The sequence below is a fragment of the Heterocephalus glaber genome, unplaced genomic scaffold, assembly GCF_053883595.1.
Source record: "Heterocephalus glaber isolate CG9 unplaced genomic scaffold, H.glaber_assembly_v1.0 deba00001579, whole genome shotgun sequence".
NCBI lineage: Eukaryota > Metazoa > Chordata > Mammalia > Rodentia > Bathyergidae > Heterocephalus > Heterocephalus glaber.
The window spans coordinates 9,442,120-9,700,619 of record NW_028258360.1 but is presented as its reverse complement, the minus strand read 5'-3'; the positions used below and the strand labels follow the sequence as shown (position 1 = coordinate 9,700,619).

At 56.6% G+C, this 258,500-nt stretch overlaps 3 protein-coding genes across 5 annotated transcripts; 2 read left to right on the top strand and 1 right to left on the bottom strand.

Annotated features, from left to right (window-relative positions):
* Positions 1–15,353: 15,353 nt before the first annotated feature.
* Rab20 (RAB20, member RAS oncogene family) lies at positions 15,354–33,935 on the top strand. Its single transcript, XM_004858555.4, has 2 exons — positions 15,354–15,595; positions 32,994–33,935. Exons 1-2 carry the CDS (start codon positions 15,424–15,426, stop codon positions 33,512–33,514), a joined length of 693 nt encoding a protein of 230 aa, XP_004858612.1. The 5' UTR covers positions 15,354–15,423; the 3' UTR covers positions 33,515–33,935.
* A 2,431-nt stretch (positions 33,936–36,366) lies between these two features.
* Col4a2 (collagen type IV alpha 2 chain) lies at positions 36,367–153,965 on the bottom strand. Its single transcript, XM_087193120.1, has 48 exons — positions 153,683–153,965; positions 153,405–153,469; positions 153,256–153,310; positions 120,108–120,188; positions 78,364–78,498; positions 78,242–78,286; positions 75,376–75,492; positions 73,967–74,038; positions 73,579–73,614; positions 73,408–73,470; positions 72,072–72,107; positions 70,248–70,289; positions 69,333–69,431; positions 67,740–67,775; positions 67,235–67,285; positions 66,210–66,254; positions 63,590–63,643; positions 63,195–63,261; positions 62,110–62,229; positions 61,632–61,781; positions 58,682–58,774; positions 58,180–58,343; positions 55,665–55,737; positions 55,476–55,582; positions 54,754–54,955; positions 54,431–54,490; positions 52,532–52,588; positions 52,188–52,295; positions 51,864–52,085; positions 50,109–50,270; positions 49,283–49,453; positions 47,933–48,076; positions 46,982–47,104; positions 46,642–46,823; positions 46,239–46,302; positions 45,839–45,913; positions 45,402–45,509; positions 44,624–44,731; positions 44,038–44,109; positions 42,919–43,044; positions 42,438–42,554; positions 41,336–41,497; positions 41,157–41,255; positions 40,921–41,067; positions 40,687–40,803; positions 39,834–40,025; positions 38,664–38,950; positions 36,367–37,053 (listed from the first exon to the last, which is right to left on the bottom strand). Exons 2-48 carry the CDS (start codon positions 153,422–153,424, stop codon positions 36,796–36,798), a joined length of 5,124 nt encoding a protein of 1,707 aa, XP_087049246.1. The 5' UTR covers positions 153,425–153,469; positions 153,683–153,965; the 3' UTR covers positions 36,367–36,795.
* A 44-nt stretch (positions 153,966–154,009) lies between these two features.
* Positions 154,010–255,765, top strand: Col4a1 (collagen type IV alpha 1 chain). Of its 3 annotated transcripts, none has more exons than XM_004858556.4 (52): positions 154,010–154,177; positions 196,174–196,236; positions 211,390–211,479; positions 211,564–211,608; positions 212,220–212,264; positions 212,357–212,419; positions 212,870–212,923; positions 213,054–213,080; positions 213,346–213,429; positions 213,510–213,572; positions 214,814–214,849; positions 215,179–215,220; positions 215,682–215,768; positions 216,164–216,190; positions 216,354–216,404; positions 216,835–216,879; positions 216,960–217,013; positions 217,257–217,298; positions 218,761–218,845; positions 219,113–219,148; positions 220,061–220,225; positions 222,965–223,060; positions 224,721–224,804; positions 225,275–225,345; positions 228,188–228,379; positions 228,900–229,068; positions 231,155–231,247; positions 231,328–231,432; positions 232,850–232,947; positions 234,324–234,474; positions 234,625–234,738; positions 235,317–235,484; positions 235,617–235,706; positions 236,343–236,495; positions 236,603–236,701; positions 236,807–236,896; positions 237,625–237,764; positions 238,152–238,278; positions 238,362–238,442; positions 238,804–238,902; positions 239,643–239,693; positions 240,587–240,772; positions 241,254–241,387; positions 242,968–243,040; positions 243,739–243,810; positions 244,885–245,013; positions 245,792–245,890; positions 246,940–247,152; positions 248,039–248,216; positions 252,021–252,135; positions 252,857–253,029; positions 254,304–255,765. In XM_004858556.4, the coding sequence occupies exons 1-52, from the start codon at positions 154,094–154,096 to the stop codon at positions 254,383–254,385; spliced, it is 5,013 nt and encodes a 1,670-aa protein (XP_004858613.1). In that variant the 5' UTR covers positions 154,010–154,093; the 3' UTR covers positions 254,386–255,765. The 3 variants fall into 3 exon arrangements, with proteins under 3 accessions (XP_004858613.1, XP_021095020.1, XP_021095021.1); XM_021239361.2 differs by lacking the exon at positions 154,010–154,177 and adding an exon at positions 159,247–159,279; XM_021239362.2 differs by lacking the exon at positions 154,010–154,177 and adding an exon at positions 167,588–167,746.
* Positions 255,766–258,500: the final 2,735 nt, after the last annotated feature.

Here is a 258,500-nt window from a genome sequence, read left to right as displayed (position 1 = left end):
TTCATGTACCAGCTCCCCACTAGGGATGTGATCGTTATGTACTGCAAAAATCAATAGTTAAAAAATAGCTCAAGCTGGTGGCTCACGCCTGTTATCCCGACCCTCGGGAGGCTGAGGCAGAGGGATCGCTGCAAATTCAAGATCAGCCTGGGCTACATAGTAAGTTCGAGACCAGCCTGAACTACTTGGAAAAACCCTGTCTCAAATAAATAAAATTGCCTGCATTTCTATATATTAATAATGAACAATCTGAAAAAGAAATTAAGGAAATAATTCCATTTATTATAGAGCAGCAGTAAATAAACACATGTAAAATCTATGGCTATAAATTGAAGCGAAGTGCAAAAGATTCATTCTGAGGTCATGGTGTGGAGGGTACAAAGCGGAGCACTGCCACACAGGTGTGGGAGTTTGGCAAGATGCTGGTCATCGTCTTCCAAATTGGCAGAAAGCTGGGGGAAGGGCTTGAAATGTCCCCACCACACCCTCAGGGCCCTGGGCTGCCACTTGCTGCCCTGCCAGGGCCTCAGGACCCTCTTCTGTGGACGCTGGCCCTTGTCCTTGGTGGTTGGGCTATATCCGGCATCAGGGAGGAGGAAGGAGGGAAGTGGAGTGCAGGTGGGCGCTGTCAGCAACCCCCAGTGAGGTCCACAGCCCTCCTCGCTGCAAGGGAGCTGGGCACCAGTGTTCCTGCCAGTGCAGCAGTTGTCACTCCACTCGGAGTTGGAGTCTGTTACTGGGGGGACAGGGGGAGCAGATTCGGGACACAGTGATGTTCCTCTCTGTGACTCAGCACCATGGAGACAAGGGATTTCTGAGAACCGGAAGGCCCCAAATGCTGTGACCCTGCCCTCCATACCCCCAGCACTCGCCCCTGGCTCCAGCTTTGGGGAACTGCATGTGGCCATGGGAAGAACCTGTCCTTCCTTTGAGTCCACACACACATGGCTGGAAGGGGGTCGTTCACCTCCTTTCCATCTGGGTCACTGTCCTGGTCCCCACAGGTTAGCACATGCTCCCCACCCCAGCCCCAGCCCTTGGCTGACCTTTGCCAGATCCTCCTCCCACTGCCAGCCCCGGCTCTGGATCAAGGTTATTGGAAGCTTTGCCATGTTGTGCAGACAGACACAACAGTACACAGTCTGGCAGTAGAGGACTCCTGTCCTGCCCTGCCCCAAGGTTATATTTCCTCTAAAGTGGCCCTGCATCAGGCCAGAGGAGGAAAGATACCAGGAAACAACATCTTTCCAAGGTTCAAACAAAAAGCCAGGCATGGTGGGACACACCTGTCATGGCAGCACTGGAGAGGCTGAGTCAGGAGGATAACTGTGAGTTCAAGGCCAGCATGAATTACATAGTGAGATCTTTCCCCCCAAAACCAAACAAGAATAAGAAACAATACCTTTCCAAAGGTGAAATGAACCATCAGATGATATTGCATATCTGTATGTAGGCTTTTTAGTATTTACTCACAAAACTTGAAAAAATATTTAAAGCTGAAACAATCCTTAATTTTACAGAGTTAAGAGGAGTAACTGAAGAGAAAGAATCAAACATTGAGCAAGCATAAAGAGACCATAATTAACAGAGCACTGTTGAAGAATTTGCTTCTTGCCAGATGTGGTGCTGCAGCCTGTCATCCCAGCGCTCTGGGAGGCTGAGGCAGGAGGATGGCAAGCTGGAGCCAGCCTGGGCAGCCCAGTGACTTAGCGAGGCTCTGTGCCGCAGTTAAAATGTAAAAAGGACTGGGGTTGTAGGTCTGTACAAAGCCCCTGGGTTGAATCCTGAGTACAGAAGAAAGGGGGGGAGGGGGGAGAGAGAGAGAGAGAGAGAGAGAGAGAGAGGGAAAACTAGAAAGGTGATCTCAGCTCGGAGCAGAACACTCACAGCTCACAGCATTGCTCAGTCATACTTGTCCTGCTCTGGTCACCCGGAGCATCCTGGGATTTCTGTTTGGTTAGTGTTTGGCGCCCTCTACTGTCCCTGGGTGACTATGTTTGAGGCGTCGCCCTGCTGGAGACCAGGAGACAGTGGGACCCATACATAATGCCCACAGATTGGCCCAGAGCTAGTACAGTGGACTCTCGAGTTACGACCAGCCTGAGGTATGTTCATATGTACCTCAGGCTATGGCTGGCATTTTAGTTTTAACCTACGACCAAAGTCTTTAGTTGCGACCTGAATGCCGGCCACTCGTGCTTCCAGATGGTCTCAGATACAGATCTAACCCTTAGAGAGCTCTGGAAGGAACATTACAGCATCCTCTCCTGTGTGGGGCTAACTGAGGAATCCTGGGCCAGTGTCTCTCCAAGGACACTGAGATTTGCCTGTGTGCAGGAGAGAGACTTTGCAGGCTGTGTAGAGGAGCCTGAGCCTTCACTGACCAACTTGAGTTGAAACTGGCCCTCGGGAATGAATTGAGTTCGTAAGTCAAGGGTCCACTGTAACTCAAACCCCTGCTGTTGGCTGTCACCACTGCAGTGCAGTCAGGCGGTTTGTTCATAGGTCTCAGTTTTCCCACTTCCGGTTGAGATGTTGCTAAGTTAGCGTCACCCCTGAAGGAGGGTGGGGCCACCCCCAGCAGTGGGCATGGCCTTTGAGGACAACTGGGCCTCCCACCCCTCGGGGGATGAAGGAAACCTGGAGGATTCCTCTGAGACCCCAGCCAGAGACCCCGCCAGTCCCAAGCTGTAAAGCCGTGTGGGGAGCTGAGGCCTGGGCAGAAGGTCCAGGGCCACCCCTGGGGGCTGGAAGGAGCAGTTAGGCCACTGGTTGGTGCCTGCCTAGCAGTGGCTTTGGAACTGCAAAACTCTTCCTGTCCTTTTTGTGTGGGTGCTGTTTCATCCGGGGCCTTAACTGAGAAGAAAAGTAGGAAGATTTCCTTCCCTTAAATCAGGTCTCAGCCGAGGTGGGAGGGCTTTAAAGAGCATGTCCTCTCCATAGGTCACTGGGCCGAGGGCCTGCCTCAAAAGAACAGAGGCCCTGAGATGTGACCACATGTGTGTTGCACGTTGAGGCTGTCATTCTTTTTTGTTCTTGTTTTGTTTTTTTGGAGACAGGTTCTCATTCTGTAGCCCAGGCTGGCCTTGAACTTGTGGAAATCCTCCTGCCTCAGCCTCCTGAGTGCCAGGATTACAGGTGTGCACCACCACGCCCTGCTGAAATTTATCTTTTTTCTTTTTTTTTTTCCCCCGGTACCAGGATCGAACTCAGGACCTTGTTCTTGCAAGGCAGGCACAGTGCCACTGAGCTAAATCCCCAGCCCTGAAACTTAACTTTTTAAAAAACACTCAGTGTAATCACCTGGAGATTCCCCCAGGCTGCTACTCCCATCAGCAGCTGGTTCTCCGTTGTGGAGTGATGCTCCATGGCTCTCGTGGGCCAGAATTCACTCAACCCTTTGCTCCTGGGGGGTTTCTGGGGTGTTCTCCTGCAGGCATCATGTGAGGTCTGCAGCTCTCGGGGATCCACGAGGCAACTGCGGGTCATCAGGGTCTCCACACGTCTCCTCCAAGGCTGAGGTTGTGCCTTGTCCCAAGAAGCTCATGCTGTGAGCTTTCTGTTCCTCTTCTCCTCGGGCCCGTTCGTTCTTTCCTTCATTCATCCATTCATCCGCCCCCAGCTGCCTCCTCTTTGCCAGGGACAGATGGATGAAAAAGCTTTCCATGTAACTCGTCCTTGGGTGCCTGTCTGTCATCCCAGCACTCTGGGAGGCTGAGGCAGGAGGATGGCAAGTTGGAGTCTAGTCTGGGCAACTTAGCAACTCAGTGTGCCTGTGTCAAAATAAAAACTAATTTAAAAGGGAACACTGCAGATATAGCTCAGTGCAAGGGCCCTGGGCTCAGTCCTCAGATCCACAAAAATAAATGAATAAGAGCAAAGGAGAGAGGGGACCAATTTCAGCACTGCCTGGCTTGTGCCTTCCGTGTGGAGCCCACACCAACCCCACTGCTTCCCTGCAAACTCCTATTGAACCTTAGAGGCCCTTTCAGAAAGTGCTCTCCTGTCTGGCTTCCTGCCCACTCTCTGCTCTCTGACTTCTTCCCCCCTTACCAAACCTGTTTAGTCATACCCTAAGGTCTATGCTGTTGGGACAGAACCAGTGTCACCCTGCACCCCAGCATGGAGCCCAGCGCCTGGCCCAGGAAGGTAACCTAATACATGATATCACCAGGCCTGGTGGCGCACACTTGTTATCCCAGCACTTGGGAGGCTGAGGCAGGAGGAGCACCTTGAGTTCAAGGCCAGCCTGAACTGCACAGTGAGACTTTGTCTCAAAAAAATTATTATTTTATTTATTTTTAATTTTGTTGGTCACTTTTGATCACATTCATCATAGGGGATTTGTACCTATACATAATATGTGGTGTTTTTTTTTTGGTACTGGGGATTGAACTCAGGACCTTGTGCTTGCGAGGCAGGCAGCATAACCACTGAGCTAAATTCCTGGCCCTCAAACTTGCTTTTAAAGTTTTGTTTAGTTCAAGAGACAGTCTCTGTAGTCCAGGCTGGCCTTGAACTTGGTGTGATCCCCTGCTGCAGCTGCTGCAGCTTACGCTGCTGCGCCAGGCCCGTGGGTTTTGTTTTGTTTTTCTGTGTGTATGTGGTACTGAGGATTAAACATGGGGCCTTTGAACCAAGCTACATCCCAGCCCTTCTCTAGTTTTTCCTCTGAGACAGGGTCTTGCTGTGTCCTTAAATTGCTGAGGCTGGCTCTCGTGTGCCATCCTCCTGCCTCTTCCTCCCGCAGTGCTGGGATTGCAGGTGCCCCACGCTGGCTTCATACATGCCTCTAAATAATCTGTATGGTGAAGTGGAAACCATACATAAAGCACTTCGCTGTGTACAGAAATAAGAGCATCTTCTCAAGGAAAAGCACACACCGCTGAACAAGTCACTTTTCCCATAGGACACTAGAAGGATTAACAAATGATGGCCATGCGGAGTTAGGTATTAGCCAGAGTGAGTTCATGTGTTCAATGGCAAAAAATTAAAAAAACAAAAATGCTACCAACAGGGTGGCAGGATGGGTGAGTGTACAGATCCAGGGCTCTGCCCGAGCCAGGAGACAGGGACAGAGGGATGGGGCGTGGAAGGTGCCAGGCAGGTTAGACGTCAGCAGGCTGGAGGCGAGCAGCTGGGGGTGCCTGGAAAGCAAAGACGGCTGGTTTTTCTTTCTTCCTTTGCTTTCTTAATCATTAGCTGGAGATAAAACCCGCAGGAGCTTGTGGCTGCAGACTTCAGCACAGGGGACGGGAACCTCCTCTGCCCATGAGGCCCAGGCCAGGTGAAGTCCACACCGTGGGGGAGGCAGACACCCCCAGGTCTTAGAGCAACACCGGGAGAGAACAGGGACCTGGGAGGCCAGCATGGCCCTTTCCCCTCTCTCTTTCTTTCTCTCCCCAAGCCTATCAATCTGCCCTGAACTCTTACCACACTCTATATGACAGCCTATTATCTTGTCTGAAATCTTTTATCAAAGACACAGAGAGTTGAGGTGTGTGCCAGCTCCTTACAGTGTTAGGACCTGGCTTCCCAATGACTGATGGATGGACAAATAGGTCAGTGGTGAACGGACGGACTGAGGGACGGATGGATGGGTGGACAGATGGGCAATGGAGAGGTGGATGGATGGAGAGATGAATGGATGGATGGAAGGATGGATGGATGGAAAGATGGGTGGATGGAAGAACAGATGGATGGACGGATGGGTGGATGGATGGATGGAAGGACAGATGGATGGATGGATGGATGGAGAGGTGGATGGAGAGATGGGTGGATGGATGATAGATGGACAGATGGATGGATGGACAGATAGATGGTTGGGGAGATGGATGAAGGACTGGGATTTGGAGTGCTGTGACACCTCCGCACAGGGCCAGGACTCTGGCAATGGCTGCTGGATGCCTTAGGGTCCCTGGATCTGGAGATCCAGGAGATGCCTGTTCCAGGCAGTCAGGCACAGAGCTTTGAAGAAGCCAGCAGGCCCTGTCAGCAAGGGCAGATGTTCCAGGCAAAGGCTTGGGAATTTAGAAAATAACAATCTCAACTTGTTTGAGAAGAACTGATATAAGCAAAGAAACTCAACGTAAAAAGCTGGGTGAGGTGGTGCATGTCTGAAGTCCCAGTACTTGGGAGGTGGAGGTAAGAGGATTGCCATGAGTTTGAGGTCAGCTTGGACTACAGAGTGAGACCCTGTGTCAAAAAAAGAAAAAAATACCTCAGGGCAAGATAAGCAGCCCATATAGAATCTCAACTTGTAGGGCTGTGGGTTATTTTCTGTGTTTGGGAAGCCATTGGTCACTGGGCTCATCAGAAACAGCTCAAGGGGCTGGGGAGTTAGCTCAGTGGTTTCGCGGCCTGCTGTGCAAGCTCAAGGACCCGGGTTCGATCCCCAATACCAAAAAAAAAAAAAAAGAAGAAAGAAAGAAGAAGAAGAAAAAAGAAACAGCTCGCATGCTGGGTGTGGTGGTGCATGCCTGTAATCTCAGCACTTGGGAGGCTGAGGCAGGAGGATTGCCACAAGTTCAAGGCCAGCCCAAACTGCACAGACCCTGTCTCAAAAGAACAAAACAATAACAAAAGAAGAAGGAGGAGGAGGAGGAGGAGCAGGAGGAGAGGAAGAAGGAGAGGAAGAAGAGAAAAAGATTGCCGAGTCCTGTGGTGGCAGATTTGGGAATCTGCTTGTCAAATTCTGTAAGCTCTCTGTTACGATTTTGATCGGAATTGCATTCACTTTACAGATTCACTAGGAAGTAGACACCTCCACCATTTTAACTTGCATTCTGTACATAAACCACAGCTCCACTCTCCATTTATTTGGGCCTTGGAAGGTTTTTTTCCCCAATGATTGGACTTTTCTCCATGAAAGCCTCATCCATCGAGTGCTATATTTGTCTTGGTAACTTTCAGTTGATTACTAACGACACCTTTTTTGTTACATGCTATCGTCACTGGTGACTGTAGGGTGCTACTACTTTGGGTAGTGTTGGTATTGCTTCCAAGAAGACGCACTGTAATTTGTCTCAGACTTCACACACGTGCAGTGACACCCCGCGCCCTCCCTGCAGCCGCGCACCTCCCTTCCAGCTCTGACACGTCTTATCTTCTTGCTGACTGTCCAGGACGCCCTGTTCTCGATGAAGTCCAAGGATTCTAAGCAGCAACTGTAAGGAAAAGTCCAAAAGACATTTTTAAAAAATGTTTTTCTGGGCTGAGGATTTAGCTCAGTGGTTTTGCTGCCTGCTGCACAAGTGCAAGGACCCAAGTTCAATCCCCAGTACCAAAAAAACCACAAAAAACCAAAAATATTGAAAATGTTTTTCTGAAACAGGGTTTTGGTATGTAGTTCACACTGCCTTGAACTCTCTGTGTAGCCCAGGCTGGCCTTGAACTCAGGGTAATCCTCCTGCCTCAGTCTCCTGAGTCCTGGGCTCACAGGCGTGGACCACCATGCCTGGTTATTTGAAGGACATCTTCCTGTGAGTGCTGACCCTTCCCACCTTGTTTCAGCCTTGTACAAATATCAGTACCCTAATTAACCGGCCTGACCTCGGTCCTGTTTGTAGAACAGCCCATTCCAGGCTAAGAGGCCCACAGTTTCAGAAGAATAATGAATCTTGCACAAACATGAAACGGACCAGTGACCTTGGACTAAGACCGATGACCCAGTTTCTGAGAAGTTCATGTCCAGCTTCCTCATTCTCTGCCACCCCCAGGAACCTCTGCTCTGTGAGCAGCTGCTGATCTGGCTCTTCGAAGCCAGAGGCCGCTCTCAGGTCTTTACCTTAAATAAGCCCATCCCTGCTGCAAGATTTTCTCTCTCCTCTTTATTTCTTTGAGTGGCTCTGTCCAGTTTCCAGTGTTAATGAAAATGCTTTGAAAGTTAAGACAGGAAGTATGGTGGTCACTTCTGATATAACCTTTTTACCAGGATAAGGAAATCCTTTTTATTCATTTTTAAAATGACTTTGGAAAAATAAGGTGAAGCTGAGCATGGTGGCACACACCTGTAATCCCAGCACTTGGGAGGCTGAAACAGGAGGATCGCTGTGAGTTCCAGGCCAGCTTGGGCTACACAGTGAGACCCTGTCTCAAAAAAAAAAAACAACAACAAAAAAACCAGGGCTGGGGTATAGCTCAGTAGTAGTGCACACATTTGCTTAGCATGCACAAGGCTCTGGGTTTGAGCCCTAGTGCTGCAAAAATAATAATAATATCAACATTATTATTGACTTTTACCAATCCCTTTCTGTCTCTGTGGGAAGGATGACACTTTCCCTTTAACCAGTCAATGCCGAGCGTGGGCTGCATCACAGACCTCCCGCCTCAGCCTTCCACAGTAACTCTCCATCTGAGTCTCCTCTGTCTTAGTCCTTGATATTTTCATGCTCTGACAAACTGTGCAGTTCAGGGTGGTGAGGCAATCCTGCCTCAGCCTCCCAAGTGCTGGAGTGCTCCATTACTCCCAGCTGTAACTTTGCCGCTATTTTATTTGCTAGTTTTACGTCCATATTCAAAAGTGTGAGCCACCAGAAACCTCTATTTCTGGCACTGTGGGAGTCTGATTTTTGGTCACAGCTGCCCCATCTCACACTGATTTGAGAGTGAGCCTGGGTCTGGCCTGGGTGGTCCCTGCTTCCTACTCCTGGGATGGCTTGTGGGCTGCAGGGTCTGGGGTCCTTTGGATGCCAAGCCTGGTATCTTTTGATGGGGGAGATTTTTTTTCGGTACTGGGACTCGAACTCAGGACCTTGCACTTGCTGGCATGTGTGGCACTGCTGAGCTACATCCCCAGCCCCGAGGGAGATTTTTCTTACTACCAATTCCATTTTAAAATTATTATACTTTATTTATAATTTCCATTTGTCTTGAGTTTTAGTAATTATTATTTTTATGGAAAATCATACATTCCACCTGAGTTTTCAAAATACTAACATAAAACATTTATAGCATTCTTACAGTTTAAAACTGTAGTTTTACCACCCTGTAGTTATCCCACCCTTTGCATTGGTTCATTTTTCTTCTTCCTTCCTTTCTTCTTTTGTAAGAGTGACTGAGGTCTTGCTCTCTCTCAGCACTGGGGGTGGGACCTAGGGTCTCTTCCCACTGAGCCACACTCCCATCATTTTGATTCTTATTTGAGACAGGGTCTTGCTAAGTCTCCAAATTTCCCAGGCTGGGCTTGAACTTCTGACCCTCCTGCCTCTGCCCCCTCGAGTGCTGAGATCACAAATGAGCATTACCATACTCAGCTCCTCTACTACCAAGTTTTTTTTTGGTACCAGGGATCGAACTCGGGTCCTTGCACTTTTGAGGCAAGTGATGGAACCACTGAGCTAAATCCCTGGCCCTCTACTACCAATTTTAAAGTAAAAAAGTCTGTACCTGGTCCATGTCCTAATTACTTGGGAGGCTGAGGCAGGAGGATCACATGTGTGAGGTCAGCTGGGTACCTTAGCACAACCCCGTCTCAAAATTTAAAAAATTAAAAAGGGGCCTGTGGATATAGCTCAATGGTAAGAGGTCCTGGTTTCAATCCACAGTACCAAAAAAGAAAAAAGAAGAAGAAGAAAGAAGGAGGGAGAGAAGGGAGGAGGGAAAATATTTCCAAGCGGCCCCAAGATGCTGTTGTTGGATATTCCTGGGTTGGGCTGTCTAAAGTCACCGTTTTAGTTTTGCTTTGTCTTGTTTTGACAATGGTTGCAGATTCCACCCCAAGCCCTGAGGCAGCATAAACAGAGACCACACTGCCTGGCCTGGTCTCTCAGTGGAGGACGCTGGGTTTCCCTGAGCCTCGGCTGGGGTGAGGGCAGTGTCCCAGCGAGTCCTCAGGCTGCCCTGCTAGATCCCGAACTGGGCCGGAGACAGCCGCACTCACTCTCATCGGAGCGGAGGCCTGGCCTGGACAGGGCTGTGTCCCTGGCTTCCCGGCCCCTGGCTCCTGGCCTGTGACCTTCTGGGCCTTGACCCTGGCCTGCTCCCCTCTGTGCCGGCCCTGCCTGGAGTCCCCATGTTGTCCCGGCCCTCTGGCCTCCCCTTGGCGAGTCACCTCTCCACCCAGCCTCTGGGTAAATAAGTGACCCTCAGGATACTTCAGCAAGGCTTTGGGGGATACAGGGGCTGGGGCGAGGTGGCCCTGAGTCCCCACCCTCCCGCCACGCCGTCCGGCTTGCTGGCAGGTCCTGGGCAGGTCTCCAGCAGCTCAGCGAGGTGGCCCTGAGGGCACACCCTCCAGACGTCCTGCTGGGGACGGGGTGGGGGCCTCGCCCCACAGTGCCCAAGGGAGTCACCCCCCGTGCACTGCAGGCCTCCGCACCCGGATGGGGTCCCCTGAACGGCAGCAGGGCATGGCCGCCAAGGCGAGGGGCTCATTGCCTGTGCTCACCCACTTCCCTCATGGGGTTTGGGCCGAGAGCCCTCAGAAGAACCCCAGGACCGGGACCAGGACCCAGCCTTCCTGTGGGTCCGGGAAGTCCTACTCCACCACCCGCAGGGGGCGCACTGGGCCGGCACAGCGTGCCCATCTCGTCTCACTGCGCCCTGGGCCGAAGGCCTGGCGGCCCTCAGCTGTGCCTGCACCTTCAGACCCTCTCGGGGAGCTCAAACTCCCGTCCCTGCCTGCTCTTGGCTGCCAGGAGCAATTGTGAAGGCCGTGACACTCATGGGAGCACCGACGTTTTCTCGGAGACAGGTGAGCTATCGGAGCTCGGCAGGGGACTCGGCAGGACACAGAGCCGCTTGCTCGCCCAGGCCCAGGCCGGCTGCGCGGGGAGGACACATGAGAGCCTCCTGTCAGTGCGGTGGCGAGTGAGTCACCCTCAGTACGCGGGTCCCCGGGAGCCCCTCTGAGCATGCGGCGTGACAACAAATGGTGAGCATCTCGATCTTAAAAGTCGATTACGGTAAAAGACACATTGCCATGGCTCCCCCAAAATCCTTCCCCTCGCTTCAAACTCTCTCATCCCTTTGGCCTTCAGCAGCTGCTCTGGAGTCTTCTTTCCTGAATGTCTTTACCTGTGTTGTCCTGGCTGCCTCGATGTCCTGAATGGATTCAAAACGCTTCCCTTTCATGGTCATTTTGACTTCGGGGAAGAGCCAGGAGTCACACGGTGACAGATTCTGTGAATAAGGTGGACGAGGACACAGCGTCATGATTTTACAGTCTGCCTTTTTGCTGGGTGACGCTTGGCAGCAGCAGTCACTGCGTTTTTGTGTGTGTGTTTTTTGTTTTTTTTTTTTGGTACCGGGGATCGAACTCGGGTCCTTGTGCTTGCGAGGCAGGCAGCGGAACCACTGAGCTAAATCCCCGGCCCAAGTCACTGCGTTTTTGATCACACCTGGTGAAGACACTGAGGAAAGAGGACCCCAGAGCTGCTGCAGGAAGTGGCCAGGACCAAGTCTGAGGAGCCCGTCTCTGAGTCCCACATGCCGACGTGCCCGAGCCACTGGGAAGTGTTGCTGGTGGCAAAGAAGGACACCCGAGGGGGTTTTAGTCACATGCCACCTTTCCTCAGAGCCTGGGGCCCTGGTGACAGCCACAGGCTGGCGTGGGCTCCCTCCTGGGGCCATGACGTGGTGGCTGGGATCTGTCCAGGCCACAGGAGCCCTGGGCGGAGGGAGCGCTTCTGTCCTCCTTCGCAGTCCGAGGAGAGGAGGTGCCTGTGGGCCTGGGCAGTGAGGCCAAGCCCACCCGAAGTGTGGGCTCCAGGAATGCCACCCTGACCCCCCAGAGGGCACAGGAGCTCGGCCAAAGAGGCCTTCAACCCTGCCCTGTGATCTCACTCCATTACCAGCTGGGCCACTGGGCCAGGCCTTACATCCTCCCACTGGTTGCCCTTGTCCTGGTGATTCAGGGGGAGACTGGTAACTGGCAAACCTGGTGGATGTCAGACGTGCCGAGTTCTTGCTCCCCGAATGGAAGAGTGAATCCCAAGGAACAACGGAAGCTGAGAGAAGGAAAATTTATTGGAGACTAGGAATGGGGAATCGGAATAGCTCCTGAGAGACAGGAGGGATCCTGAAGGGGTTAGCAATGAGCCCACTTCTTTTTTTTTTTTTTGGTATGGAGGATCAAACTCAGGACCTTGTGCTTTCAAGGCAGGCAGTGGAACCACTGAGCTAAATCCCCGGTGAGCCCAATTCTCAAAGGAAGTTTTATAGAGCAAAGTCACGAGGCGGGGTACGAGGTGGGTAAGAACTATGATCAACCAATAGATTACGGGTGTCGTGGCGCAGGCACTGCTGACCCAACAGTAACAGGGGTGTGTGGGTGACGCCATTCGCCTTGCTGATGACCTGTGACCTTAGTCTTAGTCTTCTCGGTCTCAGTGGTGGAGAGGCCGCCCCCCAGCGAGACACCGGTCTCTCTGTACGGGAAGCCCGAAGGGTGGCACCAGTGACCCCCAGCTTCCGCTCATCCCCAGGGAAGTGTGCGCACCTGGCCATGTGCCTTTCATCTTCAGTGCACCTCCAGCCACGGCTCCCCTGTGTCCTCGGCCCTGCGTTGACTTCCAGGCCCAGCCTGCCTGACGCCCGCAGTGTTTCTGCCTAACTCCCGGTCTATATCACTGGTTTCCTAGACGTAATCCAGGCCGACGGAGGCAGCGCCCTGCTCACCAAGGATACTGCTCGCTCACCGAAGTCACCCCCCTCCCCGCCCAGGCACACAAACGCCTGCCACCCAGAGTCCAGCGGACTCCTGATACTCATCACACAGCAGGAGCGAAAATAAGGAAATAAAGACTTGAAAAGGTTTTAGGGGACAGCACTGGGGACGGAACCCAGGACACTTGGACTGAGCTCCATGCCCAGCGCACTTTTGTTTTTCATTTTGAGACAGGGTCTCACTAGTGGCTAAATTGCTCAGGCTGGGCTCAAACTTGCAATCCTCCTGCCTCAGCCTCTCAGGTGTGCGCCACCACGCCCAGCTGGGAAAGGACTTAGTGAGAGAAGCCAGGCTAAAGAGGCTACGGACTTTATGAAGTCAGCACGTTGACCAGGAAAAGGCAGAGCCACGAGGACAGCGCAAAGACCCAATGCTGCAGGCAGGAGGGAGAGGCAACCCTCGTGGTTCCTTCTCAGGGCCCATGTCCTCCACATTTGTCAGGACTCCACAGGGACAGCAGGAAGGACTTTAATACTGGCCAGGGACACTAGGTTTGTCGCCTGTACAAGTTAGTAGCACAGATGTAAGCTGTTAATAGGGTGAGGCGGGTGTGGCAGCCCGCACTTGTGATCCCAGTCCTCTGGAGGCTGAGGCAGGAGGATGGTTGTGAGTTCTAGGCCAGGCCCTGTCTCAAAAAACAAATGAACAAAAAAGTACAATTTGGGAGGGTGTAGCAGGAGGGTGTAGAACTCTACATGTTCAGCTCAGTTTCTCTTGTAAATTTAAAACTTCTGAAAAGGCTTCTTACACTAAGAAATTCCTTTCCAGCCTTGCTCCTCCCTGCAGTGCTCCCCTATCTTCCATCCATTTATCGACCGGCCCTCTGGCTCTACCTGTGCCGTGCGTAAGCACATGTCTAGAGATAAGTGACTTTCGTCTCTGCTCCAATAAAAGCCATACTTGCACAGTGAAGAAATTAAGAAACAGGAGCTGGCCATGGTGGCACATGCCTGCGATCCCAGCGCTCAGGAGGCTGAGGCAGGAGGATTGTCGGGCGTTCCAAGGCCAGCCTGGGCTGCAGAGGAAGACCCCATCTGAAAAAGCAAAACCAACAGGAGCGGTTCCGTCTCAGTGTTCACCTTTCTCCGACACACTTTTTAGTTTTGTTTTTACATTTTTATTTTTTTGTCGTTTTATACTGTAAAGTACATCTTTAAAGTAGTTTATATTTTAAGGATATTTCCTTTGGGAAGAACTCATTTTAGTTAATATATTATGAAATATAGACTATATTTCTCCACCGACACTCAGCTTTGCGTTAATTTCTATGGAAAAGTCATATTTTTTTCCAGCACATGTATTTTTGCTTGCTTTCTTGTTTTTTTTGATTTTTTGAGACAGGGTCTCACTACGTATCCCGGGCTGGCCTTGAACTCAAGGCGATCCTTCTGCTTCAGCCTCGGGAGTGCCCGGACCCCAGGCCTGGGCCCCACCCTGGCTGTTTGAGGCGGGATCTCCCTGCATGCCCCAGGCGGGCCCTGCCTGGCCCTCAGGTCTTGAGCCTCCATCCGGGAGAGGAGAGGTGGGTGTGTGGGTGCCCTAGGCCCGGGAGACCTGGAGGAGCCACTGGTCCTCACAAGAGAAACTCTAACCTTTAAGGTTCCATTTTGCCACGACAGTCACAGCACAAGCTGTGCCACCCGGGCCCTGGATGCCGGAAGAGGGCGAGGGTGTTCAGAACTGAGGGAGGAGGCATGAAGGGGTTTATTTTGTTTTGAGACAGGGTCTCCCTATGGAGCCCAGGGTGACTTCCAGCCTGTGGTGGTCCTCCTGCCTCAGCCTCCCAAGTGCTGGGATGACAGGTGTGTGCCACCACCCCCTCCCGAGTTTTATACCCCGCAAGCCTTGGGACTGTTCCAGCAGCCCCAAGAGACCAAATGGAAAGTCATCCTTAAAGGGGACCGAGGGCGCACCCCTCAGGGCTTCCTTCGGGGAAAGGGGAAGTTGTGCCGCAGGTCTGGGTCGCTGCCGGTCGGAGCCTTCCGGGTGGGGACAGCCAAGCCTGGTCCTGGGCTCCGGCCGCGTGGGGACGGCAGGCGAGGTGGGACCTAAGCCGGGGGTTTGTGACAGGGGCCTGACCCCGGGTCGCAGAGCTGCTCCTCGCTCGCTCGGACCTGGCGCAGGCGCGCCCGGGTCCTTCTCCACCCGCCCTGGGGACAGGACCCGAGCTGGGTCTGAGCCGCAGCCTCCCCGCATTCGGTGCCTGCCAGGCGACCTAAGCCGGGGCGCAGCGGGGTCCCCGACGCCCCCCGCAACCCCGGCATCTCCGCAGCAACACGGGGTCCCGGCTGTGGTCCCCAGAGAGCGTCCTGCGGCGCGGCCTCCGTCACCGGGCTGGCCTCCCGGGTTTCCGACTCCGCGACCTCCAGCAGGCGGGGGAGCGGGAAGCGGGGCGGAGACAGCCTCAGCCGCGGTGCGGCCACGCCTGGAATCCCAGCCCTCGGGGAGGCTGAGGCAGGAGGGTCGAAAGTTGAGGCCGCCCAACCCAGGCAGTTTAGCCACGGAGCAGATCTTGTCTCAAAATAGAAAATTATAAAAGGGCGAGGGGTGTTGCTCAGGGCGAAAGCGCTGGTTCGGTACCCAGTACCCGGGAAGGCCGAGCGGGAAGTAGGAGAGGAAGGCCGGGCTCCAGCGTCGGACCCGGGGGCGGGGACGGAGGGGACGGGACGGGGCGGGGCCCACGTGGCGCAGCTGCGGACTCCGAGGCGGCGGCGGCAGAGGCGCGCGCTTCCTGCAGTGCCCGCGCCCCGACCGACATGCGGCGTCCGGACGCCAAGGTAGTGCTGCTGGGCGGCGCGAGCGTGGGCAAGACCTCGCTGCTGCGGCGCTACACGGAGCGGCGCTTCCCTGACTCGGTCAGCACCGTGGGCGGCGCCTTCTACCTGAAGCCCTGGCGCGCGCTGCACCTGTCCATCTGGGACACCGCAGGTGAGGGGTGCACCTGGGATCTGGGCCGGCCGCCTGCTGCCCGCTCCCTCCTCCCTGAGGGCCGGGCTCTGCGTCCGCAGGGGTTTCTCGTTTAACTTATTTCTTCATGTGTGGGCACTGCTTGCTGAACCTGGGCCTGCACTGAGCGCCATCCCGGTCCTGTTTTCCACTGTGTACTTGGAGGCAGGGTTGCCCTAAGTCTCTAAGTTGTCCCGGCTGGGATGGAACTTTCTATCCTCCTGCCTCAGCCTCTCAGAGTGCTGGGATTACAGGCGTGGGCCACGGCGCCCGAGTGCCTGTCCAGCTTCCAAGGAGCCCGGGAACTCCAGCTCCTCTGATGTTCTCACTGTCCCTGCGGGTGGGCAGCGCTAGAACTGGAGCCTGTTTCCGAAAGAGGAAACGGAGGCAGGAGCTGAACTTTGTGACAGCGCTGGAGGCTCCCGACCTCGGCTGCGCTTATTTTGTTTGTTCTGTGCTCGGTCTTGGCCAGCACCCACGTGTCATGTGGCCCGGAAGGCTTCCGGGGAGGGAGAGGATTTTCCAGGTAGGTAGTGAATTATTCTTACAGGCGGCGCCTGGCGCTGTGTCCTTGGGCAGGTTTAACTGAGGGCTGCAGCTCACACTGGTGCTGGCGGGGCTTCGAGGAACGGGCGAGAGACTCTCACGGCCCTGCGGTTCCTGCTGTGTCGCACCTGGGCCTCCTGGTGTCTGCTCAGCGAGTGTGATCCCAACCCGGTCTCTTGCGCCGGGTGCTCACTGCCCCTCCTCCCTCCTGCTGTTTCTGTCATCTTGGGGGTAGGTGTGGGGACCAACATATTTCCAGTCGTTTGGGGTTTTTTTGAGACAGGGTCTCCTCTGTAGCCCAGGCTAGCTTTGAGCTCATGACGATCCCCCTGCCTCAGCCTCCCGTAGTGCTGGAGTCACAGGCCTTCCATAACCCTTTAGTGCCCCTTGCTGCCTGGCCGCCCTCCCTGCTGCCCTTGGTTCCAGAGGGTAGGGTGGGACGGGCACTGGGGACCTGCACAGAGACAGTGTAGGGCCACCCGGGCCGGAGCTGACACTGGTGCTGGACCCAGGTTGGACCCCCACCCCTTGGTGCTGGGACGTCACAGCCCCGTTTTGTAACATTGTCTACTGTCTACGTGACGACTGGGGCATGGTGGTGACTCATTTCCCGGCCGGTTTGGTTGCAGCCTTCGAATTCCCGGAACCACAGTGTGGGCTTGGATGGGTCTGGGACAGAGGGGTGGTCTGGCTCCTCCCACTCTCTGGCTGTCCTTGAGGGCACCTCTGTGCCTGCCTCCCTGGGACTGTGGGATGACCGGGCACCTGGAGACAGTCTTGTCTTGCTCTATAGCCCAGGCTAGCCTTGAACTCAAGGCGATCTTCCTGCCTCAGCCTCCTGAGTGCTGGGATCAGGCGTTCACCTTCATGGGCTGCTAGAGTGAGACCTTTTTCCTCCTTTTGTCTGGTTCTTGAATGCTCTTTCCACCCCCCACATCGCTAAGGTGTCTTCTGTGGTCTCCGAAGCCTGGGGGGGGGGGCAGGTGGAGTAAGGATGGCCCCAGCCACTTTTGTGTTCCTGCAACCAGGAGGCCAGGTCGGCCAGGAAGAGCAGCAGCAGGGGCTAAGTTTGTGTTTCTGGAGCCCAACCCCGGGGAGGTGGGCGTGGCTGCCAAGGACTTGCTGGCCTGGCCTTATCTAACTCGGTGGCCAGGATCCCAGGCCTTCCAGGCCCCAGGCCAGGGTTGGACAGGGGGAAGAGCTGGGGAGAGGGCTCGGGGAGGGAGTCCAGCACCTGCTGCCCCTCTGCCGCCCCTGCTTGGCCCAGTCTTGTAGGGAGCAGACCGGGCTGTGCTCGGGAGGCCCAGCGGCAGTGATAGCTCAGACTCAGCAGCTCGCTTCCCAGCTCGCTTCCCGCTCCGCCTTGGTCTGGCTCTAGCTGCAGACAGGTCTGCACGGTTATCTCCAGAGAGCCCCCGGGGGCGGTAGCTGCCTGACCTTTAGTCTCTGGGCTCCTGGAAGAGGCCATCCTCTGGGAGCCGCCCTCCTGCTGGGGTCCCTCCCTGCAGCCTGGGCAGCCGAGACTCCCGCCTGCAGCTCCTCTGAATCTTCTCTCCACATCTCACTGTACACAGCAGGTAGGAGCCTGGCGCGGTGGCGGCCCACACCTGTGATCCCAGCACTCGGGAGGGTGAGGCAGCAGGATCTCCATGGATTTGAGGCCAGCCTGAGCCATTTACTGAGTTCAAGCTCAGCTTAGAATACATAGGGGGACCTTGACTCAAACAAACAAACAAACAAACTAACAGCCAGGGAAGCTGGGCCGTGGCTGGCACTTGGCCTTGGAATCTCATCTGCATGAAACTCATCACCGGCCTTTGCTGCCCATGAGGCTGCAGGCCGAGTCAGCTGGGCTTTGACCCGAGTCCCCTCTGCTCCAGCCCCAGGACCACGCTCCTTCTTGCTGCCCAAGGCTGTCCCCAGCAGCGGCTCCAGCCTCATGTTCCTGCTCCTCCATCCGTGCCAACACGGAGCTCGCTAAGGCGAGTGTCCCTGCTCTGTGGGCTAGCCCATTGCCCTCTCCCACACCCAGCCTCTGCCTGGTGCCCAGGTGGGCCACACGGCACAGCAGCGCTCCCACTGCCTCCCCTGCACTACATCTGTACCAGCTTGGTATGGGGCTGGCCTCAAACTCATGGCACTCCTCCTGCCTCAGCCTCCTGAGTGCTGGGATCACAGGCGAGCACCACCATGGCCACCATGGTCAAGGTTAAAGGGGGAACACAAGAGGGGAGCGTGTGTGGGAAGCATGTGTGGGAAGCGGGGGCCACCTGCCAGGCCCCAGCTGTGCCACGCTGGTCGTCCTGGGAGGTGGTGGCACCACTGCCCCGAGGCCCAGAACCTGTCTTACTGACGGCACGCAGCTGTCCCGAAGCTACTCGGTGACGTGAACCAGGAGCCCAGATCCCTGCTCTTTGATCCTTGAGCCCCGATTCTCCTGCTGTGCTGTGGGTCCAGCCGGGGGCTTCCTCAGTGCTTTGGCCTGGGGCTCGAGGGTCTGTGTTTGGAGTGGGGTGGAGGCTTTGAGACTCTGGGGCTGTGGGGGTCCCTCTAGGCCAGGGGAGCCAGTCCGGGCTGCATTGTACCAGACCCGGAGATTCGGAACCGCCGGCTCAGTCCTTTCTCTCCACTGAGCAGCCTTAGTTCCAAGGAGATAACAGTGGTTTCCCGGTTGTGAAACCGGTGGCGAAATCGTTGTGTCTGGAACGGAACAGAAGTGCTGGGTTAGCTGAGTGCCCGAACCCCAGCTCGGGGGACAGGCTCAGCAGCACAGCCCGGGACATCCATGGACGTGAGGGGGCCACAGGGACAGGGCCGTGAGGACAGACGTGTGTCCAGGAGGAGAGCCACGTCCTGGCCCTGACCTGGGAATGCTTGGGGCTGTAGGTGCAGGCTGTAGATGGGGCGGCAGTGTGGCTGAGTGCCGAGCGCAGGGACACGGAGTGGCCAACAGTGGGTTCTTTGGACCCACCTGTCCTCAGGTCAGGAAAGCCCTGGGGTGGGTGTGGAGCGGGCAGATGGCCCAGGACAGTGTGGGCCAGCAGGTGGACAGGTTACCAGGCCGGTCTCTTCCATCGATGGGGCTTGCTTGGGTGCTTTTAGTAAATGTCAACTTTTTGTTTTTAACTTGCAAAGGAATTACAGTTTTATTTTGTTTGTTTTGAGAAGGTCTAGCTATGTAGTTAAGGATCGTCTTGAACTTACTATGTAGCTCAGGCTGGCCTCAACCTCAAAGGATACTCCTGCCGCAGCCTCCTGAATGCTGGGATTACAGGAGGGTGCATGGTGATGCTTGGCCCGGCAGTGGTATTGTGGGACAGGACACTGCCTGGGAGATGCCGTCTAGCTCTGTCACCTGCCACAGGTGCACTCTTGCCTCCAGTTGTCAAGAAAGCTTTATTGGCACTGTGCATGGCCGGCTGCAGCTCAGAAACCCACACATCTGTACCCTGGAGCAGAGATTTGCTGGCCTCTGGTCAGGCCATGTCTGCAAGTCATAGGTATAGGAACTTCCAAATTCTAGCATCCAGTGGCGCTGAGGCCCGGGTACCAGTGCCGTCTGGTCTCCACTGCTGGGGGCGGGCCCTGCAGGAGGGGGCAGAGCCCGGGGCAGGGGCTGTGCATGCACCCTGTGGCCAGGGCGCCCTGGGATCCTGGCTGGGAGTGGTCGCCAGGCTTGGGAGTGCGGGTTTATGCATTACTTTGGGTCACAGAAGTGACATCATTCTAAAGTGAGAGTGAAACCGGGAAAGATTGCTCAATCTTTTTTTTTCATTGTTTTGTTTTTTATGAGTTCAGGGTGGCCTTAAACTCTCAGTGATCTTCCTGTCTTAGCCTCCCGAGTACTAGGATTAGGGGCACCAGCCACCACACCCAGGTAAGACTGCTCCATCTTTTTGTTATTGTTGTTGTTTTGAGATAAGGTCTAGCTATGTAGTTTAAGCCGGCCTTGAACTCTGTGTAGCCCAGGCTGGCCTCGCTGGTGATCCTCCTGCTTCAGCCTCCTGCGTGCTGGAATTACAGGTGTGTGCCACCACTCCTGGCTAAGACTGCTCCATCTTTATGTTCATGTAAGTGACATGATAAACAACACCGAGGCTTGTTCTGTTCAGTGCAAGGTGTGCTGGTGGACTGAAAGTACTGCCTGGCCCAGAAGTGGAAAGTTAGGCATAGCTCCAGCCTCCTTTGGGCTCCAAAGCTCACAAGGCTGCTGCGTGAAATCTGCTTTCCCCTGGCACTTCCTGTGGCCTGGACCACACCCACTTTCCCACCTGAGACTGCCTCAGCTTACTGTGGGCTGGTCCTGCAGGCCCAGGCCCGCACCCTCTCTTCCCAGACCCGGGGCTGAGCTCGGAGGTACCTGCTGTTCGAGCTGTGGGCATCAGGGGCAAAGCGCTCCACCGAGATGGGGATGACGAGGTGTGCCCGCGGGTGGCTCTGGCTGCCACTGCTTAGAACACTGTCCCCGCAAGGCTTCTCCCAGCTGGTGCATCCCCAAGACACGCACGGCCTCTGAGGGCCTCAGTCCTGCATTGGAGTCACTGGATTCTTTTTTTTTTTTTTTTTTAATTTTTTTTTAATTTTTGAAATATTAAAATTAGTGTCAGCTGTTTCTTTTTACTTTTTAAGGGGCCGGGGATTTAGCTTAGTGGTTTCACCGCCTGCCACGCAAGCGCAAGGACCCGAGTTTGATCCCTGGTACCCAAAAAAAACAAAACAAAACTTTTACCATGGCTACTAGAAAATTCATAATTGTCTATGTCTATTGCACTGTTCTACTTTAGACCAGGGCCACTGCAAACAGCTTAGCAGGCTGCTACTCACACAAAAGCATCTACCAAGGGTTGAGAAGGACGGAAATCAAAGCCAACCTCTGCTGATTAGCCCACGCACCCTACAGAGCTGTCTGCTGAGGGGAAAAGTGGCTGTTGTTTCACTCAGAAGCGTCGCCCCTGACCAAACCATGAACCCCGGGAGCCCTGTGTTCAGGAGCTGTGCCTTTCTGTGCTCTGCACAAGGCTACCCTGTAATCCAGTCATAGCCCTGAGCTGGAGGGTCACGCCTTGCTCCTGTCCTGTCTCCACACACTAGCTGATACCTTGGTGAGCATCCAGCTCGACCTCTGGACATGCCTCATCGCGTGACAACATTTACTGCTCTACCCACAGGTTATAGCTCTCACAGTTGCCTGTAAATCAACATGAAGATTAGAATTTTTATGTCTTCTAGCACCAAAAACAAGTCACTGCCTACTTTTCTTTTACAGCTTTTTATTTCTAAAGTATTGAACCATTCCCAACATTCTATGTAAATACTTATCATTTACTTTGTTAAAAGATCAGTATAAAAAGAATGATTCTAACCCCACAGTACCTGACCAACCTGACTGCTTTTCTCTGGCTTAGAACAATTGGTCTTGGGAGATTTCACAGTTTTAGAGGTGCTTGGGTCTGTCTTTAGTTTTCTTTTGGGAAAAGAGTCTCTACCTATGTCCAACAGTGCCTTTTTTCTCTTTTGTACTTTTTTGTGTAAGTTCTTTGCTGTCCTTCTTTGGACTTATTTCTGAATCTTTCTTCTTAGATTTACATGAACTTTTCATTTCCCGAATTCTTTCAGAATTATCTAAATCATTTTTATTTCCAGGATACATTTGATTAATTTTCTTTTTTTCTCAATTATATTTTTGAATCTATTTCTTTTTTTATCTGGTGGTTTTTCTTCTTTATTTTCTGTTGATTCAGTGGTTTTCTATCTTCATTAGAGAAATCAGAGTCAGAATCTGAAAACTCACAGAAACGTCCCAAGTCCTCGGTAGTGCTGTGGTTGATAGGGCCTCCTCTTTTATCAACTGCGTAGTTCGATTTGAACTTTTTTATGAAACGTGGCTTGAAATCTCATGTCAATTTTGACTTTTTGATCCTTTTCTGGCATTTCCCAGAATCAGGGGTCCTTTGAAACCCGCCTAAACCACTGGTCATTTATTATTTCTTGTTTGGATGATATTTTTAAGAAATGTTCAAAGAAATCTAATAGGTCTCAGATCTCTCTCAGCCTCACATCTGGAGTCATTGGATTCTTAAGACAGTCGAGGCGAGCTGTGTAACAGGAGCAACCACCGGGCAGGACGTGTCAATTGTGCGGCTGAGTGTGTAACAGGTGTGCAGGGGCCCAGCGCAGGGGCTCAGGGCGTCAGTCAACGGGCGCTTCTTGTTCCTGCCCCTGGCAGCTTCCTTGGCAAGGGTAGCGTCACCAAGGCTTCGCTGCCTTGAGAGCCGGGCTTCCTGCGAGATGCGGGGATCGTGGTTAGAGTTGCCAGTTGCCGTTGGCCTGATGTATAATTCTCCAGTCTGGGGACACTCGGCTGGTGTCCGGGGTTGGCCCGTGGAGCACCTGTGAGTCAGTCATCAAACAGCAGCTGGGGGAGGCACAGTGACCCCTGCAGGGTCAGGCGTGGCTATCGCTGACGGCTGCAGTTGGGGACGGGACAGAAGAGGCCTGTCTCACTGACGGCAGCGGTGCCCCTCTGTCCGTTGCTGTCACTGGGGGAGCCAGACTTCATCTTCCCTGCGCTTGCCTCCCTCCTATCTCTGCCAAGCGGTGCCCTGTGTGCGTCGCCCTGGGTCTGCAGGATGACGTGGCCTTTGCGTGCCTTACTTCTCTCTCTGTGAGGGGTGTGGGTTTGCCTTTGGTGAGAATTATCTTCCAGCGCCCGTCAAGGTGGGATTGCTTTAAAGAATGCGTGGACCAGTCCCACTCCTGCTCCGATGAGCTCAGAGACCCTCCTTGCCACTGAAGCCCTGCCTGGGCTCAGTGACATCAGCAGGTGACAGGTGGGAGCTGCGGCCCTCACAGGAATGTCAGCGGGAGCCAGCACCTCACGTGACAGCCGAGGTGCGCAGAAGCAGAAGAGACAGCTCTGTGTCACCCGTGTCGCCCCCACCCCCAGGTCCCCCCGGCCCCTCAGAGGCCTGTGAGCACCTGGCCTTGCCGTGCAGCCCAGCTCTGGTGGCCCTGTGCACCCTCCAAGTGCCAGGCTGGCCTCAGGGACCCGAGCCCCCGCATGCCCTGACGGAAAGGGCCTGGCCGCCACAGCTGTGAGGCGGGAATAGGCGCTGCTCTTCACTTGTGCAAAGACAAGAAAGAAATATCCCTCGGCAAGTGAAAACGGAACCAGCACCCTGACACTTAGGGCATGTAGCCACAGCAGACTGAAGAGGGAAGTTTCTAGCTATAAAATTAAAAGTGAAGATCTCTATCTGGGTGTAGTGGAACAGGTCTGTAATCCCAGCACTGGGGAGGCTGAGGCTGGAGGATCGCCATGAGTTCAAGGCCAGCCTGGACTAAGATGGTAGCAAGAGCCTGTCTCAAAAAACCCCCAAAGTAATATTAAAACCCCCCCCCAAAAACCAGACAAGACTACAAGCACAAAAAATTTGCAGAACAATATCACTGATGAACGTCGATGCAAAAACCCTAAACAAAATACTCACAAACTAAATAAATGGCACAAGAGTCCTTGTCATGATCTCGTGGGATTCGTTCCTGAGAGCCAGCGTGGGCCCCAGTACAAATCAGCACTGTGATAGCCTTACAGCCCAGTGTGGAGGCTCTGGAACGCAACTCTCATAAAGCCTGGAGAATCTGATGGTCAGTTGAAGAGATGGAGAAAAAAACCTTTATTACACCAGCAAGCCCTGGCAGGCTCAGAGGACTGAGTGCTCTACCAGAAATGAGAGCCTCCTTATATAGGGATCTACAGGGTAGGCGAGCATGCTCACTGGAGCGGGGAGGCGGAGTTATAGAACATTCCTGAAACACATGCTGTATGAGCATGCTCACTGCAGCAGGGGGCGGAGTTATAGAACATTCCTGAAGTGGAGGGGTGGAGTTACAGAACATTCCGGAAAGGTGGCACAGTTCAGTCACAAACCATTTTGATACGTTGGGCAGGAGCCCAGCAGCACAAACTTACATTTCCCAAAGGAAACATTCTGTGGAAAAGCAGTGGAGGCAAGGCAAGGGCCTGTCTTATTGGATAGCACCTCTCTTGAAGACTAGAAAATCATCTGGGAGGGTTTCATACCCTCTGTGGTGAGAATCCTGACAAGCTGCACACTGAGGGTGGTGTGTGCCGAAGTCCCAGCTACCTGAGAGGCCGAGCCTGGAAGACTGCTTGAACCCAGGGGTCCTGGGTTGGGCCAGCCTGGGCCATGGGTCAAACCCTGTCCCACACCAAACCCAATGCAACCAACCACGGCCTGTAGAAGGTACGTGTGCGAAAGACCAGAGGAACGGCCGCTGACTCCACAGGGATGGCTGGTAATGTCACACGCTCCAGTGCCGGTGCTGCAGCTGCCCTGGCGGGGTCGCACGGTCACTGAATCTGGACCATCGGAGGACGCTGTGCCCGCATGATCAGATCAGAGCTCATCGCCTGCTGTTTCCTTCGCCGGCACATGGGCTCCTGCAGTTGTGAAAGTGCATTCCCAGCCTAGTAACTTCAATCTGATGCGCTCTGGCTGGTGCCAGCAGATAGGGTGCTGCTCCTAACCCCGCAGGTGGGGTTCACTCCCCCAGGACAGATCAGGTGGAGGTGCAGACTGGTTATCTGTTGGGATTTTATGTTTTGTTTTTTTGAGACAGGTTTCCCTATGTAGCCCAGGCTGTCCTTGAACTCCCTGCGATCCTCCTGCCTCAGCCTCCTGAGTCCTGAGATTATGGATGTGCGCCATCAGGCCCGGGTAACTGTTGGGCTTCAGCTCTGCCCCCACCTGCTCACGGCTCTGGGTCTGTTCCGGGGCAGTTGGTGGGCAGCAGCAGAGTCCAGACCCTCGGCTCCCACCCTGGAGCCCAGGCAGGAGGGCAGGGCCTGCAGTGTTGGGTGCTGGTGCTTTCCATGGGTGCTAGTTTGCCGACACGCATTGGAGGTCATTGTGATCCGTGCACATAGCAGCATTCGCTGTTTTCACCCCATGTAAGTGCACAGCCCTGTGCTGTCAGCACCTTCACCTCCCCCCGCTGCCCCACCACCTCGAGCTCTCCCGTCTCCCATCTGGAAGCCCTGCACCCACAAAACAGCAACGCCCATCCCTCCTCCCCAGCTCCTGGCTGCTGGAACAATGTCAGGTAGTTCTTTAAAACTTTTTGGGCCCAATGTAGTGGTGCACTCCTGACATCCCAGCAGTCAGGAGAGTGAGGCAAGATCACTGTGAGTTAGAGGTCAGCCTGGGCTACATATTTCAAGGCTAGCCCAGAATAAATAGTGAGACTTTGTCTCAAAAAACAAAAAAATTAAATAAAAATGTTACCTTTGTGTATAGAATAGGTCGTCTATGTTTAATGATCAACCAAGCTCCTACAAAGTCCTGTTGTGGGTGATGTGAGTTTTTCCACTGTGAGATGGGTCAGGTGATCTCTGAACCCCAGGGGCTGTCATAGACGCCACGCTTTCAGGGGAACTTAGTCAGGACACGCCCTGCCCCTCGTCGGAAACATCCGTGAAATCCAGTTTCCAGACCAAAGGTGACTGTGCTTCCTTGAGGGCAGAGTGAACAGCAAATAGGCAGTGTATCTTGGGACTTCTGATTGGGAGAAGGAGGCAAAGCTGTGCCAGGCTGGACAGCACAGGTGTCGGCGTCACTGGGATAGAGGACAGAGCCGCTCCCAAGTGCCAGTACCCTGAGTCCGAGTCCCAGTGCCAAAAATCTGAAGGCCAGTATTTTAAGTAGATCCTCATTAACTTTAAAGAGTCTCCTTACTGCGGTATTTGTACTTGAGCCCTGACTTTGAGACAAGTTAAAACTTGCTGTAAAATTGAAAGGATTTCAGTTTCCTCCTTTAATAAATAGAGATTTTAGCAAATCACCAAATTTTTATTTGCTAATCTCATGCTAAAATTAATTATCCCGGGACAACACCCTGTCCACGAAAGTAAAGGTGACTGGCAAAAATACTGGCTGTGAGGGCTTGTGTTCGTAAAGCTAAGTCTGTTATGTAAGCGGATTTTTTTTTGGATTTGCCTTTCTCCTCCCTTAATATTAGACTGGTAAAGAACATCTCTTTCTTTGAGTTATTTGGTTTCGTGATTGAGTTACTTTAAATAAATCCATGCCTGAAAAGATTTCGGGGATTTGAGAATTAAGCTCCTGTTTATTTTGTGACCTTGGAGCCTTTCCAGAAGCTCAGTCCCCGGTCCCAGGTGTGGGGTCTGAGTCTGTGTCGCAGCTGGGGGGTTCGCGTGGCAGGTGACCTGTGCTTCTGTTTTGTTTGTCCTTCAAATGATCGAACAAAAGCAACATGCGTGGTGATTGGGTGAAAATGCCTTGGTGTAAGGATTTGAGTGGGAATGACTGTTGTCCTACCTCACACGGTGCCATCCCGTAAGTGGGAAATAATTTGGGGTTCAGATTCCTTTATTTAGAAAGAGAAGAAGCCCCTGCGACAGAGGCTTGGGTGACTGGTCAGGTCCCTGCGGTGCCGCGGTGCAGTGTTGGAGGGCGATCCTGATCTCACTTTGTGACCAGCTCCGGGCTCTTGTCCCAGAGCTCAGGGTGTGGGCACCCTCAGTAGCTGCAGGCTGTTCAAAACCAATGGGAAGGAGACACCTGGGCGTGAGGCTGGATGTGTGCCACCAGCTTCCTTCATAGGCACTGCCCCAGTCACTCCCTTTCCTGGAGTAATAGACTCCCTAGCCTTGGGGCTCTGGTTCTTCCTCTGGCAGGAAAGGCACCTGCATCTCAGGGTGGAGGTTTCCACCCTGGTCCGGGATGCTCAGTGTGAAGACCTGGCTGCTGGCTGCCTTGTCCTTCCAGGTACCGCTGGGCCTAGGCTCTTCGAGAAGCTGTTCTCACTTGGTGACCAGGGCCTGGTCCTAGGCTCTTTGCCCCAGAGGCGGGCAGGTCCTGCCTGGTAGATAAGCCCCTGCGTGCGTGGGAGGGTGCAGGACCTGCGGCCACACAATTGGAGCTCGGCCAGGAACGCAACAATTTCCACACTGTCTCTGTTGCTGCTGCCTGTGGGAGGGAGCGGCATCCTGGGGAGGCTTCGAGGGTTCTTGGCCTTGCTGTCGCTGTATTTCTTTTAGATTGTTCCATCCTGGTATAGCGGCAGAGCCAGACTCCGGACTCCGGCCTTGGACCTGCCAGCCTCTGCTCTCCGCCCAAACCCTGCAGGACCTTGGCCCGGGTGGGTCTCCCGCTCGCTGTGCTAAACTTTGCTGAGCCGAGGCTCTGGCGCTGCTCTTGGGGACATTTCAGAGGTGACCGACCGCCTCTTCTGTGTTGCATTTTTCCAGAAGGACCCAGAGCCGGCGCTGGGTGATTCCTTTCTGGCTGTGTAAGCCAGAGAGAGACTGAAGGTCATTGTCCTCGTGCCACCGCTGCTGGGGCAGTTGACTTTGACCCTGGAGCAGTGTGTTGTTCCCGTTCCCACTGTGGGAACCCTGGTGGGAAGCGGCTTTGCTGAGTCGGCTCAGGGGCGCATGTGGCTGCTTACACAAGATCAGCGCCACCTTCCCCCTTTGCCAGGCTGCTGAGTTCATGACTGCCTGGCCCCCGTCCTGCTTCTGGTGGGCGGCTGGGGAGGAAGGGGAACCCCGCTTGCCCAAGTGACCTGGGCGTGGGCGTGGGCGTGGATGAAGAGAGCGTTGCCTTTCTGGGTCTGGGGCACACGCTTGGCCCCGCCCAAGGAGGTGAGGCCATCCGACCTGCAGCCCAGTCATGAGTTGTCTGCTGCTGTGTGACAAAGTTCGGCACACGTGGTAGCAACAGACATTTCCCCATGGCCTGGGCCGGAAGTCTGTGTACCTTGCCTCCTGTCCTGTTCTGACTCGTGTGACTCCCAGGGACGCAGTGTCCCCGTCTGGCCGAGGTTGGGAACCACAGGCTTCAGGAGTCCCCGAGGTGGTGGCTGTGGCTGAGGAGGCTGTGGAGACTGGGCCCCCGGGCTGTGTGACAATTGATAGTCGACTCGGGGGTGCCTGGTTCTGCCTTGAGCCCGTGGCGCTTGGAGGCTGGCTCCCTGGGGGCTGCTTCCTCGTCCCCCTCAGCCTGCAGGGCCGAGTGTCCTTGCTGTGCTACTCTGAGGTCACTTGTTACTGGACTTCGGGGTGGCTCAGAAACTCCTCCTGTCCCCAGGTCCCCTCTGCATCGCAGAGACCCCTTTTCCACAGAGGGTCCTGCTGATCTGTTTGGGGACAAGGGCGTGGGCTATCTTTGGGGTCACCGTGCAGCCTGTGCAGAAGGATAGGAGGCCGTGGGAATTCCAGCTTTTATGGCACAACGTTAAGAATAAAAGATAAAGGAGGAGGAGGCCCCTTGAAACAGGAAACCTCAGAACTCCAGTTCCTCGCTGCTGCATTCTCCAGATGCACCCCCGCGTGACACTGTTTGGCCCTGCGACCGTGGCTGGGGATCCACCACATTTGGGGAGACCCCACTGTAAAGGAATCCACAGTAGAGAAGTTGCCAGGCAGGGTGAAAACAAAACTGAAAATAAACTTGCAGTTTTCTGCAGAGCCCTCTCCTCTGGCCACTCCTGCACCGATGCTTGACCCAAGGGTGCGCTGCCTGTGCACGCCCGGGCCCTGGGACAGATGGGTCCCCGCCAGCCACCCTCACGCGGCTTCGGCCCAAGGCTGCGTCTCTATGGAGGGAACGGCCAAGCGGGCTGGCCACGGTGGCGCGGGGCTGGGGGACCCGACGGGTCCGGCCCTCTGGAGCCTCGGTTTTCAGTAGTCTCAGCTGGGCGGGACAGCGGCTGCTTACAATCCTAGACCTCCCGGGGCTGATGCAGGAGGATCTTGGTGAGTTCAAGGCCAGCCTGGGCTACATCGCAAGACCCTGTCTCAAAAAACTAAAAAATACACACACGCACACACACGGGAGCCTCATCCTGAGAGGATGTCCCCAGGAAGCTGCCAGGGATGGGCCTCTCCGCACCGGCCAGCGGGCCTCACGGCTTGGGACTTCTGCTCTTGGCCAGGCACAGGCCCTGCGGGACTGGCTTCTCTCTCGCAGGGCTGCGGAATGGTCGAGGCCATCACGTGACAAGTCACTGGTCACGTGAGTCCGCCCCGTGCTGCTGCTGGACCAGACTCCAGCCTGGGGGAGCAGACTCAGCTGTGGCGGGCACCCCGCAGCCGTCCGGGAGGCAGGCTGGTTCTAGGCATGCATGTCGGGTGCAGCTGCCCTGGCCAGGCCCGGCAGCCAATGGTTTCCTGCTACAGAGGACGCGTGGCCGCACTTCCTGTCCCTCGGGAAGGGCTGATTGGCCCTCTGTGCACGGTCCTGGCTGCTTCCGGGCCCTCTGCGCATGCTCCCGAGCAGACGCTGGTGCAGACCGGGTCTTTCGGGCCGCACCTGCCAGGGCTTCGAGGCCGGGAACGTCAGTCACCGACAGGTGCACTCTGTTCTTTAAAGCTCTCTGCGTCAGTCCGTGTTTGTAGCACATAAGGATGGCACTCATCGTGGGGAGCTGGTGCATGTGCACAACACCTCTTAGTCCTTTTTTTTCCGGTACTGGGGATGGAACTCAGGACCTTGGGCTTGCAAGGCAGGTGGAGCACCACTGAGCTAAATCCCTGGCCCTTTTTACTTCCCCTTCTTCCCTTCATCTCTTGGTCCCATGTGCAACAGATCTGTCTCTGTTTCCTATTATTGGTTTCTTTTTTTGAGACAGTGTCTCACTTTGTAGTTCAGACTGGCCTTGAACTCACTGTGTAACCCAGGCTGGTCTCCAACTCATGATGATCCTCCTGCCTCAGCCTCCTGAGTGCTGGAATCACACATTTGTGCCACCAGGCCCATCTCCTATCTTTTATTTGGGGGAGCTCATTCTAAGTCCCTTTTCCCTGCGATTGACAAAATCTTCATTTCCTGGGAGTCTTACTCTTTGGCAGAACCAAACAACATGCATCTGATTCTCACATTTCAGGTACTGTCTTTTAAACATTTCTTTACTTCTTGCGGTGCTGGGGATGGAAGCCAGGCCTCACCTGTGCCAGGGAAGCCTTGGTCCACTGAGCCCCGCCCTGTAACTACCGTCTTCTTCCAACTTCTACCTGGCTGCTGGGGACCTGGAGGGGGCGCGCTGTGGTTTGAGCAGGGGAGCGTCCCACTTCTGGCCCTGGGGTCGGTGTTTTAAGAGCCCCTACCGTGTATCCACCACACGCGGGCAGGGCTATGTGTGACTTCAGCCGGCTGAACCACCAGCCCTGGCTTTCTACCATTCCTCCAGGAGCCTGGAGCTCTTGGCCCTAGAGTCGGTGTTGGGCGGGGCCTGGGGTGCCCTCAGGCTCCTGTTTTCCTTTCCTCCCTCCTGTCTGCCTCTGGGCCATTTTCCATGCATCCGGTGTTGGAGCCTTGGGATAAGCACTCTGGATCGGTCACCGCTGGAGCAAGGAAAACACAGGGCATTGCCAGCTGGCTTGGAGCCTGGTGGGGCCCAAGTGGTCACAGATGACCTAGGATGGGGCCTGTGGGGTAGCCTTGAGATTCATTTAGCAAACACTTAACTGGGGCCAACATCCCTGGCTTTCCCTGTGAGTGGACTCACTGCTCCTGGCCACCTAGGCAGGGGCCCCCGCTTTGGCTACAGGAGACCCATGTGGCCACGTGGCCGAGCTGCCATGGGAGAGGGAAGGCAGACTGTCTTCACAGTCGGGCTCCTTTGGGGGTTGCCCCACGGGTGCCAGCAGGTGGCATCTGCAGGGGTCACTTCGGAGGTGCCAGGAAGGGGCCACTGGCCACTGTCACCTGTGTCCCTGGGATGCGTGTACCTGGACGGCTTCCTTCCTGCCAGGACTTGCCAGCTGGGGCCCTGTCTGGGCTCTGCCCCTCCTGTGTTTGCAGAGATTGTGTGCTGGGCCTGTGGGTCTGAACAGCAGGGTGGGGCAGAAGCCCAGTGGCCCTGCTGTCCGTCCCTCTCCCCTTGCTGCAGATCCCTGGCTGGTCCAGGGTGTGCTTGGCTGTGTGTGCAGCCTTGCTCTGGACGCGTTTTCCTTGACCACTGGGCACAATTGGTGCTTGCGCCTGAGTGTTTGGCGACTTAAGGTTCAACAGCTCACACTCGGATGTGCTCCCTGGACAAGTCAGTTCCTGACCCCGGTTCCCCTGGGCAGTCACAGGTTGAGGCCCCCAGCAGGGCACAGGTGGACAGTGGCCTCACTGCCCTGACCAGGCCTCCTCGGTCACTGGCCCTGCTGCCTTAGCTGAGCTGGAACCAACCCAAGGCTATTCCCTTTGGCCTGGCTCTTGTCCCCAGAGTGGGACATGGTGCTGTTCAGTTCCCTGGGCATGCCCGTGTGATGGAGGCTGCCGGATTGCTACAGATCTGGCTCTGGGATGAGGATGCAGGGGCTGGGTCTAGGAGAGAGGGCAAGAGACCTCTAGATGCCCGGCCCGTTGCCATGGGGAGGGCCCAAGAGTCACCCAGGCCAAGCTCAGCTTTGAGGACACAGAGTGAAGGTGGGAGAGCTGCGGCTGTGCTCGGCTTCTGGCTTAGCACACATTAAACTACTGGAGACATGGGAGTGGGTTCTTGGTTCTTGCTTTAATAAAAATGAAAACTAAAGCACAAATTTACAGAAATAAAAGTTTGAGTTGGAAAGTTAGAGGGAAGGTAGGTATCTCAGTCACTTTTCACATTGCCAGGACAAAATACTTGACACTTACAAGTTGAAGGAAGAAAAGTTTATTGTAATTCAGTGCAGAGGTCTCAGTCCATAGTTGGCTGGCTCCAAGGCAGGGTGGCCTGGCAGAGGGGCATCACAGAGCAGAAACAGTCCATGGCAGGGCAGGCAGGAGGCAGCGGCGGCAGCAGCAGCAGCAGCAGTGAGCGTCCTTCTCCCTTTAATCCCATCCAGGCTCCAACCCTTTTGGGTGGAGCCACCAACACCCAGGCTGGGCCTTCCCATTATCCACACCCAGAACCATACTAATTCTCATCAGTGGACTTAATCCCAATGCCACACACCCTAGATCCAGCCAGCTCTGAAAAGCCCCACCTATGAGTGCAGGAGGCTTTGGGGACAGCTAGACAGCCCTGACACAGTTTGGAGCAGAAATGGGCTGTAAGTCCCTGGCTGGCTCGAGTGGCCCATGTTGTTAGGGAACCGACCATGTTGCAGCATCCGGAAGGTGCCAGTCCAGATGCTGGAGACTACACCTGAAGCAGCAGGCCCTCTGCCTGTGAGTGTCCACTGTCTGGGGCCTGCTGAGGTGGCCCATGCTCCTCACTGACCAGCGACCTGCCCACCCCAGTCCAGAGGGCTATGCTGCAGACAGTGGCACAGGGGGTGACATCAGGAATCGAGAGCCATGGGCATCCTAGATTTAAACATCTTTTGGAAAGGTCATTGTGGGCTGGGTGAAGTGGCAGATGCTGTCATCCCAGCATTTGGGAGGCTGAGGTAGGAAGATTGCTGCGAGTTTGAGGTTGGCTTGGGCTACATAGTGAGTTCAAGGCCAGTGTGAACTACAAACAACCTGTGTCCAAACAAACAACCCCCTGAAAGCTAGAGTGGAAAGAAGCAGCACGCTCTGACAGGAGGACACATGGGCACCGTGCATCCTGGTCTTGAATGTTAACGAGGGTGTGTGTGGTTGGTGGTGTTCTCGCTGCTTCCTGTGGCCATGAGCCTGGGTCCCCAGAGTGGAACTGGCCCTGCTGTGCTTGGGTCTGGAGGCCGGGTGCTTGGGTTGCTTCCTCACTTGGTCATCCTTTCTCTGGCCGCTGGTGCCCTGGTCCTTCCGTGCCCAGCCACACCAGGCCCCATCCCTTCAGGGTGGGGTGCAGACTCGGACCTCAGTGCTGACCTCTCTCTCTCTCCCCCCAGGGCGGGAGCAGTTCCACGGCCTGGGCTCCATGTACTGCCGGGGGGCGGCTGCTGTCATCCTCACATACGATGTGACGCACCTGCAGAGCCTGGTGGAGCTGGAGGACAGGTTCCTAGGCCTGACTGACTCTGCCAACAAGGACTGCCTGTTCGTCATCGTGGGCAACAAGGTGGACCTCACGGAGGAGGCTGGGGAGGGCGATGCGCACGGCCTGGGGCAGGCAGGTGGCGCCCGTGCCTGTCCCCGGGTGCCCAAGCAGGTGTTGCGGGAGGACGCGGTGGCCCTGTACAAGAAGATCCTCAGGTACAAGATGCTGGACGAGAAGGATGCACCAGCCGCCGAGCACATGTGCTTTGAGACCAGTGCCAAGACCGGGCACAATGTGGATCTGCTGTTCGAGGCCGTGTTTGACATGGTGGTGCCCATGGTCTTGCAGCAGAAGGCGGAGGAGCCGGTGGAGACCGTGGACCTCACGGGCCACAAGCCCCCCAAACAGGCCAGACCTCGGTGCTGCTCCTGAGCCGCCGAGGGCTCCCCGAGAGGGGTACGGGGAATTGGGGGTCAGCCAAACAACGCACTGAGGAGGATGGTGGAGAGGGGTGACCGCAGGTCAGCAATGGCCACTGTGCGTGGACGACACCCACGCTCCCCATCCCGGGCCCTGTGCACCCCGGCCCCACTGTGACTCTTGTCCTTGCACCGTGAAGCCTGTGGTCGGGCGCTGTGTGGCACCTGCCTGCACCGCGTGGTCACCGAGCCGCTTACCTCTGTTGGCTGCTGCTGTCCTCACACGTTTCTCCACAGCGACGCTTCCCAGGCCTCCCCGCACTTGGCGTCTAGAGTAATGGATCTCCACGTCTGTTTGTACAGTTGGGAATGATTCTTATATTGGTGGAAGCAGTGTGGGCCATATGTAGTATTAAAATTGATTGTGGGCAAAGCGTTGGCGGTAGGTCTGCTGGTTTGCACCCAAAGAGACATTGGTGTCTTTCTTTACAGCTACAGAAGGAGAAAAGGTGTCAGAGGACGTTATTCTTGCAGTTCATGTTTGTTTTGTTTTGTTTCTGGTACCGGGGCTGAACTCAGGACCTTTCACTTGCGAGGCAGGCGGCGGGACCACTGAGCTAAATCCCCGGCCTCACGTTTGAAGGCAGGGAAGGACTGGAAGAATTCCTCTGCTTCCCTTCCTCTCTCCCTCCTTTCCTTGTTCCCGCCTTCCTTCCTCTCTTTCATTTTTGTATGGGAATTGAACCCAGGGCCTTTGCACTGAGCTGCATCCTCAGCCTCTTTAATTGTTTTTTTTTGTACTGGGGATTGAACTTGGGACCTTGCGCTTGGGGGCACCACTGAGCTAAATCTCCAGCCCTAAACTTTTTTATTTTGAGATAGGGTCTCGCTAAGTTGCTAAATTTCCCAGCCTGGGCTCGAACTTGCAGTCCTTCAGAGTGCTGGGACTACAGGTATGTGCATTTCAGTATTTCTTCTCAGATATATTCTGATTGATTTACCATCTGCCTGAGCATGCCCAGTTTGTGTTCTTGGCCGGCTGCACGCCTGGCAGCTGGAGTGCACGAATGACGTCAGTTCCACTTCCACATTCCACCTGTATTTGTTGTTTGGGAAATGCCGTCACTGCGGGGCCCTGTGAGCCAGTTCCCTGGGCAGCTGGCACGGCAGTTCCTGGTCCCCCTGCCTCAGCCTGGTCCTGTGTGCCCTGGGGTGAGTGCTGATCATTGGTAGATGCTGCAGCCCACCTGTGCCACTCCCAGGGCCGGCGTCCTGCCCCGAGAGGAGTCCAGGTGGACTCGACCCAGCTGGGCTCCTCGCTGGCCTCCCAGGAAGCTGTGGCCCTTGGCAGTGTGCCTTCTGCCAGGTCATCCTGCCCCCAAGATTGCACTGACTCTGCCTCTCCTGCGAGTGCATCCTTGCACACGGGTGCACACACGTACCCCAGGCTCCAAGGGGTCCTTGGACAGAAAGCACTTGCAAGCTTTCCCACACCCTCGCAGCACTCGCTTCAGGGTTTTGGGGATGCCGCAGCCCGGCCTGGTAAGCGGGACAGGACAACACTGTGCTTGTGACTGGTCTTTCTGGTTCAACTGAGTGGGGCTGGGCTCCTCTGCAGTGCACGTCCTGGGTCCCTGCATCCCTGACTGGGCAGAGCCAGGAGGCAGAGGGCAGGGGCAGTGAGCATGTCCCTCCGTGCTCCTGGGGGACCGTGGACGTCAAGCCCAGGGACCTGGACCCTGGCCAGCATGGCTGGCTTGCTGGGATTGCTTCCATGGTGCGGGGAGAGCCCAGGGCCTTGCCACGCCAGGGAAGCCTCTGCCTCGGAGCAGGTTCCGGCCCTCTCCAAGTTTCGAGACAGGGTCACACCAAGTCCCCAGGTTGCCCAGGCTGCCCTGAAACCTGCTACTCTCTTGCCTCAGCCTCCGGAGTACCTGGGTTACAGGCGTGCGTCGCCCTGCTCGGTTGTCCCGCATGGTGTTCAGTGCAGACGGCCCTGCTCGCTGGGTCCTCTCCCTCCTGCCTGCCCCGGACTCCCTGGTCCTCCATAGGCCTTCGAGCAGGCGGCCCTGCCCATGGCGCCCTGCAGATCTGTCCCTTGCCTTCCCTTTGGATTTGCCAAGCCCACTGCCTGGCCCTTGGCAGGATGAGGAACCGAGGCCACAGAGCCTCTGAGGACCGGTTTGTCAGGCTGGGGTGAGACCACGCAGGCTTCCTTGGATTCCCCCCGCCCTTCAGGCCCTGCCCTCCCTGTCTTGCCCCGGACTGAGCCGTGCCTGCCTCCTCGGGCACCACCACCTCAGCGACGCCTGCTTCCCCTTCCCCTGGGCCTCTCCCGTGCTGGGCTCTGGCCCACCCAGCGTCCCACAGGAGCCCTGTCCCTGTGCTCCTGGGACCAGGCCCGCCCCATGCTCGCCCACCCCAAGGAGCAGAAGGGGCAGCACTTATTTCTCTATGTGGGTTGTTTTTCTCGGCATCACTTTAAGAGGAGATTGATTGGGCCGGGGATTTAACTCAGTGGTTCCACCTCCTGCCTCGCAAGCACCAGGTTCTGCGTTGGATCCCTGGTACCAAGAAGAAAAGATGACATTGGTTTTCAAAGGGTTGAATAAACCCTGTGAGGGGGCCCTAAGGGTCCGGGAGGGAGGCCCCCGCGGCCTCGGTCCCCTTCTGTGACACCCATCCGAGGGGTGTTTCCTGCACTCCGGAGTGAACGTCCTGGGAAGTGAGCCACAGCGCCCTTGTGGGGTCAGGTTGGAAACACAGCTCGGTGCCTGCGAGCCTTGTGCATCCGCAGGGCGGGCAGCGGAGTTTGCAAGATCTCAAAGAGCACCTGAGAAAATGATGGCAGCCAACACCTGGGGCTTAGACGTGTTTAAAACCAACTTTTATTTTAAGGCTGTTACACAGGATGGGCAGAGGGGGGTGGCTGGCTGCAGGGAACGGGGTGGGGGACCAGATCCATGCAGGCCACGTTTCCCCTGGCAGGTGTGTCAGGCGTGGGCCTGTGAAGTGTGGACTCTGGTGCACCTGCGAGAGCACAGGGCTGCCCTTGCCGCCCAGGACACAGCTCAGCCACCACCGCAGGGCCCTGGGGGACCCGGGACAGCAAGTCTGCAGTCAGCCAGCCAGAGGTGGAGGTCACAGGAGCCGCAGCGCGGGGGCCTGCGCCGGCGTGGTTGTCCATGCGGGCCAGGCGTCCCGCTCCGAGGCTGGGGTTACTCATTTGGGATGGGAGGGCAGGGCCAGGCCGGCGTCCGAGGTAGGGGCAGCACCACGCCGGCGGCCCGCAGCTCACAAGTTCTTCATGCACACCTGGCAGCGGCTGATGTGCGTGCGGATGAGGCCGGCCTTGAGCGTGTCGGCCGACGGTGTGCCCTGGAAGCTGGTGTCGGGGATGGTGGTCAGCCAGAAGCTGTACTTGTTGGCGAAGTAGTGGCAGGTCCCGCGGCCCCCGTTGCACTCGATGAACGGCGTGGCACGGAAGTCCTCCAGACAGCTGCCCGGTGACATCAGGGACTGGCCGCCGCCTTCGTCCCCTGCTGCGGTGTGCTGTGGGCGGGTGCGCGGGTTAGGGGAGGCCCAGGCCGGCCAGCTGCAGGCTGCCACGCCTGTGCTCACAGTCTGCGCTGAGCCCTGAGGGTGTGGAGCGCAGCCAGGGTGCCGGCCGGAGGATGCTGAGGAGCAGGGCAGGCACGCAAACCCAGCCAGGGCATCACTTAGCAGACACCTGGGGAGCCGCGGACACAGGCCTCACGCCGGTATGGGTGACCACGTTTCCATAAAACCAGGACCTAAACAAACCTACCCGACCAGTCACTGGGAGAAAAATGCCTGGCTGAAGAGATGAAAATAAAAAATTAAAAAAACAAAGAAGCTAGCCCTGGTGGCACACTCTTGTAATTCCAGCACTCTGCGAGGCTGACGCAGGAGGGCTGCAAGTTCCAGCCCAGCCTGGCAGGTTAGGCTGTCTTGAAAATAGAAAGAATTTAAAAAGGGCTGGGGAGATAGCCCAGTCCCAGGCCGAGGGTTCAGTCTCCAGTACCATAAGACAAAAACAAAATGAACGTGTGGACCTGTGGCTAGCAAACGGAAAGGAAGCACCAAATGCTTGCTCCTTGGCCTTCCTCTGGAAGCGCTGCACAGGGAGGGGGAGGAGCCCTCCTAATGTTTTTTTCCTTGGAGGAAACAAAACAAAACAGAATAGAACAGTACATGATGATTTTTCTGTGACCGACAGGTGTTCCTCGTGTACTGAAAGTGCTTTTCCATTAGCGGTTAGCTGGGCAATCACTAGACCCCGAGGCTTCTGGATTTGCAAGACAGCCAATTTTGGGGCCACTGAAAAGTGGGGTGTGAGGCCTGGCCTCACCCTGGCGTTTATAGAAGGGCTGTCTGGGCTGGGGCGGCTGCGGGAACCCCAACCAGGACCAGGGCACCTGGCTCAGCTGCAGGTGGAGGCCGCTCTGAGGCTCACGGGGCTGGGGCCAGGTGACCTGGGCTGTGACTGGGGCAGTGCACCAGGAGCCTCGGGCAGCGGCCCCAGCCTGCCCCGCCCAGCTGCTGCCTGGCCGAGGAGGACCCTGAGGGGACGCCTTGCCAGGACTGGGCCAGGGCCTCATGGCGAGGAGCCCTGGGGGCTGTGACGTGGCGCACACACATGCACACACGTGCTCACGCACACACACACAGGTTACCCAGGAGCGATGTGAGACTGTCCTGTGTGAGTGGGTTAGGCCACGGGGCAAGCACTGGCCTGTGGTCTGAGGGTGTGCAGGTCCTAGAAGGGCTCTCGCCCGATCCCAGGACCTCAGCACTCCGCCTTCCTACCCTCGGCCTCTGGTGAAGCCCTTTGGCTGTGTATGCCAGGTAAGAGGAAAACTTCATCCGGATCACACTGCGTGCACAGGTCTGGTGGCAAATGAGCAGCGTTCTTCCGGACAAGACAGCTCCATCCCTGGACTCACGGCTCAGTGAACACTGGAAGCTGCATTCCAGCCTCCCTGTTCTGTGGGTCAGGTGCCTTTGTGCAGTGCACACCTGAAGGACTGTCCTGATTTTTCTTACAAGGGTTTATATGCTCCTTGTGACCCCAACCAACCAGAGAAAGTAGGTTTTTACCTGGGTCCACGCAGAGAGGGCAGAGAGAGAGAAGCACGTACCATGAGGAAGGAATACCCGATCCACAGGCTCCGCCAGCCGGCCGGGCAGTGGGGTATGGACACGTCCTGGCTGTGCACCGCGATGGCGGTGGCAGGCGCCTCGCACACGGAGCAGCGGCTGATGTAGGGCTTGATGTCGTCCTCGGCCACGGGCATCATGGGCAGCGGGGCGGTGGTGGACAGCCAGTAGGACTTGTCGTTGCGGCTGGCATAGTAGCAGACGTCGCCGGGGTTGCAGTAGAGGAAGGGCATGGTGCTGAAGCGTGCAAGGCAGGAGCCCGCCAGCCCTGCGGGAGGGAGCGGGAGGCGGTTAGGCCACTGAGGGCTCCTGGCTCCTCTTGTTGCAGTGGCAGGAACGGGACCCGGCTCTACCCTAGCTGCTCCCTGGCTTGGCTTCATTTGTATTGTGCAGGCCAGGTGGCTTCCTGCAGTCCTTGGGCCAGGCGGGGTCACCAGGCAGCCTTGGTGATGGAGGGGCACAGCTCTCTTGGGGGTTTCCTGTTTGGTTTTCAGAGACAGGTTCTCGCTGTGTAGTCCAGGCTGGGCTTGAACTAGCGGCGCTCCTCCTGCCTCAGCCTCCCAAGTGCTGGGATCACAGGTGTGCACCACCACACCTGGTTTTTCTTGGGGGTTCTTAGCAGCCCCAGCCCCGAGAAGCCCATGGTGGATCCCAATCGAGAGCCTTGCTAACCTTTTTTCAAACTCAGGTCCTTGTGCTTGAGCAGCAGGCGGTGAAACCACTGAGCTAAATCCCCGGCCCGGCCTTGCTAACCTTGTGATGCCCTGGAGCCCACCTGGGCCAGGGCCCCCGTTGACTTGGGGCAGAGATGGGCTTTAAGGGCCGGAGAAACTGGCGGTTTCCCTTTCCACACAGCCAGGAGCTGGGTGTGGTGGTAACACCTGTCATCCCAGAATTTGGGAGGCTGTCCAAGGCCAGCCTGGGCTATACAGTGAGAACTTGTCTCTAAAAAGCTGAAAAAGGAGGGGAAGGAGCTGGTGGCCCCCAGTGGCTGCAGCCTCACAGGAGCCCGTGGGCATTGGCACCAGGTCGGAGCAGGGCCCTATGGGGCTGCCAGACTTCAGGGTGCAGCCCTTCCGCCTCCAGGGCCCTCAGCCATTGGCCCCTGGGTGTGGTGGCCCTGGGGGCCAGGCGGAGACAGGGGTGCCTACCGAGGTCCTGATTGTGGGCCTTCTCCTGGCCCTCGAAGTACAGCAGGCTGTAGCCGCTCCACAGCTTGTTCATGCCCACTGGGCACATGGGCTCCTGGTCCGCCTGGCTGTGCTTCACCAGCAGGTAGCCGATGCTCACGCTGCGGCCGGGCATGCCGGGCAGCCCTGGGCTCCCTGGGCGGCCGGGCTCCCCTAGGGCCGGGACAAAGCACTGCTCAGCTGCCATGGCTTCGGGCAGCTTGAGGGCCCCCGGGCTGGTGGCTCTTCGCTCGCCCTGGGGCAGGGTCCACCATCAGGGGAGAAGGCACCGCCCATGACTGCCAGCAGGGCCCAAGCTGCCCCGGAGCGCCGCAGGATGCCCAGGGTGCCTGGCACAACTGCCCCCCAAGCTGGAAATCGGTGTCCGAGGGGCAACCCCGACGTCCCCAGGGCCCTGCACCTGCCCGTCTGGGTGTGGCTGGACCGCTCTGGTCTGTGCCCTGCCTGCGTCCCCTACACTGTCCACAACCACCGGCCGAGGCCTGGCCCAGTCCGCACGGTCTGGGTGCCAATGAAGAGGCCAGGGTTTGACTTTCTATGCAGCTGCTCCTGCCACTGACTCAGACTGGCCTGGGCTGACCAGATCTTAGGAACTGTCTGGCATGAATTCCTGCTGTTTCTGCCCTGTCCTGTGCTGTACACGGAAACACTGCACCACATCATCTCCTGCTAACTCAGGGGGTCTTGGGCTCCTGTCTGCCCCTCAGGGGCCCAGTGCTCACTCAGGTAAGAGGGGAGGCCGCGTGTCCCTGCAGGGCCCCAGCTTTCACCCTCCACGTGACCCCCTCTGCCCCCACCAGTGCCCGTCACCCACCTTCTTGGCCAATCGGGCCCTGGTGCCCCACGGCTCCTGGGTCTCCCCGGAACCCGGGCAGAGCAGACACACCACCTCGTCCCTGGGGCCCGGGCTTCCCTGGCACCCCGCGGAAACCTGTGAGACACGGGCTAAGTGAGGGCCGGGAGAGGTGGCCATGCTCAGGGTGGCGGGGCCGGCCCACGGGGGTGGAGGCGGACGTCCAGCCCTCCCCGGCCCCCACGGGCCTCCTACCTGGGTCTCCGGGGGGGCCCTGTGGCCCCATCTCTCCCTGCGCCCCGGGACGACCCCTCCTGCCCTCGGGACCCATGGCCCCCGGCGGGGCGGTGATCCGCTGGGGGATGCCGGCAATCCCTGGAGACCCCACTAAGCCGGGGGCTCCTGCAGGAAGAAGGGGCTGTGAGTGCCGGAAGAAGTGGCTGCTTGCACGCCAGGGAGGACACCGGCCCCGCCCAGGCTTGGCCACTCACCGGGGAATCCCTGGTCTCCTTTGGGCCCCTTGGGGCCCCTGTCGCCCACAGCTCCGGTGGATCCTGTGCTGCCCATGAGTCCGGGCTCACCCCTGGGCCCTGCAGGCAGAGGGACAAAGCTCAGGCAGGCGAATCCGGAGGGGCCTGCGGCTCCGCCCTGGTGCCAGCGCCACCCTTACCTTTCTCTCCTGGGACTCCGAACACACCCGGCCGGCCCTGGGGCCCTTGGTCCCCGATCCAGCCTTTGGTGCCCACGACTCCTGGGGCTCCCCCGCTCCCAGCGTCTCCTTTGCTTCCCTGCAGGGCGGCCGGCCCCGGGGGCCCCTGGGGGCCTTGGTAACCTGCGGGCGACAGTCACAGAGAGCAGAGTTCAGACAGGGCCCTGGGGCCCCACTGCCGCCCAGCTGGGACGTCACCGCTTAGGAGCCTTGGGTCCCTCAGTGACTTTATCTTTTTGTCAAAAGTTGTGGTGCCCTAAAGTTTTCCATGTCAGCCATCTTTAAGTCCGCAGTTCAGTGGCATTTAGCACATTCCACTGTTGGCAATCATCACACTGTCTCCAGACTTTATTCTGGTTTTTTTTTGAAACGTGGTCTTGCTATGCAGTCCAGGCTGGCCTTGAACTCACGGTGATCTTCCTGCCTCAGCCTCCTGAGTGCTGGGGTAGCAGGTGTGCACCACCACACCTGGCTGGATCTGCAGAACTTTTATTCATCCTAGAGACCGGGACCTAGACCAACACTCGGTCCACATTAAATACTAACCCTGGCATGCCCCCAGCCCGTCACTCTGGGGCATTCTACTTCCTGCTGTATGGATTTGACCACCCTAGGGACCTCACATGAGTGGAACCATGCAGTATTTGGTCTTCTGTGACTGCCTTATCTCCCTGAGCATCTTGTCCGCAGGGCCCATCTGTGTTGTAGTGAGTGTGTCAGTGCTTCCTCCCTTTTGAAGGCTGCATAATATTCCGCTGTATGTGACACATTTTAGCTCATTCCTGCATCTGTGGATGGACACTGGGGCTGCTTCCCTCCCCGGCTATGGTTGGGAAGTGTGAACTGAATCCAGCAGCTAAGTGAGGAGGAGGAGCCACTGCACGTTTCTGTCCTACACGAGTCACGGACACATCCCATGCTGGGCTTCCTGGGGACCGAGTTGGGCAGCGAAGGAACCACAGGGGACGCGTAGTGACACCGTGGGGCCGGAAGTGCGTTCCACCCGGTCAGAGGGCCACTGCCAGCTTGGCCAAGACCCTGCACAGCCTCATCCGCCGCTCACCTTTCAGGCCGAAGATCCCCGGTGACCCCACGTCGCCCGGCAGCCCTGAGATGTTGGAGGGGGGGCTGATGCCAGGGAAGCCTTGCATCCCGGGTCTCCCGGCTGGGCCTCGCTCCCCTGGTGGATGGAGGGCGGTGCTTAGTGCCAGCACCCGCATTTCCACCTCCCAGGCCCAGGGTCGCCCAGGGGGAGCGACCTGGGGTGACCTCTGGCAGCGCCTTCCACCCGGGGACACCGGCCTGCAGGCCGAGGGGCCTGCTGGGGTTGTCCTCACGGCACTGCTCTTGCCAGGGTCCCGTAACCAGGCTCAGGGACCGCGTCACCCAGACCCTGCCCCTGCTGCCGTGGTCGCACTGTCACTGCCGCCCTCTCTCTGGCTGCCCCCTCAGACCCTGGGCGCGGAGGTGGAGGTGGTTTAGAGGGGGACAGTGAGCGACCCTGGACACCAGCCCCGCACACGCAGCCCGGGACACGGTCTCACCTGGGGCTCCCTGCTCCCCCTTCTGTCCAGGGGCGCCCGTGGAGCCTGGGAAGGTGTTGGGCTCTCCGGGGTCGCCCCTGTCCCCAGAGGGGCCGGGGAAGCCTGGGTCTCCGGGCATGTCAGCGCCTGCAGGGACAGTAACCGTGGTGACTTACTGGTGTGGGGACTCAGCTGCCTCGGCTTGGGAAGCGGCAATGCCCGGACTCATCCAAGGGGAGCGAGGGCCCCCAGAGGGGCACATGCGTGGAAGCAGTGGCGCGAGCCGATGTCCCAGGCTGCGCCGTGCCGGGCTCGGTGGCTTTTGAGAACCCAGCGCGCTGGGGCCTTCCCTGCCCAAGGCTGGTCTTGGACAACTTCCTCCACGCACCGCGGAACCGGAAGTGCCCTTCCGAGGGCCAGCGCGCGTGAATTTGCGCACACCACACGTGTGTGAGGTGAGTGAGCGTTGGGCCACAGCAGCATCTGGAGCGCGTGTGAATAACAGCAGCAGGGTTTGGGTGTGTTTTTCTCCTGCTAAAGGTATCTGAGCTACTCTGCATGAAGAAGCCCTGAGGCACTGGTAGGGAAGTGGAGGCAGCTGAGACCGTGACGGTGGCCAGCTCAATCAGAGGCAGCTCAGTGTCGCAGGGTTTCTCCTCCATGAGAAACCCAAAGTGTAAATAAAGAGCAGAACAGCCAAGATGCGTCATGTGAAGGTACAAGTTCCCAACGAGAAATGCCAATGTACTGTATACCTAAAATGCACCAGTGGAAGAATTAAAAAAAACATAAAGAGCAAAACAAAAGACAGGGTAGTAGCAGGAGAAGCTCTTTCTTTTTTTTTTTTTTTTTTGGTACCGGGGATTGAACTCGGGTCCTTGGGCTTGCGCAGCAGGCAGAGAAACCACTGAGCTAAATCCTCAGCCCTGGGAGAAGCTCTTTCAAAGGGGAGGGAGAAGACATGCAGGGAGGCCCAAGCCGCCCTGCGTCCCCACCGAGGACTGCGCAAAGCCCTCGCGCGGTGAGGACCTGGGCAGTGTTGGCACACTCCTCCTCACTGACCGTGGCTAGCTCTTATGAGTGGGAGGAAAGCAGTGCACAGGAGCCCCCTGTACCCCTGGCGCACTGGGCCCCCCTTACCTGGGGAGCCGGTGAAGCCCTTGGGGCCCGGCAGGCCGTGCAGTCCGCCGATGCCACGCAGCCCTGGGAAACCTGCGAGGGAGACGGGAGGGAGGGCGCTGCTGCTGGGCCCCTGGGGACAGCCCAGCACGGTCCCTGACCGGGACTCCGCCCCTTCAAGGCGCTGCTGCCTGGGCCTCGAACTCACAGTGATCCTCCTGCCTCAGCCTCCCCAGTGCTGGGATTACAGCCCTGCCATATGTGATTTCTAAAAGCCTGCTTGGCACATAGCCCAGCATTATTCCCATTCCCTCCAAATGTCTGAGGATAAACATTTCTGGTTTTTATTTTTACTTATTTTTTTGAGACAGGGTCTCACTGTATATCCCAGGCTGGCTTTCAATTTGCAGTCCTCCTGCCTCAATCCCAGCCTCCTGAGAGCTGGGATTACAGGCCTGTGCCACCACACCCTGTGACACTGCACGAGGTGGCAGTATGTGGCTGGCCACAGCAGGTCTGGGGCTGACGGGGCCCGGCCTTCATTCCGAGGAGGCATGGAGCACTGTCCTAGGCGGCATGGTGCAGGTCCATGGCGGGGTCCTCTCACCTGGCAAGCCTGGCACACCGGGCCAGCCGTCGGCTCCTTTCTCTCCGGGGAATCCAATCTGCCCCGGGTCTCCCTGGGGGCCCTGCAGCCCTGTTAGTCCCGGGAAGCCTAGAGGGAAACAGGGTACTGGCTCAGGGCGCACAGACCGGAGAATAAAGCTTGTGGCCCAGGCACCCTGAAATTCAACAGGGTTAGCTCAGCCTTGCTAAGGAGATAGAAGTGCCTCTGTGTGTGTGTGTGTGTGTGTGTGTGTGTGTGTGTGTGTGTGTGTGTGGTGTGTTGTGGCCTGGGGATTGAACCCAAGACTTTGCACTGAGCTGCATCCCCAGACCTTTTTATTTTTTTGTTTTGAGACAGGGTCTTGCTAAGTTGCTAAGTTATCCTGGCTGGGCTTGAACCTGAGGCCCTCCTGTGTCAGTCTCCAGAGTGCTGTGTGGTTTTTTATTCTCACCCTGTCATGTAGACCCCAGTGTGCAGGACCATGGAGCAGTGTTTGAGAGTTGCCCTCCTGAGCCAGGTGCAGGGTACACAGAGGGGCAATGGTGGCCACAGCACAGCCCGGATGGCTCTGGGTGGCTCCCTAACCAAGGTGGGTGCCAGGTAGATGAGCCCACGCCAGGACCCCACACCATGGCAGGGCATGGCCCGTAGTCCAGGGTGCGGCCTGTGGCTGTACTGTTCTTCCTGGGTCCCCTCCAGGCAGATCTGGATAAGTGGGCATGGCAGGAGCAGGGTCCCCAGGCCTGTTGGGTGCAGAGCGAGCAGGGCTGGTGCTCACCTGTCTGTCCTTTGAGTCCAGGCTGGCCCTGTGGTCCGGCCAGGCCCGTGATGCCAGGGAAGCCGACCTCGCCGTGGGCTCCTCTCTCCCCGAAGAATCCCTTCAGACCTGAAACACAGCGGGAGGCTCGGGTTGTGCCCACCCAGTGCCCCGCGGAGGCTCCAAGCTTGTGCGGCTCTTGGGGACCCCAGTGGGGCCGTGTCCCGGGCGCTGGATGTCCGCACCTGCTCCTGCCTCGACTCTGCTCCGGCCCGGGCCCCAGCATCAGCCCCAGGACGGCGCCCGGTGACCCCTCAGACACCCAGGCAGCGAGAGCTCAGGCTCAGGACCTCAGTCCCTGCCATGGGGCCTCAGCCCAGTGCCCACAGGCTCGCAGTGGGCAGCACACGGGAGCCAGGTGGGGCCGCGCTGGGGCCAGGATGGAGAGTGCAGCGTACCTGGGGTCCCCGCGATGCCACGCTCTCCCTTCAGGCCTGGGCTTCCTGGTAAATCGATCGTGTCCCCAATGTCACCTGTCACCCGAAGAAGAGCTGGCTGAGAAGAGGCCTCCGGGTAGGAAGGCGGTGGCTTTAGCTTCTTCTGCTGTGCCCTGATCACTTTGTTTTGTTTTGTTTTTTTGAGACACGGTCTCGCTATGTAGTTCGGGCTGGCCTTGAAAACACTATGCAGCCCTCCAGCTCGCAGCAATCCTCCTGCCTCAGCCTCCTGAGTGCTGACATGGCAGGCATGCACCAGCATGCCCGGCCCCCAGTCTTAACATGAACCAGGCTTCAGAGGACCCACGGGTCCAACACCACCTCGGGGCCCGGCTGTCCTGTCTGAGACACCAACACTCACCGAAGTCCCCGGTCAGGCCATCATCGCCATACAGGCCCGAGCTTCCTGGAGCGCCCTTGTCGCCCTGCAAAGCCACAGGAAGCCACTTAGAAGGCCGGTGAGCCACGGGCACTGGCGGGTGCCTGCGCTTCACTGCGCGCTCTTAGCAGAGATCTGAGGCTGGGTCGCCACAGGTCGGTGCTGCCCAGGGACTTGCGCTTTGCTCCCTCCAGGCCCCGAGAGAAGACGCAGCCACCCCGCTTCCCTCACCAAAGCCCGTGAGGGTGGCCAGGGCCCTGAGCCAGCGTGGTCCAGGATGGCCCGGGCAGCTGCCTCTGCTCCTGCCCCTCGGCCACCGTTGCCACCGGGGACGCCAGGCCGTGCAGAGGAGCCCGTGGAGCAGCCTTGCCTGCCCCATACTCACCCGTGAGCCTGTGAAGCCCGGAAACCCAATGACTCCAGGTGGACCGGTCACCCCGGGGAAGCCGGGCAGGCCAGGCGAGCCGGGCACACCGATGTCCCCTTTGATGCCTTTGATGTGGCCAGGCCTTCCGGGCAGCCCTGGGACACCCGCCTGTCCTGGGACACCTGGCATGCCTTGCAGGCCTGCGGGGAGATGAGCGTGTCGGGGAACCATGCCCTCCCTGTGCCCTGCAGTGTGGGCTCTGCCTGCCGCCCCAGCGCCGGCCCTTGTAGGACAGGAGCGCGGGGCTCCCCTCGTGTGGAACCCAGGCCTGGCGGGGCTGGGGCACAGTGAACCTCACCTTTCAAGCCCAGGTGCCCCTTCAGCCCCATGGGCCCTTCGTCACCCTTCTCGCCCTTGATGAACTTCATCCCTGGCATGATGGCAGGAGGGGGCCCCGGGGGGCCAGGCTCCCCACGGTTCCCTGGAAGGAAGCAGAGGCTGTCACTTCCTGTGACCTCAGCCTGCAGGACAAGGGCAGAGCAGGCCTCCTCTCCGTCTCCGCTGCTCCCCGCCAGAGGCGCTGACCACGTGGCCCAGACCGGGCGCCCAGGGCCCGGATGCCCGAGCGGTCAGGGTGAGCCAGTTGGCTCTGGGTGTGGTGCCGTGGGCACTGCACCTGCCCCTGCTGGGGTCCTGGGCCCTCTGGAGACTCTCTGGGCACCCTTCTGCCTCCCCTCCACTGGCTGTGCCAGCCATGGGGTACGTTTCCAGGCCTTGTTGCTCTTCTTGTCCCATCGCATTACAGTAACCCCCGCACACCCACATTTACAGCAGCATAGTCCCTAATAGCTCAGTCTTGGGAGGGGCCTCTATGTCCAGATGGATGGATAAAGAAAATGCATTTACACACAAAGGAGTACTACTCTGCCACAAAGAAGGATAAACTGGAGGGACTATGGCCACTCTAAGGCCATAATGCTAAGTGAAATAAGGCACACAGGCTTAAATGTGGCATGTTTTCTCTTATATGAGAAGCCCAAATTAGAAGTAAGTTAAAGAGGAAATAAAAGATAGATGATAGGAAACGGATCTAGGGACCGCAGGAAGAATGAAGCCATGCTCTGCTCTGTGCAGGTCCCTGGAGGACTGCGGCCGCCGCGCACTGCGAACCGAGCTAAGAAAATGCAGCCTGAGCTCCCTGTCAGGCCCGGCTCTCTGCTGCTGAGCATCCAGTTCTGCCTGCCGGTTTCCTCCCACCTGGTTTGGCATCCCTGTGGGCGGGGAGCACCCCACATCTCGCAGCACGTACCTTTCCCTCCGCGCTGACCGGCGGGGCCCTTTGGCCCGGGCAGCCCGAAAAACCCAGCCTGGCCTTTGGTGCCTGGGGTCCCGGGCTGGCCCCGAAGCCCGATCATGCCCTGGAAGCCCTGCATGCCTGGCGAGCCTCTGTCCCCTGGGGAGGAGAGGGGAGGGGGAGAGGCAGTGAGAGGGACAGGGGACAGGGACAGGGGACAGGGACAGGGGACAGGGGACAGGGACAGGGGACAGGGACAGGGACAGGGGACAGGGGACAGGGGACAGGGGACAGGGGACGGGGACAGGGGACGGGGACAGGGGACAGGGGACAGGGGACGGGGACAGGGGACAGGGACAGGGACAGGGGACAGGGGACAGGGGACAGGGACAGGGGACAGGGGACAGGGGACAGGGGACAGGGGACGGGGACAGGGGACAGGGGACAGGGACAGGGACAGGGGACGGGGACAGGGGACAGGGGACAGGGGACGGGGACAGGGGACGGGGACAGGGACAGGGACAGGGACAGGGACAGGGACAGGGGACAGGGGACAGGGGACAGGGACAGGGGACAGGGACAGGGACAGGGACTGGGACAGGGACAGGGGACAGGGGACAGGGGACGGGGACAGGGGACAGGGACAGGGGACAGGGACACGGGACAGGGACAGGGGACAGGGGACAGGGGACAGGGGACAGGGGACGGGGATAGGGACAGGGACAGGGGAGAGGGGACAGGGGACAGGGACACGGGACAGGGACAGGGGACAGGGGACAGGGGACAGGGACAGGGGACAGGGACAGGGACAGGGACAGGGGACAGGGGACAGGGACAGGGGACAGGGACAGGGGACAGGGACGGGGACTGGGACGGGGACAGGGACTGGGGACAGGGGACAGGGACAGGGGACAGGGGACTGGGACAGGGGACAGGGGACAGGGACAGGGGACAGGGGACAGGGGACAGGGACAGGGGACAGGGACAGGGACAGGGGACAGGGACAGGGGACAGGGACAGGGACTGGGACAGGGACAGGGACTGGGACAGGGGACAGGGGACAGGGACAGGGGACAGGGACAGGGGACAGGGGACAGGGACAGGGACAGGGACAGGGGACGGGGACAGGGGACAGGGACGGGGACGGGGGACAGGGGACGGGGACTGGGACAGGGACAGAGACAGGGACAGGGACAGGGGACAGGGACAGGGACTGGGACAGGGACAGGGGACAGGGACAGGGACGGGGACAGGGACAGGGGACAGGGGACGGGGACAGGGGACAGGGACAGGGACAGGGGACAGGGACAGGGGACAGGCCTGAGGGAGGCCAAGGCAGCCTCTGCCCCTCCACACAGTGCTCACCTTTCAGCCCGGGGATCCCCGGCATCCCGTCCATCCCTTTAAACCCGGGGTCCCCTGGGCGGCCCTGGTCGCCCACCAGGCCGGTGTCACCTCTGTCCCCAGCGAGACCTTTCATGCCCACAGGGCCGGGGGTGCCCGTGTCGCCAGGGTCCCCCCTGTCTCCAGGCAGACCTGTCAGGGCGGGAAGCAAACTCGGGTGACGTGAGCCTCCCAGGGCCCGAGGCCGGACCCCAGAGGGACGCTCCTCTCGGGGGCGATCTCGGAGCTCGGAGCCGCTGGGGCCAGGCAGAGCCGTGCGGTGGGCGGGGGTTGGGCAGGGACGAGATCTCTGGAGCCCCTGGCCCCACCTGCCTCTTCTTGCCTCTTCCTGCCTCTTCCTGCCTCCTACCCCGCCTGGTCACCCTCGCTGCCTCTCACACCAGACCCCACAGGCAGCCTCCCACTGCTTCCCGAAACCTGTCTGCCCTTCTCTGTTAAAAGCCACCACTGGCTGTCTTTGCCTCGGTTGCCCCTAACCCTTAGCTCGGCATTCAGTGCTTTCTACATCTGAGGGGGAGCCCCAGACCAGCCTGGGCAGTACTTCCTGGTGCACAAAATGCACGGTGCATGCTGGCTTCCCCAGTGCCGACTCCTCCACCTCCCCTCTCCAGAGTGGACCAGGGGTCTGAACTTTTGCAGCGGGAATTTCTATTATTTTTCTGTCTCTCATAAAACCTTCCCTAGATCCCCAGTATATGCACAAGTACAAAAGAGGAGCCTGTTTCTCAGCTGTTTAAATTCTCCTTGGCAAAATACACGTCCTGTGTTCGGAACCCGGGGCTCCTACCTTCACTGCCTGAGACACCAGGCAGCCCCAAGGGCCCCTCTGGGCCAGGAGCTCCTGGGAATCCATGCTGTCCTGCACGTCCGGGCAGTCCCGGGAGGCCCGAGGGTCCTGGGAAGCCCAGCTGGCCCTTGGGCCCTGGCATTCCGGGCATCCCCTGGCTCCCTGTGGGAAGGGGAAGACAGTGGTAAGGCCAGGTCTGCCGGTGCGGGCAGCCTGCAGAGAGGCTCTGGGTTCCGGGTTCCAGAGTCTGGAAACACGAAGAGGAGCCGGGGTCAAAGCCACAGCCCCTCCGCAGCCTCAGCTCCAGAGTGCTGCATTCTGGCCAGTCTCCTTCCGCCTTTTCTAGTCCCACAAATGTTTCACATTTCAATCTGTTCTCTGCAAACATTTCCCAGGCTCTGCGAATAAGATTCCGCTGTGGGCGTGGTTCGCCCATTCTGCCGCTGCGTCCCTAGGTCGGCTTGGTGCACAGACTGTGCTGCGCCTAGGCAGGCGGCCCGGAAGGGACCCTCCCCACCTCCGCCCAGCTGGGACCCTCCCCTCGTCGGCCTGGCTTCAGTCTCTGCATCAGTTTTCTAGCGACTGCCCCGGCGCGGAGCTGCAAACTCAGGCCACACCAGAGACCTGGCCGGCGGTGGAGGGGTGGCTCAGGGGCTGTGCTGGCCCTCGCGCGTCCCACGAGCACCATCCCTTCCCCTTTCTGCTCTTTGGTGCCGTCTCTACTCTTTGCTCGCGTCCCTCTGGGGACCCTGAGATGTTTGTGACAGACCCTACACGTCCTCGGGGGGACACTCGCGGCATGCACCTTCTCATCTTGGAGCGCAGCTGTTTTTACTTTTGCTGGTCAAACGCTTTGTCTCTCACGTGCAGAACTGTAACATCTGCAGGCATATGTTGCGCTCGTGTGCATGGGTGTGGAGTGTGTGAGTGTGAGTGTGCTCGTGTGTGTCCCTGCAGCGGAGCCCAGGCCGGCCAGGTGCTGCTGGACCAGTGCTGCTGTGAGCGGGTGTGTGTGTGCATGCGTGTGTCACATACGCGCGTGAGTCCCTCTCTGCCTTGTGCCCCCACGGGGAGCCCATCAGCCCTGTGTCACTGCCTCCTTGCCTCGCAGGGACACCGACAGACTCGCCTCAACGTCATGTCTGCTCCTGAGCTCCTCGGGCTCCTGGCCGCCCATCACGGCCCAGGATGCACTCGCCTGTGGTCCTGCTATGAGGACACTGGTGACTCTGGTGCGGAGCCCGGGGAGGGACAGGTGGTCTGCACCACCCAGAAGCCCTGGCTGGGGCGGGCCGGGGGACTGAAACAGAGCCAGCCCCGAGAAACGAGAAACGGCCACCAATGCGGTGCATCAGGGCTGGGCCGGGCTCGCAGGGCATGGCCCGCAGCCGCTCAGAGCCAGCGCGCAGTGTTTGCTACTTGGCCCAGCGCCTGGGGGCAGCGTGCACATTAGGGCCTTCTGCAGCGCTTGGTCTTGACTCCAGTCCCGGAGCTGCACTTGGGACCACTGCCGTCTCCCCGCGGCCTGTGCCCATTGTGGCCGGGCCTGATGCTCCTGCACCTATGCAGGCCTCGGGGACAGCAAGGCTGGTGCAGCTGGGGCAGCAGAGCACAGGCCTGGGCCGCGGAGGCCTCGAGGCTGACCTGGACTGGCTGCAGGAGGCGACCTCACAGGGACACTCAGTCGCCTCTCACCAGATTCCCCAGGATGACCCAGGCCTTGGCGGGGTCACCCCCACCCACTGTGTGGCTCACCTCGGAATCCAGGGGCTCCTTGCTCTCCGGGGAGGCCTTTTCGCCCGGGGTGTCCAGGCAGCCCGGTGTCTCCTCGGGGCCCGGGCTGGGCCCCCAGAACCTCTCCGGGAATGCCCCTGTCCCCAGGGGGCCCCGCAGGGCCTGGCAGGCCACTGGTGCCCTGGAGTCCATCGGGGCCGGGCAGGCCCACAGCACCCTTGGATCCTCGGGGTCCCATGAACCCTAAAAGGAAACAGGGTGGCACCTCAGCCTCAGGTCCTCGTGGTCACATTCCGAGCCCGGAGACACCAGCGCCACCCACCGGCCCTTCCCTGCCCTGCCCACCTGGGGGTCCTGGGAATCCTTCTCGGCCAGGGTCTCCAGGGAAGCCCTTGAGCCCCGGTGGTCCATCCACTCCCAGGAATCCTGGGGTCCCTCTGGGGCCTTTGTCACCTGGATACCAAAAAGACACCAAGCCAGTTGGTCCCTCGAGGCCGGGTGGGATGCACCACCAGTGTGGCACCTCAGGCTCAGAGCAATTCTCTCCAGGTGCCAGCAGAAGCCTCCCGTTCAGCTGGGGGTGCAGCTTGGGGCCCCCACACACGTTCCTCCCCAGGGAGGGTCAGAGTTGGGCTGGGGGTTTGGGACGCTAGAATCCCGCCTAGTCCAGGGTCCGGGCAGCACATTACCTGGGGGCCCAGGGGGGCCAGGCAGGCCAGGCGATCCCTTGGGGCCTCCAGTGCAACCTGGGGAGAGGAGGGAGGAGCTCAGAGGAGGCAGGGAAGTGGCCAGTGCTGGGTGACCAGTGGCCCCATGATTTAATTCATCTTGGGTCTGATGGAAATAAACATTTTTTTGTGTCATGAAATCAAATATTAGCATAAGATGCCAAGAAGCCAGCACGTCAGAGGCAGACAGGTGTGGTAGTGACACCTGCTGCTATCCGCACAAGGACACAGCCACAGCCCGAATGCACCGGCGGCCCCTGTGGACGTGTCCTGGGACCCGGAAATGCCTTTCAGCGGACACTCCTGTGACTGCAGAGGGAACTCCTTGGACTCTTTCTTTTGAGACAGGGTCTTCCTGTGTGCAGGGGACCGCAATATTGATCATGCCCAAGGCAGGCTGGGAAGCGTTAACCCCACGATTGACTTGTTTATAGAAGCGAGTCTGGCCGAAGCCTGTGTGCCGAGGTCAGAGTAACTCGCACCCAAATTCCGTTCCCACAACTAAAACCTTCTGACTAGAAGCACAGTGTTCTGGTAACAACCCTATATTTTGTCTGTTCTGTTCCTAATTCGAGGATGATTTGTCTTGTGCTTTATGAGCCTTGCTTACATTAATTTCCATAGCAACCGCATGTAGTCCTGCCCTTGCACATAGCTTGCCTTTACCCCAATTGATTGCCAATAAAAATCAATCAGTGGGCCAGGGATTTAGCTCAGTGGTTCCACCGCCTGCCTCTCAAGCTCAAGGACCTGAGTTCGATCCCCGGTACCTGCCCCCCCCCCCAATCAATCAGGGCCTGGGACTGGCCAATGCCCTTTTCAGTTGCACCAGCATTGGTCCTCCTGGCCCCTGCTTTCTCTCTTCTGGTTCTGCCTTTTAGTTTTATTTCTCAGGCCTGCATTGTATACTGGGCAGGATACTGGACCCTAACTGCAGGGGTCTCCAGTACTATGTATTCCAAGCTGGCCTTCAACTCACTATGTAGCCCAGGCTGGCCTTGAACTCAGGGAAAGCCTCCTGCCTCAGCCTCTCGAGTGCTGGGATGACAGGTGTGCGCCCCCATGCCCACCTTGGGCTTCTCCCTGTGGCCTGGCGGAGCGGCCACACTGGGAGGTGCTAGCCGTCCCTCCTGTCTTCCTCCTGGGGGCCCAAGCTTGTGGGGTCCGACCGGGAGCCTCCACCCTTCTGGAGGAAGGGTGTCCCTCGAGAGGACTCGTCCACACCCCTGTCCCTACCGGCTCGCTCTCCTCGCAGGGAATAGCATCTGTGAGCCACTCTGCAAGCTCTGTGGATGCCGGGGAGGAGAGGGGAAGGCTTCCCGTGCAGTGTTGGAGCCGGGCAGCCTCCTGATGGCAGTGTAGCCACCCTGCCTGGGTCCCTCGCCCTGTGCCCTGCACACCCACGGCCCAGCCTGACCTTCCCCCGGGGCCGCACCTCTGTGTCCACTGCCCTGGGAACCTCGCCCAAGGGTCTGAGCACCTGGGCTATGCAAACCCCACTGGCCACACCCACGAGGTCCCCTGCTGTCACTTCCTGCCGCTGTGCCTTGGTGAGGACCCCCAAGCCCCCCGGTCCTCCTTCCCGGCCCACCCCGGCCAGGGTCCTCAACCTCACCCCATGAACATGGAGCGCCTGCCGCCATCTCCGTGTGGCTTCGGGGGAGCCCTGGGCCCACCCATGTCCTGAGTGCCCCGCCGGGCTCCCGCCAGCACCCAGAGCGGTGCCATGTGCTGTCCTCTGGCACCGCTTGGTGACGGGGACTCAGGGTCTGGCCCGTCCCTCGGCTCTGAGCAGAAGCCCACGCTCGGCCCAGTCCGGGCAGGCGACCATTCCTGCCCCGGCCACCTCTTCCCACGTACCTGGCTGCACGGGCTCCTGTGTGTCACCCCCGGTGGGGCTCTTCACGCCTGTTTCACAGTCTGAGGAGACACCAGGAGAGTGAGGACCGGAACCGAGAGGAGGACGCCCATCCCGGGTGTGCACAGGTGTGAGGGAGCGCGTGTCTGAGTGTGAGGGGCGTGGGCCTCCGAGCCGTGCCCAGGAGGGCAGGGGCCGGCCCAGGAAGCCCTGGAGCTGCAGGGGCAGCCGTGTCCTCGCAGACCCCTCAGGACTCGCATGGCAGAGGAGCAGAGGGAGGGGTCTGGCCAGGCCGCGCCCCAAGACCAGGGCCGCTGCGTCTTACCTAGCTCTCCGGGGCTGCCAGGGGCGCCGGGAGGGCCGGGGAAGCCTGGGGACCCGGGTAGCCCCACGTCTCCTGGGAAACCCTGCTCGCCCTCGCGGCCCAGCATGCCCAGGCCCGGAGGGCCCACCTCTCCCGGGGGGCCCTTGGTTCCGGGTGCTCCTGGGGGACCAGAGTCTCCTGGGGGGCCTCTGATGCCATCACCCTGTGCGAAAATCCAGGTTAGCTCAAAATAAAGACAAACGTCACAGGTGGCCCGACTCCCCCGCCCCCAATTCCATGCTGTGGGTCGAGCGACCCCGGCCCCTACCAGCTCTCCCGTGGAGACAAGGCCTGCCTCTAATCCCCAGCCCCAGTCCTGTGTACACTCTGTTTAGTGGCAGTGTCTCACTAAGTCGCCCAGGCTGGCCTCCAACCCTAAATCCTCCTGCTTCAGCCTCCCCAGCATGACATCTGGGGTTTCGGGTGTGCCCTGACACACCTGGCTCAGACAGGCCTTCTTCAGAAGCGGGTCACAGAGCCACCTGTGCCAGCTGGCCAGTCTGCACACAGCTGTGCTGTGTGTAGTTACAGTAGACTCCTGGACACTGTGACTGCTCAGTTCCACTCTTCCCTTAAGCCAAAACCTCCCTGTGCTGCACTTGGGGGCTTTAGTGCCAAGCCCAACACTGCAGAGGGACCAGGAGGTGAGGGCTGGATGCGCCCTGCCCCTGGAGGGTACTCACGGGGGGCCCGGGGAGGCCAGGGAAGCCGTCAAGGCCGTCTCGGCCTGGGATCCCGTCGTCACCTTTCATCCCGTGCACGCCAGGGATGCCAGGCTGTCCCCGCTCACCTGGGAAAGGAGTTGTGGGTGAATCCACTCATCGTGGTCCAAGGGAGGCCAGGGGCCAGGGGCCTGGCCACCAAGAACCCACCTTTGGTGGTGACAGTCCTGGAGTCGCCTTTCGCTCCCTTGGGTCCCGGTGCCCCGATGCTGCCAGGGGCTCCCTGTGGAGGCAAGTAAGCACATGCTGGGGCTCCTCCAGCCGTCAGGACACCGAGAACAGGAGGAGCCCGCAGCTCCTGCAGTGTGGGTGCCGTCACTGAGCCAGCACGGGCCCAGAGAACTCGCCGCAATGGCAGAGATGCTGTCCTGCAAGTGGGCGCGAGCCCCAGGAGGGCCAGGCCCTGGAGCGGAGGCTGGGGGACTGGGGAGCTAGGTTTTCAGTTATCTTTAAAATGTAAATGATTACCACGTAGCAGAAGTAGTGCCAGAGGCTCACTGGTGCGAATGCAATGCCTGGACAGCACTCTACATCGCTTGGTGGGGCGAGAGGCAGGGGCCTGACCCCACCTGAGCACTCAGTTGGTTTTTTGTTTTTGGTACTGGGGATCAGACTCAGGGCCTTGCACTTGCTAGGCAGGCGCAGTGCCACTGAGCCACATCCCTGGCCGTCCCAGCAGTGAATTGTGACCTACGTTTCACAGTTCCCCTGGGATTTGGAGAAGCACTGAGCTGAAGCACGAGGTGGCTTAACTCTTAACTCCAGTGACTGAGAATCCGAGCAGGTAAGGCGCCCCTTGAGACAGTACAGGATCAAGCTCTTGAGCATTTACTACGGAGAATAGTGAGCAGCATTAACCGACACTTTCCTGCACAGAGTGATGTCACGGTTAGGGAAAACGTGTTAGAAAGGAGCTATTGCGGGGCGTTTGAAGTTCAGGTGTTCAAACCCGCGAGCAGCTGGTGCGTGGGGCTGTCATATCTGCGAGGCGCTGGTCTGAGCTGACTGAGAAACCCCCGCGGGAGCGGAGCGGGCAGTGTGGGCGTGAGGAATGGAATGTCACACGCGAGTGCAAGTGCCAGTCCTCGCCTCCCAAGGAATTCCACACCTGCCTGATTTATTGATTTGGGTCTTTTCGAAAAAGGCGACCTCTCAGTATCTAGGGCGGTGTCTCGAACACAGACTGTGCCCAATAAACACTCCCTGGGTCGGTGGACGGGCGGACAAACTTATGGATCGATTCCTACATTTCCCTCAGTAGCAGCACAAATATTAAAAATAAACAAATGAACAATCCACAGTTACACAAAAATCAGGCATTGCTACTGCAGTGGGGTAGCCAGATGCACACAGTCAAGTGCTAGACGACATGCAGGCGGGGCCGGCAGAGCCCGAAGGTGTGTTTGGCACAGGTGCACCTGGGCGGCTGTGGCACCAACCCAGGACCCTTCCAGCCCCTGGGAGGAGGCAGCTGTCGCTGTGACATTGCCAGGGTCCTCGCCACACTGAACTTTTTCTGCAAACCTGAGCAACCTGTATGGCTTGGACAGCCGGGATGTGGAGGCGGTATGGGTTTTAAAGGACGCTAGAGCAGAGCACCTACTACTCTCAGTTGCATTTTCCCACTTGTTCTTTGGGGAAACCCGGGACCGGCAGCGGGGTGCTGCGGGTCTCACTGCCCCCAGCCCCGAGCCGGTGGAGTCCTGGCTTCACAGCTGTGTGTGGCCACAGCTCTGAGTCAGTTCGCCAGGATGGCCCTGGCTAAGGGGCCTGAGAAATTTCTTTCTTTATTGCTGAATATATAACACAACAGGCTTCTCTTTAGATATCTCCCACGGTTCTCCTTTGAGGTTAAAAATAACAAAGTATAGTTTCTTTGCCACATCTGGGGCTTGGGAAGCTCTGTGAGTGAGAGAGAGCCGCCCTGGGAGAAGGATCGCCCGTGGCCTTGGCCGCAGGCCCGGAGGAGCCCTGGCCCCCTGCCGATCTGCTCAGGACCACAGGAAACTCCACCTTCCCTCCAAGTGGCCTCACGGTGGACTCAGGGATCACTCTCCAATGGGTGAAGGGAGCCTTCGCTAGATGTTCACAGTTAACCTTAAAAAAGCTAGCAGGCTGTTTTTTGAGATATAACTCACAGACCACACAATCCACCGACTGAAAGGATAAAATTCAGTGATTTTTACCAACTGTAGAACATTTTCGTCATGAGAAAAAGAGGCCCCACGCCCACTCAGCACCGCGGGTCCGTGGAGCCCTCTGGTGCGCGCTGTCCCATGGAGTGGACAGCGGCCGCTTGTGGTGCTGACTCACTCTGACACGGCACCCACATTCTGCATTGATGTGGTCACACCGGGAGTGGTGCATCGGGGTCGGGTGCTAACCTGGTCTGACTTTCACCTGTGGCCTTTTGGGGTACCGGGGATTGAACCAGGGCCTTTGCACTAAGCTGCATCCCCAGCCTTTTTAATTTTTATTTTGAGACAGGGTCTTGCTAAGTTGCCCAGACTGGGCTGGAACTTGCGATCCTCCTGCCTCTGCCTACCAGAGTGCTCAGATCGCAGTGCACCAGACCCTGCTGGCTTCTGGAAATGCGCCAGCCTGGCGCCTCAGCTCCTGTCGGCTTCCTACTAAAGCCGGCCACCCGGGGGGGCTGATTTCTCACCTTGAACCCTGGGAACCCAGGGATGCCGTGCTGGCCGGGGTCTCCCGGCTCCCCTTTCCAGCCTGGCTTCCCATTGGCACCTGGGAAACCCTTGAGACCTGGCAGTCCTGGAAGCCCCCCGGGGAACTGATCGCTTTCGGCACATTTGCAGTTCCCAGGGTCACCTGTGGATGAGGGAGAAGGCATGTCTGTTAGAAGGGCTCGGGGTGCAGTGGGAGAACACAGGCAAGGTCTCGCTGTGCGGCCCAGGCTGGCCTCGAAATCACGGCCACCCTCCTGCCTCAGCCTCCCGAGTGCAGGGAAGACAGGTGTGCGCCAGTTCATCCTACACAGTGTTTTTCGCGACTGTGTTTTGACTGAGCCGTCTGCCCCGTGGGATCAGGGGTGCAATCTCCCACCTGTGGTCTCAAGGGGACACTCAGCAAACACTGGACCTGGGGTTGGGGTGCTGACAGGTACTGGGGTGCCACTTCCCCGCTCCCCACCTCTGGCGGCTCCTCACCTTTGCGTCCTTTCTGTCCATTCACCCCCGGGGTGCCCGGAAGCCCGGCGTAGCCCCGGCTCCCCTGTGCTCCTTTGAGGCCGAACAGGAAGCCTAAAGAGACGCACGGGACAGGCTTCAGTGTGTCGCCCGAGCCCGCAGTCCCCCAGCGACCCAGAAACCCCGAAGCCTGCAGGCTGGTGGGTGGAGGGGACGCAAGCAGCCCGGCCCAGTGAGCGCGCCCCGCAGTCACAGCCGCAGGTGCAGCCCGCTCCGCACTTGTCCTCCACTCCTGCCCACGCGCTCTCTCACCCCCGCGTGTGCACACAGGCTCTTGCGCACACGGGTTTGGTGTCATTCACCTGGGTCCCTGTGACTCCCAGGGCCAGGCTCTGGCCTCACTGGGCCCGGAGCCCCCTCCCCTCCGAGGACCAGCTGGCTCCCGGGAGTCTGGGGACGGCGACCTTGGGGAGCAGTGCCCTCTGGTGGCGGCCACCGGTCACGCAGTCCGCTCGCCCGGCCACAGCCAGCAGCGCTGTGGCTCCAGTGAGCGCACAAAAGCCATGCATGAAAGCCCGAGGCCTGCTCTGGTGGGAGTGGGGCGTAGCTGTGCGGAGGAGCGGAGAAGCGAAGCCGGATTTAAAGACTGCGCCGCGCTTGGGAACGGGAGGTCTGCGGGCTCCTTGGGGAGGACGGAGGAGCACCGCCCCATGTCTTCTGGTGTCTCCAGACATTGGGACCCAGACGTGGACGCCAGCTCGGGGTCGGTGGATGTCGTGTGTCTCCCTGCGCCCTGGCTCTTCCCTTTAATTCATTCATCATTTCAAGCGAACACTACAGAAGGCGGCTGCTTCCGCGTCCTCCACGCGACTTGCACGAAGAGCCCAAGACCAGGACAACACGAGCAGCGCTGACCTTTCCAGCGGCCGCTCGACCCGCGACCTGGCCGGTGGGAGCGGGAGAAAGCACAGCATTTCACCCGGGAAGAAAGGAGACTTCAGGGCCTGGCTGCCCCGGAACCGCGGAAGACTAGGGATTCTGGTTTCCGGCAGCAGCAAGAGGAAGAACAGGATGGGGAGCAGTCAAGGAGAATCCAGCATTTCTGTCCGGAAAAGGCTGAGCTCTGTGGGAGTCGAGACCCCGGCCGGTAATTACGGCTGCACACACCCCGTATGAGGAGTCAGGCGGCCGCCTTTCGCCCAAGAGGCTGCTAGAAGAGGGGAGATCTCATAGGCTGAGAGAAACGCAGATATACACACGAGCATGTGAGGACTTAATGTGCGCACTTTACACATTTGTGGTCGATAAACTTCATCCGGTACCATTCCATCTATTTTATAAATTCGCTCACAAGTCATAATATAGATCAGAAATAAGTGACACTGCTTGCAGTTGACTTAGGTTAGTAAATCACAGATTTACTAGGCAGGGTTTATAAATCGAGATGGTACATGTTTTTGTCTTTATCAAATGGAGTTTAGTTACAGGGATAATGGCTAGGTTAGTTTTCTGTCCCGGTAGCATACTTTTTTTTTTTTTTTTTTTGGTACCGGGGATCAAACTTGGGCCCTTGCGGTTGCCAGGCAGGCGGGAGAACCACTGAGCTAAATCCCCAGCCCGAATGTTTAGATTTTTTTTTTTTGGTACTAGGGATTGATTGAACTCAGGACCTTGCACTTGCAAGGCAAGCGCCGGAACCACTGAGCTAAATCCCCGGCCCCCAGTAGCATACTTTTAAGCTTTCATTTTCAACACACATTCTGTTCCAAAATAGGAAGATCAGTAGACTACTTAGGAAAGACAATGCTCATGGAAACCTGGCCATTTGTCACATTAATAAATAGGACGACAGAACACGTTAAAGCCAATGCTGCTCAAACTACTATTTGGCAAATTCACGATCTAGGGAAATGGGACATGGTTTTTCTAGTTGAAAGAAAATTGGGAAAGCAGCATAATAGTACGTTAAAAATTGACTGTAGAGTACGAAATAGCAATAGGGAAGCGACTGCCGATTCTTTTAGTGGAAGAAACGTGTAGCGATGTACTTCTAGTACCTCTGACCATTTCCCGCTAGAGACGGCAAGGAGAAGTATCTTCCAAAAAGCAGCTTAAACATGGATGTTTGAACTCAATTTAACTGAAATCCCACCCTGTCTATTTCTAAACACAATGCCTTCTTCAAGGAAGCAAATGAGATGAGTGGAAGCCATGCCAGAGGACACAGAAGGGTCACGGGAAAAGCAGAGCCTGCTGGCTCCTGGTCAGTGTTGCCAGGAAGAGCGCAGGCCTGTGCCCACCCAGCCCTGTCCCTGCCTCTGAAGGACTGAGACGTTCTTGTTAGGGAGTTCACAGCATCCAAGCACGGCCGCACAGGCTGAGCTCAAAGCTGGGGTGCGCACCTGTCCCCACCGGCCACGGTACCACGGTAACCAGGAACCACCTAGGGCGGCCCAGGGCTGCAGATCGGGTGGCGCCCTCAGCTGGCCGAGTTCTGAGGCTTCCTGGCCTCAGAGCCAGCCCCACTTCTCATTACAGGAGCGCAGCCGCCCCTCCTTCAGTGTGCTGGGCTGCGGCCAAGGCCCAAGACAGAACCAGTCTGCTGAGAAGTGCTGCTGAGATGAGCAGGGGCTGCGGGCGGGGGGACCCCCTGGTGCCAGAGAAGACACCCGGCCGATGACAGGGGCACCAGGAAGGCGGTGTCAGCTCGCACACCAGCCCAGACGGGGCGTTGAGGAGGCCCCGGGGGCAGCACTGCCTCTCAGCTGGCTGCTGGGCATCAGGGTCCCTGCACCCTGCCCTCGGCCACTAACTTGGGGCTTGCCCTGCAGCCCTGCCAAGCGGACCCAGGGAGCACGCCAGGCCCCATCCACAGCCCCTGGAAAGCTCAGAGCCGATCAGCACAGAAGCCCAAGTGAAATGCAGCCGGCGGGCGCCATCTGCACTCCAAACACCCTTGATCCCCACTCACCATCGGGTCCTGGGGGTCCAGCAGGCCCAGGGGGTCCTGGAGGGCCTGGCCTTCCGTCAGCGCCGGGCGGGCCGGGGTAGCGTGCAGGGATGCCCCGGTCTCCGGTGAAGCCTTTGAGCCCTGTCTCACCGGGCCGGCCTGTCCTGTCACCTGAAAGCCGGCAGGGGTCACAGCGCGTGTGTCTGGTGTGTGGTGTCGCGTCCAGGGGAGGTGAGGCCAGCTGGGTCTGGGGCCCAGGCCAGCCAGCGCCTCGAGGCCCGGCCTCTGCACTGCCTGCCACCTCCCCGAGGCCGTCAGGCTGGGGTGCATGCCTGAGGGCGCTTTGTCTTTCACACCCTCAAAACCCCACAGATAAGACCTGTTTTCCTTCTGCCACTCGGCCTGGGGCAGCATCCACTGAGGACACTGGCTGCCCAGCTCACCCCACCCTGCGGCCCATCGCACTGGCCCTCTGAGCCCTGCAGGACGTGCGCATTACCTTGGTCCACGGAGGGCAGGCCTGGGGGGCCTTGTGGGCCTGGGAGGCCTGGGTCTCCTGGCTCGCCCCTGCTTCCTGGCTCCCCGTGAGCTCCCGGGAATCCTGGGTCCCCTCTGACACCTGGAACACAGAGAATGGGAAGAGAGCTGTGAGGGGCGCTCTCACCTGCTCATGTGTCTGCTAGGACCAGGGTTGCTGTCTGTTCCCAGGGATCCTGTCCCAACACAGGGCCCTCTCAGGAGCCCTCCAGCTTCTTTCTCAGCGTGACATGGACTCCAGACCTCGGAATGTGACTCCGCCACACACCAGCTCTGCAGCAGCCAAAGGTGCTCAAGAAGCAAAGATGGCCATATCCATGTGCCAGAGAGAGGCAATCTACTTAAAAAAATTTTTTGTTTTTGTTTTTGAGACAGGCTCTTGCTAGGTAGTCCAGGGTGGCCTCGAACTCATGGCAATCCTCCTGCCTCAGCCTCCTGAGTGCTGGGATGACAGGGGTGCGCCACCACACCTGGCTAAAGATGCATTTTAAAGCCCTCTGTCTCCCCACTCAGTGCCCAGGCAGAGTGTGGGGGAAAGGGGGGGAGCTGGAGGAATCCCAGGTCCTCCTCTGGGACAGTTTTGAGAAGTATACGAGATGCATCACCAGCATTAATTTCAAAGCCGTGCACCCAAAGCCTCAAGGGGATTTTATTTCCATTTTACCAACATTGCTAACCCTAAGTGAAGCAGAGCCAGTCTCCCACCCCTTCTTAGCAGTTTCAGATTTGGAGGGACCCAGGTCCTGGGGGAGGAGAGACATCCCCAGGGCGCCCACCGGGCTGGGTGGGGTGGGGTCCTGAGCGACATTCTAGATGGCCCAGGGCTCCCTCGAGTGCACAGTGCTGTGCCAGGGGCCAGGTCCGGGCCTCCCGGGACCTTTCCAAACCCCCAGGGAGGGGTGTTCCAGCCTCTGACCCCAAAGAGCGCCTCGGGACACCTTAGTTTTGCCCGGCAAAACCAGTCCAGAAGGTTTCGGGCCCCGTGCACAACAGAAGCAGCGTGCGTGTGCCACCGCGCCCCACAGGAGGGGAGCTGTTCCTACAAACCTTTGGCCAGGGAGGGGTGAGGCGAGTAGGCTGGGGGTCCTGGGGGGCCGGGTTCGCCTAGTTCTCCCTGGAGAAAGAGCAGAAGAGCGTGGGAATGGTTGGGGCTTCTGACATGCACATTTCCACAGCCGCGGCTGAACGTGGACAGCAGTGTGGCAGACAGCTGCTTGGTGGTCCCCTGGATACCCAGGACACTTCCCGCCCTGTGGCTGCAGAGCCCACAGCCTGCCGGTCCCTGTGCGCCCAGGGACCCCAACAGCACGCAGCCAGTCAGCCGCTGCCCGGCTCCTCTGCCCAGGCCGGGTGGCGCTATGCACCACGCTGCGCTGGTGGGGTGGGTGTCCCTTCCCGGGGGTGGCAGGCGCGTCAGAGGAGAAGACGGAGGCACAGGTCACCTTGGATCCCTGGGGTCCGTCGGGGCCTTGGTAGCCGTCCCGGCCTTTGCTTCCCTGCAACAGAGACAAAACATTTTATTTATCTTGACACAACCTCGAGAAGGGACTGTGACAGTGTTATTGAAAGAGTTATGATAAAATTAAGAACAGTTCATCAAACTCTCTTACTGCCCAGGGCACCCAATTTTCTTGTTTTAGACTAAAATATGGCTTTTTAAAGCTCCTTTGCTTACACCAGGAGCCAAAGCCCAAGTAGGGATTTAGCTGTGATGCGTCTCACTTCTCTTTCAGTTTGCAGTGGTTTCCTCCTCTTGTCTTCGGTGTCTTCTTTATTGTTCTTGCTGTAGAAAGTGGAGCACTGATGCTGCCAGTGCCTGAGGTGGCTTCGGTGGCCCCTCTGGGAGCGGTGGAGCCTGTGTACCTGTCCTGTCTGTCCAGAGCTGCTCCTGGAGGCAGCCGGCACTTCCTGTGTGTCACTCTGAGGTCACAACACCACGCCCCACATTAGCGGCCCGAGTGACCCTGGCCAGGTGTTGGCCCCAGGCCCACTGTGAAAACCTCTCCAAGATGGGTTTTGACAATTTCCACTCAGCACCAAACAGGAGCATCAGGGACTCTTAATTTGCAATTGTTTCCTTTAAAATCTCTCACTAGTTTTGCTCAGAATCCCTTGGCCCTCTCGTGAAAGAAGGTCCCTGAACGCAGTGCACCTTGAGGAGTCTGACAGCTCCCAACAGCTTTCTGAAACCCAGACTTTGTCCCCTCTGTGAAGGCCACGTGCAGCCTGGCACCCAAACTCGCTGCCAGCGCGGGCCAACGCTGCAAAGCGTGCTTGGTAGGGTTACTCCACAGGAGCTGAAGTCCACGAGGTGTGGGTGAACCCAGGGTGGCTGCTTGTGGTTGGCGCTGCGTCTTTTTCTCATAACAGGTGGAGGTGAAGACCCAGAAGCAGCCAGTTTTAGGTTTTCAAGGAGCCGGACTGGGAAGTCACCAGGGAGGCAGCGGGAGGGAGCGACGCAGAAACCTCTGCTTCCGGGCGGAGAGCGGCCCACAGGGCTGTGTCTGCAACTCCTCTTGGGCCCAGAGCAGGCACCAGGCTGGGCAGAACCTGGGAGCCACGGAGGAGAGGCCTGGCCCCGAAGAAGCCCTGGCGGCCTGCAGGGGGTGGACGGTGCTGAGGACCCAGCCCAGAACCACAGCCACCACAAAGGCCACCAGGGCCGACTGCTGTCCCCAGCCACAGCCGCCCGCCGAGTGTGATCTCTGCCACGGGTCCATGCACTTCCTGGAGTCCCGAGCAGCTCCCACAGGCACACAGCCAGGGCTTGCAGGCGTCCTGGTCTTTCTCAGAGTCTGGGCTCAGCCGGCCCGAATCGAGGGACTCCTTTGTGCGGTGCAGAAGGTACAGGGATGATAGGGTGGGCAGGCACGTTAGCTAGATGCCTTGGAGGCAGGCAGGCAGGGCCGCTGGCTGTCAGGATGAGTCCAGCTTGGAGCACTGGGAGGATTGGCAGCAGCTCTGACTGCTCCAAGGGCCGGGCACGGATGGATGCTTCTGAGGCAGGGCTTGCTCAGCCCTCTGTCCCCTCAGGACATTTGCACTGTCTTCAGCAGCTGGGATTTGACCTCCCCGTCTCTGGCTGGGCGCAGGGTGGACAGGGTGCTACCTTGGGGTGTTCCTGCCACGGGGAATGGCATGGGAAGTGGTTCACCACGGCAAGGCCTGGTGTCAGATCTGGGGTCCAGGGGCAGGGGTGAGAATCAGACCATCGAGTTTCCAGGAAGCCATCGGGCTGCGCTGCATGGCGTGTGCTCAGACCCAGAACCTGGGGCCCAACAGCTGTGCCCAGAGCCTCCAGAGGGTGGAAGTGGCACGTGAGGGCAAGTCCTCTGGTGCCCCGGACAACGGGGCAGGAAGCCCTGGGGCTCAGCGCCTCTCACCGAGGCCTCCTTGGCTTGGCTCTCACACAGGGCTGAGGCAGGCTGAGCTGGGGTGAAGCTGGCGCTCAGTCCTGTGCCCTGAAGCGCTGCTGAAGGAACAAGGGTGTGGTGCTGCCCCAAGGTGGGCGGGCAGGATGAGGGGCAGAGGAGCTGCATGCAATCACTCCTGTGCACGCAGAGCCACACTTCCTGGGGCCCCAGATCTGAAGCTGCACCCGAGGACTGCTCAAGGACTCCAGGGAGGGAGCTGGGCTGCAGCGGGGAGGCTGGTCGTCTTCGCGTTAGGGTGGAATCCGAGAAGGCAGCAAATGCGGAGGCAGAGCATCATCCGTCCCCTGACACTCACAGCGCACCCAGACTCACAGTGCAGCCTTCGCCTGAAACTCTGTTCTAGAAAAGCCCAAAATCCGCCCGCAGAACACGTGCTGAAAATTATTAACTGGGCTACACTGAACGTGAAATGACGCAGGGGGACGTGTGGGGCAGCAGGAAGCTCCCTAAGAGTGGCCTCGGTGACAGGGCCGTGCAAGGCCCAGTGCGGGGTGAGGACAGGCCCTGGGGAGCCCGGCTGAGTGCGGATGGTCGGGGCGGAGGGCTCCTCGTGCGCTGCAAGCGCAGGGGTCCCACGCTTCCGGTCCCCACCCGGCAGCCATCCCGAGCGGAGCCCCGTACCACCTACCTTCTGTCCTGGGAATCCACGCTCCCCATCTAGGCCAGGAGGTCCCTGGTGGAACAGAAGACAGAAACAATTAACAGCTCACAGAAGCAGCCAGCCTGGCGTCGCCTCGTTCGCTCTGAGGATTCTGAAGAGCAGCAGGCGAGCACAGTGGTCCCCTTGGAAGCCGGCCCCGGCCCGCCCCCATCCGAAGAGCAAGCCGCCCTCTCCAAGAGGGCTGTCCAGGGCACCTGGGACGTGCATTTTCCACAGGAGACAAATCATCTTAACCGCATTTCATACATCTCAGAACTTCCACCCGTAAAGAGGAATGGAGAAAGCACAGGACCATACAGCAGGACAGAAGAGGCGTGCGTTAGGACGCCCTCCTTCCTGCTGTGGAGACCAAACCATGGCTCTGCGGGGTCTGGCGTTCACAGGTCACGGGGCCCTCGGGCTCCCCCTCCTGCCAGGGCTCTGCCCACACCTTGCACTGGGCTGCGCTGGGCCAGGGGGAGCCAGCAGAGGGGCAGGGGGCACCTGGCCCTCAGGGCCGGCCCGGTCCAGGGACATTCTTGGTGACTCTTAGGGCAGCCAGCAGTCAACCGTGTTGAAGACGCTTCAGGCCTTCAGGGACCAGAGGCCGGGCGAGCCGAGGAGCAGGAGCAGTACCTCCGCCTCCTCCACGCTGGGGGCGCCGGTTAGAACCCCAGGACCGGGTGGGTGACGGTTGATTGGGTGCGTGGACCACAGGGGACACAGAGCCCCGGTGGGGGGACGTCCACAGTGGGAGGCTCACGGGGTGGGGTGCAGGCGTTTTGGGGACAACAGGAAATCCCTGTCCTTTCTGCTCCATTTTGCTAGGAACAAAACTGTTCTCATCAAAGAAATGCTATTTAAAAAGCAAAACCAAACCAAACAGCCGGTGCGGTTACAAAATGATGAAGACACATTACCCATGTGTACATTTCCCCAAGATGAATATAATTACCATGTATTGCAAACATATGCTCTTAGAAAAAGGACTTAAACAGTGCAGCGTGGCTTACCCGTGTTCCTGGAAAGCCCATGATCCCTTCTTCTCCCTTGTAGGAAATGCCCTAGGAGAGAGCAAAGGGTGTCAGGGCCACCAGGGTCGCCAGGCCCACTGCAGCTCCCCAGCCGGGCCCAGCATCCTGCACTGGTGACCCCATTCTGGCCCCGGGGAAGCCTCCGTGTGTGCTGGGCTGCCTTTATCAGATGCCCTAGGTCACTGCCACGGCTAACGACAGGGAGAGCTGGAAATAAGCAGCAGGCTGGGGGCGAACGCGGGAGGGCAGAGAGCACCCATCTGCCCAGGGCGAGGCCAGCTGTACCCCCCGAGCCTCACGGCAACTCTAACGCCAGAAAGGGCTGAGCAGCCGGGGTACATGCGGATGACCCGGTTCTCCAGAGCCCTTTCTTGCCCACACAAGTGGACGGGAAACTGAGCCTGCTAAGCGGGCAGTGCAGCCCCCTGCCCCACGAGAACTCGGGGACTGCAGGGCGGGGAAGTGGCTCTGTGATTGGACTTACTTTAAACCCCGGTTCTCCCTGACTGCCCTTTTCACCCTGTGAAGAACACGAAAGATAAGAAATGCTCATTAATTGCAGAACAGTAATAGCTACCAATCCACCCAGGTTTATTTTATTTTTATTTTTTTATTTTTTTGGTACCGGGGATTGAACTCGGGTCCTTGTGCTTGTGCAGCAGGCAGCGAAACCACTGAGCTAAATCCCGGCTCTCACCCAGGTTTATAATAGGAAGTGCAAAGTATTTAATAAGACTTTAAGTAATCTTTTAAATTAATTGCAACCAATGATTCCTAAATTTTGCACCTTCAAAATTAGAATGAGAAAAAAGGATTATTTCTTCCAGACTTTCACAAAATAAATTCTGTCTTAGGGGCTGGGTGTGTGTGTGCGTGTGGCTGGGCCTCTCCCTGAGCCACAGCTGGTTCCTCGCATGGGATCTTCACATGGGTGGTGTCTTTATCTTTGTGTGTCCCACTGTCTGTCCCCGCTGGGAGGGCCAGGCTGGAGAAGAGGCCCTAACCATGGTATTCATTCCAACACAATACACACGTCTGGAAGGTTCTCTGAGTAAGGACGTGTGTGGAACATTCAAATCTCAGCCCGGTGGCTGCAGGAAGCAGTGTCAGTTTCTCTGCTCAGTTCTCTAGGCCAGGTCCTGGGCTCCCCCCCAGGTTGACAGCTGGCTTCCTGTGACTCACGTCTGCCCCCTGCAGGCTGCCGGGAGCCACCCCTCGGGGTTCCAGAGGACATACAGTGGTGCCCTGGACCTTTCCTTCCCCCATCGCTGTCCTGACCCTGGACGGAGGCCCCAGGGCCACCTCGGAATCCACACCTGTCGGTGGTCACCAACTCAGGCCATGGCTGCAGGGTGATTTCCGTCTTGTGACGGTGGCCCTGGCCGCCAATCCTGCCTGTGCCTGAGGTTCCCGCATCCACCGTGACAGACACTGGGGGCTGGGGTCCTGCTCTATGGGGAAATGAGACCTCCATGTTTTTGTGTTGTGTGCGTCCCACACGGCCTCACAGTTACTTGCTGGCTCTCTGAGCCGACGCGACCACCTCCACTTGACCAAGGGACACAGGAGGGCCAGCAGAGCTGACCTGTCCCTGCCAGGAGGGACCGCGGAATGCGAGCTCCACTGCGGACCGGGGTGCATGCTAAAATCACATGGAGCATTGAATGAACATAGGAGAAGCAGGGGAAACTGACCTTGAGCCAGCAAACAAACAAAGCACAGTCAGGTGCTTCATGGAGGAAGGAAAGTGGGTTTTATCTTCCAAATGTAACACTCCACTCAGGTGCCCCAAAATCCTGGCTTTGAGTTATGCTTGGCTCCTTAGCCAGTGTCTACCTCGCAGACTCATACAGAAGGGTAGATTTGAGGTTTTTAGTGGATTCTTGTGTTGCTTTGAGTTCATCACAATTGTGTAAGAGCACAAACTACTGAGGCAATTTCCCTGAATCTAGAGCGATCTGGAAGCATCCAGGATGTTCCAGGGGCTGGCTGTGGGATGTGGCCGTCAGAAGAGACTGAAGACAGTCCGTTGCCCTCTGCCTTTTCGAGTCTAGCTGGGACGCCAGCGCCCTCTTACCTTATACATATCAGGGTGGATGGTGGAGCCGGTGGGAGCAACGATGGGGTGAGTGGTGTCCGATGGGATTCCATTGGGTCCCGGCTGGCCTTGATCACCCTGTGTGTGGGGTGGCAAAGCAGTTGTTTTAGGTGGAAAGGAAGTACAGCAGGACAGCTCATGAGAGCCGCATCTTGGAAGTGGCCTGTGTGTCCGTCAACAGATCAATGGATAAAGGAAATGACTTTTACACACGGTGGAGCACTAGTCTGCCAGAAAGAAGGACAAACCTGAGTCCTGTGTAGGAACATGGATGCGCCTTGAGACATGATGTTAAGTGAAATCAAGCAGATGCACAAGCTTAAATATGGCATGGCTTCTTTTATATGAGAAACCCAAAGCATAAATAAAATTAAGAGATAGGTAACAGGAAACAGGGAAGTGGATTTTTTGCAAATGGGAAGAGGACCAGAAGATGGAGGAGGAGGACGTGCAGTGAATTGGGATGTGTCAGGTACACGCACGGATTCTCCATATGAATGGGATCGGTGTGTTCTGCAAGTGTGTATTCATAAAAACAGAGATAAAAATAAATGTTGAGAAAGGTACACAACTTGATAACATCACCATCCCCCCACAAGGCTGCTGTTTTAGTTTTTGTGCATATCAGCACATGTACACCCATCTTGTCCCACGGTAACTGTCACGTGACAAATCAGCACCAGACAAAGTGAGTATAATAAAGCTTCCTGCCCACACCCCCAGTGCCAGCTCAGACCTGATGCGAAGCAGTGCCCGGCGTGACCTTCTGACTCACAACTGTCCCTGCAGGGTCCCGAACCTGTCCCCCTGCCTGCCTGTGACCCCTGCCCTCCACACAGATCTGGGAATCGCGCACCCTGCCGGCTGCCCAGAGAATCCACAGGGTTTCCTTACCTTTTCCCCCTTTTCTCCATAAAAACCAAGTCCTCTGTTGCCCTGGAAAGGTAAATGGCTTCTGTGAGTTTTTAAAAGGCTCACAGTAAAATACAATTACTCTTTTAGGAAAAAGCCCCAGGCCCCCTGTGCCTGACATCACTGAGCCCCACACCCCCGGCTGGACGTGGCCAGGCCCTGTGTGAAGGCCTCAGGTAGACCCTGAGGCTCGCCCCTTGCGGTGAGCTGGCCCTCCGCTCTGCTTGGCCGGGGTCCGGGCCCGCCCCTCTCCTCCCCGAGTCCGCCCCTGACAGCCACACTGCATTTCCCTTCTTCTCCCCTTGATAACATCACCCAAATCGCACAGAAACATTTCCTATGTCTTGGGTGATTTTGGGGGATTTAAAATCAATCCAAATGTGGCGATTTGGGCAATTCCTTGGCTTCAATCGAGCCTTTCTTCCTCCTCCTGCCTAGGAGGCAGGACCGCCCCACAACCCACGTGGGGACAGACTTCCAAGGCGTGGGGCTCTTCCCAGGCCTCTACTCCCACGGTGGGACAGGCTCACGTGCGGCCCTCCAGACTTCTCTCTGCAGCCCGCCGCCGGCCTCCACCCGTGTGTGCGGCAGGAAAAACAAAGCCTTTCATTAAGCTTTGGTTTTGGTTCTTTCCCACCTGGCTGGGAGCTGCAGTCAAAGCCCTGAGCAGCGGCCTCGCCAGAGGAGGAGGCCATGGGGCCCCGACTCTCCCTCTCCCTCCCACGCGGCTGTCAAGGCCACCAGGAAGCGACTGTTTGGTTTGCGGCGGGGCAGCCAGGGAGATCTGAGGCCGTTGCTCCGGCTGCCTCAGTGTCCCGGAAGCCCTGCTGTGGGAGGGGAAGGGGCCTGCAGACCCCGGGAGGGCGGCAGCTGCGGTCCCCTCCAAAGGGGGGCAGCGTGGCTCCCAGACTTCCTGCAGGCCAGGCTGAGCAAACCCCTGTCAGCACCATCTGTCCGGCCTCCTGGGGCACCGTGAACCCCAGTTCTGTCCGCTACGTTTCTGGCAAACCAGCTGTGCAGCTGTGCTTCCCCCCAGCCAGCCACCCCGAGGCAAGCAGCCCAGCGCGGGCCGGGAGTCGGCCTCAGGCTCCAGCAGGACCCGACCACATCCAGGTAAGACGAGCGTCTGCGTCTCCCCACGACAGATAAGGCTGCATCCCACCCATTCACAGGAGATGGACACCAGCTGTCCCCACACTGATCTATGCTACTTATTCCTCGTTGCTCTTATTTTGAGACAGGGTCTCGCCATGTAGTTCAGGCTGGCCTTGAACTTACTATGTAGCCTAGGCTGGCTTTGAACTCATGGAGATCGTCCTGCCTCAGCCTCTTCAGTGTTGTGATTATAGGCAGGTGCCACCACACACATATTGAAAATGGAACACTTTCCTTTTTCTTTCTTTCTTTTTTTTCGGTTTTTGATTTTTGAGACAGAGTGTGGCTATGTAGTTCGGATTGAACTCACTATGTAGCACAGGCTGGCCTCAGGCTCCCAACTGCTGGGATTAGAGGCATGTGCCACCATGCCTGGATTTTTTTGAAAATGCTACATTTCCAATCAAACATTCATTGGAGTGATTTTTCAGACAGCAACAGGAATGTGCTGGCTGCCTGGCACACAACGCCTCTTGACTGGGACAGCCACACGCTCCCCTGGACCTAGGCTCGCGGGCAACCACTGAGCCTCAAACACCGTGAACGGCCTCTCGCCAGAGTCTAGACAACACACAGCTGTCAGCTGCGCAGTCATCGGGTAGAAACGTGCACACAGCCCAGCCCCTCCGCACCTCGGCCCCCAATACTCACCGGCTCTCCTTTCGGCCCGGGGGGTCCGGGGGGGCCCTGCACAAACACAGACACATTGCAGACATCTGCCAGGGGCCCTGGAAAGCCATTTGCTGCCATCTAGGACACCACGGCCCGGGGATGAGGCAGGACGGCGGGGTCACCAGTTCTAGCTGCTGGGCAGAATGGCTCTTCCCAGTCCACTTGGGTGTGCCTGGGCCTGGATGTTACCGTGGCCTTGCTGCGCCCTCTGGGTCCCTGCCCTGTGGCTTTGCCATAGCCCCGATCCCTCTGGGCTCCACAGACACCGTGTGGCAGGGTTCGGAGGTGGGTGGGCCCCAGACGCTCTGGGAAGATTTAATCTACAGAGCAGCGCTCCGGTACTGGTACCGGGCGACACAGCGAGCAGGCGGTGGGGCTCACGCTGTCAGAGCAGCCACACGGCCTGCTCCAGATTTCCCTGTGCTGTGTCCCTTAAAGAGTCAAACTCCAAGTCCCGAGGGCCGGCATTAGGAGGAAGCCGGCCACCAGGTGCAATGCCGGGCAAAGGCGTGTCCTGTGTCCTTCCGCCTGGGCGACTCTGCCCCTCACAGACGGGGCTCCTTGGGGAAATGGTTCTGCGGCACCAAGGAAGTTTGCTTTGCAAAAGAAGACTGCCATTCATGCCATTTTCTCTCAGGGTCTGTCAGGAGCGGGCACAGCCTCCGGGACCCCCTGTCCCAGTCTGGGGCTCTCTCACCTCCGGCCAGAACCTTGCCTATGCCAGGCCCATTTGTCTCACTGCTAACACGGAGAAGCGGTGCATCCGCAGCCTTCTCACGGTGGCCTGGGCCTGTGTGGGGCCCGGGGTTGCAGTGGCCCCTTCTTTCCCAGCAGCTCCCCTCATCCTAGCTGGGGCCCCTCTGGTGGCCGGGCCGGGTGTGATGCTGCCTGCCCCTGGGCCATGCCCGTGAGACTCACTGCAATGGCTGAGGCCAGGGCTCCACGGTCTTCCCACTAACGGCCCTGCCCAGGAGGAGCCCAGGTCCCCCAGTGACCTGTGGGACCTTCCTGCTCTGCCCAGTGGTGATGGCCTTTGTTGCATGGCTGGGTGTGGGTCCAGGTCCTCAGGCCTGGGAGGCACAGCCAGAACCGAGGCCGAATTAGGTGTGGCTGGCTGTGAGCCAGCGACCGTGACCCGGAGTCCTCTCCGAGCCCTTAGCACGGCAGCAGGGCACGGAGAAAGGCCTGCTCTGTCCTGGAGGTGCCACAGGAGCCCTCGGACATGGCTGCTCTGCAGAGCTTTCCTGCCCCAGCAGGTGAGCAGCGGCATCTGCGGATGACCTGGCCCCAAAGCCTGTGGGCTCGTGGTACTCACCGGTCTTCCTGGGGCTCCGACTGGACCCATTGGCCCCATGGGCCCAGGGCGGCCGGGAGGGCCCTGTGGACAGGAAATGAGGCTGTGTTGAGAGGAGGGGCAGCCCTGAGCGTGGGGTTCTGAAGTCCTAAACATCCCACCTGGATGACTTCTAATCAAAATCAAACTCACCTGGAAGCCAACCAGCCCAGGCTCTCCGGGTTCGCCCTGCAGAGAGGAGACAATGGTTCAGAGTGAGTACCTCTAAGCACCTTTAGATTTGGCTTCATTTTGCTGCAGAGTTGGAGACAGCATATGGGACATACCAGGCCATCAAGACTCGGTGATCTTATGTTCAACTTGGGGCTTGGGGCACCATAAACACAGGAAAGGGTGCGCCCCCAACTAATGCAGAATCGCAAACGTCCCGGATGGAAATGATGAGTTCACATAAATTACAACTTTGGATTGTTCCATTATTCCAAGAATTCCTTTACCAACTCGTCCCCATACAGAGAGCTCACGAGGTCGGGAATTTACATGGGACTCTCAGTTCTGCCTCCCACCACCAGCCACATACCCTGTATCTGTCTTGGTCCTCTCTGGACAGTGCATAAGGTTCGCCTTTCTGCCCCTTGGGTCCTGGGGGCCCCTAAATTAGCAGGTATTTCATAAAAAGAGAAACACAAGAAAGTCCATTAATAGTCAGTGTAGGACAACTAGGCAGCAGTCTTTGTAGCCAATGCCTAACTGTTCCCATGGCTCCACATCATCCTGAACACCAACCCCTAGATTCAGTTCCAAGAGTGAGTTCAGTTCCAAGGTTCAGTTACTGATTTCATATTCACTCAACAGTGTCTTTTCCTCAGAGTTACAATGGAAATGCTTTATGGGATTTAGCTTAGTTCCAAAAACCCAAATGAAGCCCCTCCAAACTTGTCTTCTAGCATATCATTATGTTATTTTTCTTTGGAATAAAATTAGGTGCTGTCTTTGGCATTAGTGTTCTAACACTATGAAGGCACATTTTCGAGGGGGGGATACTGGGCCAGTCTTTAAAACTGGAATTGTGTTAAATACAGACAGTACGTACATACACATATCTATGTATGAACGTCTTTCAATACCTGCTTATACCATCAATTTTAAAGTAATGGAGACAACTCTTGGTTATGAAATTTAGAACTGGGAATGATGAGCTGATTAAAAAGCTGAACCACAAAGAAATCACCAGTGGAAGGGAGAGGTGGGACCGAGTTGCTAGAGAAATAAATTCTTTGCAGGGTGAAGAGCAGGAAGCTGTCCCTGGCTTCCTTCTACCTTAGAATGTTTTTTAAAAAAGAAAAGTCTTAATTAAAAATTTTTTTGGAGCATAACCCCGAATTTGGAAGCTTTTCACAGTAAGAAGGCAGCAACATACTGCAAAAATGTCAGAGGTGGTCTGTGCAAAGACCTAAATAATGAACTGGACTATAAAGTTGCTAATCACTGTTTATAAAAGTTCTTCCCTGAAAAGCGCAGGCCCAGGTGCACCTGCCTCCCTGTAAGGAGGGAGAGCCTGACCTCCTTGAAGGACACAAAGGCTGGTTCATCGGACAGAGATGGGGACTAACAGGCAACGGCCTCAAGGTTCCCACAGGAGGACAGGAAGGGGCTCTCAGGAGAAGGTGGGCAGAGCATCGTAGACAGAACCCACCAGCTTCTACCTCATGCTTAGGAAAGAATGTGGCCCCTCGAACCCAGGGCCAGGAGGCCCCGAGCACTTCAGGGAAGCACAGGAGGGGCTGAGGCTCTGCCCACCACGGTGAGAGGGGTCCCCAGCGGGTGCCCGAGGCAGCCGTCCTGCCCTCCGGGGGGCTCTCCAGGACACTGCCCTCCAGCAGCCCGGCCTGGGGGTTGGGGGCAGAGGCCACAGCAGCTCTCCTGCATGTGTGCAGATGGTGCCCACTCAACTCCTGGCTACACGAACCCACCCTGCGCCCCACTCACGAATGTGCCAGGGAAGCCTTCCGAGCCGGAGGGGCCTTGCGGGCCTGTGTCACCCCTGGTCCCGTTGCAGCCGTCGTAGCCCGGCCTCCCTCTGGGCCCACCCTGGCCCGGATATCCCTGGGAAAGGGAAAAGCAGGTGAGGCTTCCAGCCCACATGGGTTGCTGGTTTGCACGTAACTGTGCCACGTCACAGTTGCCTACGTTCAAGGAGGCCATGGCCACGCAGGAGTCCAAGGAACAGGACTCGGACATGGACGAGGAAGCAGTAGAAGATTAGACAAGGGCCTGCAGGGGACGCTCAGGGCCACCTGCCTGGCTCTCAGGGTGGCTGTCATGCCCGAGCGGCGTGCAAGGGCACCTCCTGAACTTCCACAGAGGACCCCAGGCGCTGTGGGCGGTTTCCAGTCACGCCGACTAAGTTTCAGGCCGTGAGCAAGGGACCTGTGTCCTAAGCAGACCCCAGAGGGCGTCACACCCCTGGGGTGATTCTGTCCCCTGCTCTGCCACACGCAGAACTGAGTTGTTCCCAGCTGTTCTCTTTGGGAAGAGAACTTCGAGGTATGAGTACGAAGTATGTGTTCTGAGATGTTGGCAGGAGCCAGAGTGGCCCAGGCAGATATGCAGACACCTCCACTGCATGAATTTGGGTCCAGAAGGCACAGCGGGGCAAGGCTGGTAATCTACAGCGTATGTGCGACGTGACTGCAGCCTGCGCTGGTTTTCCGTTCTTCAGGCGACAGATTCTGAAGTCTATGCTTTCAGTTGTGCAATTTCTTTGAAGCTTGGATTTCTTGATAACATTCCAGAAAGATTTTCCAGACCAGTTAAGATGTCTTTTAGATTTCCTTTGAGAATTCTGGAAAATTTCAAGAGCAACGAATACACCCTATACACAGTGCCTTGTGGCCCAGATGGTATTAAGAAATACAAGGAGGAAAGTGGAATTCTTTGATTCGCACAAGTTTTTGCTTCAGATGCTGGAAGCCACTGCTTTGAAGTGTTTCTGTCAGGCAGGGAGGTGCTGGTGAGTCAGAGAAACCCCCGTTGCGCCTGTAAATCTGTTAATGCAGCCAAACCTATTAGCAGAGCCAGCTATTGATGACCCTAAAATAAAGACACCAGGACCTTTTCTAAAAGCCAGTCTTTCAGCTTCAGCCCACGAAAACAGCTCTCTGAATTCTGGTCAGATCTTCTGTGTAGGATGCTGCTTTTGCCTAAAATGTACCCTCACTTTCTTTGTTCTCTTCCTGGAGTATCTGCCTGCAGTTTCTCGTCGGAAGTGAACTACGTCACCTGCAATAATCACATACCACTCTGATCTGAGCTTGAAATTGGGCTTCTGAGAAAGACTTGTATCAAGCTAAGTGCGCACGTGAGATCTCTCAACATGGAATTCCAGGGGCCGGGGATTTAGCTCAGTGGTTTCGCCGCCTGCTACGCAAGTGCAAGGACCAGAGTTCGATCCCCGGTACCAAACAAAAACATGGAATTCCATACGTGTCTACAAGATGTACTGCAAGCGTTTCCTGTGTATCACTTTCCACGCCATCTAAAAGGCTAAAGTTACAAGGGTCACCCAATTCCACATCGGGGAGCTGACTAGTCATGACAGTGATGTCAGTCAACTAGTTGGAGCAGCACCGCCATCTCGTAGAAACAGTCTGCTCCCTCACTGGCGAACTGTCTGCTTCCGAATCAAAGGAGTTCAGGGCAGAAACAGGAATGAAAGGAGGGGCAGATCAGTTTCCATTTTTATCAAAATAATATCACCTTAGGGTTTTGAGTTTCCAAGGACGACCAGTGGACAGTCCAGAGTCGAAACGACGTTTAAAAGTGGGTGACTTAGTTTTAGGCCACCTTTAGGAAAATCCTCCACTATTTCTTTATCCCATGCCTCAGCACCCCAGCAGGACAGTGGTTTCCCTCTGTTCCTGGTTGCGTGTCATGACCGAGGGTCCGCCTGAGCCCGCCAGAAGGTGACACCCAGGTCCCGGCCACAGAGGTCGTGGTAAACATGACCTCTTTCCTCTTCTCTGCTTCCTTCTACTCTTCTGGACGTCCCCTCGTGTGAGGCAGGCGCGAACTCTTCTGTTAGCTCGCTGCTCATTCCCTGAGTGTGCACACGCACTTGAGTGTGTGTGCATGTGTGGGTGCGGTGTGATGTTCGTGCATGCGTGTGCATGCATGGGCACATGTGCACACACATGTATGGCAATGGGAAGACACGTGTGCAGGTTAAGGGCACTGACATCTGCGTCTCCACGCGAGGCTTGGGAAGCAGATGTCTTGGCACCGCAGCTGCAGACGAGGGGAGGCGTGAGGACAAGCGACAAACATTTATCCCGAGGTCAGATCTGGCCAGGAGGCAGGCCTGGGAAATCTGCACTCGCCTCCCTGGGAGGAGCGCCCTGAGTCAGGCTGTTTGGTTTGTTATTTTATGCCACAAGAAGTAAAGTAAACTAGGTTAGAAAAACACATTTTATTGCACTTTGAGATTTTTCTCATGAACAGCCCATGCCTTTCCCTTTGCTCACGCTGTGTGCGGTCACCCGCGGGCCCTGGCTGCTCCAATGCGGGGCCGTGTCCTGTCTGCCCTGGCCGTCCGTCCAGCTGTCCCCAAGAAAGCCAGACTGGCCCTTCCCAGCGCAGCTGCCGCAGGCCCGCGCCTCACGCAATGCAAGGCCCGGGGAGCTCGGGAGCCGTGAGGAAACCACCCCGGACTGACTGGGCTCCCAGGGAAACCTCTGCGCTCACGTCTGCCCTAAACACCCGAGGAGGCCTCCTTCTAGATGCTTCCCCACGCCAGCATGCCTGCCGCCCACAACACACACAACGGCACAAAACCGCAAGCTTCCACAGCACCTACCGGAATCCCGTTGGCTCCGGGGAATCCAGAAACGCCTCTGGGGCCCTGTGAGGAAGGAGAACAGATTAACCAGGGCCACTCACCCAGCGCCCCAGAAGCAGGGACTCCGGCGCCTTCCTTACCACGTCGCCTTTGGGCCCGGGCGTCCCGGGAGCTCCTCGCTCGCCCTTGTCACCTTTGCGGCCTTGCAGCCCTGGGAATCCTTGAAGTCCTGGTGGCCCGTGGAAGCCTGGGAGACCTGCTGGCCCCGGCAGACCCTGCAGGACAACACACGTTCAATTTCACAATTAAAGCGAGATACCTGTGGTGCACACCTGTAATCCTCACACTCTGGGAGGCTGAGGCAGGAGGACCACAAGTTGTTTGAGCCCAGCCTAGGGACTCTCAATTTAGTGAGACCCTGTCTCAAAATGAAAAATAAAAAAGGGCTGGGGACGTAGCTCTGTGCAAAGGCCCTGGGTTCAATCCCCAGTATTGCAAAAAACAAAACAAAGCAAACCCGAAAATCACCCACCCAAGACACTCATTTCTAATCCCTGCTATCTGCCACACTCCATTCATCCTCAAAGAGCTACAGTCTTCAGAGAGCATTCAGACAACTACTGTTTTCTCCACAGCGCTAAAGAGGGATTTCTGGCTAGAGGAAGAGGCCAGAGTCTATGGGGAGACTATCAAGCCGAGACAACACAGTCCTGGGTGACTGACTCAGTGCTACAGTGGAATGGCAGCCCTGGGTCGGGCTGCACAGAACCTGCTTACCGGGCTTCTTTCTGATCTTTCTGGTGTTAAAACTGAAGTCTCAAATGGATGTGTGCAACGCCATCTCTGTACTCTCAGAGAGGTGTGGAAGTACGTGCTGGGTCCAGAGAGCAGACACACCCGTGTCTAATTATCTCTCCCTTTTGTTCACACTTCCGGAAGAAGTAAGTGGTTATGAAGTGTGTAAAACAGTGCACCATGCACACTCATCAGTGACTGGGGGACATGGAGAGATCAGAGCCCTGCCCGTGGCTGGGGGAGAGGCGCAGCAGGTCCTGTGGAAACAGCGTGGTGGAGGTCCCCAAATCGCAGCCACCGCGTGACACAGCAACCTCGCTTCAGAGACCTGCAGAGTCAGGGCAGGACTCAGAGCCCCTCGCTCCCCCTCACAGCAGCGCCGCTGGTGCAGCCCGGGGCCATGCACAGGCGGGCAGACACCAGGGGGCGTCACCCGGCCAGAGGAAGGAGCAGCCCGGACCACACGGGACCTGCAGTGGCCGTGTTTGTAGACACAGAAAGGACGAGGCTGGGAGGGGAGCTTTTCTCATGGGATGGGAGAGTCAGTTTAGGAGCCGACTGCATCCCGACCACCGACCGGGACACCTAATGGAGGACAGAGCGCCCCCTGCTGTCTGTGCCACCTTCCATCCACCGTGTCTTGGGGACTCAGCCCCACACCATTTTGACCCTGAATGGCATTTACCGCACGCGGACTCTACACCGCGTCCGGGCCACACGGTGGGTGTTTGGGGTGTGTCTGCCTTTTGGGTGCTGGGAGCTTCCCGCTGTACACAAGTGTGTGCGAACACCTGCAGAGTTCCTGTTGTTAATTCTCACGTGGAGCACCTGGGAGTGGAGTTGCCGAGTCCTAGGGCAATTTCAGTTTAATTTCTGTCCCCACCAGCAAAGCACAAGGGCTGGGTTTCTCTGCAGCCACCCCAGCACTTGCATCCGCCGTCACTTTGGGGACCAGCCTCTCAGTGTCAGCTGGCACTGCTTCTGCAGTTCTTCCAGAGCTCCTCCTGGAGTGGAACGTTCCACCCGATTCCACCCAGCTTCCTCTGGGCGGAAGGGTCAGGGAGTCTGAGGGGTCATGCACTAGACCCTCATGCCTAGGACTCAGCACCCACTTCTCTCCCCAGGTGACCCCTGTGGTGCTGGGCTAAACCAGACACTCACACCGTGGCCTGGGGATGCCACGGGTAGGTGCCTTGGGCCACCAGGGCTGTCCCAGAAGTTCGGGCTGCCAGAGGGGCTGTGTGTGGAGCAGCTGGACACTGGGTCAGCAGCGAGGGCTTCCTGCGTGCGCACCACACCATCGGCAACTTTCACCCCAGCCCGACTGCTCCGGCTGGAAAACTTCATTCCATCTCTTCCTTTACTTTCTGAATAAGTATGTTAAAAATAAAAACTGCCCCAGAGAGAGGAGGAGTCTTCTTTAATTGTCTTTGCATAAATCTCAACATCTCCTAAATTCCTAAGGCTCTTAAAATTCCTGCAATATCCATGATAAGAGTAATACCACAAAATATTTCTTACAAGTGAGCGGCTGCTACGGGAAGGAGTTAAGATTCCATCCCGTAAGCATGCCCTGCACCAGACAGTTCAGTTAATAGAGCTGTACCACTTCCTGGAAGTAGGATACTGGAAAACATCACTTAATTGTATACGCAATGAGATCAGAAAATGCGGTGAATGTTTAAATTAAAAAATTACATGTGCATGTACCAACTTCCCACAAAGAATGTAAACATTATGTGCTACATACATGTACGAGTAGACAAATTATTACAGCAAAAGACCACGTGAATTCCCTCAAAATCCTCCCCCTTGCTTTGAACATGCTCATCCCATTTTTCTTGTCATTTCTTTTTTCTTTTTTTGGTACTGGGGATTGACCTCAGGACCTTGAGCTTGCCAAGATTTTCTTGCCATTTCTGCAGTAGGTCTGGAGTCCTCTTTCCTGAGGTTCTTTAGTTGTGCTGTCCTGGCTGCCTCGATGTCCTGAATCATATTCAAAATGTTTCCCCTTCATGGTCATTTTGAGTTTGAAGAAGTGCCAGAAGAGACATGGTGCCAGATCTGGTGACTAAGGTGGAGGAGGACACAGAGTCTTGTTTTTACCCAGCCTGCCTTTCTAGTGGATGGTGCTCGGCAGCAGCAGTCACTATATTTTTGATCACGCCTGGTGAAGACATGCAGGAGAAAGGACTCCAGACCTGCTGCAGGAAGTGGCAAGTGCAGTGGGATGAGTGTGTTTGAAGTGAGGGAGACGATTTTGAGGGGATTCATGGCAGTTCATCTCTTACTGTACTAAATTTTAAGCATGCTAAACAGTAACCGTGTCTTTTGATCACTACTGCGTCCTCTGGGAGAAGCCTTGTCGTGGGTTTAACCTGGCTGACCTGTCCTTATGAGGACACCGGGCAGCCGGGAACTCCCGTCAGGGCTCAGGGAGCTGGGGGGCACTAGCGCTTGCTGGGCAGCAGAGTCCAGGCCACAAGACCCCTGGATCTGTGCTGGACCCCAGGAGGTTCCTTGGTACCGGGAAGTTTGAGAATCACCGTGCGGTACCACCGCGTCCCCTCCGGGGCTCGGCTCACAGGGCAGGAGACGCTTATCTTCAAAGAGAAAAGGTCAGAGCCCAGGGCTTGGGGCTAGGTCTGTGGCATCTCTCTCCCTCTCACGCTCTGGTGACACTGTCAGGCACAATACGTCGCGGTCACCGTGGCAGGTGCTGCACTCCCTGCCCCTGGCTCGCCCAGCAGACAGGCCAGGCCGGACTCGGCTCCCACTCCTTAAATCCTGTGGCCACACTGCCACACTGATGCACACCGAGCTTTCCTGAGTTTGGGAGCCGAGCTTCCGAGAGCAGAGGAGAGCAGTCAGAAGTGCGCGTGCGCACAGTCAGCCTGCAACCTGAGCAGCCGGGAGAAAGGCCTGTGAATCAGGGTGCAGAACCCCGCTGGGTGTCGGAGTGGAGTCTGCTTCTACCCAAGCTCTTTAACCTTCCAGCATGCCTGGTAAGGAAGCGAGAGTTCCATCTGCCAGAGGAGGATGAAAAAAGTTTCCAAAAATAAAAATCTGCAGGGCAGCATTTTCCTGGTAGAGCAGAAACGAGCCGCGGTGACGCACGGGCCTCGTCTGAATGGTAGGAAATCCCTCCTCCTTCCTAAGCTGGCTCTTCCTGTGTCACCTTTCATGGGCACCGGCGCCCCAGACAGCTCTGTCCTCTCCCCTTCCCGGGGACCCGCCCTTCCTCTGCCGGCCCAGGCGTGTCCAATGCCGAGGGCAGCAGCGCCCGGTGACACTGGGGAATTCCAGCCCAAGTCCTACTGGACTTCTGTCCGCTCTTTGCCTCACATTAGAAAATGTCAGATGTTCCCCAAGGCAAGACTGCTCTCGGATCCAGGAAAACAATTTCTCCATCCAAGATTTGGAAGCATTCATGGTTCTTAAGGAGGACTGGTAACTTTTGTGAGCATTTTCATATCGCCTGGCATGAGCCAGGAAAGCCCAGTCCAAGCTGATGTGAATGTGAAGTCAGGATTTATCCAGTATGTTTCGGATCTGACCATCTATACACAACGGGCAACTGTGGCTTCCACGCAACACAACTGGAAGTGATCTTAAATCTGCCTCCGTGACACACACTTTCTTACTTAATACACCAAATTTGGCACTTTTCTATGGTAAGGATTTGTTATATGGGGTAGGACAAAATGATCTTCTCTCCCAAATTATTTGGTGATTATGGTACTAGGGTCAATGTAAAGTAAATAACATTCCTATGCAAAGAAGCACACCTTCATGCTTACCTCATTCCATATTCAAACATTTATTTGAAACAGATCATAGGTCCAAGTGAAAGAGCTAAACCTATAAAATGCATAGAAGAAAACACAGGGAAAATCTTTGTGAATTTGGGTTGGTAAAGATTTCTTCTTTTTGTTTGTTTGTTTTGAGAGAGGGTATGTAGTTCACTATGTAGTTTATTGTATGTACTTCAGACTGGCCTTGAGCTCTCTATGTAGCCCAGGCTGGCCCTGAACTTGTGATGATTCTCCTGCCTCAGCCTCCTGAGTGCTGGGATCACAGGTGTGCACCTGCCTTGGTAAAGATTTCTTACATAAGGCACAAAGATCACAAACCATTAAGGAAAACAGCTGACAAGATGCAAAAGCTCAACTGTCAAAAGATACTGGGACAAATAGTTGCAAAACATGTGTTTGACAAACAGGTTCTACCTAGAATCTGTGAAGAATTCCTGAAACTCAGTCCTAAGAAAACCAATGACTCAACTGAAAAATCTGGCAGAAGATTTGAACAGACGTCACCAAAGAAGAGGTGCGGGTGGAAAACGGGCACTGAAAAGATGCTGAATGTGGCTGATCAGAGGGAAAAACAGCGTGAACCTGCAGAAAGGTGTAAGTGCAAACTCCTAGGACGGCAGTGGCAATGCCCGGTGCTAGTGGGCACCGCACTTGGAACTCCGGCACAGTGCGGGTGGATGCAGCAGAGCATGGCGGCAGGGAGAGGCTCGAGTTTCCTGCCAATGCTCCACGTCACGGCCCCTCCTGGCTCTGTGCCTGGGACTGGACAGGCTGCCCACTGGAGACCTGCATGTCTAAGCTTAACGGGCAGACAGGACCCAGAGCCCTGCAGCGGCGAGCGGATAAACAAACTGGGGGCTCCACGGTGCAGCCAGCACTCTGCAGGCAGAAGGAACAAAGTATGGGGTGTGTGTGGGTGAACCCCAACACTCAACTCTGGGAAGCCAGACCCAAGGCCTCCCGTGCTTGCTTCGGTCCTCGGCCGGGGGCTGGAGGAGATGTGGGGGACCTGCTCTCCGTCAGGGTTTGGCGGCTGTTTGGCGGTTCCCTGAGTGGCTTGGAACTGATGGGCTGGGCTCAAACGGACAGGAAAGGATGGAGCGGAGGTGGCGAGGAGACAGCAGCCTTAATGCTTTTGTGAGCCCGGTCCTCTCTTCTAGGTTCACAGACAGAGGGCGTTTAGCAGAGAGGGGAGTGTGAGCTTCGAGACATGCAGCCACAAGCTTTTAAAACTGTCTGCCTGGGAGGCAGAATAACGAGAAGGGGCCAAGGCTAGGAGCCTTGTCGGGAGCCTGGGCCACCAGAGCTGCAGAGGGGACAGCCCTGGGGGAGCTGGTCCTGCCCTGCTTGATCTCCATGAAGAGCCAGAGCCTGGAGGTGCCGCCAGAGCGCAAAGATGGAGCTCTGCAGTTGGATCTGGCATGGCCTGGGAGGACTCACGTTCTAAAGCTGAGAGACACGGCTCATGCTCTGGTCCCCCTAGAATGTGAGTCTCAAATGGGCAGTGCTGGGCAGCCGCCCTCCTGGTCTTGAGCCTGAGGGCCAGCAGAGCTGCTTGGGTGTGGGTACGGAGCCGCCTGGCATATGCTGGCACACCGATTTCCTGGGAAGGCCTCACTACCCTGTGCTTCCTAAATAAAACCATCTCATTCGCCTGAGTGCGAATCATTGCCCAAGAGGTCAGCCTGGTTCCCTGAGCCTCCTGGCGCCCGAAGGGACAGGCTGTTGGCGTGAGGATGGGTAGGGCTTGGGGAGCAAGGTGGACAGCGAGGGCTGGGCTGGGGCCGCACGCAGAGGCCTGGCTCTTAGCCCACATGAACCTTAGAGACGCCCTCCCTGCTTTGGCACCTGGCAGCCTGGGACGCAGAGCCAACCATCTGAACATCACCCAGGACAGCCTGCCCATCATCACGAGTGAGGGAGACAGGGCACTGAGTGCCGAGAGTGACAGTTAGGACGGAAGGTCACTAAGGTGTCACCCAAGTCACAGCGAGCGGTGACTGAAAGCCAGTTGCCTGTGTTCACTGCTTCCACCGAGCGAGTTTGCAGGCGCCAACCGCACGTGCCAACCACACGTGCCAATGCTTTCCTGGCATTGTCCAGGCCCATTCACACCCAGCGATGGCGTGAGTCACAGTGGAGCTCCTGAGAACCACGCTGGGTGCTCAGTCCCACCCCACAGGGCCAGGCGAGGGGCGGGCACTGGCAGAGGGCCTCCCTGCAAGATGGCCCCGCTGACCCCCAGCCGGGGCGGGGCCACAGTCACACCCGCCGGGCACCCAGACGGGACAGTGGTGGAGCTGAAGAAAAACGCTCTGGCAGTTCGCACCGTACCGAGCGGGTTGGGAGCCAGGCCTGCACAGCCAACAGAGAAGAAAGGTGCAGGCCTGGCTCCGCTGCGCTGAGCCCCGAGGCTCCCCAGTCTCTTTATTCCAAACGTGAGACTGAACTTCCATGTGACGTGAGCAGGACAGGTGCCACCTTCCGCTTCTGTCTGGTTTTAAACTCGTTTTCCGCCTAGACCTCTTCTCTGGTGGCGTCTGTTCAAGTCTTTTGCCAGATTTCTCTGAGCCTAAGGCAGCCTGCAACCACCTGAGCAGTGTGGCTGTGACTGGCAGTGTGGAAACCAGCGGTGTGGTAACCGCCCGCCATGTGCCAAACAACCCATCCCATGAACCCTTTCGAGAAACCTACAAAAATATATTTTCTACAAATATATCTACCATAAAGAAAGACATGTCTTTACCACCGCAGGGTCAGCACCTGTCAGTTGCACACCGTATAAGATGAGCACATGCTTGTACCAAAGCCCTGTGCATAAAGGACGAAGGGCGGCTGCTCTCTGGCTCGCTCTTCCGCTCCGCTCCGTGCTCAGGGCCCTGCCTGGGGCCTGCTCTTCACTGTCCGTGGCCGTCGGCCCGCCTGGCTCCAGGGCACCCAGGCTCCCGATCACTGTGAGTTCCAGCGCTGCCTGGTGGCTCTGTGTTCTCATGGCGCAATGGCAGGGTGGAAGGAAGACCCTGCACTGTGGGCCACCTCTGCCCCCGGCTTAGGCCGTGGGTGCGCTGCCCGCTGTCCTGCTGTGAATGTGATAAATGCTCCATGAACCGCTGCCCTCAGGAAACCGCTCCACTCTTGGGATCTCTGGCAGACGCCCCACTCCCTTTGGCTCCTGAGCCCCAGGGTGGCCTGACTCAAGAGGGCCTTTTGGCCTCTGCGTCTGCTCCTGACACTGTGTCTTCAGAAACTGCTCGATTTTTACCACTTCCCTCTTCCTCCGCTTCCTTCTTGGGTTCTTAGCCTCCTTGTCTGCCATTTTAATTGCGTTTTCTCAGTCCTTTTAAGGAAGCCTTTATTTCTAATTTACCTTCAATGAAATCCACTTCTAACAAGCACAGCAGAGTCACTTGAGAGTTACCAACTCCAGACCCGGGCCAGCTCAGTGCTGCGCATCCCTGAGCTCCCTGTAGCCCTGTCACCCACTGTGTGTCTCCAGGCATCCACTTCCGCATTCTCCGGAGTCCAGTGTGTGGTCTTGTGCACCTGCCTCTTCCGCTGGGCACGGTGAGTTCAGATCACCCACCAGTTGTGGGCACTGTGGGCTGTGAATGTCACTGGGGCTGCAGGGCTGCCTTCCAGACGGGCTGTGGCCTTTGCATCCCCTTCAGTGGTGGCGAGAGTGCCAGCTGCCCCGGTCCCTGTGGGAACTGGCCTGGTGAACCTCTCCGTTTAGCTAGCCTGACAGGGGTGTGGGGTGAGCACTGGGGTTTCACCTCATCCCTTTTATCCTCACAGGCCGCTCCCTTTCTGAATCCCAGACCCAGCTCAGGGTTCCCGTGTTCCTGTTTCCAGTGTGACTCCCCTTGGGTGGCGAGAACAGTGTCCCAGGCCCCTGCCACTGCCCCATAGCACCGTGGCCTGACCCACCAAGATGCCCCACAGTGTGCTTATGCCACAGCGCCCTGAGATGGCCCAGTGCCTCTGGGACCCTGGCCCTTGAGCAGGGGCGCCCCTGCATTCAGCTTCTGTCCCCAGCACACCCAAGGGCTCTGACACCAGAGCCGCCCCACGAACTCTGCCAGAGGAGCGGGCTGTGCTCTGCACTCATTCACTCAGCTCTGCCTCCCCCTGAGTCGGGATCTCCCGCAGCGACCTTGGTCTTACAGCATTTTTCTTTTGCCATGTTGGGCATGGAACCCAGGCCTGGCATAAGCTGGGCCAGTGCTCCCCGCCGAGGTGCACCCCAGCCCTGGGCCCTGTCTGACTTTGGAAGCAGAGCTCCGGCCAGGATGCAGTCACCAGCGGGAGATCACTGGGCCTGCAGGGGCAGCCCTGTCAGACACAGCGCGAGATGCCATCTGCTGCAGCTGCGGGGAGGAGGCAGGGCTCTGAGGCTTGCTGCGGTGGTTTCTGACCTGAGTCGCTCAGGACAGAGCGGCGGATAAACCGAACCCGCAAGAGCAGCGGGGTGGAAACACTGAGACTCGGGGTGAGAAGCTACAGAGAAGAGGGGCGAATTCACAGCAGGCATCTTGGGAATGGCCACAAAAGGAGTAACTGCTCTGAAATTGAATTTTAACTTGACATCAACAGAAGCCATCTCATTACCTCCAACGTTCGTGCAGGAATGGGTCCAGTTCCAGCAGTCAACACCAGATGGCAGCAGGAACCTCATGACCTGGATGGACTTCAGGCTGGATTCCCAAGGCCGACGTCGAAGGCTCCAGACGGTTTGGGTCACGGTGACTCATCTCCGTGGGTGCGAGGCAAGAACCTAATGTTACGGGAAGCGCGTCTCCTGTGGGAGGACTGGTGGAAACTGACAGCAGGGTTCCAGTGGTGGCTGGGAGCAGAGTGGATTATAGCTGGTTCTCCCCAGGCGGGGGCCGAGCTGGCTCAGAAAGGAGTCCCTGAGCCCCCTTCTGTCACTTGCTGGCAGGAGCCTCGCACAGGCCGGGCAGGTGAGCTGAGACTTCACGCGCCTGAGATCCGGCCTGTGGGTCAGGAGCCAGCCTGACGCTCGGGCACACATGTGCTTCTTATGCTTTGCATCCATTCTGTGGGCAGACGGAGGTGGGCCGTGGTCACTCCCCTGGCTCTGTGAAGGGCAGGCTCAGGCCCAGGGCTTCAGGGCAGTCCCGAGGGCATGTCCTCCCACAGACGTCCTCGAGGAGCAGGTATGACTGTGGGCCTGGCTCTGTCTTCCCCATGAGCCCCGAGCAGATGGTCAGGCTGCTGGTGACACTGACGGAGGCCGCCTGGGTCAAGGCCACAGGCTGTCTGAGGCTCTGCGATGGCCTCTTTGATGCTCCCTGGATGGATGGAATTCAAATGTTCTCCGACCCTGTGTGAATACTTTAGCCTTTGTTCTTGGCCTGTGTGGCTCCACCCTATGTATATTCAGGTGCACCCATGTGTGTCTGTTTGGCAGAATTAGGGATTAAACGCTGTCTCCTGCAAGTAAAGCAACTGCTCTACCACTGAGCTACAACCCCAGCCGCCGTGAACTGGACCGGCAGACAGCGCAGGGGAAGCCAGTCACAGTTCGGTCACTTTGTAGCCACTCTGGGCACAGGGATGACACCACCGCCTTGAGGAAGCCACAGTTGCCACCCACAGGGCCTCCGGATGACGGGCTGCAGGAGGACCGTGTCCTACAGGTGCTGAGGTGGCAGGGCGGGAAGGTGCTGGGGGTCAGCCTGCACCTCCCAGAGGAGGAAACGTCTCCCCCAGGAAGACAGTGGCTTGGGGATCCCCGGGTCAGGAACTGGCCCTGTGACAGTGAGAGGAGCCCCCACCTTTCTGATGGGGACAGATGCCCTGAGCGGGGTCTGGGAGCCTCGGGAAGAAGGGGCAGAGGGCAGGGCAGAGCTGGCAGCCACGTGGCTGATGAGGAACAAGAGTACGTGAAGGTGACTTCTACCTCGGGGTTGGGAGGACGCCATGAAGCCAGAGAAAGCCTGGGAAGTAGGGGCAGAGCTGGAGGGGTCTCAGGAGGGGAGCGGGTTTAGGAAGTAGCTGAGGGGACAGCAGTGATGGAAGAAATCACGGCTGCTCCGAACGCCCGGTGTGAGCTGGGGACACGGCAGGATGTCGGGGCTCCCCGCGGCTGGGACCTGTGTGCAGTGACACCTGCAGTCCACGGCTCAGGACGGCTCCCAGCACTGGGTCATTCCTCTCTCGTGTGCCATGTGGTTCTTGAAGGTTTGAGGGTTTTTTTTTTGCAGGGTTGGGGACCAACCCGGGGCCTCAAGCATGCTAGGCAGGGGCTCTGCTCTGGCCCTGGAAGCCTGCTTTTGGGAAGGGAATGGCAGACAGCCCAGTGCAAGTCAGAGCTCAGTCTTCTATTCCCGTCTCTGAGAGTGTTCCCGATTTTGGAAGTGATCCTCTGAGGGCTTTGGGCAGAGTGTTATTCCCGGCCAGACTGAGCGTCCTGAGTGTAGTCCTACGTCACCAGCCCTCTGGGGCCACTGGAGGGCGCTGTCCTCGCCCTTGTGGGCAGCAGGGAACAAAGCCACCTCCGGGCCGCGCCCAGCCTTGCAGATGGCCCAGGGCACCATGGATGCCTCAAGACCCCCGCTGGTTGAGGTGAGTCACTGGATGGCCCCTCAACACACAATAAAGGAGGGGCCCGGCCCTCGGAGACAGACCTCTGCTCAGTCCCTGCGAAGATAAGGATGGCTCCTCCGTGCGGACATGAAACCTGGGACCTGGCGGGAGGAAACCGGTGACCTGCAGGGCCGTTCCTGAGCGGTGACTCCGCAGGGCGTGCGCTCCGGACCCAGGGCACTGGTCCTCTCCAGCGGCATTGCTGGAAGAACATGAGATGGGAGGTGGGGAGAGCCCAGCGGCCCGGCTGTCGGCTGAGCAGGCACCTTGTCCAGCAAGGCACTGTGGCCTCATGGGGCGAGTGCGGATGCCCAGGGAGCAGCCGGCCGAGAGGCCTTGTCCTTGCCTCGTCCTCGTGGTCCCTGGCGGCCTCCACGTGGGGTGTCCAGGCATGGCCATGCTGGGGCCACACGGGAGATGTTTGGGCTCCAGACTGCCCATGTCCGGCGTACCAAGGGCCCCACGCCAGGCCCCCTCAGGCCCCCTCAGAGCGAGATGGTTGGCAATGACAGGAAACGGGGAGACGGCGGGATCTGGGGGCACAGGAGGACCACTGCGCTCCTGTCACAGAGTCTGGGTTCTTCGTTTAGCGAATGCCTTTCTTCAGGATTCACACGGGACCAGAGCGATTCCAAAGCCACTTCCTATTCCCACCTCGGGCCAGGCAGGGCTGGCCTTGGCTGTGCTAGGACACCGCACTCTTGCTACATACAGAGCAGCAGGACCAGGCCGGGGATTTAGCTCAGTGGTGCCGCCGCCTGCCTCACAAGCATGAGGTCCTGACTTCAATCCCCAGTACCAAAAAAAAGAAATGTGGTTCCAGAGCAGCAGGACCCAGTTGTCAGCCCTGGGCCTGTGGCACCCTGTTGCCCTCCTGGATTGTGCTCCTGGCCGGGGTGCTGGCCCTGACTGACTCAGCATCTTCCCTGGGTACTCTGGGTTTTGTATGGAGCTGTGCCAAGAAATCCCTTCTTCTTTTTAGGGTCTTGCTATGTAGCCCAGGCTGGCCTCAAACACATGGTAATCCTCCTGCCTCAGCCTCCCGAGTGCTGGGATTCCAGGTGTTAGACACCATGCCAGGCTTATTATAAGTTTAGAAGGTGTGAATCCACAAAAGTGTGAACAATATGAAAGAAAACACAGGGTGTGAACTCTATTAAGGGCTGACTTCCAGTAAGCACTGTGGCTGATTTATAAATTGCAAACAAACAACGAAGCCCAGGACTCACACCTGAGTGTGACGATGACTGCAGCAGCCCAGCGGCCCGCACGCTGGAGTCGGCCTGCACGAGGCGCCTTCTCCCTCCTGGCGACAGGTGCCTGCATCTCCTGCAGCCTCTCTGCAGCCAGGAGTGCCAGAGCTTGCCGTGTGTGGCCCCTGTGGCCTGCTCCTGGACAGTCCCAAGGCCATGGACGTCCTGGGGCAGTTTGTCCACGTGCCTGCCTCTTGCCACTCGCCTTCACACGGACGGCTGGGCACAGGCAGTTATGGCTCGGATTCGCTATCTGGTTTGCATCTGGGAATTACGCGGACAGCGGCACCGAATTTACTATCAGCTCAGCTCAGCCCGGCAGTGGTTTCTCTGAGCCTAGCGTGACTCTGAAGGCAGGTACCGGAGCGGCATGTGGCAGGGACTCACTGGAAAGTGCTCTCCAGGGTCGTAGGAAGGGGCCTGGCAGCTTCTGGCTGCTCATCCGCTCCCCCTCCCAAGCTCACGGTCAGAGACCACAGGAGTGCCCTCAGACCGCCAATGTCTGCGTCACAGCAGAGCCCGCAGGCCCCAGCAAGGAGCAGGGTTTCTACTCTTCATACCGAGTGAGAACTCCGAAGACACTGTGAAAGACGAGTTGTGTTTGTTTTAGTTCCCATGACAGCAAGCAAAACCCCACTGTCACCTAAAGCACATCAGCGCGGCTCCCCAAGCGTGTGGGGCGCCCCTTGTGGTGTGGGGGCGACAGGGAACATCACCTGCTGGAGTCATTTGCCGACTCACTTGGGAGACGTGGGGTGTGCCGAGCTGAGCTTGTTTGATCCCCTGACCGCAGCTACTCTGACAGGAGGTCAGCCGAAGGGCCGTGCCCCATGGCCATAGGGGCTCACTTCCGGCAAAGCCTCTGCTCTCACCCCGTCCCCTGCACCCCGTGACAGCAGGCAGCCGCCCCTCTCCGTGCAGTTAAGGGCAGCGCTGCACAGCTGCTCGGCTGGAACAGTGGCTGTGAAGCTGGGGACTGCGTGAGCCAGCTCCACGGTTAGGGGAGAAGCTGGAAGCTGTGGGTGTGTTCTCAAGGCCGGAGGAAAATTCCGGAAGTCCCACAGATGTTTTCTGTTAGAAGGCTGGAAGCCTCAGGAGCTACATCTTCTTCTTTTAAAACACAGGTTTATTTAGGAAGCGCTTCTTCCTTTTCCAATAGTTCCCTGCTACGCTTACCAGACGAGCGCTGATGGCGGTGAGCTCCTGGGCCTTGAGTGCCCGCCTGCAGCCCCCAGCATCCCTAGACTTCACCTGACTTTCCCACTCACTCTTTTCTCTTATTTCCTTAAGTGGAATTAGAACTTTTTCTTTAATCACCTTGAAATGAAAATCAGGTTTCAGTAGTTACGGTATTTTCCTCCTATGGGATATGATGTAATAGTCATCTTGATCATGGTTTTGCTTTGGGGTGTTCTTTGATAAATGGGGACCCCACTCAGGGGACCCGCGATCAAGTCAGGGAATACTGAAAACGTCCTGTGCTCTAATGCCAACCATGGATGTGGACTTGAAAACGTCCAGGTCTCACGTTTCTCATCTGCTTAAGAACTCCATTTTTATGACATGTGTAAAACATGGTCTCCAAAGAGCTCACAGAAGACTGGATCTGTAGAACAGGAAGGGCACCTTTCCAGAGCACAGGCCAGGGCGCTGCTCTCCTCGCTGGCTGCGGTGCATGGAGCAGAGCCCCAGCTGGCCGCGCATTCTGGAGAGTTAATCCAATCGCTGCACACGGTTGCTGTTTAGAGTGCGGGTGTGGAACTGATTCAAGAACATTCGATTCTCTCGGTGTTGGGCAATTACAAAAGGCAACAAGAATGTTAATGGGGAATCCTACAGAAGGAAGGTCTGCCATTGCCCGGCCCCAGAAACCGCAGCAGAAGCCAGCCTCACCGGGCCAGCCCCTGGCCTCGAATCCATTCCCCCTCGAGGAGCAGGTGGCCTCTTGTCCCCCTGCCAGGAGGTTCACGGAGTGCACATATAATCAGATTACAGCGAGTTAGGCCAGTTCGTGGGAATTTATGTTTCAAACATTTTCATGGCAGATCTCCCAAAATTTCAACAGTTTTTGAAAAGTTCCAATATGTTCAGATATTTCTCAAAAGTGGATTGCATCACCCAGGGACTGTTATGCATCGGGGGAGGAACGATTTCACAAGACCCGGGCTTAGTGAGACACAGGTGTCTTTTGGGTGCTGGAGGGACAGGAGCAGGTAAAGGAACTCAGGTCTGCAGAGAGTGGGTCGGAGCCAGCCCAGCCCAAGCGACTGCTTACAAACTGGTGAGGGCGAAGCTGAGCTTTGCCAGAATCCAGGACGGGCAAGCTCAGGGCAGCCCCTCTCGGGGAGGGCTTATCCTCCTCTGCCATTGTCACCTTGAGGACTCGGACAGCTGGCTTAACCTCAGGCTTTGCACCGAGCGCATGGGTGTTTCTGCTCCAATTCCTCGAGTTCAGTGTGAGCCAGAGAGCAACCCTGCAGGTGTGCAGAGGTGTGTCTTCGCCTTCTCTCCTGTGCCCTCGCGCTCCTTCCCTGTTCTGAACACCTTTCCCCTCCTCACCAGAATACACACAACAGCCACTTAGCAGTATGTGCATTCTTTTAATTTGACTGCCAAAGAAAAAAATTCTTATGACCAAAAATGGCAGGAATTTGAGGTTGGTTTCTTTTGATAAAATGGCTTAAAAAGCCCTAGAGGTAGTTCTATAACTAAGGAAGAAAATAGTTTCATATGAATTTGAACTAAAAAAGGGATGCTTTAAAGAAATGATCCTAAATTACTGTGGTAGCTGAACTAGATGATTCCCAACTCAGACCTTCTGGGCTACAGGCATCTGGCTCTGTGTGATGTCCACTATGCCTTCCACCATCCCATCCTGAAGCACGTGGAGACTGAATTCATGCTCTAATATTTAGTAGATTACGTTTACTGATGCATTGCAATAGGTAGCTGAAGTTTCCTCTTAATAAATATGCGTTTTATTATTTTTAGCTGCAACTTGAATAAATATATTTGGCCTTGTGTGTTTTCCCCCAAAGCAATATGTAAAAATAGTAAGAGAAATGACCAAGAAAGAGGAGGGACAAGACAAAGAAGAGGAGGCGGCAGCCAAAAAATGGGATTTGATTCAGATTTTTGTGCTTTTCTAAAAATAACATCAAAGCCCTTGCAGGTCCCTTGCTGTGGCCTCCACTTGTCCGTTTTCCCAGAATCCCTTGATTCTCACACATGACACAGCTGTCTTCGTGCGTATTTTCAAATCATTAGCAGGGCTGTTAAAGTTAGAGGATCTCTACTGGATTCTAAGCAGCAAAAGTAACTTTCACGTATAAAATCGCTATGACGCCTCACGCTGGAGACCTCTCCCAGCCTCCCAGCACGGGGCGACTGCTCCCTAGCCAGCCCGTCCTGTCCCCGAGCCACTCCCTGCCACACTGCACCTCGAGTGGCAGTCCAGCTCATGCCAAGGATCTCGACCTCTGAAAGCGCCTGCCTCGCCAAGATTGCGAAACATGCCACCTACGACGTTCTTAAAAGATGGAAAAAAGTTCGCCAGTCTGTTCGTGGAAAATATGTCTGGGTCACTAAGTGGAGATGAGAAATGGAAATTCTTCTCACAGCGCTCTGCTAATGTCTTTTCCTAATCAAGCCCATAAACCCCAACAGCCTGAAGCCTGCACGCAGGAGGCGAGGGCACAGCTAGGATGCCCCCCCACCCCCAGGCTCCTTGTTCCCACTCTGCACAAACCACTTCTCAGTGGCTTGAGTTTGGCAGAGCCGCCGTGGAGACTAGGCCAAGCCCCTTGTGCTGCGTGTATAAGTAAGCAGCTGTAACTCATCTCAGGCAGACACAGATGGGGCGTATCAGCAGCGGGCCAGAGGTCTCAAAGCCTCCGCATCCTGTAACATTCACAGGGCTCTGCACTGTGGTCTTGGCACGTCTGCTCCAGAGCAACACTATGCCCAAGGATGGTAAGGCTGAGAGTTCTGGGATTAGTCATGTCCCAGAACCTGGGCTTGGTGGGGCCCAAGACTTTCAGAATTTAGAGCTTTGGCTTGCAACCCAAAATAAAACCACAGAACATTTGCATATTCATGAGGGCCTTTTTGAAAACCTACCTGGGCATCAGATTTGACTTGTCCAACAGCTTACAAACAGGAAAGAGGACAAAGGTTTGCTCTTCAGGATAAAGGAGCAGCAACTGTAAACACCAGTGCTGATTTTACTGTCATTAGGGACAGAAACTGCCTTTCTTTCCTCACTGATCAAAGGGGCAACCCCCAGGCATTTCTATAAGACTATGGTTTATTGTAGAGTGGAATTTCATCCTGGGATGTTCGCAATGTTAGAGAAGGGGTAGGAAATGTGCGGCATTTCAGAAGAGGCACCGGTAGGTTCTAGGCCCCGAAGGGCTTCGTGCGGAGCTTTGCTAAGGACGGCCACTTCCAGCCTTGATGGAGTCAGGGGCACCCCACGGGGGCGCAGGACACTGCACCCTCCCACTGCGGCATCAGTCGGAAGGCCCAGACTGGGTGTAGCACTGTCCCCTCCACAGCAAGGCCGGTCCTGCTGTAGCTCAGCTGCCTGCCCATTGTCCTTCTGCGGGATCCACACCTCGAAGGGTCTCAGGACACATCTGCTACGGGGGAGGTGGCTCAGGACTCTCGCTGTGCCCTGGCACCACCTGGCTGCCTCAGGCCAGCCCTGACCCCACTTCAGCACCAGCACCTTTTTGACCAAGGCCACCAACTCGAGTGTCCCCTGACACCGATCTAGGGTGGAGGCGGGGCCCAGACCCATCTGCTCAAAGTGCACCCTGTGAGTCCCGCTGGGTCATTCTGGGTAAAGGCCTCACTGCATCTGAATCGTGTAACAGGTTTCTTTCATTCTGGGGGCTTCTCTGGGCATTTTCTTGAATTATAACATAGAGTACAGCAGAACACTGAGGAATTAAAACCCAACATGAAAGCCCTTACTTCAGGGAACTGAAACACACGCCGTCCTACACTCATGCTTACTTTATGGTGTGTTTTCCTCAGAAGAGCAACCCGAGCACGATTTCCACATCCAAGGCTGGCCCTTTCTTAACCAGAGCCTTTTGAAATGGCTCTTGGATGGGAGAGGGGCTTAGTATTAAGAAACCAAATGGGTGAAAGGTTTGGGTTGGTATTTTAATTTTGCTTTCTTCTTGAACAGTCCTTGACATGAGCTTGTTAGAGAAAGGAAAAGCTCAATTTTCCTTGCCAAAGGAAATCCCACGAGATTAATTCAGTTCCCTGTGTCTGGTGAACTCATCTGCCACGAGGTGACCCTTCCCGGTCCCCAGCACGGTGTGGGCGGGGTCTCCAGGGCACCTGGGCCACAGCCACACCCTCGGGTCCTGCCCTGGTACTCGGCGCCTGGCAGGCAGGTCCTCAGTGCCCCTCATAAGCCTCTGCGACCGTAGCCCAGGGCGAAGGGGAACCGACCTCCCGCACAGGCCCTCCCTAGACTCCTACAGCCACTCCCAGCCTGGGTTTCTTGGGGCTGCTCCAGGACCTAACTGAGAGAGGAAGAGGGGACACAGGTTCCACAGAAGAGCAGATGTTTCCCGGGCAGGAAGCAGCCAATAATTATTCCTGACCACAGTCAGATTCGGGGTGGGAGGGAGAGGGCTGGGGCTGAGCGGGATTCTCAGGCATCCCCGGGGGATACAGGAATGAGGCAGCCTTGTGCTAACAGTGCTCGCTGCACAGGGCAGGCACATCTGAGGCACCCTGCATTTCTGGTGAATTTTTCCATGCTAAGTGGGTGAATGCAGACCCCGAGGCGCCCCCAGACCCAAGCTTTCCCTGGGATCCTCTTCTCCCCTTGCCTCCTCCCAAGGAGCCCTGTCTGCTTTCTCCCTTCCGACTCTGATTTCGGTCCCAGGCCTTACCTCTTGGAAACCTACCCTTCTCCTGCTCCTTGGAGACAGTAACTGGGCTGCTGCACTTAGGTTTCAACTGCCAGGCCATCCTCTGAGTTAACTTACATTCTGCTGGGATATGGCTGGGGAACGACTCCTACTAATTCTCCAACTCTTAAGAGGGCTTTCTTTGTTGCTCTTTCTTGGTTGAGCTGTTGACTTCAACCTGGCCTACTCTTTTCCTACGTTTAAATTCTCTCAGTGCTCAATCCTGACCATTAGTACTTCGACCTTTTTCTTCCTTCTAGACTCTTAAACCTCAAGTCCTGTGGAAAACATTGATCTCCGTTTCCACCCCCTCCTCGTTCACCCTGAGAGCCAGTGGGATGCACGGGGAGGAGAGAAGGTTCTGGGAGAGAAGCCCACAAGGTGCTTAAGCCACTAGGGGTCTAAGGAGGACCAAGAAGTCCAGGGTGAACATCGAGTGAGAGCCAAAGCAGACTCCCAGGAACCCGAGCAGAGCCCACCATCCGGATGGGTGGAGGCCACCCTCCAGGGAAAATCTGGAACATCAGCTGTCATCATGACATGCCAGGGGCAGAGGCTGCTCTGTCCCTTCTGACTCCACAACAGCCCTGCAAGTAAGGTGTCCACCAAGCAGACCTCAAGGCCAAGTGGCAGACAGAACCAGCTTTCAAACAGAGGCCTGCCTGGCTCTGATCTGAACCTGTACTATTCAGTCTTCTTTGTGATAGGGACAGATAGCACAGGACCCCTGGGCCACCCCAAAGACAACCACATCTAGGGCCCCTGTGGCACAGCGGTCTCTGGTCCTCAGCTAATCTGCAAGTAGAGGCTTCTTGTGACACCCGAAGCCTTGGCCTGCTCAGTGACAGAGGGGCTCTGGACAGCTCTGCAGGTGCTGCAGCAGTTTCCCAGGGGGTGACACACGCTGTGGTAGAGGAGCCTGCTGTGGCTGGCCAGCCATCGAGGAACAGTTCCCAGCACGACTCTTCAGAACCAAAAGGAAATAACATGAATAGGAAAGCCAACACAAAGCACTACTAAAAATGAATGCATTTTTTCCCTGCAAATGAGGAAATACCATAAAAAGAAGTCTTGACCCCAGCTTCTTAGCCACGTTCATAATTTACTTGTGACCCAAATTGCAGAATAAACAGTTTGAAAAGATCCTGCCAGATACAGATGAAATAGCTTCCACTTGATAAGTATCTGTTCAGAAACCAGTCCTCAACATGGAGAGCAGGGTTCCATTCTAATTCAGGGTTGACATTCCACATGTCCAGAACAACACGGGAACAGGCAATGGTCAACACAAGCCCTGCCTCGAGCGGGTGCACGGGCGCCTCCACCGACACAGCCCTGTCCTGAGGGGTCCCCTGCTGAAAGCATCCTGAGAATGTGTCATCGGGAACCAACATCTGTGGAGCCACAGGGCGTGGGAATAGGCATCCCGGTCCCCAGAGTGGCTTTCCATGGCCTGTGGGTGACTACACGGAGGTCACACACGGACTCACAGAGCTCGGGCCGGAAGTCCTCTGACAGCTTGGCGGTGTGAGGTAGCGGGGTGCCGGTTTACTGCGAGGGTCTGGCCCGAGTCTGCCGCTCACCCATGTGTGATGCCTGGGTGTCACCAGAGTGTGCTGCCAGGCAAGACTCTGAGGTCACCTGTGCTGTCACTGTGTAAGCTCTGGAGGTCGTGGGGACGGAAGCTCCACCTTCCCCAAAGTCTCGCTGGGATTCCCGTGGGCGTCAAGGACCCTGGGCCTTGTGTGCGTGTGCGGGGCAGTGACCCGAAGGCCCCGAGGGGAGTGGGTCTCTGCACTTCACAGAGGGGTCCAGGGGGACAGCAGCGTCCCTGTGTGGTGTCCTGAGAGAACGACAGCACGCACCCCCATCGCCCTGGCACCTTGAACACGCCCAGCACACGAGTCCTGCTGAGCCAAGGAGAGTGGGGACCAAAGCCAGCCGCTTGTGCTTTTCAGTTACACACCAGGTACCGAGGAGAGCTGATGCAGCTGGACACCACACCAGAGCAGGCAGGCGGGGCTGCTCGTGTTCACGAACAGTCTTTTCTTCTTTAGATGAGTAAGGACTAAGCCAATTTTTATTTTGGTTTTTGGTACTGGGAATCAAACTCGGGACCTTGCGCTTGTGAGACAGGCGGCGGCACCACTGAGCTACATCCCCGGCCCTATTTTATTTTATTATTTTTTAGCTTCAGAAATGTTTAGGGCAAAAAAAAAAAAATCCCTAAAACAACACACAAGAAAAGCTCCTACGCCAAGGTCTGCCGAGTCCTCCATCCCAGGAGCAGAGGCACAGACCCAGGAGGGCCCGCTCAGTGGTGGCTCAGGTAGCGTGGGGAGCTGGACAGGGACAGTCCCTCGGTCCCCTCATGCTTCCCCTCAGGAGGACATCGGTGGATGCCGGGGAGCCTGTCCAACCCGCCTCAGGGTCTCGACCCAGCACTTGCTCTCTGCTGTGTGATTTCAATGCAAGCGTGGAAAGTGGATCCGGTCACACCACGTGCACACCTGCAGGGCGTGTGTGGGCCAGGGTCAGAGCACAGCACAGTCTGGGGGCTGACGGCTGCAGACGCCAGGTCCTGGGACCTTTGCTGTGGTGGCAGGAGAAGCTGTGGGTCTTCTGCCTTCAGGGGCCTCTGGGGTTGGCACTGTGGTTCAGTCTCCCCTCCAGACGCATCTGAAGGGGCCCTGGCTGCGCACAGCGGAACCTGTGCTCTGCTGATCCGCCCCTCCCGAGCCTGGTGCACGGCCGCCTTTCAGGGCAGCCTGCAGCTCGCTCTGCGCTCAGAAAGTGGCAGCAGAGCTGGGCGTGAGGGAGTGCAGGCTCTGACTCCTGCTCCTTCAACAAGTAAAAATAAATCCTGCATTTCAGGCAGACGAAGGGGAGGTGGCAGTGCCAGGAGCCCAGGAGCCTTCCCTTTTCCAGTAGTGTCTGCAGCTCGAGTCACGCCCTCCGACACTGGCCGAGGAAGAGTCCTGGCTGCTGACTGCGGCTCTGGGACAGACGCGGCCGTGCCCAGGGGCCCCTGTGCCTAGGCGGGTGGCGCTGGTGGTGGGCTGTGATGACGCTGTGCTCTGGGGTTTCACAGGCATGCAAATATCACCTTCCGGCTTACTTTTGGTTGGAGAAGTAAGGCCTTAGGAATTTTACTTAAATCCCGCTGTTACACAGGACTCTGACCCTTAGCTTTCTGCTTGACCATTTTTGGTGTTTTGTTGTAAAGGCTGCACTGTCAGGCTCTCTTGGCGATCACTGAGGGCAGCAGGAAGGCTGTGTCTGGCCATGCAATCGACAGGGAGGCTTTCCGCGCCACCCACAGTGTTGGCATTTGAGCTGCAGGTTAGGAACAGCAAGCGCTGGGCTGAGCCTGCTCCACTGCTGGGAAGCTGGGCTTCCTGAGGAGCCCAAGCTGCCCGAGCTGTGTCCACGGCACAGCTGCAGTGAGCACTTGTCGGGCTGGCACCCAGGCGGTCCCTGGGTGGGGGCTGGGAGGGAGAAGCCTCACAATCCCGCCTTCCAGAGGGGTCCGGGTTTCGGCCGTGAGCCCACTTCTTGGGCTCATTGCTGGGCCCCACGTCTCCGGGCTGAACCGGATTTAGAACAGCCCAGCCTGAAATCCCGGAAGCGCGCTATTCTTAGAAAAGAGCTCCCAGCCCATCTGGGCTTCAGTCCCCTGCGTTCCTCTCCAGCTCGGTGCCACCCCAGCAGCCAGGTGGGCTCCTCCTCCCAGCAGTGTGGGGTGATGGGGGACTAGTGGGGCGTGGCCGATGCTTGGCTTTCCTGCAGGGGTCAGAGCACTGCTCTGGGCTCACCCACGCTGAAGGTAAAATGTGACCTGTGATGATTTCTTTTGGAGTCTGACTCAGGATGCCATTCTCAGACCTAAGGCAGCTCAACTTCGGCCATCGTGGAGGTAGATGATCTCTTAAAAATACCAGCTCTGAGCCGGGTGCAGGAGCACACACCTGTCATCCCAGCACTCAGGAGGCTGAGGCAGGAGGATTGACAATTGTCCCAGGCATGCTGTGCTCCAGAGTGGGACCCTTTCACCTGGGCTTCCTTCCGGCCAGGCCTGTGGGCTGAAGTCAAGCAGTGCCACGACGCTGACATGATACTGCACTGTCATACAGCGTGCTGATTGTATCCTATACTCCGTCATCTTGGCTGCCTTCTAAGCTGCGTTTGTCACCTTCACCTTCCACCTGTGAGGACACATTTGCATTTCCATTCCCATTGTGCAGATAGAGCAGGAGGGACCTGAGATCCTGGGGCGCCGTCCCACAATTGTGGCTGGATTCGCACATGGGTCTTTATCGTCTTACTGTGCTGTGTGTCACAAGGGGGCAGCACCAAGTGCCTCCCCTTACAAAGTCAGTGCTGAGCTGCTCTGACCTGGCTCACACTGAGCAGCCTCGGTAGCACCAGGTGGTGCTGGCAACCCCCCTCGAGGACCCTGGGTGAGCTGGATGTGCACCCCTTTCCCAGAGCCCCCAGTCACCAGCAACCGCAGCAGAACAGGGCAGGATCAGAGCAGGGAAGGATCTTCTTCCACTCTGACACCCTGTGTGTGTTCTCAGCCCTTTGGGGCATTTTCGCACCTTTCATTTTTAGCCTTTATGTTCTTCGCTCTCAAGCTGTGAACATCACCTTGCTCCGGCCCAAGTCCTTGGCATCCTGGAAGCCTGTTGCTCTGTTGCTTGAAGCCCAAGGGGCAGAGCTGAGTCTCACCCGCAGTGATAGCTTGGCCTGGAGGCAGGTGGAGGGGCACCAAGGAGCTGACCTGCACAGAGGCTCCTGCTTTAGAGAGAGGAGTGGGTGGGCGGGAGGTGCCTGGGCCCCAGAGAGCAGCGGGAAATTGCTGCAAATGGACACAACTTCCCGAATGTCTGGAGCCACCTGGTGGTGCACAGGGAAGGGGAGCCCCGGAGAGCAGAGGGGCTACCTCCGGGGTGGTGACCTCCCTCTGTCTTCCTCGTGGGCCTCTGCCCCCGGTGGCCAAGTGCATCAGTTTCAGCAAGCTGCAGTTGGAAAAGGGCCGTTGCTCCCCGTTAACTTGCTGGTTTGTTATGTTTCTGTAACGGTGAACAGCCTAAAAATTCAAAAGGAAAACTAGCTATTCTTGACTTTATAGAGCCCTCAAATCCACAATCCCACAGCAGCACATGCGAATTTACCCAAGGAAAGCAGGATTGATTCCTTCTGAAGCCATCAACTCCCGAAGAGCAACATTTGCAAAATATCAGCTTCTGTGTTCAGAAACAACGGTCCTCTCCCTCTCTCCTCCTCCTGTCTCCGGTGACGGATGCAAACAGTACGCATGGCTGACCAAATCAAGGGACAAGCAAACAGCGAGTTTCCTATGTGGTTTTCTGGGCCTGCTCAGAACCAATGCCCATCCCCGGGGAAGCCAGTGTTCCTGTAAGTTTCAGCAAGTAACCAAAAAAATAAAAAATAAAAAAAAAAACGAGGGTCATTTTTAAATGTGGTGTGTCTAAAGAGAAGTTTGCAAGAGCAAGTTGAGTTGATCCTCAGCCAGGATCTTCTTGCAGAAATTAGATAAAGATCAGCCGTGGAAGTTCATGTACATATTTTGTGCAGTAATATCCATGATGCCCAATGCAACGGCTGCGGGGCCTCACCCAAACGCTGCTTCCCGAGGTTACCATAAACAGAGAGCTGAGATGGAGATGGCTCACTTCTCTGTTATCCAGAGGGTGCATTTATTGTAAACAGGGAGAACGGGATGGAACAATCTCTGACCTCTTTGGAAGAACTTCGTGAGAAGTGAGTCATTCACCCACTAACACAGATGTAGCCACGGTTAGGAAAGGAAAGGAGGGAATTTTTGTTTTTGATTTCTTCTATAAAATTCCTTCTTCTATAGTTGGGCCCATTTAAAAGCTTTCAGCGTAATTGTTAAGATAGCATTGAATAGATCCTTTAATTTCGTGTACGGTGTAGTGTCGGTTTGCCACTGTATTTGCACACCGTAAACAGCTCTGCACACAGTTGCCATAAATACACGCCGCTGTATTTGCGAAGTCGCTAAGGAAAGCCATGACTCATGCCCTGCTGGTCGCAGCACCTGCTCCGATACTTATTCATCTACAGCATGCTTCACGCCCCTCTCTGGGGATGGGGGCGGAAGATGTGTGCACATTGTTCTCCGAAAACTCCAAGGCTCGTTTCTTCCCCTTAAGTCCTTAAAAATGTGCTATGGAAAGAATTTATTCCATTTGGCTCACCCGCAAGGATGCTAAAGCACCACGAAGCTGTTTAGAGATGCCGTCCTTGATGCCTCGGCAGTGCCGGGGCTGCCTGGTCTGGGGATGGAGAGAAAGCAGGCTCAAGATGGCCAGAGAGGGGTCTTTCTCTGAGTAGGTACAGACAAGAATCCATGAATTACTGTGGATCAGGCGAAAAGTTCCTTTAAAAAAATCCCCCTTTTAAGATAAGAAACAATACTAATAAGTGACCAGTCAGCTGGGGGAAGAAAAGGCTGTAAATAGTAGGAGGGATCTGCTCTAGATTTTTCCCCTAAAGCAAAGCTCTCGGAAGGTCTGCCCCGAGGTCTGCACCCGGATGCATGGGGTCAGACGCCCTCACGAGCGTGGGCGGGCCTTGCCCTGCGGTGCAGACCTGTAGGCGGCTCTGGGGGCTCAGGGGTGCGCGCTGGTGCTGTGGAGGGGCCGAGGCCCAGGAGACAATTGCTGTGCAGACCGGGGAGCCGGCCTGCGAGGGGCGCGCGGCGGGCCCAGGCTCCAACCAGAGCCAGGCTGCGTGGCCTCCCTAAGGGTCAGAAGAGGTACTGCAGAGCTGAAATAACTCACCCAGCGCCACTCAGAGACCAGGTGGAGCTGCGCCCACGCCCACCCCCAGGCCGAGGCATCTCCAGGTCCAATCTCGGATGCGGGAGGAGGGAGGGACGCCTCGAGCCCCGCCTCCCGCCCAGCCCTGCCTCTTCCCCCTGAGGCTCAGGGCCCCGCTCAGAGTGGGCCTCGAGTGCTTGCCGAGGAAGAAATGAGTTGGAGGAAAGAGACTGTGTAGGAGGCTGTGTCACGGGTGCGGCCCCCCGTTGCGAGTGTCTGTGCACCCCGGATTCCTCCCGATTCTGTCCTGATTGTCCTCCTGGGACAGCGCCACCCTCGCCTGGCCAGCCTCTGACAACTCAGCCCGTGGTGGATTCTCTGCTGAGGCCGGGGATGTTCAGCAGAGCTCCTGGCTCAGGGTCTCTGGGACTCACTCCCGGGCTGTGACTGTGAAAGGTGTCCCTCACTGCATCCCTCCCTGCAGCCGTGTGACCCCAGACAGTACCTCCGACCCGACCCGACCCGGGGACAGGTGCAGTGCGGTTCCTGTCACCCCCAGGGGACCCGTCTGTAGGTGGCTGAAACAGGGAGAGTGCCAGACCACACTCTTGCCTAGTCTACGAACAATCCCGGAGAACATTATGCCTGAGGCACAGTGAGAGGCCGGCAACCACTAACCACGAAACAGGACCTTAGAAGTGGACTGAGGAGAGCCACGTGGACGGGGCTGCCCACTGCACTGCTCATGCAGGCTGGTGGTGTCCCGGGGTCGCTGCAGGTGCCTGACACCCCAGATGGTCAGCCGGCCTGACTGGTCGAGCAAGCCCGGATGGGGAGAGCCCTCGCTGTCCCTCGGGAGAGCTCCACCGTCCAACCTGTGTTGGGGATCTCACTGTCACTTCGGCACGGGAGACGCCGGGGATGGAGCGACTCGCCCAAGGACAGGGCAGATGGGACTGGAGAAAGCTGTCCTGTCCTTCAGCGGGTTTGCTCCCTTCGTTGCTCAGACACCGCGTGCAGGGAGCCGCACTCAGGGAGCGCGCCCCGGGCAGGCTGCAGCGTGAGCGTCACACCTGGAGTTCCCTGCAGTTGTTTCCCGGTGAAGCAGATTTCACCACCTACTTCTGTTTTTGGCGATCAAGCCACTGTGGTTATTACCATTTCCTTTAAAGCCTTCCAGATTTGGTCGTAATCCTGTATTTTCTGTATTCTAGACAATCTCTGAGTGTGAGCTAGAGGACCTCATCCTGTCACACGAGACTGTGGACAAATCCCTAGACCACGGTGGGCCTCAGTTTCCCCAATTATGACATGAGATTTACCTGTGAATTAGGTCTTTCATAGAGCTAAAATTCTCTGAATTTATTCAATACCTATTTGTTTGGACAAAGCGTTTCCTCCTTGTCTGCATTTCCTTACTTTTACCATGCAAACTATGGGACGGTCAAATCCCTGATACTTAGGCTTGAGAGAAACAACCCTGTACACACGAAGATAAAATTAAAGAGGCACATGCTTCATTTCTAGAAAGGAAGCAGAAAACACTACTCAAAGAGAACAGTGCTCTGAAGCATCTGTGGTGCCTCACTTTCCAGCTGATTTGAGACACCTGGGCGACCGACCTGTGTTGCAGTCAGGCCCGGCGTGACAGGGCCTTGGCCGTTCTATAAGACGTGGGGTCCCCAGGAGCCCCATCTGTTCACTTTTATATCAAGCCACTCTGTCACTCAACATTTTGACTGCTAACAAGGAGAAGCTTTGGACAACGTACTTAAAAAAATTACTAGAAAAGTTCTGCAAACAAGAAAAGCTCTGCTGAAATACACCTGCGTTATGTTCAAATTGTAAATCTGAGTAAAGCCATAAAGCCAGGCTCCCCGCTCACTGGGCGTGTGTTCGGTTTTTACCTTCTTAGCACATTTTCTTCCCTATTACCTGTTTCACCAAGCTTAGCTCAACATAATAAATATCTCCATGCCCAAAGCAAAAAAAGAAAAACAGAGAGGGGCAGGTTGTCTCTGACAAGATGGCAGGGAGGTTCTTTTGAGAAGCTTTCACCACAGTCCCTCATTTAAAGGGGGTCCCCCACCCCGACTCCATGTCTGATGCCCTTTGGCTGGGGGTGTCTCAGTCCAAATTGGGGGGGGCACTCCAGGACAGCGGATGATCAGCTCTGGACAAGTCACCCAGAGCCAGCAGGAAGTGGAGGCCCAGTCCCCCCTTGGGGGAGCCAGAGGCTGCAGAAAGGAAGAGGGACGGAGAGGAGAGATCAGCACACCAGAGACCAGCGGCCACCTGCTTGGAAGAGCAAGGTGCCAGCAGGGACGGGGGGAGCTCGCTGCCCCAACACAGACACCCCACCGAGAGGCCCAGGCTGCCAGTGGGGCCCACACTGACCATTAGGAGACCCTCGCGTGGGTAATCTACAGAGTGGAATACATTTGTAAGGTAAAAATATGTGATTTGGGGAGGCACATAGCTTCCAGAATATGAACTTTTGCTGAAATTTTGAAAACCATCAGCAACATAGTGATTTTTGGCCAGTGACTATGCACGCCCTCGTCACTCCACTGCTAAGCTGAAGATGTGTTTAATTCCCCAAGCTGTGGAGCCTCAGGGGAATCCCAGCCTAAGGGAATCAAGGGCAGAGTACGGACACCAGTGTCCAGCTGCACTCAATCACCCGACACCACGCCCCTTTAGAAGGCAGCCTCGCCTGCCCGGGAAGGGCCAAACCCGAAAGCTGAAGTGGGGTTTGTAGTGCGTGTGTATCACTTTCCCACCCCCTTAAGTGGGAACATCAAAAGTGGAACCATCTGCAATTATGCTCTGTGATGAGCTTTGAACCCAGTAATAGAATTCTGAGTCCAGGCCTGAGGATTAGGATGGGCCGGAGCAGGGCAGAGGCCCTGTCACATCAAAGGGACACAGGACAGTCACAGCCATCAGAAGGCCCTTATCTCCAGCAAGAGGGGGCCAGGCCCAGGTCCTGGACCTGCTGCCCAGGGAGAGGGCGGAGATAAGAAATCAGGGCTGAGTTCTATCTTCTTAGCCATAGCCAGGGAAGCCACGCAGGGTCACATTGTGTCTTGTCACCAAGGAGGAGGCCCCTGCTCCGAGCTGCCTGCCTTACTGAAAGTCCCTGAGCCAGTGGACACAAAGTGAGTTTTCCCTTAGCAAAAATTCTGTTCAACCAAAATAAAGGATGAGACACAGTCGGCGCTGGCTCAGCAGCATGAGGCTTAAAGGAACACATAGGACTCAAGCTGATGTCGGGGTGAGCTGAGGCGGAGATGCCTCGTGAAGTCAAACCCCAAATAGGCAGTGAGAACCCTGCTGAGCACTCCCATGCCAGGACGGAACACAGCTGCATATCCTCCAAGTTTCAAAGACTCAAGGTCCGAAGCATCTCATCCATGCACTTCAAGGTGGCCTTGAGGGGCCCAGGCCGAGCCAGAGCCAGAACGCTGGGTTTCTGACCACAAGGAAGTCTGCTGCGGGGTCCCTAAGCAGCCCCTCGTGTGCCGAGGTCCACAGACCACAGGCCTTGAGCTGGACAGCGAGGGTAGAGCCCTTAGAGGACAGCCTGGTTCTGCAGAGGAGGAGAGGGTACAGGCTCGGGGGCCCAGGGCTGCACCCCAGGGCGGAGCCTTCCACCTGGGAGGCTGTTCTCACCCCGAACCCCAGGACGCGAGGTAGCTTGGGGCCACAGGGCAGCGCATCCCCGAGCTTTTCCCACCACAGAGGGTTGGGCTGCTCCCCAGGGGACCTGTGCTGCTGCTGTCCCATCGGTCAGTGTCCAGTAGGAGGGTCAGCGGGCCTGTGCCCACCGAGGCACACGCAGACACGGCCATGGACAGGTGGGCGGACCACAGATGGAAGAAGCCGAGCCAGCGGGTGCTGGGGCCAGGAAGCCGGTGTGGCAGGCTGGAAGGTGCAGGGCTCCCTGGACCCCAAGCCCCGCTGCTCCCGCTCACAGATTCACACCAGGTGTGCACAGCCGATGCCGGGAGCAGTGGCCGCCCCCAGGGCCACACCGCCAGCCAGAGCCGCCCTGTGCTCTGACCAGGCCTAGAGGACATGGAGTGGGACCTTCACTTCAAACCCCGAGGTGCCTGCTTTCGGGGGACAGGCGGCTTCTAGTGACAACAGCTGACCCCACGGGCAGGCCTGTTCTACAAAGCGTTCTGATTTTCCCCTGAAAGAATTGGAGCCAGCTATTTCATCCCCAGCCTCTAAAGTACACCTCTAGGAAGGAAAGATAATCCCTGTCTCAGGAAGGCACTGGCTGCCCAAGGCTCAATTGAACATTGACTCAGAAGGGAAAGGGAGGTCTCTGACTCCCGCTTAGGAGACGATGTGGCCACGCACTGGTGTGGCACGGACAGGGCATCGAGGGAGCCAGGTCCCGGTCCACTTGAGCCCTCTGGAGGCCACGCGTGCTGCCCAGGTGGCTGGCACCGCTGAAGTCCCAGGCTCCATGGGAAATGCTCAGGACAGATCAGGGCTGCTTTCTAGACTGTGGAACAGGAGCTGACATCCCGCTCTGGAACCTGTAGTCCCTGAGCCCTGGGGCTTAAGAAGTGGGGAGAAGGCAGCAGCGGATGCCAGAGTCCATGCTGCCCTTTGGAAACAGAGTCCTCGGGGCCAGGACAATGACCTCTCATGACAGCCACTGTGCACGCTGCAGACAATGGGAGCTCAGACCCACAAATAACAGGCAAACAGCGGAAACTGCGAAGAAGGCAGAGGAAACACCTGCTATTTTTTAAAAAAATGGAACAAGATACTAATGAGTATTTCATACCAATGTTTAAAAATAATATATGCTGTACTGCAGCAAGGACAAAGAGATTTAAATAAGAGAGTGTAGAAATACACGGGAAAATCTCTATCCCTTCAGTTAGCTTTTGTGTCAAAAGGGGAAAAGATCTCTATATACAAGGAAACAAATCGAAACCTGGCATGGTGGTGCATGTCTGAGATCCCAGCACTTGGGAGGCTGAGACAGGAGGATTGCCAGGAGTTCAAGGCCAGCCTGGGCTACATGGGGAGACCCTGTCTCAAAAAACAAGCAAACTAAAAAGGAAAAGAACCTGATTGTCTTCTAGAAATAACACATGCTAAAAAGGATCACGGTGATATACAAATAGTAGTGTCTCTAAATTTGAAACAATAGCATGACACTGATTTTGTTGATTAAGAAAATGCCCCAGGAAGGGGGCCAGCGTGCAGGGACGGTGCAGGACGACTCTCCACCGGCCGCTTCCTGCCCCGCTGCCTGACACCTGAGCTCGGAAGCTCCCGTCCCTCAAAGGGAAGACGAGCTCCCTGGCCCGGCCTCCAGAGACAGGACATTATTCTTCCTTTCAGAGAAAAAGTGTGTCCAAGGGGTTGGGGAATGGACTTCTCCCTGTGCCCAGCCCCAGCCCCAGCCCCAGCCTGGCAGAGGTCCTGCGATCGATCCCGACTCCTTTCAGAGCCAGTGTCCTGGCCAGGGTGCAGGCCTGGCGAGGCCCACGCTGGCTCCCAGTCCCTTGCTAAGGCCTCATCATTCAGGGCTCGGTTCTGTGCACTACAGTGGGAGGCTTGGAATCCCCGGGGGGATAGGGTCTCCTTATCAAGAGAGGGAGGACAAGGAGGGGCAAGGCCTGGAGGTGGGGATCCCCAGCTCCTCGGGTGGGAGGGGGATCCAGGCCTTCCAGGACCCCTTTTCCCACGCCCCAGCCCACTCCCTGCCTGCCTGTTTCCGGTTCCTGTGACCCAAAGCCAACCGCACACTGAGACCTAGGAGGAGGGCATCGTGCGGGGGCGGGCGGAGCCGCGCTGGAGGGAGGAGAGAGTTCTCCAGCCCCAGGGCTCCTCCCACGCCGTCCCAGAGCACAGCCCCAGCTCCACATTTTCCAAGACACTTATCAGTTACCACACACAACACAGGGGAACGGCTGGTCTAGGTCTGATGTAAAAGGCTGCTAAGTTTTAAATGCAACACTGCATTCTCCTACCATTAGAAACACACACTGGGCTTCATTTAAATTCTCAGATAAGACTCAATGGTAAATATATCTAGGGTCCGTATTAAAACACCAGCAGATACAGGGTTTCCATGACAGTCAGCTGTTATTTCCCCGGAAACACACATGAAGCATGTAAATATTTAATAAACATAAAACCTATGGAATTCAAAGCATAAATGTGTGTAAATGCACACTCACACTCACATGTCACACACACATATAACGCGCATTTTGAAATCCTGGCTTTTTAATTGTGTCATTAATTCTAGGACAAAGGTCTTAGCCTGGAGCGTCTCACTGCTCGGTAGCTGCTGGGGAGACACGGGCTGGCAGCGCTCCTCCTCCACAAAGTCTCTCATTCATCTTTGTCATCCACTTGGGATTTCCATTACTCATCTTTCCTTCCAAGACAGATGACATTTTTGAAGGACACTATTTTTGCTAAATTGTATTTCCTTTACTAAAGAAGTCTTTTAAAAAAATCTTCTGCATTTAGGAAGTTCATTTTCACCCATAAAGTTCTTTTTGTTTATCTCCTTAGTCTGATTATTCTACTTGCGGGTATGCAGATGGCTAGATAGCCCTTTTCATCAATGCTAGCCTCAAAATAAAGCCCTAAAAATACCAGGGGGTAATTAGCATTTAGAAATCTCCTTCTTGGTCCACAGCCATCTTCGTGGAATGTCTGTGTTTGCATTAGATCAGATTCAGACGAGAGAGAGGGAGAGATGGGGAGAGAGGGGGAGAGGGCCAAGGGCAGGCAGTACCTCATTTCCATATTAGACACTTTAGCTATACTGTTCAGGAATTCAGCAGGAGTCAAAATAAAACCCTGGACCAACGTTCAGAATTAAATCACACAAATGGAAGATCACTAGTCAAAAAGCAACAATAAAAAAGAACAGACACAGTTACTGACAGTGAAATGTGGGTATTCTGGTAGGAGGCCTCTCGGAGAGCCACCGAGGCAGTGTCTGGAGAACAGGGTGCCGTGAATTTAGGGCGGATCCAGGACGGGGCCCAGTGCCCTCCACACTGACCAGGCAGCCAGGAGGGGCTGGAGTTGGAAGCTGAGAAACCCAGAGCAGGCGGCCAGGCAGGGCAAGGTCCGCACGTGAACGCTGGCCAGGAAGGCAGGGGCAGGGAGCCGCCAGTCATGTGAGCTCTACTGTGAGGGCCGGAGGCCGCACTCTGGCCTAGGCCCTGCCGCCAGGTATAAAGCAGAGGAATGGGGCTGGCACAGGAATGGGAGAGGAAGCTCCCCTGGGGGTCAGGGGTGGCCAGAAGTGGGGTCCCCAGGGACCCAAGGCCAGGGAGTCGGGCATGGGTAGAGAGGCCACCGAGCCACAGGTGCCCACGCTCACCACCTCCTCCACCGAAGCTCCATCCAGGGCCTTGGTGACAGCGACCAAGCAGGTGCCACCTACTGTGCCCCTGAGTCCTTGCCAGACGGACTGTGTCCGAGTGGTGACAAGGGGCCTTCAGGGCCAGCGACAGCTGACGCTCGTGGGAAGCCATCAGCACAGCTGTCTGTCACTCTGACTGCAGGGCTGTAGCCTTCCTGGATTGCAGAGAAACACCCTAATGCTGTTACTTAGTTAATCCCATTTTATTTGTGCTTAGTCGATTGGGAATTTCAAAAATTACTGTTTAAATTGAACACACGCACGGCACTAATCTAACTTTATTCTAACTCCATGTCCTCAGGACGGTCTGAGAAACCTGGCTTTTTGAGACCAGGCTGCTTAGTCCCAAGGTTAAGTGGATGCAGACACCCCGAGGTCTCTGGCTGTCGCTCTTCAGAGCCAGATGAGCCCAGCACACACAATGGCGGGGGAGAAGCCCTCCTCGGGAGTCATGAGGCTAGCAGGGGGACACAGGGACACCCCGCTGCCCCAGCAGCTCTTTCCTGCAATGTGCGTCGATGCTTGGCTTTCCTCCTCGATGGGGCAGGGGAGTTGGGGATGGAACCCACGCTGTCCCGAGCTGCACCCCAGGCCGCCTCCCCAGGCTTCTACAGGAAGCTGTGAGTGAATTTCATCCTCATGAACCCAGGGTGGCAAAGTTCCATTTTGAGGAAAAGTTTTTCAGTTCAAGTTTTCAGAGTCTGATTATTTTATATTGCAGCAGCACAGTGCACTTAAAACAAACTAAGATCTATAATGAATCTCAGACAGACAGAAGGCTATTCTTGTGTGTGTGTGTTTTTACGTCTTTTTCCCCCTTTGTTCACTGAGTTACCAGGAAAGTCTGTCTGGCTTCCTCTGGGAGCTGCAGTCCAACCTCCACCAGTCGGAGGGTACTTTCCGCCCTCCCTTGAGATGCCACGGGGGGAGAAAGCTTGCCAATTCTTTTTAAAAAAATGTTATAAAAACAAAAAAAAATAAAGGAAGTTTTGTTACTTATATATGTTAACCATAATGTTTATTTTATACGTGGCCCAAAACAATTCCTCTTCATTCAAAAAAGAAAAAGAAAAGGAGGCTCAGGTTGAACCTGCAGAGCAGTAATGCCATTACTCTGGGGAGAGAAGTACAAATATTTGTACAACATCAGGTGCTAACAGACAAGGAATTCAGCCCCAGGCCTCTGCGGCAGGAAGACGGGCTTCCCGCTGGTTGCAGGCTCTGCCCGAGTCCTCCAGCTGGTGTTCAAGCTTCCTCTCAGACTCCATAGGACGGCTTGAGCACACAGTCAAATCTTTGAGAGCTGTGCATCTGCCCGTGTGGCAGCCCCGGCCCCTGTATGGAAACTGCCCCTTCTCCAGCTGGTCTGAAAGGGCAGAGGTGAAAGGCAGTGCACACAAAGGGAAGCTGCTTCCTGGAGCTCCCGGAGCCTGTGAATTCCGTTCCCAACCAGTGTGCGCTCGCCAGTCCCTGAGGACCTGCAAAGCTCCTTGGCCAAATCTGGCTGGTTTTGCTGACACATGCTAAGCGGGTGCAGTGGACACAAATGACCCCAAGGTTCCTTTGCGATTTATCTAGTATCTTCCCAGGACTTTAAAAAACGCCACAACCACCACTTAAAATGCATCTTCCTCAAAGTAATGATTCCCACGCACAGCTGAAACATGCCAGCTCTACGAGTTACCACACAGAGACCAACTTCACCAGCAGAGCCGTCCGCCTGTCTGCTTCTTCATGTAAAACAGACTTGAAGTCTGAAGAGTTAGAGGGCCTGAGAGACACCAGTTTAATAAGAAACACTGGTGCTGACAATGTATCTGAGAACTTCTTAGGGCAAAGATATTATTTACGCAGCATTAATTACTTCCATCCCATTTCATTTTGTTTTGTTTTCTTTCTGGTTTCAGGATGCAGGCTTATGCATCCTAACAGCGTTTCTGACAGAGCCTTTGGTTCCTCTGGGCAGAGGGGCTGTCTCGCCCTCGAGGGGGGCTGCATGGGAAGTGGCCGTCAGCGCCCGCCTGGGCCGAGACTACAGGCCTGCTGCTGGCTGCGCATCTATTTCTGATGCCATTCGTTTAGACTCTGGGCTTCAGGCTGGACGCAGAGAGGAAATGCTGCTTCTCTGGTCAGTGGGGACAGGCGGCCTACTGAAGGCTGCTCTGTGCCTCCCCTGTGAGTCAGACATCTGACCACTTGAAGGATCCAGTTGTCTACACCACACGAACAAGCAGGGTGGGAAGCGGGAGGCTGGGAACAGCAGGCTGCTCAGGGCCAGGCTGGCCGGCTCCTTGGGAAAACTCTGACGCTTGCAACTGCTAAAAAGAAATTTATTTAATGTTCACCCCGATGCCAATGACAGGAACACAAGCTGTATGGATCATTTGCCCTTGAACACAGACAGGGTGGTCCCTGAGGGGTAAAGAGAGAAAAATGAGGCAGACCAGAGGCCCTTGTGCCCACTTTGGGGCACCCACTGCCTGTGGCAGGGTGTAGCGAGCTCAGAAGACCCTCAGAGAGACGCTGTGCGAAGTGTGGCGGGTGAGCCGCTCTGCTGCGTTTTCCTCAGGTTATTAATTTACCACATCTTAAGCGAAAGGAGGAGACTTGTCCCGACTCTGCAGAGCAATCCACGGTTTCCCTACTGTGAAAGTGGGGGACAGAAGCCTGGGGCCAGGATGGGCACGGGGACCACCACGTGGGCAGACGGAGCACCTTCCGCGCCAGCCCTCCACTCGCTGCTGCAGGACGGAGATGGGGTGGGAGAGGACCTCTGCTTTCAGACCCACACTGAGAAAGCGCGAGGCTGGGGACAGCTTTGCTCGGGTCTTAGGAATCCTGCAGCTGTTTACTAAGCAGGGGCGGGAAGTGAACGAAGCAAAGCAGAGGCCTTGGAGGGCGTGGCTTCTCCATGGCGCGGCGCGGAGCCTCGGCACCACATGTGAAAAAAGTCCCCGTGGAGAGGTGGCAGAGGGAGGTTGGCGAGGCCATGGCTTCCGCTCAGCTCATGAGCCCAGCAAAACCTCAAAGCCCAGTCTGTCGGCCACCTGGGGCGTCTCGGAGGTTCCGGCCAAGGCAGGAACCATTACTGCTGTCCTCCCGGGTGTGGACCCCGAAGCCCAGAACCGTCCACCTCAGAGTGCAGTCCAGCTAGCAGCTTTGTCCCTGCTCTCAGTGACAGATGCCCACTTCGCTGAGGCTGTGCTGGTGAGGCCACTGTCCCAAGCCCATGGGAGGGCCCTCTGCACCTGCACCACGGGTGGTTGCCCCACGTTCTTTCCTGGAGTTCTGCAGCCCCGCCTGATGTCCCTGCTCTCCACGAAACATCGATCGGCCAGGAGCCCAGCTAAGTGACAAAGGGAGAGCAGTTGTTCCCTCCTCTGAAACCCCAGACACCTGCTCTATGGAGTAAATCCATTTATTTTGGTGTAAATCCAGAGGGCGGGAGTGGCTTGAGCTCCCTGAGGAGCTCACATATCTAAGGCCCTAGACAACCTACCCAGGACTCATTAGCAACACCTGGAATCGAGACAGAAGCAGCAGTTTTCATTATGGAAGAATGTGGCATGGGCTGCCAAAGTGTAGTTTTGGAGTGGCGTGTGTGTGTGTGTGTGTGTGTGAATAAACAAAACAGGTCACATTTCTGACTTGTCTCTCCATTCAGGTCCAATGGCCACCGGCCCAGGGCCATGCCCCGACCCACTGACAGCCTCTGTGCCCAGGCAGATATGCTCTCTGCAGATGCTGGCTCACTGACGCCTGTGTGCTGGCCCTGGTCACCTAAGCAGCTTCCGGTGCAGTTGCTACATGCCAGGCCATGACCACTTTGATTAATTTTTTCCAAATAATTTACCATGCCCGTTGTTTAAGGATGTGCTGTTCTGACAGAAAACAGCAGAATTCAGGACATAGTCTGTCACGTTTCCCGTGAAGGGAATGATGATTTCAAGGATAATGGAAACAAATTCTTAAAAATCAATTAGTAGCCTTTTGGGGTTGGGAGTGCTGGGGATAGAAGCCAGGGCCCTATGTGTGCAACCACACATTTATCACCAAATGACACCCCAGGGCCTTTAAACACTAACTTGGAACCACCAGATCCTGTCAATAGTGATGTCTTTCCAGAGGACTCAGTGATTCGATATTAAAATTACGCCTTTTTAGGATTTTGAAAATGCATTTTCCTTTTGCATTAGCTCCAAAGTGGGCTTTTGGAATTGATTTTTTTTTTTTTTGTACTGGAGATCGAACTCCGGACCTTGTGCTTTCGAGGCAGGCGCCAGAACCACTGAACTAAATCCCCGGCCAAAGTGGCCTTTTAAAAATGAAACGCCAGATCCCATCTGTGATCAGCCTTTGGACACTGAGTCTTCATCACCTTCGGTGGGATGGGGTGAAGGAGGAGCCAGTCGCCCAGGCCGCTTCTCCCTTCCCTAGCGGTGCCACTGACTTGCTTCCATGAGTTCGTCAAAGTCCTGCCTTGGGAAGATGCTTGCTTCCTCTTGCTGGAGAACGAGGAGGAGCCGCATCATGTCTGAGGCTCGCAGCTGCCTCGCCAAGGTCACCTGCACGGAGGCCACCAGACATCGAGTTTCTGGGGGAAGGGTGGTGACGAAGGCTGGGAGTTCCCAGGACACAGCAGCACATGTGGAAGCCCTGCCCGCATGACAGCCTTCTGTAGAGACGCCAGCCCCACAGATCCCGGCCCCAGCCTTGTTCTCCTCAAGGCCTCCAAGGTCTCAGTCCCACGGGCCTTGGCATTGCTCCACTCCTGCCTAGGGCCTGCCACTGGCCACTGATTTCGGGCCATTGCTCCCACCCTGGGTCCCCTCTGCCTGCCTCGATAGATCCCAGGATCAGCGCGGTGCCTGCTGGGCCGTGTGCTGATTTCACTTGAATTTCATTAATTTGAGGAAATCCTAGGGTTCAGGTCAATTTCCATGGCCACATTTCAGGCTCTTGGATGCGGCCCCGGCCAGGGCAGCCTGCACATGATGTAGGAAATGACTGGAGGGGGTGCAGCCCTGCGGGGGGGACAGCTGTCCTGGCGCATCTGTGCTCTTGGTGCCCGGCCAATGTGCGATAAATAATGGTTAAAATGTTAGCGGCAACCATGGCTCCACGTGATCTCTCCCCTGCATCAGGGATGCATTCCAGGCCTTCGGGAGCATTTTCTTTGACTAGAACGCTGAACCTTACCCAGCTTCCCCCAGAGGGCCCTGGGACTCTGGTCAGCGAAGCGTGCTGGTCACCTCCCTGTGGGGGTCTCCCAGGCTCGCCCAGTCTTGTCCTCCTCCCCTGATCTCCTCTGCCCCACTCCCAGCTCTTCTCTGGTCACCCTGGTTCTGTCACTGTCCTGAGGAGAACACACCGAGCACACCCTGCTGGCGGGGACTCCCTTCCCCCTATCACTGCTTCTCACCTTCTCCGGACCAGGTCCTTGCCTGGAGCAGTGGACACGGGAGCTGTCCAGGGGTGCAGAGGGACAGGGATGCCCACTGCCACAAGCAAGCCAGGGGCTACGGTGCAGATATGGACCAGAAGCCACTGCGTGTGACATACAGGGAGGCGGCCTGGCCCTAACCTGCCTTCCCCACAGAAAAGAACCAAGTCCCCCTGCTGCTGCAGGGGATGCTGGGGGAGCCAGGCGCTAAAATAACCCCATGGTTTTAGAAGCGGGCAAGAGCCAAGGGGAGACAGTGCCTTCTGCTACTCCCGGGGGCTTACTGCCCTTCCTGGGCAGAGATGGTGTGTGCGACTTTCAAGAGGAAGTTGCATTTGCTGCTACTGCTGCGGGTAGAGGCACTCACAGTGGCACGGACTCGAACCCTCATCCTGGACCCCGCAGGCAGGCGCAGGGCACAGACACCTGCAGGTGCCCCCTGCTCTGCGCTGCATCGTCTCAGGCTTGCACTGCAGAGAAAGTGCAGGTTTGCTCTGAACACCTGGGAGCACCCCGGTGGGGCGAGGGCAGTGGCTAGACAGGTGCCCACTCCGAGGAGACCTGGGCCACACTCGGGGCTCCTCGCGGCTCTCAACCCCTCTCCTTCCGCCACAGGCCAGGAGGCTTCTCTCCTCAGGGCGCTCCCAGTCCCAGCCACAGAAGAGCCGGGGACAGTGCGTTGTCCCAAGCCCCCATCCGGTCTCCACCGCCGCCGGGAGGGCCGAGGAGCACCCAGTCCCAGAGCCTCCCTGCGGCGCTCGGGGCTCAGCTCAGAGCCCTGCCACGTGGTGGTGTCTGGATGGGAGACCCCAGGGCGAGGGCAGGGTCACCCCAGTGCACCTCCCCGCTGCCGGGCCAGTCCCCCACCGTCCCCTCCTTGTGCCATCCCGCTCTGCAGCTCACTGCCCACGGGGTGCAGAGCCAGGAGGACCTGGTCCACGGTTGCACACACAGCCCATTGGCTTGGCATCTGCAGACTCCGCTTGGCCCTGGAGTGCTGCATCCTGATTCTGCTCAGAAGCCAAGGATCATCCATGCAGCCTCGGCCGTGGCTGTTGCCAGGGTGAGGACACACGCACTGCGGTGCCGTGTCCGTGTAAGGCTCAGTTAGCCAGGCCGGGCCAGGCCATGTGCAGGAAGGCGTTTCGACTGAGGCTCCAGTAGCACCACGGGGAAAATATATAGCCAGGGCCCCCGGGGAAGCTGTGGGAAAGAACAGGCTACGCACGCAGCCTCTGGACGTGGACTCTGTCAAGCTGCTATTTTTATGGAGTGCGTTATTTTAAAAAATACCATTAAACCGGAAGTAGGGCAGAAATGGCTTTTCTGAATGGCATTCTGAAATGGCAGAAACACGTTTGGTAGAGCTGTTAATTAGTTGATGTTTCGTGCACACACATGCTCGCTCTGTGGACTGAAGCAGTCTGCATCTTAGTAACTGTTTTGATAAAGCACATATGATTGTCCTAATAAATATCCTTAATAGGTGTCTCTCACTTTTTCCTGCTAGCTCTTTTTGTCCTCTTACTGACCAATGTGCAAGGACACGCCTGAGTTACTTGGACAGCCCTGTGTGCTGGCTGCTCCCACACCTCAGGGTCAACTGAGCCAACATCCCTGTGCATGCTGTCTGACAGCCCATGGCAGGTGGTTTCGGAGACAGTGTCAGGTATCGTGCAGCATGTGGCAGTACTGCCCTAGAGATGTGTCAGGCCACCTGAGCCTGAAAGGATGGCCCGCATGAGCATCACTTCCTGTCTCTTGTACAAACTCCTGAGACAACTGTCAAGACTGCCTCATGAGATCAGTGTCAGTAACCTGCCTGAAAACTGCAGGCAAGTCCAGCCAGCGCTAGTTCCGGATTTCTAGCGATCACCAAATCAGCTGGAGGTGGACATTCTGCACTTCATGTGGCAATGTCCGAAAACAGACTTGGTTGCTTCCTTAATTGGGGATGATGGGAGATGCAGGGACTCTCCATCTGTGTGTGAGTTTACTAAATCAGAGACCCAGGAAATCCTGAAACCTCCCCTAGTGCCTTCCTTGCGAAGACACTGGATACGGTGGGCACACACTGCTGTGCCACGACAGAGGCCACTGAGCAACCGGAACAAGCTGCCTTTGCTGAAGAACAAGGCTCTGGGCAAGGTAGTATGAAACAGGTTCACTCGCTTCTTCATTGGATCGTGGCAGGAAGAGGAAGGACTGGGGTAAGTGACCTTCTGCTTGGCGTCTGGGCTCTGCCTGACTCACAGTGTTCAAAGATCAAAGAGAACCCCCAGACTCCACCTCCGACCCCATGGCTGCTCGCAGATACCGCACTGCGGATTTATCTACTTCCTGTCCATACAAGGCCTAGCTGGCCAAGTGCTCAGGCAGTGAGCTTTCGTCACCCACTGATCATGTCATCGCTGGGAAAATCTATAGCGAGGGACCCAGGGGAATTTTAAATCCCAGGAAATGGCTTCTTATAGTTAAAAAATATTTATCTTTGTGAAATGCTGAGGAATGATCTTCAAGTAGCAATTCCTAAAGCATAGCGTTCCCAGGCCAAGCAGGGAAGCCTTTTGCTAAATCTGAGGGCCACACTCCAAAGGATGACACTGGAAGTAGGAAAGGGGAGCAGCTACTCTATAAGGGACGCTGGGATTTGACGAGGTGAAACTCACCAGGACGCTAGGACTCTCATGCTCTCTGGCCACAACAGAGCACCGCCCACAGCCAGGCCTTTGCCAGACCAGGGTGCAGGGGAGCCTGGGTCCTGCAGGGCCAGCAGTCAGGCACAGAGGGCTGTGGACAGGATGAAACCCCTCTCTCCCTGCTGTGGCCTGAGCGTAGACACGGAAATACTGTCTTTTAGAAAGAAGTAACGGCCATACTCGAGGATCGCTTGTTTCATTTGCTTTGTTTTTGTGGTACCAGGGACCAAACCTGGGCCATAGGCTGCACTCTGCCCCAAGCTCCACTCCCAGCCCCTGCAGACGCCAGGCAGCCGAATGAGACCGATCGCTTCAACTGAACACTGCGCACATCCAACTAGTTATCAGGTCGATATTTCAAATGGCGATACTTTTTCTTCATACTCACCTAGGAAATGAGTTACCCGAAGGGCATTCAGGAAGTATTTTACATTTAGAATCAATGTCAGTGTACAACTGTCAGCGCTGTCTAGTTTTTTTACCTTTGCTGTGGTACAAATGCAACGATGCTTGCCTTTATAGATTTTCATAAAATACATGTTTATGTAAAATATAAGTATAAAACATCATTGGACTTTACATATAGCTGCGTGTGTTTATATATTCACACACACACACACACACACACACACACACACACACACGGCTAGCCCCTGGATCTGTGGGTTTTGCTTTGCGGATTCAATCAACCATGGATTAGAAATACTTGAAAAAAACTGGCCTCTCCTGAGCACATGAGACTTCCCCAGCTAAGGCATGCAGCGTCTGTCTGCACAGCATTTACACTGCACTAGGCCTCACATGTAATCTGGAGACATCTGAAGTACACCAGAGGACGCAAGGCAATGCACCACGTGACCACAGAGACGGGGCACCCTCAGACCTCCGCCCCATGGGCTCCGGCCGGCCTGTGGCAGATCCTGGGCACAGCTGTGTGGGGATTCAGGACAGCAGGAGGCCCCGCCTCACATGACATTGCTGCCCGTGTGGTGACAGAGGACACACAGGTGCCGCACTGCTCAGGAAGCAGCCACTGACCTAATGGCCTTTCGAGGCTGCTCTGTGGGGAACGGGGTGCGAGCGAGATGCTCTGACTTACGCGGCCTCCTTTCTCAGGGTAGCACCGGCAGCCGCCGCTGCAGTCTCTCCCTCCGCAGGGCACATCGAGCTTCTTCACTCCCTGTGAAAATCAAGCACACAGCTGGTCACCTCCAGGGCCTGCGGCAGTCGATCCCCCCGGAGTCCGCACCTCCCACAGCCCAGTGCGTCCTCAGATGGGTGATGAGCATTTTCCGAAACAGTTTCGGGCTCACAGCAGGATGGGTGGAAGGGACAGAGTTCCTCCACTCCTGCCCGACTGTGCCCGGCCTCCCCACTAGGCACAGCCCGCCTGGAGGCCGCTGTCATCCTGGAGCCAGGCTGGGCACAGTGCGTCCCACGGTCGGGCCTTCGGAGCCACCTATGGGACGGTGAGGCTGAGCAGGGTCCTGGGCCCAGGAGCAGAGGATGCGTCCCTGGAGCCAGGGACTCTGGGGAGTGGAGACAGGCAGTGCCCTGTGAGGACACCGCAGGGACCCCAGGAACAGGAGGCGGTGCCTCAGCTGCCTGGAGGTGGAGGTGGAGGTGTCCTGGGAAGGACGGGAAGGGTCCCTTTCGGGGCATCATTCTGGGGCAGGACAGCTCTGTGGGGAGAAGGTGCACCTTATGCCAGGCCTCAGCATCTCAGAATAAAGAGGTGCTGGGGGTGGGAGCCCCAGCAGAGCAGCGCCCTGCACCCCCACCATGTTCACAGGACAGCACAGTGAGCAGCATCGCCACACTGACCTCCTTCCCCTCGGAGTAACTGGTGTGGCGCCTCCACCAGGTGTGTGCGACGGTGCAGCACCCTGCAGTGAGCGGGCGCCGGCCTCCAGCCCTGCTGTCTGTCACAGGAGGCTCTGGCCTCACTTCTTGCTGGCCTGTGCTTTCAGCCAAGTTGGCGAGAGGCCCACAGAGCCCGTCCTACTGGTGGTCACGCTTAGGGGACCCCGCACTCGGTTAAGTCATGGCATTTACGGGGCCAAACCTCACCAGTGGGCAGACCCTGCCAGTGCGTCCACGCAGCGGTGCCACTGTCCTGAGTGTCTCCCTGGGGGCTCAGCAGCAGGTCCCTGGGCGCCCAGTGCAGTCCGGGTGTCCTGGAAAGCGCCACGCCCTTACCCAGGTTGGGTGTGGCCCTGGGGCCCTGCACCTGAGCAGGGTCTGAGCAAGGTCTGTCCCATCCACAGGGACAGGAACCTCAGAGCCATCTGCCGGGTCGCCCCAGGCCCACAGTTCTCAAGGTTCTCTCTGAACAGACGATGAGGTCCTGTCCTTAGCACAGTCCTCTACCGCAAAGGCCCCTGCGCCGGTGTACCAGTCACAACCCTTCTCCTGACCCGCCAGCTCAGCCACCCGCGTGGCTTGAGGAAATCCCCAGTCTGCAAGTCTCAAATCCTCTAGAGAAACCAACACATCGAGAACCTTTTCAACCTCTTCTTAGTGATCTTTTTGTTCTGAGTGAGCTAATGAGGCAGCCGAGTTCCTCAGTGCAAAAGTAAACAGACATAAAATCCTTTTATGCCCTCAAAATATGATTCCAAGTATTCGCCTGTTTTTTTCATGGCTTCAAGGTTTATCTACAATGGGCCACAAGCTCCGTGGTTTTGTTTATGTGTTCTGAAGGGCACAGCTCCATGCATCACCTGCAGCTGCAGGGGACTGGCCTGGGTGGGACAAGCAAAGACTTTCAGGACAGGGGACCACACTGACAGCAGGAGGGGGACCCCGCTTCACCAAGAACTCACTGGGGGAAGGGGAGGGGCTGCTGGGTCCAGAAGGGGGGTCCATGCGCACAACCCCCATCTGCTGGTTCACAGGCCATTTCTAATTCTGATTTGAGAGCCACTAGCCAAACCCTGGGCATAAATCAGTGGTTGACATGATTCAAATCGGCCTCCCTGTTCTGAGTTTAGGAGACTCCCTGGATTTGTTAGGGAAGCACCTTCGCTCCTCACTGCCTGCCTGAAGTGGAACGGTGCTTTTTTGCTGTGAGGGCCAGGACAGGAGGCAGCCCGGGACACCTCCAGGGTCCACAGCTCTGTCCCAGACCAAGCCAACTCCCCCTGCAGACACTCCGGACTCCAGCCGTGTGTGAGACACACACACACCTGTCCAGCCTCTCCCCTGCCCTTTGGGGGAGGCGCTTATGAATTCCAGCACCTACAAGAGCCCTCGATGCCACACTCAGGAATGCCGGTCTCAGGACCAGCAGAAATATTTGTGCCCTGGGGCAGGGTGTGGGCTCCAGACAGCCTCTGGCAAAGCAGCAGGTCCCCACATGGTCCCTGGGCAGACTCGGGGCCCTGGAACCTCCTCCACATGGTGCCCTCCTGAAGATGCAGAGGGGAGGGCTGCATGCAGGCCCAGAGCTGCGGCCTGCCTGCCGGTGTCCCCAACAGGACAACGCTACCCACTCACACAGGTGGGCTGGCTCCACGTTGTGACTCTGTCCCTTGATTTGCAACCCAAGGACAAACTCTGAGCCTGCTTCTGGTCAAGTCCTCAGGAAAACCGCCTCATTTCTCCCACCCTGCCTGTGTCTCTGGTGCTGCCAGCCACCTTAGGAGTGGAACCTGCCCCTCGATTCCAAGTCCTACTGGGTCAGGATCCGCTTTCCCCAGAGATTTCCAGTTAGCGTGCTGGGGTCTGCAAAACCCTGTGCTGGGTGGTGGCTGGGCCTGGGAAGGGGCCTCGCTGGGCCCAGGACGGGCGTCCCCACCCAGCCAGCTTGTCTCAGTGCTGCACGAAGTGGGGCGGGCTCAGGAGGTTCCCCTGGTTAAGGGGGACCCTGGGTGTGTCTGTCCCAGCAAAGGGCCATCCCCAGCCTCCCTTTGACCCGGCTTCCTGCAGGAGTCTGAGCACCTGGACTCAGGGAGGGACTTCCAGTCTGAGTCAATGTTTAGTTCTCTTCTCCTTCTCCAAAATATACACTTCCAGCGCCCTCTTTTCCCCTGGGTTTTACCCTGGCCTGCACTGGTGGCCAGCACTACTGTGCTGATCAGAAATCAGGGGACTCAGAAGTGACCCGGATGGCTTGGGAGCCCGCTGGTGAGGTGAAGGCCCCAGAGATGTTTTCTGGGGACCCAGGTCACCTTCTGCTCAGTCTGGATGCAGCTAACACTGTTCCCAGGTGGGCAGTGGGGAAGCTTTGGGAGCAGGACTCTCAGGTGATCTTTTACAGGGATTCTTCCCCTGGAGTCTTCCTGACTCCTTACATTAGGAAGCACTGAAAACCCGTCTGTCTTGTGCACATCCTCCCTAGACATATCCAGACCGAGCTGCAGCGTCCGGAGCCTTGGGAGAGCAGAAGCCCTGAATGCCACCGGGGAGACTGGCTCCAGCCTCCCGACCCGGCTTCCTCTCGGGCTCATGGGCAGTGCTCTGTGCCTGGATCCCTGGCTCTTCGGCTGCCACAGTGACTGCCTTGCCGTTCATAAACGGATTCCGAAGAGCCGGAGCAGAGATCAACAGAAGCAGCTGCAAGATTAAGAGGACATCCGGTCCCACGGGGGCTGGCGCTGGCTCCGAGGGAGCGGCCAAGGCAGAGGATCACATCGCTTCCCCGGGGACCTGGGCCAGGCATTCAGGAAGAGGGGCCTGCAGTCCCAGCGCACAGAATGCTGCCTGCCCAGTGCCGCTCCTCCCAGACTTGTGCTTGTATTCAGGACATTTAAAAACATTAAAAAATATGCAACAACTAGACTGCCAGAAAATAAAACACAAGAAGACGTAGACTCTCTAAGTCTCTTTGACTTCCTGTGCGAGTTGTCCATGTATATTAAAGGCAAAACCCCATGGAAATGTACCCGGCTTTTTGTAGCTCTGTCGTCTAAAGCTGACAAACTATAGGGAATGAAAGACAAAAACGGTGGCCAACTTGCACATAAAAGTGAGTATTAATCACATTTATATGAAGATCCAAGAACAAAATACATCTGTCCTAAAACAAAGAATATTTTGTCCTCTACATGTTCCAAAAATGCCTTGTCCAAGGAAGTTTTTTTTAGCCAATATACCTCCAGCCAAAAAGAGTAACTCTCTGAAGGGAATTCATAGATATTTCCCATCGAATCGCCCCCGGCATCCAACCCAAACTTCCTCTGCAGAGCAAGCCTCGACTACCCGGCCTAAGGGACATGAAAGGTAAATATTTCTTACTGCTGAAAGTAATTACCTTTCATATTTTAAGGCAAAATAATCTCTACTAGTCTTTGTCTTTGCTGCAAGTCTGGTCAAGCAGAGCTTTTTAGAAATATCCTCCTAGTCCAAAAATAGAGGCCAACCAAGAAGAAAGCCAACTTGGGACTGAGCTCCCAGAAAGTTCTATTCATTTATCAAAACAGGAAATATAAGCCATTTCCACACATGCTGCTTTAGAAATTAAGGAAATCATTCCAACATGGTATTAGCAGGACAAGGTATATGGAAAAGGAAGCTGGAGTCACAGGGCCACTCACAGAACAAATCCTGTCCCCAAAGAGCCAGGGGAGACCCTGCCAACTCAGATGCTGTCCTTTGTTTAACAGCATTTTAAGGGAACTAAAACAACTGCGGTCACTCTAGATCGCAGAGGTAGCACGGGGATGGACCACCCAATGACCACCAACAGTTCCAGCATGGTGATGACGCCACTCCCCGTCCTCAGGGAGCTGGACGTGCAGGAGATTTAGGAGGTCAGGCTGTTGTGTTGAAGCAGAAGAGCCGGGGGTGGTGGGAAGGCTGCAGTCTGGTCCTGGGCAAGCTCCCTTAGTTCCAGCCGTGAATACCTGGGGAGTGGCCATGCTGCCCTCCCGTCACCATGGCAGCAGATGCTACCATGGCAGCAGACAGCAATCAGGAGGCTTGGCCTTAGGAGCTGTGCCTGAGTCATCAGGAACAAGATGCACACTTGTACATCTCACTGAGCAACTTCGGGCCACCTTCTAGTTCTGGAGCAGCTCCAAGTGCAGGGGGTTTCCCACAGTGGCTTGGAACCTGTGCAACGTGGGACAGCCACTCGAGTACCCAAGGTGCTTCGTGCCGGTGCTGATGGCAGGAATGTGATGGGGGAGGGGGGGGGTGTATGGGCCAAGAGCGCTCCGAAGGCCAGGGGCCAAGGCCAGGGTGCTTCCCGAGTCACACCCTTCTTCCTCCTGACATCTGGAGTCTGCTACACAGGTCTGCAGTGAAGACTCAGGGGCGGGCTTCTGGACACCCCAAGGCCCTGGCCAGGGTCACTCGGGCCAGCCAGCCAGCCTGGCACACAGGGCCTGGGCTGCAGACACAGGAAGGAGGGCTGGACCCCAGCCAGATGGCGGAGCCAGTGCTTCCCTGGGGCGCCTGGGCTGGGCTGGGCACCTTCTCAGGTGTGAGTGGCCCGGGGTGCGGGTGAGGACACGTGGAACATGGGCAGGGTGAGCTGGGAGAGGCGGACCCGGTGTTTCCTGCAGCACAGCCGCTGCCCTGTCTTTCTTCGGGGCTCCATGTCTTCCCTCCTGGAGGTGAGAGCAGACTGTGTCTCCTCCCCAGAGGAGGTGCAGGCCTGCTGCGGTCGCAGGCACAGGGAGGGCGGATGTGGTGGCAGGCCCTGACTGGAAGCCCCCAGGGCTTCAGGGGACGCTGCCTCTGTCCACACATCCCACAGCCCATTAGCGGAGCAAGCCCAGCACCCCTAGGGTGCTGTACCAGGAGCTGGGCGGGCATCTGGAGTCTCTCCATCCTGAGTTGCCCAGACAGCACCAATGGGACGAGGCTTTGGGGCAGACAGTGGGCAGCAACCAGGGGCCAGGTGGCTGGGGCAATGGGTGGTGGCTGGAGGGGACAGGCAGGCTGGAGAGAGGTTCAGAGCGGATGAGGGCTCCGGCAGTGCCCCCCAAATCCACCCACTGCCACCTCTGGTAGTGCCCAGGGCGACCGCAGTTCCGGGGAAGACACCCGGGTGTGTCGTCATCCCAGGTCAGTGCAGGCACAGATGCACGCGTCTCCCTCTTGCACAGGGCTTCCAGCCTCTCTCCAGAAGCTGATCTGAGAGGACTCCCCACCTGGGACTCCAAGCCCTGCAGCTGCAGTGGACAGACCTCTGGTCTCCAACAGGAGCCAAGTCTGGAAGGGGCCTGCTCACCACCTCTGTCACTCTCCTTGACCTGCTGCCCAGGGCCAGGCTGGCGCCTCCGCGTGCCAGGGGCAGGTCTGCCTCGGACTACTGGGTCCCTCTTGCCGAGGCCTGTATGGAGTTGCCACTGGCTGGTGTTACTCTGGGAGCCACACGCACACACGAGTGTAGACGCATGTACACATGCAACTGAGATACAGCGCAGGACCGGGGCCTCCAGCCGAAGTTGCATGATGCTGTCCTTGAATTCTTCGGCCAGTCTCTCAGCGGAGCCGTTTCTGGACATCGGGTCCTCTGTCTCCTCTCCAGTGCCATCCTTAACACGGACAGTCACCCTCCCCGTGCATATCAACCCTGAGTGCCCGGCCAGGTGGTTACTTCCGGTACCAGCCCTTCTGTGCGGTGCCACAGATGCAGCACACCCGTGAGTCCCCTCCGCAGACCACACAGCCTCTCTGCCCCGTCCCTTGGGCTCTGACCTTCGGGCCCGTTATTCCTCCCCTTGCTCTCCACCCCCTTCTTTTTCTTCTTTTTGGTACTGGGATTGAACCCAGGGCCTTCACACTGAGCTATGACCCCGGCTTTTAATTTTTTCCCAGCTTGTTAATCTTTATTTTGAGACAGGGTCTCACTACGTTTCTAAGTTGCAAGGACTGGACTCGAACTTGTGAGCCTCCTGCCCCAGCCTCAGAGAGTGGGGGCATTTCCCCTCCATGCTGGGCTTACTCCTCCTCTTTCAGCTCCACCTGGATCCTCAAACCCTTTCTGCAGGACGCTGGAGTGCACCCAGTAGGAGCACCCCTGGGTGCTCATCCCCTCACAGGGCGCAGCTCCGCGCGCCTGCCCAGTCAGCTCAGAACGCTCACCTTGCGCCCCACCCACGCTGCAGCCCCACTCACTCTGACACTCACGCTGCGGAGGAGAAAGTCAGGCCACTGGGGTCTCCTCTGGCCCATCTGTGTTGTTTTCTGCAGGGCTCCTGCTCCGGCTCCCTGTGTAACTGTACCCTGGGTCCTCACGTTCTGCAAAATCACCCGCAAACTGAGGAGGCGCCCAGAAGAGAGCGCTAGGCCGACCTCACCACACCTGCACAAGCCCAGCAGCCTGAATGGCGAGGGGCTTCCAGGGCAGGAACCTCGAGGAGAGAGGAAGGCGAGAGCCCGCTGACCCACACCCCGCAGCATGGGGGCACCCGAGGCCCAGCGGGCATGACAGGAGGACCTGGGGACTCTGGGGTTTGCTGGGCCCCTGTCTGCTCCTTAGGGCTCCCAACTCCCGAGGTGCTGAGGCCAGCAACCTGAGCACCACTGCTCACTTAAGTGTTGATCTTCCCACCAAAATAAGGAGAAAACTGGCCACATTAGAGACTTATTGTTTGTTTTTGAGACAGGGTCTCACTATGTGGCCCAGGCTGGCCTGGAACTCATGGCGATCCCCGGCTCAGCCTCTGAGTGCCGGGACCACAGGCGTGCCCACCACACTGGGCAGAGACCCTAAACAACGGAGGTGTTGCCGGTCATTTTGTAGCCTGAGGGGTCCTGTCAGCCTCGGCCTCAGAACAAGGTACTCTCACTTCCCCTGCAGGAGCCGCTGAGGAGCTGGGCCAGGCCTGAGTGTTCGAGCTTCCTACACGCGTAGAGCCACGCCCGAGGCTCCAGGCTGGAGAGGCAGCGAGCAGCCTCCCCCAGGCATGACCTCCCTGGCTGCGCCCTAACTGCCCTCGCGGCTGGCGTGTCGGCTCTCGGTCTTCCCCAGCGAGCGCCCTGGCATGGGTGGGGGTGCATGGTCAGCGCCGCTCCAAGGGGTGAGGCCCCTCTTGCAGCGTCTATTTTGGAGAGGGACACGGCCGAAGAGCTCTGTCCCCACCCTGCCATGCTGACTCGGGGGTGCAGGGCTCCCCGAACACAATGGGCGTCTGTTCCGCTCGGCCAAGGCTGGTCCAGGCAAGGAGGGCTCGAATTTGTGCTGGCAAAGGATGGCAGCGGCCCTGCCTGGGCAGGCGCGGCCTCGGGTGCAGCCTCTTCCTCCACTGTCTATGGCAACACCACGCCAAGGCCACGGCCACGCAGCACCTGGCTCTGGGTGGGGCTCCGAGTTCCTGCTTCGCTCTCCTGCCTGTCCCTGGCCACGTACGTCAGACCTGGGAAGGGGCTCGGGTCTCCTCCTCTCTCTGGCACTTCTTCCGGTGCTGTGACCCGGCACGTGGGGTGGCCCCATGGTCACACCAGGTGCCAGCGGAGCAGAGCGACAGCCAGGCCCTCCCCGGCCCTGTGCTCCTCCCGCCTCTCTGCTGGCTGGGCCCCGCACTCTGAGGGGCACAGGAGACGACGCACGGTGGCAGTGCCAGCCGGCAGGCACACAGGCAGCCTGGGCAGCTCTGCCCGGCTTGTGCACACTGGCCCATGGCGGGCCGCCTTCCTTCAGCTCTGGCACCCACGCGTACCTAAGTGTGAGCGCTGGGCCAGCAGGGTCTGCACTGGGCGGGACGGTTCAGGAGCTGGGTCTGCTGCCCCCAGCCCGGCACTGCTGCCCTCCTGCCTGACACTCGTGCCTGGTGTGGCCCTGGCCCGCTGGTGCTTCTGGCAAGGTGCGTGATGCCCTCCAAACAGGGCCACACTCCAGGCCTTGGGAGAAATCCTTATCCCATCCGTCAGTTCCCCCACTCAAAGAACCGGTTGACAGAGCCGGGTGTGCACACCTGTGATCTCAGCACTCAGGAGGCTGAGGCAGGAGGATCACTGTGAGTTTAAGGCCAGCCTGGGCTACATAGTGAGACCCTGTCTCAAAAAACAAACAAAAAAAGCAGAAGAAGGGATGATAGCATTTACTTTCCTGCAAGGGGCTGCTGTTAGGCCCGAAGGAAAGATACCCTTGGAGAGAGCTCCGGGTGGGCCCAGCTGGGGCCGGAAGTGAGTGCTGCTCCAGGTTGGATCTTTGTTTCGGTTTTCCTCTGCGGGGGGTCGGGGACTTCATTCCCTAGCACAGAGTGGGCGCAGCAGGGCAGCCTCTGCCCCTTCCGGGGACTCTCGCCGATCGGGTGCAGAGGATGCTGTGAGCCCACACAAAGTTTGTGGGAAGGATGCAGGGTGCACCCTGGCGGGGAGACCCGAGTCCCCGCACCCTCACTTTCTCTGGGGCCAGGTCTGCAGAAACAGCGTGCCGATTCCTCTAATATGCAGACTCCTGCGTTTTCTCCCTTTTTCTTCAGTAAGAAGCTGGCGCAGGCAGTGTCAGCGGCTCCAGCATGCTGAACCCTGTACTGAGGTCGGCCCTCCGGCCAGGGTCTTCTGAGCCTGAGATAAAGGTCCCAGAGTGCCCCAGGTGACCGGCCTGTCAGTCCCCAGGGCTTCCAAGAGTTCTTATCACCCCGCAAACAAGCAACATGCTGAGATCGAAAACATCCAGAGCCGACTTCCTGGAGTGTTCCAAGTGAAGTCATCTGGCCCATCTTTCACATCCGGTTTTATTATGCTCCTGTCCTTCCAAAACAGGGCTTGGGTTGGGGATTTAGCTCAGTGGTTCTGGTGCCTGAGTGCAAGGTCCTGAGTTGGATCCCCAGTACCAAAAAAAAAAAAACAAAATCAAAACAGGGCTTATGCTTCTGTCCAACAAAGGCCAGGAAGTACAGCACTGTGGCCCTGACAGACCCGGGACCCAGGCAGCGGGGCAGTGCAGAGCCCTGCAGAGGGCAACGAGAGGGTGGGGCCGCAGCCCCCGACACACACGGGCCTGAACCCCGCTTTCTCCTGGACCATCCTCCCCTGCACCCCATGTGACCTCCAGGATGATCTGAGAGCCCTTCAGGCGGCCCTGCCCCGGGAGCAGGCACTGCAAGGACTCAGGACAGTCTGCACTGCAGGAGCCCAGGGAGGGAGGGGTTCGCCCCAGTCCCAGTGTGAGCTGGACTCCACCTGGGCTGCACGGAGGGAGGCCCGCTTCCCTGACACAGGAGCCATCAGGGCCGGCTCTGCCCCTAACTCCAGGTCTGTGCCGCCTGACACTGGTGTCACTGCTGTGGACCGGGAGCTGGCACAGAGACCTGAGGACTACAGGGGATGGAGGGGTGTCGCAGCACACACAGCGCTCTCAGGAGTTGGTGTGCATGAGCAGGTCAAGGGCAGCACTCTGCGCCATCACCACTCTGGGAAGCACTCGGCACAGTCACCTGGGCTCTGGGAAGCACTTAGCACTGGGCCTGCCTCGGTGCCCTCACCGTCCTCCCTGCGCCTGGCGATCCAGCAGCCACCTCCTTCCTCCCCAGCTGTCAGGACTCAGCCTGCCTCACCCCAGCACCACCTTCAGAGAGCGCCTGCCAAGAAGTGCAGCTCCGCACACCATGAACAGCCAGGCTGGCTCCTGGAGTGTGGCGGGCTTTCCCTTCACAGACCGCCTCCCCCTCCCCTCCCCCTGGTGCCCTGCAGCGGGGCCAGGGCCCTTGAAGCCCTGGCCCAAGGGTCACAGAGCACACGCAGCCTGCACAGCATCGAGCCGGGTGAATCAGCCACCCAGGGCTCAGGGCCCCAGGCCTTCTTTTGCCTTTTAAGAAATCTGTTTTCCTTCGCTTGCGTTGCATTACAGGGTGGCCACATGCCTTGCAGAGAGCCTCTGCGTGCACAGGGAACTTTTTGGCTCTTTTTATGTCCACCCCTCCCCTCCAAATCCTTTCCCATGTGCGAAAGCTCCATCTTCTTGTTTCCTATTACCTAGCTTTTATTTTGCTCTTGATTTACACTTTGGGTCTCTCATATAAGGGAAACCATGTGACATTTGAGCTCTGTGTCTGATTTCTTTCAGGTAACGTCATGGTCTCAAGGTGCTTCCATTTTCCTACAGATGACTCAAGTTTATCCTTCTTTAAGGCACAGTAGTCCTCCATGGCGTGTAAGCATTGTATCATATTCTTTGATGCTGAATATTTTTCATGGATTTGTTGCCAGCCTTCTTGCATATTCTCTGTCCCTTATCAATTCGCTGTGCCTCAGATCATCTTCAGGAGCCACAGGAGCACTCCACCTGCTGCTGGAATGGGCCTGAAGCCCAGATGTTGGATGCCCCTCAGCAGATGCTGCCTGAGGAACGCACAGCATGAGCAATGGAGGAGGAGGCCGGGGTCGAGCTCCCTGATCCTGGACGAGCCATGGTGCCCGGCCTGTCCCTTCTCGGACCCACTGGCTCTCGTCCTGGCGAATTCTCCCCACCCTGTTCCTCCTGAAGTCTCAGCAAAGCAGCTTCTGCTCAGTGAGCTCGGGAGGCTGCCAGCCTTGCTGCGGCAGGGTGTCCCCGATCTCAGCGGTCGGTGGCAGCGGGTGGCCCTGGCCCAGTGGTCCTCAGGCTTGGAGCCACGGAGCCCCTTACAATCTGCCTCCTCTCACCAGCTGGCCCCAGCCTGGCTCGGGCGCCACACGGGCCTTGGCCGGGCTCCTCTGACCAGCACAACGGAGCCCTGTTTTGCAGGACTCAGGGCCCAAGTCCCCGTGCTGTTTCCTGCAGGGCCACCCCGAGTCAGCTCAGTCCCTGGGACGATCCAGAGGACCCACCGGCGACCCTCCCTTGGGTCTCCCCACAAAGCCAGCACCCCATGAGGCTTCCTGCCTCCCCAGGCTTTTCAAGGAGCCATCACTGACCCGGCCGTTGTCCGGGCCTCAGATCCCAAGGTGAAACATCCAAGCTCAGGAAGCAGGCAGTGACTAATTCTGGGACTGAGGCCCTGCCTTAATGAAGACCGGGTCTTTCTTCCTCCTGACCTGCCGCTGAGTGGATTTGGTCCTCCTTCCTGTGAACAGTGATTTTCTGCATAAAACTGGAGAAAAACTCCCAATGTTTGATCTACTCAGAAACAAGAAACTCAACTTTCTCTGAGCTATATCTTTGGCTCATCTCGGTTCTTCTTCTTCTTTTTTTTAATTTAATATTTTTCTGAGACAAAATCTGGATAAACTGCTGAATTGCCTAGGCTAGGTTCAAACTTGCAATCCTCCTGCCTCAGCCTCCAGAGGGCTAGGATTATAGGTGTGCGCCACCAGGCCTGGCTTTTATCTCTGTTCTCCAAGATGGTGACTCAGAGAGCTGTCACACACAGTGCTGTGGAGGACCACAAGGCCCGGCCCCAAGAACTGAGGAGGCGCAAGTAGGCGCTGCAGTGGTGAGCACATGCTGTGTACCTCGTGTGTACAAGGCGCAGCGAGCGTCCACATTGGCTGCGTGTTTCCAGGTGTGCACCGGACACGGCCTGCGTCCCACGTTCCTCAGGCGTCTCCAGCCTCCGGATGTCTCACTGCTCCCAGAGCCACATCCAGCAGCTTCGGGGAGGCCCCCGGGGCGCGGGGTGGACCCTCAGAGCACAGGCCACCATGCCACCAGGGAGTGGGTGGGAGCAGCCCCCACGCCCCTCTCCCCCCTTCGCCGAGGCCTCGTGGCGGTTGCCGCAGGGCAAAGCCCGGGAGAATCAGCCCCAGGGAGGGCAGCTTCTGGGCCGGCTTCCTAGGCTGCTCTCCAAGCCTGGTTTGTCTTAAGGGTCCCATAAAAACCTACTTGTTCAACTGCATTTTGATATCCATCCGTTCTCATGAATCGGCCCATTATATCTGACTTTCCGAGTGCAGTGTCATGATATTTCCCCGCATGCTCACAAAGGGTGGGTTCTGCCCGGGACGCACAATCAGACATATTATCAGGGAGTACATTAGAATATTTTCCAGGAAAAGAGGAAACGGCTGACTCTTAATTCTCAGCATCACTGTGCCAGAGTAGTGGAGAAAATAGCTGAGAACAGCCGAGAGATCAAACAAGTTGACTGAACAAGAAAAAATACAGAAAGCCCTGGGTGCACAGGAGGCGAACAGCTGCGGTGGGAGGGCCGGGGCAGAGGCGTGGCCGGGCAGACCCAGCTCGCCGGTCCTCCCGCCGGTTCAACCCTCTCCCGAAGGACAACAGGCCCGGGTGTAGGCGACAGACCCCGGCCTCCTCTGGGGTCACACTTCCTACGGAGGTCGCCTCCTCCCTCTCCTCAGCGCGCCCCATTTCTCCGCACCACCGGAGCCCTGGTAGGCAGAGCACCAGGCTGCCCGCGTGGTGCCGTCTCTTCCGGGCGCCCGGGTTTCCTGACCACGCCCACATCACCCCGTGGGAGCTTGGGTCGGACCTTCTTTCTTGTTCTTAATTTTCCTTTTTATCCGTCTATGGGAGTGGTACATCACGGTGACATTCCCCGTGGAGAGCTGGTGCGCGCAGGAAGCACACTTCAATCACTCCTACATCCCCTCCCTCCCTCGGTCCCTTCCTGGATGACGGGTCCGCACGTGAGGAACACACTTGTTCCGCCGATCCCCATCTCAGGCGAGGGTGCCAGGCCAGCATGGGGGAGATGGAAGTGGGGGAGGGAACAGAGGCCACTCCCGGGGGGAGCCCCACGGGAGCCCCACGGGAGCCCCGCCAGGCATGCAGCCACGAGCATCCTGCCTCACGTGGGCCACTGCTGGGGCTAAGGCTTTGGACCAGAATCTCAGGCCCCAGAGCAAGGACTTTCAGACGTGCACAGCGACAAGATGCACGGGAGATCAGCAAAGGCAGCCTGGGTCGGGCAATCGACACAGGCAGAGAAGTTGCTCTTTCTGCCCAGCACAGTTAGGAGCGGGGCTCTCCCTCCGCCCAGGCCCAGAGGGAAGTAGCTGTGCCCAGGTCACAGCACTGACCAAGGTCTCGATGTCCAGGCAGTGCACTGGGCATGTTGGGGCCACGCACTGTACCTATACTCAGCATCTCTACGCATCTCAGCACGTATGCCTTCCTGGACTCCGCTTCCTACCTCCTGAGGGTCCAAGGAAGGTCACCTGAGGCCACAGGCATAAAGGTAAGAACTACGCACAAGAGGAAACTGACTTATCACTGGCTGTCCAAGGCTGGAAATGTGGAAGTCAGACCCGGAGTGGTCACTGCCCAGGAGAAGCGGGGCCGGTGGGGAAGAGGACCCTGACAGGCAGCCACAACTGCCTTTAAGGCCCGGGCTGTGGAGGGGAGGGAGAGCGCGGGAGGAGCTGGGCCCACGAAGCACCCTGGAGAGGTGCGGATTGGTCCCGTGGAGGACCAGGGCTCGGGCACAGCACACCGGGCTGGGGCGGGGTGAGGGGCTGGGCCCCAGGGCTTTGGGCTGCCAGGGCCAGGTGAGAATTGTGATGCTTTTGAAGAATACAGAGCCGGGAGTGGTGGCCCACGCCTACAATTCCAGCCCTCTAGGAGGCTGAGGCAGGATTGCGAGTTTGAGCCCAGCCTGGGCAATTTGGAAACGCAGAAAGAGCCTGTTTCATAAAAAGGGCTGGGATGGGGCTGAGAATGTGCTCAGGGTGAAGGGCCTGAGCTCAGTGCCCAGACTGCAAAAAAAAAAAAAAAAGCCTACGGAGGTTGAAGCATCACAGATTTCATTACCGGAAAGAGCATGACCCCTTTCCACGGTGAAATGGGGCTGGGAGCAATGGCCTTGCAGGAGTGGGACCAGGCAGCAGTGGGGCTCCACGGGCAGCCGGACCCTGAGTTGGGCAGAGAGCAACAAGCGGCGAGGCACGGGGCTTCCCTGACGCTTGCTCGGCAAAGCCCCCTTGCTGGGATGCGCAGGGCCAGGCTCCGCCCCGGCTTCCAGGAGTGCCACCGGGAACAGGTGGCAAGGATCTGCCCTGAGTCGGGCAGTGGCCTCGCTGTCACCCAGGGGCGCGCACCCTTGAGCACTGCTTGCGTCACAAGCGGATCCTTGGGAAGGCTGCCAGCCCTGGAAGCACCAGGGCTCCTCCCTTGCAGGTGGACACTGAGCCCCTCCTGTCCAGAGGCAACGCTGAGTGAGGCGACTGTCACGGGCCCAGCTCTTCTGGCCTGGCTGCCTTCTGGGGACTGTCACAGCCACAACCAGCTCCCAAGCCACCCCAGAGCACCGAGGGCGGCTATGTATGGAGGTGTCCCGCTCACGGACGCAGTGACAGCAGGGCATGAGGCTGTTGCTTCGTCACCAGTTGACATCTCCGTCTGCAGTTGAATCCCCGGACAAAGGCTAGGGAGACCTGTAAAGTGGGTCCTGTTTACCCTCTAGTTGAAGACAGCCCAGAAAGCTATTTCAGGGACTGAACAATTTGAAGTGAATCCGGCTCTGAAAATAGCTTCTGTGTGGTCTGCTGTCCTCTGCCAGCGCTCGGCGAAGCCCACAGAAGGGGCTTCCTGCCTGTCCATGGCTAATCTACTCCAGACAGTGCAATAAGACAAGAAAGAGAAACACAAAGACTGCAAAGCAGGATGTGACGTCATCGATACTTGTAGACAGGCAATTTCACATGAAGAAAACACAACAGAACCTACGGTGGAATCCAGAATTAATGGGTGCCTTTGGGCAGGCACTGACCATACAGAGACTGATAAACTGGACCACATGAAAATGTAAGTCAGCGTATCAAAGGATGGCTGGGGAGAGAAAGGCAAGCCACACAAGGGAAAGCGTGTGACATACTCACGACCACGCAGCGCACAGAGAGCCTCGGCAGCCGGAGGGGACCCGACGGGGACGGCCGCTGCCCTGGCTGGGAGATGGCGGGTGCACAGACGCAGTGCCTTCCCGGGAGTCAGAGGACAAACAAGCCCGTGCCGGCGACAGGACATACAGGACCCCAAAAGCTTCTGTCGGCTGCCGGCTGCCGTGCATTAGCTTTTGGAATACTGCCCCGCCCTTCCTGCTGCCCTTGGGCTTGGAACCGGCTCTGTGGGTGTGACTGACTTGAATCGGAGGTCTTCAGGGCGTCTGTGGGTGCAGCCCCTCAGCCCCACTGTTCTGGGGGTCCAGGAAGCCACAGCTCTGCGGCTCTAGGTCTGTGACCACTACTTGATCGCCCAACTTGAAGACTCGATCGCTGTGAGGTGAGCGAGGTGCAGAGGACGTCACAGCGGGCACAGGGACCTGGCAGAGGGTCGGGAGATGGGGTGGCCCCTCCCGGTGGCCCCATCCTGCCGCCATGTCCCGTGTCCTGTGACAGACGCTCTCCCTGCTGTGGCGGGCACTGCCACACAATGTCACCCACGCACTCTGGGTCTAGGGTGCAGTGTTCAAACTGATCTCTGGAGGATGGAAATGGCATTGAAATCTTTTTTAGAAGAAAATAATATCAATAAATTTCCTTTACCATAAAAAAAGCTGAGTGGAAAGAAAAAAAATGACGTCTGGCCCCAGGAGCATCTGGCCGCCCCGGGTTGTGAGCACCTGCTCAGCAGTGATTCGAGGCAGAGGTCAGGACCAAGGGAGACGCACCCGAGAGGAATGCGGCGGGGGCAGCTCAGCAGCCCGGCAGCCTGACAACCCCTCTTCAGCGAGGAACCAGTCAGCCCAACAGGTCAGAGCAGGCCACCCGGCCACTCGCTGGCGGAAAGCTCTCTGACTGCTGCTTTGGAAGCCAACTGCTCTCGCTAGGAAACACCTAGTAGGAGAGCCCTTAGCTGAGCAGAGAAAGGGCCGGTCCTCCCGCAGGTCGGTGCCACCATGGAAGGCGCCAGCTACGGCACCATCGAGCCCTGCAGACCGCAGCTCCTGAGAGGGCGGTGCCCGGCCCGCCCACACTGGGACCCACAAGCCCTGCGCGTGGCCTTGACCCATGAGAATGCAGAGCCCTGCCCCAGGGAGGTTTGAGGCTCTTCTCAGAGTCGTTGAGATGCTTGTGAACGGCGGCAGCATTTCAGAAGATTTCAGGGGATCTGGCCCAACTGAACTGACATCTGGCTGGGAAGTGCCCGGCTGGCCTGTCCCCTGCCCGGGCCCAGCAGTCACCACCCACTGCCCCCGTGAAGCCACCCAAGGAAACACCACGCAGCAGAAGAATCTTTCCACACCTGCCCCGAAACCTTACCCCTTGTAATCGCTGACACGCCAGCTGTCTGCTTAGTGACCGTTATAATACCAAAAATTCCTTTATTTAGCTTGCTCAGGATGAAGTCATGCAGCTATAAGGGTGACTTGCAAAACAGGACCAAGCTCCATTCCCAGTTAAAGGGGCCGTGCAAGCCTTCCATGCGTGGGTGGCAAAGCTCACCGTCCATCGCCTCTCATAGACCTCATAGTCACAGTGTGGCCACATTTAATTTTATTTTTTAATGTTTTTTTGAGACAGGGTCCGGCTACATAGCCCAGGCTGGCCTTGAGCTCTCAGTGATCCTCTTGCTTCAGCCTCCCAAGTGCTGGGATGATAGGCGTGCGCCATCACACTCTGCTAACATTTTAAACAGGAAAAAGCAGCCAGGCCTGGTGGTGCACACCTGTCATCCCAGCACTTGGGGAAGCTGAGGTTGGACAGTCTCATGTTTGAGCTCAGTCTGGGCAGTTTAAGACTGTCTCGAAATAAAAGATAAGAAAGGGTTGGGGATGTAGCTCAATGAGCAGGGGCTACTACCAAACACAAACAAACCAACAAAATGTAAAAGGCAGACCATCCAGTGCCAGTGTGGTGACTTACAGCCATGTTTGTATTGAATCCGTCATCTCTGGTTTTTAAACGATGACAAGCTGGCCTCCTAATTCTGGATTTCGTGATGCCTTACCAAGGCCGCCCCACTCGTGATGCGACCCCACGCCCTGCTGGACGCCGGGGAGTCCCTGTGCGTTCCTCTCCTCTTGGTAGCACGATGAGCGATCTGATATCCCCCACCTCTTCACAGGCACAGGACCCCCGTCTCCTGGGTCGAATGGCCCTGAACCTCGGATGCTCATGGCAGCCCCCTCATGGTGACAGCGCCGCACACATGCGTCTACAGAGCATGTGGGCCGGGGACCCTGTGCTCAGCACGAACCCTTCCAGCACAGGAGCATCAGGCCCAAGGCCAGTGGCTCACAGTGGGTGCCCAGGGGGTGGTGGGGATGGCACCCCTTCCACTTGTGCCCAACTTAGAGAAACCTGAACCGAGCAGCGTGTGTGCTATTTTCAGAGCAACCGTGGCAGTGTTTTAAGTTATTATGAGACAGGATCCTGCTATGTAGCCCAGGCTGGCCTTGAACTCACAGCAATCCTCCTGCCTCAGCCTCCCGAATGCTGGGATAATGGGCGTGTGTCACCATACCTGACTAACATTAGTATATCTTTCAAAACATTCAGATTTAAAAACTCGAATCCCCAAGGATTGAAGGAATAAGTAACTTGCTGGCAGGTCTACACTTCTCTATCTAATTTATGCTTCTTGCTTGTGTTGATAGGCGCATTTCGTACCTCTTGATTGGGCTGTGTTAACATAAGGCTGTTTTCTTGGGCATAAAATGGGACTTCAGAGACTTATGATGTTTGTCCCATCTAGTGTTCCACCAGTCTCTATGGGTTTGCACTTAGTGGAACATTCTGTTCAGCATTTCCAAAACAAGCCTTTAAAAACAGTGAATCATGTAATTTACCCTCAAATGACCTAATATATAAAACTGTTTAATTAGTGAAATTACATGAGCGCATTTGTACACTGAGCTAACACTGACGAGGCCAGGTGTCTCCATGCTGCTGAGCTGTGGCCACATGTACAGCAGGCTCCCTGACATCAGAAGTCTGGGTGGGCACATCTTAGGGAGTCGCATCCAGAATGAGCCCTCAACAGAAAATGTCCCAGCAGCTCATCTCGGGATGTGCAGCCACCGAGGTACCCCAGCTGATTAGCACCCAGGGAGCCCGTCTGGGACAGCGTGCCTTCTCAGAGCCCTGTGTCTAACTCTCATGTTTCATGAAATCCGGGAAGAATCTCGGAAGGCACCAAGTGCTTCCTAGAGATGGGTCTCAGCAGAGCCACGCTTGCTTCCATCAGCATGAGGTGACCAGTCGGGGGCTGCTTGGAAAATGTCAAGGGAGGATGAGCGATTTCCCACATTTCACTTAATCGCAGGACGATTCGACAGAACAGGAAAAAAGAAAAAAATCCAGATTGGAGAATGCCGAAGAGAAGAACGGCTCTACTGGATTTTTCACAACCCAGCAGTGTAGCTAATAAGTAATGACTCCAGACAGGCTCTTCAGGACGGTCACAGACTGGCCACACGGTCAGTGACACTGTCCATGTCTGCGAGGTTTGCTGCCCTAAGCAGATTAAAAACATCCCTGATTAACTTTTCAGGTGATTAACTCAAGACTCCGTGCCTGTGGTTTGCTGGAGACAGAGTCGGAATTATTAACCCACAAATGAGGTTTGTGGCAGCTGATTTCCACCTTACGTTCCCTTCTATCCGACACCCAAGAGTCAGTGAAAATCCTGAACTTGCTTCCTGAGCAAAGTGCCGGGAAAGAGTTAGCCAAATCCGCTGAGGCTTTCCCAAGCATTCGGCACACACGGCAAAGAAGTTGTGAGGTTGCTGAGGTTCACAACTGTGCTTTACAGGCTGACACCCACGGAGCACAGGGAGGGGGCGGGTCGCGCAGAGAGCTCCACACCGAGGCCAAAGGGGATGTCCTGCTTCACCACCACCTCAGGATGAGCTCCTCGCTTAGAACAACACAAGCCAGCGACTTCAGCCTGTTTCCTTGCTCTCCGTGCCAACACCCACTGTGCCCGCATAGCAGACCCGCACTGAGACGCCACCGGGGAGCGTGCAGGGGCCACGCGGAAGCCATGTGCAGGGCGGTGCTAGATGGCAGCGCCAGTCAGCTGGGAGTGGTGGTGATGTAGCTGAGTGGGGAGGACACAGCCAGTCGGGGGCGAGCGGTCCCAGGGAAGCAGCGGGCGCCCATGACGGACGGGGCTGGCGAGGAGAGGCCAGGGGGCCCCGGGGCACAGGCTGAGCCAGGCTGGGGGACCTTGGACGGGACTTGACATCAGGCGGTGGACATGGTCAACACTTCCGGGTCAGCTGGAAGTGTGCGGAGCAAGCCTGGTCACCCACGACCAAGGTACTAGTGACTCCTGAGCTGCCATCTAAGGCCCTGGGAGCTGCACTGAGATTTGGGCAGAGCTGGAGCCAAAATGATGCTACCCTGGGGGCCACACAGATGCCAAGCCAGGGGCAATGATGAGGGGCTCCACTGGTCACGACTCGGCAGAGCGAGAATCACCGGAGAGGCAGCCGGACCTGGGCAGGGAAGGGGGAGTGCCGGAGAAAACCTGAGAAACAGTCACCGGGCTGGAGACTGAAGGGTGCCGGGGGGCCTGCCATGGCTGTGACCCTGCAGCACAGGGCAGGGGCATGGGAGAGTGACAGGGCTGAGGCAGGCTCAAGTTGGGGGGCGCTGGGGGCAGAGGAAGGGACAGCGACTGGCACCCGAGCGCGGTTCTGCCCCAGACTCTGCCTGGTGTCGCCTGGCAGCACGCAGCCCTTCGGCAGTGAGCCGAGGGGATCCCAAGCCCAGAACCAAAGTGGAGCACAACCAAAGCCCCAGAGACGCCTGGGTTTTTTCAGTGGGCCCAACTGGGAGCCCTGGAGCTGGACATTCCCGGGGACAGGGCTCGGGGACAGGGCGTGTCCTTAGTGCGGGGCATCTGCTCCCGAGTGAGGCCCCCCGGAGGGACAGCTGGCTTGAGGCGAAGCGGCACAGTCACAGGCACAGCGTCTGAGCGTGACGTCCCTGTCCCCCGAGTCAGGTCCCTCCCGCTGTCTGGCAAGCTCCCCCTCCAGGACCGCTTCCCCCCGGCGCAGCTATGCGACACGCCTGGCCACTTCAGCTTTGCTTTCATCTCTAGGCTGTGGCGTCCTCCGTGGAATTTTCCAGACATCCAACAGATGTGGTGGCCAGGGACGGCCAGCCCGGGACTGACCGTCCCTGGGGAGACAGGGCGCCACTCCCTGACGCGGGGTCACCGCTGCCACTGCAGAGGAGGCTAGGGGGCTGGGCCCCACGAGCTGTGTCTCTTTCTGTTTCTTGGAACTGCTTCTGAGTGGCCACTGGCTCTAACTGGTCATTAAACGGGGAGCCCGCTGTCCTCATCTCCACCCCGGGGTGGAGGCTGGCCCTGCAAGGAGACCCAGGCACAGACGTGTTTTCCTAACATAAGCCACACGCCCCTCTCCTTCCCCTGCCATGGCTCAGGGCCACTTGCTGTCTGGTGCCCAGGCTTGAGGCCTGTAGACGAGCATCCTCACCCCCCAAAGATAGATTGAATGGCTATCCTCGTGCACACTGGGGATCAAACCCAGGGCTTCCCCACTGAGCTACACCCTAGCCCTCTTACTTTTCATTTTAAAACACAGACTTGCTAGTTTACCCAGGCTGGGCTCGAACTTGGGATCCTCTTGACTCAGCCTCCCACAGTGCTGAGGTCACGCCTAGCTGCAGCCAGGAGTTTCTAATGCCCTCCCATAAGCAAGTGAGCACGGCCGGTTTCTTCTAAGGCATTAGGAGAGTGACAGTCTTAGAAGACATCCAGGAAGCCACTAGCCAAGGGGAACCAGAATGCCCAGCAGGAAGGGCTCTGCTGAGACATCTCTGGACCTCCTGACACCTCCACACAGTGTCTCCATGCCAGTGCCACCAGCATCAAGGGGAGTATCAGAAATGTGGTGTCAGGCCCTGCCCGAGACCTGCAGAATGAACTGCATGTGGACATCAGAGCTGCACTGCATCAGCCCTCTCTCCTCTCTCTGGCCTCCAGCCAGGACTGAGCACTGTGTCCAGTTTGCTTTTTGTGCATGACAGCAAGCAGGCATCACCTCCTCTGAGAGCTCAGACCTCTCTCCTTGCAGGGGATGGTGGTGCCTGGGGAGAACCAACTCAGACAGCTGCCTTCTGGTGGCTGCCTCAGCGCGCCAGCCCCGTAGAGAGGGGACTGGGGAAGGAGCTGACCTGGCTGTGCCCCATGTGCTGCTGGCTCCTGGTCCACTTCCCACATTCTCACCCTTGAGGATCTGGAGCAGGCCCTGGCCAAGCCCCGAGGCCCCACAGAAAGCCCAGCTCGGCCAGCCCGAGCGTTGCTGGCCGGGCGCCCACATCTCTTCAAGGAGAAAAACCAGGGCGTTGGTGCTGAATAGTCGGGCTCCCGCCTTGCAGCAGAAGCACATTCTGCACCTGCCTCTGCAGACAGCCGCATATGCCTATGGAGCAGCTAACCAGGCTGCTTCCGTCTAGCGGAACAGGCAGGGCGAAGCCGTGGCTGGCTGCAGGCACACTGTGGGCCCGACTGGCACGGAGCGCGCACCTGGGCTGCGACTCTGAACAAAGCCCGCCCTGGCTGCGGCTCTGCCCGGGACGCACCTCGCTCCCTCCCTCGCCTCCTCCTGTCCCTGTCCAGCAGGTGCCTGGCCCCATCGTCATGGTGGACACCAGACGGGGCGGGCATCCTCTCGGGCCTGGCTCGTGTCCTTCCCTCCACTGGCCCCAGCTGGGCAGTGCCCAGGGGCGCAGTGCCGAGCCACCCTGTGGCCTCCTGTGGCAGCCCGGGCTGCCCCTCAGCTTCCCAAGCTCAACCTCTTCCACCCAGGCTGCACAGCTGCAGAGAAGCGAGTCCTCCTGGACATCATGACAGCAAGCTGCAGGGCCTCCCAAGGAGCCCTGGGAAGGCACCTGGTGCCACCTCAAGGGTGGCTGCCCTTGGGCTCCTCTCCAGGTACTGGGTCGTTGTCCAGTGGGAGACCTGCAACAGAGGACTGCAGCAGGCCCCCAGGGCAGGGGTGGCCTCCAGAGTCCTTCCACGAGCCCTGAAATGTCACCTCTCCCTGCCAGTAGCCTTCCAACGGGCCCATGCATGAGTCCCTCAGGCCAGCTGCAGGTTTGTGTAACCTCTTAGCCAAAGACAAAAGTGAGTCTAAAAATAGTAATTTCAGACAATGTAGGAATATTATACAGTCTCTAGAAAGGAGGAAGGTTACAAGGGCTACCCTGGGGCTGAGCCTTGACGATACCATGCTCAGCAACATCAGCCAGTCTCAAAAGCACAGATGTGCTGTGATTCCACCTGTCAGGTTCCCTGAGGGCCTCAGGGCTGGCGAGGGGGGGCAGCTGTTTAATGGGTGTGCGGGGTTCTGGTCGGGGAGGGGAAGGCCCTGGAGGTGGCAGTGGTGACGCTTGCCACACAGCATGGTGCGCTCTGTGCTACCAAACCCAGGCTTGGACGGCCGAGAAGGTTAGATGCATGTTGTGTGTTTTATGACCAAATCATGACAGGCGTATAAGAGAACCGACCCGGTTGGCACAGTCGTGTAGACAGGAGGGGCGAGGGGACACTGGTAAGACACTGTCACGTGTGCGCTGAAACACGCTGGGCCTGCACGCGGCTGAGGTGTGAGTCACGGGCCTGCAGCTTACTTTTCACTGACTTTTAACACGTGAAATGCTTGGAAGGAATGGAAATCTAAGATGGTTTTTCAAATGTGAGGAATTAGGAAGCCTGCCTCTGGTCTGTTTATTCCTTGAGACCCGGGAGGGAGGAGGACCATGAGGAGGTAGAAGCTGCCTGGCAAACAGCTCTGGCTTCGTGCTCACTTCCCAAAGAGCCAGAGCTGCAGGCGGAAGAGATTTCTTTCAAAGGTGCTGCCACTAGGAGAAAGGGCGATTTTAGGAGCTCGTGAAATCTATCCATCCAGCCATCCATCCCTCTGTCCACCTTTCTCTCTCTCCCCCTTTAAATACATTCACCTTCTTCAGAGGCTTTGCTCTTATTTTTCTGCTAACTGGAAGCAGACAGCTGTGCAGTTGATGCAGGGAACCGAAGCCCCCAGTTACCTGAAATAGCAGTGTGGTCCAGCCTGCTCCCTATCCTAGACTTCGACACAGGACTCAGTCCTATTCTTCACTGCTTGCATTTCTTAAGTGAAGAATTCTGGACTTAGAAAATGCCAAGAGCCAGGATGACTAACCTTCCTTCTTCCTCCTCCAGAGCCCAATAACTCATTTCCTTTTAGAACATGAAATCCCATCAGGTGAGCTTCAGATAACAAACTGCTCTTGTTGGAGATCTAAGAAATCACTCACAGCCACCAGCCAGGAGCTCAGCAAAGGGCAAAGCGCATCGAAGGGGGTCCTGCAGGGGCCAGATGAGCGGGTCAGCCAGGGACAGGAGACTGGGCTACAGGGTCTGCCTACTCTGCTGCCTAACCACCCTGTCAGGGTAGGGAGGGCTTTTTTTTTTTTTTAAGAAAAGGTCTCGCTAAATAGTCCAGGCTGTCCTTGAACTCACCATGGAACCCACACTGGCCTCAAACGCACAATGATCCTCCTGCCTCAGCCTCCTGAGTGCTGAAATTACAGGCATGTGTCACCATGCCTGGCTAGGCAGGACTTCTGCCAGGTCCTGGCTGTAGGTGGCAAAGGGAGACTGTGACAGAGACCTGGAGCCTTCAGGCTGGCAGAGGCAGGCAGATGGCCAGGGGAGGTCGCCACCTGTGCCCTGGGATCCTGGCGCTGAGAGCCACGTTGGACGCAGGCCTGTGGGGGTGGCCAGGGCTCCAGGAGCAGGAACAGAAAGCTCCAGAGCCTTGGCCACTGCATGGGGCAGGAGAGGCCAGACAATGGGTGACTAAGGCGGGAAATCCTGTCTGAGCTAAGACTGTCTCGGAGGAAGGGGCTGCCCGGGAAGGAAGTGGCTTCGGGCAGGAAAGGAGAGCGTCCTGACTTAGCAAGGACAAGCACCAAGTAAGGAAGCAGGGGAAGGGCCTCTCCTCCTGGGGTTTCCCACCGCGGCCCCCTCACCTGGCGCCCGCTCAGCCCTGGGACCGCGGAAAAAGCCACTCTGCTCTGCCTGTCCCCACAGCGAAGCTCTGACAGGAAGCGCTTCTCCCCTCGGATTCTACATGGCTGCCCTTTGTCTTCATCTTCGTCTTTTAGGGTTTTATGAGATAGGGTCTCACTATGTAGTTCAGGCTGGCCTTGAACTTGCTCTGTAGTCCAGGTTGGACTCTAACTCATGGGGATCCTCCTGCCTCAGCCTCCTAAAAGGCTGGATTACAGGCCTGCACCAGGAAGCTGGTCCTACCTTGTTTCTTTATTCACGTTGTCAAATCCAAACCTGTTGTTTTCTTGCCTTGTTGAATTATACTTGGGTTTCACGGTTATTTAGATAAAATGTTCTCTATGTCTTTCCATTCATTCTGGAAATAACTTAGCTACACCTTAACTTAACTTTAATTAAAATAAAAATCTTTCCCTTTGCTGCTGTTTCTCAGGCTTCAAGGAATGGAAGCAACTGTCCAGAGGTGTAAGGAAGACGGCCGCGCTGCCCGTCCTGGACACAGGGCCCAGGGTCCTGTCACCTCTTGAGGGGCTGCAAGGTATGGGCGACACACAGCTCCCACAGGCCCCTCCTGGGCCCCTGGCCTGCCTGGGTACCCAGAAACATCGTCTCTCGGAACCCTGGAACTTCACTCTGCAGCTTCAGGCTTTTATTTCTTGAGGATGAAGACCCATGGTTATTAAAACCAAGACAAAAAAACCCCTAAACAAAACAAAACCCCTAAACCAAGTGGCCTGGCACTACCGTGCAGTGCTGGGGGAATTGCACAGCCAGCTCCTCCCTTCCTGGGGTGCATGCAGCAGGTGAGGGCTGCCCGCTCCCAGGCAGAGTCCACTGCAAATGCGGTGAGGTGAGTGAGCCACCTGAGTCCCCTGGGCAGGGTGGGGCCGGCAAACCTCATGCTGCAGCCCCCAGCAGTCCCCAGCTGGCCGGCACCCTCAAGCCCCACAGATGGCCGGGCTTCTGGGGTCACCAGGAGCGCGGTCACGGAGAAACCAACGTGCTGAACACCTGTCGGAAACCAGGTGAGACAAATGCGGCCCCAAACCGGACCTCTGCGGACTCCTGCCTAACTGGGGCACCTGCAGAAGGTCCGACTCCACCAACTGAGCCAACAGTTGGACGATGCACACAGCACACACAAAACAAGCTGCGCCCCTGCCAGCTGTCCTTGCTCAGTGGCCCAGAGTTGAGGCCTTGGAGGACGGAGGACGGACATGCCGAGCTTGGGAGTGGACACTGTCCATACACAGCAGAGGCCACACGCGCCCGTGGGGATGGATGGCACAGGAACGCGCTCCCCGAGCCCTGGCAGTTACGGATTCCGGGCACTCAGAAGGAAGCGGCCTTTCCCAGGACTACCCGCCAGGCTGGCTCCTGCCGCTGTCCCTGAAGGTCACACCTGTCTACCTGCGCACACCACCTTCAGCAGAAGCACCAGCCAGCACATGAGACAGGGAGATGGCAGGCAGGCGCCGGCCTGGCCCGGGAAGAGGGGCTAGGCTCGCCCCAGGCTGCCAGGCCTCTGTCCCAAGGGGAAGGACTCCTTCTCTGCAGCTTCCCAGCAGCCTTGGCTGTGCCTGCTCTTGTGCTTCCTCTGCTCGGCCCAGCACCTGCCTTCCTCCGGGACTCACTCGGGGTGAGCAGGCTGGCAGCGGCTCCTGACGCCCGGCTCTGCTGTGGGCCCCAAGACCTTGCCTCGGTTCCTCAAAGAACAGGAGCCCTGGGTGCCTGGTCCTGCCCACTCTGCCTTGCAGCCTGAGGGGAAGGGAAGGAGCTTCACTGGGTCAGGTGTGTGTGTGTGTGTGCTATGTGCGTGTTACATGTATGGGAGTGCATGTGTGTGTACATGTGCATATGTGTAGGGTGACACATATCTATATTTATACGTGTTTTAACTGTGTGCCTACAGTTACACGAGTAACTTATTTACTGGAGTAAGTTACTGGAGTAACTTCCAGTCAAGGACTGACCAGACCCCACTGTCCCAGGTGGTCACATGCCGAGCAGTGACTTAGCCTTACTCTGAGTGACTCCACCCCGAGGCCTCCACCACGACCACGCAACGGCCCATGTCAAGGTTCTGGGCACCTGTCTGCATCGCTGAGCCACGAGTGACCAAGTACACCTTGCTCCACAGGGACGAGGACCAGGAGCAGCAGCCTGGCTCCGAGTGACCGCTCTGCCTTGGTTGCTACTGCACGCTGTGGCCCAGTCAGGCCTGGTCAGGGCCCGGCCAGGATCCGCAGCTGCCTGAGGGCAGAGGCTGCTGGGTCCCCCATGCTCAGCAGCTCCTCCCTGGCTGCTTCCTCCGTGTGGCTCCAGGGCATCCCGGGGGGACTCTCGCTGTTCCCCTCTGCTCCCCTGGGCCAGGGCCGCAGGGTGAGGACCAGGAGGAAGGGGTCTTGGTCCCCAGGCCCCATGGTGCCGCTGGGGCTCTGTGGATGAGTTCCTGTTCCTGGTGCGTGTGGAACGCTGCACAGTCTGAGCAACCAGCCCTGCTCTTCTCTGTGGGACAAGTCGGAGCCTCCCAGGGGCCGCAGGGCACAGGCCCAGGCCGAAGCCCTCCCCTCCGTCCCCGAGAGACTGGTCATGCCACAGCGTCTCGGGCTGATAACACTCCACAGGGTTCGTCGCTCTGTAATTTCCAGCAGGTCCCAGGTAATTGGTCTGTGCAGTTGGGAAACACACATTCCTCCGAGATTCCCATGTGGGAGAGCACAGAGCTGGGCCAAAGCAGCGAAATAGGAGTTCCCTGGGTGGGGATGAAACAATCCCCAGGAAAAAATTCGAATCATTCAGGAGGACTTGGCTCTCTGTCTCTCACAGCCGCTGTCCCTGGTAGGGACGGCACTGAAGTTGGAAAATAAAACAATGGAAAAATAATTTTTATCTGTCACCGATTTTCTATCTCTCTCACCCGAAAGAAGGACTTGAGCACTGTCAGTGCATGGCGTCTTCAACACTGTGCAGAGGATCCTAGGCCCAGGGCCGGGAGGACAGAGCCCTCCCTGAGGCCGCCCCGGGTGTGACATGTATGGGTTGTGAAGGTCGGTTTGAGACCCGGGGTTCACGCAGTGATTTCAGTCTATCGGAGGCGGGCACTTCGCTTAGCCTCTGGCTGGGCACAGCACCCAACCCTGCCAGCGGGTACCGAGGGGCAGGACAGGGTGTTCTCAGTCTCCCAGGGCTCCGAGGCCAGGGGCATGGACAGGCGGCCGCCCTGCCTGCTTCTCGTTCCCGGCTATCACTGGCTGGGCAGTGAAGGCCCAAGTGCCAGGCGTTACCCGCCAGCCGGGGCCCCCTCTGTCCCTGCCCTTCTGTAGCAGCAGAGGCTGTGGCCCCTGACAGGGACTCTAGGTCCCTCTGCCCCAGAGGCCTGTGCGTGCAGGGCGTGTGTGGCAGGATGCAGGAGGCCCTGGCCATCACGGCTTCCCCGGCACCTACCCCATCCTCCTGCTCCAAGCTGACTCTCCTGTCCTCCTGGAAGCCACAATGTGACACAAGCCTACTGTCCCTCCCGAGCCAGGTACGAGGATGTAGCCACTTGCCCCCAGCTCCCAGGGAAAAAACCAAACTTCTCTTCCTGCTGTACTCTCCAAATCAACATGGAATGCTCTGTGACCAGAATGTGGGGGTCTTCCCCGCAGTCAGCCAGCGGGGGACTCACCAGGGTCCTCCCAGCCCACGATGGCCCCAGACACATCTACCCAGAGACGGCACAGGCCAGTGGGGTGACTGCCTCCTCCCGGGTGTGGCGAGTTTCAGGGGCACACGGAGCCCAGGGGACCCCTCCCTTTCTGCTCTATCACAGAGGACACGGAAGAGCAGTTATCACCTTCCAGGAATCCCGCCTGTGCTGCTATGGCTGCTCCCTGCCCGGGCCTGATGGGTCACATCACTGGCCCTCAGGGATCCCCCCGGGGCTGAGTCCCCACCCTTGAACCCTGCCCGACTTTGTCCAGACCGGGAAGTCACCGGGCAAGCCCGAACACAAAGGACACGTATGGCTGGAGATGGAGGCCAGGGCTGCTGCCTGCTAGGAAGAAGGACCAGAAGTAAGGGGCCAGCTGCTGCTCACTAGGGTGAGAGCTCCTGGCCTTCTCAAGTCTGTCCGCCTCGCATGCTCCGGGGACTGCTACGACTTCCCAGGACCATTTTAAAATTATTGCTATCTGTAATAATTGATGCAAAGCTGGCAAGAGCCCCTATCCGCCCTTCACCCAGACCCACAAGGTGTGAAGCCCTGACACGTGGGTCAGAACTAAGCAATGCGCTGCAGCACGGCGCCACGGACACTTGGACTCTGGCAGGTTTCCGTCCCGGGACCTGCTCAAAGGGTGGCATCTCCACTCCTGGGAGGGTTTTACCAGAGAGTGTGATGCTTCAGAAGCAGAGCACATCCCAAGGGCCAGGTCGGAGCTAGATCACTAGGAGCTGGAGAAAGGGGTGCGAACCCCTGGAGAACAGCTGGGCAGGGGGGAGGGCAGGGCCGGGGCCCAGTGGGGAGGCCCCAGGGGAGGCCTGGGCTATGCCATGTCCTTTGAAAGCCACTCTCTGAGCACAAGGACAGACTGGGGGAGCCCAGGGGTCCCCCTCGGGGAGAAGGCACCTCCTCCTTCCACGGACAATCATAGCACAAACCAGAGTCCCTGGGGGGAGTGGATGAACTCAGGATGGACTCTCAAGGCAGACGCCGGGGGAGTGGCGGCGAGAGGTGGCCATGGACTCAATCAAGTGCCACTTATTTCCTGACCAAAGGAGCTTCCACGGAGACACAAAGCCTCCCGCTGCGGACTCACTGCCTGCCTGGGCAACATGCCCATCCTGAGGGCACCTGAGACCCAGCACATGCCAGGGCCCCAGCTGTGCACGGCCCAGTTCGGGGTCTCAGTGCTGGGTTGGGGCTCGTGGGTCACCAGTGCCACACAAGTCTCCACCTGCCCTGCTGCCCCACTGTTCAGCCTGTGGTTCAACAGCCAATCAGTAGCTGGGCCGGGCAGGACCACCACGCAGGTCCTGGCCCCAGAGCCAGGGTCCCAAGCCGAATCCGAATCAGCTCCGAACTCGACCTGCCTTCTTCAGGGTGGAGGAGACACCAGCCAACCTCACAGTAAAAACAAAGGCCCATCTCAGAGCTTCCTCTAAAATCCTCCAGTCAAAGACAGACACTTTTTCAGGTGTGAAGGGCTTCCTAGCAGCGACCTCTCTGCCCATCTCCACACCCACAGGAGGCTGGATGCAGAGCTGCCCCACACTCCTCTCCTTCATGGTCTCTGCTCTTTCCGCTGCCCACCCTCCTTTCCTTCTCCCTAGATGCACAATTAGATGGCCTTTTGCTTTTTAATCTCTTAGCAAAACTTTTGTTTCTGTTCTTGAACTTTTTCTTCAATTCCACATTTTCTTTCTCTCTGTCTGGCTCTAAATACATCCGCCAAGCAGTGCCAGGCCCGTTTTCCTGTCTGTTTTTTGCTCACTCTCTGTCCACCTCCAGCGTGGGCTGCAGATGACGAATCCCACTGTTATTTATTAGGCCGAGTCATCCAGCCACCCAGGGAGAGCTCCTTCGCTAGCCCGCGGAGGGCTGGGTGTGCTCGGGGCTCCACAAACAGAGGAGGGGCCTCGGGAGCCCTTCTAGGGGCCCAGAGTTTGTACAACAGGTGGTGGGCAAGTGACTCCTGGCAGCACCCCAGAAGCATCTCCACTGCCCTTCTCTCCTGAGCGCCCCATGAGCAGACGAGAGGCCTTGCTTCTGGCTGCGGCCTTTCTGGAGGGACGCAAAGGGCTCCTGCTGTGGGGCCAGTGAGTTTTCCAAGGCTGGAGCTTCAGAAGGCCACGTGGGAGCCATAACTGTGTCCCCTGGTGGGCGCGGGGAGCTGCAGGGACCTCCCCGCTGGCCAGTGTCCCCCAGCTGAGGTCATGAGGTGGCCGCTATCTGATATCAGGGAAGGCCTTTGTTCTCTGGAATTCTCTTCCTCCAGAATCACCAGGACTGGGCCTTAGAGCTTCAAGGCCTCTTGAGATAAGCAATAATGCTTAGAGCTCCCCGGAGCAGCTGCAGCTGCAGCTGGGGCTTTTAAGTCTGTGAAGGTCAGGGCCATGCAGCCCCTCTGTGAAGGTCGCAGAACTCCCCTCTGGCAGGCCCGGCCCAGGACACCTCCTGGCTCCTGAGCTGCGCTAGATGCCCCGATGAGACACCCCAACACGCTTCTACCCTGCTGAGATGCGAGGACCGAAGCTCAGAGTGACCTTCGAGAGCGGCCTCACTGCTGACTGGAGGCCGCCCCAGACCCCAGGGCGCTCATGGAAAGGGGTCTCAGGCACGCTGCTTGCTCTGAGCCTCTTTCTCCTCATCTGCAGTGAGAGTATTTTCCTTAGGGGGCTTTGATGTATCAGGGCATACAAATTAGCACCCATGAAGCACTTATTAAATAATCACCTATTTTTTTTTCACTAACTACATTCAGCTGCTTCTGCACACTGTTCCACAAGATGCAACCAGCGTCCTTTGTTACTGAGCTAACGCAACCCTGGGATGATTCCTGAGACACTGAGCCACAGGACAGGGTTCCTGAGCTCGCCACAGTTAAGAGCAATTCAGTGAACACAGCCCAGGGTCCAGGGGCCATTTCCTGGGTAGCAGCTATGGGGCCAGTGGCCCACGAAGTGAGTAAGCAGAAGTTAATGAATGTGTTGCCAAATATAACAAACCACATGTCTTTCGAATGAAGAGCACATATTAATATACCACAAGTAAAATATTTACTGCCATTATTTGTAGATTTGAAATCTAAAGCCCAAAGACATGAAATAAATTGGCAAGTGACTCCAGGTACTTCTCAACAGTCCTCAAACTTCGGCATGGTATGAGAATTCCATGGTGGGCTTCCAGAATGTCCCCCGGGAGATTCAGGGGGAACCAGAGGTCTGAATTGTCACTGTGTCACTGAGCCTTTCTGGGAGGTTCTGTCCCGAGGGCTGCCCTTTGGGGAGCTCTGCTGGGCAGTAAATGCTCCTGGCCATCAGGGACCTAGGTTAAAGAGGCTGAAGGTGAGCTCCAGCCTGCAGGATGTGGGAGGCCGGGACCTCAGTTCCATACAGCAGGGCACATGGCCCCTAAGACAAGATGGGGACCGCTACTTGTGCAAAGTGTGGAAACTGAGGCTGGGATCATCATATGGGTAGAAGCATGCTTCAAGCCTAGGTCTTCCAGTGGGAAGCCGTTTCCCCCAACTGCAAGGCCAGCCCCATGAGACTTTGGGACTCCTCATTCTCAGGGGCGAAGGCACTGGTTCACTCAGGAGCTTGTGAGCTAGGGGTGCAGGAGGAAGCACGCGCATGCTCTCTCACACCCCAACACCACCTGGTGCTTTCTAGGGACCCTCTGCTGATGTGAGGTTGCCTGTGGCCCTAAATCTGGGCCTGTCTGCTACGTGCCAGCACACCTGGCTTGGTTCAAACTCCTGGCTCTGCTCTTAAGTCCTGGCTGAGCACAGAATGGGGCCAGGCCAGACCAGAAGGGCACTTTGGCCTGGACTGTGCTGCTCAAAGTCTCTGAGCTCCTTGGCCTCCATCCCCTCTGGGCCCTGAACCCCACTGAAGGCAGCTCTTTCCCCCGAGGAGTGATCCCACCACTCCCAGCCTCCGAGGTCCTTACTTATTTTAGGACAGGATGGTGTGAGAATCACAGAAGTGACAAAATGCGAAACAAGGTTTCCCGTGTCCTTGTGAGCTCCTAGGACCTAGGCTAATTCCCACTAGGACCCCACCTGGGGCTCTGGCTGCAGCCCAGACCAGCTTCCGGCAGACACCCCAAACAGGCCGGGGTGGGGACTGGGCCGCTCTCCTCCAGGACTGCGTGTTCCTGAAGACACCCAGCACTCCTGGGGCATTTTAGCCAGGGGAGCCCAGAGCTCAGCCAAGCCGCCGCTGCCATTTAAACGAGACCGCTGTGCCAGCCCCCAGGCCCTGTCCGCACTGGCAGGGCTGAGGGCTGGGCCACAGGTGAGCGCCCACGCCCGGCTGGCCCAGGCCTGGACCCCAGCTCTGGAGGATGCACGGTCTCCTCCTCCAAGGCCCTGGCAGAGGTTAAGTGCAGTTCTCCTCCTTGGCCCGCCCATTCCCTCAGAGTCCCGCTTTTCAACACCAGAAAGCTCTGCAGCCCGGCAGTCCTCTTCCTTCCCTCCCTTCCGCGCGTCCAAAGCCCGAGTGCCTGACTTTCTGCTCTAACTGCTACCGGAGCTCTGCTCCAGGAACCAAGGGAAAGGACGCCCGGGCTGGGCTGTTTTGCACGATTAGCTCCCAGCTCGGGGCCAAGCCCGGAGTGCACGGGACGCGCGACTCACACGCACACCCACCCTCGCGCGTGCACACTCAAGAGGCCCCGCGAGTCGCCACCGGCGCGGGCGCGCACCCCAGCGCGGGGCGCGGGACTTACCGCCAAGACGCTGTGGGCCAGGAGCCCCACTGTCACGGCGCCCAGCAGCAGCCACCTGTGTGGGGAGGGAAAGGAGAGGACGTGAACAGGCGCGCCCGGATCACTCCTTAAAGTTGCATGAGGGGGGCGCGGGGGGGGGGTTCGCTTACCGGCGCAGCACAGGGCCCATGGCGAGTTCGCAGGCGCAGTTGGCGCGGCTCGGTCCCTCCTAGTCCTGCGGCCAAGACAAAGTGAGTTAGCGGGGGTGGGGGCGCCCTGCAGCCAGGCTGCGTCCTCGGGGTGCGTCCGACTTCCCCGGAGGGGCCCGGTCACAGGACCGTCCCGCGCGGGCGGAGGGGCGCCTCCCCGCAGGCCGGCGAGGGTAGCGCGATGTCCGGCCCAGCTCCCCCGACCCGCACAGTGCGCGGCCCCGCGGCCCGGGTCTCACCTCGGTGGGCGTCAGGGCCGGCTGCCGGCGCTCATCGGCCTCCCCCGGGGACGCACGGCTGGCGCGGCCTGGGGAACCAGAGTCCCCTCTGCGTCCTGGGCCCGGCCAGCGATCGCGAGGCTCAGGGCAGAGACCGCGGGGCTCGGGAGGATCGCGGGGCGCGGGAGGATCGCGGAGACCGGGCTCCCGGCTGGCCGCGGTCGCAATTGCGAGCTGCGCGCTCCCGCCGCCTCTTACCCGCGCCGCAGGGTCCTCCCCTTTGAGACGCCGCCCGCTCTCCGCCGAGGGGAGGGGGCAGCGCCAACAAATTGGGGAGCCCGGCCCGGCGCGCTCAGGTCTCCGCTCGGAGCCGCTGCGCCGCACTCGCCCGGCCTCCAGCGCCCCGCGCCCCGCTCTCCGCACGCCGCCGCCATGGGGCCCCGGCTCGGCCTCTGGCTGCTGCTGCTGCCCGCCGCCCTTCTGCTCCACGAGGAGCGCGGGCGGGCCGCCGCCAAGGTGAGTCCCGGCCGGCTCGCTCTGGGTCCCGCGCCCCGCGCCCCGCGCCCCGCGAGGCCTCTTTGTCCCGCGCGCCCGGCCGCCCGGGGGCCTCAGGTGCGCTTTCCCGGGCGGCCCCGCGGGGGACCCCTGTGGGCTGCGCTCGCGCATCCGCCGCCCGCCGAGCCTCCTTTGTTGTGGTCCGGCGCGGAGAGTTAGGGGAGCTCTCCCGGCCCGGGCGGACGGGAGAAGCCGTGCTCAAAGTACGGCGGGGCGAGGGATTCGAACCCGCGCCGCCGCCGTGGCGCGCCCCAGCTGGCGCCTTCACCTGTCTGGGACGCGCGAGTGGGTAGGGGCTGGAGGGTGGGCACGCGGCCCCAGCGCGCGCAGAGCCCCCACGCGTGGGCCCAGGGATCGCTTGGGCGTGTTCCTCTTGTTTGTGGACTCTGGTGTTCGAGACCGAAGGGCTTTGGGCCTCCGCCTGGAAAAAGCTGCCTTTTGCTTTGCTGGGACTTTGTGTAGCCCCAGGCCTGCGGGAGAGGCGAGTAGGCGTTTGTGTGCCTGTAGCTTTCGAAGTCGCGGTCCTCCCTTGGCTCCTTTCATTAGTTTAAAAACCACGGCCACATTTGTGTGAGGGTAAAGCTAAAGTGAAACCGCGTCCCCGTGTTCCACGCACGAACTTTTTAGCTTTTGTTTCCTCCTGTTCCCTGCTTGCCTAGAAAAGTTCTAGAGCTTTGGGCTTACAGCTCGGCAGCTCTGCTGCCGACCTGAGCTTTTTGCTGCCCTCCAGAGAACAGCGACTCCGAAGAAGTCGGAGCTCAGAAGGTGTGGCCTGGGCTCACACTGCAAAACTTCAAAATGCTTAAAAAGGAGTTTTGCTGGTTGCCAGGTTTCCCACGCTTACTTTTTAACTGTTTCTTAATCTTTTGATTTGCTCTTTTTTTTCCTTTTTAAGAATTTCACGTCTCTTCCAAAAGAAGGCTACTCACTAACTCCTCTGTGCATAAGGTTTTAAGGGTCACTGGGATAAACTGCTACCTACATCCCCTGCCCCAGCTCCTTCCTTGGGGACAGAGGGTGGCTGTCACATCCCCCAGTAACTGCAGATGTGCCCCGAACTCGCCTGCCCTCGCTGCCCTCGCTAATGCCCCTCTGTGAGGACGACAAAGCCCTTTCAATAGAGTGGCCCAGGAACACTTCATCTGGGTTTAGAAATATTGACCAAGAGGTTTAACCCTTAAAGGGGAGAGCAGGCAAATCAGAGAAAGTTCTCTGCTGGGAAATAGGGACCTGGTGTGGACTGACGCCCTGAAGGACAGTGTTGGCGGGTGGAGCTAACTGAAGAGCTTAGCATCTCAGATATCCAGGACTTTAAAAAAAGAACAAATCGCTCACACAGGCAAACTGCTGTTCTTGCCTGAAAAATCAAACTCATTGCTGTTGACTTTTGGATTATTTTAACTATTTTCTAGAGGCCAAGTGCATTCCTGTCCACTAGCTTTGCTTTGTCCTTCAAGGTATCATCAAATGGCTTAAGATATCTGGTATGTGGCCCCTCTGGGAGCTGACCTCACAGATGTTGTTACATTGTAATTTTCCTAGCTAAATTTGAGAGAAGAAACAATATGCATATGACTTATGGGCATCTAAGAAAATTTATTTAAAAATAATATTTTGCTAGTTTTAAAATTCATCTCTTTTCATGTCATCCATAACGTTTTTACTTACCTTCTTCCAAAATCAGCTGTTAGATAGACCAAGATGTTGAAAGAACTATATCAATCCAAGTAAAATAGAATTTAAAAATAAAATTTGAATAAAACACTGCAGATTTGCGAATCTCCACTCAGGAGCCAGCAGGCGCGATTCTTGAATTAGCTGCCTCTTTAGGCCGGGTCCCCCTGCCTTCACCGCAGACCTCCTGTGCGCCAGGTGTGAGTCCCACTTACTATTTTCTCTGTACGGGAGGCTGTCTGGTTTTGCACTGGGACATCTCTACTGAGCTCATTGCTCATGTACCAGTGGACAGATTTTTTAAACTATTGTTTTATCTTGGGCTGAAACTACCTTTCATTCCATTCCTCTCCCCACCTTATCTTTCTTAGCCAGGAAAGGAGTAACAGGGTGCGGCCAGGTTTGTCCCTTGAAGGTTCTGGTCCCCAGGCCTCTCCTGGCCCAGACCCGCGCCACCAGGTCCTGTGTGGACCTTCCTAACATGATCTCCCCGGGCCAGAAACGTGACCTTTCTCTGAGGTGTGGGGGTGCCCGCCCAGCCATCTGATGACCTCCTGGCCATTAGTCGCTGCTGCTGGGCCTGCATGACCCAGAGCGCAGGCCAGTGAGGTTTGCGTCCCCGCAAGGGTGGCCCTGGCCCACATTCCACCCGAGATGTGCCAAGATGAGCAGGCTGCCCCTTGGGCACCCTCAACTTCACTTGGGGTGGTGCTGCTGACCTTGTTCTCAGCTGCCATGCCCTTTGTCCATGGAGTGTGTGGGGTGTGGGGACTGACCAGCAGTGGGCAGGTCTGTGGGCCATGTGGCTCTTGCAGAAGGGTCAGTGCCGCCTTGGGCCACATGGATGCAGTTAGTGTGCCTAGGGAAAAGGGGCTCCTAAATGTCATGTCTTCTTTTATTGAGCAGATGACGGAGGACTCTTGAAACCTCATGACTCGGTTTCCCTGGCAGAGCTGCCCTTCCTCTCAAAGACCCGTTCATTTTCCCTTCAATCCTCACAGGCATCCAGAACCCTACCCCCCTGGCCTGCCCAGCCAGGCACTGTCCACGAAACGGGGTGATGCTTTGGCTCTGTTCCCTTGAAGGTCACAGAATGGTAGGAGCTAATGGGAAAGAGGCCCATAGAATGCAGGCTGCTCAGTGCCACAGTGCAGGGAAACCAAGGCACAGGCGTGGCCAGCTTCGGAGGATCAGGAAACTCTGGAAGGCCATTCCACTTCTGAAGTAGGTGGGACAGATAGAGCTGTGACCTATGCCGTTGTTGTCTTTACCTGCGGTGTTATGACTAGGAAGCCTCTTGCCTGTCCTCTGTCAAGCCTGAGGGTCTTTGCATTAAAAGATAAGCAAGCTTCAAGCTCCCTGGTGGAGATACCAGATGCCATTGTTTCTACTGTTAACAATTTGGGGCGGACGGAAGGGACAGAGAGGAATGGGGGGCAGGGTCTGAGGCTGGGCAGATACGGAGGGTCGGAGGGTCGGAGAGTCCCTGTCCCCAGGGGTGCTGGGGGCCGCACACGGATGACTGCCTGTAGGCGGGAGTGCCTGCGGGAGCTGACCCAGAAAACCTACCCCAGCTCGGGCAAGCGCTGGGAGCTGAAACCCCACATTACTCATTAACAAGCCTGTCGGCACATTTCTGGTTATTTAGTGAAGAGCTGGTAAAGATTTTGCAGACAAAGGAACTCACAAGGGGTGCGATAAAGTAAGACTTACACCCCAACTCTCCTCTGTGTTTGTTCACAGCAAACATTGCTGAACAACCCTCCTTCCTGACATCGAAAGGGATTAACCTCCCTCCTTAGTGTCTCTCAAGCAGCCTTGGGCTCTGGAGCGCCTGGGACAGAAGCAAAAGTCACAATAGAATGCCTCAAATAATATCATCGGGCATTGTTCTTCCTGCTATTATTAAGCAACCACTAAAAAAATGTCAGCCAGGGAACAAACAAAGCCATATTCCTACCATTCGTGTGCAGACAATGGGAAGGGATAAACCAGGCCTGGTTTTACTTGTGCCTGTCTTTGCGGGTATGCGGACTGCCAGGTGACTTAGGGTTAATTTTTTGTCCCTGTGCCCTTGGCCCCTTTCTCTGCCTTCTCCCAAGCCCTGCACCGCCAGGTGTGTCTTGGGGTGGCCCTGGTGCTCCTGTGGGGTCCCCCTGCTCTCTACTCCAGATCCCCATCATCCCTGAGAAGGCCCTGCCCAGCCCGCTGTCCCCATGTTTCCGGGGGTGCTCACCCTGCTGTCCCTCGTGCCTCTTGACACGAGGTGCTGGCAGAGCTGGTCACCTCCTCCCAGACCCACGCCCTGTCCCTGCTCCCCCTGGGGTCGCTGGTGTCCCTGCTGTTTCCGGAGGCCCCTGCTGGGACCCCAGGGCTGCTGTCCCGCAGCTGTGGCTTCCTCCCTGTGCCTCTAGGAGTCACGGCGTCCTCTCACTGCCGCTGTGGCCCTACGCGGTGGCCTGGCCTCTGCCTGTCCTCTTCCGCTCTGCTCCCGGGTGCCCAGCCCTGCTGGGCGAGGCCGGTGCCCTCACGTGGCTCCAGGCCCTTCTCCCCGAAGGACCCGGCCCAGGCTCCCTCCAGCCTAGGGAGCCTGTGCTTCCTCTGGCCTGATTCTGCTGCCCCAGACCTGTGGCACGGTGACATGGGGTGGGGGCCGACCCCTTCCCTCCCTGCCCTGCCTCTCCTGCATCACTCTGCTTGCTTTACTGCCCCTGGGTCACTTACCACAGTTCTGTTTGTCCCTCTTCACAGTCTCTTCTAAGACCAGAGTTACAGCCTGGACTGTTAGATATCTAGATTTTTATTTTTATTTAGTTTTTTTTTTTTTTTTTTTTTTTTGAGACAGGGTCTTGCTATGTAGTTTAGGCCAGGCTTGAACTGTGTAGCTCAGGGTGGCCTCAAACCCGTGATGATCCTCCTGACTCAGCCACCTGAGTGCTGGGATCACAGGCACGTGTCACCACACTAGGCTGGAGTTTTAAAAATCCAGCTTCAGTTAGAATTGTTGCTGTGCCTCTCAGTCTCGCGGAGCCGAGGTCCCTACCGTGAGAAGCGAGGCCGGTCTGGTCTGTGTCCCTGGAGACAGTGGCCTGAGGCTGCCCGGGCGTGGCCGGCAGGCGTCAGGTGTTGCTGCTGTAACTCCGGCCTCTTGGCTGGGGCGGCGTCATCTGAGTGGGTGTGAACACCCTGCCAACTGGGAGATGCTGAGGATACAGCTTTGTAAAACTCCGTGGCTGAGTCTGGGAGAGGCCCTGGCGCAGGAGGAAATCACCAACTCATTCCTCGTGATTGGCCGGGATGTTTGCCGCTGTCCCCAGCTCCCCTGGGTCCCGGAAGGGCCTGGCAGGCTCCTGGGAGGGGTGTTAGCGTCCATGGCTGCGTGCAGGAAGGTGTGTGGGGAACGAGCGAGGGCCGAGTCTGAGCGCAGGCCTCGGTCGCTGCACCACCCAGACTAAACGCGCCGGGACGCGACACAGCGGCTGGCCGGCTCTTGGTGTAAACGGCTGGTTCCGGGCCTGGGCAGTGTTCCTTGCTGAGCTTCTGTAGGCTTGGCGTCCCATCTGCACACCAGCTGCATCTTCTGTTGTTTGGGTTGTGAAGCTGCTTGGTTTGCGGGAAGGTAGGAGAGAAGCTCCGCGCACCCGCAGCAGGCGGCAGTGTTCTGCCTGATGAGTGGCCTCGGGGACCGGGCTGTGTCTGTCCTTGCGGCGGGGCTGCCCAGCCTCATCTGGCCCTGCTTCTGGGGGAGGCTCAGCACCTCGCTCCGGGTCACTCGCTGAGGAGCCGGCTGTTCCTCCTGTTCTCCGGAGACCCAGTGGGGGGCCCTCACTCACTCCCTCGGGAGAGCCGGCGGATTGAAACCCAGGGCCGCGGCACTTCCGTGCTTGGCCTCCATTACAATGATTGAAAACCTCTTGTTGAATTTCTGCTTGGAAAAAAAAGATATTCCTCAGGAAGAGCAAGACCCGATGTTTTCTAGTTGTAACTTGGCGTTTCACTGTCTTCTGGAGACGCGACAGCTCTGGGGCCAAGGACAGCCCTCGAGTGTGCCTGTCTTCGTGACAGAAGCCCCAGTCTTACCTGACACGTGGGACTTTTTTTTCAGTCCTGTAGATTGAATCCAGGGTCTTTGCACGAAGTTACATCCCCAGTCCTTTTTTAAATTTTGGGATGGGATCTCCCTAAATTGCAAAGTTGCCCAGGCTGGGCTGGAACTTGGGGTCCTCCTGCCTCAGCCTGCCAGAGTGCTGGGACTACAGATGTGCATGAGCATGCCTCATTCAGCACATGGGAAATTTTGAAGCTGCGAGGTCCATTTTTGTTTCCTGTTTCAGCAGATAACAGAGAAACCCAATGAAGACTATCTTGGTATTTTCCCTTCATTTTTGCTGAAACAATAGTATAATGGAATTGGTGGAAGATCTGGCTACTACATCTCTGAAAGTACTTTATGTTTATAAAGTAAGGATATTATTCTTGTTAAATAGAAATCAAAGTTTATTTTAAAATTCATAATTATCCTCTTATGTAGCTAGGATTCTTTATTTCCCTGTTATCCAAGGGCACCGGCTTTAACAGGTCATTTTTAAATACAAGTAATTTTTTCCCAATTAGCTTTAATTTTTGAGTTACATTTTAGATTTTTTTAAAGAACACAATAACACCCTAATATCTGCTGCGTTGAGTGCAGAGTCTTTGGGAGGACCAGCCTGTTCCCATCCTGGAGCTTGGCTTAAGGTGATGTTCGTATTGTCATTCGCAGTATAATGTGCACGATTTTACTAGGTAAGAAGGCCGCAGAACTGATAGTTTGGTCCATTTCATGAAGTCCTTTTTTTTTTTTTTTTTTTTTTTTTTTGAGATAAGTTTTCGCTGTGTAGTCCAGACTGGCCTTAAACTTACTATGTAGTCCAGGCCTTGAGCTTGTGGCAATGCTCCTGCCTCAGCCTTCTGAGTGCTGGGATTACAGGCATATGCCACCATGCCCTGCTGATAATGTGCACTTGGGAAACACTACTTACCAGAGTCCTAAATAGAAGTCGTGTGGTAGTCAGAGGAGGGGGCTCATCTCATTCCCAGCACCTCAGATTAGCCAAAGGCCATTTCTCTGGGGGTGGCAGTAAAGGGTCAGATGCTGCACACAGTTCTGGAAAGGAGATGGCAGCCAGCGGGACCCATCTGGGGGGAGGCTTGCTCTGCAGGGTGGCCCTTGCTGTAGCCGAGTACACAGGCCCTGGCTCCTCATATGTGAGACGCAGGGATCCCAGTTATCAGGAGCAAGGCTGTGAGGCTGGGGAAGCATTTCTGTAGTGCTTCCAGTGCCGGGCCCTGTCCTGTTGGTTCAGTGAGAAGTGGATTCGCAGAAAAGCACAGTGAAGCACAGAAATGGTACCCTAGAGGCCATGGGCACCGCTCGGCTTACCCCATGTCCCCAGGGGCTTGAGACGCACCCGAGGTTCTGAGTCTGGGGTTCGAGTGCACCTGAGACCCTGCATTGAGCAGGGATGCTGGCCCGGCTGGCCTGGAGCCCCAGGTAGGATGGGGCCACTGAGGGGGCCTCAGCTTGCCCTCGGCCGACTGCACGGGGCATGGCCCGCCCTCTGCTCCTCTTTTTCCTGTCGACTGCAGTTGTTGCCAGCAATTCCACTTTTTTTTTTTCCCGGTACCGGGGATCGAACTTGGGTCCTTGCGGTTGCGCAGCAGGTGGCGGAACCACTGAGCTAAATCCCCGGCCCACCAGCAATTCCACTTTGAGCTGAGCGGAGCCCGGGGCAGGCCGAGGGCAGGCTGGTCCCAGAGCACGCAGGCGCTGTATGGAGAAGTGGACGCTGGTGGTGATTGTGTGGGACCGCCGGGCTCCTGCCCCGTCTGAGAACCCACCCTAAGTCCGGGCTTCGCATCCTCAGTGGCAAGTCTCAGGCCACGCACCAGCCGGGTGCCCGAGGGCTGGTGGGAGGCTGGCAGGGCAGGGTCCCTGCTGGGGTTGGGGTCCCCCTCAGCACCGCAGGATCCACCTGGCACCCTGCCCGCCTCTGCCCACCCCCTCACGCACAGTTTCTCCTTTGTGGCTTATCGAGACTGAGTCCATTTCCTGAGATTAAAGACCATTTGGGGTTAGTGGTTTAAATAACTCCTACAGTTTGGACAGGAAATGGCCTATAAAATTAAGATAAAGTCGCCAGGGTAGGAAAGTGGGTTGGTGATGGGGAAAAAGACCATCCAGGGATTGTGCAGCCTCTGGATTGCATTTGTTTTGGGAAAATACACAAGCCGGGCCTAGAATGAGTGATGTTCATGATAAACAGGCTGACAGGGTCTCACTGCATGGGACATTCGGCAGCTATTTGCTTGATTTATCCCTGTTTGGAGCTTATCTTTCACAAACATTTTTGTGTCTACACATCAGGCTAAGGCCAGATGCTTTTTATTGGTTTGTTAAAGCAAGTCTGACCAAATCGCCATTGGGTGCCTTCATAATAATTAGATTTTGCTTTCCCAAACACTTAAAAATATTAAGATTATGTTTCTTTGTTTCTGGAGCACTCAGGCTTTTAAAACTTAAAAAAAAATTCTTTTAAAAATATTTTAAAATTATTTCTTGTTGGCTTTACGTATTTCGCCTTTTCATGGAGGTTATCATCCATTAATATATTATGAGATACGTGTGTTTTTTCTGCAGTAGATCATTCATTTATGGCATGCATAACTTTGGGCATTGTTTCATGCCAGCAGCCAGATTTGTGACCAAAGCCCCATTTCTTTTTTTTTTTTAACATCAGTGAAAATGAAACAAGGCTAAGAATTCACAAAACACAAGTACAAAGTAATAGGTTGCTAGCTCAGGATCCAGCCTCTGGCATTTAAAATTTGTTTAATAAATGTGTGTTGAGCTCATACCCGGGTTCGGAAAATATCCAGATGGTTAGATTTGTTTTTATACTTTGAATTCTGATACATGCCCAGGGTAAAGTCAGAGTAGTGTTAATAATGGTATGATAGACATTATATTATACTAAAAATTAAGGCTTGAACTGTTCTTTTTTGATTCGAAAATCTTTTCACTTAATTTCTGAAACTGGAGTCTCCTACAGCTGCAAACTCTGGAGCTGGAGGAGGTGGGACTCACTGACTACAACACAGTCAGTGAGCACAGCAAGAGCGCCCTGTGATTTGCCACCTTCCGGAAGCCCAACCTCTGAACAGCAAACCATTCTTTTCTTTTTTGGTTGTACTGGAGACTGAATCCATGATCTTCACACTGAGCTACATCTCCAGCCTTTTCAAAAAGTTATTTATTTGTGGGCCGGGGATGTAGCTCAGTGGTCCTGCCGCCTGCACTGCAAGTGCAAGGATCCAAGTTCGATCCCCAGTACCAAAAAAAAAAAGTTATTTATTTGAGACAGTGTTTTGCTGTGTCTCTAAGTTGCCAAGGCTGGGCTTGAACTTGTGGTCTTGTGATCTCCTAGAGTGTTGGGGTTACAGGTGTGCACCACCATGCCTGGCTTATGTGAGACTTTAGATCCAAGCTGGAACACTTGCTCACCATTTTCCGTGGTAGAAAAATGTCAGTGTTGGCGGTGGGGTCACGTAGGCACCTGCTCTGTAGACAGACGCCTGGGAACTTAGCTCAGAAGGCCGCTTGGCGGGAGGGTGTGAGGGGGAACTGTGAGCGTCCGTGGTGGAGGCTGGTTATCTGGCAAAACCCTACAAGCAGGATTGGCTGCCCAGCTCACCACAGGTAGTCCATGTGTCCCGGGAAGAGAGTCTGATTGATACATTGTTGCACTGAAGTGTCATTTATAGGATGCTTTGGTATAGTGTCCAGTAGACAGAGCTGAGATCCAGCCTGATAAGGGGAGAGACTTTTTCATATATATATAAGAATATACGCATGGATATTATATATTTATCCCATGAACATGTGATATACTGTATGTGTAAAATGTTACTCATTCATTAATTCATGCAGAAAATACGTATCACACACCACTATGTTCAGGCACTCTTCCAGATAGAATAGCTGCCGTCAGCCATTGTTTATGGGATGAACATAGGCAAGCAATTTCCACCTTTCATCCAGCTCAACTCCAAGTCACTTAAAAAGGTGCTCCTTTTGTGTGTTAGAGGGGCTCCCACCCAGGCTTGCTATAAGAGCCGTGAGTCCTTTCTGGGGACTAAAATCTGCCACGTGTCCCTGAAGTACAGTCTTGAAGCCAGCGGACATTCGGGGGGCTTGAGTTTTCAGAAACTTTGAAATCGCTCTAGAGTAGGAAATGGGTTAGCTCGGTTCTCTGCTCTGCCTGGGAATTAAGCAGAGGAGCCGTGGGAAAGCACTTGGGTTAGGGTGGACAGAGCCATCAGATGTGGAAATACCAGATGTAGGAACGGAGAAGCAATGTGTCCATGTCACAACCACCGTGATGCAAGGGTGCTGTCCTTTGTCTTAAAATTGCATTGCCCTGTGGCCGAGTCAGGAGGGCCTGAGGCGAGCAGGAGAAGAGGTGCTTTCACAGCCAGCGGAGACACCCAGGCCCTGCAGCAGCAAAGGACACGGGTCCTGCACCCTGTCTGTGTGGCTGCAGATGCCTGCGTGAACCCTAGGAGCTGTTCCCGGGCTCCACACTGACTTGACCCGGTGCTTAGCCCCAGTTAACACACAAACCCTTTTCTGTGGGTTTGGCAAAGCTGAAACTGTATTCCGGGGACCCAGGTCTACCAGGCTTCTGGGCAGTAGTAAGCTAATTTTTGAGTTAGGGTAAGTGAATCAGAAACAGGATGCCTGGTGCCGTGAAAGAATCTAGTGGCTTAAATGAGAAAACTCAAGTCAAATTTTCTTGGCAAAATGTGTTGGCAAATCATCCTGGACAGTTGGCAGTGCCTGTGCCATATTATCCTTTGACTGGGAAGAGCTGTTAATACGGGAGAGGGTGGAATGTGAAAACCTCTGGAGACGGGGATTACGTTACAGAGCCTCTTTGGTGGGAGATCATTAGAGACACGATCCTGATGTGCTCTCTTTGTGAGAAATTAAGTGTCAGAGAGTGCAGGTGGAGTGAGCTCAGCTGGTGTTTCCGATGCATCCGGGCCTGACTTCGGGTCACTGTACCCGAGCCCTGTCTGTCCCTGGGCCTCGAGTCAGGGACAGGTGATTGATATCAGCCGGGAGCAGCGCAGTCTTCTCTGCACCTGGCGCTGCTTGTGCGCCGTGTGTGCCTGCGTGATTCCAGGGAGCGCTGTTTGTTCGAGAGCTGCTTGGCAAAGGGAGGAATTAGGTTGCATCTCTTGTCGCTCAGCCTTGCAGGCAGACGCAGCAGCTGCCAGCTCACACTTACCTGTCCCTCCAAAGTCACAGCCCGGGCACAGGAGTGGTCACTGGGGCAGGCTGGATGGGCAGCGGCTCACACATCACGGTTTTCCTCCCACCAGAGCCACAGGCTTGGGACTCTGCTCCTTGGCACCGTGTGGAGGAGCAGCACCGCCCGCATTGTGGCCCTGGCTGCCTTCAATGAGACAGCAGCCGGGGCACTGGGATGGCTGTCACTAGTGGAAGGGGCATGGCTGCAGGTGCTTTCAGGAGACAGGCAGTGGGAGGTCAGTGGGTGCTGAGATTTTTGATGACAGCCAGTTTCTTCTGCAAGCCCAGATCCACTTCGAGTGTGGGCCAGGACACTTCTAGCTGTGGACGTGGGTTACCAGCTTTTCCTGGCAGCTGGCTTCTCCTGGTCCCCTACATGCAGGTGGCTGTCCCAAGGCTGCTGCCCCTCCTGTACACCTCCACCTCTCTTGTCCCTCCTGCAGGGGAACCTGCCCAGCAGGGTCCTGGGGATCCACCCCAGCTCTTGTGGGTCGGGCCTCCCTCCAGGCTAGGACTTCTGACATTTGGTCCCTGCCCCTCTTTCTGGTTCACATGAATTAAGGACAAAAGGAGGCTTGGAATACATATCTCCAAACTAGAGTCCGTGGAAGATTGTGAGTCAAGAATTCATAGTCGAAGCTGGGCATCTTGGAGCACACCTGTGACCCTGCACTCGGGGCTGAGGCAGGAGGATCTCCACAAGTTCAGAGTCAGCCTGGGCTACATTGTGAGTTCAAGCCCAGCCTGGGCTACCTGACAAGAGTTAGTCTCAAAAGAAGAAATTCATAGTTGTGTTGATCACAGCAGGGCTTCCTTTTGGGTGCCCATGGGCATAAGCAAATATTTAAAATCATATGGAAATTTTAAGGAGCCAGGGCGAAGAGCATTCCCAGGAGGCTGTGAGCGTCCTGGCCCCATGGCCGTCTTGCCCGTGACTCCGTGACGAGATGTGGATGCTGGGGCAGGGTTGGGAGCAGACTGCATGCCACCTCTGTGGAGTCTACCCCGAGTCAGCGGTGTGGGAGCCGCTGAGGCGATGAAAAGACAAAATCTGAGCTTTGGAAGAGTTTGGTGCCAATGTAAAGCCGGCCAAAGGGCCGGAGGGGTTTAACCGGACGCCACTTGGCGTAGCCAGGTCTCACAGGGAGAGCGGGAGGCCATAGGCAGAGGTGTGGTCAGCAGTCAGCTTTGTCCCCAGGAGGGGGATGGGGGTCCTTGCCTGGGCGCATGGCTCCAGTGGCCTGGCACCCCCCACGCAGCCCTCTTCTGGACTTGTGCCGCCACGCAGCTCTGTCCCTGCACTGTGGCCTGGGCCACTGCTCCCGGAGCACCTGCGGTGGGGGACACTAACAAAGGGCCGAGGTTGCTGACAGGGTCAACCCCAGATGGGACCTGGGGTGGGGACTCTGGTCCCCGGATGGCGGCAGGGCAGACTGGTGCCCCCGGAGGGTGCATCCTTCGGGGGAGCAGCTGGCCAGCGGGCGGTGACGCGTGGTTTGTTGCGAGTCCAAGGACAGCAGGGCACCGGGCGGAGGAGCCTGTGGAGGGAGCAAGGTGTTCCAGGCCACTGCCTTGTAAGGGAAGCTCCAGTGCAATGCAGACTTGGGGCTGGGTGGCCAGGGTGCCCACAGAGAGGGTAGACCCCGAGGATGTCCGGGATGTCAACTCCTAACAGTGTGGGGGCATCTTGATGCTAGAGCTATGCAGCCCATTCCCTCCCGGAAGCCTGAAACCAGAATTCCAAACCCAGCTGTCTCCGAGGTCCTGGGCTTGTGTGTGTGGGCGGCTGAGGGTCTCCACACTTACTGTATGACCGAAGAAATAAACTTCACAGAGCTTTGAACCAAGCTTTAGAGGAGAGGAAAAATTGCACAGCGAGCACAGCATCATGTGAAACAGGAGTTGCCTGTTTGGAGAAACACTGCCTCGCCTTCCAGCGCGGACCAGAACTGCAGCGGCCCTGTCCAGCGGCACCTGCCTTCCTGCTCCTCTGCTCAGCCTCAGACCTCTTTTCTTACTTCCCAGGCCTGAAAACACCCTGCTCGTCCTCCTGCAGGACGTGGACACGGAGAGCAGCACAGTGCCACCCACTGCGGGAAGCAAGTTTTCCCGTGGATAAAATATAGGCTGGCGTGGGGCCGTGGGCAGTGGCCCCAGGAGCTTGGACTCCTGGACTCCTGGACTCCCGGGTCCCCCCGATGGAGCCAGAGGTGTTACTGTTTCGCCCTTAGATGCCTGAGCCTGTTCTCCATGCTACCGTGGCCTCCAGTCTGCGACACAGATGCGTAATTTGCAGTGTGACCTCCAACGAGGCGTGAGGTCCCCATGGGTTCCATAAGCAATGGAACGGAAGTGACTCCAGTCTGGAACACTTGGTCTGTCTCCTTGGATGAGGGAACACTGGTGACAGACTCCAGTGTCTTGAACATGAGACCGACAGCAGCTTCGTGGAAATGGGGCTGTGCTTGTTGGCCTGGCTTCTGGAGCTTTGGATTGTCGAGGTGAATTCCCACTTGTTATTTTCTCTCCAACAATGCTGACATATTTGTGATGTTCCGTTTTTGTCTGTCTGAGCAAACCCAAGGCTTCGACAGCGGAGCCAGAGCAAGTCTTTCAGTCTCTGCCTTGAGGTCAGATCTTTCGACCTTGATGCAGGAGGTACGATTCTGCTCACCCCTGGGACTGCTCATTCTCTCTAAACTGGCAACTGGATGCTGCCACACGCATTTTCCTGTCCGCTGTATGTTCAGAGTCGAGTGCCAAGCCACAGGGGTCAAGGCTGCGCCGTCCAGGTGGAGATGCTTCCTACACGGGGTTGGTTGGGATCCTCCTGGCCCCTCACAGGGAGCTCTGGAAGCTTCCTGCCCCCACACAGCTCAGAAGTGCCCGGCAGGTGTGTGCGTGGTTTCAGCCTCCCAACCTTAAGCTCCAGCCAGCGCATCCTGCAAGGCTGTCCTGGCACATGGCACCCAAGGGTGCAGCACCTTTCTCTGGGTTTCGATGCAGGGCCAGCTTGCTGCTCACCTGACCGCTCCAGTTTCCAGCCGCCTGCCCTCCGGAGAGGGTCAGGGAGCAGCAAGAGCTCAGTGCCAGCTTGCTTGGTTCTGCTCCCCAGTTGAGCGGAGAATGGAGCCGTGGCGCGGGTGTGACCCTCTCATTTGGAGAGAAAACGGGAGCTTCCCAAAGATGAGGCATTAATAGGACTGGAAGTGGTACAGACCTGGAGTTGGGAACATGTACATTTGCAGCTGTGTGAAGCAATCTAGAGAGATATCCGACCTGCCTGGCCCTGGGCTTTAGGGCGGGGGCCAAACACTCCCTCCCTCTCAGCTGCGACGCACAGGAGCCCGGGGATTTCTGGTCCTGTGGGCAGAGGCCGGATAGAAGCAGGTGCGGTGTCCTTCCCCATCTGTGTGCCCACTCAGGCCCCAGGTGAGCACCGGTGCCCGACGCCCTCCATGCCCTTGGTGGGTGGCTGCAGAGTGAGCAACGATGTGGGTGGACAGCTCCACAGCTCCCCGCTCCACCCTCACCCGAAGTTTTCCAGATGCCACTCCTGCATTTTCTGGAGTTTTGGGTCGTTTCCAAGCTCATCTCGCAGATGAGCTTCAAGGCCGCGTCGACAGTGCCGGGCAGCCTCTCCCCAGAAGGGGCTCTGTGATGCCTCCTGAGTGGGCAGGTGGCAGGCATCGCGGGTGGCAGCTGGCACCTGGGGGTGGGACACCCCGGGACGACTGGCACTGGTGGCCTTGCCAAGCCAGGCTCTTCACTGTGTGTGCCTGGGGCCTGGCTGCCCATCTGAGTGACCCTGCCTGGGGTCTCGGGGCCCGGGTAGCCGGCCCCTGCCTGCACCCTGGTTCAAGGTTCCCCTGCCCGGAGGACCCCATCCCAGCTGGCTCTGAAACACTGCTGGTCCAAGCACTGGGTGAGGAGCCTCAGCCTGTGGCTTTAGGAGTAGAATTTCCTGGGCTGAGGACATGTTCCTGTCACGTGCGTGTGAGGGGCGGAGGCCAGGACTTCCCATTGGAGGCCCCAGGAGCTGAGCCCCAGTGCTAGGTCCCTGCATTCAGAACACATTTTTGTGTCAAAATCTGTGCCAGTAGACTTCAACTGTTTTGGTGTGGCACTGGGGAATCAAACCCAGGGGTTCTCTACCCCAGAGCCTGCCTCCTCTTTATTTAAGTTTTCTGAGACAGGGTCCTGCTAAATTGCCCAGGCAGAGCTGGAACTTCGGGTCCTCCTGCCTCAGCCTCCCTTAGTGCTGGAGTGCCAGGCCTGTGCCACTGCTCCTGGCTCAACATTTAATACAAGCGATTTTGGCTTAAGCCCCAGTCTTTGATTTTGAAAATAACTCGCGTTGGAACATGGATGTTTGTCCTTAAGTTTTAAACAAGGAACGACGCAAATGCCTCTCAGAAGTGCTCTCTCCTGACAGCCACAGTGGGGCACGTTGCCATCGCTGGCTTGTGCGTCATTCTGAACAGGGCCTCGTCCTCCTCGGGGCGGGAGTGTGGGCCAGGACCCCGAAGGGCTTATCTCCCTGGCGGCGCGCAGCGGCTGGCAGTGCTCGCGCAGAGGAAGCAGGCAGAGAGCGTAGGTGCGACCCTTCCGGCTGTCTGGGTCCGCCATTCTCACCCCATTGCACCTGGACACCGAGAGGCCCGTGCAGACCGCTGGTACCAAGGGGAGGCAGAGCTGTGCCCCGCTCCCCAGGCCTTCCCGCTGCAGAGGGAGCGCTCGGAGCCCTGGGCCTTGCCCGCTGAGTCCGATCCCGATCCCGGGCAGCCCAGGCTCACTGACACCGCGGCCCCTCCCGGGTGTGTCACGCAGAAACGGTGGTGCAGCCGGCTCAAGGGCACCGGCCCGGTGCTTCTGGTCCCCGGGGCCGGAGGCCAATACTGAGGTGTTGTGTAGACGTCTCAGGACGTCACCCAGAGGACCCCGCGGCCGCAGGGATCGCACTGGTCAGTCTTCTGGGCCCGCCAGTTCCGAGGGCTGGCTCCTCCCCCAGCTTTGTGGTGACGCGTGTTTATTCCGAGAGGCGGAGGAAGGGCCCCGACGGGGCAGTGGGAGCAGCTCTGCCGGGTGGGAGCCCACGGTGGCCGGAGTCGATGTTGGCTCTGTTGCTGCCTGGCAGCCACAGCGAGTGACAGACCCTGGGGATCTGGGGACAAGCTGGGCGACACGGCTGCAGGACCCCCCCCCCCCCCCAGGAGACCTGGGAAGCCCTGGTGCCCGGTGGGAGAGGACTGGGAACGCGGGGAGGATGCGTTTCTGAGACTCTGCTTTCTGCGTAGTGCTCCTTAAGGCTGGGCCAGTGAGGCCCTGCGGGCTCGGGTCCCCAGCGGCGGCGGATGGCCCGAAACCGCGGCCGAGGCAAGGCGCTGTTTTCCTGGCCAGAGTGAGGCCCCACCCTCTCCCCACCCTGCCCATGTTTGGCCACGAGGGTCACTCCTGCCTTGGTGTGCAGACTGGGCGTGGTGTCCCCCGGCAGGTGCCCTGGAGGCGCCTCTGTGTGCAGGCTTGGGTGCGATGTACATGTGTGGAGTGTGAGCGTGTCTGTACGCACACACGTGTGCCCAGGTGCAGTTGCCGGGAGAAGGTGTGAGTCTGTGTGCACGTGTGTAGGAGGGGTGTGTGAATGTGTGCATACGTGCAGGTCCACATGCACACCTGGGCGAGTCTGCTCTGTGCCTGTGAGGGAGTGTGGATGCGCATGCATGTGTGTGTGCACAGGTGGGTGTGTATACGAGCGTGTCCTAGTGTGTGGTGTGTGTGGTGCCCGAACCACACCAGGCGCCCCAGCCCCGCTGTGTCCTTCGTGCTAGCAATGGATGAGTTCATGCCACTGTGCAGGCCGGGGTGCATTCTCCTCGCCCCGTGTCATCAGCATTAAAGCCTTTTGCTTCTTGTTAATTAGCCACCTTTATTAAACACCAGCAAGCAAAGGTGCGATATAAAAACTAATTCGACATAAAGTCTGGTGCATCGCTCTTTGCTTGCTCCGATTTCTCTTTCCCCGAAACTTCTGAGGCTTGGCTGTCTTCCCTGGCTGTGTGCTGCTTGTGGGGGACAGAGCCATGCAACTCTTCTTCTGATGCCTCTGCTCCGAGAGGCAGTGTCACCAGCAAGGTTCAGAGCGGGCCTGGCACCATGTGTGTACTCTGAACGAGCTCCAGGCTCTCCATGGTGACCCCTGGCCCAGGGAACCTAGAGGGGACAGATTGCTGTCCCCCCTTTGGATCTGAAATGAGGAGAGTGGTGGGGAGGCAGAAGGTGGGCCTCGTCCTGATCCCCAAGAGAACAGCACTGGTCAGGAATCACATTTCCATAGAGCAGGGGAAGTGTGGCAGGGCGCTCGTGCGCACTTGGAGGACTTGCGGGGGTCTCTGGAAGCCCAGCCCAGTGCCCCAAGCAGGGCCAGGGCCTTGGTGGACATGGGTTTCCTTTAGGGAGACATGGCCCCATGCTGGGGTGGGCGGGACCTGGTCATGTCCGGGTACCCTGGCCCCTGAGCCTGGGGAAGTGGTGGCCGGGGGTGTGTGAGCACCCGCGGTCCTGCCAGGGCTGTCTCAAGGTCCTTGGCTCGGGCCCCGCTGCACCTGGGACTGGGGGGAACTGACGCTTGGTGTGACACCTGCGGCCACCTGCATGGAAGTGAGGACATGGTGACTTGCCCAGGATGCTGGCAGCAAGGGGGGTGGCACCAGGAGACGCAGTGAGCGCTGGAAGGTGACACCACTCGAGAGTCACCGCCGGGTCACTTGCTCTCCACTTGTGCAGTGCCAGAGCGGGGCGGGTGCTCTTATTCTTGCTTTGTCGAACATGGACCAGGAGTGCAGAGATTTTCCTTCCCAGACAGAACTCAAACTCCAGGCCCTGTGAGGACATCGCTGCTGGGGCCTGGCTTTCAGGAACACATGGTTGCAGGTGGCTGTGGGCCAGGCGAGGCTGCAGGGACAGGAGGCTTGGGAGAGGCAGAGCTTCCGTGATGAGCGAGTCCAGGGCGAAGCTGCCAGGTGGGTTGGAGTCGCTGGCAAGCCAGGGAGGACTGGGCTCCTCAGGGACTGCAGACTCGGGGACCTGGGAGGGGGAGGCTTTTACTGTGCCAAGACTCCTTGCTGGGCGTCGCTGCTGTAGGGTGCTTTCCAGCCTGCTGCCAGCCGGGCCGCTCTTCACTCATCACCAGAGTTAAAAGATGAACCAAAGTCAATCGAATGTTTCGAGATGACGTCAGGCAGGGTGGTCTGAGGGCCCGGGCTGCGTTTGGGAATGCGGAGGAAGGCGCGGGATTTCTGTGTCTCGCATTTTGTGTTGGGAAATCATAGCTCCAGCCGTGGAGGACAAGGGTTACCCTTCCTGAGGTCTTGTCATCGTCAAACAATGTGACTCTCACAGCTGTTCCCCCAGGAGGACCTGGGAGAGAGCATTTCTCAGGCCTGGCAGCTGCTGCATCCAAGGGTTTGCTGGCTGGACGCATTCTGTTTACTGAGAAACTGGAGAGCTGTGGAGTTGTTTTTGCTTCCAAATGGCTTGAAAATGGGACGTATGGTTGGGGTGGGAGGAAAAGCCCTTCTGTACTGATCCAGTAGAACTGGCTTCCTCCAGAGGCAGGGTGTGACACCGCCATCTAAGTAGATAGAGCATTGAGCATGTGTGTGTGTGTGTGTGTGTGTGTGTGTGTGTGTGTGTGTGTGTGTGTGTGTGTGTGTGGAAAGTGAGGGAAAGCCGCTTTCAAGTGGATTTAGGATCTGTCTTACAAAGTCAGTTTACTAAGACAAAGGATATGCAAAAGGCTTTAGGTCTTTAAAAGAAAAAACATTCACCTGCAGATTGGTGTCTGTGAATTATCTAGATGATTACTGAGATGAGAGGTTTACTAGGGTAATTACAAAGGCATCTCAGCAGCACCTGCTTTAGAGCCCAGCGCACCAAGCCTGACTCCGAGAGGCAGGTGTGGGGCAGTCTGGGTCCAGAGGTGCAGTCTGGGTCCAGAGGTGTGGCCCACAGAGACTGGGCCCTGCTCCACCACTGAGCTGCAGCACGGTCACGCTGGAGGAGGAGCCGAAGATTCTATATAATTCATTTTTAGAATACTTTCCCCGGCAGTACAAGCATGGAGTTGTTTTCATTCTCGGTGGCATAATGGTGACTTTGTGATATGTTCATGAGAATTGTGAAGTATGGAATGTGACTTTTATTTTAGGATTTGGAGGGAACCCCTTGAGGCATTTCACTCCTGACCTTTCCATGAAGCTTTGCGGTTGCCACTGCCAGCGAGTGGGCACCGAATGTGCATCTTTGTTGTGTCTGAAAGCTGGGCACTGGGCACCGTGGATATGATAAACATGTCACCAGTGGAGAACATCAGTGGCCTCCTGTCGGTTCATTGACCAAATTAAATCATGGCATTTCCATTCTTTTAAAGACTAACTTTAAAAAACACAGTGTTGCCGGGGATTTAGCTCAGTGGTTCCGGCACCTGCCTCGCAAGTGCAAGGTCCCGAGTTTGATCCCCGGTACAAAAAAACAAAACAAAACACAGTGTCCTCTATTCCTGTCAAATTTCAACACTTAGTAGTAGATTTAGAAATAAAAGTGAACTCCAGATTTGCCAAACAAAGTATTAATAAAAAAGAGAAGACAGGACGAGGTTGTCAGGGAGAATTTAGCAATGTGCAAGTGCTGGAGTTGGCAGAGGCCAAGCAGTACAGGGCGGAGCTCGCAGGGGACCCCAGCAGTGGTGGCTGGCAACAGAGAGCAGCCAGCTCTCCAGACGTCAGGCCTCGAGACAGGCCAGGCCCAAGGGGGAGAACCACAGCAAGTGTGCACGAAAGCTGGCGTGGGAGGGATGAGGGTGTGTGGGGTGACCCTGGGAGAAAGTGGGCAGCGGAATCAGGATTAAACACTTGAAGTCTTGGGGGTCAGGGAGGCTGCTGGGAGGAAGTCACATTTGACACTTCTGGGTGGCCAGTTTTGGTGCTAGGAGGTTTTCCCCTGCAAGAACAGGCACGCATGGTACGCATTTGGCATCTCCTGATTTCCTCCCAGACCTAGGGTGTGTGTGGTCCTCTGAACCCCAAGGAGGAAGACTCAGGTCACCCAGCCCAGGTTCAGGATAAAGAACTAAATGCAAAGCAGCATCACGTGCGGTGGGACACGCATGGTACACGAGGGGTTTCAAAGATGTCGCGATATTCCAGGCAGAATATTTTAGGAATCCAGAGAACGAGGCTGTGCTGGGCAGGGCTACTGAGGACCCCACTGAGGAGATGCAGAGTGTGGCAGGGAGCCAGGGCCACCTCGCCTTGTTGGGGTGACTGGTGGCTGTTGGCACGTGTGGCGTAGGAAGCAAGGATGTACAGGTGTGTCGAGGATAAGGCTCTGAGGAAGGGTTCACTGTAACAAGCAAAGACTGACCAGGAGAAAGCCAAAACACATACACAGCAAAGTGTTTGGCAACACCTAAAACACGAGTCTCTTAAGAACACCTGCGGCCTAATTTGAGGACGTCTATGGAATTGGAGTGACAAGGGAGCTGCACAGACACTACGCATGGACACAGTGGGCCATACAGCTTTGCCACCCTGCTGGACAAAGGAAGGTCTCTGACAGGGCAAGGTGTGACTTTGGCTCTGAGGAAAAGGGGTGGGATTCCTCTGGTGTGAAACGTAACACAGCCAATGGCGATGGGCAGATTTCGAAGGGACGGTCTTTCCATGGGTGGCAGTGCTGTCCCCTGCCTGGGAGGGAGATGCGGCCTGTACTGCCCCCAGAATGCAGAGTAAATGAAGGGGCGGAAATGGCGTGGAGAAATCAGTTATGGTGCCAGTCAGAAGCATATTCATTGGACATTTACCGTGGGCAGAAAGTGGGTGTCCTTCGGGGCGGGGGGACACCTTTAAAAAAAAGGCTTTGAGGTTAGCACATAGTACTTTGTAGATATGTGTTAGACCGATGGCAGGAAATAAGGAAGAGGAAGGAAGGAAGAGGTCATATGTAAATAACAATCCAGAGGGTGCTTTTATAAACTACTTCAGAAACTCTGTCTAGAACATTATGTAAAGAATTATGCTTTCAGAGTCTGGACAGATATTCAGATGTTTCCAGAACCAGGCTATAAGAATAAAGCACCAGTGCAAGAATAGGAAGGGAGGAGGGAATGAGGGAATGCAGAGCAAATCAGAATTTCAACTGGGCTCATGAAAATTCTGTGACTAAATCCTGGAAAAGGCTAAGTGGAAAATGGAATTGGAACGAAAGACGGAGGAATAGAAAAGTCCTGTAAGCGTAGGCACTGTCGATGCACTGTGTTCTCATGATGTAAATTTATCTTTCGTCACACCGCCACGTATATCCAGCCACCATGTCTGGAAGTGGCTCTGTTGAAACTCATTTTGTAAGATCTTCTGAATCCCTGGAAATATTTAAAATTTGCTAGCAGATGCATGTCTCTGTGAAGGGGGCAGGAAATGAGAAAAAAGTTCCATTTTCAAAGGCAAAAAAGGCAGGGGCACATATGAAAGAATGAAAAATTTTCCATCAAACACAGCAGTACTAGGATAGATTACTCAATAATTGTAAAAGGTGATATGGGAATTAAGGGACAAGGAAGCCAAATGGCTATTGAGAAATCTAAGGAAAATACAACTGGTAGGGGAGGGAGAGTGAACTTTCACTCATTCAGCAGGGTAGGCGAAGTCTGTCCCAGGGGCAGCTGGGAGGGCACGGAGGAATCTTCTAGAACTGGAGGGAGCTTCTGGTTCCAGAGGTCAGAGGGCACAGACAGGAGGTGCCTGGTGGGTCCCCAGCACACAGCCCAGAAGAGGATGGGGGCTGCTGGTTCCTGGCCACCATCATCCTGGGACTCTGTGACAGGGAGACGTTCAGGGCAGGTGAGTGATGACATCAGAGATTTCAGGGAAAGACTGATCAGAGGAAATAAAGAATGACATAGGACAGAAGAGTCTAGGTAGAAGCCAGTTCTCAGACTTCATGTTGGTGATGTGACACTTTACAGAAATGGCTAATCCAAAGGACTTGCGTTTCCATGGCCAGTCCAGGAAGATCAGTTTATACAAGCTTCAGAGATGCTTGGATGCCCTGGAATGTGGCTCCAGAGAACATTCCAGTAAATGTGTTGAGTTTATTGGGTGCTGGAATGTATCGAATGCAGGCTTAAGCTCCATTTGCACCCTGCATGTTGACTACCTGTCCCGGAATCCGCATGTCTGCTCGGGTCAGGCAGGTAGTTAATAGCAGCAGAGAGAACGGTGCCCAGCCGGGGGGCCCAGTGGAAGGCACTGTTTTTCTTTTTCATCTTTTTGCAATGCTGGGGATGGAAATCAGGACTGGGAGCATGCTAGGCAAGGGTTCTACCACAGAGCTATACCCCAGCCCATTTTAAAAAATCTAGAAAGGAATTAGAGGCCTAGAGTCTTAAGTGTAGAATATTTGTTCAAAAAATTCTAGAATATGATGCAGGCCAAAGCACATGTGTCAGCTGAATCCCACCCACGGGCCCCCCGGTCACAATTTCTGGTCCACATTGTAAGCATAGGTGGCTTCATGTTGCAGAGTTTGTGCCATGCTGTGTGGATTTCATCCATGTGTGCAGAATTGGAACTGGAACCCAGGGCAGGAGAATTGGGTCTTCGTGCTCCATGTCTGTCCTAATGTGTTGGTGTGGAATTCCCTGTGGGTGGTTAGATATTTTCAAGCATCATTTTGTAGACAATCAGAACATTTACATAGCTAATAGACTCTCTGGTAGTTGATAGTGAGAAATTAATTGCTGCCTGTATACTTGGGGTTATTTTGTACTTAACATTTTGAAGAAAAACAACCTATGTAAAAAACTGCTGTGGGTGGGGCAGGGCCTTGGCAGAGGGGAGGCATTTGGCAGCACAATGGGGATCAGCCTGAAAGGCCAGGACCTGGTCCTTGGGGACTAACAGGAGGCCCATCAACATCTGTGCTAATTTACTGGGCCAGGGTGCAGGAAAGAAAAGGACAAACTATGTGAGTCACCAATAAAACATCGTGCAGATGTTCTCCTTAGCTCCGACCCACTGTTTCACAATCTGGGGTCATGTATACACGGTGTTTTAAAAAATGAATTGTGTTTTAAGAACAATTTTAGATTCACAGCAAAATTGAGAAGAAGGCAGAGTCACTACCCTCTGGTTCTTTATCATATATTCTTTTGAAAATATTTGCTCTCCATCAGTAGTTGGTCTTTTTATTCCCTTGAGAGTCTCTTGTAAGGCAGAAAAATAAATTTTAATGAAGCTCAGCTTATTCTTTCTTTCATGGATTATGTCTTTGGTGTCATCACCAAAACCAAGGTTATCTAGATTTTCTCCTGTTAATCTGGCAAGAATTTTATATTTTTGTATTTACATTTTGGTCTATGACTCATTTTGAGTTAATTTTTGTGAATAGTATCAGGTGTGTATCTTAATTTACTTTCCTTACATGTTGTCCAGGTGTTCCAAAAGGCTATCATGGGTCCATTGTATCAATTCTTTGTCAAAGCTTAGTTTGCTATATTTATCTGAGCTTATTTCTGGGCTCTCTAGTCTATTTTATTGATATGTGCCTCAGTCATCCAATTTTATTAATCTCCTTCAACAATGTGTTGGTTTTTCTGATTCTTCTGCTTCTCTATATACTCTTTAGATTCAGTTTGTTGATATATACAAAATAATTTTCTGGGATTTTCATTGGGATTGCATTGAATCTAGCGATCAATTTGGGAAGAATTGACATCGTGACATCATTGAGTTTTCCTGTCCATGAACATGGGACACCTCTCCATTACTTCCTCTTTGAGTTCTTTTGTCAGAGTCTTGTGGTTCTCATCATACAGGTCTTGCTCATGTTTTGTAGATTTTTCCTATATATTTCATTTTTGGCAATGTTAATGTAAATAGCAGTGGGTTGGGTTTTCAGTGTCTGATTCCACTGTCCATTGTTGGGTTTTGTTTTTCTTTTTCATTGCTGGTTTATTGGAAAGTCATTGATTGTACATTAACCTTGTATCCTGCGACCTTCTATAACCCATTCTTAGTCCAGGAGTTTTACTGACAGTACCTTTTGGGTTTTCTACAAAGACATGTATGTTATCCACAGTGTGCTTTTAATAGCTCTGTTGTCAAAGTGAAAATATTTAAAGGATAAATTAGATAATGCAGTGCACCCCAAAATAAAGGGGTTCTATGTATACCTGAAAATGTTTTGGAGTTAAAATGATTAAAATTGTCTTGAATAATTTTTACCCATGTTCCATGTGTGCACATATCTACACATAGACCCATATGTGTGTTCTGGCCCTTCTGTCTCATTGAAGGGGAGCAGCAGATGGTTAAGGATATAAGGATGGCATAGTAAGAGCAAGCCATGCACGGTCCTCCATCGTTTTGAAAGTTTCACTTTGCCAGGAACTCCTTTGGGGAGCTTCTTGCATGTTTGTGTTTGTGGGAGAAGACATTCTGGTGAGAGGATCAGTGGTGAGCTGTGTAATAAAACCTGGGAATGGCAGGATTGGAACTGGCATCAATGGGGGAATAGTTGGTCTTGTTAGCTTTCAGCCATTTCGCCGGCTGGGTTCACATCTGGCTTTCCTTTCCAGTACGGGGTCCTCTTCTCTGGTGTATTTGTAGGAAATGGTGGGTGTTAGCAAGGATTTCTGAAACAGAACAAACATTTTGCCTTTGCTCTTGAGGACTGGCAACATTTCCAAGACTGCTGTCTGTGCTGCACCCTTTGTCACAGTGGTTTGCAGTGCTCAGTGCTGGGGATATCAGTTTCCTGGGCTGGGGAACAGGGAGTTCGAACCAGCAGATTCCTAAGAGTGCACCCACTTCTGTGATGCGCCGGTTTAATGAGCAAATACCACCGTTAGCAGGGCCGCCTCAGGTCACTCAGTTTTTTTTCCCAGTTTTCAATCTTCATTACTGTGTGTTTCAATAACCCCATTTCTAGACGTTTTCACTGCAAGTCGGTGTAGCAGTGGTGGTGGGGCCAGCATGGGGAGTGGCTGCTGTGGTCTGCTGTGCAGGTCCTGCTCCGTCACCTCAGCAGGCAGCCGGGGCTGTCCCCACATAACCCCGAGGACACGCAGGGCTGGGGATCAGTGATTTGCTGAGAGCCAGTGAGGAATGCTGCTGGATCCCAGTGCAGATTTGCCCTGCAGAAGGGTGCATACTTCCCTTTGGTCCTGCTGCCTCCTCAGTGAGCTGTGAGCGCCCCGGGGCAGAACATCTCATAACACCGGGTGGCGTGGCTTTCAGGAGGCAGTCACTGGGCACCCCGAGGCGAGCTTTCAAACCACTCACATTCTTCAGTGATTGGGATTTGAGCTGAGAGTATCAGAGAAGAAAAACAGACACCCCCATGATGCCCGGCTCCAGTGTGGTAATGAGCCGCTGATGTTGTCTCCCCATTAACTTCATGTTCGCTGAGAACAGGGCCTTCTCCTCTTTTTCCTGTTTATCCCAAGTGCTTAGCTCATTTCTTTACCCTTTGTAGTCCTTGACTAAATATTTGTTGAAAAAAATAAGCAAGGGCATCATTAATGCCATCGTAACAGTACATTTTTAAATAAAAAACATTTTTAAAATAAAAATTGAGTTGTGATTTGGCCAGGCCCCAAATCCTACTGGTTTTTCCATCTCCCCAAGCCATAACTGTGTAGGCTGATTGAGAAAGGAAGGGCCAGGACCCTTTGAGCTTGAAACGGCAGCCTAAAGGTTCCCTGGACGGGTTTCGGCCCTCTGTGACCAGCTCGTTCACTGCACGGGAAGAGGACCCCGTCTGAGCAGGGCTGGCAGCCGGGGTCTGGGCTGACCGCCATGTTGACTTGCAGACTCCGGATGTCCCTGGGCGCGTGCCACCCTCCTGGCAGCCCTAGCACCTGTTCTTTTAGAGCAAGAAAGAAGAAGGTTTATAGGCTTGTAGCCTCGCTTTACTCTCAGATGGATGGAGTGTCAGGCAGTTCAGCCCCGACCCAGTGCAGTTATTGACCACAGGATCGAGTTTATAAAGGGACGTTTGCTCCGTAGACTCCTTCTTTGAGAACACTGCCCTCAACACTTTACGACCTGGCTCTTAGACTTCGACCTTGAGTTAAAGGGGAGCTTGCAGCCACAGCATCCTTTGCCTGACAGTTCTGTTCTTAGACAACAGCAGTGTGGAGTGCCCTCATTGTGCACCGGACACTTCCGGGGCTGCAGGCCCCGAGCTCCTGGAGGGCTGAGTCCCCAGGTCCCTCAGGAAGTAACAGCCTTGGCTGATTTTCAGGATTGTGACTCACAAAAAGTACATGTAATGACCTAATTATCGGACACGAGGGATCAAGAATGTGTCTCTTGTAGATGCTTGTTGAGGTCATAAGTGAGGGAAGGGTTAGCTAAGACTGTTGGCCTAGAGCGCCACAGGGGCCCGGCCCAGAGCCCTTAATCTCTGCCACAGCTTCAGGTGGACGTTTGCTGAGTGACTATAAGATGCTCTGAAGATGCTTACTGTGCTGCTTACCATTTTGCCCTCTGCTTCCACCTCTTCCTGTCTCCCTCTGTAACCCAGACTGGCCTCTCAGACCCTCCTGCCTCAGCCTCCCAAGTGCTAGGGTGACAGGGGTGCACCACCATGCCCAGCTTATTTGCATTCTCCTCCCTGATCTCCCGTGCGAGTCTCACCGCTTGGGAAAAGTCCCCCGCCTTGCTGTTAGGGCGCTGGGCTGCAGGAGCCCTTGGGCCATGTGCCATGGTCTCCTACACCTCATCTTGTTTCCTGGCCATGCTCTCTTCAGTTTCGAGCACTGCCACCTCTCACTCATCACAGGCGCTGGATTCAGGGACCAGCCAGGCAGTGGTGGGACCGAAGGGCACAGAGGACAGACTCATTTCCTCAGCACCCCAAAGCCACCCGAGGAGCCCAAAGAGCAAGGCTTCCGGCCCGCCGGGCGTCTGTGACTTTATCTTTTACAAGACATGCCTTCCAGCCTCATGGAGCCTCCGGCCTCGCCCGCCCCAGACCTCCCTGCAGTCTTTTGCTCCCCCTCCGCAGGGCAGGGCGCCCAGGTGTGTCCAGGTGCTCTCGTGCCCCCTCCTGCCCGCCGTGGAGGGAGGCAGTCCAGGCAGGTGTCCCCGTGCCCAGGTGCACCGCCCTGCGTGCTGGGAACCGCTTGCAGCCAGCCCAGTGACAGTCTCCTGTGAGCTCAGGGCCTGCCCACGCCCTCCCGGGGCCAGGAGGTGCGCTCGGCGCTTCCTGGGCCTTTTTGACTTGTCTTTCTTTGGCCCTGGGTTTTGGGTGTTGATTGTGGTGGAGCCTAACCGGGAAGGCCGATGCATAGTCTACCTAGGATCTGTAATCAGGGCCTAGTCTGTGCTGTCTGCTTTGAACCAATTCCAGGACTACGACTTTGGGAACCACGGCAATCTGAAAGTCCAAGAAAGCTGCAGATTCGATCCTAAGTTTCCTTCTTCCCAAGTTGTCCCTGGTGGCTCTGAGTGAGCCCCGGCCCTCCACACACTCCTGCCAGGGCTCCAGGACATTGGAGGGAGCCAGGTGCCGCTGTGGCCAGCGTGGATGGCAGGGTGTCGCAGGGCCCGCTGGAGGACCTGAAATCCTCTGTCCAGCGCATTGTGTTATTTGTGCGCACTCAGTAGCCGCCGCCCTCACTGTGGGCTTCCTTTGTGGCTTATCCTTGTCTGCTCACAAGGCTGCCGCACATTCGGTCCCTGCTGCTGTCCCCACAGCCCGAAGCTGCCTGCCTGACAGCCGGCCTCCTGCCTTCCTTCCCAGCATCCCACTGCTTCTTTACCCTCAATCAAACAAGAACTTGAAAGTTAAGGACAAGTAGGTCTCTAGGAAAGATGCAGATTGAGAGACAAACTGGACTCTTCACATGGACACATCCATATTTACTTTTGGGCACAGTTGTGTTTTTTCCTTTCTGCCCATATTTTGATTAATTTTGCCGAACCATTGGAGAGTGAGCTGTAGAAGTCATCTGAGCACATCAGTGTCACACCAGAGATGCGGCATCTTTGTTAAATTCGGGAAGTCTAGGGTTGCAACAGTGCCACATTCAGCACACACTCCTCTCGGCCCTGTCAGCTCGCCGGGCCCTGTCCTGGACTGCAGCCTCTCCCCAGTCCTCGTCCGCCCCTCTGATGCCCCGGGACTCCTTGCTCTGGCTGGACCTGGCTGGGCCAGGTTTCTCATGCCCCTCTGGCCCAGGGCCACCTTTCTGTCACTGTGACCTGGGGCTGGTCACCTTCTTTGGCTTCTCGTGAGCTGTGATTCATGGTGGCTGTGGTGGCTCTGCCCCTTTCGGGTTGGGACGCGCGTCCAGCTCACAGTGCAGAGGAAGTGGACTCGACGGCTCCCGCCTTGCCGGGAGTGTGGAGCTAGCTGTGGGTGCTGCAGTGGGCTAGCTCATTCTAGGGCTTCCCGGCTGAAATAGCTGAGGCAGGGAATAGCTTTCAGCTCTTTATCACAGTGGCGATCTTTCGCTGTGGGCAGAATTTCCCTGGCGCAGGCTGGTGCATGACTTCATTCTTTAGACTCCGAACAAGGCTGCAGGCTCCAGCTGGGAAAGGGTGGGCACTGGTCTCCACGCGATGGCCATCGGGGTCTCTTGAGGTGACTCAGCTGGAAGCTCTCTGGTGCCCCAGGGCTGTCCCCAGGAATTCCAACGTGTTCTCTAGAGCCACTCCTCCGAGGGTGAGGGTGGCCCTGCCCAGAGGGGTGTAAAGTCCTTGGGAGTTGCTTGTGCCCTGTGGGCAGCTTGGAGCCTGAGCCTGCTGAGGGTAAAGTGCTTCAGGACGCATGTCACCCTGCTGCATCCATGCCTTGCCCTGTGTCCTCATCTGGTGTGCAGATGTGGGGACCTGCAAGGAAGCGAGAGTTCCCTTCCTGGACACCAGCTGTGTTGGGCTGCAGTCCGCTCTGGAAAATGGTGGTGGAGTGAGTCCTCTCTCACAGGGCCCTGGCTCCTGACAGCGACGCCCTCCTTGCTTCTGACTGTGGGTGGAGCTCTGTGCCACTGCTGCCCTGCACAGGGTCAAAGCATCCTCGGCTCCCAGGACCATGGCTCGGGTGGGAGGGGCCGGGCACCTGTGTGCAGCTCCGTCCAGGCTGCTGCTCGCCAGGTTCATCCTCTGCTTTGGCTGCTGGAGTCTCTGGACTGGGACTGAGCTCTGAGAGGGCAGTGTGAGGGTCCCAGGCGACAAGGTGGCCATCTGGGAGACCGTGCGCCAGAGCCAGGGCCGGGCCGGGTCAGCGTGCAAGTGTGCAGACACACACTGGGTCAGGAGGGGAGAGAAGTCTGTTCAAGGACAGTAGGTGACAGTGGAAAAGTGTAACAAGGACAACACAGAAGTCAAGAGGCCTGGCTGCTGGGCTCCCAGTTTTAGTTTCCCTTTAAAGCCTCCTAGCGTTCCGTGTAGACCTGGAGTTGACATGCTTTGGGTGTGATGTGCGTCTGTGGCGTTCACTGCTTTCACCCGCTCCTTTTCCCTCCTGCTTCTCTCTGTCCCGTCCTTCCTCTCCTGTCGCCCTCTCTCCCTCTTTCTGTCACCTTGGGACTTTCTGGGGATCTGAACTTGGACTCGGGCTGCAGGTGACCCCACTTTCTGTTGTTGGCTGAGGCCGGTGTGGCAGCTGGGTCTGCTCAGGTGACTGGTGGGGACTGAAGGACGGAGGGACAGAAGGAGGATTCTTCTTGGAATGGTGAATGCGCTCCCAGGGCTGGAGTGTTTGACCCTTGGCAGTTTAGCCTGTGCCAATAAGGGGCAAAGCCTGCAGGCCTTTGGCCTCAACATTTACCTCCCCAGGACTGGTGAAGCCCGGGCCCTTCGGGGCCTGCTGGAGAGTGGCCGGACACAAGTGGCCCTGCTTCCCTCGAGGACAGGCCTTGAGACACTGCTGCTGGGCCACTGTGACCGCTGGACTCTTAGGGACAAAGGTGTCCAGAGCTTCAACTTTTCATACAGTTTCTGCAGATGCGTTGGCTCTGAAAAAAAGTAGATAATCTATTATTGTGCACATTTTCATTAAATATGCCACAAACGGCGGGGACAAAATGTTCACACCCAGGACCTTCGGATTATGAGACTGACGAGCTGCCTGCCGCAGGAAGGACGCAGGTGGGGCTGCAGTTCAGTCTCACATTGGCTTCGGGCCCAGGCCCAGTGCTGACGACAGTGCCCTGTGCTGTTTTCTCCTCCGAGGAGCTTCCGTCCTGTTTCAGTATTAGATTTGCGGGTGGTGTCACCCCTGGAGGGCGCAGGTCACCCCGAATTCACTAGGTTTGCTCTGAGCAGCCGGGCCCCCCATGTATCTGTGTCTCTTTCCGAGCGTGCACGCTTCCCAGGAATGGCCCCTGAGCGAGTGGGTGCAGCAGCCAGAGCCACCTACTGGGCTGGTTGGGTTCCCTGGCCCAAGGCCGAGCCCCACAGGGCAGGTGGAAAACTGCAGCCGTGGGTCCAGCGCTGGAGCGCAGCCTTCTTAGTGCCGACCTGTGACTGGTGTGCAGCAGAGGGCATCGCTGGCCGGAACAGGAAGTGCAGCAGACCTCGGCCGGCTTCGGGGGGCAGCGGGGGGGGGGCAGCTGGGGGGTACCACGTCCACGCCGTCTCCCTCTCCTCGCTGTGCGCTGCAGGTGGGCGGGGCGTGCGTCTTCGCCAGCTTCCGCCTCCAGGGCAGTGTGGAGTCCGGTGCGGGCACCGTGCGCAAGCTTACCCGCCTTCCAAGGCTGAGGCGAGGGCAGCGCCCTGTGGGCAGCGCGAGGGATGGAACTCGGCTGCCCACACCCTGCAGCCCACTGCTCCCAGCCAGTGCGGCCGAGCGGCAGACTCAGTTTCCCCAGCTGTATGACCAGCACTCACTCCGACATCGTAGTGGGGGACGGGGAATCTGCCTCTGCTGGAGGGCTCCCTTCCTCCTCCTCCTCCAGCATGCCCTCAAGAACCCAGGTGGTGCACGCCTGTAATCCCAGCACTCGGAGGCTGAGGCAGGAAGATTGCCATGAGTTTGAGACCAGCCTGCGCAGGGCTGGTCTCTGGTAGCAGCCACGGACCTGTCCTTGTGCGGCTCCGGCCTCTGCCGAGGGCCCAGAGGTTCTGCTGGGGAAGTACCCAGTTCCTGCTACGTGACAGACATGGCCAGACCCGGGCACTACCACAGGAAGGACACGTGTGTGGCTGGGGACAATGGCTGGCTGGGGGCCAGACGCTTCTGCCCGGATCCCCTCCACCATCCTGGTGTGGGGAATCCCAGGAGCCTCCTGGGAAGTGGCCTGGGCCCACCCCCTGCACCCCACTGGATACAGGGCCCGGGCCCTGGGGTCTCCTTGGTGCCTGAGGCTCCCTGAGGCTCAGCTCGTTTCCATGGGCCACTTTCCCCAGGACAGCGGGACCCAAGCTTTCTGAGACTACACCGAGCAGCTGCTGGATCTGCTGCCGTTCTCCTTCGTGAGCCCTTGAGGAAATGGAGGACCCTTGGTTTACTGGCCAGAGGCCCAAGAGAAGGGCTGGGGTGATCTGTCCCCAGGGTAGGGGACTCAGCATGCAGAAGCAGGTTTGGGAGGTAGCAAGCAGGCCTTGAGGGGCTGGGAGCAAACCGGGTCCCTCTGGCCCTGAACCAGGAAGTTGGGCGACCTGGGGCTCCTGAGCCAGCACAGGAGCGGGGGCAGGTCGCCTGTCATCTGCAGCTGTCACTGTTGCTGGGGACCCAGAGGCCCTCAGGCGCTCCTGGAGTTTGTGGCAGTATTTCGGGGTAAGCTATACATTCCATGAAATGCACCATGTTAAATCATTTTGAGAGCAGGGCTCACTGGCTGTCACACTTTCGCAGTGTGTACAGCGCCCCCACTGGTCCCTGAACCCTCTCCTCTGGGAGTCTGCCCTTCGGCGTGGGTGGGGCAGGCGTGGCGGGGGTGACACAGGTGGATGGTGGGCGCTGGACAGGTCCGCTGTGGGGATTTGTGGTCAGTTGCCCATGACACGTGCCTGGGGTGGCTGATGCCCCTGTGCACCCCACACAGAACTCGAGAGCTGCAGGGACCCCGCCATCGAGCCAGAGTACCCTGGGCCCAGCAGGCAAGGTGGCCCCTAGCCCACAGCCTTCCTTGCCTTTGTGGATCTTAGATGGATAGAATTAAGCCAGAGCAACTCATTTTGATTAAGTGACCTTTTATCACGTTCTAAACACATTCTTGTGGGGTTTATTTTTCATAACAAAGATCAAACCTAGGGGTGTTCTAACACTGAGCTACGCCCCTAGCCCTATTTTTTTTAAAGGCAGGGTCTTGCTATGGAGTTCAGCCTGGCTTTGAACTCACTATGTTGCCCAGGATGGCCTCCCAACTTGCAGCCACCCTCCTGCCTCAGCCTCCCGAGTGCAAGGATTATAAGTGTGCACCACCATGCTAGGCACTATTATTTTATTTTGAGTCAAGGTCTCTTAAAGTTGCCAGAGTTGGTGTCAAATGTGTGATCGTCCTGCCTCAGCTTCCTGAATAGCTTGGGATTATAGGTGTGTTCCACCATGCCAGGCTCTAAACACATTCTTAACAAAGATTTTTAGTTTTAGTTTTTATGAACCAAAAAATAGAACAGCTGTGTACAGGTTTCCGGAGGGGTAGCTGAGTGTGGTGAGCTTTCTCCGCTAAAACTCCAGCACGACTGAAGGGTTGAACGTGTGTGTAGGCTGGGAACCACAGTGTAGCAGTCTTCTCTGTGGGATAAGGGTACCACAACTCTATTTAAACTAAAAGGCAAATCAAAGCAAGGCCAGAACAGTGAATATTTTTATTCCCTTATGTATTAATTCATCATGAACATCAGTAATTTCAGACTCTATTTTTAATAAAAGGAAGACATATAGCCAGAGTAAATAGCCTGAAATGATTCTTAAAATTCCAAGTATAGATTATTATCTGGAATTTGGGGTTTTTTGAGAGCTGTCCAGTTCACTTTGGTGCATATGATTCTTATTTGTTTAAACTTAGCAGTAAGTGTCAGAAAATAATCTAGAATTTTCTAGATGTTAACGTGCTTCTTACAAGTGCTTAGTCAGAGAAAGTGTACTTTTATTTCCACAGATCTCTGAAATCTGCCTTGCACTGTCTGTGCACTGGGGAGTGTGGAAATAAGTGTCAGTGAGTGCAAATGAGAGCATAAAGACACCGGGGGGCTTGGGTAGCATTAGTTATCTTTTCCCAAGTAAACTCCTGGTACACTAAAATGGAAGTCAAAGTAATGACCAAAAAGCTATTTTATTTTGTGTGTATTTCCATAGTAAATTATGACTGGCTCAACCCTGCTAAGTGTTTTTCTTGACTTCTCTTGGAAAAGCCTCGAAAGTTCTCTGAGGTTGCACTGTGTCTGTCAGTGTCTCAGCGCTGGCCGGACTTCAGGTGGCTTCTGTGGTGGAGGAGGACTCCGTCTAGAGGTCGGGGCGACTGTGGTCTGAGATGCAGTGTCCACACCCCAGGATGTGAGCCCACCACAGCCTTGCGGGAGCCCACAGATGCCTCTGTGTGGGTGGCCACGGCGTGGATGCCAGCGGAGTCCTGGGGAAACCACGGCTCTGGCCCGCAGCCCCTCCCTCTCTCCTGTGGTTGACCTCGAGCTTCTCCGTGGACCACAAATGCAGCTGTGCTGGACGTGGGTCTCTGAAAAGTGCCATTTAGGGTTTGCAGAGCCACATTTGGGTCCACCGCACTACTCATGAAGGGCTGGCTCTGCCCCGCCCACACTTGCCGGTGTCCTGGGATGGTGTCACATGGCTGGCATCCACGTGGGTCTCCAGCCACTTGTCCCGTGTGGAAGTGGTGGGCCACGCCCTCTGCAGGTGCCCTTATTCTGCAGCGTGTATCACATGCACTTTCTGTTCACATTGTGTGAGTTTTCAAATGTGGTTTTAAAGATACAAATCAGATACTGTTATCCTGGGAGGATGTTCATTCCAGGCTGATCCCTCTGGGGCTGGAAGCTGCACCACAACATTTTAGACTCTGTCGTGCAGAAAGAGCGGAAACCCTTCCATTTTTTTTTTGTAAATTGGCTTTACGAGGGAGTCTGGTATTTGACCTTGAGTAAAGTTCTGGAAATTGCACTTCAGCTTCATCCTGGCTGTCTGGGATTAGTCTAAACATACACATTTTTTTCTAAAATACATCCCATGTTGGGCAGAAAGGGGAACAGCTCTGATGCTGTCGTCAAAGGATGCTTTACATCTCTCTGGGCACTGGAAGAAACAGGAAGTGAACCAGCAGCACACAGGGTGAGGCGCGATGCCAGGTGCGATTTGCTCCCCCGGGAGGAGCAGCCCTTCAGCTGTGTCCTGGAGGTGCTGCACGGCGCCCCCGCCCTGGAGCAGCAGGGTGCTGTGTCCAGTGCAGGGCTTGCCAGTGTCACCAAGGACTCCGGTGCCACCTCCTCTGGGCTCTGCCGGCTTCCTCTCTCCTCTCTGCTCTCTCATCCCCTTCTTTGGTTCACACTGCTCTTTCCTGCTGGAACGTCCCCTCTGCTGTCACAGGTTCTGACATCCCCGCCATGAGAGCCAGGTTTCCAGCAACCCGCGCTCAGCAGGGAGCCAGGGCCAGCCAGGCCTGCAGGGGCTGCTGCGAGCAGGCCTCATCCTTGGAGGGAAGGACCCAGGCCAGACCCGCAGTCCATGTGCTGGGCACAGTGCACGCCCCCCGCACTGCCCTTGTGGAGATTTCATGGTGAGGCGGGTGACAGGGTTGGCTGAATGAAGTTTTGAGGAAGTCCCCTGGGCCTACGCTAGTTCTTGCCCAAGAATTTACATTTTTTTCTTGCATCAATGAGTGTAATCACGAGCTAAATAAGGCTTAATAGATAATAAGAATTTGACATGGACAGTTTGGCAAAGAGAATAGGATTCATCACATGAACCCTAATTGACAGTGGATTCACCACTATGAAAATGAAAATCTGCTATCTGCTGTCCAGAAAGAAGCTATTTTGCCAGCCTTGTGTTTTGACCTTTCCCTGCCCTTCTTCCTCGGGGGCGGGTGGGGAGCAGACATGACTTTGGCGATGATTTTCAGTATTTAATGGTCTCCGGCAAGACAGTGGCCAGCCTGGGACCATGGGCTTCGAGAAACTCTGCTTTGGAGCCGCGTGTCCATCATTCCTGAAATAGTTCCCTGGTCACGTAGGCCGTCCACATTTCCTTTTTCAGAGTGACCAGCGCTGCGGCTCCCTGCGGCTCGGCTGGTGGGACGCAGGAGGCCACAGGAATGAACAGGCTCTGCCTCTTGGTGCCCAGTGTGAAGCGGGGCTGCCTGCCTGGTGTGGCCTGCCTGTCACTTCCTAGAGCAAGAAGCCTGCAGAGCGGGAAGGCTGTGCCTGAGTGGACACTGCCCTGGGCCCTGCGCCCCGCACAGCCGCCGGGCCCATGTGGTATTAGGCAGCTGTGGGCTTGGAATGTTTCATTTAGTGTAGGAATGCGCAGGGCGTGTTCTGGGTCACAGGAGGGAAGGCCGGGGCTGGTTGAGTGTTCCTCGGATCCCACGTTTCCACCCAATCAGGAGTCATCCTGGAGACTCGAGGCAGACAGGATGGTGGGTGGGCTCGAGGAGGGGATGGGCCTGGGCCGCTTCCCCTGTGTGGGGGGCTGGGGTCCTCTGCAGACAGTGAGTGGTGGCACTTGAGTGTCATGGCTGCTGGGACAGTGGAGCAAGAGGTGGGGCGGGGGGAGCGTGGGAATGTGGGGGCCATGCCAGGGAGGGGGGAATAAGCAGAGGTGGCCGAGGGGCTGCCCCCAAGTGGCCCAACTCCTCAATGGACCGCTAGGCAGGGCACCCAGGGGACGTCCTGGCTCAGGGAGCCCGGCCCCCACCTCTGTCAAGTTCCCCACCTTCGCCTCTCCAGAGCACCCCGGAGTAGGAGGAAACGGGCAGATTCCCCTTTCTAAGCCTGGCTGGGTAGCACTTGCTCTTCTCGGAAGGAAGGCTGGAAACCTATGTGTGTGGCTCTCTTGATCAGTCTCTGAGTGGTGGAGTAGGATGATTCTGTGGGTGCAGCCAGGGAGAACAGAACGGGGCACCTGGAGCTGGGGCCCATGGGGCACAGTCTAAGTCTGCCCTTTGCCTAGGACCGCCCCTGCCCCGGGACTTTGGGAGAGGCTCAGCCGGGCGGGACACTGGGGACCTGCTGAGCCCACTTCGGTGACTCACTGTCACGGGAGCCTGGCCCGAGGTCATGCATTTCCACCCATGGCTCCCCACGGACACACACGGAGCCCACCGGCTGTCCAGCCGACCGTCGCGTGACAAGCAGTTCTCACCACATCTGTCTGCAGCTGGACGGGGACCAGTGACGCGGGGTAAAAAACTGGGCCTCCTTTCTTGTCCCTGAGAGGGGACACTTGATGTCCACCCCCATCAGTGGGAAAAGGCAAGAAGAGCAATGAAAATGAGCCAACAAAATTGTGGGATGGAAAAGCGAGCCCAGAACCACAGTCACGTGTTGAGCGAAGAAGCCAGGCGGACACCCTCACTTCCTCTGTGTGGGGTGTCGGTGGGAGCCCCGCAGCCCTGCAGAGCCCGACTCCAGTGGGAAACAGAAGACAGCGCGAATTTCACATGTAGCAGGCCGAGGCCCACTGCAGGAGAGAGACGCTGTGCGTTAGAAATGCAGTCTTTTCTCCAATTTTTCATGATAATTTTTTTGCCAAGAATGTATCAACACACGTAGTTGTTTTCAAATTGAAGTAGAAATATTCCATAAGCCTGAAAAGTAGTCAGGATTGTTCTCTCTGTCTTCCATTGTTGAGTGGAACAGAAATAATATTTAACTGGATTCTACTGGTAGAGAATTATTTTCTCATCTTTGGACTGCACTGATCTTGATTGATCAAAACAAAGTGATGCTGATGAAACAGTAACAATAAAAATGCAGATGGAAAGGCAGGGACTGTGAGCTCCTTGAAACTAAGGGAGAAGAGATTTCCTCACCCTTGAATCTACCAGATATATTTGTAAAAGTTCAAAGATGCTGTGCAAATGTAAGCTTTCATGAAATTATTTGTATTGCGTCATTTGGCCTGTATTGTGCTCTCTGCTGTTTTCATTATTTCTTAGATCCATGGATGGTTTTTTGGGGGGGTAAATTTTACAGAAGCTTCTGGTTTCCCTTTGGGGAACGCTTCGGGTTCTTCCGCCCGGCGGCGCTGCCAGCAGTGCGGAGACCACGCTGGTCACACAGCCTGCTCTCCGCACACTGTTGATTCTGCCTAGCAGCCCCGACACACATTCCTTCTCCCCACAGCTTTCTCTAGCTGCCTAGGCATTCGAAAGACCCTTGAGGAAGTGCTGGGGCTGGAGGGCCATCAGGCCAGCGTATCCCCGAGACTGTTTTGACACTGTGCACAGCGTAGGGAATGTGCAGAGGAATTTGAAAGATAAGCTGTTTCCACTTGGCAGGGCTCTGCATGTCCCTATTTGGTGGGGTGTGAGGCGCACGGGTGTCGGGAGAGGCCCATCTTCCACGGGCTGCAGGGGACGCCCTGGCGGATGGAGGACTCCGCCCTGTCCCCTCGGCCTGGACTTGCTGGGGCACAGTGGTGCCCGGGGCGGCTGGTAAAGGGCCTCGCTGACACAGTAGCCGGCTTTCTGGTCCTGCGGACCCACTGTGGAGGAGAGAGGGCTTCCTGAGCTCCTCAGGCCACAGCTGCCGGGAAATGGGTTCATTCCATGTCAAGCCATTGACCGGGCCCTCCCCTTCCTGCTCTGGCCTGAGGCCCGGGTATTGTAAAGTGCCGTTGCGTTTTTAGAACTTCACTCACTTTATAACATGAAGGCAGATGGTTCTGCTCTCTGGAAGTCTTAACAGGAGCAGAAAGCATGCTTCAGTAATAGTTAGTGGTAGTGTAAGCTTTTCCAGAAAGGTCTGGAGAGACTGGGGGGACAAGAGGCCTGGTGCGGCATTGCTCTGTGCAGCCTCTGCATTCCTTCATGTTGTCCTTCGGCTTTTGCTTAGGGTTGGTCTCTGCCAGTGAAGGTGTGCGTGTGTGCGAGTCTGACAGTGCCCGGGGAAGCAATCGCTTTTCCTTTTCCTAATCCAGTCCGCCTTCCATTTGGGGGCGACTCTTCACAGCCCCTCCCTCGGGAGAATTTCAGGCTGTGTGCTCTTTACTGGAAGAAGCACACAGACTTTGAGCTTGGCCTTGCTGTCCCAGATGCTGCTTCTGTCGAGAGCCTCCTGAGATTTCTCTCCTGTCCTGTCGGGGGGGGGGGGTCCCCCTAACCCTTAGCCATGATGGCCGGCTTCTGTGAGTGACACCAGGAGCCACTGCTTGCCCGTCCTCCGAGGTCTGGTGGCTGCATTCCTTGGCCTCCAAGAGGGCTTCCGGCCTGCTGTCTTCTGCCCAGCCTGGCCACTGGGGTTAAGTGCCTCTCGTGGGAAGAAAGCATGGGACAGAGCTAATCTGCCTGACCCTGGATGCCATGAGGGGAGGGACAGTGAAGGAGAGGAGGCAGTGCTTCCCGGCATGCACCAGCTGGGGTGGGAGCCCGGGAGGGGAGGAGGCACAGCCCGAACTCTGCACCTCACAACTTTGCCCCCACAAACTGCACTTCTTCAGGCTTTGCTGATTTTGCCCAGGGGCCAAATGTAAAATGTAGCTGCTCAGGATATCGCGAGATTTGTGACAACACAAACTGCCAGGCCGGGTCTCCCTGGGCTCTGTGGGGCTCAGAGGGGCCGTGCGCCGTCCACCAGCGCAGGTACAGCAGACAGCAGACTGTGCCGCGGGGGCTTTTGTTCAGCCAGCTGTCTCAGTTAGCCCTGGCTAAAGAGCAGTGTCCTGGTCAGCAGTGCGCCCCCAAAGTCGTACCCTAAATGTCAGGTGAGACTGCTGTGAAGTGGAAGCTGCAGAGGACAGAACAGTGACACTTCGAAATAGGTTTCGCTCAGCCAACCAAGTCTGCATCTTCAGGATTTTGCTCGTTATTCTAAAAATTAGCGGTTGTTCTTAGTAAAACCATTTGTATAAGATGCTAGGCCACCCAGAATGTGACACAAAAAAGTACGGTCTTAAAAGCATCTTTTTTCCTCTGAAAAGCTGATCATAATTTAGAAAATTTATTAGAATTATCAAATCTTTGAAATTGCCTCCTAGGGCCACAATTGGTAATAAAATTTCTTACATGAATAAAGAAGATAAAAATGTCCTCTGTGAATAAAGCTATAAATATCTCCGGTCTAGGGTTAAAAACATTTTTGTGTGATAGGCAGTGCAGGCTGGTGGAAGGAGGCCAGCAGCTTCCTCCTGGCCTTTATTTCCCAGCTCAGATTTTCCAGTTTCTTTTATTATTATTATTACCATTTTGTGGTACTGTGGATTGAACCCAGGGCCTTCACATTAAGCTACATTCCTAGCCTTTTAAACCATTTTAAAATTCTGAGACAGGGTCTTACTAAATCGCTAAGTTGCCCAGGCTGGGTGCAAACTTGAGCTCCTCCTGCTGCAGCCTCTCAGAGTGCTGGGATCACAGGTGTGCGCCGCCACACCTGGCTTTTCCTGGGTTTCTTGAGACCTGCAGAGTTGTCCAGGGCAGACTGCCCGAGTGCCACCCACTCATGCTAGTGTTTCTGTCACAGAAGCCCCAGCAAAACCCTGACTTGGCATCTGCCATTAGGACCGGGGCCTCCGCTGGGTGCCTGGATCCATGGCGCTCACTGACAGCGTGTGGGGACAGTCCAGGAAATTCATGTCAGGACTTCCTTGAAGCCGAATCCTGATGAGCTTCTGAGGTTTTATCGGGGTTTTGGGAGGGAGAGAAACCCCTGCATCCCCATGCTGCATCTCAGCCTCCTTTCTCAACTGTCTGCTGGTCTGAAGCCGCAGAGCGAGTGGTGGTGACTCAGGGTAGAAAGCCGTTCTGCCGCCCTGGGTGTGAGGGGTCTGCCAGGGAGCGGGGCTGCGGGGGCCGAGCTCAGCCCAGGCGGCTTCCAGCTCAGGTATGGGGTCGGTCGGGGTAAGGGGTCACAGGAGGAGACGTCGTGGGGTCTCGGGTGCAGAGCAGCCAATGCCATGACACAGTCCTCCTCCTACCCTGCCTGGCACATTTCCCCCATGCCGGCGCCCTGTCCTCTGAGCCAAGCACGCGAGAGCTGTGATCTATGGCTGTCCCTTTTCAGTGGGCGCCAGCGGCACTTCCACCACCAGGAAGCAGTGATTGGGTGACACCACTCTTCGGGGATGCTAAGCTGCTGCGCATTAGTGGTATCCGAGGCGGATGGAGCTTGTGCCCGACGGGCGTCGTCTCTCACAGGAGCAGTCTTTCCGTCTCAGTGTGGCCTTCACGCACACACAGTCCAGCTGAAATTCTGCTCAGGCAGGCTCAGGGCTAGGCTCCGGCTTCATCAGGGAGACCGGGAAGATGCATGAGTCCCACAGCCAGCAAGTCACAGGGACCTGGGTGACCAAAGGGGCAGCTGAGTGGGGCGCGTCTGGTGCCGTGCCTGTGCATTTTGGATGTGCTCTTTGCAGCACTGGGTCATCTGTTTGGATGACCTGAGTGGTCACCAGCACCTTGTGGGACCCACGCTGTGCCTATGGAGTGGCTTGCGATGTCTGGAGATTACAGGCTGGGAGGCCGTATGCAGTTGCCTAAATGGTGAGTCAGAGAAAGGAACAAACCCCCGATCTCGGCAGCTTGTTTGGACCCTTGTCAACTGTCCCCATTTCCAAAATGTAAAAACAAGAATAGCTCCCTGTCTCTGAGGCACTCGTACAGATGTAACCTCTGGAATAAGCATCTCCAGATGTGATGGATGCAGAACATCTCCGTGGGGAGGGAGCTTGGGCTTGCGCATGCTGTTAAAAATATAGATTGCACATGAGCACCATACTATTAATAGCGTGATTTTATGGCCAAGAAACTATTGTTGCCCGAGGCAGAATATAGGTGGAACCTTCATTTCAGTCATAAAGTAGTGCTGCCAATAAAGCTTATTCACCAAATTGTTCCTGTCGTGCCGCCTGGGACATTCTTGCCAGCACCTCTGGACTGTGATGGTTTAAAACTTGGATTTTTGTAAGGAATTGGGATGTGTGTGTGGGTAACGTCCCTTGTTTGTGTTCTGATGCATTGGCTGCGTTAGCTCTGGGAGCGGAGTCAGGTCCTGTTTCAACCTCGCCCAGCACATAGTGCTAAGCATCCCAATTCCTTCTGCATTCCTGGGTCAAAGGATGCCAGGCCCATCTGCAAAGGCTGCTGAGCTTGTTAGAGAGATGGTTGAGGCTGCTTGGGGCACCTGGGGAAGGGGCGTTTGAGCACACGGCACCTGTGTTCTCCAGCAGTTACCACGTCTCGCATTTTTAACATCAAGTTTTAGGATAGAAATGAACCGCAAGAACAGTTCGTTGAGTGTTCTTTAAATGAACAGTTGAGCTTTCACTGGATTCAAAAATCAGATCTGTAAGGTTTGGGCTTAAGGTCGCTTGCTCACTTACTCTCTCTGCACGATGCATTTCTCGTGTCTGGACGTCCCTGGCAGCCTGAGGGCCAGGCAGAGTCCCCTCCGAGTCCTGCGGCCTGGGGTCTCAGAGTCCTAAATCAGAACCATGACGTGTTCATGGTTTGGGAACACTGGTGAAGAGTCCCCGGCAGGCCCACTTCCCGGGGAACCCGACGGCCACCGTGGAGGTGATGGCCTTCGAGTTGTGAGTCGTTCTGCTCCAGGATGGCTGGTCTGCGTTTTTAGCAAGAGAGATGCACACCCCACAGCCCAACAGTGGGACCTCGAGGTCCCAATCCTGGTGACAGGCAGCACCTGCCTCGTCTGGCCTGGAGGAGACGGCCCGACCCTAAGGCCACGCGCCCCAGTATTGACACGACTTGGAGGTGTCCCCTGCTTACCTCTGTCTTCTTTCCTTCCAGGGTGGGTGTGATGGTGCTGGTGGTTGTGGAAAATGTGACTGCCACGGAGTGAAAGGACAAAAGGTAAGCGATCAGCCCCTCAGGACCGGCTGCTCCCCGGCCTCGCCTTTGCCCTGGAGACCTGGGGAAAGTGGCCCAGGACAGCGACCCGGTATCGAGAGCTTGGCAAAGCCTCAGGGCCACACCAGTGATTCCCCAGCGCAGGGCAAAAAGCGCAGCCAGGCCCGCCTGAATTCAGGGTCCAGGGTTACAGTGACTGCTCCCTGGGGGTGGATTATTTGCTCTTTTTGACTCTAGAGTAACAATCTAGGAAAATCTTTTGATTCAGTCATTCTGGGATTGATAGACAGGAACTAAATTTGACTTTTTTTTTGTACCGGGGATTGAACTCAGGTCCTAGCGCTTGTGCAGCAGGCAGCGAAACCACTGGGCTAAATCCCCGGCCCTAAATTTGACATTTTAAAATTTTTTTTTAGTACTGGGGATCAAACTCAGGACCTTGTGCTTGCAAGGCAGGCAGCGGAACCACTGAGCTAAATCCCCAGCCCCTTTTTGGCATTTTTTAAATAAAAAGTTTCTGTTAAATGTGAAGGCTTTTTATTCAAATTAGTATTTTAAAACAACTTTTCATTAATCACATACTCGCTAGATTTACTTATAAAAATGGTATTTGTTGCTTCCCAAATGTAAAATCGTAGATATTTGCTTCTAAGCAGGCTCCCTCCTTCTCCTTTTGGAAACACGATATAGATAAAGACCATTTTCTTGGAAGGCAGGTTGGGTCTCTGTATTTCAGGTGGCTGGAGAGAGGCGCTTCTGCTCATGGGACCAAGCAGGGACCCAGAGCTTCCTGGGTTACTGTGGAAACCCGGGGTGGCCGCAGGATGGAGCTGCTGCCCTTGCTTGTGAGGCCCGTGCCTCCCCTCTGTCTCTCCCTCCTTCTCCTCTTCCTTCTTCTTGCAGCCCTGGGGATTGAACCCAGGGCCTTTCTGCTGGGCCAGAGCCCCGGCTTTGTTTTTTTATTTATTTACTTACTGATTTTTATTAGTCCACGTTTGCCGCACAGATGTTCACACTCCCTGTGTGGAGCTGGTGCACATCCAGAGCACACCCACTGCTTTTCTCTCCCCCTTCCCCTCCTCCTCCCTCTCTCGGTCCCCTTCCCTTTGAGGATGAGCTGCCTCCCTGCTTCCCATTATCTGTCTTTTAGTTTGCTCTGTATTCATAGTCTGGGTTTCAGGGTCTCTCTGAGTTACCGACTTGCCCAGGCTGGGCTCCTGGAGTGCTGGGATGGCCCATGCCGGGATGGCAGCTTTCATCAGCTGCCCTTCATCGTCGTATTCTACTGGTTTCCCACTTGGGGTATCCTCTGGCTAGTTTCAGTGTGCATTTTCAAGAGTGATTTTGAAGTAGAGGCAAGTCTTTCTTGTCCCAAATGAGAACCCTGAGCTGACAAACCCTTAAAACCACAACACATAGGTGTCAACAAACAGGAAACCAGGCCCTGTCTCTCTTACTGTTTCCCTTGTAGCTGTAAAGCCCCAGGGTTTTGAGGGGGCCGGTAGAGTCTGTGTCTCAGTGTTGGGGAGCAGGGTTCCCCCACGTCCTACCAGCACCTTGGAAGAACCCCCTTAGCCTTACCTGGGAGCTTATTTATGATTTTTTTTTTTTTTTGCGATACTGGGATTGAACCCAGGGCCTTTGCACTAAGCTACATTCCCAGCCTCTTCCCCCTCTGTTTTAAAATTCTGAGATAGGATCTTGCTAAATTCCTCAGGCTGGGCTCAGATGTACAGTCCTCCTGCCTCAGTGTCCCAGAAGGCTGAGATTACAGGTGTGTGCCACCAGCTCTGGGCTCATGGATGTTTTGTAGCTCAATTCAGATAGCTTTCAGCTGGAAGTCCACCCACACATCAAGGGTAACGAGTCAGGCTTCTCCCTCTGGCCGTCTTCCACTTGGAGTCGGACAGGACCCGCGGAGGGGCCAGGCTGCAGGCTCCTTGGTCCAGGGCTCCTCAGTGCTCCTTGGAGTTGAGCGGGGCTTGATGCATTCATTCACAGCTGTCCGGGGCGCCCTCTCTGAGGGGCTCAGCCTGTGCCGATGGGGACCCGAGGTCCTCATGCCCCACTCTCCGTGCTGGGAGGGCCAGGGGCGGCTGCCATGCAGGCTCAGTGGAAGCTGGCTTTGCATTTCCTGTCCCGCTGGGCCAGGCTGACCCCGGGCACTGACAACCCCAGTGCCCTCTGGGGCTGGGGCTCGGGCAGGCGTGGGACTGAGCTGTGCCCTGCAGGGCTCCCACGGTGACACAGGCCACAGAGTCCCGGGTCTTCTCGGCACCACCCGCTCCTCAGGCCTCCACCATCCACTTTGGAGCTTATTATTCTGGAAAGAATGGGAAAGCTAGGTGACAGGAAGCGGGAGATGGATCTTTTGCAAAATGGAAGAGGCCCGAGAGAGAGGGAGGGAGGGGATGTAGGAGTTGAGATTTGCTGGGCACACGGGCCGAGTCCCCACAGTGCATGTGCAGGCGTGGACCCATAAAGAACATTTAGAGTATGGTCGAGCATTCTGATTTGTTGGTGAGAGACTTCAGTTGTCAGTGCTCTAGGAGGCCTCTTAGAGTCCATGCTAGAGCGAAATGATTTCTCACACCCTTGTTCTAACCAGAGCGGGCGCCCCGAGTCTCCTCCTGAGCTCAGAGCCTCGGGTTCCCGGGCGCAGTGCAGAGAGGGGAGGCTCCTTCCCCACGGACGGAGGACATTCTGAACCCCGCTTACTGCCTTGGAAGCCCCGCTGACATAATCACTCTGGAGATGCGAAGTGCGTGGCTGGCGCTCTCCTAGCGAGGATTCCATGTCAGATTCCTTTGATCTCATCCAGGTCAGCTGGGAAAGGTTCCAGCCCCTGAGCAGGAGAACTAGGTCTCCCCCATCTCCTTCCACGCTTTCTCGGTCGTTCAAGTCTTAGAAATGTTGACCAAGTGTAAATGCGCCGGGGTTTAGAGCCCCGGGAAGTCAGTGTGTGGGTTTCGATCTCAGGTCTCCCCCGAGCACTTGTAGTCCCCCAGATTCCTGGGCACTGAGACTCAAAGGGCTGCATGTTGTGCTCATTTTGATCTGCTGCCATTAAAGACACATACCACGCAGAGTTAGGTACCTAAGTAGGACACAGTGCCACAGCCCGAGAAATGTGGAAATCGTTATTTCCAAGATGCTGTCTCTTGTCTCCCTTTGAGGAACACTTTGACAATATAATTTACAAGCCCTCTGTAGAAATTGGAATCTCTCCAGTCTAAATTGCCACATCTCTTCTGGCTAAGTCCTGCTCCTTAAGAGCTAGGTGTAGCGGACAGAATGTTCTGTAGTCTGGAGATGTTACAGATTTTAATGCGAAGCGCTTTGCTGACTGTGTGATCTGTTTATTATTAAGTAATCAATACTGTACCAGGCAGTGTTCTGAGTTTAGCAGTCCAAGCAGCAGGCTTTTCTGGGGTTCAGAGTCTCCCTGGATTGTTGGTTTTCCCACTTGCCCACAAGGCCACTCGAGTCTTCAGATGTTTTCTCTTAGGTAATTACCGCAGCCTTGCACACAGTGGGGCTGTGTTGCTCCGGAGATTGCGGTGTGGGAAAGCCATCTACTTAAACTGACGAGGGTGGGAAGGACCAGCCAAGCCAGGCTCACCTTTGGCTTGATAACCCCATTTTCTCCACTGTGGAGGAGGCCAGGAGGAGCATCGTTCCCCGGGGTGGGGGACACGCTTGGAAGCGAACCATTTCTATTTGGGATCATGTAGCCATGGGAGCCCACATCCTCGCGTTAAAGTACCACTGTCCTCTGACCCAGTGGCCTCCGAACAAGAAGCCTGCACCAGGGGCCGAGGCACAGCCTCGCCACAGCACTGGATCTGGAGTGGAGCGAACGGTCAGATTCTAGAAAGAGCAAGGGATAGCGTTGTTCTGAGAAGGAAGGGTCCCCTCTCGGTGGCCAGAACCATGGCCTAGCAGGACAGTGGTCCAGGCCCCTAACATGGATGAGGCCGGTGTGTCTCGAAGGGCATGGGGCACAGGTAATTTAGCTGCGTTTATCTGCAGAAGCAGAGCCACGGCCAGTGGTGAATGCCATGATAGAAAGGTTTGATGGTTTTAAACAGCGATTCTGGAGAGGACTCCACCCAAGCCTCGCTCTGGGGGCCGGAGTCAGCGTCACAGGCCTTCTAACGGGTCACGGCGGCGCATGGGTCTCCCGGCTTTGCAGACCGTGTCACCCCGCAGTTCCCGAGACCCTCGCCGCCGACGTGGGGTCGAGGCCCTGTTACCTGCCATCCCTGTCACACAGGGCACCCCACATGGCTGTCAACGCAGGCGCAGCCTCTGTGCCTACAATGTGGGCCTCATCTGCTCTGAAAGGGTCGGAGCAAGGCGGGAGTGGTGGGGATCTGGGAAGAGCTTACGGCGCGTCCTGTGCCGGGTGTGCCCAGCCTGCCGCTTGCTCCCCTCGGAGCCTGGCTTGTGGCTGGACAACTGAGGGCACCCGTGGGTGTCCCCGCAGCCCGCACGCCCCTCCGCATGCTCACACCGGCGATGCCCCTTACGGAGCGACTCCGTGGAAAGGCTGCCCTGCGCTGCCAGTCTGCCTGGCCAGGCCCAGCATGGAGCGCTCTTTCCACTCGCTGGCTATGCGCGTGCCGTACGTAACCTGCTGCACCGTGTGCATGGCGAGGAGGGAGAGGCCACCCAGCCCAGCGTCCCCACTTTGACGCTGCTGACACTGTGAGCTGGCTAATTTGGCTGTGGGTGTGCTGTGCTAGGTCGGGGTCTTGGGGCATCGCTGGTCTTTACCTTTACCTTCGAGGGTGGGGGCTCCCTCTCCCTTTGTGACAAGTGAGTCAGTGTCCTAGGCATCACTCATCGTCTCCCAGGGGGACGAGGGCGTGCAGACCAGGCCTGGGTGGCTGGGCAGTCAGACCTGAGCTTCCGGGGGTCCAGGGCCTGCCCGGCACCTGCTCTGGGGCCACACAGCCCCATCTGGTTCGGGAAGCGGGGCCCCAAGGGTGGGGGGGCAGGGCCGACAGGAGCCAGGTTGGAGCCCAACCTGGTGACCGCGAGGAGCATTCCAGGGAGCCTGTCTCCCGCCTCATCAATGGAGGGCCGGGTGTCGCCTGGGCCTGTCCCCTGCCCTGCAGGGAATTCATCGCTCTGGCTGAAAGCCGACGACCTCATTACTGATGGGACACTCGTCCTCCGTTTACCTGGGAAACAGCGGATCTGGTCATTCTGTACTCTGATTTGGACTAGTTTTTTTTTTGGTACCAGGGATCGAACTCGGGTCCTTGTGCTTGTGCAGCAGGCAGCGAAACCACTGAGCTAAATCCCTGGCCCTGATTTGAACTAGTAATGTAAACATTAATAATAACAGGAACTTATTTATTTATTTATTTATTTATTTTTTGCGGTACCAGGGGTTGAACTTGGGTCCTTGCGCTTGTGCAGCAGGCGGCAAAACCACTGAGCTAAATCCCCGGCCCCAGGAACTTATTTATTAAGTGCTATGTAAGAGGCACTGTATTGGGTTTGAATCAGCAATTTCAAAATCTAGTGTATTTTTAAAGATTCCGCTTCTTAAGTGTGAAATATATAAAATCAAAATTCACTGCAAAGTGCTACTTAGAGAAAATATGAAGAGGCTTTCTTTATAAGGGTAAGATTGTTTAGAGAGCGCATGAAGCATATTTGAAATTGCTCTTAATATTTCTGAGGCTTCGGATTTCTAGCTGTGTGTGTGAGGGTGTGGAACATGGCTAAGAGGTGATATTGTGCACCTAGCCTTTCCCTCAGTGCGGCCCCAGGGCCTCCGGATGTCCAGCACCTGTGGGTGCTGGCCGGCAGGGGAGGCCAGCACAGAGCTGAGTGGGGGACTGAGCTGAGGTGACACGGACCCCGATGTTGGCTCCTGATCTCCTGAGTGCCGGCACCTTCTGAGGTGCTGAGCTGTGTGTCCCGTACGTGTCCACCTTCTTCGATCTCCTCCTCGTCCTTTCCATCTCAAGCTGGAAGCAGCCCTAGGGAGGGCTGGCCTGCTGATGAAGACCCTGACTCAGTGTGAGCCCTCCTCTGTCCGGGAGAGAGTTCCAAGTTTCTTGCTGGCCCAGCTGCAGGTAGGGTTGTGGATGCACAAAGCTCTGAGGCCACGCGGCTCACGGAAGCACAGGACACCAGAGATGCAGCCTGTGTGCTGGTGACGGAGGCCACTAGTCCTCCACAGGAAGCTGGAAGGGGGACGAGACCAAGCCGCACACCCTCACGGGCGTTTGTAGCTCTTGGGTGCTCTGGCTGGTGCGAACCTGAGCTGGGCCTGCTTGGGAGGTCTGTCTGGAATGGTCGCCCACTGTAGTCAGCCTTGTGATTTATCCTCTGCTTCCAGAATCATTATCCCTTCAAACAGGAAGAGTGCGCCTTCCCACGTGCAGGGCCCTGCGTTTCCAAGCCTCCGTGTTCCTCTTGCTGGCTGCGTCTCCTGATGTGCCTGCGCTTTCGAGCGCTGTCCAAATCCTCTCCTCCCAGTCACCTTCCCTCACCCTGGCTCTCCTCCTGGGGACCTGTGTGACAAGCTGCAGTGTTTCTGGAGTGCTGGGGCCCAGCGCCCCAGGTGTCTGACTCTCGGCGCGGCCTGCGTGTGCGTGTGTGCATGTGTGTGTGTGTGTGTGTGTGTGTGTGTGTGTGTGTGTGTGTGTGTAGACCGGCCGCATCCGCCGTCCTGGGGGCTGGTATACGGGTTAGCACACACTCGTTTCCTTTCCTGTGTTTGTCTGCTGTCTTGTCATGCAGAGATTCTTTCCAGATGTCCCCTACTTCCTATTTTCACATATTGTGCATGAATCATCCTCTGGCACAGAAATCGTGAGAATCAGTGTGGGTCCCACATTCACCTACTTTTGTCTGTTTTTGATAGTTCTTTGAAAACAAAAGATCCAAAAAAAATATGCCGGGATCCAGGGCAAACTCTCAACAGTAAACACCACAGGGAAGCCGCTTGTGCGGGGCAGGCCGTCGGTGCAGCTCGCCGGGGCTCCCCGCACATCCTGGCCCTGGCCACCAGCCCGAGTCCCACTGGTGCCTTCGCTGGGTGTCCTGAGACCCACCGGGCCCACAGGGGTCACCACCCTGCAGCTGTTCGGGGGCACCTGGACGGAACACAGGGTCTCATGTGGCGTGGCATGTCCCGGGACACTGGTGGGAGGACACCCTGTCACTAGTGCCGGGCGCTGGCCATCCTCATGCTATTTATGGAAAACACGGTTTTTGGTAAATGGGATCCTATTTTCCTGGCTGGCAGGAAAATAGCTTTCTCTTAAAAGGAACAAACTGAGACTGCATGTTTTAATTCGAGATCAAAGACTCGACATAAAACAAACCCTGACAAATAAGAACCGTGCACTGGGTTTGCTCCTGGGGTGGGCGGAGCATGGGCTGCTTCTGGGTGCACTTGAGGCACCACACCCTTGGGACGTAAGCAGCTGGGTCCCCTGAGGTGGGTCACAGGTGCCTTTAGACAGAGGCGGCCAGCCGGAGTCAACGAGGGAGCCAGGTGCCAGGGAAGCCAGTGGGCCCTTTCCCCTCGGCAGGCCCGCTACACCGTCAGCGGGCACTCGGAACCCACTGGGGCAGCTCTGGGTCCGTCCACCTGGGAAGCCGCAGGAGAGCCCCAGGAGGCCCCCGGCCATCCTGACTGCGACGGTGTCCGAATCTGCAGTCCTCCGCCAGATGGGCGAGTGTGTGGGAGTCGGGGCGGGTGGGCTTCACCGAGCAGCCCTGGGTGCTGGGCTTTGGCAGTGGCCAGCAGGCAGATGGCAGAGGAAGCCCCAGCCCCAGCACCCCACTGCCGAGGCCTCCAGGAGAGGGAGCCCGCCCAGTCTGCCCGGTCCCAACCCAGGGACCACCCACCAGCTGCTGACCAGAGGCTGGGGACCTGTTCCCAATCAGGACACGCGCTCTCCCATGGGACACCTCGCAGGCCTGGCATTGCGCCCAAGACGAGGCACAGGGCCTTCATGGGGAGGACTGTTCATTCGCGGGCCACACCTGGCTTGAGGGGGGACCGGGGGCACAGCCTCTTCCTGTGGGGCCTGCGTCACCCTGCATGTGGAGTCCTGCAGTCGCATTTGGGGAGCCCCCGACTGGTGCGACTTCTCATTCGGAGCAAGTTCTGGTCTTCCGGCTTCAAGTTGGAGGCTGCTAACAGGAAAGCCCTGGGCTTCTGGGGACCCTTCAGGGGGAAGGGTGACTCCTCCAGTCTGGGAAGCACTCAGCACTGGGCTGGCACTGGCCTCTGGGGCAGAGCACTTGGGTACGCAGCCAGAGTAGGCTCCAGTTAGCGAGCAGGGTGGAGGCTGGGTGCTGGGTGCTGGGTGCTGTTGCTTGGAGGAGCATTGAGGCCAGGACGAAGCCCACCCTGGCCAGCTCCAAGGCCACAGGTGTGGACCCTGCAGGGCATGGCAAACCCTCCTCGGACAGGTGATTGTGGTGAACACATTTCCTGCTCTTTTGTTTTGTGTGGTTTGTTTTTTTCCTGTGATAGTGAGGATTGAACCCAGGGCCGTGGCACTGAGCTGCATTCTCAGCCCCAGCTTGTCTTTGACTCTCTTCTGAGACAGAAGCTCAGCTGCTGAGTTGCCCCAGCGGGACTTCAACTTGTCATCCCCCTGCCTCAGCCTCCAGATTGTGGGGATGATATATGTGTGCCATCACGCCAGTGACATTTAACACATTTTCTTAGGAAAGGAAATCAAAAACATTCAAAAATTTCCCGATGGCAGCCCCCTGGGGTCTGAACCTGAGAGGTAGCTGGCACGCTTTGTATTACTGAGTGTAATTATTACTGTCAGGGCATTTCTTTTGCATTTTTCATTTGAAAACTCCTCGAGCTGGATCATGGCGTTTCCTGACTTTTATGTGTCCTGGTTTTGTTCCAAGGCCCTGTCACACCCACGGCATTTTCCAGCTCAAGTTAATGACATCTTCAGCCTCCGGGGCTGCCGGATCCCAGGCTCCAGGCTCGTTCCTCACTTCCTGGCTGTGTAGACCCAGCTCTTCCCATTTCCAGGGCGCTGGTCTGGGCCAGGAAGATAAAGTGAAGTCTTGGGGGCGATGATGCACCGCTCTCGTCTGGGCTCAGGAAGGAGGCAACGGCGGCCTAGTCCACCCCGCGACTCGCTCCGAACTCGGGACTGGCCTGTTGGCTGCTCGGGACTGAGCAGTTGTGCGGGGAGGAAAGGCAGCCCAGGGTCTTGGCCTCCCCAGGCCCCAGCTCGGGCCTCGAGCACATCGTCAAGCTCTTCACGCGCAGAACCCCGAATCCAGTGCGAACATGACTGGCAGCCGCGGGGCAGTGCACAGTGACGGGCTGAGCTCCCCACTGGCGTCCGGGCTCAAGGCTCCGAGGCATTGCTCTAGCATCACAGTCCAGGCTGCCGTCTCTGGGCGGCCTGCATGGGGCAAGCTGTGTGCAGCACCAGGTGCTGGTCCCTGTCCAGGACTCGGGAAGGTCCAGGGAGCTGTGTGGCAGCCACAGACCTGGTCAGGCCCTCTCTGAGTTGTGCTGGAGGAAAGCAGCTAGAAGATGGTCACCGTTTCTTTCGGGGGTGCTGTTACTCCACTGGGCTTTGCTCAGCTGTGTGCACATTAGATAAAGCCCGGTGTACTCCCTGCTGGCCCAGTATAACTTGCACTGGTCAGATTCAGCCACTACTTGCTGCAGGGCCAGCGTGAGTAAGCCTCAGCCTGCTGGGCAGCACCTTTTATGTCTGGGCTGGCTTTCTGCTTTTGAAGATCCTTTAAAAATCTGTGAATGAGCAGCAGAATGAGAGGTTAATAGGCAGAAGCCTGAGTGACTGGCTGTCCTGGAGCCCATGGTGGTGGTCAGGATGTTAGCAGGAGCGGTCACATTGTCCGTCCCGTTTCGCGGTCGGTCGATGAGGCCCGGGGGGGCGGGGGGGCTCAGGTGCTCCTTTTACAGATCCTGAAGTAGCGGGGAACTGAAGGGAACCCTCCGTGTGTTTTGCGGGCAGTGGGCTGGTTCCCTGTCCTGTCATATCTGCTTCAGGCCTGCCTGTAGGATTTATTTTCCCCCACTGTGTGCTACTAAAGTCTCTCCTGTGGAGTCCGTCTCTGAGTCCTTGTGGAACTCGTGTCTTCCGCGGTGCCCTCGCTGTGCTCCAGGCCCGGAACACCTGACGCGGGAATCCCCCGGCTGAGCACCGGGGTTTGCCCTGGGGAGAGCAAAGCGCGCAGTCCCCGCGCGCCTCCTGGTGGCCGGAAACCGGAGCGCAGGGCGGCGCCTCGCTCCAGCCTGCGGAGGGAGGTGTCGCTCCTCTGGCTGAGTCTGCGGGTCGCCTCCAGAGGGGCTCTGCGGGGCCCTGTGTGCCCAGCGCCCTCCGTCCCTTGTGCTCCACACAGGCAGCGCGGCCCTTTGCAGGTGGGCGCAGTGGCCGAGGTGTCGTGGGGGTTGCAGAAGGGTCAATGGGGTGAGGGCCGGGTCCACACTGAGCGGGTTTCCCTGTCCAGGGAAGGGCGGGACCTGGGGGTTTGGGGGGCACCGAGCAGGGTCTGCATTCGCAGTCGATCTCCGCCCAGCGGGCACTGAGCACAGCGTCAGGCCCAGCTGGGGAGAGGCCCGGGACTCTCAGGAGCTGGCTCTCCGGGCCTTTCTCTCCCCGCTCCGTCCCTCCCGGGACCCTCAGCTTGGTGTGTGTGGGGGGGGGATGGGCACTGTTGATAGAAGGTAGGGCCTCGGGCTCTTTTCTGTCTCCCGTGTTAGAAGATGGCTTTTCAGAGTATCCTGTGGGGAATTCACTTTAGTTCAGTTTTTTCTTCCCAAGCTGATAGGCAAATTGGGATTCCCTGGAATATCTAGGGATTTCCTTCTGGGCAGTACTCAGGGCATTGGCTGTGGCCCTCTGAAGCCGCTCTGTTGCTGCAGCTGGGAATGGCGCTCCTGGCCCAGCTTCCTGGTGGTGCTGACATGAACAGCTGAGATGGATGCTGTGGGCCCCAGGCGGAGCAGCAGGTGCCTGCAGGAGTCTGCGCTGGACCCGCTCCGGGAGACGCTTGGGCCATCAGGAGCTGTGGGAGCCATCGGCTGGTGTGGGGGGGCTTCTCTTGGGGAACCCTTCCACACAGCAGTCCCCGGGCTGAACGTCCAGCCTTTCCTTCCGCCACTCTACCTCAGGCCCCTGCCGCTGTGCCTGCCGGGAGACTCTGACGAGGGCCCACATCCCCCACAAGTCCTGGAAGCCCGGTCACCCGGAACCCGAAGGGTCAGGGGCTCCTGGTGGCCGGAGAGGGGACAGAGTGGCTGCTGAGCCTTTCCCACACTGCTGGCCCAGGTAGTGAGACACCACTGAGGTTCCTGACCCTGGCTCTCAGGCTGCCTGTCAGAACTGAGCGGGAACGGAGGGCTTGGGAGGTGGAGTCCGCAGCCCTGCCTGGGTCTGGCTCTGTAGGAAACGTTTAGTGCCAGGGGTCTTAGGAGTGACGTAGGAAGCAGGAAAGGAAAGGTCTTCAAATCAAACTGAGGGACACGGGACACTTTCAGGGGCCCTGTCTCCCCGCAGGAAAGCAGGCCGCTCTGCTCCTGCCCCTCACGTCTGCTCACAGTGTGGGCGGAGCTCCGGGGCCCTCAACACTGAGCCCTCCTGAGGCCCCAGACTCGAATCCCGGCCGGCCCATGGCTTTCCCAGCAGGGCCGCATTCTGGAAATGGCTCTGAAGACGTCCGAGGCTGGTTGGGCCAAGGGACCTGGGGAATGTTTGGCCGGAGCTGCAGTGCATTGCCTGTGACCCATCATCCAGATTGCATCCCGGACTCCAGATGGACAGCTGCGTTCCCTGGGGACTCAAAGCCTGGCCTGGAAACGGGCCCTCAAGGCCCCAGGATGGAAGGGCACAGCTGATGTCCAGGGCGGAGCTCTCTCTGCTGCTGGGCAGGGACCAGGACCCCACCCTGCCAGGGTCTCGGCTGGAAGCCTTTAGGGTGCGTAGCAGCAGGTGAGCCTGGGGTGAGCTCACACACGCCAGTTCTAGTGAGTCCCGAGTTGGCACACACTTGAAGTCTCCCCGCCTGAGTCACTGCAGCCCGAGGTCCGGACACACTTCAGTCTCATTAGCACTGCTGGGCCATGGGCCATTCGCCCTGCTGTGGGGCCTGAGCCAGCCTGCGAGGCAGCTGCCCCACCTCACCCCGTGGCCCGTCCCTGTGCAGAGCAGAGGGGACGCTGGGGCTGCAACCTTCTGACAGTCCACAGTCAGGTGCCTTTCAGCGGGGAAGAATCAGCTGGAGCTTTGGTTTAAACACAGGTTCCATACGGGCCGTCAGGATAGCCACAAATGGCCTTTGATGATACGATTTCCCATAGCTTCTTGTTTGAGATATATTTTGGGTCTACACAGAACAACAGTACATTGTGGGTAATTGTATCCCCCAGATATAGAAACTTCATGCTCCGGTGGCTTCTGCTATGCTGGGGTTGCATTTGTATCTCAGTGTCTGACTCGGTATCAGAGGAGATCCATTCTACATTGGGTTTCCTGAGTTGTGAACTTATGTCATACACATTTTGAGGAAGGAGAATAACTGGGTATTGCAAAAGAGCCTTTTCTCCCATGCTTTATGGATTCCTCAAGAGTGTGTGCTTGCTGCAGATAATATGGTAAGCAAATAACTTAGGCTGCCCCATGCATGAAAGTCTATTTCATGCCTCATTTAGATCAGCCAGTTTCAGCGCCAGGATTATTTGCCATGCTCTGTCCATTCATCTTGGTAGACAAAGCCATTTTCTTCTTCCTCTTCAAGCTCTGAGTGTTTGAGGATAGCAGTCATCACTTCTGCTGCTGGTATATAAAACTTCCTTTTTTTGAGGCAGGATCTTGCTGTGTAGCCCAGGCTGGCCTCGAACTCAGGATGATTGTCCTGCCTCAGCCTCTTGAGTGCTGAGATTGTAGGCATGTGCCTCCAAGCCCAGCTCTTTATAGATTTTTAAAAAAGATTTCATTTAACTTTTAAATTTTACATATGGTTAAAATGGCTTTTGGGGATTAAAGATTTATGAATTTGGGTTTTCCTACTGACCTGCGACACCAGGACACATTTATTAGGTACAGTAGGATAATTTCATGCCGGTGTCCAGCGAGTGACGTTTAGCTCAGGATGACGGGCGTCTCCGGCACCTGTCATAGGTCACTTCTGGGCCGGGAACCTAGCTTTATTTGTCCAACCATGAAATCACAAAACACAACTGCATCAAATCATTCTGTGTACTATTTTACAAGCTTTTCTCTTTTCTCTTTCTTTTTTCGCTCCTTTTATTTTTATTTTTCCCGGCGCTGGGGCTCCAGCCCGGGCCCTGCCCTCACCATGCCCGTGTGCGGCCCGACCTGCGTCCTGACTGTCCCTGCCATGGTGCGTAGTGGTTGTGGTGTTTGTTTCTGGCCTGTACCCTGTGGTGGCTTCGTCCTTGGCCCTGGCCTTCGTCGTGTCGTGGGCATGGATGGACCAGGGTTCTCTCTCTCCATGCCCCGTGCCCGTCGGCCTCAAGCGCCGGCAGCAGGGTGGTGCTGCTGGAGTGGAGCCAGATGAAGGCAGGCAGCCGGCGTGGAGATGCCAGCCCGATGGCCATCTCGAGCAGCGCTGCTCTCTGCTCCTCTCCCTCCCAGCGGACACCGCGGAAAGCTGGCGGGCACTTGTCCCCATGTAGCATGTGGCCCGTGCCTGCCGAGTGTCTCCGGTCCTCTGCTCTCTGTTCCCATGGAGGGGGGCAGTGTGTGAGATTACTCATCCGCTTCCCTGGACAAAAATCTGGAAAACTCTCCTGGAGGAGCCGGAGTTGTGTCCGGGGTACTCTCCTCCTTCGTAGCTGCTTCGTTTCAAAGCTCTCGGGGTATGTGGTTGCCTAAGAGCTTGGGTGACTCCTGGGAAAGAATGTGTTCTGGCTGAGAAAGCAGGTCTGGGAATTCAGAGTTCCGGCTTCCGTTCCTGGGTGGGGAGGTCACCATGGTGACGTGTGACTGGCCACTCAGCATCTCAGCCAAGCTTTCCCTATCTGTGAAATGGACACAAAGGCCGCTGGCCCGGGCTGTGTGTGTGACGCTCTGCTGGGAACGGCTGCTCTAGTGACCTATTAACACCGGACATGGGGTGGGCTGACCTCATTTCTATTTCTGGCTCTGGGCTGACTCAGTGAGAAGCTGGTAGAAATCAGTTCATCTGGCCCTGGTCCCCCTGCGCTGCACTGGCAGAGTGAGAGTTATAAAATCATATTCTCTGCCTCCTCGCGATACAGCCAATATTAATTAAGTACCCAGCCACTCCACCCAAGGTCATAGAGTGCCTTGCCTTCCTTGTTTCTTTCCTATGGAGTGCACACTGGGTTCTCTGGGGAGTCGCGATTCAGGTTTGCTCTATGGGTTGGCCAGCCATTTGCAGGTTGGTTCTATTCGGAGGAAGATTTTCCAACATCTAAACACCAGGTGCTGGGCTGGTGCCTGTGTTTCACACGACCCTGTGTGGGCCTCATGTCCTGCTGCTGCTGCCCTGTTAAGGTTGAACACGTCCAATGTGCTCTCCAGACCGTGAGCAGGAATCTTAGTCTGGAAACATTTCTCTTTCCTGTTGCTCCCACGGCTGCAGGGAGATGGAGCCAGCTCTGTGTCAAATCCTGCCAGGCTGTGGGGCTAACTTTCCTTCAACCTCGCCCCATGCTTTCTGTCCCCTGGAGTCTGAAGTCCCCACCCCTGGTCTGTTCTCATGTGGCTTCTGGACCCCTGACCTACACTCCAGGGAGACATTGCCCGTGCGAGCTGTGGCTGGGACCCCCATAGGAGCCAGGACCGGCCGGGGCGCTGGCAGAGGGCAGCCCTGCAAGCCCTTGGTCGTTTTGCCTTGCCAACGTCTCCGTGGCTGGCTCTCCAGCGACTCCTGTAACGCGCTGTGTGGGGTAAAGTGTCTGTGTCCCGTAACACAGTACTTTGAACTGATAAACTTGGAGAGAAGCCTGGATGCACAATGACCCCACGCATACTCACGTGAACCTAAGGTCTCATGCCAGGATCACAGAAGAACGCTCCGGGCCCTGGGGCGTAGGTAGTGGCTGCTGACCCGCCCGGCCCTCAGCCGCTTCCTCTCCTGCTCCTCCCCACCCTGCCTGACCCTGTGTCCTTCCTGTAGGGAGAGAGAGGCCTCCCGGGCCTGCAAGGTGTCATTGGGTTTCCGGGAATGCAAGGACCCGAGGGGCCGCACGGACCCCCAGGACTGAAGGTGAGCCTGGCGGCCCCGTGCGGTGGGGGCTCGGGTCCTTCTCAGGGCACCGAGCAGACTTGACAGTGCCTTGCTCTGTTACAGGGCGACGCTGGAGAACCTGGGCTTCCTGGCACGAAAGGGACACGTGTGAGTGGGGTGGCTGGCCCGTGGTGACGGTGCAGGGACGAGAGCCTCGGGCCTGCTCTCTGTGGCTTCCTCGGCCCCTCCCCACAGCCCAGGGAGACCCCGGCCGGCTGTCTCCCACCTGCTCACTCTTGGGGCCCCCGGCGACCCTGCAGTCTGGGGAGGGGATGCAGATGAGATGCCCACGCTTCGAGCGGCGGGGCCTCATGTGCTGTGGAGAGACTGGCCCTGCAGAGCCCAGCCTGCCCTGCCTCCCTCATGCCCTCTTACCGTCTCTGCTGCTTCCGTTCTGGAAAGTCCAAAAAGAAGAGGAATGCCGACCTTGGGGAACAGCGGGGAGTAGAGGAAGGCAGAGCGCCTGGTGCATGGCTTGGTGGGTGGTGTGGGTGTAAGGGCAGGGGCCCTCGGCGGGGACTGAGGACCGGTTAGGACAGGGCGTTTTGTGAAGTGGGGCAGAGTGTCGCTCCGCGCTCCGTGTCAGCCCGGGCCTGCGCTCTGCTCCAGGGACACTGGCTAAACTCCATGATTCCTCCACTTGCCAGTCCCTGAGTGGGGCTGGCGGGGCCCGTGAGGGTCCCGGAGCCATCACAAGCTTTTCTCTTCCATCCTCACAGGGGCCACCTGGAGCATCCGGTTACCCTGGAAACCCAGGACTTCCGGTACGTGTCTGAGCTGCACCAGGCTTTGCCATGAGGTATTTCACCATCTGGTGAGATTCTCAACCTCGGTCCCTCCTGCACTTGAATTACAGGGTATCCCTGGCCAGGATGGTCCCCCGGGGCCCCAAGGCATCCCGGGATGCAACGGTACAAAGGTGAGTGTGGAGCTGGGACCTTCCCTCCTCTCTGACTCAGCACTCAGGAGCCAGGCGGACACTGTTCTGTTGGCTGTAACAGGAAGGATACTGGTCTTAAGCGTGTTTATTTGATAACAAAAAGGCTCTCCCATGTGGTATTTAATATACAGGAAAGATACAACCCTGCCTTTCTCTTTCGTAGACTTTTACCCTAAAATCCTTTTGAGCACTGAATTCATTAGCTATAATCAGTTACCGAATCAAATAAGAGAAGAATACTCAGAACTGCTGTCTCTGTCAGTCATTCAGCGAGCGTCCTTGATTCCACTCGTGGGGAGATCCCGGGAACAGAGCCGTGCTCCAGGGCTGAGCTTTAACCCATGCACGGTTCTCTGAGGGGCAGACAGGGTTGTCGGCGCGGGGCAACCCTGCTATCACAGTCGTGTGAGTGCCCTCTCCCATCCCCAGGGTGAGAGAGGACCTTCCGGGCCACCGGGCTTGCCTGGGTTCGCTGGAAATCCCGTGAGTATGGGCTTTTCCGAGCCACGCAGCCTTTCTTGGCTCAGAGTTCCTCCTGTTCTTTGCTCCTTCTGTCTCAATGCTGATGATATTTTAAGAGGAATAAAACTAACACCAAACCTCTCTTCCCTAGGGACCGCCGGGGCCCCCAGGAATGAAGGTAGGCTTCATTTTATTCTGCTGCTTCACCCCAGGGAATCGGATGAAACATGCCAAACCCACTCACCAGCAACCACCTCAGGGACCCCATGGCCGGGGCAAAAGTGGCAGGCGGGGCCGATCCGTGCGCTCCGCTCTGGTGGTGCCCAAGGCCCAGCCTTCGTGGCCTTAGTGCTGCCCCAGCGAAGCCGGCCCAGTGTCCTGTGGCTTTCATCTTCTCTCGAGACCGTGGATACTGAGCGCTCTCCCTTCTTCTCCACCCTCAGGGGGACCCGGGTGAAATACTCCGCCACGTGCCTGGAACGCTGCTGAAAGGAGAGCGTGGATTCCCGGGAGCCCCGGGGACGCCCGTAAGCTTTGGCTGAGCTGTTTTTCGAGGGTGGCGTCGCCATGGCTGGCATTTTGACCCCCTCCCTCTGTTCAATGACAGGGCTCTCCAGGACTGCCAGGGCTCCAGGGACCTGTGGGCCCCCCCGGATTTACCGGACCGCCAGTGAGTTTTGGGGGGACCCCTGTGAGGCTGTGGGAATAAATGGGGTGAATGAAGACTCGACGCGGACTTTGCCGTGGCAGCGTTGGGTTCTCTCCGGTGGAAGGGGGGCTGGGACTCTGGGTCAGTGGCCCCAGCGCTGGGGAGAGGGGTGCAGACGGGGTCCCCAACACGCTCCCGTTGCTGGCAGAACTGCTGGGACTGGAGTCCTGTGGGGGAGGCCGCAGGATGGGCAGGGTGGCTCTGCATGGACGACCGTGGCCTCCCATGGGGAGCTGGGGGTAGAGCCGGAGCCAGGCTCGGGGCGCTGGGGCGTGGACGTGACCCCTGGCAGGCAGGAGCGATAGCCAGGCTGGGACTCGGGGGACGGTGCCACCCTGCCTCTGCCACGACCAGTGTTCCCAGAGGGGGCACCTTCTCCCCACTGTCGCATGTTTGAGGGGGCGGGAAAGTCTGTGGCAATGAGCCGTGTTGATGAGAGCCACACGAGTGCAGGTGGAACACCAGCCCGAGTCTGTGGTCCTCAGCGCCGTGACTGAGCATCCTTTGGAGAAGTGCTCAGCTTTTTCTGTTTTTGAGGCACAGCCTCACTATGTAGCCCAGGCTGCCCTCAAAAATCACAGTGATCCTCCTGCCTCAGCCTCCTGGGTGCTGGGATTGCAGGCCTGCTCCACCACGCCTGGCTCCCTGACTTACATTTTTCACCTGTGTGTTTTCTTTTTCTTCGTTTTTTTAATGGTAAAATTCAGAAGTTCATGTTCTGTCCATGCATGTAAATGTAGCCTCTTTCATCTTTTTGTAAATAATGGACTCATTTTTACAAGTGAAAAACAACCCGCTTTTCCTTTGTAAAATGTGTGTAGAAGGCATTGTGAAATTGTTGCAGCCCCGGGAACTCTTCTGCATTCACTGCCTTTGTCTGTTCCCTTGAAGAACCATCGACTCTTTGCCATGAACACTTCTCTCTGAAGTGGGCCAGCGTGGTCCCACATGGGACCCTGCGCCGGCAGAGCATGGTCGGCGGCTGCCTGGCCCCTGGTGTCCACAGGAGAAGCCCTGAGGTTTGAGGCATTTCCCGCCCTGGTGCGAATTGTCCTGGCCCGAGTTTCGGTTACTGTCAGAGTTTAGTGGCTCTGCAGCACTGGGAGGATGCGTAACAGATACCTCATCGTAGGGTGACTTCAGCAGAGTCGCCGCGGACTAGGGCTGTGAATCGTGTTTAACTAAGGTGCTCTCTCTCACAGGGTCCCCCAGGCCCTCCCGGTCCCCCAGGTGAAAAGGTAAAGATGTTTTCCACTTACTCCCCTCCCGTCCTTTGTGTGAGGCTGTCGTGGAATTGCGTGGCCTGTTCTTTAAGTTACTGCAGGAGGGCTTGAAGCATTGCCTTGCAGTGTCTGTCTGTTTACTCAAGCACTTGTCTGCCTTCTGCATTGCTCTCTGTCACGCGTCACGTGTCTGTCACCCTGTCTGCCATCCGTCCTCCGTCAGCGCGGCACCCTTCCCCCACTCTGTCCCTTGGCCGTTCCCCAGGGCCTCGTGCCCTCTGAGGCACCAGGTGTGGCTCCTCACAGATCCCACCCTCCTGATGGAGCCACTTTCTCGTCCACAGGGGCAGATGGGCTCGAGTTTTCAGGGGCCGAAAGGTGACAAGGTGGGTGTGCGGAGCCCAGGCCTTCCTGGGTTCAGAGCCAGGACTGACTCTTCTTCTCGAGTGTGAGAGGTTTTGCTTAAACTGCTGGGACTGGCCCTCAGTTCACAGGTTAAGCTGGGTGTCCCAGCTGCCAGCTGCCCAGGCAAGGGGGTCCCTGGCCACCCTGACTTTCCTCTTACCTAAAAATGCTGCTTCCCTATGGAGCTCAGGGTCAGCCTCTGCCCCAGCTCCTGTGTCACCGAGATGCCACAGAGCCAGTGCCTGCAGGTCCGCTGCCGCAGCCCAGGCACCATCCTCTGCTCCAGGTCCCTGCTGGGCTGCACTGGGATGGGGGCTGTTACGTTTAATTAAAGATATGCGTTTCTGTTTGGCTCACACTCGCGAGAGTGCACACACACACACACATGCACGCACACACACTCTTCTTTGTGGCCTCAGTAGTCCGATTTTCCCCTGGACAGGGTGACCAGGGCGTCAGCGGGCCTCCCGGAGTGCCTGGCCAGGCACAGGTGAAGCAGAAGGGGGACTTCATCCCGACAGGGGAGAAGGTACGCTGGGCTGCGCCGGAGGAGGCTGCGCTCTGGTTTGGGGGATTCTGAGGGACAGAGAGAGCTCAGGGGAAAACCTGGTTTCTTTGGCTGGCTCTGTCCTTCCCTACGCCTCAGCAGCAGGTGGCAGCGGTGGAGCCAGCCTGGCCCAGGATGGGTTGGCACTGATCGGGAAGGATGGGCGGTTCAGTGTCCGAACTGGGGCGGAGGAGACTGAGGCCAGGCGCTGGGGGTCCGCGTGGTCCTCTGGTGTCCCGATCCACAGCGGGGGACCCGGGAGTGTGGGAGAGCAAGGTGCACCCCTGGTGGCTGTGGGGCCCTTCCCACCCAGGAGTAGCCTGCAGGAGACTGACCAGCCGCCACACACACTGACCCCTCTCCCCCTCTCTCCCTAGGGTCAGAAAGGTGAACCCGGCTTTCAGGTATGTTCCCAGTGCCCAGCCATTATTCCTGTTTTCACCGAAATGACCATAAAGTATTGGAGCGAACTTGCAAGCTTACTTCCCTGCACATGGGACCTTTGTGTAGTTGAGCATTTTACCTGCCTGTTCGGATGAGCTAACGCCCTCTCTCTGCCCTCTCCAGGGAATGCCAGGGGTTGGAGAGAAAGGCGAACCAGGAAAGCCCGGGCCTCGGGTGAGTGGCTCCGAAACCCGCCGTTCCTCACTGCCAGCCCTTCTCCCACTCCTGAAATGCAGTGCGTGAGGGGGCAGCAGGAGGTCTTCCTATCCGCCTCTCGGTCCCTGGAAGACTCGGGCCACCAGGTGCCAGGACCACTGAGGAAGAGCTGAGGGTTTGCCGTGGGGAGCAGAGCGGGCCCGGTGGCCCTGTGGAGAGGTGTTGCGTCCTCAGCGCCGCTGGTTCTGGCTCCAGCTCTGAGACCCGGCTGGGTGTGCGAAGCCAGGAGCTGTGGGGAGCTCCAGTGGTGGTTGTTGCAGTGTCCCTGGCGCACGCTGCTGTGGCTGGGGAGGCACGTGCCACCTGCTGGTGGGACCTGAGGCCAAGCTTTGAGGTTAGGAATGGCTGTTGCTACTCTGACGCTAATGCTGACATCTTTACTTCACAGGGAAAACCTGGAAAAGATGGTGAAAGGGGAGAGAGGGGGAGTCCGGTGAGTCTTTTGTGCAGTGGCTGGAAGCAGTCTCTGTCCCTGTCCCTCGCTGACGCCTGTTGCTGTTCCTCTCTTTGCAGGGCCTCCCTGGCGACTCGGGGTACCCAGGGCTCCCGGGCCGGCTGGGCCCCAAGGTACGTGGATACACGGTCTCGAGTTTCACCTTTGCTGTGGGGCTCAGCCTGCTCACTTCCCCAGGAGAGGACTCTAAATCCGAGGGGAGGCCATCCTGTCCCCTAGATGGCCAGGTGGCCGGAGGCACAGGAGGGACAGTTTTAGGGTCTGCAGATCCGGGCCCGGTGTCCTTGCCAGGAGCAGTGGAGCCCTGCAGGATGGTCCTTAAGGAAGCAGGCAGTCACACCGCTTTCTCTTCATAGGGAGACAAAGGCGAAGCTGGTCCTCCAGGCGCCCCGGGAATTGTGAGTATAGCGCTGGGTGTGAGTCTAGGCAACGGCCTGGGATGGTCACGCGTGGGCCCTGGGCAGCTGCCCTTCCGTGCCCTCTCTGCGGACCGGTGTGTGCTGTCTGAAATAACTGGCACTGGCACTGTGCTGTTCACATTGTGTGCAGACACTCTGCGCGTCCTTAGACCTGCGGAAATGCAAAGGTGTGTGTGTGTGGAGAACAGTGTCGGCAGCGCACTTTGAAAGCATGTTTGTTTTGAATTATCCACTAAGGAGGGTGTTAGCAGACCATCCAAACTGGACTGTCCTTGCAAATAACACTCCACTCTATCCGTGCACATAGTTTACATACCTGCAGTTGAGGTGCACAACATTTTCTGGAAATGAACCTTCTTTATTTTACAACACTCATCTTCAGGAGCCCATCAGGGTGTTGTACAGTGAGCACGAGGCCAACCCCCATTAGCTGTGGTGCTCACTGCCCGGAGAGCAGCGGGTGCTGTCTGTGTGTGCTGTTGTGTATGGAGGGGACGGGGTTGAGTCTTCTTTCTTTAGGCTGCGCTTCCAGGAATGGGATTATTGGACCAGAGTGGACCCTTCTTGCTGCCTGCATACTGTTCCACACCCCGTGGCTCTGTCACCATATTCTGATGCCCCCTGCGGGGCTGGAGGACTGGTTTTTACCGCCATCCACCCAGCACATCCTATCTACTTTTCTTTACACTGAAGGTTTTTAGTTCATTCATTTTTAATCACCAAGTAGAAATTGTAAATACTTGTGGTGTGCAGGGTGCTTTGACGTAGGTGTGCGTGACAGTGGCTACCCCGGGCTGATGTTAGCTCAGTGCTGTAACAGCACTCACTGACACCATTGATGCAAAGATTCCATTTCAGTGGTAAAGCGCAATGTTGACTTTGCTGTTTTCCTTGAATTGGGTCAGAATCATGGTGAACAAGCTCCTCCTCCTCCTCAGTGACACCCTCCTTGGCTTGTACCCTGTGATCTCAAGGAAGTGCACACTTTTGGTCCTTAAAAAAAGAAAAAGCCAAAAAAGCATTGCAGGGCTGGGGATTTAGCTCAGTGGTTTCGCCGCCTGCTGTGCAAGTGCAAGGACCCGAGTTCAATCCCCAGTACAAAAAAAAAAAAAAAATCATTGCAATGAAAAAACTCGAGTGTCCGGGTGCTGTGCGGCCCGAGGACACCTGAGGACGCTCCCGTGACACCCTGTGAAGTCGCAGCTGCTTTGGGCCTGTGTGTGTGTGTGTGTGTGTGTGTGTGTCTGTGTGTGTGTACGCATGTGCACGCGCATGTTTGGAGGTTCCAAGGCCAACCTTGAGTGACCGAGGCCCCAGATGGCGCCTAAGACCTCCCTTACCCCTTTGCTTGCGCGTTTCTTGAAACAATGAAATCCTGTTAATGTCAGTACCCACGTTGCTCTAGTCAGTGCTGAGAGTGACTTTTTCCTCCTGAACTCAGGTCATAGGCACCGGACCTCTGGGAGAAAAGGGAGACCGAGGCTACCCAGGCTCTCCTGGGCTGAGAGGGGAGCCAGGCCCCAAAGGTACCCATCCTACCGCCCTCCTCTCCTCCCTCCGGAAGCTCTCTGGTGACTGGTCCAGCCCTCCTCGCTGTCCCGTGGGTGTCTGGGAACCTCCTCCCTGTGGCTTCCGGAGCTCGCCATTCCCAGCTCTGTGGTGGCTGTGCTGTCCCCCCGGGTCCCCTGGGTGTGGGTACTGTGGCCTCCCCCAGCTCGGCGCTGCGGAGAAGCAGCATCCATAACCAGAGTGCTCTTCTCACATTGGCTGACTCTTTCCCTCTCTCTGTCCAGGTTACCCTGGAATTCCAGGCCAGCCAGGCCCTCCAGGTGAGACCCTCGGCTGTCTTTGTGGAATGTGTGTCTGAATTCTGCACATGTTCATTTGCATAAATAGGGAGCGGTGCGTTACACGTTTTTCTAAATGAGTGCTTTGCGCTTTGTAAGCTGCGTGCCGGCACTAGTTCAGATGCCCGTCAGGGGTGGGACTCCGACCCCGGGAGACCCTGCCCTCCTCCCAGCCCTGCCCCAGAAGGACACCCTGCCTTTGCAGACCGTGGCTGCTGCACGGGTGCGTTCCTCCCACCAGAGCCTTATGAGTTGCCCAGGCTGACCTTGTGCTCCTCCTGCCTCAGCCTCCAGGAGGGCTGGGACTACAGGCATGTGCCTCCATGCCTGGCTGATTTTTAACTCATTTTAATCCTTTGTGTTTTAATTTCATCTTCCCCCTGCCTGGCGGATCTAACTTCCGATCTCTCCCAGCGGCCCGTTTCCCTCTCCCCGGGAATCCTCAGCAGGCTTCATTCCCGCCTGTGGCCCAGGCAGGCTCTGGCCTAGCTCCCTCGCTTCTGTGAAAACATCCGGGTTCACCCTGAAATCATCGCTTGTCCTCTTTCAGCCACCTTCTTCTCTCTCACTCGTCCGTGGTGGGCGCTGTGTGTACTCTTTATATCCACTTGTCTGCACCGCCCCATCTCTTGATCAGTCGTTTTGTGGGTGCTCTGCCTGTGGGGTGCTGTGCACCTTTGTGGGCTCTGGCTGCCGCTCCGCTTCTCCCTGTTGCCCTCGCACGAGGCATCTCCCGGCTCTCCCTCGCAGGGCTGCGAGCCCGCTCTTGGTGGGTTGTGCTGGTCTGGAGCTGCTCCCTCAGCGACGCTGCTGCCACCCTTTCACCTGGGCCCAGGCTGCAGGGAGCGGGGGCGTCGCTGCCTGATCACTCACACGAGACTCTGCTGCTTTCAGGCCTTCCCACCCCAGGGCAGCCTGGTTCTCCCGGCTTCCCCGGTGTAAGAGGAGAAAAAGGCGACCAAGGACCCCCAGGCGCATCTCTGCCCGGACCCAGTGGAAGGGACGGGGTCCCCGGACCCCCTGGCCTCCCCGGACCCCCTGGGCAGCCAGGCCACACCAGTAAGTTCCCTCAGCGATGCCGTTGTATGTGACCAGCCAGGTACCAGGTACCAACCCAGAGCTGGTGGGCGCCCTGCCTTCTACGGGACCCGGTGTCTTGAAGGTCTTGGATGTCCAGTGATTGCTTAAATATTCATTTCTGCCTGGGTAGCTTTGCAGAATGAACCAGGCTGTGAAAAGGTGTTAAAAAAAAAGAATTGACTTAAAGGAATCAGTAGTGTTGACCAGCCCTGAGCTCCTGGAGTCTCAGATACAGGTAGAGCAGGGAGTTGAATGGTTTTTCTTGAAAACTGGATGTGCTCAGGTCCGTGGTGGAGATGCTGGATGCAGTGACAGGAAGTGGACTCCCCCGAAGGCAAGGACAAAGTGGGCGCACGGTCCCGGTGGCGCCTGAGTAGCACACTCAATGGCTTCTCGTTTGAATGGCATGAAGGGTTTTCCTGCACTGGCCTTCCCTGACAGCTGAGCTGGCACTGCTAATCTCTGGGCATCCTATGGTGGCCCTGGGAGCTTATTGAGACTCCAAAGCAACTATTGGGAAATTCCAAAGGATTCGAGGAAAGGTCCGGTGGGTGGATTTCTGATTTCCAAAGAGCATTTGTTCCTGCTGGCAGAACGGGGCTTGGTGGGGCATCTGCAGGGCTAATCCTGCGTGGCTGATTGCAGGCGCATCTACAGGCTTTGGGACGATGAGGGTTACTTCCTGGAATTCAAGCACATCCTTTTGAAAGCATGGGGGTTCCCAGGGCAGAGACTCCCGTGGGAGGACAGACAGGGCTGGGCGCTTCCTGGGAAAGGAGCGACAGGAATGGGGCGGGAGAGCGGGCAGATCCTGTGCCACTTTATGGGGCTTCCTCTTCTTCCAGGATTTTGTGAGATGTGGGAAAGCATGCGTCACGGCGCCTGGAGACTCTGTCCAGCCTCGCTGTCTGCCAGAGTCTGGGCTTCGGGTTCCCTGAGCGGGCCTCTGTGGGACAAGGGGCCAGGCAGAGCAGAGAGCGGCGGTGGGATGGGGCCACTGGAGAGCCTGGTTCCCTGTGAGCAGGAAAGGGTGTGGCGTCCTGGGGTCGTGGGCTGAGGCCTGGATGCAGGGAAGCTACATCGAGGTTGTGATCTTTGTAATTCTGTGAACTAAAATATGAGCAGACTTCCTATAGGAATGTGTTAGCATATCCACGGCCCCAGCTGCTAGTTCACTCTTTGTAGCCCATGCAAATTAAGTAATTCCCAGTTGTAGTGTATTAAGTATAATTTACATAGGAGGCTTTTATTCAGATTTACAGCATACATTAAAGAGGCTGTGTCTGAAAACCGTTGCTGGCTTGGGGCCTATCAGTAGCTCATTAGCCACACACCAGAGAGGTTTCTGCTACGGCACTGTTGTCCCAGGGGCCAGCAGCCTTCCGGGGCCGCCTGGGACATAGACCCCTCCACCGGCCGGTGCTGGGCTGTTTTGGAGCCCCCCAGAAACTATCACTGGCTTCCTGCTCTGGACTAGAGTGCTTTAGGTCTTCTTTGGTGAGGACATGTCATTGTCTGTTCACCAGGAATGAAGGGTTCTGGTGGAGACAGGGTGGACAGGAGGCATCTGGGGAAAAGGAGCAGTTCATGTCATGCCTCAGTGTTCATGAGCCCACACTTGGGAATCAGAGAATGAACATGAGCATGGGGCTCGGCTCTGTGCTTCTCTGTGGCTCCTAACTCGAGGTTCAGAGACTTGGGGGTTCAGGGGAAGCTCTTGGATACTTAGTCACAGAGTCCCCTTGCCTAACGGGATCTCCATGGTGCAGAGGTCAGAGGGTGGCTTTCTCCTGGATTCAGTTCTCTCACTTCTTCAGTTGAGCCGTAAACTGAGTCATGAAACAGCAGGGTTTGGCTGTTCTCGCTGGCAGTGGGGACCTGACAGGTAGACATGGTTCATGCAGTAGGGGGGCACCTGCTGGACCCCAGGTCTTCTGCCGCAGGGGACTCGGGGAGTCCAGGTGCCGAAGGCTCTGTCACTGATGACTCTCCACTGGGGAGGAGCCCAGGGGAGGAGCGGGAGGCAGCTCTGGCCCTGGGGTGCCTGTGAAAGATGCTTGCTCTTAAACATTCCTCTCCGTCATCTTCTTCAGAGATACTGACACGGGAAACACAAACTCTGCCACAGTGTGTATCTGGACCAGAAAACAATGGCTCCTTCATGGATCGTGTTTGCATTGCTGTTGTTTATTTTCATGCCTCTTTACATAAATGATGCTCAGGATTGAATATGAACAAAGAATAGGCATTCCCCGAGGGGTCTGGGTCGCTGAAATGATGAACTGTGCTGCAGATTTGCTCAGGGAGAAAGGAATGAGGTTGTTGGCCTGGACGAGCCTCCACTTGCCCAAGCCTCAGGCTCTTAGGATGCAGAGCAGGGTGACAGCGTGGGGTTTGTGAGAGGAAGAGGGAGGGAGCAGCACACAGACGCACAGACTGCACCCTGCTCCGGGCCCGTGGAACGGAACAGAGGGACGCCCTGGCTGTGGTTGCCAGGCTGGGTGGGCAGGGCTGCGTGTGCTGCCCTCCTTTGCAGGCTCAGCCTCGTTTTTTGGGGCTAGGGCTGGGGCTGGGGCTAGGGCTAGGGAAGCAAAGAAAAGTTACGTTTCTGAACCCTACTGGTCAGCCCAAGTTACTCTGGTCTTGTAATAAAGAGCTAGTGAAGAGAGAGTTACCTGGCCCAGTGGTGGCCTTCTGACTCTGAAAACTCGATTCCAGACGGCATCGTGGAGTGTCAGCCCGGACCGCCAGGCGACCAGGGTCCACCCGGGACTCCCGGACAGCCGGGATTTTCGGGCGAAGCTGGAGAAAAAGGTAAGAGATTTTAATTTTCAAAAATGCCATGTTGTTCATGCATATGGATTTTCCTCCCCAGACTTTCAGGGGCTTTGGGGTCATTAGGCCTGTTTTGGGAGACTGTCTTCAAAATCTTTCCTTGGAGTCAGCGTCCCCTGACTCCGCCAGATTGTCCACCGCCTCTCCCTGCACCAGGCTTCTGCCCCACAGGTTCCACCCTCTGTAGAGCTGTAGAGCAGTGCCTGCGAGCCGGGTCTGCGCAATCCTGATGGGTCAACCAGCTGTCCTGCTCCCGATTTTATCTGGAGCCTTTTAAGAGCTGGTGGTGACTTCCGCAGCGGACAACACTGCCCTCCGCAGCGACTTTGGAGCCGCTGATTGTCACCACATCCACCGCCCTGTCTCAGGGGGGAGTAAACAATGGGCTCTGATGTTTGTGGGTCTGTCACCGAGAGAGGGAACAAACTGGAGCTGCCGCCCGAGTTGGCTCCATTGTGTACCGCTCCCGGCTGCGGGTCGTAAAGGATTTCTGGTCTTCAAAAGTCTCACACATAAATGCCTTCTGGAAGACAGCTTCCCTGGCATCTCAGACTGGCGTGGTCATGTGACTCATGGCTGGATGGAAGTGATCTCGGGGTCACCTTGGGGTGACCCAGTAAGAATCTGCCGCAACTTGGTTTTATGGGATCTTTCTAGTCACCAGTGCTGAAGACTTTCCAAGATGAGCTGCTCCCCCCCGTCCCCTTTTCCAGGACTGGGGACTGAAGCCAGGGCCTTTGCACTGAGTTACATCCCCAGCCCTTTTTTATTTTGAGACAGGGTCTTGCTAAGTCACTAATTTACTCAAGCTGGGCTCCAACTTAGGATCTCCTGCCTCAGCCTCCTAGAGTGCCGAGATTATAGATGTGCACCTCCGTGTTTGGCTCCATCTGATGCCAGACCCAGTGGCCATAGTGCCTTCTGCTGAAGTCCTGGTCGTGCGTCCCAGCACTCTTAGGAGTAGTGGCCACGGCTCTGTTACAGAGCTCCAGGCAGCATGGCTGGCAGTGTCCCCTCCAGCTCACTGGGCTCTCTTTTGTTTCCTGAGACAGGGTCTCCATATGTAGTTCAGGTTGAACTCTTTACGTTGCTAGGCTGGCCTTGAACTCAGAGCGATCTTCCTGCCTCAGCCTCCCCAGTGGGTGTCTGTGTGGGCTTCTCCCCAACCCTGCTCCACACAGGCAGTCCAGGATGGTGCACGGCATAGCTGAGGCACTGGAGGCCTGGCTGCTCAGTCTGCACTCTGAGACTCTGTGTGTCTTGTTCTCTGGGGAGATGCAACTCCAGGTTTTTTTCTTCTCGTGCTTCCCCCTGGGAAGGGGACAGAGTTGCAGCCGTCAGCTCCTCCTGTGCTCCTGGGTCTCACTGTGGCTGCAGCCCCTGTCTTTGTCCCAGGAGGAGGATGAGGCTGCATTAGCCACACAGTAGGGTTGTTTGTGCACGATGTGGGGTGGCCAGCAGGGGCGTCCAGTGCCTGCAAGAGGGACCCAGACAGGGGGTGCCAGCCTCCAGCAGGGACAGCGAGCAGCAACTGAGGTGACCGTGGCACCTTAGCGATGGACGAGTCCTCTTCTGGTGCCTCCCCAGTCACGGCGGGACTTGTCCCCATTACACACGAGCACCCTGTGCTCCCCTCTAGGCCAGAAAGGAGACAGCTGCCTCATCTGCGACATGGAAGGACTCCGAGGGCCCCCCGGGCCACAGGGGCCCCCAGGAGAGATCGGTAAGCCCTAAAGCCTGACACGGGAGGCAGCAGGTGACAGTGGGGTGCAGGTGCAGGTGCCTCCCAGGACCCTCTTTCCTGCCTCAGAAGCTGAGGCAGGACAGAGCCCCCTCCTGGCTCGAGGTGAGCCCTGGTGCACGATGTCAGGGCAGCCTGTCAGCCTGGCCTGCTACAGTCCTCAGAAGCAGAGCCGCTTCTCTGGGCTCCTGGGGAGGCATCTCCAGGAAGTCGGCAGGAGCTTCTCCTCTCTGTCCCTGGGCCTTGCAGCACCCGTGTTCCTGTTGTGTGTGCTCCTGGGCTCACTGTGACCACTCTGAGCACATCCTGGGCGTCTCAATTGTCACTCGCTGGAGGGGGGGGTTGGTCCATGATCATCCGGTTGGTGGAAAGACTGTTGTACAGTTGCATCTCTGCAGCAGGGGAGTTTGGAGGGTTGTCTCACTGACACTGTGCTCTATCTCTCTCAAAAGGTTTCCCAGGACAGCCAGGGGCCAAAGGTGACAGAGGCCTGCCAGGCAGGGATGGCCTCGAAGGGGTGCCTGTAAGTACACCTGTCTCGTGAGGGCAGGCGCATGCGGGGCCTGGCCACCTGCAGACCATGATGGTGGCACTGGGGTGGTTCCTGGATCCATGGGAGCTGTCACTGGTGCCCCACACCTCTGGAACGTCCGGCGTGGCCCTCCTGAGCTTGGCCGAGGCCCCGGTGTGCCGCTGTCGCCGGGTCCCTGCCCCAAGTGGGGCCCCAGGCTCCTCAGCGTCTGGGCTCAGAGCTGAGTTACTGTGGTCTGCCTGACCCTGCTCCTCAGTCCCAGTGCAGGGATTTTCCAGCGAGTAGCTCAGACCAGCAGTGTCCAAGGAGAGGTGGGGCAGAGCTGACCTTCGCCCTCTGGGCGAAATATTCCCCATCTTCTTGCAGTGCGTGGTGAGAATTCCCATTCCCAGCATCAGTTACACAGGCACTTTGCCAAGGCTGTAAACGAAGGATCCTGAGTACATCGACATGAACCTAGTTAAACAAGACACCAGCCCTTGCCTTTCCTAGTTTGTTAAAAAGAAGTCATTACATAGGCAAGGACTGATCAGCCTAGAAACCGCAGGATGTTATCTGATTGCATATTTACATTGCTGTTTCTGAGGTTTGTAGGCCTAGGGTGTGCTCTTCCCCGATCCTATCCCCTGGGCTCTGCAAAGGTTTGTAAGTATGAGCCAGTTTTGCTCATTTCTTTCATTCCTTTTCGTCTCTTTTTTTTTGCAGAAATCTAAATGTCAGGTCTTTAGCCTTTCTTGTTCTGATGTAGCTCTTTAAAATGTTTAGCTTTCTAAAGACAGTGGTGGGAGTGCATCTCAGGGAGGGCTGGGGCGCAAGGGAGCCAGAGCAGCAGGACACAGCTGGGATTCTGCGGGGCATTCTCCTTTTGAAGTTGGATTCCAGGCTTCTGCTTTCCAGAATCTCCCCGGTGCCTGGGGAGCTGAGTAAGAAGCTGCAGTTGTTTAAAATATCTCTAAATAAAGAAGTTCAAATAACTGACTGTAGCGAAATCAGAGTTGGAGGAACTTTGAAGGAGGCAGAAAGGGGTCTGTTAACTTCTGTCTCTCTGCCTTTATCTGTGTGGCTTTCCTTGTGGGCTTCCTGCCTGAGCTTGGGCTGGAATCCAGGCCCCAAATCTGATAAAACTGGAGAAGGGCAAAGAGGACAGGATGGTGGAGGTGAAATCATGGGAGAGAAGAAAACAAAGCAAACCCAAAATGGAAGCACTCACCCCCATCTACCTCTGTCAGGGGCCTCTTCTTTCCCTAGATGGGAAAACCCTCTAAAAATAGATTAATGGGTGAATAATTTAATTGCAAAAAGTCATTCCCCTTTGATTTGAAGCTATATCACAGCTCCATGGTTTAACCAGCTCAGAAATATGTTCTCTGTCTTTCCAGTCTGGTTGGAGGCTGAAAGAGACCCCCAGAAACCAGAGGGGTGCCCCAGAGGGTAGACTGAGATGAAACAGTGGGGAATGCTCTGGGTTCTGGTAGCGTTTCAGGATATTTGATTTCGAAAGCTGAATGGCTGGGCTTGGGAGGAAACAGTGACTCCGAGAGAGATTTGGAAGCTTGTGTGGCTGGAGCAGGCCGGTGGGTGGTGAGGTGCCCAGTGAAGCGAGCTGTCTCCTCGGGTCCTGGGGCCACTTCTCGAGGAGGCAGAGGCACAGGTGCCCAGCCTCCCCCTTCCATGGAGCCAGTGCTGGCCCAAGGAGGCTGCTGCATCCTCCCGAGCGGCAGGTGCGATGGGAAAGTTGGCTTTTACCACTGCATTCAAAGTGGTGTGGGCAGAGCCCCCAATCCGTGTGCTATCCAGAGCATCCCCATTTCCCAACACTGGCTTCCTGTGCTGTGGGGTCCTGAGTCAGGGCTAGAGATGGCACACGGTGTCCCTACACATAGGGGGTGAGTGACAGTGGCAGCCCTCTCTGCAGTCCAAAGACAGCCTAGGTTCTGGTCCATTCTGGGCCTTCATGCCTTTCCGGGACAGATGTGCAGTAGGTGTGTGGAGGTGCGTGTGCGTGTACCTATGCATGTGGGCATCACATAGCTCTAAGAACCTTGTGTGTTTATGGAAAGGGATCGAAGGAGCCATGTGAAGGTTTCATTCTGCAGGTCAGCAGGGCTGGAAGTGGCTTTCCCAGGCCTCTGAAGCCAAGTGGCTGGGATAGTTGTTTGCGGAGGCCTTTTCCTCGTGCACCTGGGCTCTGGGTGGCTGGAGCAGAAATGGGGCTGGGCGTGGCCATTCCTTGCCAAGATGACTTTCCAGGATTTTAAGCTGTTCTGGACAGCGTCTCCTGGGAGAGCCTTGGGAAAGTCCATGCAGCTTGTCAGGACAGCTAATTTTAGAGCTGGCCCCTTGCTACTTCCTAGCATTCCACCTCTGGTGCCCTGGAATCCTTATCTTTTCCAGCATTTGGGGCATGAATGCAAAAGGAAACCCATGAAATTTTAGTAATGCCCAGCGTGTAAGAACAATGGCTGTTCCCAGCCCTTGTGACGCATCAGCCAGCTCCTGGCTCAGATGCGAAGTCTATAGTCCCTGGGCTGGCGAGTCACCCATGCAGCGCCCCCAACAGTGGCTAAAATGTTCCTGTGAGGAGAAAGAATGGCCCTCAGGATGTCCCACGAGCAGGGTGCCAATGGCGTCCAGCCCTCTGTCTGGACTGAACCATAAAGTCAGGGCTGGTAAGGAGCCACATGCAAGGAGGCAGCCCAGGGCCTGTCCTTGAGCAGCTGCTTGCTTCTAGCAATGAGCAGTGGGACCTGAATACTCTGATTCTTGTGGTGGCCACGCTGGTGTGTCCCCGATGGGTCCCCTCCAGAGACATCACCAGGCTTTGTTCCCATAGGGTCCACAAGGTACCCCGGGGCTGATGGGCCAGCCAGGAGCTAAGGGAGAGCCTGGCGAGATCATCTTCGATGCGCGGCTGAAAGGTGACAAAGGAGACCCAGGTTTTCCAGGACAGCCCGGTGTGCCCGGAAGAGCAGGATCCCCCGGAAGAGATGGCCACCCAGGACTTCCCGGCCCCAAAGGCTCCCCGGTATGTTTATCCCCAGACGTACAGCATGCATTGCACAAACGCACATCCGTAGAGCGTGGAGGAATGAATCTTTGGAATGAGGCCCATGTGTTTTGATTTGTGTGGCGGCTGGCACACATGACTGGGTGTCACAGTCCCTAAACCTGGGGCTGGCAGGGAGGACTCGAAGAGCCAAGCAATGGTGAAGTCTCACCTGACAGGCTGGGGGCTGAGGAGAGGTTTGTGCCTTTGGTGGGAGGCCGATTCCAGAGCTAACAGCGTTTGCACCATGGACTGAAGGAGGACTGACTGTGGGAGCAGCGCTCGCTCCCGAAGCGTCTCCTGTAGGGTGGGGGGCAGCTGCTTTGGCCCAGGGCACAGAAGGCTGTTTCGCTTATTAACTGCAGGCTGACCTCGTGGGGCGTTAATGGAGTAAATCCTGCCAGCTGCCTTGACTCCGTGCTTATTCTGCAGACCGGAGAAGAGCGGCTCTGTCCCCCTGACTCCTGATGACAAGCTTTCCTTCTCCCCGTCACCGCAGGGCTCAGTAGGACTCAAGGGAGAACGTGGCCCCCCTGGAGGAGCTGGCTTCCCTGGCAACCGTGGTGACATCGGCCCGCCTGGGCCTCCGGGATTTGGTCCGACTGGCCCCATCGGTGTAAAAGGACAAGCAGGCTTTCCCGGGAGCCCTGGAGTCCCAGGCCTGCCAGGTGAGACTGGGCCATCCAGATGCTGCTTCAAGGGCCCGGAGACACGGGATCGGGGGTCCAGGGGAGGTTTGCCTCGGCAGGTCCTGTTCCAGCTTTCTTAAAGCCTCCTTTCTTCCTATATGTGATGGGTCAGGTCATGTGTAAGGTCTTAGGAACCCGAACTGTCGCTGATTTTCCTTATAAACTAGCAGACAGCGCGTGCCAGCCATGATGTAGAAGGAGTGAAAACACGAGGCCACTTTTTCCCTCCAGTTTTGTTCATTTTTGCTGCTGTATTTGCCAAGTATCGGAACCTCCATCAACGGGCCGGCCTGGCTGGCTCTGCAGCAGTTCTGATGTGCTGAGCCCTGCTGGCTTCAGTGCTGGGGCCATCGAGAGGCTCCCGTGCCCCATGCAGGCTCAGCATGATGGGATGGTGGAGCGGACTGACATGGCCCTGCCCAAGGGTGCTGCGCCCTGTGACCTGCTCCTCTCGGGGCTGAGGGGAGCAGGTGCAGCCCTCGGCCTGGCCCAGGTGGGCTCACAGTGGTGGCTCCTCTCACGTGTCCAGAGCAGACGGGGAATCCTCCCGTCCTGCCCTGCAGGGTCTCAGGATGAGAAGGTGGAGGCTGGGGATGACTTGTGCTTTGAGGAGGGAAGAATGTGTCATGAGGAGAGTTTTAAATGTTGGAAAGGTTAATGCAGGATTAGGGTGATTAAAAGTGTGACTGGTAAACCTTGAAAGAAGGTTGAAAAGACCGTCCTGAGCAATAGATAATCAAGGACTCCAGGAAGAGCCGGTGGAGCTATTACCCTGTGTCCTTCTTCCTTGCATAGCTGCTGCTCTGTCCTTGGATTGAGCCAGGTTTATCACTTCTGTCCCCTGAGGAGTGTGATGCCCTTATTAGCGTGTAAATAAGGTCCAGGAGCGTGCAGCACAGATTCTGTCCATGCCTCTGATGGGAGCCCAGGGCCGGGAGCTGAGGGCCCTGCACCTGTCAGGTTCGGATTTGTGTGGTCAGGAAACACAGCACCACTGTGTGACCCCATGGGTAACTGCCCCTCACGCAGGAACCCTAGAAACAGCTCATGTCTGCCCAGAAGCTGGGGACTCCGGGATGACTGAGAAAGACCCCAGGGAGCCAGGAAAGAGCTTTGACCACTTCCCCATGTCCCTGCTTCCCAAAGCAACAAATCAGTCTTCCTTGTGCTTGTGGAATCTGCCGGCCTTTGAAGAGAAGCTAGGCTTTTAGGCCAGAAAAGACCGTGCTAGGATAGATCAAAGCAGGCGCTTGCGAGTCGATCTGGCACCGTGGTGAAGAGGGTTCCAGAAGGAGGGCGGTGCATTGCTGCTGACCAGTTGTCAGCATTCTGGAAAGTTCCTCGTGTGCAGACCCAGCCAGCTTCTGGGTTACAGAGTGGACCTTTGATCCCCAGAGCTGTTTATTTGGTGACCATGAAAGCTTTGTTCCCAGGCTGTCGCTGGTAGCGGCTGGGAGCTGAAGCCAGTGGTTTCCTAAGTCTGGCGGGACGCAGGCGGGACGTTGCAGGGCCAATTCTCTTGCCTGTGGCTCCCCGGAGGGTTTGGCGAGTCCCTGCCCCCAGTGGAGGGGTCCCTGCATTCTCCCTGCAGCTGCGTAGGGACCCCAGGGCACACGGCCATGTTGGGGTGCAGGATGGTGCGTGACCACTCCCTCACCATGTAGTGCAGTGGCCAGCAGGTGGGCAGAGTGAGGCCCACCTCACGGGCTCTTAGCAGGCGGTGAGCTGACAGACTGGGAAGGTGCTTTGGTACTTGGGGGAGGCTGTGGGGAAATCACCCAAGCCATCTCTCTGAGGTACTGTGCATTTTTCAACTTTGCAAAGTCCTCTCTTGACAACTTTCAAAGAAGCCTTGTATAAGCAGACAGCTTGGTCGTTTGGATGTCCATTTTGGGGAGAAGGGCGGCTTTCTGTGGGAGATTCTAGAAGTGCAGAGGGAAGGCATGGAGGTAGACAGGGCCCCTCTCACTAGGCGGGTGCTGAGAGGACCACGTGTAGCTCCCTGATCCCTGAGGGGGTGCGGGAGCGTGGCCAACAACGCCATGTTTTTGCTGTGTTTTCTCAGGTCCAAAAGGCGAAGCGGGAAGGGCTGTTCCCTTACCTGGCCCCCCTGGAGCGGATGGGCTCCCAGGGTCCCCCGGATTCCCCGGACCCCAAGGTACTCTTTGGATTGCAGCCCCCAGTTACCACTCTCTCTCATGCTCTTCCTGCACTGACCTGTGGTTTCTCTCACTGCAGGTGACCGAGGCTTCCCTGGGACCCCAGGCCGGCCAGGCCTCCCTGGGGAGAAGGGCGCTGTGGGCCAGCCAGGGATTGGATTTCCTGGGCCTCCGGGCCCCAAAGGTAAAGCCATGAGCCCTGCGAGGGAGACTATTGGTGCCAGAGGCCTGGGGAGGGAGCGTCCACTCCTCGGCGAGTCAGTGACAATGGCCAGGCTCCCTAGTCTGTCCTGGTGTGAATCTGTGAGGAGAGGGGGCCACGGAACTGCGACACCGAGAGAGAGAAAGTGTCTGTGAGGCCCCGGGTGCTTCTGGGAGGCTTCAGGACCCTGAGGTGGAGACCCACCTTCCTGTGGTGGTGGAAGTCACCTACCAAGAGGCTCTGCTTGGGTAGAAGACTGCAGATTAAGGACGTTTGGCTGCCTGGGTGTGGCCTCCCCTGTTCAGTTCGAAGCCTGGCCTGCAGGACGGGTGTCCGGGGAGCCTGGGGTCTCTGCACTAGGGGAGGAAGCCCCACAAGGCTTTGACATCTGGGACGTTTACCTCCTGCAACTGAAAGGACAGGAGGGAATTGTACCTCTGCAGCCCTGGTTTTGGGGGTGCACCTGGCCTTCAGGCAGACGTCTGTCCAGACGGGACAGGTGGGCTCTGAGCCAGGACGGAGAGGAAAGCTCTGACCCCCAGGGCAGTGCTGGGGGTCTGCAGTGTGCTGTTTGGGGGGATGTGGCCTTAGACCTCAGGCGTCCTACCTAGAGTGCAGGCTCACTGCCAGGCTTGTGGGTGTGGATGGCTTGGCTCGGAGGGCAGGACAGTCTCTTGTTCTGCAAGGGTCACATGTGCCCGCCATGTGCAGGGCTCCTTCCCTCCAGTGACTAGGTGTCCAGGAGGCCAGTGCGAAGGCTTCCCTGCTCCCGGGTCCACCGAGTTCTCTCACGTTGTCGCTGTCACCGTGGGGAGGCCCTTGTCCCCGTAACAGCAGGGTCTTGGGATGCAGCAGCTGGTGGGCAATACCGTGGGACCCATCCAGACCACAGCCACCAGCGTGACTCGGGCCCAGGGCCACAGACCTCAGCGTCACTGACAGAGTGCCATGACCGGCTCTCCTGCCCTGCTGCCTGTGGCACTGGGTGTGCCGTGGTGGGAGCAGCAGCACGGGTGTGGCCCAAGCCTTGCTCCAGGGCTGCTCTGCTTTTGGGGTTCGAGTACTACGGCTCTGGTTGGGATGCAGACATCCAGGCTGTGCCGGGGTGGGGGGCGCTGCTCCATAATGCTACACCGAGGGTCACAGCATCTGGGCCCCCCCTGGGCTGCAGGATCCGGGTGGTTTGCTTAGTTCTGGAGGGCAGTAGAGGAACGATGAGTTTGCAGAGCGGAGCGGAGCAAGGTGAGCGGGTCTGAGAGGGAGGGGGCTGCACTGTGGCTCAGGGCGCCTCCTCCAAGGCTCTGTCGTGCTGGGCCGTTCAGACGGGCCGAATGTGTGGACCCGTGAAGAGAGCGGGCATTCGTGTAACTGTGATGCTTTGCTTGGATCTTCCGGACAGGTGTGGATGGCTTACCTGGAGATGTGGGACCTCCCGGAAGCCCAGGCCGCCCGGGATTTAACGGCTTGCCTGGCAGCCCAGGTGTACCCGGCCAGAAGGTGGGTTCTGAGCACCCCAGCTGCTGCTTTCTCACCCCGGGAATCCACAGGACCCCCGAAGTGTGGGTTACTTACCTGTGGGGACAGTCCGGGGCTGGGTAGAAAAGCCCAGAGCACTCAGCACCTGGCAGGACAGGTTGGAGGGAACTGGGGTTTGATTTTATGAAGCATCTGCTTTGGTTCCTGCCGCGTCCTTGCGGGTGTGTCGTCGGTCTCAGCCAGAACCGCTGCTCACGGAGTATTGAGTGAGCAGCTGTTTGAGAGCCGCTGTCGTAAAAGATACTGCGTGGTTTCTCTTAGGTAAGAAACTCACAGCATAAATAATTTAAAGAGCAAAATGAAAGTAGATGATAGGAGACAGGGAAACTGACTTCGGAGCTGGGAAGGAGACCTGGGAGGGGAAGTGGAAAGGATCAGATGCGATGCGTATCGGTCCTGGTTCCGAGGTGAATGGGCTCTTGTGTATGGCAGATCACACGGGGGAGGGAAGAAGCCTCAGTGCCGGGGTCGGAGCACCCGAGCGAGAGCAGCAGGTGACTGAGTCACGACCCAGAAGGGCTTCCAAGAAGCCCTTGGGCTCCTTCCACTTCCTGGGTTCCCGCTGGGTGTGTGGAGACCCTGCTGGGCCACTGGGCCAGGCTCTCTTAGTCTGTCCGCTGTCACTCTCAGTGATCTCAGGCAACGCTGCCACATTCTGCCCTCCTGCTCCCTTCAGCGGCCCACATCCCAGCTGGCAATGAGGCATTGCAAATGTCCCGTGGTCCTACAGAATGCTTCCTTATTAGTATTGCCACGTCTGGCAAAGCCTCCTGGTTCAGGCAGGGCTTCTGCGTGTTGAGTTTGCTGCTGGAGCCTCTCAGTTACACAGAAAACTGAAGGAGTGCTGTCGAGTTCCAGCCACCAGCTGGTCCCACGGCCCAGGTGGGGTCTTGTCGGGTACGGGGCTGGCTTTTCATCATGAGCAAGGGCTGTAGAGGCAAAGGCCAAGCTGGGTCTTGATTTCCTCCCTGGCAAAATGAGAACAATAAAAGTCCCCTGCATCTGGGGCTTGCAGGGAGAGTGACAGGAAGTGATAGTGTGAGGAGGTGCTGTAGGCTTTTATTTTCTGGTTCTGTCCCTCACACTGAGCCACATCCCTGGCCCTGCTCAGTTTTGTTCTTTATTTTGAGGCAGGGTCTCACTAGGCCCCCCAGAGGGCTGGGATTTTGGCTGTGCACCAGCATACCTGACTTGAAGCTTGGCAAATGCCCGAGAAGCTTGAACATACGCTGTTCTTACCAACACACTGGCGGCATCAGTTCCGGCTCCACGGATGCTGTCAGTGTGGTGACAGCACTGGTGTGGCCCATTAACTGCCTTCTATTTGGGGTTTTCAGGGAGAGCCTGGAGTAGGTCTCCCTGGGCTTAAAGGACTGCCCGGCCTTCCTGGCATCCCTGGCACCCCTGGAGAGAAGGGCAGCATCGGGGGACCAGGCATCCCTGGGGAACACGGAGCGCTTGGCCCCCCTGGGCTTCAGGGCATCAGAGGTGACTGTCAGGCCACGTGGAGGCTGGGCTGGCTGTTTCCTGGGTGGGGGGTGAGGATATGGGGCTTTGTGGGGTGGCTGTTGTACCTGTGGGTGAGGACGGTGTGGAACGTGTGATGGTCCCCACTTACTCCCTGTCCTTCCCTTCCAGGTGACCCCGGACCTCCTGGAGCACAGGGCCCCGCAGGCCCACCGGGGCCACCGGGCCTCGGTCCCCCTGGAGCCATGGGACCCCCCGGAGGACAGGGCCTACCAGGGTCGTCAGGTGATGCGATGCTCCAGGGCGCAGTGGGTGGGCAGCGATGCTGCCATGCACAGGGAGAGGAGCATGGGTCTAACCTAAGAGGGGAGAGAGTAAAGTCTAGTTTGTGAATGGGCTGGGTCAGTGCCGAAACAGTCCCAGATTCTGTTCCTTCTTCCTGCGGAGGTTGGCTGGTGCACCAGACAGAGCCCCTTGGTGCACATTCAGTGCCCTGCTGGTTTTTATTGGAAATGATGTCTCCATGTCATCCTCGCACAGGAGGCCGAGGGAGCTGCCAGTGACTTAAACTCGCCATGAGCCATCTGGGTGCCTTTGCCTTTATAGTAATAACCTTGGCAACACGGAGGCGTGGGCAGAGGGCAGAGCAGCTGCAGGGCTGGAGAGGGCCAGCTGTGACCTGGACGGCAGGAAGGGGCTCTTGGCACAGCGTCACCAGTGATGGTCGAGATGGCCCCAAGTGCGGGGTGGCGTGCTGTCCCCGCAGTGGGAGGCTCCTGTGCCTGCTCCAGGAGCAGCAGGCTTGTCCACCGCAGAGTGGCTCCCAAGTTCCTCTAACAGGTCTTGCACTGTGCCCACCCTAGGCCCTCCTGGACTGAAAGGAGAGAAGGGATTCCCCGGGTTCCCAGGACTGGACATGCCCGGCCCTAAAGGAGACAAAGGGACCCAAGGACTTCCTGGCCTCACAGGACAATCGGGGCTGCCTGGCCTTCCTGGACAGCAGGGCACACCTGGAATTCCGGGGTTCCCAGGTGGGTGACCTCCAAGAGCCCTCCTGGCTTGGCGGTGGGAACAGGTCTGACCTTGCCCCTTCTGGAGCCCAGCACTTCCCTTCTGGGTCTGGTGGAGAGACACTCACAGACAGCTCTTCCTTTTGGCTGCAGGTCTCAAGGGAGAGATGGGCATCATGGGCGCCCCGGGGCAGCCGGGCTTGCCAGGACCACTGGGCACCCCGGGATTGCCTGGTGAAAAAGGTAGGGAGCCGAGGGGTCCGGGGCCCTCGTGGGTCGTGGGAGGCGTGTGCACCAACGGGTCCTGATCCGTGCTCCGCGGGCAGGGTGCCAGTCAGACCCAGCCTCCCGGGCATGGCTGGGGCCCTTTCTGTGGGCCTTCAGCCACGTGAGGCCCAGGACCACAGTCCTCGGAACCAAGTAATTACAAACTGGGTCTCTTTTCAAGTCCTGATTTTATTTATGTTATTTGAAATTGGTCCAAAATAATTATTGTTAATAATTATTGTTAATAAATTATTGTTACATAATTATTGAGTAAGGGCAAGACATAGAGAAGGAATCTGTTGAGTAGAACTGGAACTGGTGTTTCCATGGCATGACTTTCGTCTAGAAAGGAGGGCACCGTGGACAGAGCGGGTGGAGAGAAACACAAATGATCACGTGGGCTAGGGTTACCAGCGCACCGTACAATTCAGAAAACCCCGTCCGAGGGTCCTGTCTGCTTACTGGGGTCAGATTCTCCCGTGTGGCCGGACCCTCACCACCTGACGTCACTTTTAGGACCCATTGTGGGGCCTCTCCCTTCACCATTTGCTCCAGGAGCTGCAGGAATGATGGCTGCTCCGGGTCTCACTGCCTCTTCTCTTCCCTCCACAGGGGACCACGGCTTCCCGGGCTCCTCGGGACCCAGGGGAGACCCTGGCTTGAAAGGTGAAAAAGGGGATGCCGGGCTCCCTGGCAAGCCGGGGACCATGGATAAACTGGACATGGGCAGCGTGAAGGGAGAGAAGGGAGACCAAGGAGAGAAAGGTGCGTGGTAGGCGGCTGGGAGGGTGCAGGGCTTCCCAATGTGGGGCCGTAGCCCTCTTCGGGAGCCAAGCTGCTGGCTCCTCATTATGTTTTCCTGTGTTGTGCAGGACAAATTGGACCCACTGGTGACAAAGGATCCCGAGGTGACCCTGGAACCCCAGGAGTGCCCGGCAAAGATGGGCAGGCGGGGTACCCGGGACAGCCAGGTAGGTGGCCCTGGGGCCCCTGTGGCCAGCACCCATGGAGGGATGTGCAGCCCTGCTCTGTGTGGTGGTGCTGACCCACCGCGCTGCTCCCCTTCGTTATTCCAGGACCCAAGGGCGACCCAGGTATAAGCGGCACGCCGGGTGCTCCCGGGCTGCCTGGACCCAAAGGATCGGTTGGTGGCATGGGCCTGCCAGGTGAGCTGGTCTTGGTGGCAGTCGGCCTGGCACACGGGGTGCACCTGGGCAGGTGGGTGTGTCTGCAGAGGGCCTGTCCGGGACAGGCTCTGCCCACGCCGGTGGCATTTGCTGGCTCCTGGCGGTTGCCGAGTCCCTCATTGTGGAGCACAGTGGAGCACGGCCGAGTGCTGGCTTTGGGTGAGCCCATGCGACCTGCCCTCTTGGCTGGCATCTCCCGGGTGCCCAGGACGCCTGGACTGGACCCTGGGTCCCCAGCACGGTTGCTGGAGAGGAGCTGCCTGGAAGGGAGCCTGGCTTTGGTCTCCAGCCATAGCCAGGTGCTGTGCCGCTGCCTGGGGAGAAAAGCTTCTCAGGTGCCGGCTGCACCTGGGCAGCGGGAGGCGTGGAACCGACACACGTCACAAACCCACGCGGGGACATGCCCCTCGCACAGCCCCTGACCCCGATGATGCCTTGGTTCATCGGGGTTGATTACATAATAAAATCCCTGAGACCCGTTTTTATACTCTCGATAAAGTGGGTATTTCCAGTAGTTGGTGCATTTCTTCTGTTTACGAATGACGGCATTTAAAATCGCATCATGCTGTGGCTGCAACATGGCTGCCGTGGCAGTGCCCACCCAGCAGTGTGGTTTGCAGATTGGTAACGAAGGATCCGGGTTCTTGTACCTGGCTGCTGGGCGGCACCAGCTGATCCCATGTACCCTCCCCTCGTTCTGCTTGTAGGGACACCTGGAGAAAAGGGCGCACCGGGCATCCCTGGCCTGCAGGGCCTCCCCGGCTCGCCTGGACTGAAAGGGGCAAAGGGAGAGAAGGGACAGGCAGGCCTGCCTGGCATCGGAATTCCTGGGCGACCCGGAGACAAGGTGAGCAGCTTCGGACAGGAAGCGCCTCTGCCCCTTTCCAAAGTTCCCCAAAGCCGCCGGGCATAGGCAGGGCCCTCATGCGCATGTCCCAATTCCCGCTCACCTCCGCCGCCCTGCTGCTCAGTCTCCCCGAGGGGGTGTCTAGAAGCCCCTTGAGAGCCACCCTAGCGGAAGAAGAAGGGCACAGAGGGACTTGGCCAGTAGGAAGGAGCCACTTGGCCCTCTGGCCCCCAGTCAGTCCCGCCTGTTGGGAAGTGGACTCTGAGTCCCTGATGACAGGTCGGCAGTGGGGTTGCACGGTGCAGGGCTCAGAGCCAGTGTTCAGCAGGTGCCTACATGTGCGGCCAGGGACAGGCACGAAGCTAACACGCCCGGCTCTTCCCACAGGGAGACCAGGGGCTGGCAGGCTTCCCTGGCAGCCCTGGAGAGAAGGGAGAGAAAGGCAGTGCCGGGATGCCTGGTGTGCCGGGGTCTCCGGGCCCCAAAGGGTCTCCAGGCAGCGTCGGCTACCCAGGTAGGTGCACAGGGCCCTCCTGCTCGGTGGGTGAGGGAGGCAAGAACCGAGCCTGACCACGCTCTGCATGGTGTTCTCTTCAGGAAGCCCGGGTTTGCCCGGGGAGAAGGGTGATAAGGGCCTTCCGGGACTGAGCGGCATCCCCGGAGTCAAAGGAGAAGCAGGTAGAGGCACTCCCCGTGCCCCTGAGCACTGTGGGCTTCCGGGAGGGGAGGGCACGACCGCCAGGGACCCACCGCTACAGGCTGGTGCCCCAGTCCGTTCTTCAGATGAACAGACTGAGGCCGGGCTATCTTTCCAAGGCCCTCCTGCTGCCATCTGGGGATGACCTGGCCACCGAGCTGCACTCTGCAGCGAGCCTGGCTTCCTGCTCCCTGAGGGCTGGGGTTTGAGGTGTTCTAACAGCACAGGGTTGGGGGTTTTTCTCAGGGCATCGGGATCAACCTCAGGACGCCGGCACAGCCGGGAGGGACGTTGTGCCTGCAGAGCAGGCTGTTCTGTGAGTGACTGTGGCTTTCTCTCAAGGTCTCCCCGGGACACCTGGCCTCTCGGGCCCAGCTGGCCAGAAGGGCGAGCCCGGCAGCGACGGCATCCCGGGATCAGCAGGGGAGAAGGGCGAGCCAGGTACGTCCAGCCCCAGCCTGTGCCCTTGGGGACGTGGGACTTCTGTCCTTCATGTGATGCATCCCAGGTGGAATGCGGTCCCTTTCCACTCCCCGCTTGTGGCAAAGCAACACAAAACTCCTGCCTTCAACTTGAGAACTGTCATGGGGACTTGTGCCGGCTCCTGTCACAGAGGAAGGTGGCCCTGTGACAATGACAGCCACATACACATGGGGCAGGAGGCGTGCAGGGCTTTGTGCTGCCAGTGCGACCCCTTCCTGAGCTCCCTCACTCACCCCTGGCCCTGTCCTGGTTCCCGTGCGTCCCTTCTCCTGCAGAAACACCTGCGTACTCCCTGCCACCTTCCAGTGCCCTCGACCCCATCACCCTTGCTGGCGTCCCCGTGTCTGTGGCCCCGCCTCTCCGCTGTCCCACCCCCTTTGAGAAGGGCGTTGAGTTGGGTGTTCATCTGGGGTCGGCCTCTGTTTGTCTCCAGACAGCAGAAGGAAGTGAATGCTCACGCAGACCCTTTCTGCTGAGTGCCCAGTGGCTCTGATCGCAAGGTGCTCAGGGAAAAGTACTAAGTGGTGGACACCCAGTCGCAGTGCTGGATCTCAAACACGGCCTTGCTCCCACGCACGTGGAGCTGATTTCTGTGGGTCCCACGAAGGACTTGTGTCTCAGAACAGAGCTGACCCTGCCGTGCAGCCTCTACAGACCCTTGTGGGGCTGAGGAGAACTGGTGCTCTTTGCCCACGCAGGTCTCCCCGGACGAGGTTTCCCAGGGTTCCCAGGGGCCAAAGGAGACAAAGGTAAGGCCTCCCGCAAGCTCCTCCTCCCACCCCTCAGCCTGCTTCCCACACCCGCCGAGCGGGGCGCTGTCCTGGGACCCAGCCCGGCTTCTAACCAGGCACACCGGGACCTGGGGACTGGGCGGGTCTGCAGAGTCCTGAGACTACTGGGCTGGAAAGGGGTGCAGTCGTAGAGAATCGGCGTGGGCCGAATACCGTTTGGCATTTTTACTGGCAAGTTTTAGGTAATGTGTTTAAAATTGGACATTTTTTAAAAGTTTTAAAACTGTTACTGTTTACACGTATTCAAAGTGTGCCGTTTGATAAGTTTTGACACGTGCACACACATGGAAACGTGCATTCCGGATAGCGTCGCGTCTGTACATTCGGGATGCTGTGGCGTCTCTTGCCTCAGCAGCTCTGCTACTTGCAACTCCTTCCTGCCTGCGGTTCCCAAGCAGCTTTCCACCCACGTTCTGGAGTGTAGCCTGCCTTGCGTGTCCTCCAAGCGCGTACGAACGCAGGCGGGTAGTTTGGCCTCTTAGTCTGGGCTCTTTCACACGGCCTCACCTGCAGGGCTCATCCTGCCGGCAGTTCCAGTAGGCTGCTCCTCCGGTGCAGCCCTCCGCCTTCACTTGCAGGGGAGCTGTCTTCATCTCCATCCCAGCAGGGCGCAGCCTGCAGGCTCCCAGACACCTGCTCAAAACTGTAGCTGTGGAGCACTTCTTTCCTTCGAGGGGTACAGGAAGGACAGCCAGGTCCTGCCCTTCATCTGGGCCATGATTGAGCCTCTGTGTTAGTTTTGTTCCTGGCACCCCGGGGAGGCCTCGAGGAGAGGACAGAGAGGACAGGAACATGCTACCATCTCTGCTGGGCTGGTCTCACCATGACCTCAAACTGTCCCCGTTTTCTAGGTTCAAAGGGTGAAGTGGGCGTCCCCGGCCTGGCCGGGAGCCCCGGATTTCCTGGATCCAAAGGCGAGCAAGGGTTGATGGGTCCTCCAGGGCCCCAAGGACAGCCCGGCATACCTGGTGCTCCTGGCCACGCCGTGGAGGGTCCCAAAGGAGACCGGGGACCACAGGGACAACCTGGCCTGCCGGGTAAGGGCGATGTCCGGGTGTCAGCGCTGGGGCCTGGGACCCGAGGTGAAGGAGCAGAGTGAGACCTTTGCCTCCTCTGTGGGCACAGAGGGCTGTGGTCTCGGGCCAGGTTCTCGGGTCTCCTCTCGCTCAAGCTTCGTGGCGGGGGAACTCCGAGAGGCCGTTGCTGAAAACGACGGCGCGGGAGTCCTGAGGTGTCCATCCCCCTGCGACACCTGGGTGCTTCCGCCCCGACTGCGGCTGCCGTGACAGGCGCCGTGGGTCCCGGCTTGGTGCCCCGGGCAGACAGGAGTCCATGGCCACATCCTCTGGTTCTGGGACCTGCCTTGGTTTCCAAAGGGCCATGCCTCGCAGTGACAGCCACAGCAGGCTGGGTTGGGGACAGTCGGGCGCCGGGAGCGGCAGGCAGCCCCACAGCTGGGCTTGGTGTACAGAGCAGCACCGTCTGCCTTACACGTGGGATTTTCCTCTCTTCCATTAGGGCTTCCGGGACCCATGGGGCCTCCAGGGCTGCCTGGGCTGGACGGACTGAAAGGAGAAAAGGGGAACCCAGGCTGGCCGGGGGCGCCTGGCGTCCCAGGGCCCAAGGGAGACCTGGGGTTCCAGGGCCTGCCGGTGAGTTACGAGTCTGGGGTTTTCTTGGAAAGAAGCCTCTTTCGGCCACAGATGGGCTTTCAGGTGTGGGTGTGCCTGTGTGTGAGCGTGTGCCTGTGTGTGTGCATGTGCGTGAGCGTGTACCTGTGTGTGTGCGTGTGCCTGTGTGTGCACACATATGTAAGGGTATGTGCACGTGTGGGGCCCTCCCAGCCCCAAGCCAGCCGCTTCTCTTGGCAGTGACAGCAGAGCAGGAAACTTTATGACAATAAATAATGATTTCTTTTCAAGAATCGTGAGAAAGGAAATGTTATACTGCTGCAAATTAGAATCGATGCTAGGTTTACAAGCCATTTACAAACTTGATCCAAAATGCTAAGTTGCGTTGGTTTGTGAAAAACTCTGCAGTTAGCCCTGTTGTGCCTCATAACTGATGACAGCCATTCTGGAGACCTTGGGGGGACAGTGACATGTCCAGGTGACCCAGTCAGGCCTTGGGACACAGCTCAGGGCCCCACAAGTGACTGGGAGTGGGTTTGTGTGTCCGTGTTGTTATTTAGCTGTGGCCTCCGGCCGTGCTCTTAGGTAAAGTGGGGCCTCAGCTTTGGTTCTCCGTGCCTGAGGCTTTGTGCCTGCACCAGCCAACTCCCAAACATTGTGAGGAATTATGCAGAGCAGGCAGCGTGGAGCAGCGATAATCACTTTTCTCTGCTTCACACCTACAGGCTGTTTGCACAGCCCCACATCACAGAGGAAGTGCCTGGGAGTGGATTTTAGGCTCTTTATTGCTATAGTACAGTTTTCCTGCGATGTGACTATAGCTGTCAGGTATTCCTATAACCTGCTTTTCTTCCTTGGTAATACAGAAATATCCATCCCATTCCTGGAGCCAGTGTCTGTCTGTTTCTGCTTATACATATGCACGTGTAAATATGTGCGTATTTTTATAAATATATACTCAGGATTGTTATTTTGGTTTTGCTACTTTTCAAAATAAGGTAAGTCAAAGAAACAAATCTTTTTGTATTAAGAAATAATACAACATTTTACATCGCTACCTATGCCTTCAGAAAGGAACAACACTACTGAAATAGCAGAAAATGAACTAACATTCTTAAGTGCATGGATATTGGTTCATACTGAAAGCAAATAACCCTTTAGTGTTTTTCAGAATCTTCAATCCATAATTAAAATCAGATTTCAGATAAGCCAGTAGACCAATTCTACAGAGCAGTCACCGTGCTTGTGTGTGTAGGGGAACATTTTCCCTAAGGGTGGTGTGGTGACTGGGGACAGGTGTCTCGGCTGCGTACGGAGTGCGGTAGCAGGAGCAAGATTTTCACTTGCTTCCTTCCCATGTGGCTGGACAGGCAAAGGAGAAGCCAAGGGTAAAGCCGGCTGCTGGAATCTCCAGTGTCCTGGTGTGGCACGCTCAGAGATTTTAATCATTTTGTCACACTGCCAAGGCAGCGGAAGCACCATCCTCTCCCAAGGGTGCTGTGTGGAGCACAGGGGCTTTCTCAGCTCCCTGACCACAGGTCCCTCAGGATCCTACTGCGGGTCTCTGAGCGAGCGGTCCTTCTCTCTCCTCTCTCCCCTAGGGTATTGGCGGCTCTCCGGGAATCGCAGGCTCTAAGGGCGACATGGGGCCCCCAGGAGTTCCCGGATTCCATGGTAAGACAGGAGCCTGGGAGCTGTGCAGTCCTGCTGAGAGGGGCCGCAGTTGGATGGCTCCTGACCCCGTGTCCAGGCCTAACGTACCCGGGGACACGGCCCTCCTTGTGGCAGGACAGCTGTACAGCTGGAGAATGTCCATGGCGTTCTGATTTTACTAAGCATGCCTCCTCATTTACATCCCAATAAGTCATGAATCGGGCCATTAATTCGTTTGTTAATGCATTAAGCAAATGTTTACTGGGGGCCTGCCAGGTTCCAGGCACTGATTTTTACTTCTGAATCAGATGTAGAAAGGTGAATAAAGCAAACTCTTGGCCCACAGGTTCACGTGGTCTATTTGGGGACAGATGTAGCTCAAATGACCATGAACAGTGTCACATGTCCTTTGCTCAGTGTGACCAAGCCCTGACCAGGTAGTTGTTACCTGCTTGGAAAAGTGTACTTTCTGGGTTCCAGAAAGAACAGTTTCGTCAGATGTTTGCTCTTTTCTCCCTGGATTAGAAACATGTTTACTCTGTGTATGTATGTACGCATCCACATGCATGTGTCTGTGTGTATCAGGCATGTGCTCATGTGTGTATATGTACATCTGTGCATGCATATACAGCCTGTATATATGCATGTGTGCGTATGAGTGCACACGTGTGCACAGAGTGTGGGGAGCTCTGCACACACAATGTTCTCCTCCTGTCCAGGTCAGAAAGGTCTTCCTGGTATCCAGGGATTGAAAGGCGATCAGGGCGATCAAGGCCTTCCCGGTCCTAAAGGTAGGAGATCTGCGAACTCGTGGGACCTCCCTGGTGATTTGGGGACCTGGGATGCACAGAGTGAGGTGGTTTTGCATGTGAGAAGTGACCGGAAGACCGTTAGACAGTGTTGATTAGAAATGCTTTGTAGCAGCGTTGATTATAATCGCTGTTGTTCTGAAAGGCAAATGGGTTAACTCTGGGACTAGGAGTCCAGGCAGAGGCTGCAGACCCAGGCACTGCCAGGCTGTCATGTTAGACGCAGCCAGTGACTTACGCTGCAACAGGCGACGTCTGTCGGAGCATGCAGCCTTTGCTCTTCTCAGGAGAGGACAGTGCTGCCCCTTCTGCCCGGGAGGCAGAGGGAGGTGGCTTCAAGTGCTTCCTGGAAAGAAATAGCTTGAGCCCACCCTTCACCCTTTTCACCTTCTGCTGGAAAGACTACATGGCTCTGGGATGGTGAATCTTTTAGATGAGCGCCCAAGCTGCAATCCCAATCCATTTATTCATTGCCAAGTGCCAACACTGCGATTAAACATGAACACTGGGCTTTTAATTTAGAAAAGAACAACTCACACATTAACATCTTTTATCCTAAAAGAAAAATACAATAACAGAGCCTTCAGTGATACAGCTTTTTATTAGAAGGAAAAACTTTGTATTTGGCATGCTTTTGCTCAATTACTGTGATCTTTGCTGTTGTATGCAAGCTGATAGTTTGTTGAACCTTGGCCGGGCTGTCTTGGCTTGAGTGCCGGCAGAGAGGCTCTGTGTGCCATGGGTTCGCCATCACTCTAGGGCCTACTAAGTCTCAAAACCATGTTTAGGGAGGAGAATGAGGAGCCAGATACACTGAGAAGGGAGTGGACAGTTTACACTGGCAGCCCGGTGTCTGTTCTAGCCCAGACAGTTCAGGATGTGGGGCCACCTGAGAGACGTGCATGTGAGGCACATGTGTTGGTCTGAGGCCTTGTTCGGTAGTGATTTTCTGCGGAGACACGTGGCCCTGAGACTGTCTCCCACCTGACGCCTATCCGGGGCCCTCACTGCCCCTCGGTGGACAGTGACACCGACTGACTGCTCTCATCCTTGCAGGTCTTCAAGGTCCCCCCGGCCCTCCAGGTCCCTATGATGTCATCAAAGGCGATCCAGGCGTTCCTGGTCCTGAGGGTCCCCAAGGTCTGAAAGGGCTCCAGGGACCCCCAGGACCCAAAGGGCAGCAAGGTGAGGCTCTGGGGCTGTACCAGGGCTGCGGAGCATGGGAGGGGCAGGATCGCCTCCCCAGGGTCCGCGGTCAGACCCATTTCTTCACGTGGACCAGAACCTGGTGAACTATAAAGGGACCTGAAAAGGCCACAAGAAAATGCAGATGAGCTGAGGCATGCACGCCTCAACATGTCTACGTCCAGTTAGGAAAACGCGGGCCTGGTGCACTGCAGGGTCCTGCGCAGGACCTGGGGGGGGGCAGGTCTGGGGGTTGGGGTCACTGCTGTCCAAGCAGCCTGGGGCTGACCACAGACAGGGCCGCGGCTGTCCCCGAAGCCCCCAAACCCCGGGAACCCTGCCTAAGGTCTCTCTGGCATTGAGCTGAGCTGCTCCCATTTCAGGGTGGCTGGAAATGGGCTGGGAAGTACAGGAGTGAAAGTCGGCGATGTGCAAAGCTGCCTTGCAGCTGCGTGCCTGTGAACTGCACACACGGAGATCAGAACCCAACTCCCGTGTCACATGTCCCTGTCCAAAACCGGAGACACCAGATGTGGCCCTATACAGCCTTTTCCACGTCTGCCTGCCAAACAGCAACAGCATACACACACACAAATGCACACTATTGGAGTGACAGTGGGTGCTGAAGCTGGGCCCCAGGCTCCAAAGGAAGCAGCCGTGGGTGCTCCAAGCCTGTGCTTGTCCTACCCCAAGACTAAAAGTGACAGCAAATAAGTGAGAGAAAGGCGGCTCCCCGCCACCCAGGCCCGCAGCCCGAGCTCTTTCTCCCATGCTGCAGGTGTGACCGGCTCTGCAGGTGTCCCTGGACCTCAAGGAAACCCAGGCTATGATGGCGCCCCTGGCCAGAAAGGAGAGACGGGTCCCTTCGGGCCTCCTGGTAGGTTGCTGGGGCCTCCCCTTTCCTTACCTTCTGCCTGTGCCTGTGGATTGGAGGGGGTAGACCAGGGCATGGAGAACTCGTGACAGTGAAAATACTCCTTGAAAGGTTTCCAGGGAAGTCTGTGTCTTAGAAGAAATGGACTCAGGTGGTGCAGGCCTGACACTGACATCCCGGCACTCTGGGAGGCTGAGGAAGGAGGATGTCAAGTTCAAGCCCAGCCTGGGCAACTTAGCGACTCAATGAGACCCTGTCTCAAAATGAAAAATAAGAAAGGGCTCAGGATGCCGCTCAGTGCAAAGGCCCCAGGCTCAATCCCCATAGTGTGAAAATGGAGAAAGTGGAGAAACAGGCTCTCGAGGAGCCCAGGAATTGTAGTTTTCTGCGTAGACAGATGCTGCCGACGGCGGTGTTCAAAGGTGGCTGCGATGGTCGCCCTGCCTGGCTTTCCAAGAGAAGTGTGGGCTGTAGCTGCAAGAGCTCCTTCTTCACCATCCGTGGACCAGGGAAAGCGGGCCTGAAAACCGTGATGCAGGCCTGGCCGGAAGGCAGGGTCCAGCCCGGGATGCACTTGGCCCCAGGGAGCAGAGCTCAGTGATTCCGCACAGCACAGCTACTGCTGCTGAGGCCAGGGCACAGGGCAGAGCCCAGCCTGGGGGCGCAGCTCCGCAGGGGCCCGGAAGGGGGCGCTCTCACCCTGGCCGGCCAGCGTGTGTGCAGGTGCAGCTCTGCGCTGAGAGGAGGTTGTTGATGATTCTCAGAGTAGCCGGGAGCGTGGAGAGCCTGTTCTCATTTATTCAGGTGTTGGCTTTCTCAGACTTCCTTTGTGCAGGTGTTCGCTGTGGTCGCAGAGCCAGCCCGAGGTGGTGTGTGACAGGGCGGCGGGTAGCAATTTGAGTCTGTGTGCTCTCGAGCGCCTTCTCTGTGATGTGAAAAGCCGAGACATTTTGAAGAAATAAAAATACCCCAAGCTCCTTTGAGATAGTGGCTTTGAGGCTTCCCCGGGAACTGGCTGCAACAGGGAAACCGATTTGCCTTCTCTCCCACAGGGCCCAGAGGATTCCCCGGCCCCCCAGGGCCTGATGGGCTGCCAGGATCCATGGGGCCCCCCGGCACCCCATCCGTTGACCACGGCTTCCTGCTGACCAGGCACAGCCAGACGACCGAGGACCCGCTGTGTCCGCCAGGGACCAAGATCCTTTACCACGGCTACTCTCTGCTCTACGTGCAGGGCAACGAGCGGGCCCACGGCCAGGACCTGGGTGAGTGTCACCCCGGCCACTCTCAGGCCCTGCCTGCCATGCCGGTGGGGACAGTGTCCCTGGAAATCTCGGCCCGCTCCTCCTCCATCCTGATGAAAGGCATTGTCTTCCTGCCCTGGCGGAGGAGCTGGGGAGTGTTTGGTCAGGAGACTCAGCTCCTGCCCGCTGGCCGCCGAGTGGGACTGAGTCCCTGGCGCACGTGACAGCTTGCACTGAGTGTGCTGAGCAGGGGCCGGTGCGTCTGCCTGTTCCTGCCATGGCTGTCCCCTCCCTCCCTTCCTGTCCCTGGGCTGGCTGAGGTCAGTGGGCAGCTGCGCGTCTGTCCTGGTCTGCCCGACACCCACCAGGTCCCCTGCAATCAGTGTCACTGATCGAGGTGGGGTTGCCACCATCCACGGAGCCATAGCCTTGAGTCCACCTGGTGGCCTACCTTTGTTTGGCCGTTTTTTATTTAAAAAAAAAAAAGTGTAATAAAAAATATATTTTGAAAGGAAGTTTTATACTCACCACACTAACTCTATTATATCTTTTACATTTAGCCCAAGATAATTTCTCTTCACTCAAAAAAAAGTAGGGCCAGGGATTTAGCTCAGTGGTGCTGCGCCTGCCTCACAAGTGCAGGGTCCTGAGTTCGATCCCTGGTACCGTAAAAAAAGTGAGGGCCAAAAAGAAAAGAAAAGCGGGCTGCAGCCTGGGCGGCCCTCTCTCAGAGCTGCCGGTAGTTCTCTCTAGCGTGGCTCTGGCCCGATCACTGGCGCTGCAGTCTGACCTGTGACAGCAGTGGAGACTGGATTCCGTTCCCCTGGCCCCGGGCTCCAAGCCCAGGAGAACCCCCCGACAGGACCCAGCGCCTGGCGGGTCCTAAGCCGGGCCCCTGTCCCCTCAGGCACGGCTGGCAGCTGCCTGCGCAAGTTCAGCACCATGCCCTTCCTGTTCTGCAACATCAACAACGTCTGCAACTTCGCCTCCCGCAACGACTACTCCTACTGGCTGTCCACGCCCGAGCCCATGCCCATGAGCATGGCACCCATCTCCGGGGACAACATCCGGCCCTTCATCAGCAGGTGAGCCGGGCAGCGCGTGGTCAGGATGGGAGCCCCTGGGGGCCCACACGTGGCCACGGGGCTTGTGTCCCCACGCTTTCTCCAAACACTGCCCGAACTGCAGTCCACTGCCAAGTTTATCAGTTGTGATTTCAGTTTTATAATAGGAAGTAGCCAGAAGTGATTTCTATACAATCGCTCTTTAGGAAATTATAGTGCAAAACCAGGTGGGATTTAAAAACATCTTTTCTTTCTTTTTTTTGAGATAGGTTCTCACTTTGTAGTTCAGGCTGGCTGTGCATGCACAATGATCCTCCTGCCTCAGCCTCCTGAGTGCTGGGATTACAGGAGTGAACCACTATACCTGGCTGGAATTCACATTTTATGTGGTGGTGGCTGTTCTTGGGAGTGAGGAGACATTGCTGTGCTCTTCTGCACGTCTTAGGACAGTGTGACAGTGTCTCTAAATGTCTTTTTCCCTCCTCCTCCTTTCTTCCTTCTTATGTATAATAAGCTTCATAAAAAGCCTCTGAAGACATTTTTTGTGGGGAGAGGGAATCACTCTTGCTTCTGTAAAATTTTCTAAAAAATTAATTATTTCTCATATGGTAAAATATCACCATTTAACGTAAGCCTGCCGTGGTGGTGCCTGCCTGCAATCCCAGCACTTTGGGAGGCTGAGGCAGGAGAATTGAAAATTCAGGTCTCACTGGAGTAACTTAGTGAGACCTGTCTCAAAATAAAAAATAAAAAAGAGAGGCCTGGGACCCAGCTCAGCGGTATGCCAGAAAGGAAGTGACAGAGATGCACCGTCCTCACCATGCTGGCGTGCACAGCTTGGCAGGGAGCCTGTCTGTCACCCCGGAAGACTCCCCCCCCCACCGCCCACCGCCAGCCCGCTCTGCGCCATGTGTCTGGGTGGGATCCCGGGGCCTGTCGGTGCGCAGGTGGTCAGACAGGCCTTGTTCTCTGCCGCTGCTTCTTTTCACTCGGTTCACGTCCCGGGCTCTTCCGTGGTGTCCGTGTGCGGAGTCCCCCACTTTCTCACAGTGGGAATCACCCCAGGACGTGTGTGTGCCACCCTGTCTCGCTCAGCTCTCCGGGCTGAGTTCCCTCCCTGTGGTGGCATTTGTGACAGACGCCACTGGATCCTGGGTGTGCAGCCCGGGCCTGCTTTCCTCCAGTGGCTTAGACCCAGCGGCTGCAGAGCCATCCTACAGGAAGTCCGCTTTTCGTTTTTTGAGGAATTTCCTCGCTGCTCCCCACAGTGGCTGCTCTGTCCCCACCAGCAGCACACCTGGCTCTGGGTTTTCCACCCCTGGCTGGCACTTCTTATCTCCAGTGTCCCGGGGGTGTCTGGCGGTCCCCGAGGAGCCCAGCCCCACAGGCAAAGCGTAGGGCTCCCTGTGCACCCATGCGTGGTACACAGCATTGGGCAGTGTGCTTCACACGGCAGTGAGTTCTGGCCGGCCCAGGTTTGGTCCGGGATCAGCTGGGGTGCCTGTGTGACCAGAGTCACAGTGCTGTTCCGCTGCTGTGCCGTCAGGAGCATGTTCAGGTGCAGAGACCCTGGCAGTGGGCAGGGAGTGGGGACTGAAGGCACAGGAGGGGCCGGGTGGCCTTTCCCATGGCATGCAGAGTTGGTCGTTGGGCTGTACTCAGAAGTAACGGAAAAGTGGCAAATGAACACTTTCACTGGACCAGGAATTTATTCCATCGTTTTCCTTTTTATGAACTGCAGTAACAAAGGACAGAAGAACAAGCAGTCAGGCAGTTTTCCTCAGGAGGCTGAGTGGGAGAAAGAGCCCAGCAGTTGTGTGTTGGCCCTGAAGACTGGCAGCTTGTGGAGTGTGTGTGTGTGTGTGTGTGTGTGTGTGTGGGCGATCGAGCGTGTAGGTACAGGGGATTGAGTTTGAACCCAGGGCCTTTGCACGGAGCCACATCCCACCCCGTTTTATTAGCGCATTTGCAGAACACAGCGCTCACACCCCGTGGGGAGTCAGTGCAGGAACAGAGCACACCCTCAGCCTCCTCAGCCCTCTTCCATGCCCTCCTCCTCCCTCTCTCTCCACCCCTTGGTCTCCTTCCCAGGTGCGAAAGAAAGCTCTCTGTTCCTGTCATCTCTTATTTTGCTCTTCATTTACACTTTGGGTTTCTCGTAAGAAAAGCCATGTGACATTTAAGCTGTGTGTCTGAATAGGTTTTGACTTAACATTATGGTCTCAAGGTCCATCCATTTTTCTTCAAATGACTCAAATTTATTCTTCTTTATAGCAGCCCCCCTTTTTTGAGACTGGGCTCCCTAAATTGCTAAGGTGCCCAGGTTGGGCTCAAAGTACGATCCTCCCACCTCAGCCTCCCAGAGTGCTGAGGTCACAGGTGTGGGCCACGGGCCTGGCTCCAGAGAGCTTTAAAGAGTGAAGAGACTTCCGGGAAGTGCCCTGCACTCCATGGGAGGGAGGGAGCGAGCAGCCCCCTTGCACCTTGGCCCTCCCCTTTGTGAGCGCCCTGTTGGGGACAGGCTGGGGTCCGGCCCGTACTCTGAGCGATCAGAGAGCAGTTCTGTGGCTCTCACGTGGGAAAGTCCCCCGTTCCCCACCCAGAGCAGCCTTTTCGGAACACAGAGACCGAGCTGGAACCGGAACCGAGCCTGATGCGCTGCACCGCAAACTAACGCCTTCTGTGGGTTTCTCTTTTAGCTTTCCCTGGATAACAGGTAGAACACAATTATTTATTTATTCGTTTCCTCTGTACTTTCTTGATAACATTGACCTTGGCTTTGACTGGGGCAGACTTGGGCCCTGCTTAATTTCAGAAACACTCGGGGACCCACCATTCTGACCAGGGGCGGCAGCCGCTGCCCTGTCCCATCCCAACAACTGCATCTCCCACACTTTCTCTGGCTGTCCACAGACGGGATGGTGACAAGGCCGCAGTAGTGCCTGAGGGCAGGACCTGGGGTCCGGCCCGGCCTGGACACTAAGCATGGCCTTCGTTTCTTCGTAGATAACAAGGGGATGAGAGTCTGGGCTTTAGGGACCCCTGTCCTCACCGAGGCACCTTCCTGGGCTAGCGGTACTCCAGGGCAGCTTGGGCAGACCGGAGAGCACCGTCCCCGGCCTTTCTGCCTCTGTCAGGGGCGGATGGCAGCGCCAGACGCGGCCTGTCTCAGTGACTGGGCTTAGCTGGACCTCTGACTTCGTGTGCGTTCGTGTGAGTGAGGTAGAAGCGCACGCAGTCAGGGAGGTGGGATGCTGACGTGGCCGCCTGCCCACGTCTCGCTCACACAGGCAGGCCACAGAGCCAGGAGGAAGTGTTCTGAACCCGTTTACACTCACTCCCCAGCACAGCCAGCACTGCTCCTGCTGAGACTTGAACTCGGGCCTGGCCCTACTGGTATTGCTGGCCCTGGGCACCATCTGGCCTCAGAGCCCCACTGGCCTGGCACGGGGGCCTTGTCTTGGGGTGGGGTCAGCTCGACAGTAGAGGGTGCTCACAGCCGAGCCTGGGGGCAGGACCAGGGCGTCGGGCTGCGGCCTCCCTGGACCATGTCTCTGGCTGGAGCAGGAGAGCCGCAGCTCAGGGCCCCGGGTCTTCTCTGAGAGACGGTAGGGAGCTTGCAGAGTTCCGGAAGTGGGAGCCTCTCTCTTGAGCATGATTCTGGTTTCCCACCTGGGCCTCACAGAGATGCCCACGAGGTGGCGCCCATGGGCCCCATGTGCTGAGCCCGGGCCCCACAGTGGGCACTGTGGTTGCGGCGTCAGGGAGTGGGGTGAGGGGTCAGCAGGGTCCTCCTGGCCCCCACTGAGCCCAGCCTCCCTGCAGGTGCTCCGTGTGTGAGGCGCCCGCCATGGTGATGGCCGTGCACAGCCAGACTATCCAGATCCCGCAGTGCCCCAGCGGGTGGTCCTCACTCTGGATCGGCTACTCCTTCGTGATGGTGAGTCCCCACTGGAAGTCCGCTCTCCGCCCGCCCACCCAGTCCTCTGCACCGCGGAGTTCCCGGGGTGGTGCCTCTGAGGCGTGTGGGCCAGCTGGGTCTCCAGCACTGCACAGGACTGGCTCCCGCAGGGTCCCGGCCCCTCAGGGAAGGGGACAGAGCTTGCACAGGGACACATACTTTACCAGCACACGAGCTTGAAAGCAGAAAGCTCAGGATAGAGGCAGAAAGGGCTGGTGCTCTGGCTACCGCATGTGACTGGAGGAAGAGATCGTCCCAGCTTGGAACCTAGTGCCTGCCATGCACAATGTAACCCAGCTGCTCTTGGATGTCAGACCTCCAGAAGTGCCTTTCCCCCAAAAGCTAAAACAGGAAACATGGCACCTGTCGAGGGGCTCATCCAGCTTATTTTATTGTTTCACTGGGAAACGCTGATTAACTGGATGCACGTGCTGAGTGTGAAGGGGCAGGGCTTTCCTGACTCTGCCAGCTCCTTGCATTTGACCCACACAGGAGCGTGAGCCTCGTTATTCCGTTGGCAGAGTGAGGGCAAGCCTTTGACTGAGCCCTGCTCTCCTGTGCAGGGCTATGGCCACCAGGGCTGGGAGGGTGTCTGGGGACAGCATGTCCCGCGGTGGCCCAGGAGGCCAGAGCACGGGCTTTGCGGAGGGGGTCAGCAGTGGTCCCGGGGACCCCCGCTCACGGTAACATCCATCCACAGCACACCAGCGCGGGTGCCGAGGGCTCCGGCCAAGCCCTGGCGTCGCCCGGGTCCTGCCTGGAGGAGTTCAGAAGCGCACCCTTCATTGAGTGCCACGGCCGCGGGACCTGCAATTACTACGCCAATGCTTATAGCTTCTGGCTGGCCACCATTGAGAGGAACGAGATGTTCAAGTGAGTGGGGCCTGTCCCGCGTGGCGGCTCCCGTTAGTCACAGTCCTGAAGGCAGCCCGCTCTGCCTGGCGTGGTGGACACGCGAGTCTGCTCCCAGGGGTGGGTGGCCGAGACAGGCTTCATCCACTCTTCCTTCCCCGAGAACCAGGAAAGAGAGGAGGTCCTTTTTGTTTTGTGGGTGAGAGTCCTGGGATGAGATGAAAGCCCCCCAAACCTTCAGTCAGAAGCAGGTTTCCCACGCTGCCTGCTGTGCCCCACGGGGATGGCGCATGCTGGTGTCGCGCTGTGCTCCCCGGGGCCTCGGATCCATGTGCGGCTGAGCAGCTCCACACTGAGCCCACGCCACGGCCGCTCCTCAGCGGTGCAGGTCACGGAGCCCGCCCGTTCCTCACACTCCTGTCCCCTGAGAGATGAGCCTTTCTGCTGCCCCCGCTTTTGGAGAGTTAAACCTCCCATCCCGTGCAGCCACTCCCCGGCGAGGCTCCGCAGCACGCTCCTGGTAGTTCTCCTACAGGGAGCACTGCTGGCTGTCGCTGGGACTGCCACCCGCCCACAGGTGGTGACTCTCAGCTCCAGAGGGGGTGCCACCCAGCCCCGCCACTCCAGCTTGTGGGCAGGGCCAGGAGGGAGAAAATGGGATTATTATTATTGGTACTGTGAAGTACGGCAGCTTTTCACACAGAATTAGGTAAACTCCTCTGGACGGAAACAATTTGGGGCTCCTGGAACTTGCATTTTGAAAGGCGCTGAAATGAGAGCCTTAGCTTTGGGAGAAGACACTCAGATCCGGCCAGTTTACTTTGAACAGAATTAGGGCAGGACCAACTTTCGTACAGTTTGCACCTTTCTAGCCAGCAGAATAAGGTAATTTCCAGGATCAGCAGGAGTTTGGGAGCCCTGAGTCTTCTCTGCAGTTCGGTCCCAGGCTGTCGGCTCACCAGTCCTCCCAAGGTCACGGAAGCGTGTGGGTGTGGAGCGCTGGCTAATCTCGGAGGGTTGGTTACTCAGCGCAGCAGCCAGCAGGCCTCACGAGCGCTTGCAGGGCTGTGGAGTGGGTGGAGCAGGCCACGCCTCCTCCTGGCCCTGAAGACTGCCTATCTAGCTGAGGAGATGGAAGTTAGCCCCCCTACGGGGCGGGGCAGGCAGGCCTGGTGGTGCAGGCGAGGTCACTGGGCTGTCCTCAGGTTAGGGCTGGGGTCCGGGTCCTGGGGCTGCGGAAGGGGCCGGGTCTGATGGCAGGGCCGAGGCCAGCGCTGAGCCCTGTGTCCTTGCAGGAAGCCCACACCCTCCACCTTGAAGGCCGGAGAGCTTCGCACCCACGTCAGCCGCTGCCAAGTGTGCATGCGAAGAACATAACGAGGCCGACCCAGCTGCCGTCACAACATGGTGCTACTCCTCCTCCTCTGCTCCGCTGCCTCCTCCTCTTTTATTTTTAACAGCAACGAACCCTAGAAGTATATCCTGTGTACCTCACTGTCCAGTATGAAACCGTAAAGTGCCTTATAGGAATGTGCGTAACTAACACGCCCTGCTTCACTGGTCTCTGCTTGCTGAGGGAGAAGAGAGACAACGATGAGGTTTCCATAGTGGCATCCAGATGGCACTTGTGATGAATAAAATACCTGTCCTGCTCCGGTCCTGCACTGAGGTGCAAGGTTGGAGCTCCAAGGTGCTAGGGGCGCGGTGCCCGCCCACCCGCCCGCCTGCCCGTGCTCAGCCTTGTATTGTAATAGATGAGTTTTCTGCCCCGATATGAATGTCTCTAGAGCACCGTCTAGTATTTCCCAGTCCAGGTCCCTCGGTCTGTGCAAATGGTAGTGAAGTAAAAGCGGTCTCTGCAGACCTCCAAATGCAATGACGGACTCAGTAAACCACTCCCCCTCCAGCCCTCAGACATAGATTTGTGTCTCCGCTCTGTGTGGTACTACGAAGCTCCGTTGGCAGAGGCGCCAGCTTTCCTGTGGAATAAAGATGGTCCAAAAGTAGTGAGAAATTAAATATATATATATTTTAGTAATTTATATAGATGTCAGCAATTAGGCAGGTCAAATCCTAGTGTAACTTCCACTGTTGAAATAAAGCTTACCTAGCTCTCTTCTGGCAAAGACTGTGCTGCCCTTTAACACAGATTTTTGAACACTCCGACACCAAATGTGAAACACCAGCTTTCTGCGTTCACTTCCAAACCCCAAATCACGTGGTGCCAAAGCAAACGCAGGTTGGTGCGCGTGGTGCCTCTGGAGGATGGGACACACGTACTTTGAGCTGATTGTTTCGACTCTATTGAATCCTTTCAGGGTTTTAAACACTAACCACAAACTGAACGACTTGACTTCAAAAGCAGCAGCAGCAAGGCCTTCCGTGCAGTAGCACCCTCCCTCGCAGCCGTGCGGGAAGAGCCATGGAGCGTGCTGTCAGTATTTCTGCTCAGGCGTGTGCAGGCCACTTCTGGCCGTGCCTGGGCCTCGCAGACTCCGCAGGGAGCGAGGGTCACAGGAGGGCAGATTCGGACCACTATGCTTGAAATGACATTTCACCAAAAGTCTCCAAAACTTTCTCAAGACTACTAAGCCTTTTCTGTCATATCTTTACATGTGTATTTCTTAAAAATTCAAATTTGTAATAAAACTATTTGTATAAAAATTAAGCTTTTATGAATTTGTTGCTAGCACTGCCACAGAAGCCTTTGAAGGAAAGCTACTGCATAAAGTGCTAATAAATGTATGAGCCTTGCAAGCCCTTAGGCCATTTTTATTTTGGATGCTTGTAGCTGAGCCACAGGGTGGGGGTGGGGTAACCCCCGGGACTGCTGCTCTCGGTCGGCGCTGGCTCCATCCTCCCGTCCTCCTGCTCAGCCCCTGCCCCGCTCCCCCCTCCTGTCCTTCAGCCAACTCACGCCGTCCACCCTGCATCCGGCACCGTGTACACTGAGGACAGAGCTGAGATGACCCAGGCCCGGCCTGACAGCCTGTGAAGCCTCTCTGCAAAGGCGCGAGCCATGGGGGCCACGCCGAGGTGCCGTGGGCTGGCAGAGAGGTCAGGAGGATGAGTGTGCTCTTCAGGGCCCAGAAGGGGCCTGCGCCTCAAAATGTTCATGGGTAACTCACCCAGGAGAGCTGCAGTGAGGATAGTCACCTGTGAACATACCAAGGGCCAGGGTGACACAGGATCACGTATGAACTCAGGTCAGGGCTGGGATGACACAGGGTGACAGGGCCTGGGTGACACAGGGTCACATATGAACACAGGTCACAGGGCCTGGGTGACACAGGGTCACATATGGACACATCACAGGGCGGAGGTGACACAGGGTCACATGAACATGTGTCACAGGGCCAGGGTGAAATACAGTAACACACGAACACACAAAACAGGACAAGGATGAAACAGGATCGCATAGGAACAATGAGGATGAGACAGGATCACAGTGAACACAAAACTGAGGATGACACAGGGTCACATGTAAACACAGCAGAGTAAGTGACACAGGGCAACATGAAAGTGTCTCACAGTGCCAAGATGAACGGGATCATGTATACAGAACCAGGATGAAATGGGATCACATGTGCACGCCACACTGAGCCAGGATGACATACGACCATGCGTGAACACATCGCAGCGAGAGGCTGACACAGTAAATGTTAACATGGATCACAAGATCAAAGGGTAGATGGGGGCATACAACACACTGAAGGATGAAACCAGATCCCTATGAGCATGCGACACAGAATGAGACAAAACGAGATCACAATGAACACACACCAGGGCCGGGATGCGACAGGATCACACACAAACACGTGGCACTGTGAAGATAAAGTGGTCACGTGTGAACACAGCCCAGTCAGGGTGAGGCAGAATCGCACGTGAACATGTGGCAGAGGGTGGGTGAAGTCACACAGGCGGTTTGTATGAACATGCAGCACTGCAGGAGGATGAAGCAGGGCCACACATGAGCTCACATCCCCACTGGAGTTGGGGTCGGGTCCTAGGGTGGTGGTGAGAACGTGAGGAGCAGCGATCAGCTGCCCTCTGTGCTGTTGGGGGAGTGCAGGAGGACGCTCAGTCCTGGGGCTGGGTTTCCACAGATCTGACTCTCCTGTGCCAGCCAGTTTAGGGCATTCTGTTTCTGTGTGTACATCTTATTTAGCATAAATGATTTTATGCATAATTGGTATAGGAAGAAAGGAACAAAGAGGATAATATGATATCTTGGATCCCAACACTCAGGTCCTGTGCATTTTCTACCTGTTATTCTAAAAGTTGTTCTATACATTTAAAATTAATATACAGTAAAATTGACTTATTTTGATGTGGAGTTCTACAAATTGTGACATACCTACAGGTTACAGCACCACAAGCAAGCCAGTGCTCAGAACATCTGCCCGCAATTCCCAGCAGTCTCCTCTGAGAGCTCTGTGTTACATTTTCTTCAACATGACCACACCCTGATAAAAACCACTTAAAGGAGGAAAGGTTGGGTTTGGCTCACGGTTTCAGAGGGTTCAGTCCTATGATTGGCTGGCTCCATTGCTCTTAGGCCCCAGGCAGGCAGGACCTCACAGAGGCAGGGTGTGGGGGAGGAAAGCTGCTCGCCTCATGGCTGTCAGGAAGCAGAGAAGAGTCAGACAGGTGAGGCTCAGGCCAGACATAGTCCCAAGGTCATGCCTCCATGACCCCCAAGCTTCAGTGGGGCCCTGGCCCGTTTTCATCCCCTCCCAGTAACACCTTGATTCACTCTCTTCCCCAAAGCTTATCATCCTGTGAGTCTGGGGGACACACTGTAGTATCTCCAAACTGTCACAGGGTCTTTCTGTGTGGGGACATCCAAGGATCCCAAGCTGACAAGCAACTTTTAAGCTTTTCTCCTTTTGAATATCCAGTTTTCCCGGGTCATTTGATAAAGAATCTCTTTCCTTAGGGAATAAATTATCTTGGACGCCTTTGTCAAAAATCAATAGATCGTAGATGTATGGGGTCTATGATCTGTTGGATCTGTTGGATTTTTAAAATGTGTGGTGTGTCATCGTTTTGCAGATGGACATCCAACTCTTTTTTTCCTTTTCTTTTTTGGTACCGGGGATAGAATTTGGGACCTTGTGCTTGGGAGGCAGGCAGTGGCACCACTAAGCTAACTCCCCAGCCCTGGTATCCAACTCTTGAGAAGGGGAAAGGTTACCAATTGATTTTGCATCTCTGTCAGGATTAATTGGGCATAGATTGTGTGGGTTTGTTTTCTGGACTCTTCCATTTCACTGATCTTCGTGACTATAGTTTCACCAATTGACTAATTTAGCTCAAAGCAAATCTGAAGAGCAGTTAGCAAGCCTCTTCTTCTGACTTCTTTTTAAAAACTATTTTAACAATTCCAATTTCTTTGTTTCCTAGGTAAATGTGAGATTTGGCTTCTCTAAATCTATGAGACAATTCACTGTGGACTTTGATTGGAATTGCATGAAATCATCAGTCTGCTT

Excerpts from the sequence above, each read along its gene's own strand:
- Col4a2 (XM_087193120.1), bottom strand. The coding sequence starts at position 153,424 with ATGGGCCCTGTGCTGCGCCG. Across the intron at positions 58,344-58,681 it reads TGGACAGAAAGGACGCAAAG|GTGACCCTGGGAACTGCAAA; the intron begins GTGAGGAGCCGC and ends CCTCATCCACAG. Across the intron at positions 42,555-42,918 it reads GGGGGAGCAGGGAGCCCCAG|GGGAGCGAGGCCCAGCCGGG; the intron begins GTGAGACCGTGT and ends TCCATCCACCAG.
- Rab20 (XM_004858555.4), top strand. The coding sequence starts at position 15,424 with ATGCGGCGTCCGGACGCCAAGGTAGTGCTGCTGGGCGGCGCGAGCGTG. Across the intron at positions 15,596-32,993 it reads GTCCATCTGGGACACCGCAG|GGCGGGAGCAGTTCCACGGC; the intron begins GTGAGGGGTGCA and ends CTCTCCCCCCAG.
- Col4a1 (XM_004858556.4), top strand. The coding sequence starts at position 154,094 with ATGGGGCCCCGGCTCGGCCTCTGGCTGCTGCTGCTGCCCGCCGCCCTT. Across the intron at positions 236,702-236,806 it reads GGGGTACCCGGGACAGCCAG|GACCCAAGGGCGACCCAGGT; the intron begins GTAGGTGGCCCT and ends TCGTTATTCCAG. Across the intron at positions 252,136-252,856 it reads TCGGCTACTCCTTCGTGATG|CACACCAGCGCGGGTGCCGA; the intron begins GTGAGTCCCCAC and ends ATCCATCCACAG.